The 241,266-nt window shown below is 40.6% G+C and overlaps 1 protein-coding gene across 5 annotated transcripts; it reads left to right on the top strand.

Annotated features, from left to right (window-relative positions):
• Nucleotides 1-98,111: 98,111 nt before the first annotated feature.
• ZEB1 (zinc finger E-box binding homeobox 1) lies at nucleotides 98,112-218,337 on the top strand. 5 transcript variants are annotated; one of them, XR_009420169.1, is made up of 9 exons: nucleotides 98,112-98,195; nucleotides 194,092-194,292; nucleotides 199,469-199,531; nucleotides 201,148-201,309; nucleotides 204,152-204,354; nucleotides 209,452-209,557; nucleotides 210,349-212,188; nucleotides 213,585-213,765; nucleotides 215,855-216,091. XR_009420169.1 is itself a non-coding variant. In XM_059490510.1 (9 exons), exons 1-9 carry the CDS (start codon nucleotides 98,138-98,140, stop codon nucleotides 216,406-216,408), a joined length of 3,339 nt encoding a protein of 1,112 aa, XP_059346493.1. In that variant the 5' UTR covers nucleotides 98,112-98,137; the 3' UTR covers nucleotides 216,409-218,337. The 5 variants fall into 5 exon arrangements, 4 of the variants coding, with proteins under 4 accessions (XP_059346493.1, XP_059346499.1, XP_059346504.1 ...); XM_059490510.1 differs by having other exon boundaries at nucleotides 210,349-212,159; nucleotides 215,855-218,337; XM_059490521.1 differs by lacking the exon at nucleotides 98,112-98,195 and adding an exon at nucleotides 98,908-99,072 and having other exon boundaries at nucleotides 210,349-212,159; nucleotides 215,855-218,337.
• Nucleotides 218,338-241,266: the final 22,929 nt, after the last annotated feature.

The following is a 241,266-nucleotide window of genomic DNA, read 5'->3' as shown; positions in this document are numbered from 1 at the left end:
AAGTCTGATGAGGAGCAGCTAAAGGGAGCTGGGGGTGTTTAGTCTGGAGAAAAGGAGGAATAGGGAGGACCTTATTGCTCTTCAGAGCTACCTAAAAGGAGGTTGGAGTGAGGTAGGTTCCAGTCTCACAAAGTAACAAGTGATGGGACAAAAGGAAGTGGCCTCAAAGTTGTGACAGGGAAGGTTTAGTTCGGATATGAAGCATATTATGTTGAGGATCCTCTCAGCCTCATACAGCATGTACATGTAATCAGGCCTAGCTAGCATGGGTTTATTAAAGGCAGGTCCTGACTGACTGACCTGTTCCTCTGTGACAGGGTGATCCACTTAGTGGATGAGGGAAAGGCTGTGGATGTGTCTACACATCCTCTACTGGACATCAGTAAAGCCTTTGACACTATTTCTCACAATGTTCTGGAGAAACTACTGCTCATGGCTTGGACAGGTGTGTCCTTCATTGTGTAAAAAACGTGTTGAGGTGGCCAGGCCTAGAGAGAGTTGGTGAAAGGAGCTCCATCCAGCTGGTCAATGGTGGTGTTCCTCAGGGCTCAGTGTTGGGGTCAGGCACATTTAATACTTTTATTCATGATCTGACTGAGGAGACCAAGAACACCCTCAGTCTGCGTACACAGTTTGAGTAGAAGTGTTGATCTACTGGAAAGTCAAAGGTTCTGCAGAGGGATCTGGACTGGATCCATGGGGTGAGGCCAGTGGTACAAGGTTAAAGAAAGCCAAATGACCTCTACTCGGGTCACAGTAACCCCTGCAGTGCTACAGGCTGGGGGGAGAGCATCTGGAAAAATGCCTGGTGGAAAAGGAACTGGGGGTATTGGTGGACAGCAGCTGAACCTGAGCCAGTGAGTGCCCAGGTGGGCATCAATCTCTTCTGCCAAGTAACAAGAACTAGAATGAGGCCCCAAATTGCACCAGGGGACGGTTAGATGGGATATTGGTAAGAATTTCTTCTGCAGAAGGGTTGTTAAACACTGGGACAGGCTGCCAAGGGGCAGTGATGGAGTCACCATTCCTGAAGGTATTTAAAAGATATTTAAAAAGGTGTTTAAAAACATTGGGCCTAGGGACATGGTATAGTGGTGGACTTCATAGTGCTCCGTTAACAGTTGGACTCGATGATCTCAAGTCTTTTCCAGTCTAAATGGTTCTATAATTCTGTGGTTCTCTGAAAGGAAAAATGAAAGTGTGACAGAAATAGGATAATATGGGATTTAAGAGAAAGCTGAAAGGAGAAGTTATTTGGGCAGAAGAGAAGTGGGAAGGCACAGAAGAAATAAGCAAAGTGTATAATGTGTAGATGCGGAAAAAAAAAAAAGAGAAGCAACATTCAGAATTAAAAAAAAAAAAAAAAAAACAAAAAACACACTCTTTTCTTGACCTTCCTACCATCTCTTCTACATGTTTCTTGTGGGGAAGAAAAGGACTTCTGTCTGTACCACTTCAAAGTTTATTGGACGTTGAGGCCACATCCTTTTCCAGCCTCATCCTGTGATGCAGGACCGTCTCCATCTTCATGAGCTCCTCTTGCATGTGCTCTGCCAAGACACCCCCATCTCCGTGAGCCTGCACTCAGCACAGCTTTCTGCCATAGCCCTTTGCTGGAAGAATGGGTGACAGGGATCCTCTAGCCACAGCTGGAACAAAGAATTTGTGGAAAAGCATTGACACAGCTTCTGGAATGTGGGAGTAAGGGAAAGGAGGAAGTGGTGTTAAGCTGAGAATTTAATTCTGATGGTTTTTGCTGTCATGTACTTAGCATCATGATGCTGCTGTGATAGTAAGTCCAAAAGCACCAAAAGTGGAAAAAGAAATCGGTGTGGCAGAAGGTAGGAGAAATATGGAATGTCTTCCAAATAGTCACATTTCTTTCCATGTACCTAAGGCTGAAATTTGAACTCAGTAGCTATAGGGAGCATGCTAACAATTAAAAATAGATTTAAAATGCTTGTGCAGTTTTCTGAAAACCGGTTTCTGCAGCTCGCTGCAAAGTGGCAGCTAAGGCAGCAGATATCCTGAGTACCTGACAATTTTTTCTAGTGTAGCCAAACAATAAAAAAGAAGTTCAAAGATTAGGCTCCTTTTGAACTCAGATTTCCTGAAATTAAATGTGAATCAGAATTAGTGATTCTGAACATAAGCACAGTTTTGTGAATACAGTAACTGCATCTTGGCAAGTGAATTTGTGGTGATAAAACAGGCAGACTGGCTCAAAGTCATTTCAGAGCATTTATGGTATGGTACTTTCCTTCAGTCATGTGTTCCACTTGGAAGTTCTGTATCTGAAATAATTGTTCTGGTGCTTCAGAATACTTCCTTTAGAAGTCATTGACAATTTCAACAGGAACTGAAGTTTAAAAATAAACATACTTATTCTTCACCTTTATGTACCAGTAAAGCTGAAGTGGTTTGTAGTTACAGAGCTTATCAAATACATTGAATTTGAAGGTGAATCTTCCAAATGTTGTTAAATAATTGTATTTCCTTTTGGATTTATACAAGTACTAGCTGTTGCTTACGCAGAAGTGTTACTATATCCATTGTATGTACTGCCTGTCTGAACCACAGATGTGGCATAATGAGCATACAATAATGGTTCTTGCCACTTGGAGAAACACAAAATATACTTTCCAATGTGCACATGTGTTTGTACCTTTACCAACTATTAGTTTTCATCTAAAAATAAAATGAAATGCAACAGTGGATTTATCTGTTGCTGGTGAAAAAGAAAAGAGATCTGATGACAGTATAAACTTAATGTACAGACTATTTTCAGTATTCACAGAAAATATCAGTCATTTCTATTACAGAGTGCAATAATTTTCCTTAAGCATTACTTCATTATATACTGTAGAAAATTAGTAGCAGTGATAATTAATGTCGATCTGGAATATCATGTTTTAAAACAACACTGGGAAAAATATTTCATTGTGACTAGTTGAAGAAAATTTTTTTTGTGGTTTAGTGCCTCAACATCTGAGCTTATAATATTCAGTAGTACTGTTTCCTGAACACTTTTCAAAAAAGTGTATCAGTGATTTCAATCTTATTTTACAGGCTTTTGAGAAGGAGTTTTTCTTAAAAGCTAAGTAATAGAGTGAGTTCCTGCTTAGAATTGAAAGTAAGCAGACCTTAGTCACCAGTAAACAATACCATAAGAAAAAATGAAAGCTGTGATATCTGATGAAGATAATACTTTCTCTTTTTACCACCTACAGTGGACAAAGAGCTACTGTTTTAAAGATTACATTGGTAATGATTTAGAAGAGTGGTAGTGTATTATCAGATAGTGTGAACTGAAGAGTATACCTACATGATGAAGAGTTTTATGATGTACAGTCTTAATGTGCACTACTTAGAATTCAGGGTAATAAAAAATCCATAGTTGCAATGCTCACATTAATTTTTTTTTTGTATTTAGAAGTGTGTGTTATTTTTTCAGAATTAAATCAATACAGGTGTTTGCACAGCAGTGCTTTTGCCATGTATCAGTGCAAGTGGAAATACCAAAACATGGTCATAAAGAGGGCAACCACTGTCTTCTGTGGTACTGTGGACTGGAGGCTTTATGGGGACAGCAGCAGCAACAAACAACTGTAGTATTTCCTACCCTCCCATAATCTGTGAACTTTTAGAACATTGTTACCTTACTGTTCTCTCTTGCACTTCAGTCTGCATGGAGGAATTTTACATCACCTGTAAAGACAATCCTCCCACATGCAATACGGTATTACTGCATTGTACTAGTTTGCTTTAGACCAGGCAGAGAATCATTGAGGTTGATGTTGGTTTAGGTAGTTAAGTTTGTAGTACTTCAGAACACTGTTATTGAAAGATGATGAAGGTATTTAAATCCACTGCACTAGAGTACAGACTCAAAGAAGTTGGGAAACTTGGACAATACCAAACACAAGCTTTGAAAAACCTCTTAGTACCAGACTTCTCCTGCTTCCTACAGATTAGGCCTCCTGCTGACTATTTGTACTTCTTAAATGTATAAAAGATTTAAGCTTTAATGTCTGCACCTCAGTTCACCTACCTTTGAAACAGCAGTGGTAATTCTGACTTAAATATTGTGATGATACATTAATAAATATGAGCAAAAGTCTTTGAAGTTGAAAAATATAATGAGATTTAAGTACATTCCTTTTTGTCATGATTAACCTGTCAGACATTTAAGTGCTGAAACACTGCTTTTGGAATAAAAAAAAGGAGAAATGCCAACTAAGATAATAAAGATCCAGATCAAATAGGCAGAACAAGCAACTAAAATAAATACAGGGGGAAAATCCAAGGGACAGAGCAGATCAAAATTTACAGCTCAGAAAAATGAGAAGAAAAAAATCTGAAACAAATGCTGTTGGAATTGGAAGGGTGGTTAATATGCTACTAAGAAGCACCTTTGCATAAGATTGAAAGTGAATGCGTATTAAGACAATGTGTCAGAGAAGTCTGGGCAGCAATTTAACTCCCAGTCTCAAACAGATCAGTGGTGCCATGTAAGTTCTTGTTTCCTCACCTCTAAGAGAAGCCTATGGCACCACCTCAGAGATATGAGCTCAAGTACCTCTGATGTTAGGGGATGGCCAAGTGGAGATGTTCAGGTCATGGTTTTGATCTTATCTTGAAACAGACTGTACAAGAAGACTGAGATTAGACAGAGTCCTGTAAGTGAAGGAAAAAGTCTTCAGTTTGCTGAAGTGGGACAAGATAGACTTGCAGGAGTAGGTAGAAGGAGAAAGGAAAAATTCATAGTCAGCAAGCAGAATAATCTTGCACACATGAACATGCCCTATTCCAAATCATAGAATGGATTAGAGATGCTTAATTTTAATGTTTCCCCTTACAATAATATGTATCTGCAGATTAAAGGCCAAAAGCATATATATTCATTTGCACAGAGGATGGGAATCCATCACTGCTGGTGGTCAGCCCAGTAGTCAAAACAACAGCACTCTGTATGGTTAATCACCCACCTGGCCTGAAGGAGGAAGTAAATACACTGTAATCACTCATTTAGTCCAACTCTTGTTCTGTTTTCTAAAAAAAAGTTGGACACACATAAGTAAGAGCTGTATCATCATCAAGAGTATGAAAGCCAGAATCAGGATGTGATTTCTCAACCTCCTAAAGTTCTTTCAATGTAGCTTTTGTGTTGTGAAGGCCAGGATTTATGTCCTTTATTATTGCTTTATGGAAGAGAGTAGGAACAAATTTTAAGTATTTATTATCCTTTTTTTGAGGTGACACTTTCAAAAGCTTCTAAGAAATTGTTAAGTAAGAAAAATCTCACTTTGAACTGATTTTGTAGCAGCTTAGGTTGACTGATTTTTCAGAGACAGCAATAGATTTCAGCAACATGAAAGGCTTGACTGGTGATGCCAAATAAAAATTATTTTTAAAAACCCTCAAGCTGCTTGTTCTAAAGTTTTCATTTTGTGCCCAACAAGTTGATCTCTGTCCTTCAAGGTAGTAAAATACTGTGACAAGCCAAGAACACATAGTTCTTGTCTCTTTTTTTGTTTTTCTTAATGAGAAGCCAAGGAAACACACATGACTGAGAGGAAACCTGCAGGCTTGCAAGCAGGAAGAAGCAAACTCCCTTCTTTCAGTATCACGAAATGTTTTTTTACTACTACTGTGGATTAAAAAGCCTCTACAAAGCCTCTACAAAGAACTATACCTTTGTGAAGGATTTTTTAAAAATGCAGAACTTTTGAAAATGAAAAAAAAAAAAAGAAGAGAATTATATACAAAAAAAATTTTTAAAGGATGATAGAAAAAAATGAAATTATACTTGAAAATGAGCTTTTGCAAATAGAATAAAGAAGGTGAATGGAAACTGAAAATAAGCACTAGATTAAATGAGCATGACAGAAATTAGTGATTCAGAAGTAGTGAAGATACCGTTTCATATTCATTTAGAAAGGAATTTCCATGAAGGTTGGACAACTTCGAAGTAACAAAAGGTTTATAGAAGTAACTGTTCCTAAAAAGCAGTCAAGGAAACATTTGAAAAATGTGCAGAGTTGTAAGTCCGTCAGCCAGCCCAGCTGCTATGCATCCTAGGGGATAAAAGGTATTTGCTGTGAAACTTCCTGTAGTGCTGTCAATGAAGCTTGAAAAGAGGGAGAAATACTGGAAGACTGAAAAAAAAAATCAAATATGACCTATTTTTCTTCAATGAAAGCATAGAATGCCCTTCATAACTGCCATCCATACTTGACCACTATGTATCTTATTCTAGCAATGTTGTACAGCAAGAGTATGCTGTGTTCCAGAGACAAGGATTAAATTGCTTTTGCTTAGAATTTTGAGTTAGTTCATGAAGGTACTATTCTGACAATGAAGAGACGCTTTGTAAAAATAAACTTTTGAATGGACTCAGCTCACAGAGAGACCATTCAAGGCAGTGAGTAAAGCAGGAACTCTGCACAGACAGCAATGATTTTAACAACTGATGCTCTGTGGCACAGATACACTGTTGGCTTTCTAGATGGTTTGTCATGTGTTCTCATAAAAATCTTTATTTGTGTGTGTGTTTTGCAATATGTCTCTTATGTAATACAAGGAAGTGCCCCTCTGTTTCAGTTTCATAATGCAGAAGACTTGCACATTGGGACTTTGCTTCTTGCCGATGATTGTGCCAGGGTACAGTTTGCACAGGACCTTCTGGGAGTGGCACACATGCAGCTGTGTTTAGCAGAGCTGCAGCATTGAGGGTGAAAGCAAATTGCTCTTGAATCAGAGGATAGACCATTGATTTTATTGAAAATTGCAATCTGGGTTTGTTTTAAACCATCCTATAGGTATCTGCAGAGTGTATGGGATTGGGGTGTGTGGGAGATTTGACTACAAAGTATTTTTGTCATTTTAATCTTAAGAAATTTAAAATAGTCTCTTAGTACCTTTGAGGCAGTTCTTGCTATTTTCTTTATTTCATTTCAAAGAATTAATTTGAATACTTTATCTGTATGCCACTCAGTGAGCAAGAAAACTGTATTCTCCTTTTCCATTTAGGCACTGAGGCAAGGAAGCCTTAATGTTTTTTGCAGAGTTTCTCAGAGAATCCCAGCCAGTCTGTTCTGCCCAGACTGACAATTAAGACGGAGGCTTCTGTTAAAAGCAAACCATATAGGAAAAGGATCCTGGTGTGAAAGAGCTGAGTGTCACTGAGCTACTTGCAGTCTTCTATGGAAAGTTTCTTTTTCCTTGTCTGCTTTTTATAATATATGTTTAAAATTGTGTTTGTTGTTGTTTTCTTATACCATTACTGGCAGTCTGTAATTTCTACATCCCTTGTCTCCAGTGTACTTCACTACACAAGAGAGTTATAAATACATCTAAATTTATTTGGTTGACTTCTGTGTTTATACAATTCCCACTGAAATGAGGTCACTGAACTAGAGAACTGACTCTCCAACTGGTTCTCAAACCCGTGTAGCATCTCACTGTCATTCTTGGCACGTGAAGCATGACCTCTTGTCCCACAGTGGCCAGGCATATTACCAAGAGGTTTTATCATAGTCACTTAATCCACATTTAATTAGTAATATTTTTTTTCACAGCAGTGCATCTACATGGCAGTTTTATTTTTCATTTCCGTTAATAACTCTGTGGTGTACAGATAAATGTGAGAAATCAAAGGTCCCTGTAAATTCTTACGTTTCTGGAAAACTACAACATGGGGGGAAAAAAATTCTGAAAACTATAGTCAGATTTTATGTACACCTATTCCCCAGCTGAATTAAAAATCATGGAAACCAGCCTCAGTCACTATGAAGTATCATGTGCTGAAACCTCATCACATCGACACATCACCAGCTAAGTATAGAGTAAACTTCTGGATGCAATCAAGTGACCCATGGCCTTGGCAAAGATCTAACTTGAAGTCTCATGGGGAAATAATTTCTGGCTCTTAATTTAAGACAAAGCCAAAGGAATTGAGCCCTTCAAGTGCTACAGTTAAAACCCAGAAATCCCACTTTAATTTGAATAGTGCGCTTCTCAGTTGCTAGCAGGTATGTGTGTAAGAGTTAGTGAGGCACAGATTTCCTGCTATTTTGCCCTTAATGTGGAAAAATCAATCACCCTCTTTAAACGGCAGACTTCAGATAAAACATGCAGTGCTCAGCCCTTATGAAAAGGCTCTCTTTTTCCAAGACTTTGATAAGAAGAGGAAGTTAAACAGAATTTTAACCTTTTTTGTGAGTACTTTTGAAGTGACTGAGGACCTGATTTTCATTTGCATCAAGGCTTCTGCATTAAGCTTAAAGAGCCTTAAATGGGCATAAGCTGTAATTAGGACCAAGTCCCCTGTCTCTCCTAGCTTAAGGTATGTAACGACTCTGAATCTTTAATGTCTATAGATGCAGCTCCAGGGGAGTACCTCTGATGTCCAGAGATTCAGCTCTAGGGAATAGTGACAGCCTGGCAACAGCCCAGAAATATGATTAAACAAAAGTCTGTCCTCTGAAACCCCTAGAAAATCAGTGTTTAAAAGCATTAAAAATTTATTATTATTCTTTATTCAGGATCCATATCACACATAAATATGAAACCAACTGTTATGGTTTACAGTCAGTGGCAAAGAAGCCTAATAATTTTTATAGTTTCTTATCAGAGTATTTTACACAGATTATACATTTACTATTATTTTATTTTGCATATGTATTATTTGGACATAGGTATATTAAAAATGTGTCAGTGAATAAGGTCCACAAAGAGAAGCTATAGCTGCTTTAAATTAGAGAATCCAGTCTGCATGTTTTCTTTGTGATTACTGTGAGTGCATAATTTCAGAAGGTGTGTGGGGGAAAATGATCTAATGCTCATACAGTGCCTTGTGTTCCTCAAACAGAAAAATTATACAAGGGCAAAACCTGACTTTAGCTTTAAAACCATAAATAGTGTGTTCTTAAAAGGGTAGCATAAGGCAAGAAAATAAGTTGTTCCTGTAGTCTTTAAATTCCTGCACCTTGATTCCCTATACATTTGTCTGCCTCCATCTCATTCAGGACCATCCTGATGTTCCCAGTCTTGCAAGGGACATGTGTATTTTGGCTAACAGTGCTTGGAGCTTGCTGGGTCATCAGCCAGCTGCTGCCACCCAAAATATGGCACAATTTATGTCAGCTAATCCACCCAAATGGCACAATTTTATCTTGCTATTCTCCCCTACCTGTTTATTGCTGCAAAACCAGTAAGAATGTCATTTTCTTTGAAACTCCTCTTTCAGATGCTAACAAGATTCCTCTGTGGATTTCTCGGTTACTACCAGGGCACTGGCAGGCAGGAAAAAAAAACCAAAACAAACCACGCCATCAGACGAAAAGCAGTGTTGCAAATACCTCATTTCCTTGGGCAGCCAGGTTAAGAAAAGAAGCTTATAAAGCCTGTGACCATCCGGCTCTTGGCCATGAGCAGCCCAGCAGTGAGAGGAAGGAAAAGACCAATAATACTGAGCTGTGATTCTTCAGTGCAAATCCTGTGCCAAGACATCTGTGTCCTGGACAGAAAGAAATGGAACCATTTTGGTAATTTGTCTCCTGGGTTTAGGGTAAAATATGTCACAAGGATACAGGATATCCTAGGGAGTTCTTACCAATTATAGTACACACAGTAATGGCAGCACAAATGAAGGTAGATTTGGTGTACTCATTGAATCACTTAGCAGATGAAGGAGAGAAGAAAGCAGGTGTCTGATGTCAGGAACCTCGTGGTGTCTGGTACAGAGGACAGCAAAGGAGTCTCCCACAGCTTCTTCCCCCTAGGCTGGTTCCAGAGCAGCAAGACACGTCTGTATAAAAAGTGAGGAGGGCACTTTTGTTTGGCACAAGAAATCTAGCTAGAATTTTCCAGCTTGTGAAATAAAACTAAAGAAAAGTATTAATCTAATAATGTCAAATATAAAACATAAAAAATAGTATCTATATTATTATATTTAATTTAAAAGTCATCTTGATATATGAAATAAAGTTTTTAATAAAAACACCAGGTATTCCTAGGGCCACAGATTGTGGAAGGTGGGAGAGTATTCCACAGAAGTACTGAAATATGCTTTTCTTCTAGTACTGTTCTCTGCATATTTGTAGGAGGTAGGGTATTGGAATAGGTGAATCTTTGGTCAGGAAAGCCTTTTATCAGTCTGTTTGTTCATAATTCAGTTACTGACATTTAAAGTTGGATATTTCATACCATAGTCAAAGGAATTATTCAGTAAAGTTCCCTCTGATGGCAATGGTAACATATATCCTGCTGTTTATTTTCTTCACAAAAAGCAACAATTATATTTTAGTTCATGACCATGTATTTTACATAATTTAAGTTACATGAAATGGAGAGTTAGAGCACTGTATCTAGAGATGAACTATAATGGGTTTATAGTTGCATATCTGAATTACAGGCTGAGTGTGAAGGAGTCATAGTTGGATTTACTCTTGGAAGGAAAAAGTATATGTTTTTCTATCACCAGGTTTTTCCCAAATGTCACATAAAATAGTTTTTTAAAGCATCATTAATTAATTGATATTGAGACTCAGTACCTAATCCTTTTAGACAAAATTGCAGTCCTGTACAGGTGAAATTGATGGATCTGAGAAGAAACCAAAGGTTCTGATGTATATGTATGTCTGTTTAATATTTTTATGATTTATATCCTTTACCTTGAAAACATAGTCAGATTTATGTTGAAATTAAAAAAAAAAAAAAAAAAGCCAAAAACAAACCTGGAAACAGAAGGCAAAAGCTGAACTTTAGTAACTGTCACTGATAATTCCAGATTGGATGCTCTCATGCGTAGCCTACTAAGCCAAATGAAGGTGCATAATAAAAAATGTCACTGAATTGAGAACGTTAATTTTTCAGGAGATGTTGAGTTGGTAGTTGTCTTTTTTTATATATTTATCTAGGAACACATACCAAAGCATGTTCTAAGTGATGTATAAATAACTACACCTTTCCCCCATGCAGAGACAGCATGTCTCACAATTTGTGCTGGTAAAATTTAGGATGACAGAATATATACAGTAAAATAGCAGAATATGGAAGAAGGATTGTTGTGATTTTAACATAAAAACTTCTGTCTACAGAAGAGAGAAAGAAACAAAGCTTTTTAGGGGCATTCCTAATTGAAGCAGGCCAAATAATAAAGTGTACAGAATTAGAAGGCCTGTTTACAAAGCAATAGACAGAAAAGATTCAAAAATAATTCAAAAAGTATCTGGGAGTACTTTTGGGATTGGATACTTTGAATGTCCTTTGGGGACATCAGTGGGAAATTCCTGGGTATATCTACTTGGGGTTATTCCATTGCATTAGTTCAGTCATTCACTGAAGTTACAGTAATTAAAGAAATTAAACAGAAGTGCATACATTAAACAGAAGTGCACATTCCCCAGTCTAGGTGCTGTTCTTATTAATCATACAGTCCCCATATCTATATAGCTCTATGTCTATACATTAATAAATCCTCCAATATTCCATGAGGCTATTCCATAGCTGTTTTTCTAACGGTGAATCCCAGGATACCAGAAACTACAGAAATTTGGAAACTGGACTAAAAAGTAACAAATCCTGTGATTCCTGTGCTGGCATCTGCTGATTTTGCCAGCATCACCTGTGACCTGCTGACAGGCAGAGCAGGGGATGCTGCCCAGAGTGTCCATCAGAGGCTGCGCACATGGGCAGGAGGACAGCAGACTGGTTTGGCAGTGTCATTTCATCAGGTTTCTGACAACATGGGAATATTGTTAACAGAGAAGAAGAAAGACAAGGACTGAAGAGCAGTTTTTCTGGTGCTTGTAGACTGAGCCAGCTAGCAGATCTCCTGGGATAGGTGGTGAAGCAAAAGTCAGATATCTGAGCTTCCTAGCAGATTATCAGAAAGGTAAAGGAAGCTCCTGAGAAATCTGTGTCCTAGAAGTCACCTAAGTGTTGCAGCACCAGAGCAGCAGCATGAAAGTTGTCCCCAGAGGAGAAGAAATAGGGTGCCCCTGCTCTTTGGGGTGCTGGCTGCCCCCACTTGCTGCCTGTTAGTAGTTAACCAGGTTGGGGCTGGCAGATCAGCTTCTGGGCTTGCTGCCATGGAAGATTGAGATGTTTCTTTGAGCAGTGCTGCTCCACCAGGTGTATACACAGGAGGAACTGGCATCTCTTCAGAAAGCAGAGGAGAGAGATTTGTGTCCACTGATTCTTGGGAGCAACTTTTCTGCTTCATTTGCTCTGACAGTGCCTTCTCAATGTTTGGGTTAGTGACTCCTAGATGGAACTAAATGTAGCACCTGGGAAGGGCAGGTCTGACCCCTGCAGTAGTCCATGCACATGCATGGCAGGCCATTAATGATTACTGTGTAGCATCTATGCCTAGATTTACATCAGACAACAGTAGAGTTTGAAAAGAAAGAATTGCCATGTAGCTGGCACAGACACTATTTAAAAATATAAAATGCTGCCACCCATTTCAAGGGCTAAAAAGGGAGTAGAAAATTTGCTTGCTGATATTGTCAGTGAGAAAAGTAACATACAAAAAAGGCAGTAACATACAAAAAAGTCTTGGTGAGACTTTTGGAAATAAAGCCTTAGGATGGCATGTAGCTACACAGGCTGGTAGAGACAGTGGCAACAGAAGCTGCTTCTTAGTAGGCTGGACACTTCAGAGAAGTTCACTGTAATCTTCCTTTCTCCCTACATCTACTCTTGTTTTAAAATACCAATTAAGTTATAAAAACCTTTAGTTCTGCTTCCTCCACTTAAATGAATGAAAAAGGCTCTTTATACAAATTCTGATCCCAATCCCACATGTGTAAAACAAGATTAATGGCATCAGTTGGGGCATACTTTACTGAAACCCATCAACAATTAGATCGCTTGGCTTAAGTCAAGTGCATAAATAACAAAGGCATTTCTGGTGCTTTCTCTGCAACCTGGTTTCATTTGGCTATTCCTGGAGTTAATCTCAGCCCTGAGTTCAAAAAGACCTGGATTTCACCCAGAGGTGTTCCATCAACATAAATCTGGCCTAAATGATACCAGAATAAGCTCTACCAGCTGAGTGAACCATGCAAGCATCTTTCAGCTGCAAGTTTGGGGCTTTCAGTGCACCTGTCTGTACTCTACTGCGGCTGAAAGGGAGCACATCTCACCAGTGATGGGAAAACAAGAGAAGAGAAACATACTTGCAATTCCAAAGTAACTACATGGAAAAGCATTGCTTAGAAATAACTCACACACATCCTTGCATAAGTATTCTTTGTCTGTGAGCAGGCCTAACTTGTAGTGAACTCCTTGATGTGGGATTTTATTTTCAGACCACTGCAGACAGATTTTTGTTCAAAGCAACAACTGTACTCTTTACTGCATGCCACAGCTGTTTTTAGAAAGAATTGCCACAAAACATAATTTAAAAAGAACTTTCATGTCAGACCCACAAACTTCTAAGTATCCTTACCAAATAGCACATATTTCTATCAAAAAGCTCTATTCCATTTTTCTTAAATAACAGTGTTATTATACAATTCTTTATTTCAGTAGACATCAATGTTGTGTTCTTTTCCTGTATGTTAATGGGAAGGGAACAAGAGGTTGCTTTGATTCTAGACTATGTTGTCTTTATCTGTTATACTTATCATGCAAAATAGATGCAGGCTACTGTGGGGTACTTGAGCAGCTTTCTGTGCACATTTTGAAACTGGTTTGCCCAGACAGCTGCAGACGGAGCAATGTGTGGGGAAATCAAGGCCCAGATCTCAACTGAAGACGTACCTGGACAGAGGGCCCTACCACCTTTATGACATAAAGCAACATCATTCTGTTTTAATGGAGCCTGTTTTCTGGAGATAAGGGTGTGGCCACAGGGCTCCTCAAACTCCTATTGCTGAGAAATTTCATATGGAAACTAGAATGAGAAAAATAGTCTGATATCCAACTTCTTCGATTGTACTGAATATTAGTATCGTCATGAAATGTGAATCTAAAAGGTGAAAACCAGCTGATTAAAAAAAATGCTATGTCCTTTGTTTCCTACTCACAAGCATCTCTGTCCTGAATCCTGGGCTAGAAATCTCTTTCCATAGGAAATTTTGCATAAGGCATGCTTACCCAGTCTGGTAGCAAATCTGCCTTGGTCTCTGCACATGAACATAATACACTTTTCTTAGTCTTCATTATGACCATAAAGAAAAAAAGAAATTATGCATTTAGGCACTCAACATCCATTTTAATCCTCATCGAACTGATATCCCTGATTATTCAATACCCTCAGATGTGTGCATGCAGCTTCCAGTGGGTGGATTTATGCCAGTGCCATATTGAGCAGTGCTGCATTTCCCTGCTGAACAGCTATGCCAGTTTTCAGCTGTGGAAAGGACACAAATTGAGGTTGAGCATTCTCACTGTCTGTCCATCTGGGGTGCCCAGAACTACTGCTTTTTTGTGTGCTTTTCATGATGAAGTATGGACAGGCCACTGACTGCAAGAAAGTCCTCTAATTTTGTTCTTTAACACTGTTGTGTCCAAAAAAGTGACAAAACACAGAGGACTGAAACCAAATCAGATAGCTCTGCCTTTAGTTAATCAAAGCTGTAGTGCAGATAGGTCTTGAAAAGATTGGAGTGAACTCCAGCATCTTGTCTTCATTTCATTTTTTGCAGATGTGGGGCCAGTTTTTTTTTCTTTTGAGGTAAATGCAAGCAAGTACACGTGCATATTATCTACAATGTTATTTTATATAACTAAGTATTTACCTGTTGTTTATATACTATATATAAGCACACAGAGAATTTTCTAGCAGAAAATTTAAGATGACAACTGAAAAGCTATTTCTAGGATAAACAGATATTTTCAAAGATGTGAAAGCACTATGTTAGGGAGCAAAGCTCTAAGCAATGTAAATCATTTTCTCACAGACCCCTTTCCTTTTGTACTCCCTCCTTCGCCTTTATTGATGTTACTTCACCATAAAAAACAGTGCTCTAGGGTAGACCTCAGAGCCCCAGTTCCTACCAACCTCTTCCTTCCTTATTCTCAGTAGCAGAAGCTACTGCAAGGTTACTTTGTGATCAAGAAAAGAAGTTTATACAATGCCCCAACTCTGCAGCTTTCAACTGTTCCTCATTTTTCCAGATTAGTGCCTTAATTAAGTCCAAATGTTTTTCATTTTCTCCCTTATGGTCCCTTCTGTGAAACCTGATGCTGGCCATGGACACTGTCCTCTTGTGACCTTTTCTCTTCCTGTTCCTGCTGCTGCCTGGCTTTTAAATTGTGAGCAATTGTAGGAGGGTGATGGTTGCGCACTTTTTTGTCTCTTCACACACACAGGGGGCTGTTCACTCTTTGCTAAAGTCATAACCAGTCAGGACTCCAACTTCCTTTTCCTCTTCTCTATGAGGCAGAAGAGAGTGAGAAGAAAACAGATTTTTAGCTGCTGGATGAAGCAGTTCATACCATTCACTTGAGTCACTCAGTATAAACTTTTAATACAGTGCAACAGTAATTTATCACATTGCATAAAATGTATAAATGAGGTTTCTCAAGTCCAGCCATTGATTTCAAGATGATTATTTTTAGGCAGCTATCTTGCAAGTCCAGCCTGGAATTTCACATGCATTATTTCAGCAAATCTCACGGGTGCCTGTGAGGGCAGGAAGAGAGTTCCAAATGTTCAACACAGAGGAAAGAGTTCAGCAGAATGGAAACACAGAAATTTTAACTGACTCATTTAGAAATTTACCTGTAACAATGAAGTACAAATTTTGCCAATACAGTATGTCAACAGAGCTGAACTGAAGATAACAGAGGAAAATGAAATTAGCTAAGAATCTGGCCCAAATGATTGAGGAAAGAGAAACTAAAGAAAACAAAAAAGGGCTTCATCTTTTTCTTGTGGCGTGAGTAGCTCCAGTTACTGGAACTACACTGATACAAAATTGGTTTATGCAGCAGAAAAATCAAATAATATGTCAATTGGAATTGCATGACTGATGGTAAACATAAAAATTAAGCATGAAAACCATGGTTAGAGACAAAACCATTGCAATGGGAAAAAGATGGCAGTAGCATCCTCAACAGTATTTATCTGCAGGAAATAAAAGTGAGAATTTCTAACATTTATATTTTATCTTAATACAAAGCAACAGCATATCTTGCTTCTCAAATAAAACTTTGTATCACTAACCTCATTTCTCTATGTAAAGTGTAATAGGATTTGTAGAAATCATGCAGATGTGTCCACAAAAACTGCAAGTACCAGCAGATAAATGATGTACAGAAACAGTGTTTATTTTTTCCATGCAAGGTTTGTTCATTGTTCCCCTCAGGGAGACAGATGTGCAGATTGTTTGTGCTGAGTGAAATGAGTACTCCTTCCTTTTTGACACCTTTAAAATTATTAGAATTAAATCTATACTTTGCTAAGTGAAATGTTTCAATTTAATCAAACTGTGCTGTCATGACCATACTTACATTAAGAGTTTAAGAGCCCTGCTTTGCCCTCAGCTAATCCCTCACATATGAGGTTTTCATGGTTAAATTGTCTCCTGTGTAAGTAATCAAGTACATATGAACTTTGCTGCTAGGGAAATTGAGCACAAGTCAAAATCTCAAAGAATGAATTGCTAAGAACAGCAGAGTTAGGGGAAGGAGGGGAGCTGGCCTCAGTCATCAGGTCCTCCTGATTCTCTCATCTTGCAACCTAGTCCAGTGCAAATCTTAAAGATGAACAATATCTGCTTCTGTAACAAGAAAACGCATTCAATCTGTGTGCTCCTGCTGCCACTCTTTCATTCTTCTAATCATTCTCAATATTGTGCCTTAAAAGTGAACACCCATCATCTTGTGTTAATGCTGGTCCATGGAATAAGATGCAAGACCTAAAGGACACCATCACTGTATAAGTTTCCAAGTGTCTGGAAAGTATGCCCAGCAGGAACAAAAAGGGCAATAAAGGATCTTCCTGTTAAGAAGATTTTTTGTAGGATCACTGGAAAATGTTACAGTCAAAAATCAGGGAAAGTGAAATAATTCTAATTTTTAGGAGGTTAGAGGTATACTAGCCAAAGCAGGACCACTATGAATTTTAACGCTAAAAAATTCACAGAAAGAAGGTGAGTTTAGGCCTTTATATGATGAACACACACATAAAGGGAGCATGTGAATAAATTCAATGTTGATTAATAAATGAAGCACAGTTCAATAAAAATTGAATAAATGCCTGGAGAGATAGTCAAGAGGTCATGTATCCCACTGATTTACCCACTAATAGGAACTATTTCTAGATGACTTCTGACAATTTCCTCTCTTTCCTAAAAGCCTCCATTGATGTAAAATCTGTGATGACCCTACTCACAAACAATATATAATAGCTTTCTACTACTTTACCGCTGAAAGTATTACTTAGTATTGAAATTAAATGTTTTGGTATAATCTAATTTTATGGTTTAAAACCCACCAAACCTCTCAATTTTATGTGACTTTTTATCTATTTGAGAATAATTTTCATTTTCCATCACAGCTCCTTTCCCCTCTGTTTTCTGTGTTATTTATGCTGTGCATGTGTTTCATTTTAATTCCTTTGGCCATATTTTGCAAATAGCTTAACCAGTTTGTTCTCATTTTACAGTGTCTATAGTTTCTCTCACGTGGAATAATACATACTTAGCAACATTTTTGAGGAATTTACAGCTGTCATTGATGCCTGTGCTCACTTAGCTGCCTGCTATCTATTACTTTATTGAAGCCTCCTCACTTCTAGTCCATCATCTTCTTTTGCTCTTCTTCCCTGCCTTTCCAAGAATCGTATACCCTGTGACTCCAAGGTTACTCTTACATATAAAATCTTTCACCTTCACATTCTCACATCATTCTTTGCTGCTTAGCTTCAAATCTGGAAAATCCTACACTTTTTTGAACAAGAATTGCCAGTAATTCCAGGAACTCACTGGACATTTGCGTTCTGTTACATTCTTTCACTAAGGAATACCTGGATTGTTAAAATCTCTCATTAATATTATATCCTGTCCTTTGGCTGATTCTGCTTTTTGGACACAAAAAGCCTCAAATCTTCCTTGTTTAATATTTTGCAATCCTTGGAATCAAAGCCTTCATATTCTTTTCCCCTTTTACACCCCCTCCCCAGAGATAGTAAATTCCTCCATATTCTGGATCTCCCAGCACACCTGTGTACCCTTGAATGCAGGGCACTTTATCTAAACTCTCCTCTCCTTCCAAGCAAGCTAATACTTCCTTTATTAATATTCCAGTCATGCCACCACCTCAGCACAATTCATGAGTATATTGGTAAAGGCAGAACCCATTAATAAGATAAAAATGTCTTGGTGCCTTTAAGAAGATGCATTTGTTGGAAACCCCAAGGACTTAAAAAACTGAAAAAGAATTAGGGGAAGTCTTCTTAGGAAAAAAGAAACTCTCAGAAGAACAGGACAGAGCATGGAGAGTGCAGCATAATAACAGTTCACATCACTCACCTTGAGGCAGGAGCTAAAATGAGACTGGATAAGTGCTCTGAGAAACCACGAGTGGCTGTGCTTGTTGGACACCACAACAGGGAACAACAGAAACATTCACTTATATAGAGAGAACCCAAAGAAAACAAAGTAAGTATGTTAAGAAAGGAATATTTTCCACTACCTACAAGGACAGAAATCTTTGGACACATGACTTGTGCCAAATACTTTCCTATGCTTGGTGCATCAGCAGGACTCTGGCAGGTGTCCTTAGGAAAACAGAGCACATGTTTGTGCACATTCTGCACCTCCTCTGGGAGACCCTGTTTCTGCAGATGGCTGTTTGGGTTGTGTTTGGCTGCCACAGTATTTTACAGGACAACACAGGAAAAGAGAATGGTGGTTTTAAAGGGTATTAAAGTATTAGGTGATATTCTTACCTGGGGAAGACATTAGAAAAGCATGACCAGAAATTCTGAGTAACCAGAGGTTTACCAAAATACCAACAGTAAATACTGTTAAGCAGAAATAACAGATCTGGGGAAAAAATTAGGATGTGAGTAGGCCACTATAAAGCCATTTCTGACACATTTGTTTGAAGAGGCAAGAATGCTGAAAACTGCATTCCCCAGCCGTCCCTGCCAGGCTGGGAAGTGCTGACTGCTCCAGTTGTCCATCTCCAGAGCAGCAGCCTGCTCCTATGGACAGAGGTGTCCCGTGGCTGTCCCACAGTGCCTGGTGGCAGGCAGCCCAGGGTGGCTCTCCAGGACCTGGGACAGCTTGGCTGGCACATGGATGGCTTTAGGCAGTGCTTTGGCTGGAGCACAGCTGTGCTCTGGCATGTGTAAAGCCAGCAACCATAACTTAGGTGCAATGGGTGCAAACAGAAATGGTGCCACTGCAGTCATGTACAGAACGAGGTTTCAGCCTGAAATCAGGAGTGAAAAGTAACCATGGTCTGGAAAAAGCAGAGGCTGTTGGGCTGACCATAAACCATTGTCCCTAAGGACCTATTAAACTTCCTATAAGGATTTGAAACTCATTTTTGCAGCTCTATTTTTACCTTTGATTTAAAATCAAATGCAAATCTGAGAAAGATTTACAGCTGCAAATATATTTTCTATACCACAAATAGTCACAGTGCAAAAACTGGAATTAAATTTCCCCTAGGTCAGTCTGATGAAACAAAACAGTGCAGCCTTGGACAAAATGATTGTCAGGAGCTCCAGTGCATGTTAGGCAAAGCATCACTATGCATTTTTGTACACTCTTCTCTAAATAATCACAACTGGTCTTTGTTGGTGACAAGGTACCTGGTTAGGAAGACCCCTGGTCTGGCAGTTATTTGTTCCTCTGAACTACTGGTGAGAACAGAAAGTGGTGAAATCCATGAGCAGTGGCCCTTGTACAGCTTATTTTCTCACCCTGCTGAGATGGAGTTCTTGTTGTTTGGAAGTATTTTGTTTAAAGGCACTGAGCAGCGATTCTAAAGGCACCATAAAAAATGTGCTTAAAAGGATACGTGAAAGTCAACCAAGGGACTGAAAAATCTAAGAGAAGGGCCAGGGATGTTTTATATTGGCCTTAAATAAACAGTGCCATTGTGGGAAGTTAAATATGGTAGCATCTGCCAAAAATACTACTCAAGGAATAGAGCCTATGTTGGTAGCAAAAAAAATATCACCCCCTCTCTCCTCTCCTGGCATGAAGCAGGCGTGGGTTTGTTTATGTTGGCTATATAAACTTCATTGCTCCAAGAGAATTATTCTCCATTCCTGAAATGGACTCATTTGAAGATATTAGAATTAAAAAAGGACAATCTCATGTAGTAACTCTGTTGCACTGTAGCTGAGTTTTGTCTCTTATCAGACATTGTGCTGGAGCTGACACAGAGACTTGAAGGGGTGAGCAATGCAGAACTAGAACCCAACCAAGTCATATTTTTCAAGAGAGCCTCATACAGGCACAGACCCCAGGAGGGTATGCCATTTGAGTCTCAGAACATAGTACTAGCAAAACAAAAAGGTTTACAACCAACCTGAGAATATGAGACCTGGGGAGCACAATTTGTCCCCTAACTGAGTAAACACAGTAGCTGCATTTTACAGCTCCAGATTCAAGAGGTCATTCCTGCCTGAAAAATACCAGTGTGTGCTTAATATCCACTGAATACCTCTGTAATCTGAGCCTCAGCTGGTCCAACAGGCAGGTCACAGAGGAAAAATATCTTCAAAACACAGAGATTTGCATGCAGAAGGATGACACTCACGTGGCTAGAGAACCACAAAGGGCAGAAGAGGTACAAAGACTTTGCCTAGTGCAACTGCAGCTGAACAATGGCTGGGAATCTGCTTCTTACATAAAGCAAAATTGCACAAACCACAATTTCTCCTCCCTGGGAGCGCAGAGAGCAGTGGAGCTCACCTCCTGCCTGCAGCCCAGTTAGCCATTTGCTTCAAGGAGAACATTACATTTAATCCAGCAGGGAGGTCCCCACTCAGGTCTCTTCGAAATGCTGCCTTTCAGCTTAATATTTAATCATTCAAGCTGCCCTCATGCCTTTATGAATACAATATGAAAGGGCTGGAAAAAGAACTGTTTGTCTCTAAGATTCATTGCCATCAGATAAAACTGTGATATTTATGTGGTGTATTACACTAAAGAAAATTACTCTATTGGGCATAGCTCAGTGCTGGCAGAAACTGTGAAAGAGATGTTAAATTTCTGTAACTGCTGTGAAAGACTGAAGAAATTTGTTATTTCAGTATCATGATAAGCAATATGTGCATTGAAATTCTATTCCATAAAATAATATATACTAACATTCAATCAATAAGACCTTTTGTTTTGTGGGGTTTTTTTTCCCACAGGGATTTTATTCAGGTCATACCTCAGAAATGAGCAACGAGCATGTAAAATTTAAACTTTTACATTAAGTTGCTCAAGAACTGAGAAGACTGAGTGCATGTGAAGAAAAATGAAAAGGATCTTCTATTCTCCACTTAATCATGCTGGTTACATTTGTCTATAGCTCTGACTTAGAGATACACAAAAAGCAAACAATATTTATAGCATAAAAAAATCAGTTGCCATCCTTTATGCTTTGAAATATAAGATGGGAAAATGCCACAGGCTGAGATTTTTATTCATGTAAACATGTATTTTTATGTTTCAAGTGTTTGTCAAGCCAGAAGAGTGTAAAAAATTGATTTTGACAGTTAATTTCTAATCACCTCCTTTATCATCCATTGCAGTGCAGTAATAAATCCTACTTCACCTCTCCCTTGGACTCTTTATTCTGATCACTGTGTTTCCATGGCTGTTGTTTTCATACCTCAACCTCCTTTTCCAGGCTCTATCATGTGATTCAGGATCCATCCTCAGAGTTCCACTGTCTTGCAGAGCCCACAAACACCTAACATTTAGAAATATTACATTAACAAAGGGACAGGAGTCTGTAATTGGATTTTTCTCAACGTATTTAGTGTATTTAGTGATGTATATCCTTTTACCATGTCATCTTCTCTCTTGATTCATACAAGAAAATGGTTAGCAACTAATAAATAAGTTAATGAAACCTTTACAGGATCACTGTGTCCAGCAACAGCCCCCTGGGTCAAAAATGGCTTGGGAACAAGGGCAGCAAAGTTGTAATGAGAGGGAGTAGAAATTCTACTTTGCATAGGGAGGCCAGGAGAACTTGACATATGTAGTGTAGCAAAACAAAAGCTGATACAGAATGTCATTGCTTTCTATAAATACACCAGGAGGTTAAACATCAAGGAAGGAAAAGATCTTTTGAAGATAAAGTACAATGTTGGCACAGGAACAAATGGGCATAAACTGCCCGTGAATGTATTTGAACTGGAAGCTGAAAGACATTATGTAGCCAGTTGAGCAATCAGTGCTGGGGAGAGCAAATTTGGGGGCATGAGAGGGTTTGTGAGATGGAGTGAGAACAGCTGAGGAAAGGCATTGTGTGATGTGGCCTGGGGCTGGCAGGGGACTGGGCTCCAACACGCAGGGGGTCCCTTCCAGCCCTCTGTTCCTTTGTTTTAATTTTTCTCAAAGGTATTTGGAGATTCTGCATGGTGATGTCTCACAGCTGGTAAAGGATATGGCTCGGAGAAGAAAAAGAAATAAGCAACATGTTTTAGCTCTCCAGATGTATGTTATTACTTTATTCCCAATTCACAGGAAATGAACAATCACTTAGTACTGACAGGTACATACTGGAACTTACTATCTCTCTTTTAAAACTTAAAATAATGTACTACAGAAGTTTAGCATTAACCTTAAAGCAGATTTCACATTTTTGCCAAGGTTACTGTGATATCTTGTGAAACCTATGGGGGAAAACAGAAGAAGAAGAAGGAGGCAGCAGGCAGAAATGATATAAATTGCTGCCAGAATGGCTGAAATGTTAGCAAGGTTAAAAAAAACCCCTATCATCCAAAGCTCTTCTGCTCACAGAGAAACCTCTGTGAAAGGTCTCTTGGGAACTGCAGAAGGTTAGGTAGGTCTGATTTTCATTGGGGTGTAACCCAAATTACTTTCTTAATAGACAATTAGACAAGACAAAAGTAATGGTAAAAGCAGCAAGTGTCTCACTGAATCAAAGGACTACACTTTGTTAACTGCATTAAGTGGAATGGGTTACAGCTATATAAGGGTAGGTCCTTTCAGGTCTAAGACAAGGTCAGTGTTGTTTACCAGGATGATTCGGTTTGGCTTTTTACATAACTTCTTAGTGTTTGCCTCTGAAGAGGTGAAGGTTAGGTATGATAGCAACTAAAGAAAAACTCAGGCCAATACTTTCTAATGTTGCTAGAGAGTTCAGCATGCCTTTCCTTAAAAACAGATAAAGCTGGGCACTCAAAGGCAGGCAAGTGTCCAGCTTTATCAGCAGCCAGTTTGTCCAAAGGAGAAACCTGAATGGCACTGGGAGCCGGCAGGCTGCTGCTCAGAGTGTCACCATGCCCACTTTCTGCTTTTCCACTGAGCAAGTCAATGCCAGAAGTGACATTGGAAAGTCTTGATTTTCCCAGACACCCCTTGAACTGGCAAGTCAGGGTGGTTTGTAAAAGCGAATGGAAACAGAGCCATTCAGGTTAAAAGGGTCTTCTGGATATCACCTTGCCCATCCTGCTCTTCAAAGCTTGATTAACCTGCCCAGCAGAGGTTTGGGTATCTCTAAGAACAGCTATCACAATCTCTCTGGGCAACCTGGCCATTGTTCAACTATTCTTGCTGGGACTTTTTTCTCATATGTCCAACTGGAATTTCTTGTTCTTACATTTGTCTTACCTGTTATCTTCCTGCAGTTTCAGGAAGAGTCAGTCCCATCCTTCTCTACAACCATTCCCCAGGTAACTGAAAACAACAGCAAGGTTTCTCCTGACGCTTTTCATCCCCCAGGCCCAGCAAAGCCAGTTCTTCCAACTTCATTGCCTCTTGCTTCAGCCCCTTGAGCATCTTGCTGGCCTTCTTCTGGACTCCAGCATGGATCAGTGTTTCCCTTGTAACAGGATTCCCAAACTGGACACATTATTTCATACAAGGTCCCATGATTGTCAAGGGGAGGAGAAGAGTCCCTTCTTTTGATCCCTTGGTTTTGCCCTTCCTGTTACAGCCCAGTGTGCAGAGGAACCTTTGTTCCCAGAGGGCACACTACTGACATGTTTAACCTGGTGTTCACCAGGACTGCCAGCTCCTTTCCTGGCAAGCCAGCACAGGTCTGGCTGTTCTGTGCTGGGTTAACTCAGCCCAGGTGCAGATTTTGTGCTTTACTTTGTAGAACTGTGAGAGTTTTGTCATGGCCCATTTCTCCAGCCTGTTAATGTCCCGCTGAATGGCAGCTCTGCCCTCCAGAATACTGACCCCTCTCCCCAGTTTGATATTATCTGCAAATCTGCTGAGAGTGCATTGTAGCTTATTGCCCAAGACACTAAGGAGTACATTAAACAGCATCGGCCCCACTGTATGTCCAGTAAACCATTCAGCTGGTTATCAGTGAGACTGAACCATTGGTTAATTTTCTTTGAGCCTGAAGATTCAGTCAGTTTATCACAGATCTTCAACTCTTGCCGTCTAGTCCATATCTGCCCACTTTGGCTACAAGGATGCTACAGGAAATAATCTCTGAAGTATTGCTTAAATCAAGAATGCCATCCATTTTATTCCCATCATGTACAGAACTAGACATCTTATCTCAGGAGGCAACCAGGCTAGCACAATTTGCCCTTAAACAGTATCATTTGGTTTTTATTTTGAATTTCATATTTAAGTTCTGAAATCGACGCCTTTCCCAACATCCTCCCTCCAAAATTATATCTCACATCCAGAATATCACTATTATGATTGAGTTTTATTCTTGAGGCAGGATCAGCAACCCAACGCTTTCAAATCTCTGTCACCAAGACTCAGAAGCTGTCCTGAAAATCATGCAGATCTATGCTCATTAATCTTTTCCAACATTTTTACAAATAAGGCTAAGCAGAGGCCCCTGCCCTTCCTTTATTAATTCATTTTAGGTGAGCCAAAATTAAAAGATACAGATAGGAAAGCTAACTTCATTTTCACTTTCCATCTCTATATTTTTCCCCTGTGTGTACTCACATTTGTTTCACTAGAAACTATAAAGTCTATTTTCCTCTTTTTATGTTGTGTTAGGAAGGATATAAATGGACTAGCACCCTTTTTTTTTTGAGCTTATGCACATTCTCATTTTCTTTTCACTTTTTTTTTTTTTTTTTTTTTTTGGGATGGATATTCACGTGACTGGCTAAACTGAAGCCTTGCAAATAATTGTAAGGCTGAACTATCTGCAGGTAATTTTTAGTGCCCTCAGAGGAATGCAGTTAACTTCAACTCATCTCCAGTCTGAGTTGGTGCTTTTTGAAGTAGGTCTTCGTGTGGTGAACAGGAAGACTATGAGGGTTTTATTATAGTTGGCTTCCTTTGCTGCATTAGCGTTTATATTTTCCCAGTAGAAATCCCCAAATTGAAAATATAGAGGTGTCAGCTAGCACCACTTTATTTAAGGTTGTGTCAACATTTCCTATAAACGTTGTTTTTCTAGGGTTTATAACTAGACCATAAAAATGTGCTCAATGCAGAAACTTGGCATAGGGGAGTTCAGCCTGGGAGAGAATTTTCACAATTAAAAATTGAGAAGTCCACTCAGCTGGTTTTAACTAATATCCGTGTAATTAAATGGAAATTAGTTGATTTAAAGATGCATTTTTACAGCATTATTCAAAGCAAGCTTTTATTTAAAAGAATAAATTCACCAAGGGATTATTTCATTAACATTATCTTATTGCACTCAGTAATATTGAAAAAGTCAAAATTACTAAGGTATTGCACACTAGGAAACAGTGACTACATCTGCAAGTGCTGGTTTGTATAAGCCTCTTTGCTACACATAAGGAAATATTTTTAATAGGTGGGGCTAATAGTGCATAATATGATGTTTGCACAATATTTATTATTATTAAATCACATTTTGACACATTGTCAAGTTTTAACCATTTGGGATGATATTTTATATTCCAGGTGTATGCCTAAGGCAGAATTTTTTGAAAAAGAAATTGTCAAAACAGTTTAGCAGATTCTGGGAACAAGAATTAAGAAAATATTTTGCTTTGCTCATATTACAAAAAAAATGATAACAAACTTTTTTTTCAAAAAGGCCCAGTTTCTCAGGAGTTTGTAGCAGTGACTCAAAAGGCAGGAGTGGAGCAAAGTGGCCTTTTCTGTTGGGAAATGCCTGTTGCTGTTTTTATAGAAGCCTCTCATTTAGGTCCAGTTAGAAACTTTTGGAATAAAACCTACTTTGCCCATGCTAAGTAGAGACATTTTAATTTAGGAATTAATATCTCCATACCTCCCATTTTTAGGGCACACATGCAGGTTTCTCAGGGCTGCTAGAGTGGATGAAAGAAGATGCTGTTTGTCCATGGAGAGTGACTGCACATGTTCTGTCCCCTCACAGCTCCTGCCTGGCACAAAGCTGGTGTGTGCATCATCTTCACCCTGGGCTGAGTGCACTCCATCCAAAGTCAAAGAAAGTGGATTTCTCTAATTTTGCTTGCTCAAAGTAAAACTCAGGGATGGGATGAAAAATCCCTGCCAGCACTGAGGCAGCATAAACAAGGAATTCTTTGGAGCAGCTGGAAAGAAGGCAAAACCTTGACTAAAGGAAAACAACAAACAGATGGTGGAACCAAGAAGCAGCAACTGGTCAGGAGTGGGAATTCACTGACCAAAGAGGGAGGGGTGTGACACTGGTGGGGGTCTGGACTCCTCAGGTAAGAAGCCTGAGGCTGTGAGCCAGGATCTGGGACTGTGGCAGATGTTGAGAAAGAAATGGGCAAGAAAAAAAATATTCTTCCTCAAAAATATATGAGCTTGTATGTCCTGTGGTTAGGCTAGGCCAAAGTTTAAGACACACATCTGAATTTCAGAGGATGAGTTGTGAACTTTGAGTATGGAGCCAAGCACTGATCCAGACAGTAGCAAGTCCTGAATGGTGACTGGTAAATCCAAGAATTCATCTGGATGTTTTTCTCTTTTTCTAATACTTTAAAGACACTAGAACTACATTATGATATACTGTCAGTGTCATTTTTTTACATATGGAGTTGATGTGGCTGAAGTAAATGTGTTCAGTGATCCCTGGGGAGGAGCTGCTCCCCACAGCTGGGGAGAGGACAGCCCGGGCTTCTGAGTGGGGACAGCAGAGGAGAGCTCACAGGGCAGCCTCCTGTAAAGTTCAAGGCAATGCCGTGAATAGTCCTTGGGTTCTTGTTCCAGATGTAACCCAAATCTTGGTCTCCTAAATGTCTTTCTTCTGAGCAAATAGCAGAACAATGGCAGAGTGAAAGATCTGAGAGAAACCTTCGCTGGAGCTGGGCTCCCCGAGCTGGAAATACTATATACACCAATTAAACACAGGCTGGCTGTTTGAACTGCTGTGTTTTAGTAAGCAAGCAGTATATCACAGCAACACCTGAGGGTGCTGCTTTGATCACAGCCTGTCAGCATTTCCGCTGTGAACTTTGTTTATTAGAGGTAGGCTGCAAAAGATCTGTCTCCGCTGAAATTTCAGTGCAGAGCCTGTCCCAGCCATCAGTTAGGAGAGTCAGGAGGATAGAAGCTCATGTAATAATGTCATACTCCTAGGTGGGATTTTCTTTTTAAATCTGAGGCTTTTCTCCTTTTCTGGAAACTAAGTTTCTATGCCATCTTCAAAGTGCATTAATCCTCACTGCATACTGAAGAAGAAAATCAAACATCTGAATTATTAAGAGAGGTGCTTGAACGGCTGAAAAACTTCTCATCAAATTTTTATCCATTCATTTTGTACAGTTTTCAGGACACAAATGAAGCATTCCTCATTCCTGGCTGGACTCTGAGGTGGTTAAACCACATCTAACTGAAATAAAAGACAGGGTGGGGGAGAGAAGAGAAGAGAAAGGAAGTGTCACATCCTCCGCTGTGAATAGCTAACACGCTCACAGCTATGCTGAGCCGAATGCTCAAATGTGCCTGCTTTGGAGCCGGCGCCTGGGATCGGGTGTCGGTGCTGCTCTGATCAGCGGCTCCCAGTGCCGGCTCTCTCCCAGGCTCCCCCGCTGAAGCCGCTCTGCTTTGTGTGAGCTGATTAAATATTCAGAGGATGGGAATGAAAAGGGCTCTGCGGCTTGGGGTGGGGGTGCTCATCCAGGAGGCCGGCTCCCAGTCCCCGTGCCAATGAATATTTAATCGCTTTGTACAAAGTAGAAGAGTTTCAAAAGGAATCCCTGAAAATCTGTAGCTTGGCAGCTCGGGTATTTAACCGAGAGGAGTCTTGGGTCAGAGCCCCTTTTCAGTATTGTGCGGGAGAAGGGATTTAGAAGTAAAACCCTGAGAAATGCTTTGGCCGCTGCAGCCTTCAGGACACAGCTTCGGGGTCGTTGTGCGAGAGCTGGCTCCGGCAGCCGGCTCAGAGCAGGGAGCGCTGTCCTTCCCACCCCGACTGCTGATTGTGTGCCCTGTGGGCTCCGGACGCTGCCATCCCACCCCAATTGTGTGCCCTGTGGGCTCCGGGCGCTGCCATCCCACCCCAATTGTGTGTCCTGTGGGCTCCGGGCGCTGCCATCCCACCCCAGTTGTGTTCCCTGTGGGCTCCAAGCGCTGCCATCCCACCCCAATTGTGTGCCCTGTGGGCTCCGGGCGCTGCCATCCCACCCCAATTGTGTGCCCTGTGGGCTCTGGGCGCTGCCATCCCATCCCGATTGCTGATTGTGTGCCCTGTGGGCTCCCAGCGCTGCCATCCCACCCCAGTTGTGTTCCCTGTGGGCTCCGGGCGCTGCCATCCCACCCCAGTTGTGTTCCCTGTGGGCTCCGGGCGCTGCCATCCCACCACAATTGTGTGTCCTGTGGGCTCCGAGCGCTGCCATCCCACCCCAATTGTGTGCCCTGTGGGCTCCGGGCGCTGCCATCCCACCACAATTGTGTGTCCTGTGGGCTCCCAGCGCTGCCATCCCATCCCGATTGCTGATTGTGTGCCCTGTGGGCTCCCAGCGCTGCCATCCCACCCCAGTTGTGTTCCCTGTGGGCTCCGGGCGCTGCCATCCCACCACAATTGTGTGTCCTGTGGGCTCCGAGCGCTGCCATCCCACCCCAGTTGTGTGCCCTGTGGGCTCCGGGCGCTGCCATCCCCCCGGGCAGGCAGGGATGCGGGGATGCGGGGAGCGCACGGCGCCCGCACGGCCCGCGCTGTGCCGGGGCTGAACCCCGCCATGGTCGTACCCTACCCCTGAGCCCCTCGGTGACTCTTGCGCTGGGGCTGTCGCTCGGCAGTGTCGTGTTCCATCTTCCTGAGCACATTCAGCGATTTCCTTGGACGGCGGCGAGTTGTGTGCTTGTTGCAGGTGAGGCTCAGCTGACAGGACAGGCTCTGAGCAGGTCCTGCCTGATGGGGTTGGAGTTGTACTGTAGGACAGCTTCTGCTGCGATGTTCTTGGTCTGTGGCTGCCCTTGGGAAAAGAAGAGGGTTTAGAGAGCCCAGCATCTTTTACTGCTACAATATTCACGAGGAAAGAAAGGAAAAGGTAGTCTGTTTTGTGATCGCAGCAACCTTCACTACATATTTTTATAACTGCATAGGAACAAGTAACTGTGTTATTATAAACTGGAGTCAATTTGTATCTACACCCGTTTGTAACTATAGGTACATGTATACATCAAGTAACATATACATACCAGCGCATACGTGCATCTCTGACGATAAAATTCAGCTTTTGCACAGTCTGGAAGTGATCATGCCTGGCTATCAACAAAGCTGCTCTCCCCAGCGCCCTGCCAAACCTTGCCATGGCTTATTGTATCACTCCAGCAATCAAACTACAAGTTCATTGTGGGTGAAACCCCAGCCTGGATTCAGAGAAATATTTACAGATGTGCTTAACTTTCCATGAGTGAAATTCCACCCCCATTTAGTAACACACTTGATTTCAGCAAGACCCAGCTGCTGCTCCAGGGCTAACATCCCTGGCTGTGTGCTGGCCCTACACTGAAGCAGCCTGGGCACATCAGTATTACCTGCAGGTCATTGGGTTTTTATAGGAACTTGATGAAAAGAGGGCTAGTTGTTTATCGGTTTTTGTGCTGTGGGAGAGAGAAGCAGCAAGGCCTGAATGAAGGACACCAGAGGGGCTCCCTCCATGCTGCTGGAGCCCGCATTGCCCTGCCCTTCCTGCAGCACTAACCCCTCGGGCTGAAGGGGGAAACTGAGGCCGGCCTGCCCAGAGCCGCGGGTGGGCTCCTGGGCTCCTTCCCAGGCTACACAGGCTGAAGGGCCCGGCTCTGTGTCCTGCTGCAGGGCTGCTGCTCCCCCCAAACGTGACCTGAGGAGCAGCATCCTCCTGTGCCTTCATCCCTCCTGTGCGGGTCACGCTCCCGGGCTGTGCAGTGAAACCGGAGCCCGGTGAAGGTGAGCAGATGTCGCGGTTCCAGCGGCAGCAGCGGCCCCGGGGGGAGCAGCCCGGTCACCGAAAGGCCCCGCTGGGCTCTGCCGGCCCCCGGCGCAGATGGCCAACCTGGGAATCCCACCCGGCGCTGCCGCCCGGGCGATGCCGATCGGCCAAATCTGCTGCTGTCAGCACAAGACAAAACCTCTCCCGAGCCGTGCGGCTGGCGATAAAAGGGAGCGGGCGCAGGAGCAGCCCCGCCGAGGCCCCTCGGGAACAATGGCAAACCTCTTCGGGAGCCGGCGAGGCAAAGCTGGACAAAGCTGCCCCCAAACTCCAGCTGCCGCCTCCACACAAAACAGGGCGCTGCAAATTTGGGTTCTTTCATGGAAATCCTCTTAGGCGGTGCGAACGCGGAGGGCAGGCGAACACCCTCGCGTGTCACGCTCCCTCCCTCCGCCGCCAGTGCCGGCCAAAATTTATTGTGGGTTTATTTGACTTAGTAGGAACGGGGCGCTTTCCGTGATGGGAGAGAGCAGGGAAACAGGCAGCGAGAGGCATGGAGAGTATTGACCAGAGAATGACCAGAGAATTTGTGCCTCCCCTGCGCTGTTTTGCCTGGAAAAGGCTGAACTTTTCATGTTCTGAAAAGCCAGATGAACAGCACAAGTCATTAGTCACCCAGGTATTTACAGTGTTTTTCCTATTTCCTTTCTCCCATGGCCTCTGTGGTCAGCAGTATAAAATTCCTAGGCACTCCCACCTAAACACAAGTTTCCTGTTTATGCTCTCAGTGGCTTTTATGTTTAGCTGTTAAAACCCGTTGTCTAAAGTACCATAAAACAATATGAACAGAGACTGCAGGTGAGCGAGCAGGGGGAGAAAAGCGAAGCCACGGTCAGGCAGTGCGGAGGCTGCTGTGGCCAGGGGAGCGGGGCTGGGAACAAAGGAACAAAGCCCCGCGGAGGCTCCGCTGCTTTTGCTGCTGCTGCCGCGGCCACCTCTGCCCGAGAGCTGCGCTTCCTCACCTCAGAGCAGCTCAAAACACCTGACATTAAACCTAGGTGGGTCCATCGGTAGTAAAAGTCATTCAAGGTCTGCGTTATTGAATAACATAGAGATGTTCGATTCGAGTGATGACACTTCTTTTGAGTATTTTCATTACAGCAGCATTGCGCTAGCGCTGCTCCTGTTTGGTCTGGCAGCTTTTACTTCATGTAAGTTCCTCCTTTAATGTAAGTATCGTCTGCTTCGTCCTGAAACCTGGGAGAAAAGCTGTCAGCAAGAGCAACGCTGAGATTCTCTGGAGCTGCAGGGAGGGAGAAGCTCCAGCTGACCATCAAACCTGCCCCTGGAGCCACTGTGAATTCCTGCCCTGCCACAAGCTTTCCTGCACCTCGGTCAGGCTGCACAAACGTTTCAGTTATGCTCACATCAAGAACATCCAATTTAAGAGACTTTGTTGTGACCACATGAGGTCATAATGTCTGAAGACACAAAATATGGTAGCAGTCACACCATAGGTTTAGGTAGCTCTTCCCAGAGCCTTTATTAACTATATCCATAGTATCACAAGGTAATATTATACATTGATCAACTCATTTTTATCACCCTCTCAAATATGCCAACTGTTCAAAATAACATTATCATTGGCTTTTATTACCATTGAAATTAAAATGAATAATTATAAAAATACAAAATAGACCGTAACCTACCACAAAATTTGTTGTTAAAACTAAGATGATTCCTGTGAAAAACTTTTATACCCAACAGTGTGATTTAAGGGCCTTTGTCAATATTGTCTTTGAAATTTTTTTGGTTGATTTGGTTTACTCAGACACTTACAGCTATTTAAACATAGTTTTGTGTATTTAATTATGTCATACATTATGTCATTTTTTACTACAGACACCCTTGACATTTAATGTATTTCATCCAGTAATTAATAAAGAATAATTAAGCTTTTACTACTATTACTGTTTTTCATGATCCTAGGTCTTCTAGAGCAAGATAAAGCAGGAGTAGCAAAGTTTATGTTTCAGATTCTAAGATTTATTTGCTTTCAGATCATACAACAGTAATTTTATGGGTTTTGTATATAAAGCAAGGACTGGGATAAAACAACATGTTACAGAATCTATGTGTTCCCTTACAGAGATTAGCATGAGTCAATAATAGATCCACTGTTTTCAAAATCACAACATACACAGGGAGATGATTTTATATGCATATATAATACATATAAATATTTGTGATCTATATATTGCATAGGGTTTTGGGTTTTGGCTTAGTGAGACTAAAAAGGGTCTAACGTCTACAAAGGTTTCACATGCAGTATTTGTAGCATTATTTCAGCAGCTCTGTTTGTACTGACAACTCTCTCACTTCACAAGCTTTTTTAAACACTCTTTTTTGAATACAGATGGTCTTATTTCCAAATATCATTACATTTTCTCTGTATGGTGCACAGTGGGGCAGGGGCCACTGTTCCTTTTTCTATGTTGAAGGTTTGATTTTTTTATTACTTTTAGCCTAACTTTCAGGCCCTTCAGCAGCCACACCATGGGAACAGTGTGCTACCTGGAGCATGGCACAGACTGAGCACGTGTTTGTCCACAGTGGGCTTCCAGTTTTAAGTGTGTGTTTTACCTGAAAGACATTGGGTTCCTCTCTTCCAGATCCACTCCACAAAGGAAAAGAAAGCACAGGAAGTAGGGACTGCAGGGAGATTGGCTTTGTAAGTTGGCTCCTGGCACAAACTAAGACACTGGTGTAAATGCACCAGTGTTCAGGTTTGGATCTTGCTGTCATGGTTCCTTCAGATCTTCCATTTCAGTATGCAGACTTCAGAGCAGTGTGTTCCCAAATCCCATCTTCTGACAACCCCTTTTCAGCCCTGTTCAAATGAAGCCCTTCCCTGCCTTCTCTGAAGAAGTTTACACACCCTTCTCCTGGTTCCCAGCTGACGCGACTCTCTGCCACTACAGAGAGGGGGGGAAATTTACATATTTAAAATATTTGAAAGCCCCTCCCTGGCTGGCTGTCGATGGAAAATTAACTTAGTTGCAAACCAAGCTAATTTGTAGATATGACGAAGCATTACAATAGGAGACAAAAAACCAAAAAGAGATGGGAAATCTTTGAAGAAGTCAACACAAAGGAAGTACTTTCATGTAGTCTTGATTCTGCAAATCACTTTGGTTTCATGCTCAACATCCCAGAGAGGCATCAGCACCTGGAGTGTGTGTAGGCAGAAGGCAGACAGGGAGATGACTCACTGGTGCAGGAACACAAGAGGGGAAGCCAGAGCATCGTCTGTGGGAACCTCTGAAGGGAAAAGAAAGTGTCTCTGCTGACAGAAGTTTACAAATCTCCATGCTTGCTGCAATGTGTGCATCCGACCCACAGCATCATTCTAAGAGCAGCCAAGGAAGCATCAAGAGAAAAAGCTGCTTTAAGAAAAGCAATCTGAAACCTGTATTTAATTATACAAGCAATAAAGCTTTTACCAGTGCTGAGGCAAAACCAGAGCTGGCAGAATGTGATCTTTGCCTTGCTGCTAGTTCTCAGGTGAAAGCAAGCAGAAGTTTCCAGCAGAGTACATTTTGTTTGCACTACAGGTTACGAGGCCTCTATGCAGCAGGTGAGGACCTTCTTGTGGCCCTTTTCCACGTACCAGTGACGATGTGCAAGTGTGTAATTCACTCCTCAGTCTCTTGGGAACTATGGCATTCCCTTTATCCTGTCACAGAAGTTCTAGTGCCAGTAAAAATACAAAATAGGCATAACAAATCTGTTGTTCCTTTGTCAGGTCACTTACAGCTGTGTTCCTGGAAGCCAGAGAGCTTTCAGCAGCCCTGAGGGAGCCTCCAAGCTGGGAGTGCAGGGGGTGGGGTTGGGGCAGAGGAGGAAGGAATGAGTGGGTTTCCTTCCCGAGTGCTTGGTGCAGGTGGGACCCTGTTCCTCATGGTGGTGCAGCTGCCTGGGGTGGCTCTGGCAGGCAGGGCTGTGTCTGCCAAGCTGCAGCTTCAGAGCTGTCCCAGGGAACTTGAGGCTGCCCTGCCAGTGTCCCACCTGGGTGAGGGTGTCCCTGCTGTGGCCGTGCTCCCCTCCTGTGCCACCTGCATTTCTAGAAGCATCTCCTACCATCACTGCGCTGCGAGGAGAGGGACAGCAGCATCTTCTCTCTGGCCCAAATTCCCTGCCAGGATAGAGGTCACCCCAAGAGAGGTTTCTGTGAGAGGAAGGAAAGAGGTGAGGGGCAACTCTTAAGGCAACTCTCAAGGAAGAGCCCAGCTCATGCTGCAGCCAAGACAGCCCTTGCAGCCATGGAGGGAAAGCCATTGCCCCCCTGCCCAGGCACCTTTATAAAAAGAGCATTTCCCCACTTCTTCCTGGTGCTGCATGAAATCCACAGAAATTCAAAAAGTTTCTTCTCTCTTCTCTGGCTCATCACAGAGCTGGTCCTCACAGCACCACAGCTGGAAATTCAACTTTAAAAGACGAGTGTTTTCTGTACCACTGACACTCAAAAATGGAATACCAATATGGGTCTGGACACAAATCTGATCTTCCCTGGAAATACTTGGGCTGGGCCCATTTTAAACTGCAAAAAGTAAAATTGCTAAATACATGCCTCAAGTAGACATGCTCCTCCTTCCTCCCTGAATTTCACACATCTCTGATTAAAGAGGAAATCAGAAGTTCGACTCTTTGCTGTGATTATGGCTACTATATTTGCATTTTGACCCAAGTGATATTATGGTGGTCCAGCTCATACTCAAAGCTTGACTTGTTGTACCCTTGAGTTACAGCTGGGTGGATCTTCTGCAATGAGACTTGAAGCCAGGTGGACACAGATAGAGATCACAGGCCAAGCTGGATTCAAATTTGCAGAGTCACAAGGCTTTCAGCAGACATGGACCAACTTCTGCTTCCAGGTGGGAGCCAGACTAAACTCTGGCTTCATCTATTTTTTTGGAAATCCCAAAACAAAGCACAGCTTAGCAGTTTGAGAGAGGTTTGGCTTCGTTCTTACAAATTAAATAGCGAAAAAATCCATGCAAATGAAAACTGCACAAAATAGCTTCAAGAACCCCTGAAGCTAGGAGTGTTGAGATTAATTTACTGTCCCAGATTACTTCCCTGGTATAAGTACACAGTGATTTCTGCCAGTCGGCTCCCTTGAAGTCAGTAGGAGTTTTGTAACACGTTCCATTGCTGCAGTCACTTTCCATTATCCATGGGTGGCTTCTCTGTTGGCAGATAAGCTGCATCCTGGGCCTGAGCCAGCTGAGCCAGCTCCGTGCAGCTCAGCTGAGATGGAGCTCTGATCTCAGCCCTGGCCCTGCACACCTCTGGGTGACCATGGAGCAGATACTGGAGCTGGTTTGATCTGCTGTGAAGGCAGGGAAACTTCCAAAGGATTGGGAAAGGGGAAGGATGGTGACAGAAAGCAGTAACAGGCTTCAAACAAATAGCTAAAGTCCTTTAAAAAACACCTAATGTGGAATGGACCTGTTTAGAATTCACTCTTCACTATTGACTGAGTTTTTCTAAGCAGAAGGAAAAGATCTCTCAGTGCTTCTAAACCCCAAGGAATGGGGAAGGTATTGCAGAGTTGTACCTCCCTGTGGGCACCAGCCAGCCTCACCCTGCCCATGGGGGAGAATGCTGCCTGCTCTCATGGCCACAGGCAGGCACTGCCCCCTCCTCCCCCATGGCTGGGCGCTGCCAGGCCACACTCTGCTCTGGCATGCTTGCCTGATTTACCCAAATGTACCCACCTCAGCTCTGAGCTTTCACTTGCAGTTCAGGCAGAACCCCCAGAGTAAGGAATTGATCCAACAAGGATGAACCTTGCTCAAAGGAGCAGTTTTTACTTAGTCTCTCTCTGATGGAGAGAGGATAGAGAAGATGAAGTGCAAACTCCATCTATTTCTTTATTGATTCTGAACTGCTCTAATATGTACAGTTCTGCCTTTATACATATACACATACACTATATATGCACATTTATTTACACACAGCCACAGGTTGCATGGCAAGTTGTCTGTGGAATGGTGTCTTGGAGCTCTACCAAGCTGAGGAGGAATGCAGCTACACAGATTGAGGGGAGTTCAGAGAAGATGTTTTGTTAGCTCATCCAAACAAAAGAGTGTTAACATGTACTTGGGATGCTGTGAGCAGCGAAGGCTAAAAACCAGTAAGCACAGAAAGAGAGGCATTCAGCCCATGGAAAACATAGTAAATAGTCCATTTAATCATCACTCTTTACTTTCAAGCAACAAAACTAGTTTTTGTGGAGGTCTCCACTCCTAGCCTCAAGTCCCCTTGTTTTCAGAGATTTTGTGTTGCAAGGGAGGCATGTGTAGCAGCACAGCATGGACATATCTTTCATGACTGGCACAAAGAGCCTTACCCAACAATAACTGTCCCCCAACAATAGCAGGGTAATATCTTCTCCCCTATGGGACTTTGTATCACACAATATTTCCCAAAGGTGGATAACTGCTGTGAAAGATATCAACCCCTTTTAGCCAGTTTGGAAATGATGTGAATGCACAAAGTTCTTTGTGCTAGGACAACTTCTCTCATGCTGTATCCACTGAGAATGCAGAAGCTCTCAATTGTTCCCCACTGAATTCAGAGCTGGAATGCCAGATCTGCACAGAGGTCCATTTTAGGGCCTGTTCTGGCTGTTTCTGTCTCTCAGTGATGGACAGCTGCTGACACTGGCTTCTCCTCAAACACAACAGTGTGGTAAGAGAGGAAGTCCATTCCTGCTAGTTCAAAACAGGAGAAAGGGGGCCCTAGCAGTGATCTGGAGTTGTCTTTGGGTCCTCCAGGTGCCACGAAAGGAGCTCTGTCCCAGCACTATGCAGTACCTCAGAGCTGTCACCCTAGAGCTGTGTGGGGCCATAGGGAAGGTTGGGACGTGCCCAGCACTCAGCACACAGGTAGGCCTGAGCCTTGTGGGGCTGTCTTTGGTCAGGACTCCAGGTTTCATTCCACAAGGGTACAAGAAACTCCAGCAGAAATTCTGAAATTACCTGTGAGGAGCTCATTGCTGCCCAAAAATACCCAAGAGAAAACAGGGAAAGTGGCTTGGGGCCCTGTGGTGTTTTCACCAGCAGGGCCTGGTAAAAAGCACTGGTGAGCTTCTACTGCTTTCTGTGCAGGGATGCAGGGACACCAAATTCCAAGAAAAAGGGTGAGACAGAAGTGTCCCCAAATCACAACAGCAAGCATCATCCTCACAACTGTTCTCCAAATTCAGTGGTCACACAACAGAATGCAATAAATCCTGAGTAACCTCACTTGGCTGAGAGTGCATGGCTGATGTCAGATTTTTGGAATGGAAAGACTTAAATCACCTCAAGATGAAAACTGCATTAAGGATCAGACAACAGACAGAATCCCTGTCCTCTCCTCCTGAGCAGATTTCCCCTTGATATATGGCTCCCCAAGTATAAAGAACGAGAAGTTGTCCAAGTAAAAATCAGCTCAAGGTGTGTGGGATGAGAGGTAAAAGAGTCTCAGGCACAGATACTGCTGGAGATTTGGCAAGGTCTCCTATCAAGCAGAGTGAAAATTTCAGACATCAGCAGTTTGGTCTAAACCCACTGTTTTGCATGTGGGTTTTACAAACCCAAGCTTGTACAACAGATGTCACAGAATGTCCCCAGACGTATCCAAGAGACAATTCACAGGCAGCTCCCGCCTTCCTAAACGTTTTAGGGATTTAATCCATAATCCGAGAGTTTGATCTCAGGCATGTAAATGTTTGAATTAAATGCTTGAGTTGGACCTGGCTCCTCATCCTGTCTTATTTCTGCTTGGGTTTGTTGGGAATACAAACCTTCAGAGTGTGGATGTGTCATCTATTTTGTTTCTGCTGACTTTGGCATGTGAACATATCCTGCTCATAAAGACGATGGGGCTGATCCCTGCTGTGGCCAGCTGGATGCATCTCATAAGGGACTACCTCCTGTTGAAGTAAATTGTTTTTATTCCTCAAACAGAAGCCAGGAGATTTCTACAATTAATGGCCCACAATATTGGAATGCCTGAAATCTCAAAGAAAACAGGTGGACAGGGCACTACACAGGGTCTGGGGAGTGGTGGCCTGCTGAATTAACCTTCTCTAGTTATGCAGGACCCAGAAATTTGTACTGCAGGTAGGTTCACGCTGACAGTGACAAAATCTGCCAGAAGCCACAAAAGGAAAATAAAATAAAATAAAATAAAATAAAATAAAATAAAATAAAATAAAATAAAATAAAATAAAATAAAATAAAATAAAATAAAATAAAATAAATCAAAACAAAATGAAGGATCTGCTATTTTGTATGCATGGACCTGCTGCAAAGTGCTGGATCTGCATAGATGGCTCACAGAATTATGTGCACACTGGTAACTGGAGAATTGTTCTTTCGGGTATGTAAATGACAGCTATATCCAAGCAGTCCTGCACAAACCCTGTGTACCCAGAAATAGAAAATGCCATACTGAATACATTTCTTAGTTTTATTTCTGCCTGTACTGTTACTGTTTTATCCCAACCATGTAGTTATTTCACATGCTAACAGGGATCTGGCCACTTCAACCAAGATATGTGGAGAAGTGGGAAAAGACTGAAGCTCCAGCCTGGTTAGGTACTGCTGATTGTCAAAATACTCATATTCACAGAGAGAACCTGCATGATCATCTCAGGGGGTGCCCATGTGCTGTAACCCAGCTGTTGAATACTCCCCAAAACCCATGGAGGTGTGTGGAGCAGGAGCAGCTGCACATAAAACCTACACAAGAAAGGCACTGAAAGTGGAGAAAACTGTTCTGCTGTACTGTGACTTTGGGGAGTCTGAAAGGGAGCTAGTGTAGCTACTGTAGCACAGACATACACCACAGCTTACTGTGCATTAAAAGCAAAATAACCACCCATCAAATCCACAGATCAGTCAATGTATTCACATGTTCTCCTCTTTGAACTTTTTTTGCTGGATACAAAATATACTTGGCTCCCAAGGGTAATGGCTTGGGGAAGAGGCAGAGGCTTAAGCCCATGTACACGTAAACCTGCTCATCACTCTGCTGTGTGGTGGCCTCATTACCCATTAAAGGGGTTCAAAGAAAGTCTGAATGAGTACAAAGGATCCAGATGAAATTTTACTTACCACATATTTAAATAATTATTTCTATAGCCACATGATTCACTTTTCATTCTTTGTAAAATCCCCCATGATGTACTCCTATCCACTATCTGTTCCAAAAGCCATTGCATCCTCTTTTTAATGAGTATCAGATGCACCCTTGTAATTTGGACCAGCTTATCAAATTCAGGCTTCTGCAACCCAACTCTTAGAAATATGTCCTACATTCATATGGAAATTACACTGAAATCAACACCACCAAAGGAAGTGGGCCCACTGGTCCAGTGCTATGTTTGGAGCATGTGCTATTCAACCAAAAGCAGCCAAAAAGAACCATAATGGGTTTGTTTGATGTTTAGTGGGAAGGTGTCTGCCAGACTCACCTGTTTCAATGTGTGCCCATACATTAAATGGCCCCATCATTTCCTAATCTGCCAGATCCCACCTCCTCTTTGTCCTCTTTGATTTCTTTGGAGGGAGGGCATCAGTCCTATGTACTGGGGTCCTGGAAGCACACAAGCATCTGAAAACAACTAAGCCTTTCCCATCTGCCATTTTGCATCTAAATTCCCTCTCTGCATTGAAGACCCACTGTGAATACAGACATATGTTTTTAAAGAGACACAGTTTTGTCTTGCTGATCACAATGTAATTAGAAAGCTATTTGGCACGTACAGGAACTTCTGTACTAATTTGGCACTACCCCATCCTCCTACTGGCAGCATTGGTTTTGCTCCCTGCTGGTGCCTCTCCTGGATGTCTTACAGCTCCTGGAAACATCAGCCATGCCTGTTCAGGGAATGAGCTGGCAGGATGCTGACACCTTGTGCAGTACATCCAGCAGCAGTGTGGCTGTGTGATGTTGGCTCATTATCAGGCCCCACCACTGGATCTTCTGAAGGGGTATGGCATTGCAGAGGCAGGTGCATGGTTTGTATTATGAAAGCCAGCATGACATTTCCCATTAACTCAGCTTCAATTACAAGGTTTTATTTGAGTTTTGCTTCAAAGTGGGGTCCTATGTCAATTCCTCATTAGTATTTTTTTCCTGAAGAACATAAAGGAGAAAGCAAGTGTTGATCTCACTTGCTTTGGTCTCACTGGCTTTAATAGGAAAGGACACATCCATCTGCTGAGTTATGATGCTTCAGGTTTCAGAGGTTTCAGATATCCTTATTGATGATCCATGGGAATATGGGTCTCCCTAATCTCATGCACTGTCTCCACCATTCTCGTCACTTCCATCAGTAATGAGAAAAAACATACTGCCACATTCCTGTGTGGCAATTCTGGAAAAGCTCATAACCTTAACAAAATAACTTTTTTATCATGATTACTTGGCCAATGACTACTTTCTTCTTGCTGTTTGGATATTTTAGCTGTCCCACTAAATCAGGACTCCATGCCCTCCAAGCAAACACACAGGCAAAACAGGAAATAATCCAGTGTGGTGAAGCCTTTGCCTTATCTACTACGGGACTGAGCCGTCCTCCTTGGTGCCACTGATCTTCATTCTCAGCAGTCCTTTGAAATCCAGCCTCCCTCGTGGTTTCTGGGGTTATTTGAGCTTCTTTCAGAGGCTTTTCCCTGCTTTTTTCAGAATACCTTAGAAGAGGGAAATGTAAAGCTGCTTTCTCTTTCCTAGCCCTTCCCTGTTTCCTCAGTCTTTCCTTGGTGTCAGTGGCCACTCGTGCCTCCTCGTGCCCATTGGAACACTCCTTGCAGGTCTCATCAGCTCCAGGAGCCATTCTCAGTATTGCTGACACCAGCCACTCACATATCATGACCAACCAAAAAAAGTGCAAATTTTGTTGGGTTTTTTTTGTTGTTGTTGTTTTTTTTTGCTTTTTTGCTTTTTGAAACTTTGGGAGTCAGAGTTTAATTTTGTTTATACAGTATGAAAAAAATTCACTTCCTTCTTTCAATGAAAACTTTGATTTTCACACAGTATTACTTCCAATGAGAAAGGACACAGCAAACAACTCTGGGATGAGGTTCATGATAAATGAGGGGGGTCATAGAGCACAGAATACCTGCTACTGCCCCTCTGGCTTCAATCCACTATGCCAGGCCAGGAGAATATTTTGGCTTTTAACATCATTTGCAGTCACTGTAACTAGTGCAGTGCAAACATTGCTTTTATAAAAGGCTGGTGCTTTTCTAATCCTGCAGAATACATTCAAAACTTTCTTCAGTGAATTCTACAGGTTTACTTCACACTACTTATTCATGGTTCTCTTTGTCAGCTTTTCAAAGTGTCATCTTGTAAATGCAAGCTTCCCCTTTTCCTTGTTTTCGGGGACAGGCAGAACAAGAGCATCTGACTGGCAAAGACGTAGATCCCCTATGCTCATAAAAATGTGGGAGGAATTAGGTCCTTCCTGCAGATTTGACTGCATTCTCCAGAAACTAAGCTTTCATTTAAAAACCTAATGAAGTGTTTAGCCCTTCTGGTAGCAAAGATAACCATGCTTCAGTTTGCATTTTGCAGGGGTTATCTTGTGTCAAAGCCAGAGAAACTGCAACTGAACCAGAGTTGGGAGCTTCCTCTCTTTATCCTAAATGGGAACTAGGTGTAAAGCAATGTGTCAGGGATGTTGGTGTGCCACAGATCTGGAGACAGAGAAATACTTTGCTGAAGAGAGATTGGCTGAGGGATTGATCCAGTCTGGATGGGGGATCCCATGGGATTCTGCCTTCTCCTGCCTCCTCTCCACTCCTTCTTGCTCACTGTCACTGCTCTCCTGCAGATTCTTCCCCCAGCCCTTCCTTTCATGATTCCTTCATGAGTCCTGACTAGCACTGTTTCAGTTTTCCATGAGAGTTTATGCACCCACAAGTATGACAATAATTAACAATATGAGAGGCAAGATGGGCCATGAACCTTGTTGGAAAATGACACAGGGGCAAATTTTGGCAGAAGTACTTGGAAATATCCTGAAAAGGAGCAGCAGGGCCAATGCTGATGAGGAGTCTGTGTGCTCAGACACCCCTTGTGTCAACCCAAACCTTCCCATTCTCCCAGCCTTTGGCACACTGCCAGAAGGACTGGCTGGCTCTTGACACAAGTGACCAACTTCCTTATTCTCAGCCCTTCTTCTCACTTGGGAACCATGAATTATTCACAGGCTCTTTTAGCAGGTTCAGATTGCACATGTGGCATCTGAAGTTGCACACAGTAATGAGGCTGATGAGCCACCCCTGTGAGTGCACAAGCGGCTACACCTGCAGCCATGTCTGCACACCAGGGTGGGTACACTCTCATTCTCTCCTTAATGCATCCCCTCCCTGCTGCATCTCAGGCACTTTTCTCTTTTTTTGCTTCTGCTGCTTAGTATCTTCACTGAGCTGTTCACAATAATGCTCAGGTCTTCTCTCCAGAGATTACAGTTAATTCAGAAGCCATCAGTGTGTCACAGTAGTTTAAATTATTTCTTTCAAATGCATTACCTTTTAGTTCAAGTTCATCTGTCATCATGTTAGGACAACCACTGGTGGTATTAGAGTTGTCTGGTGTTTCAAACAATCCTTTGCAGCTTTTCCTTTCTGATCAAGCTTTTATCAGCTGCATATTTTGACATTTCATTGTTCATCAAATTCTTAGTGCTATTGGGAAATGCAGTACTTAGCAAATCCACTGAAACTATGATCATAGCCTTAAGATATCTGTCTTAAGACATAAAAAATCCATAAAAAACTAATGGGTGCATTCCTTATCTCAAAGTCCATATTTGTCTGCTGTCTGTTGTAAACAGATCCTCATAGAGGTGAAGGAAATCAGTGTCATGTATGTACAATGCAGTCACCTGCACATGGACAGATAAAAAATAGTCCTTATAGACATCCTTAGGGCGCTTCACTATGAATATTTTCAGCCCCAGGCTTCAGACACTTATTTCCACTGCCAGCTTGTCTCTTCAGCAGTTGTTAATCCAGGACAAGATTTTGCCTCACCTTCTTGTTACCAGACTTCTTTCATATTCTCACAGGCAGAATCGAAAGCTTTTCAACACTCTAAATAAATTATATCCATCATCTTGCTTTAATGTACTATTTTTTTTTTTAACTTAGAGAATTCTATGAGTTTAGGAGAAACATAATTTACTTCTATGTATGTCATGCTAGTATGTTCTTACCAAATTATAAGCATTCTTGTGCTTTATTAGTCTAAGTATTTTCCTAATTTTCTACACACTGAAGTATTTGATTCAAAAATGATTCTTAGCTTCATTTTTAAATGTGGGCTCCATATTGAGCACTTCTTCCTGTGTTGGTGCCTCAGTTTCTGCTTTATGTGAGGGAAAATTGTCTAAGCTTTTAATCACAAACTACTTTCAGATATCACAGTAGCCTCAGTTGGTTGCTCTTGGAATTGACTGCAGCAGAGAAAGCAGCATACCTTGAAATGAGAACTTTCAACTTTTGTTTTAAAGATTGTTTTCAGATAACTATCTTACTACAAATCTCCTCCAGCATTTTAACAAATCTTGTTATAATAATTCACTGGGTGTTATGCATAAGCTGCTCTGACACAGTCATTTCCATGAATTACTTTATTGGGAATATTACTGCAAACTGAGGAAAACAAAAGCTCTGTGGGAACTTAAACTCTACCAGCTAGACTACTGTACTTAGCTATGAGGACTATTATTAACCCAGTTACAGAAACATTTACTTGAATAATGAATGAGCTATTACTGAATGCTGTAGGCTGTGAAATTTAAAAAGAAAAGCTGAAAGTGTTCACACAGAACAGTGGAAGACAAACAAGGAAAAAGGAAGAATTTTGTCAAATATTTAATTTTTCTTTTAGATTAGTTTTGCAAAGGTATTGATTGACATCTGTCTGAGGATAGTGATCTTCTTCCCAAAGACTAAAATGAAAATGAGTCCATATGTGAAACTGTACCTTTGAGAGGGTGGAAGGTAAATTAGCCCTCAGACACAAAACTCCTTATTTTTCCTTCCCTGCAGAATGAGACCCTCTTCCCCCTCCCTCACTTAATCCCACACAGCTCAAGGCAATTTTTTATCAAGCTGCCAGGACCAGTACAGCTGGGCAGTGCCAAGGTACTTGCTGGGCTGTCCTGACCCCCACCAGCCTTGAGCTCCTAAAAAGGTGCCCAGCAGCACCAGAGCATCCCAGCTGGCTCCAGAGAATGGCACAGGGGACACAGAGCCCTTACAGAGCCAGGGAGGAGGCACCACTGTCCCTGTGGTCACACACCTCTCTGGGGCTCAGCCTGTTGGTGCTGATGATGCTAGTCAGGACTGATGAAGGCATCAAGCTGATTCCCTGGGTGCTTTATGGGCACCTCTCCAGACATTTCTGCAGGGTCTGGTCCTTTCAGATGGGAAAAGGACTCAGAGCTGGCTCTTCCATGGCCCACACAAAGAACAAGGGGAGTAGAAGATGAAGGAGGATGAAATGACACCTCCCCTCCTGGCTCCTTCCTTGCTTCCTTCTCCCTGCCTTCTTGCCAAAAAAAAAAAAAAAAAGAAAAAAAAGAAAAATAAATGAAGTGAAACTATTTGAGTGCCTTGAGCTGAACTCAGAAATAGTTTCAGGACTTTCAAAACCACATTTCCGTGTAAATTTACTCTTCCTCCAAGAATTTCACCAGCTTCTCCCTTACTCCTGGTTTTATTTTCTGACTGGTTATGGTGTGTTGAGAGGCCAGCAATAAGTCCATTGTTAACACTGCTCAGCCTTCTGTTTACTGGAAATGACTTTCTTCCTTTGTAGGGCTGCCCATGAACTGGCTTAAGAGGTTTCATGCTACTTGCAATCCCGTTTGCACCCTGCCTGCCTTTACTTTTTTGACATATCTCCAACCATGTTATTAATACACTTTTTAATTACCTCTTTTTCTGTAATAGTATTTTGTTTTAATACAACTGTTAAAATTCTTCCAGGTGAAAATTAACCATTTAGTGTCATTTGTTGTTTTTTACTAGGCTGAATTCACACACGCTGGTTTTGTGCTGATCAGTTAGAAAAAACTTTTCCAAACTTTAGGGGCATATGTAACTTATCCTTTCCCTGTCCACATGGCAATAAAAATCCTGTGTATTTCCTCATAAATTCACTCAATCCCTTGAAGGCAGACTGCTGTCAAAACACTGGGAAAAAAATTTTTCTTTTTTTCAATTTTTAAAAATTATTATTATTTCTACAGCTACTTTTGCTGCAAACATTTCATATTTACAATCATTTCATATTTCTTGTATTTTTTTAATATGAGGCTGTTTATATTTCTTTTTGTGGATGCATGGAGGAGGGATTTTAATTTTCTGGAAGATACCTGATGGCTGCAAGCACCTGTTCAGTCTTTCTGCTTGGCCATGTGGCAGAGGGAGCTGCAGGGACCCAGCCCCTGGCAAAGAGGGTGCCTGCTCTGGCCACAGTGGGAACCACCCTGCCCTGTCCCAGGGCCAGCTTCTGCTCCGTATTGACACCCTCAGAGCTCACTCCTGGGAGGAAGCTGAGGTGGGGATTCACCAACATGAGATCAGATGAGATGTGCACGGAGAGCTGCCCTCCACATCACTGGGAACCACCTCATCACTTTGAAACCTCTGGCTTTAATTGTCATTTTTATTGGCTTTGCCTCCCAAGGTTTTTTTTCCTCCTGTCTCTATTCATCTTGCCACCCATGAAAGAGTCCAGGATTTGTACAGAGACACAAAAGTCATTTGAGTAGGACTAGATTAATTTCTACATTGCAGTCATTCCAAGAAGCAACACAGCTAATACTGTGTATGAGAGCAAAGCATATTTGGACTGGTTTCATACTTTAATGAAAAATATATTCCACTGATTATCAACACCAAACAACATTACCCAGAGATATGTTAATAATAGTTTTGTCACTTACTGGAAGATTAAGATTTCACAATTCTCACAGAAGCACAGCACTCTATGTAAATTCCTCTTAAACCTCAACAGCAGTACTACAGAACTGATAATTTATTTATTTAAAAAATGTCAGCAGGGTATGACCACTGAGATGAAACATCTCATTTTCAAGAACATCTTCGGGGATGATGGCAAATTACAGGCACTCACAGCGACGCACGCGGCACTAAACAATACAGGCTGTGATCAAATATGACAAGTAGAGAACTGTTGGGTTTTTTTATAAGCAGAACAATAAATTTACCTAAAAGATAGATAAATTGTGATAGAATGTAATATTCTGTACTAAAGTGTTCTAGTTCAATGGCTTTGAATAACTGAATAACTGAATAAGGAATTTTGTTTAATTTTTATTTCAGAAATTTAAACCCTCTCATCCTCACAGCTCTCAGTCTGTGTTAGTTATCAAACACAGTCTTGTATTGCTCTAGACAGAGAAATAATAACCTAATAAACAGCAAAACAGTTTTATACAACTAGATTTTTTCATTTCTCCCTCCCTCCCTCCCAGGAAAACTATCATGGAATTTCTTACTGCTGTTTTATATAAGATACTGCTGTGGGGTTTTACATTATCTTTCTTATGTAAAGTTCTTTTTTTTTTTTTTTTTAAGAATTTTATCATCCGTTCATCTTTGTAATGTTTTTTTTTTAAGTCTCAGACTTTCCACTGTGTCACAAAAATTATCTGGTGATCAAAACACCAATGATACACATGAAGTTTCATTTTCTGAAATAAAACCACAGATAGCTTTATAAAAAAAAATCCACTTTCCATCAGAACAGCAGTGGTTTGGAAATTGCCCTATAAGTAAATATGCATCCAAAGATGACAGAAGATACAGAAATATTTTATGGGCTTAGTGTAAGACTTTCCTGGTTAAGTATATCATAATGTACTTTTTAATTCCTTTTTGCAACACTGTTTCTGTCAAAAGATGCCTTAAAAAAATCATAAGAAAGAAATTCTCAGTGCTGCACAACTCCCAGACAGACACCATCACATGTTTCAAAGGCTTTAGGGTCAGACACTCACCTGGTTTAGGTCAGGATGGCCCTGCTGACCACAGTGACAGCTCATATCAGGTGGGGATTCAGCTTTTCATGATTTCAATGAAGTCTCTGTAGCGTACAGTGGGTTACAGATTTAAATGTTTGTAGTTTTGTTGATTACATAAATGTTTCCAAAGAACCTGATGTTGAAACCAAGTGTGTTTCTCTACAGAGCAGATGTTTCTCTGTGTTTAGATGCCGCAGTAACCACTGCATGGGGAAAAACCTTTATCTTTCCAAAGTCTCACTTGCCTGAGAGTCTCTAAGCCTCATGCCCGGGGCCTGGGCATAGTGTGCCCTGCTTCCAGCACCTGCATTTTCCCTGGGCTCACACAGGGAGCCCTTCTGTGGGTGTGCAGCACCAGGGCACACCAGCTGGGACCAGCAGCACAGGACCGGGGCTCACGGGTCAGCCCTCCCTGCACAGCACAGCCCCTGAGAACACACACAGAACTGTGCTTGCACCCTCTGACACAGCCAGCCATTCAGTGGGAAACAGTTTTTGTTTCTGAGGTGGCCAGGGCTGCCCTGGGGGATGGCAGGTGCAGAGTGCCCGGTGCCAGCGGGCACCAGCCCTGTCCCACTGCAGCAGCTCTGCCTCCTCTGCTTGCCACCCAGGCAACCAAAACTCCTGAGCTGTGGTCATCCCAGCACTCAGCTGTGGCATAAATGACTCAAATGCTGGAACAGAAACCCAGGAAAGGATAGGATTCACCACTCTACTGGGATACTTCATGCTGTTTTGCTGGGGGAAATGTTTCTTCCATGTTCCCCAGGACTCCCTTCAGTAGGGGAGTTATTTAGTACTAAAAACTGCTTCTTTACCACCTCCACTCCCTATCCCAAAACAGGAGCAATGATTACTTGAGAATGTATTTATAATCCCTCCAGTGTTCTGCCCCTATCACAGGCCTTGGGACATTCTGGATAGCAGTAAAAAAATCTCAGATTTTTTTTACATCATTATGAATGGAGCCAGTCCATTATTTTCCTCTTCACCCTGTGCTATGTGGGTTGCACCTTGGCCACTTATGAGCTTTAGCCTCCAGCCTCTGGAGTGCTGGTTCAGCATGAACTCCTGCTGTTTTCCCTGTTGGGAAGCTTGAGGTGATCATCTGCAATAGTCCTCACAGACAGTGCAGGTTAAAAACCTGTGTCATGAGTATTTTGTGTCTCATGCCCATCCCATAGCAAGGTGAACCTTGTTCCCAGTTCTCCTTTCTGTCATGTGTAAACACAGAGATGGCTGAGAAAGCCTTTGGCTAGAACCTTAATTTCAAAGCAGAGGACTGGGATAGTGTGTGTGCACCTGGGAACACGACAGGATCACAATATGGGCTGTTTCCTCCAGCAGCCACCTGCAGCAATTGCCTCCTACTCCAGTCATAGCCCACAGTCCTCCATCTGCAGCTTGAAAGCTCAGCAGAGAAATTTGGGTACTCAGCAGAGCTGAAACACATACCACAGTCTGCTACATCTGCATCCCATGTCCTCCAGAAATCCAGTGAGTCGAGGCTTAAGGCTGAGTCCTGAATGTGTGGGTGAAGAAAATACATTCAGGACAAACTTGTCAAAAGTTGAACCAGTAATCTATATCCCAAACAGGATAAAATGCAAGAAGACAGATTTGTACTCCAGACTAGGCTAGACAGAGAGACGTAAGAAAGAGAATAAATCTGTACAAAAATTGGAAAGAGGACCAATATGAAAAAAAGAGAGGAGCAGAGGTATTCTTAGTACTGCCAAAGGAAAACAGAAAATGATCTTGCAAAGCTTGAGGAAAAAGAGCAAGAGCTCTTCAGCAGTGTAAAACATAAGGAAATAGAAGTGAGGCACTATGGATCCAGGCTTTGCCTCAGTTTCCCACAGGGGTGACGAGTTTAATCATGAGAGGAAAAGACAGACGATGGTAAAAAGAGCTGGAAATCACAGTGGAAACAAAGCTCAAGGAGTTGAATGCACTTGGTTCAGAGAAAGGGTATGATCTCATCCCTGAGTTCTGAAAAATACTGGCACAAAAAATGGCAAGACGGTGCTTCAGAAGGAAAACAAAGTACTCAGATTAATTCTAGACTCATTAGTCTGTCTCAGCAGTGTTCATGGTTTAAAACAGTTTCTGAAGAAAATTGTAATTAAAGAAAAGTGATAAAACGCAACAGGAGTGATTTTAAGGTAGCTTCTGCCAGACTGTCTTAGATAAAACATTAAATTTATCTAATAAAGAAAATATTCCATACAAAGTGTCTGGGCTTTGGTAGGATATTTTACTATAGGTCACATGAAAATCCTTTCTTTAAACTGGAAAAGCTGGGGTCAGTTGGGAAAGTGAAAGGTGAGTAAGGAGCTGGCTTAGAGATAGGAGTGTGGAGGAAAAGGAGACAATGAGTAATCCTGCAAGAAATATGGGGCTGGAGGGAGGTTACCAGGAGAGACTCCAAAGTCTTAATATTTGGATAATGACCTTGTCAAAGCCATTAGAACTGTGCAGATGAATTAGCTGGTGACCTAATGTTAAGGAACATCATGAATACAGAGGAATAGCAGAATACCATACAAAAGAAGAATTATATGGCCCTTGAGGCTAGTGTAAGGGGAAGGGATGAAATCCTACAGTACCAAAAATGAGGTCATGCTCTTAGGAACAAAAGGTCTTCATTCAGAACCAGTCCTAGCTCCCAACTATGGAATTTGCTCAGTCATGCCAGCATAACAAAAGTGCTATCTCTCCTTGATTGGAATGATAAGGAGTCTCCAAAACATCTTTAAGTTATGGAACAATATTGTATGGGCAAAGCAAGAGAGGGTGACATTTTACACTCTGCTCCAGGGCGGATGGGTGCCCCATCAGCATCATCTTCACCAAACCCTCCTGTGACTGGCAGCCTCACACACAGGTGTGTGTGGGACAGCCCCTGGAGCTCCCTGTGCTGGCTGCTGACCCTGAGGCAGGGCAGGCTGTCACATTCTCTGGCTGGGCACCAGGCAGCCCCGGGCACAGGGGATTCCAGCGTGTCCAGGCTGCAAGGTGTCTCTTAGCATGAGTTTCTCGACAGCCCTGATCAGGAACAGGGGGTTTGGAGCACGTTCAGAAACAACAGATGGTCAACCTCAAGGGACTGGTTTTGGAGGAGAACACTCCCAAATCTCTCAGTAAGAAATAGCAGGAGCTATTTTTTCCCCTAATGTGGACATGGCAACCTCCATTGCTTGGCAACTTTTTTTGGTCAGTTTTCATATTCCATGGAGGGCATGGGCACAGGTGACTTTTGCAGAGCAGCTCCCCTTGAGGCTCTGTGAAGCCTCAAGGAGAAACACTAGCCAAAGAAATAAAGCAGAAGTCAACTCTAAATTTGTTCCCTTGCCATATTTCTCTGCCACCACAGACGTAAGTGCTTGAATTCAGACCTAAGCATACATGCTTGCAAATTCACAAATGCATTTCCCTGAGCTAGAGGTACTTTGCATAAACTGAATGAAGGCAGCTTGGATTAACTTGGCTATAGATCCAGCACACACACAGAATTTGGGTGTTCTCACACAGTGGAGGAAAAGGAGCCTTCTTTTAGCTTGCTGAATAACTACTGAATAGTATTTTCAATAATCTTTACAGAGTGTCTGTAATTACTAAATCTGACTCTATAAGCAGTGGATAAAGATCTCTGAAGGTTTTAAATGGTAAATATTCTAAATATCAAGTTCTAGCAAGGTGTCTAGATGGCCAGTTCTGCATGTGAATAAGCTATTAAGGTATTTATAAAAAGCCAGAAAATAACCTACCCAAAAATCTCTCAGATCAAAGAAACGAATTTAGTGGCTATTTTTCAGCTTTGAAGGAAAGGCTGTCACAGGTCTATCCAATTTCCACATGTTAAGACCTCAAAATTACAGTCAAATATGACTTTGGAGTCAATACTGCTGCAATATAAGGACTTTTCTATAAAAAATGCACAGAAAGAGTTTGTCTGAAAAACAGGAATTCTGATGACATGGTATCAGCAAGGAGCTTGGTAAAGATCCCAAACACATCTATAATACATGGGCTGAAATCATGGTTTAAATTTATTGTTCAATTACAGCTTCAGGCTCTTGGAGTTCACTGCTGCCAAGAAATATATATGACATTAAATTATGGAATATTTTCTTAAATATTTTAATACATTTGAGTACTTGTAACATTTTATTTAAGCATATTATTCAGAGAACAGAAAACATTGCTCTTTCCTAATTAAAGGTGTGAGTCAGCAAGACCAGTAAAATGCTTACTCCAGTTGGAGAAAACTCTGAAGAGGGAGAAAAATTCTATTAAAAAGTCCCCTATTATCCTGGCAGTGCCTGCCTGAGTGACATTTCAATGTATTTTTGCTGAGTTAAGCCTTACAAGACCCATCCACTTATGGCACAAGATTTCATTTCACCATTAATTTATTTGATTTGTCAAGAGATTAATGGGCATGTGAGATGTTAGTTAAAATTTCAGAGCACCTTGTGAGGCTCTATCAGATAGAGGAAGGCTGTTATTAGCAGGAGTGGGGATGCTGTCTGAAGGGTGGAGGGTCACACAATGTGAGGTGGGACCTGAGGTGGGAAGGGCAGTGCCTTCCCACTGCTCTGCCCAATGATCCCAACAGCAAAGTATCAAAAAGGAGCCAGATAAGAGATGGTATCCTAACTTCCAAAGAGGGTCCTGTCAGCGTTTGAAGTGTTTTACTTCTTGTGACACCTGCAAGACACACTCAGCCTTGTAGCTCTGTACAAGTACAAGGGTTGGCAGACTGAAGGTTTGGTCTCTCACTTCTGGGGCTGGACCCACACTTGGCCAGCTACCTCTGGACAAGGCAGGTCTGCTCCTTGGTGCACTCATGATCTGACATCCAGAGCTCTGGGATCCAGTTTTCTTTCACCTTTTCTGTTCTCTGAAAACCACAGCAGACAGAGAATGCACCCAGGGCTCACCCCTGCACGCTTTCCACAGGCTCTGTAGCCAAATGTGAGAGGCAGGAAGAGCCCTTGGCCCTGTAACTCAGATGCTCTGTGGAGCAGCAAAGGCAGTGCAGAGGATTACAAACAGATTTTCACCTTTACTCTAGCTCTTCTAATTCCTGAATAGATCAATCATTAAAGAAGCTTTCATGGCTTTTCAAATGGTTTCAAGTGATTTGTGAGTATCCAACTTCGTCCACTGCATTCAAGAACCATTAAAGAAGCTGTCTCTGATCTGAGATTTGTTAAGTAGGAATGCAGTATTTAAACTGGGATTACCCTCTCAGCTGCAAATTTTTAATAAAATTTCTAAATGACAACATTACTGTCATCAGTAATGAAGTAGATACAATTATTGCTAAGTGAACATTCGATACATATTAATCACATCTCATTCAAACATGCAAGAAAATTGCATTAGTTCCAGAATGTATCCTGCAGGGAACAATCTCTCACTGCCATGAGGCCAGATTCCCGTGTTGTTCAAACTCATACAGTTAAAAGAGTAATTCTGATAACTTCTGATAGGTCTGAGAGAAAAATATTTTCAACAGCCTTGCACAAATCAAGGGTCTGATCTCTTGTGAGTGAGGGGTAATTCCACAAAGGAGTTTGGCCACTGTTAGGCTCTTCTACTCCACAGCCTCCCTGATGCTCCCTGTCTCACTAAGTTTGTGAACTGGGAATGCTTCAAAACAGGAGATGAGGGTCAGAACCCCTTCAGGCAATGACAGCATCTGAAATCAGATTTCTTGTTCCTGGAAGGTCCTCCCACCACTAAAAATCTGGTAAAATGAGGTGTCTAGGGTAACATGGCCACCTGGCTCTCAAGCACTGCACAGGTGGGTGCTGAGGCTTTGGAGGAGGCTCCCACCTCTGGCCATGCCTGGGCAGAGACTGGTGGCATGGAGCTCTGAGCCAGCTCTAATGGCACCTCTGCTCTTTCCTTTTGCCTTGGTTTAGGTACCTCCCTCAGAAGCCAAGAATTAACCCTTACATGCTCTCTCTAGGCTGCAAGCAGGCTGGATTTAACTCCTGCAACCTGTTCCTAGTCCCAGTCATCTTATTTTAAATCATTGCCTAATTTGAATCAAATAAAATGGCTTTTTTTGGATGGCATCATAGTGCATCACTGAACCCCATAGCCTTTCACATCCACCAGTGTCTTGTCTTGTCTGTGTTGTAAGAACTGAACTCAGCTCCTCTACCTACTTTCACAGATTATTTAAACCAGAGCTGTGCTCCTTAGTTGCAGTTACCTGTCCCTGTTAGTGCAGTAAGTGCCTGGTTGGTGTTTGAGATCATCAGCCCCTGTGCACAAGCATGCATCTCCTCTTGGCTTCAGGTAATAGACACTGTGAGAGACACAAACAGAGATGGTGATGCTCTTCTCCCCTGCCATCCTTCCAGGAGACTTTCTGAAGTGAAGCCTTGCTACTGTGCACATCTCTTGGAACCAGCTGTCTGCTGAAGTTTGCTGTGTCTTCAAATATTTAATGAAATCCTTATAGAAGCTGGGGCTGAAATTAAAGCTGAGAGAAGAGTCTGGTAGGATTTGAAAAGCCCAATTCAGTGAGAGCCATGAGAGACTCTTGAAGCAAAGCTCTCTGAAGTGGTACAGTCATTGCTCTGGATGAACATATGTTTGCCTTGTCCCTGTAGGAGTGGAGCACATTCCCCACCAACACACAGTCTCGTTGTTCTAAAGAGGGATTTTCTGAACATCAGCAGCTTGTCCAAATGCTAATCCTGAAACTATTGAAGCAATTCTCTAAAGACTATTATTTTTCCAATACATATTAGAGTGTTATTCTGAACACTGTTTTTCTTTTCATCTATCCACAAAACCTGCAAGAGATTTTCCTATTTAGGGCGTGTGTCTGCACCTTTGAATTTAGCAGGAATGTTAGTATTGCAATAATATAAATCCATATTTTTTTTAACATGGTACATAAAATAGGACTGTTCCAACAGCCAGAACTTATAAGCATCAAGTATTTTCCCCTTTTTAAGGGGACTGGTATAACAGTGTTGCCAGAAAATAAATATTCCCTGTTCTCTTTCCATTTCTCTCTTGTACGCACATATTTATAGTGAATGTCAAGAAAATTACAGCATAAATTACCATAACTGAGAGTTTAGAAATTGCCCAGAACTATAAAAATGTTGGACTGAAAACAGTCAGAAAGAGTTTCTGACTAGCTGAGTACTGACCATAAGCGCTACAGTGGAAGAAGACAGACATGGAGCTTGCAGTAAGAGACTGGCAGTCTCCCTAGGGAACTCTCACTCTGTGACTGAAAACATCCCAGATAAAACATATCCCCAAAGCCATTTGGACTGAAACATGGATCTCCTCCTCCTAGATTTGTGCATTTCTGCACATTGAGAGCAGCAGTGTTAGTGCTACCAGCCATCACACTTAGCCCTTCCTCTTCTAGACCAATTATAGCAATTCCAATGGTATAATGCTATATTTTCTATCTGAAGACCAGTTTTACCTCACAGTTAAAACCTCCAATGTAATGTTTGAAGAGGTGCGACAATCCAGGATTTACCTGGAATGTGTGACTGCAGGCAGAAGAGTGGATGGTAAATGCTATGGGTAAGCAGGAAGATCCAGACATGAAGGCCCTGACTGTGAGCATGAGAGCATTGCAGCCTTTATGCACTGCTTCTCACCACATCCTGTGTCTCCTCTTTGCTCTATGTCTTGCTTCCATTACATCTCTGTTTCCATCTTCAAACATCAACATGGCATGGGCGTGGTGTGGTTTTAAACTGCCCTTGTATGCCCTTCATTTCATGCAGGGAATACCAACACATTTCTCCATAATGTATTTTCTCAAAAGTTTTATCTAAGACCAGCATATTTGTGTTGCAGATAACAGATCTGAATTTTTCAGAACCAGCATCAGCAGATGTGTCAGAATAAGGCAGTGAATACCTTGGCATACCTTTCCCCATACCTGCAGGAAAGGAGTGGATTCAAGACACTGTGGGTCTAATGTACAAGAGGCTTTCAGAGCTTCAGTTTCACATGTAAAGCGATCACTCCCTTAATCCTGAATATTTTCCTGTGGTCTTAAAAATGCTGATAATTATTTGGAAATTAGAGCAGCAGCATCAATTTTTTATGGGAAAATTTTGTTCAGCATTTACTTACTTCTAGAGGAGTACATGTGTTAATGTGGTTGCTTTTCCAAAGAACTCACAAGGTGGATGCTGCTTAACACCTCAAATGTTAAAAAACTAATAGTCGGTTCTAGAAGTGAATCTGCAGAGAGTAAAGTGACCCACGATGATTCATAATTTTCTGGGAATAAGCAACCCAAGACTGTGTCATCAGAATGGGAAAATACCATAAGCACAGCAGTTTTGCTAGCAGCCACCTGAGGTTAAGTAACTTGCTTGAACATCATCCAGACATCCTGTCATGGATGTGAGGTCACCATGGCAAACGATAGATGATAATGTGTGAGTTCAAGGACATAGCTGAGTTTTATACGCTTTGTTCCTGGGTCAAAAATATTTCTGTCCTTTATTGATCTTGCTATTACCCCAACACACAAGAGGGAAATAGCCAATACAATGTATTTCCCAGAAGAAATGAGAAAAAAGTGAAGAGCTTTCATGCTCTTTCTTAACTGAGTGGTTCAAGCACCTCTGCAGATTTTCCTTTGAATTTACTGATTTTTTCCTCTGAACTTTTTGCAGGTGGAAATTTTCCTGGGAAAAAAACAGGCTCCTAAAGAGAAGCAACCGCATTGTTGCAACAGCTGAAACCTTGGAGCCCTCTACAAACATTTTCACAAGCTGAAGGAGCAGCCAGGCAATAGACATTTTCAAATTGTTGCTATCTACCTTAAATCATCCAGAACAGCCCTGTGCATTCCCAGTTCTTGGCCCGAGGTGTAGGTTTCTTGGGCCTCCTGGAGGAGCTCCAAATCCCGACCGGGATGACAGTGCCAAGGCCTTAAGTGCTGCAGCCCTGCTTCTATCACTGTGCAGAGACAGAGAAGAAAAGCCATCTGGGTCCTGCCAAGCAGACCACAAACGACTGGCTGAGCCCATTGTTGCTTTGTTTCCCCTAAAATCGGGGTTCTCTTCTTGTCCTGGCCATGTTTTTCACTGCTACGTGATGCTGACTTGTTCCCGAATGCAAAAGGAGCCCTGGATGGGCTGGGAAACTGCGGGGACCAGAGGCTTGTCTGGTGAAAGGCAAATCTCATGCTTCCTTTCCAGCCCTGATGTAGCTGGTGGCCATCTCCAGTAGCAGGTAGATCACCATCCTCCTGGGGGCACACCCCACAGTGTCCCAGGTTAGGCCAGTCCCAGAATTCCAGCAGCAGACAAGGCTCCCTTGGGATGTACATCCCTCTTGACTCATGCCTCATCCTGCTTTGCACCACTCCTTGGAGTGCAGCAATAGCTCTGCTGGGCTGGAGGCAGCCAAAGAGAAGGAAAGCATCAGGAGCAGTAAATCAGTGCATGTTAAAAGTTAATGCCATCAGTCAAAAGCCTCAGAGATGGAACATTATCAATCTTTGAAAGTTATTATGTAGAAGCAAGCTGCTGAGTGCATAAATATTTTATAGATCTTAAACTATTGAACAGTTATTGGAGCTGGGATTTAATCTCTTTCAGCCTGACTTGACAAAATTACAAAAAAGGGGGTCATAGTCAGAAAACAGGCATGAACAGGTGTGATGAAACCTTGGAGTCTATCCAGAGAGTCCATTCTTCTCCCATATTGGCAATTGTTGTAATTCACTGACTTCAATGAAGTTACTTTTCACTCTTACCCAAAATAAGCTGGAAAAAATATAGTGCAAAGCTCTTGATTAATCTTTGGAAGGTTTGCAGCATTTGAACCTCATCATCTGTGTTGCAGGACCATCTTCTGTGTGGTAAATATTCCTAGTGCCCTTCAACTGCAGATGTAGACTTTATTTTGTCATAAAACCAAAGGAACAGACTTGAGGGCCTTCAGATTTGCCCTAAGTTCTTTCCACAAATACATAGGAAAATTTCCTAAGTTTTCCTGAAGGAGTGCTTTATACTTGACTATGACCCTTTGCATCTCCATAATTGTTTTATTTGCTGTGTAAATTTTGAGAATCATTGGGAAATGCCCCAATGTGGCTTTCCAAGTGGTAAGACAGAGCTTGTCCCAGCTGCACATAAAGCCTCATGCATTTTCTCACCTGCACAAACAAGGATGAATCCACTAAACTGCAAACTGGACTTTCCAGACCCTTTTCTTTTGTCTGCTTCCTGCATAGCATGGAAAGGACTTTGCTGATGAACTCTGGACAATTCAAATTTGCTGCCTGCCTCAGGAGCAGCTGCTGCAGCACTTCCACCTCCCACGGGTGCCCACAGCAGCTGTCTGAGGAGGATTCCTGCCCAAGGACTCGTCACCCAAGGATGGGATCAGGGCCCTGGCACTCTCAGGGTACGTGGCAGGTGCAAAGCGGAGCCGCCTCCAATGGAAACGCAGCACCCACTGCTTTCCATCAAGTGGGCACAGTTTGCCCTCCCTGGAAAAGTCTCTCCTCCTTTCTGGGAAGGGAAGGACAAACCCTGCTAGGCCCTGCCATCAGGACCTCTGACTCTTCTCTACCATGGCTGAACCCTCCATGTGCTCACAGCACAGAAAATTGCCTGCCCTGAAGCACAGCCTGACAAAAGTCTTCTCTTTCTCATTTTTGGGGGTTTTTTATTTGATTTGGTCTGGTTTTTTCCCCCAAATCTTTGTGTGAAACACAAAGATCTGCTTTCACTTTATAAATTAGTTGACCTGCTTTGACCCTGGAGTAGAAGGCAAACTTCTCTATTAATCTATTATAAAGGAATCTCATTCAGGTTACAGGGAGGCTGGTTTCTAGCTCCTCTTTCTACTGAATATTGCCACAGCTTTTCTAATGCAAAACACTGTAATAGATTTTTGAGGTAAAGGTTTAAAATATATATTTTTAGGAAAGGTGTCCCTTTCTGTTACTTTTAAGGCTTATCAGCCTTGGTCATACTGATGAGAGGTGCCCATGGAGCACTTGTACCAGCACTGACTGGAGAAACATTGGGCATGATTAGACTGTGTCTGTATGATAGCAGTGTCGCTTAGACCCCATTAAATTAAATTAGACTTCCCATTAAATTAAATTAGTCTTCTCTTTACTTCTTGGGCTCTCCTGACACAAAGAAAATGAATTGCTGTAATTTACATGCTTCTTTGGCTTGTGCCATCTTTCAGCCACTCGACTCGTAAGATGCAAACATTTAAATCCATGTAAAATGAAGTAAATTAAGGTGGATTGAAGGAAACACAGAAGTATGCAAGATTTGGTGACTTATGTGGGAATTTGTCCCACCAGTCTCAGTCTTGGCAAGAAGGGAAGCCTTAGAGGCTACAGCAGGATTCTCCATCCCTGCTCTCCACTGCAGAGCTAATCCCATTGCCACTTTGGGGTTTCTTTGGTTTCTCCCAGGGATGTGGAATGTTTTTAATGGATTCTACCTCCCTTCATCATCCTCCCTTACTCCTACCCCAAGGCCAGCATGGAACAGCGCTCCTTTTATTACCTCCAAAGAAAACCTTGTAACATTTCAATCACTCATTAGCAATTTTTGGTGCTTGCTTCCCTCCTGTGTATCAGTGAAGCTGGTTTAAAAAAGAGACCACTTCTTTTTGACTTTCTGCCTGCTCAATATAACTCTCCTTTTATGCAACAGCACAGCATATTATTAAGAAATTGTTGCATTTAAGCAACAGTTTCCAAGAGCCGCTGATATAGAAACATTCTGTTAAACTTTAGGCTGTGTTTTATTTTTAAAGTTACTTCTTCACAACATAAATTCTGACTCTGGAAACTTCCTTCCAATGTTTAATCAGCCCTTGGGAAGCGCACTTGCAGCAGCTGCTCTTTTGAAGCTGGCACACCAGACCAAGCTCTGTGTTAGATAAAGAGTGTTTCTCATATCTCCATTCAGAACAGTCAACATTTAAAAGCTCAGCTAGATATCTTCCAGCTTCAGCAGTGCTGGTGAGAGTACAGTCAGCCTGTGCCTTCAGCTTGTGTACTTTCAGACTTTACAGAGCTTTAGGGGTTCAGTATTCTATCATACACCATTTGTGAATTTGCCCTTACCCAGGCAAGATAATTGCCTGGATTTTGCATTTTCTTGGGTTTTTCCTCACATCCTTTCTTTCTTCACTTTATTCTTTGCTCACAGACACATGCTTGCTAATGTCTACATATTAGAGAGGAGCATCTTATTTCCTCCATTCCACCTTGAATGTATTCTGTTCTACATGATGCTGAAATTCTCAAAAGCCTCAGACTTGGGCTACAAGAAAAACTACATTGCTGAAATTTACCCGTATCTGAGAATCCTGCTGAATAAAGCTGAATTAAGCTCCGTATCAATGGTGTTGGAGGGAGCTCAGTGTTCTTCAGAACAAGTCCCTGATTGTGTAGGGCACTCCTGGAAAGTGCTACAGTTCTGCCCCAGGGAGCTGAAGGTACTGGTTACATCACAGGATCCTTTCTATTATAAATCCTCTAAATCACTGATTTTCCATAAGAAAATATTAATAAGATAAAAAAGACATATCAATATGCTAGCACAAACTAGAAGTACTTTGCTTCCTTGTATTGTGCTACACTCTTTCATTGTAAAAAGAATAGTTTGATTTTATCCAACACAAGGTTGATTTACCTTTTCTGCACATAATGCAGAATTTTTTTTCACATAAAGGTGGCATTCAGTAATATTGATTTCTTACTGTTAAATATACTGTCATGTCAGTGTGTCATTATCAGCTCAGTGTGTCTTTATCAGTATGGGCCAACATTGTTGGTCCTAAATGCAGCAATATGGGTAAAAACAGCTTTTGTGTTTTAGACGTGCAGAGTGTAAAATGCCTCTTCTGGTACTCAGCTGGAGTGGAGATGTCCACAGAACAAGAACTCAGGAAGTTTTAAGACTCTCCAGACTCCCAGCTGAGGGAGTTCCAGGACAGGTGGATGTAACAGATTACAGATGCCATGAGATGTTAACTGCTGTCTTGGGCTGCGTGCCTGGGGAGCTGCAGGGTCTGCACTGCCTTGCTCATGCATGGTCCTGCAGATAACCAACAGCCCTGCATGCACAGAGCAGAACCAGAGCCCTCTGTGCCTCCTCTACAGAGGGAGATAACAGCCATGGCTGGTGAAGGATGTCAGAGGCAGCAGAGGATGCCACAGGGATGATAAAAGGGGGGGTCATGACAGGCAGGCACCAAAGCCTTGGAGTGCTGGCAGGAGCTGTGAGGACACTCCTGGCTGTCCTGTGTGGTGGGGTGTGATCCCCAGCCCTGGACTCAGCCCAGCAGCAGGTATGCCATATAACGTCTGCTCTTGTTGTGACATCGAAGAGAAAGTGAAAAAAGTAAAATAGGTATGCAGCCCTAATATAATATATTATAGCCAGGTTAAAGTGGCCAGTGAAAGGTTTTGTGTTTGACCACACATGTTTGTAGAAATTTTAGTAACAATGTGCCAGGCTCAGGCCAAGAGGTTGATAGGAGGGGAGAGGATTGCAGAGCATGAAATGAGCAATCATGCACAGGTGGACAATGCAAAGGATAAGATCTCAGAGACTGCAAATAATTGGAGAAAAATAGGTGGCCTCAGAATTAAGTCATGAATTGAAGCACTGACATCTGGGAAATAAAGATCCACATAAATATGAGGTGGCAAATATAGAACAGTTTGCCCCATATCTTAAGAAACAATTTACAAGCCTGATGAGTGGAGTCCTTTTGTGTACTGCTGCACATACTTGGGGCTCAGCAACTTAGAAAGTACCTAAGTCTTCCCTCAGATTTTTTTTCCGTAACAAGACTTCAGAATATAGTCCAGTATATTTTTCACTCAGAGCTTTGGTATCATGATGTCATACACAGTTTAAGGAACTGGACCAAACAAAGAAAGAAATTTAGCAATACATACTAATCCTGTTCTGTTTAGGACCTTGGCAAAAATACCATGGAATACGTGCTTTTCAAGGCTCCTGGCTTGGGCAAAGGAGCCCATGTATGTAGTTCATGAAAGCTCTCTAAAAAAGCTTCACTGTCGCTGCAGCATGTGTTTTAAATGGTCTCTAGTCCCAGTAATCTATTTTCTGGTTTCCTTCCAGGCCTCTTCACTGCTATCTCCACTTGCTGCAGAAATCGAGCACTTGTGTACGTGGGAGGTGTGGTGTAGCACGGATTTATCACACCAAACAGAGCACTCCTCATTGGAGGCACACTGCTAATACCTCTGAAAGGCTACAGGGCCTGTTGGAAGGCACTTAAATCATCTGCTGGTATTTATTTCAGCTCAAAGTTATGCATGCAAAATAGTCATAAAAAAGGTGGCTTGATGAATCTTTCCTGCCCTGAACTTGCACTGCACCTTCCAGCTGACCTGCTCTGGCACTGAGCTCTCCCTTCCCTGTCCTCCTCCTTCCTCCTCTTCTCAGGGGGGAAAGAACAACAACAGGAGGCTCTCAGCTGCAAGCCTGCTGTCAGTGTCCTTTGAGAGGTGCAATCCACTGCAAACCAGCAGTGCCTGGCTGGTCCCTGCCCTCTCCCTGGCTCAGACTCCCTGTGCAGGGACACCCACCCCAGGGCTGGGATCCCCCTGGCAGCCCCAGCCAGGGCCCTGAGCAGCAGCATTGCTCTGCCTTGGGATCCTCAGCTGAGCTTCAGGGCTTGCTGTTCTCACCTCACACCACTGCCCAAAGCAGTTGTTACATCTCAGCCCAGATGCTTCGTTTCAGAGGCAAATGCTGTGATTCTTGTATACATTTGCTTTCTCAGCTTGTCAAGCACTTAAGTGCCTTTCATCTTGAAGTATCCTAAATGATAATATGCACTTATATAGCTTAAGCTCCTCTAATGAATGGGGTTCTTCATAAACACTTGGTAATTAGGTCTCACAACAGCCCCATGAGCTGGGAGCAGCTCTTGATGGTGGTGCAGGGGGATGAGCTGAGGCTGTGAGGAGTCAGGCAGGGTTCAGGCTGTCAGCTCAGCTCAGAGCTCAGGGACCATCAGGTGCTAGGAGCTGTGCCTGCACTGAGAACAGTTGCCCCTATGTCCACGAGGAAAGAGCACAGAAACCAGACTTTTCCCCAGAAATTACTTTCCATGTGAATGAGAATAATGAAAACTGAATGGTTTCTGTTTCCTCAGTGCCTGCCCACTGCCTTTGTCCAGAGCTTGTGGTGACCCAGCCCAGCCCCTTGCCCTGTGTTGATGCTGTTGGTGGTGGGACAGGGACCCCAGGCACCACTGCCAGGTCCTGTGGGGCAAAGACACTGGACTTGGGCATCCCAGACCCCTGGGAAATTCCTGCCCATTCTGGCTAGGGAGTGACAAGAGGCAATCAATTGGCTTCAGACATGTTCTTGAAGGAAAAAACAGAGAGAAATATTCATATAGTCAAATGAGCATTTCCCATCAGAAAACATTTCAGCCAAAGGGAAAAAGAAAAGTGCTGAACAGGTCTGCCCACAGACTTCTCTTGCTCTGGCTCTTTTTTTTTTTTACCTTTATCAATACTGCTGTTATCTGTCACTGGCAGCTCTGCTGTGGGAATTTCCTTTCTCTCTGGCCATTTTGTAGAACTTTCAGCACAGAGACCATCAGGAATTGTACATATCACAATTCTAGCTTTCAGCTAAAGGAAAGCACCTCTTCTGCAAGGTCTTTCATTGTGTCCTTCACAGTGGCTCTTCCAAAGATGCAAGGAAATCTGCTTGCTTGAGCCAAAGAAATTGGCACTGCTCAGACACAGCTACTACTTTTCCTGTAGTGGGTTCTTCCACAACTTCCAGATGCTGAGCTGCCCTTTGTGTGTGTGATCTTCCTACCTCTGCTGCTGCCACTTGTTTTTAACTAATCCATAGGATTCAGGTATCCTGCTGAAGTATCATACAGTAATGTTTTTGGCCTCCTTCTGTTAAGCCCATGAAGACACAAACCCACCCATTTCCCACTTTTCTGAGCCCTGAAGTTACCCACTCCAGCAGTGCAGCATTGTGTGTTTTGCCTTGTCAATGCAGTAAAACCAAGACAGCAATGAAGCATTATCAGAAAAAAATCTGTCCCTGCCCTTTTTCCAGATCTGTTGTGGGTTTGCTGGTGCTGCCAAGGTGTGTTTTTGGTGACCTGTCCTGCCTGCTCTCCTGCCCTGTGGGGTGGTCTCCCCTCGTTATTTGATTGTTCCTTGCTGCATCTTTCAATTCAGTTTGTGATTTTTTTCTCATGCCAGCTCCCTCCTCCGTGTGCTTCCCTCTGTGCTGAGGGTTCTCCTGCCCTCTCAGCCCTGCTCCCCCTTTCTGTTCAGCTCAGCAAGCCCTGGCCTGTCTCAGTGCCCAGCAGGAAGGGACACCAGCCCTGTCCCCTTGGCACACACTCAACAGCAAAGCTGCACTAATGTTTCCTTTGCCTCCTTCCTCTCCCCTCCCTCTCTCCTGGGGCAAGATCTGTCTTTCCTTACACCAGAGAGTGTGAGCAGAGAGAAACCAGACTCAAGGCCAAATTGCCATTAACTTCAGTGGGGGCAGGATTTCACCTCAAGTGTTTCATGTTCTGGGCACTGGACAGCAACATGAAAGGACTCCACACTTGTAAAACCTGAGACGCCGCAGCCATTCCGGCCAAGCAAACGCAGATGCAGCTCCTGCTGCCCCCTCCAAGCCCCTCTCCACGGCCACACTTGCTCCTCCAGGACCTCTGAAGCTCGTTAATCTCTCCTCTTAGCTGTTTATTGTTGCCATGTTGGCAGCTATTACTGAGTGAGGAGTTTCCCTGCTCAGCCTGGGCTGGGCTCTGAGTGGTGCTGCTGCTGTCCAGCAGTACCTAGAGCCTTGCTGTCTTTCAAGTGTGCCCCCCTTCAGCCCAGCCTTCCCCATCCTGTTTGTGTTATTGCTACTGATGGGGCTTTTCAAGCTTCTTTGGCTGCTTCAGTCATGCAGGCTCCTCTGGCTTCCTGGGACATCATTTCCCCATTTCCCCAGCAGTCCTGTGTCAAACCAGCAAATTCCTGAAATTTTGCTATGTCTGCCTTGCTCTCCACTTGCCTTCTGGTGATCTGCCTTCAGTTTTATCTCCACTGCTGCCCTGAGAACCAGCTGAGCCCCTGTGTGTCTCAGCAGATTGCCTTGTGCCTCGTGGCTGCTGTGCCACTGCCCACTGCCAGCACTGTCAGCCTGTCTGCCAGCTCACCCTGGGGTCTGGATTCTGCTACTCATTGGTCTCTGGCTGAGCTGGTGCTCTGTCCCTGGGAGGATTGCTGCAGGAGCATGGTATTTCCAAGCAGACATCTCTTCTTGTCTGTGCAGGTTTTGCTCCTGGCTCTTTGCTGTCATTCCTGCCTTTCACTTGTTTTGTGGGTACCCAGGGGAAGAGGTCTTGTGCTCAGATTCCCATGGTACTGAATTATTTGAATTTTGCTGCAGTGCATTACAACCTACTGTCTGAGAAATGTACCTTGCATTTCATGATTTCTGTTCTTGCTTGAATGCCTTCCATACAGCCCATTCTTTAAAAAAAAAGAAAAGTAACAATTTAACATGGCCATGTAGCTATTGCCTTTAAAATTGAACAAATCAGTTCTGACTCTGTTTTGGGCCTGGTATTTTCCTGACCTGATCACTCAATGGTCACACTGAGTGTACAATACATCAGCTGAGCATCCTGTCCTGGCTGCCAGAGATGCTCACAGGCTTGCCTGAGTGTCCATCTCCTGGTGCCAGCCTGCTGGGGCTGCTGCTCTGCCATGGCCACAGATGGTCTCTTACCAAGCAGCAACAGGGAGTTTCCTTGGCACTATTTCTTCTGCAAGTGACCATGAGCTGCTCTACTCTCTACAGCACCTGGAGAGCTCTCCAGTACTTTTTTAGATGCCTGGTCATGGTTTCATCATGTGTTAAATACTATTTATTTTACTCAAAGAAATGTAGCTTGGGAGTTGTTTTAAGGACAGTACCTTATTTTCCACTGTAGTACTACAGAAAAACAAAACAAAACAAAGTCATGGAGTTGCTTAGTGTAATTACATATGTCAGCAGGCCCTCTCTGGGATACCAGCACTGATCAAAACCTCTAAGTTGAATTAATGAACCTAAAAAATATAGAGGAGAGAAACTCTTCTCTTGGTCTTGCTCTACCCAGCAGCATGCTGGGACTCTGTCACCAAGTGCCCAGGGCTGCAGAAATTTGCTCTGCTTTGTTGACAGTCGTCCTTCTGTGGCAGCAAGCTGGAGTTCTGGTTGTCCCACAGAGACTGAGGCCCCCAAGGCCTCCCCATTCCTGTCTCTGGGCTTTCCAGAGGGAAGATAGCTGCCTGTCTGTCCAAATGGTCAGATTTCTTCTTTTGTTTGGGGCTTGTTGATCAGTGTCCTTCAGAAACCAGCAGGCATCAGATGCAGAGGACTAGCATGGGGTTAATTTTGCCCTAAGGTTCCCTCCTGACCATTGTGCTGAGGTTGCAGAATGCAGACACACATTCCTACAGCCTTCCTCTGTCACACAGCTCTGTCTGCAATACCCCCAAGATGCTGGTGCTGCAGCACCTCTCTGGCTGGCCACATGCCCAGGGGCATTTCTCCCAAGCTTTGCTTGCCAGGAGCTGTGTGGGCACTGACAGGCAGCTGGGTGGCTCATCCATCTCAGTGAGCCCATTGCTGCACCACAGGAGGGGCATCTGCTCTTACAGTATAGCTAGAATCATATTATTATCATATATCATATTTAGCCATCCTGTTCAATATCCAGTTCACCTGCCTTCAGTGGCAGATGCTGTGGTTACCTGGAGTTTTGTCCCTGCCACAGGCAGCCCCAGGCTCTGTGCTGGCACTGGAGGATGAACAGTGCCTGTTTCTGCCTGTCCTTTATCACTGTCCTGCAGAAACAGATGATCTGCAGCCTGGCACTCGTGGGTGCACTCTGTGGAGCAGCATCTCCAGCTTCAGGCACACCTTGGGCTCTCAGAGCTGTGACTCCAGGGGGATTGTTTAGATACTGCCCAGAGTTGCACCCATCCTCCCTTCTCCAGCAGAAGCTGTGGTTGATCCTGGTGACAGCAGCTCTGTCTTCAGCTGTCCCAACAGCCACCTTGATCACCTCACTGCTCACAGAATGGGTTTGTGACCCAGCTCTTGGTGGCTTTTCTCCACCTGATGCAGCTGCTCTGCAGTGCTCCCTTCACCTGGTTGCACCCACAACCAGAATAGGATTTTTCCAGGCAGTTCAGAAGAGAACTTTTTCTAGTGTCTCATATATGTTCTGCCCTTGTGGCCATTTTTACCCTGGGATAGTTTTGTGGCCCTTGCTGTTTTTTAAGGACTTAACTATGGTTTAGAACGGTTTCTTTCATTGATCATTCCAGCCAGCTGGAAGCATATATCTCAAAAATGACCCTGTCATTAACCAGGGAATATTTAGTTGCCAAATTCATAGGTGATGCCAGATTTCTCATCTGCGTAGTATAAATCTCAATTTTCCTCTTGGACAGACTCATCTGCCTGGAACAGGCCATTTGTCTGACATTGTTATCCACTTGTTCTGTAGTTTGGATATTTTTCCTTGCTGAACTCTCATTTGGTCCTTGTTATTTCCTGTGTCTGTTGAGAACAAGAGAAAGAAAGTAAATAAAAAAGCTTTACCTCAATTTTTGTCTTTTCATGGCAATGGCCATGGCTCTGTACAAGCATTCAGGTTTGCCCCCACTTTCCCTCTACTGAGAATATCTCTCCTGACTCCCTACCTTCTTTATCTACTCTTGGAGTCTATTTGTTAATGCTACAACCTACTAAGAGCACGTCTCAAGTGCTGGGGCCAACGCTGGGAAAATAAAGGCAGTGATATATACAGTTGCTGCACCTGTGGCAAACACTGAGCCATGTGCACAGAGATTGACCTTTTGCTGCCTTCTCCAAAATATTCTGCCTTGCAGGCTGTTTTCCTCCCCCAGCTTCCAAGCAGGTTCATATATCCAATGTCTGGCTCAAGACCTCCTACCAGCATGACCTCCTACCTTGAAATCACTCATTTTATTAAAACATTCCTCCAAGGTAGTCTGGGTCTGTTTCACATACAGGGAACCACAAACTCCAGAATTTCAACTCTTTACTTGGGGGGGAAAATAAAAAAATAAAAACTAATTTTAAAAAATCTTTATTTGGATGAAAGTAAGTGATAAGAAGGAAGGGAAGAATTTTTTATTCCTATGTGATAGAAGAAGAGAAGGCTTTGGATGTTCAGACAAAACAGCAGATTCAAAAGTCAGACATTTCTGATTTCTAAGATAGAACAAAGCTAACAACATTTCCTTGGGAAGACAGTGGGGAATGTTAAAGAATGGAAGGAATGGTAGGAAGGGAATGCTGGGACATCAAGAAATTTGGATTTTGTAAATATTTCATAGAGTAAAAGCTACTTCCATTAGTTTCTTCTGTTTACTTCATCTAGGCAACACAGGTGCTTGCAGATCCCACTCCAGATGTGATGCATGTCTTGTATTAGGGCAGAATCTGGCTGTTATTTTGAACTAAAAGAGTTCTATCTGTATTCTGTAATGAGGAGAAACCACAACTTCTTAGAAGCATATTTTGGAGAAGTAAATAAACAAGGCAGAAAGAAATTGTGACCTCTAAGGGAGTTCAGTTTTCTACCATGTAGCTCTTCTCTGCTGTGCAGTTCCTCATGGCTTCACAGGGACTCCTCCTGGGCTCTCGACCCAACCCCTTTGTATCCCAGTTATCTTTGCAAGCCACAGCTGCTGCCCAACTAAGGACTTCACAGCTGTGGCTCATTTGGAGCAACTAGGACCCACTTATCCAATACATAGGACTCACTACAACAAACTACAGCCTTTGGTAGCTTGGGGCTGTGAGGAAGGAGTGCAGATGAAGTTGTCACCAGCAGAGCTGATTCCTGGGGACTGGGACAGCATCTTTCATGGGGGTTTGCATTCAAACTCAGCTTAATTCACTAGTCTGAAGATGAAGGAACAGCGATGATGGTATCCTTTTGGGAGATACTTATGACCTTCACCTAGCTGAAGACACAAACTTTTTCAAAGACCATGCCAATGATTTGCATGAATCACAGCACAAAATGTTTAGGTTTGCTCCACCAAAAATTCCTACAAGGCAGTATTGATCTGAGATTGCCCTTAAAATAAAAACCTGACCACTTAGATTTAAAAGGTCTTTGTCAACCTTGGGAATAATAATTAGAAGCTCTTTTCCCTTCTCTGACTCGTGTTTGTTTAGTTGCATAAAATAACTTTGAAACAGTGCTGTCTTTCTTTCAGGTTGGACCACAGCTCAGATGGCAGCACTTCTGTGATAAACAAACCTCTCAGGAATCATGTACCAGAAAGCAAATGAGAGATCATAAACAGGCAATGGATGAAAGTGTTACCAAATTGTAACTTTCAGTCCTGGTAGTGGCACCCAATGGACAGCCAATATGATTTCATGCTAGTCTAGGCCTGCAGATTTTACAGAGAAGGCCAATCTCTGCAAGGTAAATTAATCTAATTTACATACACCACTGCTAACTAGGGCCAAACACAAAGCAGAAGAATGGAATGACTTAGAGAACTTTTGAGTAAGAAGAAAACCTTCCCTATGTTGAGGACTAGTAGCAATCAAAATCTGTTCTTAGCTAATGGCTGTGCTAATTTCATGTTATAGACAAATTGGACCAGAATAGCTCAGATGGCTTTGCTGTGGGTGTCTGGACAAAACAAGGATTTATGATGTCAGAAAAGCCACAAGGCTTTATCCTGATTACACTAGCTCTTTGGGCCAGGGCTGGTGTCCTGACTGTGGGCAGGGGGAAAAGCTGGAGCCCTGCTGCAGTTCCTTGGTGGATGGGCAGAAAAATCTACCCTTGAGTATGCTCATTTCAGCTCAGTTGTACGTGGCCCCTAGGTCCAGCAGGGGAAAACCCTTGGGCAGAAAAATAAACACTGTGCAGTTCATTTTCTTCAAAATGTCAATCTGCTTTGTGATTTCATACATTCATAGAAAAATTCCTGCAGGTTTTTTCATACAATTTGTCACTTGAGACCTATATTTTCATTCTTGAATCCCCCCAGTTATTTCAAGAGTTTCAACACTGAGAAAAACATCTTATCTCCATAACATCACAACAAAGGAGTTACCTCTTCCAATTTCAGACTCAGCCTAAAAATTTATCAGAGCAAATCTTTCATAAGATTTCCAAATGATTTATTTTTCCTGTCATGAAAATATTTTCTTATTTACAGGTTCAACATTTCTGCTAATTTTGCATTTCAGGCAGTATCTGCATGGTGGATGCTTCCACTACCTTTTTCCTTCATGCATGGAATTAGTGACAACAGGAACTTTAGCTGTTTGTGCTTTTTCAAAAAAGGTACTTGTACAGAAAAAAAAAAAAAAACTGTTTTTCCAGTGTAACCATGAGCATAATTGCTTAATATGTGTTTCTACTGTGCTCATAAAATGTATATGCCTTCCCTAGCCAGAAAAAGCCCTGATGGAAGGAACTCTTCAGAGGGAAGAGGTATATTACTGTAACTCTGTTGAGTTCTGTAAATGTGCAATGTACAATTTTGGCTCAATTTTAAAAATTTGAATCATATTTTAATTTTGCCTATTTTCCTCCCATAATCCTTGTTATGACAGCTTGCATATTTGAATATTAAGATTTATTTCATTCCCATTTCTTAATATTCTCTGGAGGCAACAAAACAGCTTGACTACCATTAAACATGCATTTTACATTGGAGCCCAAATATTTGATTGGATTGGTTGTTTCAGTGACTTAATCACCTAATTGCTGAGGTTTTATTTCTGTGATAGAAATTGTCAGTGAGTTTGGAAGACCAGTTTCATTGCTGGAGACTGGAAATAATCTCCTTCCAAATGACATAAATAGTTGAACAATTCAGGCAAAATATGCCCTGAATGTACATCCAATGCAAACTTTGGCTTGAGCAAGTAGGAACATCATGTCTGTTTTTCTTTAAATTCATTTTTACAGAATACTAGTTGTCTACTTGAGTTATATTTTAAGATTATGACATTATTAAAATTACACTTTTTTGTGTGCATGCTCAAAGCCACATTTATGATTTTTTTCCCCCAAGCATAGTCTTATATTGCTTAAAGATAATGTTGCAAACTGCTCATTTTTAAACAGATGAAATCAATATCACAATCTTCCAACATCTGCAGTGCAGAAACAGAGAGAACCTGGAGGGTTGAGGCTTTCCAAAAGGAAATATCATGAGATGAAAGTGAATTAATATTTGGAAACTACATCTCATATATTTGTCTTAAAGATGGATTCTAGATAAAATCTCATCAGCCTTTCTATTTCTATTTAAATAAAGCATGTTCTTTAATGGTTAATAACAGCATCACTCCAAATCTATGTATTAGTATATGCTGTATGTTTCAAATTGTTTTTATAATTGCTGGTTGGTGAGCATATATCAAACCTGGCAAACTAGACTAGTGCTCACTCGGCTCCTTGGTTTGGATGGAAAGGGAGCCAAAACACGTTCTTGAAACTGAAGGAGAAAGCCTGAGGTGTGGCACAGAGCAAGAGCAGAGAGTAGATGTGCTCCATAAAGAGATCCTTTGCCTGCTTTTACACTAGTATTCACTTTTCAATGTACTAATGACTTTGGAAGTGGTAATTTCATGGCAAATCCAAGGATGTAAACACCCAAGTTATGTTCCAGCACGAACAGCAGAAAAAAGCCTTGCCATAGTGCCAGGAATTCTCTTAGAAACTTTGGGTGAGGACTTTGGGGAGGTAACTGCTGAGGAGGAGGAGTAGGAGGAGGAGGAGGTTTGTGGCTGTGTGGTGCGGGTGCTGCTTCCGCACTGCCCACCAAGCTGGCCCTGGGGGCTGTAACTCAGACATTCCCAGCAAAGCCACAGGGAGGGCATGGCAAACTCAGCATCTGAACATGAGATCCTGACTTCAGCAGCTCCACTGCTTCTGGGCTGCTCCCTGTGTGACTTCTGGGAGATCAGAGGCTGGCCCAGTGTTGTTATTATATTTCTAGAGTCCCATACCTTCTGGGTGGTTTTCTCACAAGCAGCTCTTCCCAGCAATGATGTTCCTGCTTCTTCATCAGGGCTCCTCCTGACCAGCCAGCCCACCCCCCTTTTATCCCAGTTATCTTCATTAGCTACAGCTGCTGCCCAATTAAGGACATCACAGCTGCAGCCCATTTAAAACAGCTAGGACTGGGGCAAGACCACTTATACAATACATATATTTACTAGGACTCCTACTATAGTCTGGGGGAAGGCAGCCTGGCTCCCTGCCCTGCTGAGGGTGTGTGGGGTGTGAGGGGCTCCTGCCCTGGGCAAGAGTGAAGGGAGAGAAGAGTCAGGTCCTGAGGATGAAGGCACATGTGGAAATGGAACAGACGTTGCTGCTCAGCATCGCAGCGGGTCTGGGGCTTGGCTGTGGACCATGAAGAGCTGTCTGGGAGCTCAGCTGAGCTCTGCTGGCAGTGGGGGCAGTGGCAGTGCTACCTAGAGAAGTGCAGTGCACAGCACTTCTGAGACTCCACCTTTGGAATGAAACTCACTGCAGCATTAACATTTCACAAAGCATTTCAGGCTTTGACAAAGTTTGACACAGGATTTTAGGATGACCTCAAAAGGGTGAGGCTGGAGTGATGTGCCAGGCAGGTGGAAACCTCTCAAGATCTGCTGTGCAGCCCACTCTGTTGCTAAAAATCTAAACAATTGTAACTTAGATACAGCCAAACAGATATTGGATTGTTCTCACTTTTTGTAAAATAAATTCACCGCCAGACTGAGACACTGTATGCCAAGTTTCAGACTGGAGTACATTTTATGGCTGAGTTATAAACCCCTGGAAGAAGGTTCGCAACGTAAATGCTGACACAGCCAGAGCTGTAACAGAGTGAACAGTATTGCAATGATATCTCATTTACCTCTAGCAAGGAGCACATAAGAAAAACTAAATAATGTATTCCTGCTGCTACAGATCATTTAATCAGTAAAACTTTTCTCTGATTTTATTTGGAAGGTTAAAACTGCAAAGGTTGTGCATCATTTAAGCAAGAGTAACAATAGTCTGTATATTCCTTTGCACCACAAGATTTACATATGTTCATGTGATAAAACACATATTTATTTTGAATTTGTTAAAAATTAATTTACATAAAAGGAAAATCTAGAAAGAACAAAAAAGTAAGCAAAACTGCAGCAACTTATTGCAAATGACTGCAGCCACAAAAGGCACATACAGGTGACTGCTGCACGTGATTGAGATACCCAAATAGTACCTGGTGCTGCCTTTTTTCCAGATATGAATAATTTACAGCAGAAACCCCAGAAATGCTCTGCTGTAGCACAACATCTGCTTAACTGAGCAGGAAAGACTTGCATTGAGCTAACAAGTTAAAAATGGGAGGACAGTCATTCTTGGGTTATCTGACAAGAGCAGTCTGGAAATTTTGGCCACTGGCTGCCAGTCCCTGCCATGATCCACAAATGCAGCACATCTCTTGGGGTTGTACATGGTGCAGAATTTGCTTGACCAAGTTGCCTCTAGGTTGGTCCTGTGCAAGAACCAGTGCCTGTGCCTTGGCATTCTGTACTGTGACCTCTCTGATGTGCATTGCTGGGTGGGGTTTGGCAAGCTGCTCTGCAGAATAAACCTTCTAATTCTGAGAAGTGGTTTTCCAGGCACCTCTGTCATTTCTGGATGAGATACATTCAGCCTTCTGAGCAGACAAGACTAACTATGCAATGTACAATGTTTTCTCCTGTATTTTGTAAAACTGAAATGACTGAAATAATATTTCAGGAGATTTTGCTCTCCTTGCTCCAGTGTGCTTTGGCAGTCCCCACGCAGTGAATAGTTTCTCCAGCTTCAGAGGAATACCTCTTGGATGAAGATAGGGCTCACAGTGAATTTAGCTGGCCTGCTGCTGCTGCAGGAATTCAGGAACATGCTCTTACACATTATACAGGAAAAAATTACACAAATACCCAACAACAAGTATATATTGTTGACGTTGAAAAACTATTGTATACAAGAAAGAATGTGTCTGTTTGGCACTAGCTGAAATAAGAACAGTCAAGAATTTGTAGTCTGGGCTCTTTTTAAGTCTTTTCATGATGAGACTGAGCACCAGTTTCTGAGCATTTTGCAACATTTCCCTGTATTTGTCCTCTTCCCTGTCCCCTGGCCAGCAGCTCTGCACAGTTTGCTGAGAGTCCCCTTAAGCTCTGAGATTAGTGATACATCCTACATTTTTCTGCTTAGGCACAGGGATCAAATTGAAAAACTCAGACTGATTTTCTTTTCTGTAATTTGTTTATTTCTCCACCTACAAAGCAAAGGCAGTCTTTGCTCTGTAATTTAATGTCCACCTCTTTTTCCACCAGGTTGGTTTGGTATTTCCTTTGCAAACCTCAATTGTTGGCATTAAAAACTTGGCCATTTCAACTCTACTGAACTAAAACTTGGCAAGCAGATTGTCAGCTAACATTTAATTTATTCTTCTAAAATATCTTGCTTTTTATGAGTAATCTATGACCAGTCTTCATCCGTGCAATCTTCGCAGCATTTCTAGGTCTCCTGAATAACTGAAAGCAATTGGCTTAAAAATGCTGCTATCTCCCTCACAAACACATAAACCAGAAACTGCAGAGCCCAAATTCTGTACCGAAGCTGAGTTATCATTCTGTCTGTCTGTCTTTCTGCCTGCTGGCAGCCTTTCTTTATGCTTCTCCAGATCAGGCCAAAGTCTCTCAGCAGGAAAGGTGGTCAGTCCTTACTAAAGTCAGAAGGGCAGAGAAGCAAGAAGGCTAAAATCTCAGAGTAAATTAACAGAGTAAAAACCAGAGAAAATCTCTCCTGGTGCAAGATCTGGGCTGTGTCACCTCAGTACTCTGGCAAGGTGTTTCCTGTTAGAAAAGGAGCCACAGCATAAAGGAGTTTCTACTTCCAGTGATACCCAGGAGGTTGTACCAACTAATTATGTTTAAAAATGGTAGGGTCAGGGGGTAGAGAGGCCCAGATGATGCACAACAGAAGCAAAGCTCAGCCTAACCCAGAGCAGTAGCTTGCAGCCAGAGGAAGGAATAAGGCAGAGTACATGTTGTAGGGCCAGGTGAGTTAGGCACTGGGAAAAGCCCTTTTACCAGCAGCTGTAAAGGTAAAAGTGTAAAGGGTACCCAAGTGCACTTCCGTGCTGATAGTCAGGACTGAAGAAAGGTAGCTCTGAAAGCAACCTGTGAGCACAGGGAGGAGCAGGTTTCACAGAATCACTGAATATTCTGAGTTGGAATGCACCACAAAGATCATTAATTCCAACTCCTACATGAATGGCCTGTTCAGGGATCAAACTCATGACCTTGGCATTATCAGCACCCTGCTCTTACCAATTGAGGTAATCTTAGTGATGAGAGGCAGTTCTGACCTTTCCTGAGCAGCAGCTGACATCCCTCAGTGTGTGGTGTCTCCAAGTGTGGGGTGACAGTCACTCAGCCCTCTTCCTGAATGGGTAAATCCCAGAGGTTCCCAGCAGCATGGGGAACTCAGTTTGTGGGGGCAAATCCTCTTATAGCCAGCCCTGCTGCCATGGTCAAGTGCAGCACATTTGTTCAGATCCAGCTGGTAATTAAAACATGACCCCAGGGGCAACTATGTATATATATAAAGCCAGGAAAAATAAAAAAGTGCGTATTTGTCAAAAAATCATGGGTAGAATAAGGTGGAGCTGCTCAAAGGGGTATAGCTTAGCATGATAATATTGAGATTTCTTCCTCAGAAAGCCATGGAAAGGCAAGTGCAGGTCCCATGTGCCCCATCTCTGACCCCATCACCTCACCAAGGCTATGGAGTCAGTGGGAGCTGGATTCACTTTGGAAGAGCAGGAGAACAGGGGAAAGGCTTCCTGACCATGAGCTTGACACAAGATTCCTGGGAAATGTAGCAGACACTACCTGATTCCTGGCAAATCACACAAGCAGGTAATTGCAGTTTTTAAAGGAAGGCCTCTCCTATAATTGTCCCTTTTGAAGGGGAAGGAGGCAGTCAGAGCCCTGTGGTTTAACTGCTGGGTAGCAGCTGCATTTTTGGTCTGCTAGCAATGAAGGTTGAGCACTCCCTGATTGACATGGGAAAAGCTATTCAAAGCCTAGAATGCCAGGATGGAGGGCATTAGTTTTCTGAACTCTGTTGCAGGGTATTCTCTTGGGATAGGTGGCATACCATCTGACTCATCTGCTAGTAGGGTGTGCTGCTAAGTGACCACAAGTTAAATAAACTTGAATTCCTCAGTCATGACTGAGGGATAATGAGGAAAGTTCCCTTCAGCTCTGCAAGTATCTTCTGCAGGTGTTGGACATCTGGAACTCCCTCGGCTCCCAAAATCTATTAACCATGGAGAAGAGAACAGACTGAGTAGATTATTGTGGGTTTGGATGAAACAAGAAATTAGAAACATTTCTGATGAACAAACACTGCTTGTAAGTGCTTGCTACAATCTCTTTTCCCATGCTAAATGGCTTCTCTCTAGAAGTTACCACAAAATCTTTGAATTTCTGCTTATATGAAACTTTGAACTTCTGATTATATGAAAATCATATAAGCAGAACAAGTTACCTGGTCAGGATAGTCCATATAAAACACTCAAATAAATTCTCAGGTATGTGAGATATTTCTTTCTTCATAGGACATGAAAACGGAATGCATGTATAAAGCCACATAATTCTGTAAAGATAACTTGTGCTGAAATTCAACAAAGCATGTTATTTTTAGTAGTTGCGGATCTTAAGTGGACATTTTACAGAGAAACCTACAAAAGCTAGTTGTGCTTTCTGGTAGTAATTACCTCCCACAAATATGACTCACTTCTGCAGTTTAAATGCAATGGCTTAGTGTCCCAAAATCAACAGTTTTATAAATAAATCTCTGAATCACAGACTGAATGCCTGAAGTGTTTAAATATTTCTTACTGGCCTGGGAAGTAGTTTGCATTTAAGGTTTTTCTTCATAACAAATTCCCAGTGAGAAGGACTGACACTGAAGGGGACTGAATACAAAGTAGAGAGGCTGCAGTGGTATAGGCTGCTCCAGAGGCCTGGAGCAGGATACCATAAACTAGGTTTTCTCTGTCTTTAGTATTTCTGCTAACAAGAAGTGTGATTACCAAGGTAGATGTGAATAGGAACCAGGATGGAACCAAATTTTCCTGTTTCATTGCATCCTCTTCTATGGAAAGTGTACCAGGAGCTGGGGTCACCTTGCTCTGTGCAGAACTGGGGGGACTGTTTCAGGTCTCCTTGGGGTGCAGATCACCTCCATAAGAAATGAGGAAGGACCATAAAGAAGAGGCCTCTCCTCAAAAAGCCCCTTTCCATATAATTGGATTTAATGTTGTGAAACCTACAGTTAATATAATAGTTAATAACTCTAGTTAACTTGCAGTTAGTTTTTTTGAAATGACAGGACGTTTTTCGGTTGAAGGCACCCAGGTTTGCCTCCTGCCCGGCGTTTAGCACAGAAATGCTCCTGCGGGAGCGCGATCGCTGCCGCTGCGGCGCATCCACGGTCCCAGCGGGAATGCGCTGCACGGTCCAGGGAGCAGAGCTGCATCAGGCATCCTCCGTCCCGCCTGCTGCTGCTGCTGCTGCTCAGCATCAGCTTTCAGCTCTTTCTGCGTTCGCTTCCTGCTCTGGCCGCCCGGAACTGGCAGGACACGGGGAAACACATCGGCTGCGCTGCAGCCAAGGGCGGCCGCTGCCAGGGCCGCTCCCCCGGGCCGGCTCCCCTCGCTCCTGCCCCGCCAAGGAGCGGCGGGCCCCGGCGGGGAAAGAGCGGGGAGGGAGCGGGCAAGGAGCGGGGAAGGAGAGGGGAAAGAGCGGGGAAGGAGAGGGGAAGGAGAGGGGAAGGAGAGGGGAAAGAGAGAGGAAAGAGAGGGGAAGGAGAGGAGAAGGAGAGGGGAAGGAGAGAGGAAGGAGAGGGGAAGGAGAGAGGAAGGAGAGGGGAAAGAGAGAGGAAAGAGAGGGGAAGGAGAGAGGAAGGAGAGAGGAAGGAGAGGGGAAGGAGAGAGGAAGAAGAGAGGAAGGAGAGGGGAAGGAGCGGGGAATGGAGCGGGGCAGGAGAGAGGAAAGAGAGAGGAAGGAGAGAGGAAGGAGAGGGGAAGGAGAGAGGAAGAAGAGAGGAAGGAGAGGGGAAGGAGCGGGGAATGGAGCGGGGCAGGAGAGAGGAAAGAGAGAGGAAGGAGAGGGGAAGGAGAGGGGAAGGAGCGGGGCAGGAGCGGTGAAAGGAGCGGGGCAGGAGCGGGGAATGGAGCGGGGCAGGAGCGGGGAATGGAGCGGGGAATGGAGCGGGGCAGGAGCGGGGCAGGAGCGGGGAATGGAGCGGGGAATGGAGCGGGGCAGGAGCGGGGAATGGAGCGGGGCAGGAGCGGGGCAGGAGCGGGGAATGGAGCGGGGCAGGAGCGGGGAATGGAGCGGGGAATGGAGCGGGGCAGGAGCGGGGCAGGAGCGGGGAATGGAGCGGGGCAGGAGCGGGGAATGGAGCGGGGCAGGAGCGGGGCAGGAGCGGGGCAGGAGCGGGGAATGGAGCGGGGCCGGAGCGGGGAATGGAGCGGGGCAGGAGCGGGGAATGGAGCGGGGCAGGAGCGGGGAATGGAGCGGGGAATGGAGCGGGGCAGGAGCGGGGCAGGAGCGGGGAATGGAGCGGGGAATGGAGCGGGGCAGGAGCGGGGAATGGAGCGGGGCAGGAGCGGGGCAGGAGCGGGGAATGGAGCGGGGCAGGAGCGGGGAATGGAGCGGGGAATGGAGCGGGGCAGGAGCGGGGCAGGAGCGGGGAATGGAGCGGGGCAGGAGCGGGGAATGGAGCGGGGCCGGAGCCGCCGCTCGGGGCTGGGGCCGCGCTGGCAGCGCCTCCGCCGGGAGCAGCGCACGGAGAGCTGGAAAAGGGCGGAAAAAGGGAGAAAAAGACCAGTCTCACCTGTGGAGCTTTACCCAAAGGAAACTGAGCTCTCAAAATAAAAAATTAATATTGGGGGGCGGGGGGGGGGGGGGATGGAAGCATGATTTTTTGTTGTATCTTTTCGAGGATTCTTCTGGTTTCACTGCACATTAAACTCAGATTTTCCCCAGTTCGACAAGGAAGAAGAACCAACCAACCAGCCAACCAAAAAAACCTCAAACCCATCCCTTCCCTAGTTGACACTGCCATGCCAGCATGGCTTGCTTGACTGGAGGTGACCTAAATAATACTAATCTGATCAGATAGAAAAGCAGAAATATTTATACATGTGCACGTGTTGAAAAGCCAGCTAACTTGGAAAACAAAACCACACAGAAGAAAAGAAATGCAGATCCACAGTTGAAACCTATAAATCTTCTATCTTTATTTAATTGCAATCTGTCAGCTAAAATCACTACTGAATGTGGGATTTCTACTGGGAAGTAATGTATCATAAGTGACAGCACAGAACATGCAGTCCTTTTTATTTATATTTAATTAGATAAAAAAAAATTACAGAGAAAAAGGAAAATGCAAGAGAACAGACGGCTAAAGAAATAGGAGCTAAATAAAAGAAAGAGAGAAAGAAACGGGAACATTTTAGATGGATCATCCACTAGCAATTAATCAAAGATTTCTAAAAAGTTCAAGCCCAGAGTCTGCAGCCTTATCTTGGCTAAGGAGTCTCAATGTGATCTACAAAACAGCCCACTTATGAGTAAATGCATTCACCTCTTGGCTGACTCATCCTCAGACATTTGCCTTTCTCCTTTATTTATATTTCAGCTGCTATAAAATCTCGAATGCTTCTTCAAACCCACCTTTGTGGAACACACTGATCACTGCTGTTTCTACTGCATGGCCACTCAGAGATCTGCTGTACCAGCCCCAAAAAGCAACAAATTCTCCACCTGTGAGATTTATTTTGTTTTTTTGGTAATAGGATAGGGAATTTATTTTCTCTCTCATTTTACCTCCAGCAACTGGAGAGTGATAACTTTGTCAGGCTCAGTTATGTCCATTTACATTTATTTTATCTAGAAGTTGATGTTCCTCTGATATTATGCAAGCAAAGATCAGAACAAAGCACATCATTACAATCATTGTGAGGATCTATTTTTGATGACTGTGCACAATATAATCTAATCAATATCATAATCTCCCTACAGTGATTGCCCGTGAGCTCCAGACTCTGTGTGTGTTGCCAGCCACTACAGCCCTTGCTTTCCACAAGCTGCCTGCCCTGCCTGCCCACACTGCCCAACACTTTCTGCATTGATGCAGCTTTTTAAAGTGCAAGGACTCCTGATTCTTCTGCTCAGAGTTTTACATTATTATTTTGCATAAAATAAAAGTGCCCTGAAGAAAAGCAATAGATAAGGTAGAACCATTAACAGCGCTTTTTTTTTTTTCCTTTTTTTTTTTTTCCCAGAAATGTCAGGAAAGGGGACTGAGGTACTAGACATGAGCAGACACTTGAAAGTAGAAAGTGTGGGATCAGGAATTTCAACTAAGAAGAAAAAAATGGAAAAAACAGAGGAGCAAGATAAGCATGAACTTGCTGGCTGGTCACAGGATTAGTGCAGCTGAGACAGGATTGTTCTGATAAATTACAAACATGATTATAGGATGCAAATCATGATCATAAAATACAGAAAAGTATTGGCAGCATAAAGGAAGAATTCAGGCCCTTGTCCAAGGCATTGGACACCTCTGCAGACATCTTCTGAATAACTGGGATGCTCACACAGAAAAGTGAAAATCAAACTGCAGAGTGAGGCTATGAGGTTAAACGGGGTTTTTTTTATGAGTAAACCACCTTATGAGACTTATCTTTAAATCTCTCTTATTCATGTTATTGATGCTAAGCAAAAAGAAAATAAAAAAACCCCACAAAAAAATAAAAACAGGCACAGATCTAGAAACACCACAGCAATGAAACACATGTGAAGAACTAAATAAGTTTGAAAACCCACACTTACTTTTCTGAACAACACTCAGAGCTATGTAGGCACACCAGCCTTCCCAAGGCCGAGCCAGAGATCTGACTGGCCCAGTTAGCAGAGATGGAGAGTAAGTAAGAAGAGCTGGCAGATTGCTGGTGTCTGCTGTGCTCAATCTACCCACCTATCCCTCCCTATTCCTACCCCTGGTCAGCTTTGCAAGGAGTCTGAAGCCATGGGGACACTTGAACAGCCTGGAAATTCTGCCCATTTCCTGCTGAGTCCCTGTCCCAGAGGGAAGCAGGTTTCTCTTCAATAGCTTGGGAAAAGACTCTTTATCCTTTCTTTCATCCGGAGTCTACAAAGTGGAGGTAAATGTGGCCTAAAATACAACCACCCCAAGGCTTATCCCCTGAGGGCACAGGGCTCTCACACAGCCTCCCCTGCTGCTGCTGCCGAGGATAGCTGCTCTGTCATCCCCTGAGAACAGAGGTCACATTTCCCCTGAGGGACAGCGAGTTCTGCGCAGGTTGTGCCCCAGGCATGGCCAGGCACAGCCCCCTGTCCTCGGCCGCTCTCTCCTCCCTGCTGAGAGGCCAGGCCTAATTGGGTTCCTATTTTTGCCCTTGTTACAGAATGCCTGAAAAGGAAGAAAATTTTCTTCACAGTGAAAAGATGTTTCAAAGAGAAGAAGTGCTGCCTGAGCTACCTGAGCTCAGCCGCTCTCGTGGTGTGCTCTCTAACGTGTTCAGACTCTTGCTGCAGATGCTCCAAGGCTTTCCCCTGGTGTATTTTCCTCTCAAATGCTCTGTTCAGTCACTCCTCCTGTGCCTGAGATCACAGCTGTGAAATGCTCCAAGAGGAGAGTGTGCTGTCCCATCACTGGCTGCAATGGCACAGGGGACAGCTACGTCAGCCATGGAGGCAGGGCCCTGGCACTCCATCCTGAGAATGCAGTTTGAAGCAGTGAAGAAAATGGAATCTGATTAATGAATCTGCTGTGCAAAAAATGGACAGTGATTGTCCTGGGTTTCTCTGTTTCTGACTTTGCAATGTGGATTGATCACAGTGCTCTGAACACAGCAGACTTTTTCCCTGCAAGCAGTGGGAAACATTGATGCTTTATTTACAAAAAATTGCTGGAAAGCATGTTGCACACATGTATCAACAACTACTTGCTTGGATGGTTTTGATTTAATAAGGTTTTGAGAAACATATGGAGAAAATTCCTGTTGTAGTGGGTTTGCCTTAGCAGTGAGCCAGGCTGGAGTGAGTTCTGAGGGGTTACCATGTGCCCAGGTGAAGTGGCTGCAGGGATGTGTGTTTGTGTCTTTTTGCAAGCTCTGGGCCCTTTGGCTGGATTGTGTCTTGCTGAAGAATTCAGCCTGAATGTAGACAAGAGTAGAACTTACATTTGCTAAAATGTTTTGCTCAAGGCCTTGAGTTTTATAACATTTTTTATGATGTTTACTCTTTGGAGCAATACCTACAATGTGTTCATTTTCCTTTCACTCCAAGCTCCAGCAATCACCCTAAAATGGTGAAAATGGCATTACGTAACATAGCACATCTGGCCTGGAAAAGGGCAGTTCAAATATTCTATATTTGGGTTGTGATCATTATTTTAATGTAGGTCTAGTGAGGGGATTTGAAGACAGATAATGTCTCTAAAATCTGAAAAATTTTACCTTGTCCTTTTATGGTATTTGTTTTAACTGACCTTTCTTTATTTCCAGACCATGGGAAAAGCCCTTCAGACTTGACACACAGGAGAAATATGGAATCCAAGCAAGGTGTGTCTAGAGTCTGCAGGGACCCAGTATGCCCTGCACAAACTGTTAAACAACTGGGAATTAACATCTCTTGAACATCACAGCATTTTGGCTACATTTGAATTTCTGATTTTTCACTCCCTTACAAATAGTTTCTAATTTTATGGTGTGCAGTAGCAAGCCTGAACACACAAAAATCAGGTCACTGTTATTCAGACATGCTTTATTTCAAAATCACCTAGTATCTAATGCAATTCACTTCAAATACTACATCCTCAAATCATTGTTTTAGAAGCTTCCTTAAAATTTGTTAAGGGGCTTTTCTGCTTCCCTATTGAAATTTACAGTGGTCTGTTCAGCAAGGAAGAAACTTATCATGGTCCCAAATCTAAAAAATCTCTACACACACAGTCAAAATAAAGTAATATATACCTGTCAAGTCTTTGCAGGAGCTGGATTCAGATAACCATAAAAGAGAAATTATAAAATCTGACTGTGTCATTCAAAGCACAGAGCAAACAGAAAAAAGTCAGACCATTTAGTAACTTATCTCAATTCAATCAAGTTACAAGCACATGAAGTATTCATTTCTCAGCTAGCACTGTGATTTTCAGATGGGAGGCAAACCTTCAGGATTATTCCAAACAATTCTCACAAGTTATTTAAACATACATATTAATTATTTATAGCTAAAGTATTTCTCTTGTTTCACTTACAATGAAACTCACATCTGAACTCTTTATTGGCTTAAAAAGCATTATTCAACCTGGTTAAAGACCTCACTTTCACAATGCAGACTGAAAAATACGGCACAGTCATGACAGAGCAGGTAAATATGAAGGACAAATGCACAGATGCTAATGTGAAAGGCAACAGATCTCACTCACACTGGGAAACAAGGAGGAACTGAAAGAGAAAAGACTGGGAAGTAAGCAGAAGAGGAAAGGAGAAAAGAATAAGCGCTAACAACCTGAGTCAACATTAACAAGAAAAGACTCCCTGGAGGGAAGAGGTCCCTTTCTCATGACTTTTCTGTTTATTGATTCAAGTGGAAGTAGATAGATACCACACTGTGGACCTATTTTCTAATTAGCAAACAAACCGAAAGCTATAATTAAAACATCTGATTTAAAGAATGCATGAAGAGCAACCTTACTGTTTTGACTATGGCCTATTTAGTCTGCTTTGAGCTTTTTAGGAGTTCGGTATCAGAGTGGAACATATGGAAAAAAGTAACACTAGCACAGTTTTTTCCCATAAGCTAAATAATAGGGCATGGAGTAGGTAGATATCACATAAGTGGTAGACAAAACCTTGATTTAGATTCTAGAACTTGTAAACACCCTACACATTGCAGTTTTTAGTTACTGAAAATCTGTATTTGATCTTTAGTCTGAAAAAAAACCAAACCCAAACAAAAAACTTCCCAGATAATTCTAGGGTGCAGCAATGTGTCAAATTTACTCATCAAAACAGTCACAGTTAACATTGCTGTTTCTTCCATCTCTTATATAGGAAAGATGCTTTCAGCATACTGTGAATCAGTTGCATATCCAATGTCATTAACCTTAACACAGTCTTCCCAAGGTTTTGAAGCTCTGCAGTGTCCCTGGTCACGCTCACAGCTTGCAGCAATCACGACTAGGTTGCAGACATACTCCCACCAGATTTTCTGGATCCAATGAAGCCACAAGAACATATGTGTTTGCACTGATCCCACGCTTAAGCTCGCCACAGGAAAAGCTGCTCAGACTTGCTCTAAGCCTGCAGTTAAAAGGAAAAGACAGACAACTTCTAGGGCCTGACCCAATGTCCACCAGTTTCTCCTGGAGACTTGGCAAAAGACTGTGTCAGCCTGTTTGTCAGGCCCCTTGGACTCTGGTGTGCAGCACACCCAGCTCTAGGAGCTGTTTCCAAACCAGGAAAAATGTGTCCTATTTAAACCTGCTGGTTTGTGAACTTATCTCCAAATACTCCCATGGGAAAACAGTGAAGTATCAAAACTCAATAGCTAAAATTATTGATATACTGAGTAACCTGTAAAGGAAAACAAGCACATTTCTCTAATCACAGAAACAAATGATTGGTATTGCATTTGTGAACATTAATAAGGCTATTTATTTACCAGTAGTAATGCAAGTTTGGCAACTTTTTATTTCTTAGGTCTTATTGGTGACAGCAAAAAAATGGTAGGAGGAGGATACAAGGACAATGGAGAAGAGATTTTCACTTTGATGGAACACTGAGGAAGTACCAGAGGCTCTGTGTATGTTACATCAATAATACCCCGGTTGTTAGCAGTGAGCTGGATACTAAAAAGAGACTTAACAGAGAATGGAGCTAAGACACAGTGCTGTATGTCCAATAATCTTCACTGACCAAGATCCCAAAACTATGTCATCTTTACACATCTTCAACGTTTTTATTATTTTGGTTAAAAATGTCAGTATCCAAAGAGTATCTGATAATGCCTTCCAGAGTAACTCCTCGGAAATTGCTCTGGAAATTACTCTCCTTGGAAGAAGTCAATGAGTCAGGTGGTAATTTTTTTGGTTTTACAGAGATGCTAAAAAAATTCATTTATAAAAGGGAGAATAAAATCTACACTCTGAAGTTTTATAAATATCAGGGAATTTTACTGGTAAAACAGGGAAGGAAAATAACTATACATTTCACCAGCTAAGCCCTACAAAAGTTAAAATTGCTAGGAGGTTACATGTGTACATATTTCAGCTGCCTTTCAGCATTTTTACTGGTGGATCAATCAAGTGTTTCTCAGTGATCTAATTCTGTCTCTGCTTTGGAGCACGCTTGGGTAGATGGATTTCTTTTTCTTTTTTTGGACATCCATGTACTAAATTGGTACAAATAGCTAGAAGTTCTGAAACTCTGCACAGAAAGCAGAAAAGACATCCCAACAAGATGGTGAGTACTTTACCAAATTTTAAACAAGCTTAAAATACAGAGCTTCTCTATATGGTCAGAATAATATATTTTTTGCTTAATTGCTTGATAGATACTGATGAAAAATTTTGCTGAACTTGTTCCTTGAAAAAGTCAGGCTGCAGGATTTAGCCAGCAAAGGAAGCTCTTGTCTAATCAGGTAAAGTTTCAACCAACCAACAGCTGAAATTATAGCCAACTAGAACCTGCCTCTTATAATGGAAATCCCAGGCATCAGTAATTGCAGGTCACCTGCAATTGTAGACCAGTTCTGTCTACAAGTAATTTTATTTTTATCCATAGAAATGAATGGAGTTTAGGAGGAAAAAGCTTTTACTTATTAAATTCAAAATACAGGTTTCAATATTGGCCTGGTTTGGTCCAGCCAAGCAGGAACAAAATTCCCACCCCACTTGTTTGCTGTGGTTACACAGCCCTGTGTTATTTCCACTATCTCACACACAGAGCCAGAAGTACTTGGAAGATGAAAATACTTTTGCTTTCAAATATTTTCCTTTTAAAAGCAGAAAGCTAAGTGTAATTCTATGAATGCATTATTATTTTGGAAGCACTGCTGAAGTCAGGAAATTCCAAGGCAATGTTATATTATATTCATTGTGCAGATGTACCAATTTCTGTTCCTCTTTTCCTTGTTAAATATAACCTGTTGTGGCGTATTTTTTATTACGGAATGTGCAGCGGGGCAGTTCTGCAGTAATGTTGGAATCTCCACCCAGAGGAGATTAGTTACATCTGAAAGTGGATGGGCAAAAATGAAGAGTAAAAAATGGCTGAAAGGAAGCCACTGTGTGCCAGAAAATGGATTTCATAATCCATAGGACTTCACTTTGAGAGATTCAAGACACTGCTCATTTTCAGGTAATTATCTGGGGTTCTCCCTGATGTCCCACTAACCAGTCACTTTGTTATTTTTTTGTAATACACCGTATCAAAAATTTGTTCTCAAAATTCTGGGAATGATTACTAATTCAAATATTTGGAAATTCTCCTGTTTTTTATGCTTCAATATTTTGGAGCAGTTTGTTCTAATCCATTTAGGAATAGAAAGTAATAGATTCAATTATATATATATATATGTGTGTGTGTGTGTGTGTATGTATATATATGTATATGTATGTATATGTATATATATATAAAATTAAAATGAGAAAATGAACAAAAGGCCACAAAAAAAATATCCTGACTAACCCCAAGAGTTCTCAAGCGACTTACACTGATTTACAGCCTCACCTTTCTTCCCAGACATAGGTTATCCTCTTGCCTCAAGGCCCTGCCTAATTGAGGATCCTTAGTTACCAGCCCATCCTCCATCCCGGTCCGGCTGCCTGGCTCTGCTAACGGGGTGCCAATGGTGCTTTCCCCGGGGGATGCACAGCGGGGTCCCGGGGCAGCAGCACCAGGCAGGGGCACCCACCCGGCTGCCCGAGCCCTCCCGAGGCTGCCCATGGCAGTCACTGGCTGCCAAGGGCACACCAGGAGAGTTTCCAGAAAGCTCTGCCTTGTGGCTCTGCCAGCCAGGCAGGAATGAAATACTAGAGAAGGCGCTTGTGTTGCTTGCCATTTCACGCCTTGCTTTAAGCAGCACTTGGACAACAAAGATCTTTTGCAGGACTTCCTCCCCAAAGCAGGGTTTTACTTCTCCTCCTGTCACTTCTCTCAGCTTTTCCAGGTATGTGCCAGTGACACCCACTTCCAGCCATCCCTCTGCACAGCTGCCTCATGACAAATTTGCCTACCATTCATTTTTGGGCAATGGATTTATGTCAGCTGTGCCACTCCAAAGAAGGACAACTACTTTTTCATTTTTACTTCCTTGAAGGGCAGCTACAGGATAATTACCCTCAACTTGACTCAGCAGAATGGGGTGAAGCATCATCTCAAACCTCCCTTTGTTCATCTCAAAGAGCCCTGATTTCCAGGGAAGAGCTTCCCCAGTCTCTCTAAGTGCCTTCTGTAGATTCCCACTCCAGGAGCAGTTGGATGAGCAGTGCTGTCAGGTGAGGAGGGAGCACACTCCCAGTGATGGATGCATTGCCAGCAAGCAGAGCACTCAGCACTGGTCAGATGGACTCTGTTTAGAAAGCACGTGGTCAGAGCCTGACAGAGCAGCACTGAAAAATTCATAATGGAAAATGAAAACAAGGTGATTACCTTTGGCCTTGTGGAATGTGATCTAATTCCTAATGGGAGAGGCAAAGAGAAAAACCTGACACTCTGCTTAATGCATATCTTAACCCCTAAAATGTCCTAACATATAGTCAACATATATTAATCTTTGTGTTTTATTATTATATTTAACTGCAACATTATTAAATCACTACTCCTTCTTATTTTCTACATAACCCAAAGCCAGTAATTTCTTAAACTCTTTGACTCTCTTTAGACAGGAAGGTTATACTCACTTAGCATCTAACAGAGGAATTTAGCTTTTATCTGATACTGCTTTGCATCTTGCTTCAATATGTTTTGATTAAATATGGCAAGCTAAAATATTCTTTCTAATACTGGAATGATGTTTTTCTTTTAAAAGGATCCCAGATGGTCAGATAACAGAAGACAGGTCTGTTCACTGAAATTAATAGTAACTTAAAAATTGGAGATTACCAGTCCCTAATATCAAATGGCATCTTCTAAAGGGAAAAATAGAAAAATTACTGCTACATACTTATCCTTAAACTTGGTAATTCTTTTTCTTGTTAAATATAACCTGCTGGGGCATATTTTTTATTACGGAATGTACAGTGGGAATATGCATTCTCAAGCTAGGGATCAATGTCCTGATATTAATTGATGCCTTTATTTCCTTTTTGAGATCATATCTTTAACCAGAATGTAGAAGGGCTCTACAAAGTCTGCAGATGGATTGTGGTCCAGGGAGCAAGAGTGTTCCCATGCCTTCAGGAGGTGAGGGATCTCTGTAATGAAACAGCACGCTCACCTTCCATACACGATCTAGGAGAATACAGGGAGAGCCATATGGCACAGCCTAAAATTAGATATAACTTAACATAGTACCTAATTTCAAGGCCACAGAGCCTACATCTGTTGGAACTGGGTGTAGCATGAAATGTCAAATGCAGATTTAGATCCAAGTAGGACTGCAAAAGGGAAGTGTTTTCAACATTCTTTTAATTGATGAAGAAAAGAGCTTTCTGATGAATTTGTTAAGATTCTGAGGGGGAAGAGCAAAAGGTTTGGAGAAACCTGTATTTTTTCTCATCAGGAAAGTGGAATAAAAAGTATCTGGAACTTTTCTGGTACCTACTCCTCCACACTACTCCCCAAAAGAGATATATCCCCTTAGCTGGTAGTTAAAAGTATGGTAGAAGTTGTTGGAACAAGAAAAGACCAAATGAATCGTCAAACACTTTCCTTGTTTAAGGAATTTTCCATTTTAGCTAGTTTCTAAAAGTATTTGGGAAGACTACTCTGACAAATGAAATGCGTCTGATATGATGAATGACCTTCCATATATTGTATAAATCAAAATCACACATAAGCATCTGCCCAGGACTGCCTTCCATGGAAATTCCAAAATCATCTTCAGAGTGGGGCTTGCATAACCTGGATCATTAGGATTTGGAAACTATTCTGAACATGGATGGAAGATACATTAACTCATTGCCAAGCGACACACCTTCTCAAGCTGCAGGAAGAGAAGGGGTAATGTAGCTAACATATTATGGGATAAAATTAAAACTCTGTGCCTGAAAAGAGAAGAATTAATATTTCCATTCTGTAATGTTGCCATCCATGCTGGATATAGCTGGAGCAGCTGAAAAGAACATTGATCCTACAACTGGAAACAGTAGCCTCTTCAGCCACTTCAAATAAATGGGAGAAAGGCTGCGTCTGCAGCTGCTGGTCCAGTGGAGCATTTTTAATTTGGACTACTGCTGTTTTCAGTTTGCTAATACATGGGGATTTGAACAGCAGCCTTGGCTGCAGTGGGAGTAATCTCCTGGGAAGGATGGGGCAGCCAGATGCGGGTATAACCAAGGGATCATGAATCTAGGCCAAGCCCATGCCTTTGTGACCTTCCTAATCTTTAAAAATAGCTTTATGCATGGGTGTATATATACAAACAGATCAATTGTAGTAACAGATATTCATCATAAATGTTACTAAAATTGTTTTGCATATTTTTTTACATTCTGAAAGGTAAGAAAAGCTAATGAAGAAAGGCACCCTGAGCTCTGGTGTAGTAAGAAGTGACAGACAACACTGTGTAGCAAGCAAGTAAAAGAACATTAAATATTTCCATTTAATTTTAGCCATGGGCTTTGCTCTGGTACATTTGGTGATTCCTGCCTGGCTGGGTACTGTGTCTATATTTTCTTTTATGTATGAAGAACAGCCTGTTTGCTAAGTTTGGCATTTCAGACTAGGTAGTCGCAGCAATGGACAGGTCTGTCTGTTTGCTTTTTTTTTCTCTGATCTTGCCCAAGTCAACAGAAAGGGTTATCCATCACTATGCCAGAGGAAAAACAGGCTGGGAAAAAGGCACCAAAACAGTTTGCTTAGGATTCATACCAGCATGCATCAGTTTAAGGAGAATGGACACCCAAGCAATGCATATGTCCTTAAAATGCAGTTACAGAGTCTGTAAAACAAATGTAGTGCATTACTGTTCAACAGAAAATGTGACTGTGATTTTACTCAGATTAAGACTAGGCTGTCGTTAGAACACCTTGAAAGAGAGTCTGAAAAATAGTTGCTCATAAGCAAACTGGCAAAGGGGAAATTAACTGGAGTTGCAAATATAATTTTTCAGACCTTCAGGAATAAACATTTAAGCAAGAAACAATGTCAACATTACAGAACATATAAACACCATTTAGGAGCAGAGCACTATTTAGGAAGCAGTCAGCAACTAAAGACAAAGCAGTCTATGGTGAAGAATCCAAGGTAGATACAGTCCTGATTCATGGTGAAGAACACTATTGAGGGAAGAGTTTATCCATTTTGCAAATTAATGTAACACCAAAATTAGCAATGAATCCCAGGAAGTTTTTGACATTATTTAGAATAAATGGCATGGCACCAAAGTACTGTTATTAATACAATTAAGCAAATTTCTTCTGTCCTTCTCTGAAAGATGCTGCAATGATGAATCCAAATACCTCTGGCTGCAGGACCAAACTTTGAACTTTAGAATTGTACATCTCTGCAGAATAAGGCCTCCACAGTTATCCTCTCTATGTTAAGACTGCACAGATGTTTAATAAACATTTGTGTGGATTTCAAATATTTATGGGGGGAAAAAAAGCATTTTTTTCATGCCATAACAAGTACTTTTGTTTCTTTTGGTGTTACATTATATGAAAATCCACAGAGGATGGCCTTGTCATGAAACAGTATCTAAATGTATTTGTCAAAATAGACATCTGTTGCAGGTGAGACAACAAATTCTAGGATTTCTCACCCCAAAAAAATGAGTGAAAATTAGAACAGAGGAATGAAGTAATTTCCAAAACCCCAAATACCTCATGACAGGAAAATATATCTCATTGATTGGACTGATGTCAGGACTAAGAGATGGGCTGGAATTCATCTCACTTATGTGCCTGTGAGATGTGCCAGGCTCTACTGACTAGATCTAACTACAAAGCAGTTGGAAGGAATAGCCCACAAGTAAAACTATGGGAGGCAGCTGAGTCCCACACATGGTCCCCTACCATGGTCACTAAACAGGAACTAGTCATCACCTGCAAGAACTCAACTGCTCAACTGAAGGCCTACCAACAGCTACTGAAACAGGTAATGAATCTTTGAAATAAAACAAAATTACCTAAAACAAATCAAATTTTAATTTTCCTGCAGCAGATATTGATGCCTTGTCAGGGATGACCTAGAACAGAGGCTAGACAGAGCTAAAGAATAAAGTAGGTATTTATTAGAAGGCCTCAATGGATACACCTTGGGCAGTACAAGAGCCCAGCCAGGGCTACACCCAAGATGAACCTAAAATGGTCACAAAAAGTGAAGGACTGGCCATGAAGTGTCTCATTTTTATAAGTTCTGGTCCATTAGCATATTGGAGTTAATTGTCCAATTATAGCTTTAGCTTATGAAGTCCTATCTTTCTTGTTCTCTCTCTTCATTCCGTCATTGTTTATGGTCTTGGGCCTGAGATTTGGATCAGTTATCCTTGGTCCCCAGCTAGAGAAGGAATTGTTTTGTCTACCTACTCTGTGAAGGTAGCCATCCCTTAATATGAAGCTCAGAACTACACACTAAAGCAGCACAGAATCTGAAAAATATAAAAGCTAAAATCTGAGGCATCAGTAGCTTTTTTGTATTTGCAAAACCATGGCCAGTCATGGTCAGACACGTACAAAGCTCTGAATTACTATTTTCAGCTTCTACATAATTCTAGGTAGAACTCTATTCTTACTCAGGATTTTTCAGGTAAATTCTCTGGGCATGTGGAGATCTACTTCTGGTATTCCCTAATCTGCCTAATTCTTCACTCTACCTAACCACCTGCAGATCTTTAAACTTGGTTTTTCTCTACCTAACTGCTCTTCAGCAACCAATTTGGGCTTTTCAGAACAAGCCCAGCGTGCATGAAGCATTGGGTATGATCAATCTTTAATATGAAATCCTAGTAGTCACTGAGTTCCTGCAGGATATTAAAAACCAAGGTTCAATTATATTCTCTTCTAATAAAAATCTGAACCATTGTCATTCAGTAATGATGGAAATTCACCTTCCTAAAGAAAATTCAGATGGTCTTCACGTGTACTGATGGATGTTTTTGGTTTAAAAGACTTAAAATAATAATGGAACTAGAGAAACATTATAATCTAATGGCCATAGCATTTATCTAAATGGTGTGGAGAGTGTTTTAAAGTTCTTCTCTTAAGATGACACAGGAGCTCTTGTCGTTTTACAGTACCTAGTCATCAATAAGAGAAAATGAAAGATCTTCATAATATCAAAAGCCCAGGGATTTAAGATACTGCCCACCATAGACATCTCTGTTCAAATCTCCCCAGGAACAACAGGGAACCTAATAAAGTGAATTTTCAAATAATTTTGTTCGTAGAAACCTGTGGACCACCTGCTCTCCCTTAATAATTACTCTAATGCAGGCTTTTAATACTTGGGTGAAAAAAGACATTTCCTAGATGATATCACATAAAATCTTTTTAGAATTTTTTTCCACAACGGAAAACAGAAAACTGTATTATTTGGATGGATCCATACTAAGCTTTTCTTTTTGATAGTGCAACCCAAAATTCTTGATATGCATAGCCTTATGTGAGAATCACAATCCCTTTCCAATTCTGTATCAACACATGATTATTCTTGCACTGAACTGCTGTTCCCTGCTCCAATTAACTCAACTCAGATATAATCACACCTGAATTTTACATAGCTCTGTAGTTCCAATAAGTTTGGTCTATGCATATGAGTTTCAAACATATTGCATTTTTTTAACACCATATGTTTGTAACTATCAGACAGACCTTGCCAACCCTGAGAATCAGACAAACTATGCTGAGTGCACCAAAGCTTCACTTCACATTCCAGAAATTAACCATTGCAATATCTGTTTTTCCTTATGGTGTTGGCTGATCATTTGTTGAGGTCTCTTAAGCAAAATGAGACTTTCAACTGTATTTATTTGTTTGTTTTGTTAGACTCTCATACTTTTTTTTTTCTGTTTTTCTTTATGTTAATTCTGTGTATTCAGAAGACACACTGCGAGCTCCAGAAAAACAGCTTTCCTTTTGTGTATTAACAAACATTCCCTGGAGAAACATTATGCACTTAAAGTGAGGAAAAACAAGAAATGAGCGATAACAAATGACTAATGCCTAACATCAGAATGTGTTTCAACTACTAAAACCGCCAGATATAAATGAGAAGATTATGCAATGAAATAATTAAGAAATCAGTTTTAAGTTGGGATTTAAAGAGCTGTACAGACATCATAACAAAGGGAATAACCCCAAATGAGAGCCAAATGAGCAACTGCACAAAACTGTGAGACAGCAAACAGCAAAGAGGGCTGGGGAGCAGAACTAAATCAGAAATAGAGGGGAAGTTACAGAAGCAAACAAACATGATCCATATCTGAAAATATTCACAACACATTAGTGTTTATTTAGCATAAAGGATAAGAACCCTTAGCAGAGTCATCACAAACAAAGATGAATGGAAAACGTGCTGCTATTAAAAGCGGGCAATCTAACTTAATTTCAAGTGTAAGTTGATCAGTCACAAGTTCAGAAGTAATTTTTTAAAATAGCATTTTAAAGCAGCACTTTGCTACTGCATCTAGTGGTAGAAAATAAAGTGTTGAAGCAGACATTCTCATCTGAAGTTCCACGTATTTTGAAAACAAAAAAAAACCCCCACAACTGTTCACTATCCACCACTCATATCCAAATTTTCATTCTAATTCCATTTTGAATACATGAGATTTTCTTTGCCTTTTGGATGAAGAATGTGGAATGACCTTTTCAATTTTTTTCTCAAATCATTTTTTGCTCTGTGAAGGTTCTGAAACAGAGATCACAATGAAAGTTAAAATTAGTATAAGAATGGAAGAGTAGGTCCTTGTTGTATTCTAGTACATTCATTTTTACAGCAGACTAACCTGACATAGGTATCAGCATAGGTTAATTGCTTTCAAGAGAAAAACAATATGCAACAAGAAGGGCAAAGGACAGCAAGAGAAACAAAATGGGTTTGAAAGCCTTTGTGACCTTCACAAACACTTTTTCTTAATAAAGAAGATGTTAGAAAAGTCAGTTGCATATATGCAAGTCATTATAGCTATCTATGCTATGTACTTTTTGATGATTTATGGCAGAGTTACACCCTCACACTGACATCTTTCAAGCAGGTCCAATCTCCTCAAGTTGTGCAAAGACATGACAATTTATTAGACCTCATAAACTTTGAGCTTTAAATGTACAAGTAAATTCATGGTAAAGTATAAAAACAGAAAACAAAATTATGAGATGAGGAAAGTGGAAAAAAGGTAATTTCCCATGATAAATACTTACAGTCTGCTCTAAATGAATGGGAAAATTTCAAGCCATTTTTTGAGACTGTACAGCATCCCAGGGTATACCTTCAAAACTTGTTAGATTCATTTGGAAGCATAAATAGAAATTGGAAGGTCATCTGAAAGGCACTACACTTCTATGTTGCTACCTCAACAATTAACATTTTATTCAAGATTAGTTCCTCAGCTCCAGAAAACTGTGTATTTCTGTTTCACTGTTCTCCTAATAAATCTTTCAACTACAATTCCTGCAGAGGAGAAAAAGTGCATTTAACAAAAATCAAAAAGAAAAAATCACTAACTGAAAAATAAATTTTAGGAACTGAGATTCCAAGAAATATGTGGAATTGGAAACAAAATTTCGCTAATGGAAATCAGAAAAAAAAATAAGAATCTCCACAAATCAGAAATAAAACAAGAAACAATACACAAGAAACAACACTGAGTTGTTTTCCATTGTAATTCTCAATTCATTAAACTAAATGAGCATCCTTAAATCTAGAATAATCAAGATACAATGTGAAACTTCACTTCATAAGCATCAATAAGGAGTAGGAATACAAACAAAGAACTGATTGCTTTTATTTAATGATACATACTTAAGAGATCATAAATCAAAACACAACACACAACATACAGGAACATTTTTTAAATGGAAAAAATCTGTTTGTAAGAATCATTACCTGGTTTTTGCACATCCATACAACATCATCATAGTATGACTATGGAAGTATTTTAATTCTTGTCTTCAGACAATGGAAATAAATTAAAAAAAAGTTGAAGTACTGCAGCTGTGCAATCTCATGTTTTAGCTACCATATGCCTGTTTAGGTTGCCTAAACTCCTATACGATTATGTTACTAGAAACTCTTATGGATGACCACTGTCTCAGAATTCCTCCTTTAAAGAGATATCTTCTCAAGACTGCCACATTTAGGAGGATGCAGAAATATACCTCTTCACTAAGATTTTGCAAATTAACACATTAATTAATTCCTGCATCCTTGACTGACAAGTCAGACTGAAAGCTGTGCACCATAATGGAAAACCAGATTCTCCATTCTTGAAGCACAAACCAGTTTAAATTACATATACAACATGCTCATGTCCTGCAGAACATGACAAAGGTAACAGGAATTTTAACTAGTTGCTTTGCATCCAGGATTAGAAGGATGTATTAGGTAAAAATTCTTTTACAGTGGCTGCACCCTTAATTTAGCACAGTAAATAATGGGAACTTTGTATACAAATGTGTGAAGTGCCCAGTTGCTTGGATTAAATACAGCAAAGTTTAAAAATCAAACCCCCAAAACCCAGCCTGTCTAAATATCTATTTACAAGTTGTCAATGAGACACTTTTCACAATGAATAGTGATTGGAGTCATCAATAACTTGATGCAAAACATTAATCTCTGGGTTTTTTTTTATTTTCTAGACCTGCTTGGTCTCAAAGATAACATATACCAAGGTTGCTTTGTTTTTCTCTTCTCATTTACCCAAACTATAGCAGTGTACAGCTCCCAATGTTCCTGCCAGTTTCAGTTCTGCTCTTCAGGAACTAATGGGCAGCACGAGTTGTCATCAGTTTCTCCCAGCTGCTTGGAAACCTCAGGAGATTCAAGTTCAACCAGACACTATGGCTCTTGGAAAATGAGCACAACAAACACCAGGAGACTGTTTCTCTTCTCATTCTGTTAGGAAACATAAATTGCTCAAAAGGAAGAGACAAGAATTCTTATCCAGAGGTGAAAAGTGACAAGACTCAATGAAAATAAGCTCTTCAAAGTTGCTTAAAGAGGGCTTGGAACTTTGTGTGAATATGCAGGAGAATATTCTTACAAATCCGCAAATATGTTTACAGATATTATTTATTATTTGCAACTACCTTCTAAGAACATGACTAAATTTAAGGAAGTAAAAACTTTGCATGAAAAATTGTACATCATATTTTGGTTCATCCTCAAATTCATCCACAGAATGATAAAAAGCATCTAACAATTCCAAAACACCTTAAGCACTCATTTGCAAACAGTTTCACAGCCACGGGTTATGTTCTGGACAGAAACTTTACAAGCAAGGATGTTGAACTAAAAACAAAACTCTGCCTTAAAATTTGTAATTCGCTCACTTGAAATTTGAGCTGACAAGTTTCACTTTTATCTTATAGTTAGTTTCATGTTGCAGTTCTTAGCCATCCTCATGTTTGGGGTTCAGTACTCCCAGATGATGCCAAATCTAATGCTTTTGAACAACTCCTGTTAGTGCATCAAGCACTTGGTACTGTTTGATTTGCTTCTTTCATCACACATTAGAGCCTTATTAAAATGCTGAGGTCAGCAGCCAACCACCACTGAGTAAAGACACAAATGTAAAAACAATCCACCTAAACTTAAGGATTTTTTGAGAACTGCCAAATGACTGGCACCTGCAGCCACTGCTTTCATGCAAGTATCCAAAGCCAAGGCTTGGGGATTTTTGAGGGTACAAGTGATTAGGAAAATACCGCTTTGGATCTTTACCTAAATCTGCACCCATTTTAGCCTAATACTTCTTTTCTGAGCACTTCTGATTGTCCAGACTTTTGTGGGAGCTTCAAATGCAAGGTATGTCCATAAACTGGCAGTTCAATAGTTCATTTCCTATAGACGTGTTATGCTGCTTCCATGAAATGAGGTGACCTGCTAGAGAATGTGAAATAGAGCATGTGGAATAGGACAGTGGAGAACAGCTGAAGGCCTCAAGTTCTGTAGCATATCAATTTCTTATTGAAAGTATCCCATTAAGAGAAATGCTTTCACTGAAACTTAATTTAATTACATTTAATTTCTTTAGATAAAAGAGTTCCCCAGAAGCACAGAACTATAAATTCTACAGAATCATGCCAAGATAAAGAAAAAAAAAAAGGGAAATAAGGAAGCCTAGAAGCAAACTTACTAAATTATTTTATTGCCTGAAAAGCAAGAGTAAATAAATAGCACAAGTGTTTGATGGTTTTAATTTTTATATACATTAAATAACTTTATTAAGCACAACAGAGCTTGCTTATTAATTATCCGTGAAAATTTGCTCTCTTCTTTTTATTCGTTAAGGCGCAGAGTTTCATACCTCTCCTCCTCTCTGTAAAACCGGGAAGTACGAGGAAGGAAAGCCCGAGCGCGGCAGACTCGGCGCACGGTGGGAACGGCGTCCCTGCGCTGCAGCTGTCGGTTCCCGCTCAGCCCCGCCAGAGCCGCCGCCGGTGCCGGTGAGCCCGGGCGCGCCCGCAGCGCTGCGCGCCCCGCCAGGTGCGAGCCGAGCCCCGCGGGCCGGGAGCGCAGCCCCGCGGGCCGGGGGAGCCGGGCCGGGAGTGCGGCCCCGCCGTACCTGGGGGCGGCTGCCGGGGCCGCACCTGGAGCGGAGCGGGGCGGGCGCGGGTCCGGGCCCTCAGCGCGGCGCTGCGGGGCTGCCCCGCGGGGATCCTCCTGCGCCGCCCGGGGGCCGGCGACCACCGACACCCCAGCCCGGCTCCGCCCCGCCCCGCCCCGCGGGGGTCCCCCTGCGCTGCCGCCGGCGCGGGGGTCGTGGGGCCCGAGCCCCCCCGGGCGGCGCGGCCGCTCCCGGTACCTGCGGGCGCAACTTTTCCCTCGCCGCCGTTCAAACGCGCTGCCGTAAAGCGCCCGTCTCCCGTGGCAACAAGGTTCCGGGCGAGCACTAGGTGTAGGAAGGTGATGTAAAAGTAAAACCACCCAGTGTCGTAAACCAGGTCCGGGGGGGAGGGGAGGGAGTGAGGGGGGCGGGCGGGGGAGGAGGTGACTGGAGCATTTAGACACCAGCGAGCGGATCATGGCGGATGGCCCCAGGTGTAAGCGCAGGAAGCAGCCGAACCCGCGCCGCAACAACGGTCAGTCACCCGCGGGGCAGCGCCGCGGCCGCGCTGGGGCGGCGGCGGGGCCGGGGCGGGGGCCGGGCACAGCCGTCCCGAGCGCGCCGGGGGGAGGTCGGGCGGGCGCCAAAGTAATTCCCCCGCCGCGGCTCGCCGGGAGCGCGGCTCCCTCCGCACCGTTATATCCGCTACCTGCAGCCTTCCTCGCCGCCGCCTCCCTCCTCCGCCTAGCGGTGCCTCCGCACTCCGCCGCTGTCCGGGACCGTTACACGCTGCTTCCCCCTCAAGCCCCGCGACCGCCCCGCCGCCGGCAGCGGGCTCGGGGGCCCCCGGCCGCGCCGCCGCCCTCCGGCCCGGGCGGGGACGCGGAGCCCCGCGGGGAGCGGCGGGGGAGCGGCCGCCGCCCGCCCGGCCGCGGCAGCCCCAACTCCGAAACTTGTTACCTGCGCGCTACCCCGGGCGGAGCGGGGCCTCCCCCCGGCCCCGCGGGCGGGATCGCCCCGCCGCCCGCCCGGGAGCGCCTCTGCCGCCCGCCGGAGTTTCCTCCCCGCTCGCCCGGCAGCGGGCCGGCTCCTCGCCCCCGGCCGGCGCTCGCCTTTCTCGGGGGGGCGGCGGTGGGGGACGCCGGCCGGCCCCGAGGGGACACACCCGGGAGCACACGCGGGGGAGGCACGGCCGCCGCAGCGGGCGGCGATTCGCGCGGGGGCAGCGCGGCCGCCCCGGGCCGGCGCCCCCGCTCCGCGCCCGCCCGCCCGCTCCGCGCCTCCCCGCCCCGCCGAGAGTTGGTGCCCGGCGGCGCCCCGCGGCAGCCCCGCCGGGCCGGTGGGAAGGGAGGGCTGCGCCCGGGCGGCGGGGGCGGGCGGCGAAGTTTCTTCCCTTCCCTCTGGCTTCGGAGGTACCTGTTTGTATAATAATGGGTGGTAACGGTTTGGCCGGGGGCCCCCGCTCCGCTCTCCGTGCGTGTGTGACCAGCTGCTGCAGTCTATATAAGGAATTACATTTACATTTCAGGCTTAAGGGCTGCTGTGGGGTGGTGTTTTTTTCCCCTTTGGTACGTGTGTTACTTTAAGATGCAATGGGAAGGTACACGGCGGGGGGAAATAAAGGCTCGTAACACCCACTCTCTACTTATTTTCTGGAAAATGGAGAAGTAGTTCTGTCCTCGTAGCACGACTCTTCGGAATAGGATGTAGAGCAGGCGATTTTGTAACCCTCCTTGGCAATTTTAGGTTTTATGTGGCATTTCCTGTGCAGGGTCACAGATAGGAAGGCTTTGCCTGCGATCGGAGATGTTTTCATATGCAGTGAACGGTCTCTGAAATAGATCGGAGTCACGATCGGTGCTTCACCTCTCTAATCCTCCCTGTTGGGGCATAACGTGGTGATAAATGACGGCCTTTCCAGGGGCTAACGGGTTGGTTTGATTGTGTTGAACTTAAAAGGGTTTCTTATTTTTGCTGTGTGCGTTTTCTAGCAAGTATTCTTGTTTGCACGCTCATGTTGTTAATTCCTTGTCCTAGTGTAAATATTTATATTTAGCTCATGATTTGGCTGTGTTAAAGGTAAGTTTGGAAAGTGCTTTTCTCTTTGCCTTATTAAAAATGTGGATGATCAGAGAAAGGGGCTTTTCTTGTTGCTGACGACAACATGTGTGACATGTGAGTCTGAACCACCCAGCGTCTGTGCAGGAGCTGTAAACATGTTTACCTGAACAGGAAAGAAAATGGATTTTTCTCTTAAAGATCCAGTGATATGAATGCCATACTCTTAAAGCATATCAACAGATGACTTGAGAGAGAAATTTTCTGAAAACCTGGCTTCTGAAATCGACGGGGAAAAAAGATCCTTGATTGCTGCAGCAAATGGCAACTTGTGCAGGTAGAAAAAAAAGATGGTGTTTAGTTTTCTCCTGCATGCATGTCAGCCCCCTCCTGTCTGCTGCTTTCATTCTCAAGGGAGGGATTTATTTACCACGCTTGCTGTCAGTGTTTTTCCTTTGTGCTTAATATTAGAAAACCAGATTTGAGGCTGTTTAGCACAAACCGTTTTGTCTGCAGCGTGTATCACTTGCAGAAAACAAAAGGTGTATAAGATCTGGTATCATTCCAGGTATCTTTCATCTTTATCACTTTTGGATCTCATTCCTGCACCTACTTTATTATGTAAACCTCCGAGTCTTTATCAACTAGTTCTGTAATGTAAAATGTAGTGTGTCTTGGTTAGGCTGGTTTTGGTTCCTTTTATTGAGGAATTAAAACCAACTTAAGTCATTGTGCATTGGACCATCAGGATCGGTTAGATAATAGAATCTGGATAATAGAGATTTCTCAGCAGTGGGTTTATGTTTGACTTGCAAATATTTACTGAAGAAAATGCATAGGAAAAAAATGTTAACCATTTAACCTTTAAAATAAATAAGTATGAGGCTTTTGTTTTCCCCAAAGTCGCAGAATGAACTTGGTACTTACAGGTATCTTCTGTTAATGAAGAATGGGCATAGGGGAGATGCATAAGCAACTGGCTTGTTTGTAGTATAAAAAATAAAAGCATTTTTATGTTGTTTCATATCCACGTTCCCACAGAATATGAAATTATTACAGAGAGATTGCACTAGACATCCAGTATGCCAGTTAATGATACTGAGCTATGGCATTGAGTATTGTAAACTTTTCTTCTTTTTATCTCTTGTTAAACTTAATACAGCTAATCTTACACTGTAAACTTTTGTTTTTTCTTTCTTTCCCCTGCTTTCTCTCTGTGTTTGGGAGCCATCCTGGTGCATTAACTCTAGCTGGAAAGACAGTCTTATCATCTTAACTCTGGATGGTTCCTTTTCTGCCTTGTTTATTGGTCCCTCCAGGAGGTCAGCCAAGAGCCGATTGGTGCTGCCATTGAGGCCTCCACTTACAAGGAAATCTGGCACTTCCTACCTGAGGAAAACTACCCTGTGTCATTGTCCTTAGTTCTGGCCAATACACAAACAACTTCTGCTACAGCAGAAGAGTTAACAAAGTGTTGAGATAATGTGATAACAGCAGAAACACAGCGCTGGTTGGGAGTCTCTGATCCTATCTACTTCTTTCCCTTCTCCCTCTTTTTTGGTAGAAAAATGAAGAGGAGGAAAGAGAGACATGGTTTGGGTATTTTTTGCCAGTCATCTGCATAGCCACGCTCTTGTGAGACTCCTGAGCAGACTTCAAATAGATTCAATATCAGCAAAAGTTTTCTTGTTCTGAGTTGGTTTGCAGGCTGATTAGTTGCTTTCTTAGCTTCTGTCATGTATGTTATGGGACTGTCTTAGTTTTTATTGAACAGCAAAACTAAAAGTGACATATCTTGCTCTTCAGCAATGCTGTGAGATAAATAAAACAAACTTATATTTAAAACTTTCCTTCCTAGAGTGAGAAAAGATATCAACGTAAAGTATAGATGTCCTGAAAAAAATGCAAGTATGCCTTCAGTTTTTCAGATGCATATTTGATGGTGAAAAGAGGAATGTATGAATTTGGGTAAATTCTGTGCGCTGTCAGGTGCATGTGAGGAGAAGATAGAAGCCAGCCTTGGTCACAGTGAGTTCATTACTAAAAGGTTATGTCGATTGACTTGTTAGAGTGCAATTTCAGTTGCTTTGCAGTTGGTTCTTCTCTCTTTTTTATTTCTATTAGGTAACACGCTCATATAAAGTTTTGCTACCAGGCTAAGAACTGTAAGAAGACTGTAAGTCTCTTTGAATAAGGCAAAAGCGTATTTCTTCTAGCTCCAAGGTGTTACCTACTGGCAGGACGTCAGGTGTTAGTGACACTTGGGATACAACCATTCCTGCTTGTGCCTGTCTTCTCTTGCCCCCTTGCCTTTATTTTTTGCTAGGTATCATGTTTTCACTCTAATGTTAATTTAAAGTTGCAATTTGGGATTTGTGGAATGTAACCTGAGTTAAAATTCCAGGCACAGTGAACAGGTCTACATGGACAGCTGAATTAACTGTTTGAGACCAAGGAAACCTTCTCTCTTATAAACAAGTAGTATTTCTGTTTTAGTGTTAGCTACTGAAATATAGTGTGAGTTCTCTTAAAAAGGTCACTATTTCTTCATTTTTCTCTCAGCAGTCAGTGCTTGTTATTTTAACAGTTGTGAAGCAGGTTGTCTTATGGTAATTAATTACCTGAGGCAGTTGGATGTTTTAAAGGTAATTTGTTTCCTGAAACAGTTTGCCTTGCTTGTAGGGCTCTGTACATGTGCTGCTGAAAGGGTTAATAAAAAAGTAGCAAGAAGATGAAACTTTCCTTCTGACATGGGCTTCCCTCTCATAGAAATCACTCAATGTTTTTATTTAGAAGTTTGAGGCTTTGATTTCTTTGAATTCAGTCCATATTTTCTGCTGAATATTTTTAATTACATCACGTAGACTCTATGGGGAGGGGTTTCTGAGGACTTTGGGCTTTATGACCGGTCCTATTAATTGGTGTTACTGACTTTGGCTGGGCTCTTGCTCTCTGTAAGCAGCTCCTCTGTGGACAGAGCAGGAGGAAGGGGTTCTACAGCTGTTCCCTCTTTCCTTCCCCACCAAGACTCCGGTTGTGGCATTAGCCTGTAATTTTTTCTTATAGAGGTTTTCCAGTGCTGGGGGAGAGGCTGAAGTACTCTGAAGTCAAAATATCACTGTAATGCCTTTTCTCATGTGGAAACATCTGTTTTAATAGAGTTTAAAATGCCAGTGAGGGATGGCAGACACTATTAACATGTGTGGGACTCTGTATTACTATGGTAAAGAAATAAAATTAACTTTTGTGAAACTTGGATTGTAGGTTTTTAACTCGGGGTTTTTGAACTGATTTTTGATCAACTGCTCTCTGTTGCAGAGAAACTGCTGAAACTACATTATCTGGCCAAATGCCTCTTAAGCATCCCTGCTTCTAAATTCAGTCATTATTATTTACCAAAAATATAAGCTTATTGCTGAAGTCATTAGCTGTTTGTAGTCACTTCAAAAACATTTAGCTAATTGATATTGCAAGCTGAATGGAGTAGGTGTGCTTTATCAACTGTAAACAGTACATTCTGAGTCTCTGGAAATCATAAGGGTTCTACTCATGATAGGTTTCAAAAAGCCAAAACTAGAGGTTGAAACCCAAAAATTACTTTGTTTTTAAGTAGGCTTTCCTACTGTATTGCAAAGTACAGTTCCAGATTAACTTTCAGCTGATTAACATCAATATTCCTGAGTTTTTGGTGGTTGTTACCTACATTTTTCAAGAGGACTCACACCTAGGATCTTTTCTGTTTTGGGCAAGTAAGCAGAACCCTGTCTTTCATTTGTGGTCTCAGAAACATTGGTGCTTAATTCTGGCAGCTATAATAGGCCTGTTATTTTTGAGAACTAAATTCTCAAGTGACTTACCCAAGGTCACACAGGAAGTCCATAGCAAGACTGAGTCCCAATCCATTTTTAATCCTCAGGACTACTCTTGCATTTGGCTTGATCTAGTGCCTTAAAGGGAAAGAATAGCTTTGTCATTTGGTAGTTACTATTCCTTTCAGCTTGATTGTTGAAGTTCGTTCATATTTATAGGAATATTTTGCTTCCACCAAACAAGTGGCAAGACGCAAAATTCAGTTTTTTCTTTTGCCATTTTCAGATGGTATTAAGATAGGATTTTCACTGGTGATGTTTCCTGTCTTCATAGTCTATGTAGTGATGTGCCAGAAAAGTAGAATGTTGTCTTCTGGTGTGTTTTGTACTTCCAAATCTTATGTTCAGTGATGCAAGGGTAGACAAAAATCACGTCAGGAAGGAATTAGTTAAAGACTACACTGTTAACATCAACACCCCTGCTGGGATGGGGAGGGTTTTCAGGGGACTGTGTTGGAGTTGAACATCTGGGCATAAATTATTTCATCAGATGTTGGTTTGGTTGTGACAGTAATGACTAGAGAAGAGTCTCAGTGTATTACCAGCATTTCTAATACTTGAAAATGGTAAGTAAATAAAAAAGCATAAGTCCTCCTCAAAACAAAACTTTCCCAGGAATGTCTTAATAAGTGCCAGGCCTGATAAGTTGACTAGACTGGGCCAAACAGGACAAACACATGCAAGTCTAGGTTTTGCCACCACAGCTGCTTGTCACAGGTGGAGCTGTGTGGGAAGCAGCTGTGGGTGCAGGTGGGTGCTGCTCCTGCCTGGGCAGCACGAGGCAAAGGTGGGTATGCAGAGTGTTCTCATATCTTCATTTGTGAAGATGTGTGGTTAGCTCCACTCATGAGACACTGCAATACATCGGTTAGGATAGGGATTCTTTTCTGCTGAGGGAAATGCTGTTGGAAGTTTTTAGTAATTAAAAAAAACTATATAGGCAAACCCTCAAGCAAAGGCTGGAGAGTAGAGGGTTGTGTGCATGTGTGCTGCATGGGTGAGGCACAGCGTGTATGAGGGAGGAAGAGTGGAGTAGGCAGGGGTGTAGTCTGCTTCTCACTGAAGGTCTGATACCTCATTTCTGATGCACCTTGCTGGCCTTCCAGGGAGGAATGTATTTGGCTGCTGCATGAGAAGATCACAGTGGTAAATAGCTTTGACCTTAGTTGGCTGGGTGATGCCTTGAAATACTGAAATTGTTGTTGTGTAGGGGGTTTTAGGAGTGTATTGTTTTGTACTACTTTCTATTTCCATGTTATGTTGGCAAGTTTTTCAACCTTTTATAAGCCATTGCCTCTAATACTCTGTTGATTTTTTAGCTAATTATTATGTGCTCATGTGTTTCTCAGTCTTGGTTTGCTTTTCTGGTTCTCCAGTTCTTTGCATCTTATTTTATTATTGTTGGAAAGAGTAACAAAAGTTTGATATTTTAAAAAAACTGTTCACAGTTGCAACTTTCTAATCTTTGTGACCATTCCTTTGATTTTTCCTATTGAGCTACAGTTTGTTTATTTAATAATCTATTTATCTCTTTTTTGCATAGATAAGTAGTACTCCTGAGTGACAGTCAAGAAGAATGGGAATCTCAGTCAAGAGCAGTGAGACTTGATGGATAAAATACTGACTCCAGTTAAATGCAGTGTAGCTTTATAAATCTATTTCAGTACTCCTGAGAAAGAATACTGCTTCCATCACACAGAATGTAAGCACCTTTCAGCAGTAAGAATGTATGTACTGAGTCTTCCTGCATCTTGGCCTATACATCCAATTCCTTGTGTGAGTACCTGGCAGCTTACATTCATGTGTTAGCAGGATAGGTGATGGTAGAGTAGAAAGAAGAAACTTGTTAAATTGTTATCTAGATGTGGACCAGTGAGGCAAGATTCAGATGTTTCAGTTGGGTAGTGCTGAACATATTAACCATGTTTCTTTAGACTTGTACATTTGTCCCCAGAAAGGAGCCTTTTTTACTTTGCCTCACTCTGATTGTCTCAGATGCCATTAGTGTAATGTAATATATTTTATTTTAACATGCCTTTTCAGAGCAGCAGAAGTTAACTAAAAATATGCTTTCTCATTTTTGAAAGTCAGTACTGTTTGAAAGCAGCCTGTTTCAGTTCTCTCCTTTTCAGCTGTCATTCCCAGCTGTCACAACCTCCGTGATGTGAGGACTTTACCCCTGTTGTTTCAAAGCAGTTTGGTTAACAGCTGCTGTCACCCAAAGGTTAAAACCTGAAAATGGGCATCCTTTATTGGTTTCCTTACAAATATTTGCTTTCTGTTTGGTAGCATCTTTCTTGTTGCTCTCCCTTCAATGTGTTCCATTGATCCTATTTTTGGAGAGCTGTGTAAAGCAAGTGAGCATGTCTAATGATGAACGTATTCTTAATTATAACTGAAAAAGAGAGCAAAGAAAATTTGTTTGCTGTGCTGTGATGACATTGCATCCTGTTCAGTTAGGATTTGTGAATATGAGTAGCAGTTGTTGTTCAGTGAAAGGACATGTAAAATTAGTTCTTTAAAACACCAAAAACGCTCTATGATATGGGAGTGTATTGGAAGGAAGAGAAACAACTGTTCCTTAACTAACTGCATAGTAATCTGTACTTCTGATGCAGACATCCTCTCTTTCTGCAACTCCTCTGTTTTTTAGCTTCTCACAGGTCAAGTGATAGATTGGGAGCACTGGAGGAACTGGCAAGATCATTGGAGATAAATGAGTTATAAGCCTTGCTCAGAACTATGGTTCTGAGAGTGATTTTTATGGACAGCACTAGAAGGGGTTAAGAGTCTGATGTGGTAGAGAGTATTTTTACCTATGAACTACTGTGCCTATCCTTGTTAGGATCAAATGCTAGTTGAGCCAGTGATGCTAGAGAACACCTTCAGTTATTGTGATATAAAATGTTTTCATTATTTCAGCAAATATCCTTTTCCCAATTCTCTTTGATAGGCAGCTGACAGACAGTGAGGGCAATTTTCTTTCTATTTTGTAGGCATCCATCCACAGATGTGTATATGGAAGAAAGCAAAATGATATAACAAAACATCACAAATGTGGCATGATTTGAAAAAAGCCTGGGGAAATATATTCCATCTGAAAAAGGACAAACTAAAGAACAGAAAAATCAGGCCTTAACTACAAGACTTAAGTTGATTTTTGTTGGACTGGTAGGTCTCTAAAGCAGCAGGTTGGGCTTTTTATTTGTTTGTTTTCCTAACACCTTCCTCCTCATGTAAGCTAACATAATTTTTATTAATGCCTAGAAGCATCAGGGAGATGAGTTGTCCCCTTTTCTAAGATGCACTTGACTTTAAACAGTTTTTCTTGAGGTATTTTTGCCTTGTGTGCTTCCAGATATGTATCCGATTTTCCTTCTTGTCCCTTCTAGTCCATTTTGTCATTTCTCTTAAGTTCCTGTAAGCTATCCACTATAAGTCATGTTAAGTCTTAGACTGGAAAAGGAGATACTGTTCAGAATCTGTAACCTGTTAAATCTTCCATCCTGTTTTGTTTATGTCTTTCCAAAGCCTTTCCTTTTCTTCATGGTATTCCTGGCACAGCTATTTGGTTAAGCCAAGCAAAACAGAACCAGTCACACACTACTGGATTCATTCTTATGCTATTGTTCACAGGAAGGACCTAGGTACAGTTTGCCTGGTAAAGAGCATGAGGTGGTGAATAAGAGCTTTGAAGCAGATTTGGAGCTGTAATGACTGGCTTCCTTCCCTGCTGCTGTCCCTTCCCCTTCCTTGCTAAGCATTTTCATTTGAAATACTAAGGTGTGGTCATGGGCATATCTGTTCTCAACTTCCAGTAATTTTTTGCTCACTGCTGAGCTGCACCATAATTACATATGCAAATGTAGTATTTTTTCCCCCTTCTTACCTTGCACATGTGGGAGAGGAAGATAAAGTTGCAGAATACTGTTGGGGATGTGCTGCTGTTGAGGAGATGCTGCAGATGGCTGCAGAAGCAGACAAGTACTCGATCTGCAGGACGAGGCTCAGCAGGGGATTTCAGAACTTCTGAGTCTGAAGGGCAACAAGAAAACAGTATTCTTGCCAACTTTAAACTTTAGATAGGAGCAGATTGTAGGATGGCTTGTTATAACAACCTATTTTGATACATTCTAGCTACTGGGTGCTGAAAGTCAATTTGCGTTTGCAGTACAGATTTGTTTTGTAGACATATATATATATATATATATCTGCATCTATCTATATCTATATATCTGTAGTTATATCCAATAATTTAATTTATTAGACTGGTCTGAATGCTCCCAGTATTAACACAAGGTAGATTTCTGTTCATAAGTGTTGTAATGATAGTGAAACCACAGAGACTTATTCTATGAAATAAGCTATTCTAACTTCTGCCCTTCATGGTAAGGCTTACCTTGTACATTTTCCAGATTTGGAATTGACAGATGTACTGTATTCCTGGAACACTGAATATGATTTTGAGCAAATATTGGAAGACAGAATTGGTTCTATAGTGCAATCAAAATGCTGGGAGACTTTCTGCACAATAGTGAAATAGTACCTTAGAAATGAGAAGCAGAATTTAATTGGTAGCTGTGGCCTAGGAAAGGGGAAATAGTTCCAGTGACACATCACACAGTATAACGTGCCATGGTTCTCTGTTTCACCACGTGATTAATCACGCCTGCATAGTTCATGTGCTGGTTACATGATGATGAGCCTGGCTTAAAAAGATGGGCCTGGCTTTTACCTCAGCATATGAGTGAATAAAACTAGTGGCAGACTTTCTGTTTCTGTGAACTAAGCCAGTTCACACAAGGAGAATTTTAGCTTTTCAACTGTAAAGGATACAAATAGACTTAGTTGAATAAAAATTATGACATACAGCAGTGGTTTATGATCCTGACAGAAGTTCTTACAAGATGTTTGATGCAAGCTGTTGTCTGTGGATCTGATGCTTCAAAAAATGTTTTTGGCAGTACTGCTTGTAATGGTACCAAGATGCTTTCCTTCAGAAGTGAAATAAAATAAGGTGGTTAAGAACTCCAGCAAATATAGGCATTTTCTTTGTTTTAGTATGAAGTTGCAAGCCTTCTCCATTTATGTCACGTGCCTGGAAAAAAGTAATTAAAAAGCTCCTTGTTATGCACTACTGTATGCAAATAATTTCATTGCATTTGCTTTTTCATATGTATGGTGTCGCAATAATTTGGCATATAACTCTTTGGAAAAGAGTGAGTTCTTTTCTGAGCCAGAAAGAAAACAGAAATGCTGAGATCTAGAGCTTGTCAAATGTCTTGTTCTAATAGTTTACAGTTGCCTATATTTAACTCTCTTCCTGACTTTTGACATTATTTTGAAGCATTTTGAAGGTCTCGTATAGCAAATTATCAGAATAAAAATGTTTGACTTTTGAAAGGTTCCAAGGTGCTCACTTACTGAGTAAAGTCTTCCGGGTTTGTGCCTTAAAGTATCTTAATAGGCATCCTAATGAAGCTTTTTATTCCTTAAATATTTCCCCAACCTGTCTACCTTTAAAGAATTTGTGTGTCTTCAACTATAGTTTTAAGTAGGACTGTCAATCCAATGTGTGTCTTGTTCATTCTTGGGTCTACTGTTGGAACACTTTGTAGCTGGAGTGTGTGTGCGCATGTGCAGCTGCATGAGCTGTTTTCCTGCCTTTTCCTTTTGTCTGTCAAGCTTCTGGCTGATAGCAGATTAGCCATCTGAATGTGGGCAGCAAAGAGTAATGGGCTGTACAGAATGCCTGGGGCTTCTTGCATACAATAAAATGACTCCATTATAAAGCAAAAAAATGACAAGCCTGCCATGGAGGATGTCTGTACTGGAGATGGAGAGAGCAGCCTTTGGTTTATGATCATGTTATTGGGTATAAAATAAACTTAATTTTTTTTCAACTGTCAAAAGTATTCCTAGGTGCTTTACAGAGCAGTGCTGACAGTTCTTCTGGCAGGAAAATACTTATGAACTAAATTGGTGATGTACTACTTGCTATTCCTGATTGCTGTGTATGTGTGGGGGAAGGAAGGGAGTAACAGCATGATGGCTCAGTTTCATTTTCATCATGCAGGTGTGTGTGGTTTTTTCCTTTCTTTTCTTTTTTTTATCTCTAATGTTTTGCTTAGTTACAGGATTACATAATCTGCCCTGCAGAAGTGTGTTAGGTTTATTAAGTCTTTTGGAAGATGTGCTAATACAGATTTGAAGGAAATTGGGCCAGGAGCATGGCTAAGACACAGGGAGTCCAGATGCTGGGGAAGGACATGGAATAGAAGGCTGTAGAGAGCTGGCTCAAGTAGACAAATGAGGCTGTGTGCAGAAGCATAGTAGCAGGAAAACTAATGAGGAATATTATCAAGTTTTTTTTTCACAGCTATACTTACCCATTGTAAGAATCCAGTGTTTTAAAAGCCCTTTCAATTGTCTATAGTTTACTGTGTCAGTAAGCAGTAGTGGCTGCTTGTGCACTTGTAACTTCCAGTTGCGGCTTTCAAGAAGATTTTTTTTGTTTGTTTTTATGGCATTCAAGTTCTAAAAGGTGCTGTCCCCCATTAAAAAAAACAGAACAGGTGCAGTACATAAATTTATGCTAAATGGAAGATCTTCTTGGTTTGCATCTGCTCAGGATATTAAGACAGCTTCTGATATACATGAGCTTCCAAACTAACCGGCAAGTCAGGATAAAAACAATTTGGTATATAGAATACAGATGTATTGTCAAAACATGGAGAACTTGTATTGAAATACTTAATTAAACAAACCTCTTAACTCACATTTGGTGTAGTCTTGCTTGTTGTGGTCTGTTCAATATGTTGCTGTGGTTACAACTGAAATGGACTCTGAAAATCTATGCTTTAGCAGAAAAATGTATGAATTGCAACTTTTAATAAATAAAATGGGAATACTGTTTGAACAAGCTTTATTTTTCTCATTCTCTTAGCTGCTGCCAGGTCTCCTTGTGACTGTTCTGGATGTGGATACTGTTTGTTGTAAGGATTGTGTCCTTCAAAGATCTCCAAAGCTACATGTTATACACCAACTTTCCCCAGTCCTTTGGATTGATTTGCCTTAAGCAAAAACCCTTCCTCAAAAGTTCTGCTCCCTTCCTCTCCTCCAATAAACTCTGCTGCCCATCACCTCCTCCCCCCTCTCCCAAGGAAAAAGGAAATAACAAAACTGATAATACCATAGAGCTCCACAAATGCTGCTCCCTTGACAGCAGTATTAATTCTCTTTACATGCATTTTTATTTTGCATTCAGAATTGTTTCTGTAATAATATGACCTTTTTATGGCTGTAGCTACTTAGCAAGGAAGCTGGTGATAAAACTAAAGCTTAGTTAGCTATCTCTGACGGTGGGTAGTCTGTATGTGGTGACAAATAAAATACATTCCAGACTAGTTTAAGAGAGATCTGTGGGGTTTTTCTCATCTCCTCTCTCTTTGCCCCATGTGATTGCTGTGGTTTACAGTAGGAAGCCACTAGTTTCTGCAGTCACAGATGGAAAGAAAGGTATATTCACTGGTAGGTGATGTAAAGACATCTGAGTAAGAATAAGAAAGTAAACTCTCTTGGGGGGAAGGAGTTAACTACATATTTTACAAATCTTTCAACATCTGTGACTTAATTGGCACTCCTGAAAGCAGTATGTTGCACATTATTGTAGCTTAGGAAAGTTACATTTATGCATATGAATAAAAAGATCTAGACCTGTTCTTGTCCTTTATAGTGTTTTTATAGTTACATATTGGATTGAGAAGGGTATTGCCTTTGACTGGATCTGGCTGGCATGGCTACAGTGTTGTGCTGTGGCTGGTTTTCAGGACAAATATGGGAAATTGCAGAAGAGCAGAGTGGCAGAACAGTTGAAAGATCATCTTCACTTAGCCAGAAGAAAATGTGGAAAATGGGGGTTTCATTATCTTCAAAGTATTCAGGTACAGAAAAAGTATTCTGTTGATGGACAGTTTAATTGTGGTTTTCTGTGTTGTTTAAGGTGTAATGGTGACACAGCTGACTCAAACACCATATTATGAGGAAAGTTTGCAGATGTGAAAGGATCTGTGCTAATAGATTCCAAATATCCATAAAAGAAGTCTTGTGATGGGGTACTCCTCCTATACCATTGAGGAGTGGGGTGTGTGGAACCCAGTGTCCTTGCTTCCTAGAGTTGAATGATTCCTCATAATGGCAAGTGATGTAGTATGTCAGTCTGTCTGACCAAGCAGTACACTGTTTTTAAACGTCCCTTTCAGACAAATTCACTAAAACCAGGAATTTTTGAGAATTTTGAGTCCTGCTAGTTAGTACCTGTTAGTTTGGAAGTCAGCATTTGGTTAACTAGTATGTTTGAAGTCTCTATTTAAAAATACACTAGTGAAATATAGTCCTAGTACTAATAAACAGGATTAGCCCTCAGTTATAACAGCCTTTGGGTTGATGCTTAAGATCTCTTGGTAATTTTTTGTTGGCAAATACTAGTACAGGAGGATTGGGATCCCGAGTTTAGGATGTGATAATTAACAGCACCCTCTGCAGAGCTATGAAATGGCATAGGGCAGAAACTTGTAAATCCATGTTTTTCAGGTTTAAAAGGTAACCAGTTCAGAATATTTATTGCTAGATTTAACTCAAATGACAACATATTTTGAAACTATGCAAGCAGGTTGTCTTTTGCTGTTGGAGTGAGGAGGATGTGGAAAGAGCTTAGTGTCTCCTCTCTAAAGAATCTAGTGAACAAACCATGAATCTACAGAAGATTGTAGATTCAAGAAGGTCTTGTGCACAAGAAGGCCTTGTGCAAACAGAAGTGCAATGCCTGTCACAAAATGAGATGCTTAGAAAATGCAGGCCTGGAAGGTGCCTTCTTTATCCTTCACCTTGTGTCCTCTCCCCAGTTTTCCTGTTGTGGGTCCTAGTGGCCACCCCTTGCCTTAAGCTTGACAAACACAGTGCTGTGAAGATGTGGAAGCTCACAGGTTCACACTGATTTGCTCCCTACTTCAGCCCAGAACCATGCTGTTTACCTTTTGTCTGTTTTTCTCAGGTAGAACAGATTTGTTCTGCAGTAGACAAGCTAGGGTATGTGAAATATTGTTTGTTGCCATCTTTTCTGTGTGTTGTAGGCCCTGTGTGAATCCTGATGACTCCAGCAAATATGAAGAGTCTTTTAGATGTACTGTATAGACAGATGTTATAAAGCCTCATGTTTTTCTCCTTGTTCTGGAATTGAGTAGTTCTTAAAAGAAGTTAAATGAGTCAGTGCAATGTTCTCACTCCTGGGCGAAGTAGTGAATCCTGTCATGCTTATCTAGCTGTCCAAAAGCTTCAAGATTTTAAGATGTGCAGAGCTACAGTGTATTTTCACCTCCATTCTTCCCCCTCTTCCAAGCAAGACTCTTTTAGAGATGGGAAAAAATGCTTCCAAAAAAAGCCAAATCTATGTTTTTCAGCTTAAATAAGGCATGTGATTATCTCTGCTGTAATAATAGGTGGTTTACGTTTCTTGGAGCAAATAATGCAGTTCTGTAAAACCTATGTGATTATTACAGAGTACTTCAGTGGACAGTCTCTGATACAGTTGGGAACTCTTTAATTTGGGTGACTTGCAGAGACTGAAATGCAATCCTCAGCTGACCAGCCTGTAGCATATGAGAAGAAGGAGTGTCAAGTTCTGTTTTGGAGGAAACGAGTATTCAAAATCATTCAGGTTCATTCACATGTGCTTGCCCTTAGATTTCCCTTTGATGTTGACTCACAATGGAGTTCTGGAAAACCATGCAGCCAAAAAAAAATGTTCATATTACTACCTTGGGTGTTATTGATGAGACTAAGCAATACCTCTGATTCTCATTCTTTTTGTTTTGTTAGCTGAATATTATTTCTCTGTACCTCTCAGATTCCCAAAGTATCTGGTAGCCATCACAGCCATCTACAAAACTCAGAATATTCTGAAACTAGTAAGCAACTGCATCAACACGACAAATCTGTTTGCTTACACAGCATGATAGAATAGGAGGGATTTCTGTACCATCTTGAACACAACCTGCCAGGCATTAGGAAAGTAATGTGCTTTGTTCACAGCAGGGGACAGAAGGGATTTGGAGAGAAGCGAGGCCTGCATTTCCTTGTGATGCTTGTGTTGTCATCCTCACGTGAGAAAGAGTAAGGGTTCTTTAGTCATCTCTCCTGTCTCGAACCCTCTACAAGTGTTATTTTGGTTGTTTTTCTCCATTTCTACAAGCAGGACACTCATGGAAAAGCCTACATGTAGGTTTCCATTTAGGCTTGGGGGCTCTGGAACAAAATATTCAGTCTTTGAGATCATGTCAATCTTCTGCTTTTAATGGAATCTTAGTTATTCATGTGGGAAAGATGCAGATGAAGAAGTCATACTGAGCATCTGCAGGATTTGGGGGGCCTATTTCCTAGCCAAAAAGAACAAGCATATTTTGTGCTTCCTTGAGAGGTATTTTTTTTTCCCATTTGTCAAAAGAATAAAGACTGTCTCCTGCCTAAAGGTTATTTAAATTGATGCCCTAGTGTTTGAGATGAGAACATGTAATGCAACCAATCCCTGTCAGTTAATGGTGTGTGTCCCACTAAACACAGCCCTCTTGCTGCTGCCTTGGGAAGCAGTCAGTGGGGCAGTCCTGAGCCTGCTGTTACCTGGTTTTGTGCCTTTGGTGGAAATTGAGAAATAGAAGCTGCTTTTTGGCAGATGCACTGGCAGTGCTCTGGCATAGGAGCTAGAGGTGGTAGCAATAGGAGATGTTTGTGCCTTACTCTTCAGCTTGCTGACAAAGTGACAAACATGTCTGATTGCCAGCTATGGTGAGCCAGCATCCTTATGGAAAACCACCTCCTGTAATAAAGAGAGGTTTGAGATTCTCTCCAGTTAAGATGTCTACTGATGTCTACTGGTGACAAAATGCTGTATTATTTGTAAGACATAAAGAAATAGAGTTGTTTCTAGGAAAGCACTGCCTCAGAAATGCTGCTTTTTAGAGTGTAGACCTCTTCTTCTGCAGTGAAAACAAATAACAACTTGCTTGCTGAACTGTGACCTGTTTTGGAGTGACAGTCTTGCAGCTTGCTGAATCGACAGCTGGGCTTGCCACTGTGCTGCCCGGAGCTGCGAGCGAGCTTCACAAAGGCTTTGGAAGAATACATTTGTTTTCCTTCCCTGTTGTTATTTCTCAGCAGGTTTTCGAGTTACAGGCTCCCCCACTTTTAGTAGCCCTGAAGCTTCCCAGCCCACTACTATTTCAAGTTAGTTTCTTGTGTGCTTTCTTTAAATATCCTGAACGGCAGCTGGAAGACTCAAATAATATTTGAGAAACTAAGAAAATCAATGATAAGTTATTTGATAAACCTTTTTGAGCTCTCTGGGGTAGCTAAGTGATTTAAATGTGATTTTTTTTTTCTGGTTTGAATCAACTAATTAACTTCTAGTTAGGTAGAAAAAACTGTGGGTTTGGTTTTTTTATGTAAAGAGAGAAGGATATAAATGGTTTGGTCAGACCTTCTTTCTAATAATAATTCAATATTCTGCAGATGAATTATGTGAGTTGACATGAATCTGGCTAAAAAGGAAAATGATCCATTTTTCCAGATGAGGTAGTGCCAATTGTGAGAATTAAATGTTCATGCAAAAATTATATTATCTCTGAGTTAAATGTTGCTAAACATGCTATGACATATTTGGCTGGCATAAACTGTATATCAGTGTTTGTGGTGATGGGGGTTTAAACTAGTTCATTTCAAACCCTAGCAAGCAGCAGCTGAAACACTGCTGAATGACCTTTGACATAGGGACCCATGAATGCCCCAAGTATGATTTCACTTTCACCATGTTCTTTGTGAATCTGAATGCTTGTCAAATCAGATGTGTGTTTAGACCTTTTCACTGAATATGCTTGGAGGGAAAGAACAAAGCCTGGGGTCAACTTGGCATAATCCCTGCGTTTATCTTTATTCTATTATAGCGGCTTGTGGGGGATGGAGTTACTATTTTCTGTGAGGTGAAAGTGCAAGTAGAGTGTAGGTAGGCTATCTGTCTTTTCTTCCAGACTTTCCCAGCAGCCTGACTGGTCTCCCTTGATTTACTTGTGTTAATGTATGGCTGACTAGGCAGATTGCTGGTTGAGCCATGTGCTTTGCTAGTTTTTTCTACCCATCCCTATTCTGTAGCTGCTGTGCCTGCCCGCTGGTGTAAACAAGCACCTCTGGCTTGTCCTGGGTAGCACATGCAGGAATGGCTCTGTGCTACAAAGTGCTTTGTTCTCTCCACTGGACATGGGGGAGGAAGCAACATGGGTTTTCACATTAGGACTGCTTTTGCTTCAGTATAATTTATTTTTTTAAATTTTATTTTAAGAGATAAACAGCTTCATATGGTATGTATGTATTTTTTGCTTTTGCAGGCTATTAGTCACTCTCAAGTAAGGAGTGACTAAGTCTGTTATTAGCCATTCAAATTGGGAAAGCCTTTGTCTCTAAGGGAAGAACCGGAGAGTTCCACGAAATGATTGCTATAGACTTTTTGCAGTATTTTTAGATTTTACTCCTCTGGTAGATTCACTTCACAATACAGGATTGTTTCTGTGTGGAGCTGGAGTGGTCTGAATCTGTAAACGAGCTATTGTGCGGTAAAGTACAAGTGGGTGGAGGAACTACATGACAAAAGGCCTAGTTACCTTTACAGTTTGTTCCCTGTACCTCATGCACTTTGTTTCAGAAGAAAAGCACTATTCAGCGACTGCAGGATAAGGAGGCAGCCTTTCACACGAGGCTTATGGGAAATTTCCCTCTGATTTGGGGGTTTTCAGCTTCTGTACCCTGCACCTTCTGAGGCTTTTCCTGAAACAACTTAATGTGTTTCTGAGCCCTGTGCACCTCATGGGGTGAGCGCTTCCAAGGCTGGTGCTATGGCCAGTGTTTTCCACCTCAACACATGCACTTGTTTGGGTTTTTTTCTGTTAGATTTTTAATTAAATTTTGAAACTTTTATTTTTAAGGAAAGAGTGTGTTCCCTTGGTTTTTTTAAAGGCTTCCAAACTAGGAAATAACTCACTCTCATTAACTTCAGAGATTTAAAGCACATTAAACATCAAGGAGATCTGTCTTTTTATATATATATATAACTAAACCTGTTAAGAGTAATTGAGAAATCCTGAGTGTACTTCTTTAGTTTTTAAGGTAAACTTGGAAGCTTGATGTCCTCAGCAGTTCCCTTCTGTGTTTTTTCATAGTTTACTTTCTCTTTTCATAGCTTAGAGGATAAGTAATTAAAAACCTGTTCATTCTGCTTGAAAACAAATATGCTTCGCTCAGCACCCAATTTTCAGATTTAAAGCACTTTTGCACAAAGAATTGCTCTTGAGCTGGATGTTTTGGGGGTTGGAATTTTTTTGAAAGGAGAACTGTGTTGCTTCAGTCCATCTTTGAAGAGGAGATGCTCTGGGGAGAGCAGGACACTGCAAGCAGGGGATGGCTGGAGACAAGCAGCTGCCTCACGCTCTCTCTGGAAATGAACACCCAGAGCTGGCTCTGCTTTCCTCCCAGAAGCACTGGAAGGTGTACTCAGCCCCACAGGTCACAGCCCTGCACATGAGTTGGAACTAAAAGACTTCAGCCCAGTAAAATAATTTTAAAAATTAGTTGAGGCCTGGACCTATACCTGTGTTAGCTATGTGGGTTATGGAGGCAGCAGCCACTGGCTGAAAGGCAGAAGAGATATTTAATCATCTCTTGCTGCTTTAAGGAATATGTTTGGTGCCTTTGTTTGACACTACTGGCATAATTTTGCTCTGAATCTCAGGCTGAGCAGCATGGTGTGCTTTTTTGCTTGGATCCTGACCTGTGTACCCTCTCCCTATCACAACCTGCCTTGGTTTGGATGTTGCACTTACATACCTGAGTGTCACTAGCCTGCATTTAGCCTGTAGTGTTCTTTGTGGCATGCTTAGTTCAATTGTGTAATATTAATGCCAGCAAGAACTTGCATTTTAAAACCCCTTACTGTTGCAGGCTGTAAACTAGTAAGTTACAAAATATGCCACAATGCTTACTGGTTCTCAGTATAAGAAAACTCTGAACAGTTCCACCATAGTTGAGTGAAACTGATATGTGATTTTCAGCGCTGTTATGAGCTCTCATCTACTAGTCTTGGGTACTTGTAAATAATACCAGAAAATCTGTTGCTTGTATTAATCAGAATGAAAAGGCAGGAGTCAAATGTTCACTTTTGCAGTTTCAAGTGTTTTAATTGGTAAATCAAACCTTCAGATCTTAAAATGCTACTTATATGTTATGTACTAACAGCTTTTCTTTTATTTCTGCCTCTCTCCTATTCTCTCAGACTATGAAACTACATGCTGTGTAAGAGTTGCTATTTTCTTTATGTTCTGTGTTTCCAGGCTGCTTTAAACTTGAAATGTTAAGGGAGGTTTTCTAGTAACTAATGCTCCCACAGCTTCTCCATTGGTTTCCAAGCCTGGTATGTTCTCTTGGGGCTCTTTTGGGTCTAGTGGTGTGAGGGTGGGATTTGGAGAAGCATCTCTACCAGCTGTGAAGTGAAAAGGCTGAACTGGAGAAGCAGTGCTGGAGGAAACAAACCCACTGTTTTGTACCTAGTTGGGAAGCTGATCTGATTTCACAATTGATCCCAAATGCAGTCTGGTTCAAGGAGACAGCTATAGACTTCACTAATACCCACAGCTGACAATTCAGGAATGTAAACTTGTTGGATTTTAGTTTCTCTTACTGTCCCAAGTGCAAGTGCCTGGGGGAAAAAATGAACTCTAATGTGCCTTAAAGGCTAGTTTGAATAGTTGAGACCACAAAGGCACAAACAGATGTGCATTCAAAGCCACAGTTCCTGGCAGAATCGCTGACCAGAAGCCTGCCATGTGAGGGTCCTTCATCTCATCTGCCCCTGCAGCTTGTTGTGCTGCTGCAGAGTCTTTGTGCTAATTTGGGAAGTCTTCCTTCTGAGGCCTGGAGCCCATTGGCATAAAGCATTCCTTCCAACTGGACTGAAATTTATGTTATACCTTCCTGCTCTAGTCTTGAGCTCTTAATATAATGTGATGTGTTGAACATGTGAATGGCCTTACCTCAAAACAGAAACTGGTGGGTTTGTCCCCAGGTTTCTGTCTGTCTGGGAACAGTTGGGTTGAGTCCTCTTGAAGGTCTGGCTACTGACAGCCCCAAGGCTTTTGTTTTTGTGTTGGGCTTTAGCTAACTACTATCACTTGGTTATGTTTTGGAATGTTTCATTCCAAAAGGAAAATTAAAAGTTTCTTCACCTTTTCATTTAAAAATGGCTCTGGTCCTATTTAAGTAGCAACTACTGAAGACTGAAACAAACCAACAGCTCCACACTGCTAGTACTGTGGAATTGTTTTCCAGAATTTTTATTTGTTGGTTGGTATGATTTATTTCTTGAAGTCCTGTCCTAGTAGCTAAGAGGATGCAGGACAATCAAAATAGTTACCAATTTAGGTCCTTGGGCAAAATAACAGAGAGACTGCTACTTGGGATTACTTGACAAAGTATTAGATGGAGGAAATAATATCCTGTCAAGTAAAGGTTTAGGGGAAATCTGGTGGTCATGTTGAAAAAGTAAAAGTGAGGAAAGAACAGCTTTTGTCAGACTTCGAGACAGCAGAAGAATGTAGAATCACTGTCATGTTATTTACAGCAATATTTTGCTCCAGTCTTCCTGTGACTGCTGCTTCAATCTGTGCTTCAATATCTTGATTTCTTGACTGAAAATCATTCCTGGTCAAAGTGGCAGGCAAGCCCAAAGGAGAAAAAGAATTAATGAGTTGTAGATAGAGTTTTCACTCACACTCTACCCTGGAGAATCCTGTTTGCCAGGAAAGCCAAGTGTACAGGAACTCCTCAGTAGGCCAACTGTTGGCATCTCAAGGGTTAAGCTGCTTTAGCTGCTTTCACTCTTCTGTCCTTTCCTCTGACTGTGATACTGAGGAACTGAGAGGGAGAGGGATGTTAGCCTGCATAATTGTCAAACAAGTGGTCCCAGTGTTATTCTATGGGCAACCAATTGATGCAATCTGTGGCTCTGTCAACAAGTGGATCTGTTATCTCACAATTGGGAGAGATTAAGAACAAGTGGTCAATTTAGGGCAATTCAGGGAAGTGGTGCTTTGTTGTCTTATTGCAGTGTCTGAGCATGCCCTAACTCAAAATCTGGCTTCTGTGTTGTAGGATTTTTCTGCTGTGGGATTTTTTTTGGGGGGGGTTTGTTTCATTTAGAATACATTATTTTCTTTCACTCCATCTTTATTTATTTAATTTTCTAGTTTGTACGTCCAGTGCTATGTACATACATGTGGCAACTGGGAAAAATGTGACGCAATTCTAAAATAAAGATACATCCATGTCAGCCCTTCCCTACTCACACAGTTCATGAATGGTTTCCCTCAGCAGTTCTGTGCTGGAAGTCATTCAGATGTGTTGCTGTTTTTAAAGACAGCTTTTGCAGGGCAGAATCTCTGCCTCCTTATGTATATCTAGAAACTATTTTCTTTTCATGCAGACTGAAACTTGTATGGAATGTAGTCAGACTTCAGCTCATTCTGTTAGCAGCTTTCTGATTGACTTCTCTTTACCCCTACATCCTTCTTCAGAAAAGGGTTTTTTAAAGGACTGTTGTCCCAGAGGTTTTTTACAACATGTGTATGTTTGGCTGATCAGCATGCCTATGTACTTTGGCTGTATAAATTGTAGGGTTGGCTCACAGTCTTGGGCACCTAAATTTAGATGCCAGGGTGTGAGCTCATTGCCTGTGTTCCCGTTAGAGTCTGCAGAGACCTAGCCAGTGGGCCTGAGGAACTATTCAGCTGATTGAACACAGGTATCTGCCTTAGGATGAACAGAATATACCATTGATTTTAGTGGGAGCATAAGCAACTAGTTGATGCAAAAATGCCTGAATCTGGGTTTTACTATCTGTGAGTTGTCTCACCTTAGTGTTCTTTTTACCTCTATCAGTCAAAAAACTGTTTTATTCTCTTTCACTGTTAAAACTCCCTTAGTGAGTTCTCGCCTTTATTACTTTCTTTTGAAAATAATAATAGTGGTTGAAATTTCTGAGCACTAAAAGCTACATTGTGAAGATGTTAGCTGTCTAGAGCTTTCTCTAACAATCTAGTCTTCAGTTCTGTGGCACTCATAGACTGGTGTGTTAGTTCAGCTGGGAAGCAGGCTACCTGCCCTGCCCCATGTATTTTCCTTCAGAACACCTTGGTATCAACCCATCTCACTCAAGTCAGGTTTCTTGTGTCTCCTGCTGGGAAAGGAATGAGGAATGAGCTTCTTGCAATCTCTATGCTATCTCAGAGTGTTGTGAGGCTCTGCTGTTTTCTCTTGTTCAGTTACATGTGCTGTCATAGATGGTCACAACTAGATTTTAACTTAAAATGTTAATTTCTGTTGATTGCTTAAGCAGTGCTTTTGTACTGAAATGGTGATCATAAATGAGACTGAGGCATTGGAGTCAGTAGGTTTAATAATGGGAAAAGCTGCTTTGAAGCTTTGAATTGAGATGTATCTGTGAAGGACTATTTTATTTTTTTTTAATAGCAGTGAAGTTTTCAGGGTTGAGTTCAATGTGATTAGAGTAATTGCTAGTTGTTTCAGATCAAGGAAGAATCTATTATGTAGCTGAGCAACTTAGACACAAAAATATCTTTTCTTACTCCCTTCTTCCTGTATAGTAGTAGTTGCCTTCTTGGAGGTTTCTCCATAGCCAGAGTGCACATCTTGGATTTTTCTATGTCCTCAATATTCAGAGTGCTCACTAACCACAGGATGCATTCACTACTCAAAGAGTGAAGTGGCTGGAGGGGGGCAGCACAGGCAAGAACTGAAGAATGGTGCTCAAACAAATAGATACTTTTAGTTAAATCTCCCATACTGTACAAAGTTATAGCTGAAATTGTTCCATCTTTTAGTGTTCATGCTGTGCAGTGTTGTTTTAAAGTCCTTTTGACTTCATTTATAGAAATGAATAGATTTATGTTAGAAAAGTAGTGGGTTTGCACTGTTGCAATAAACTGGGGGACTGGTGGAAAGCAGAGTAGGCATCCTGTAGGAATTCAGCCTGACTTTTAAAATCTCAGATTCTGAGGTGAAGTGATAGGGTAATTTAACCATCCCTACTGGTGTAGATTTCTTAAGAGGAGATCAAGAGGGTTGATATCTCAAACTTCATGCTGATTTTTTTTCTTCAGCGTCTTGTTTTGCAAATAGAAATAGAGGCAACTTGACAAGTATCTTTTCTTCCTTTTCTTCTCTCCCATAACTGTATCAATGTAGTATCCATCTGCTTTGAAACATAACTTTGTATCTGGGCTTTTTTTTTTTGTGTCATAGCTTTTACTTGAGAGTTAAAAATTCTTATTAAAAATTACAGAGGAGGTAAGTCTATATGCATATCTGTATTAAAAGTTTTGCATTAATTTTTCCAAATTTCCATTGAAAAGAAATAATTTAATTTAATGGACTGAGTAATATATTAATCTATTTCTGTAGAAATCAAAATCTCTTGAAGTTGTACAAGAAGCCCTATGGAAAGTCACCACATTCCTTCAATGATCTGGAAATGTGATATTTGGGTGAAAATAATCTATGTAGTGTTTTCTTCTGATCCTTTCATGTTAATGTGAATTTTTAAAAGTCTTTAGGAAATACTTTAAAAAAATGCAAAACTGTATTAAAGCAACATATTTTTAGCTGTTCCAAATACCCTTCTGAAGAATTCAAATCCATGTGTTTGATAGTTAAACTTATGAAAAGTAATATGAAAGAAACTGATGATCTGAAAATAATTTGTCCTATATGTAGCAGTAAGTGAGATTATCTACTCAGAAGGAATGTTCACATTCTAACTTTTCATATTGACCTTTTGGGGATTTCAATCTTGAATAGCTTCAGGTAGAATGTAATTACAGCAAACACTAGAAAGTCTTTCAGGCTGTAGTTGCTCACTGCTGCTAATGTGTGCATTCCTTTGAAAGGATGGTCCTGGAAGACACTGAAGTTCGTGGTTGCCAGCTGATTGTGAGTTTCCAGGACTCTGAAATGTCTCCCTGTTGACAGGAAAATGCTGAGGAGGTGGTGTTGCAATTGTATATGTCACTAGAGAAGACCAAAGCTAGAGTATCATGCCTGCTTCTTGTACCAGCTCTTCAGAACTGTTGCCAGCATGATATACAGGAAATATTGTGTCTGTGTTCATATTAAAAAACAAACCAATGTCAAACAAAGATAAAAAACCCAACCAAAACTACCACCACCACAAACAAAAAACAACCCCCAAAAAAACAGAATGCCAAACTTACATTAAAATTCTGGCAAAACAGTTAGTGCTGAGAATAAAGAAGCCTACTTTGAGTTTATCTGGAAGAAGAGTAGGAAATGTTGTGATAAGTCACAAAGGAAGGACGCTCAGAGGAAGCTGTGAAAGCTGAAGTTGGGCAGTTCTAGCAGGTAAAGGTAGATGCCTGTTGTTTCTCAGCAGTTACTTCTAACATAGGCTTCTTCTATGTGTCAGGTCTTAAAGACAGTTAAATTTGGGGATTTTACCAAACATTAGTTTGTGATAATCATAAATGAATTTTTAAAATGGGCCTCATAAGCCTTTTTAAGTAGCAGTTTCTGGGTTAACCAGGAATCATGGGCTTCTTGAGCTGGTGGCTGAAATTGTGTTCTGTGCTGCTCAAGGTGGCAGACTAGGCCATCGTGCTCTATCTGTTTTTAACCCAGGGACAGCGGAGCACACACACAATTCTTTGCACATTTGGAAATTGATTACAGGCTAGATATAAAATTTCTGTGTGTTTTATACCTAGCCCAAAATTTTTGTGCTCTGAGAAATGTTCTCAAATACTGATTGCTTAAGAGAAGTTGGGAAGAACTTCCTCAGATGCAGTTTGGTTAAGATTACATGCATGCAACACACCTCTAAGTTTGGAGAATATATGCAGCCTTTTTCAGAAATACTCTTTTATGTGATAATTTGACTGTATGTCTTCTACGCTTGGTTTAAAATGAATATGCCTGCATCCCTCTCTCCTGGCACAAGTACATTGCAATGAAAGGGCTGGTGGGCAGCATTGGTGTCTGTGAGAGCTTTCTGCAGATAGTGCTCTTCTGGATTATTTGCCCCAAGAAGTAAAGTCAATTAATAGCTAATTCCTACACCACCTCCACTATTGAATTTTTTTGTGTAGTCCAAACAGTTGAAGAAGGATGTTCTTGAGGTTATAACACAAGAACAGCAGGTAAAACTCACTTTCAGGTTGAACTGTAGGTTATTTGCACTACTTATATTTTCAAATATCAGACTTCTGAGCTCTCGAATGATGCACATGGCCATACTTTTGGGGCTGGGTGATGCTAGGTTCTCTTTATTGGTCACATGTGCAGCAGCTGCTCACAATGAGCTGAAGATGCTCTTGGCCTACACCTGATATCCCAGATTTCTTTCAACTAGATTGTTGTATTGGGAAGAGACATAGTTACACTCTACAATGTATTGGCTGCTGTTGGCTTCTAAAAGCTCAGCAAGAAGTGAGTGTGCTGTTAACATCCTTCTGTTACAAGATGTATTTTATTGTTTACCCCTCAAGATGTTTGAGCGTTTTTTAAAGTCAGCTTTAAACATGGGATGCTGTGGACTGGAGTGGAAGAGGAAAACGTGCATTGCTAAAACTGTCAATGATCATTTCTGCTGATTATTGAATGGAATAACTGACAAAAGTGACTGTTTTGATTCTTGCTCTTGTGCTGATGCACCTTAAATCTCTGATATTACCATTGGAAAGGCTTTGATTGCATTTTTTATAGCACTGTGTATATGCAGTAATTTTGATTTATCTTCCAGAAGGGGAGAAAAGTAGTTGTGGTGTTTCAAGTGGATCAGTAAGGGGACAGGAACTCTGCTGGTCAGCATAACTCCAACTCTAATTGCCAGCTCTCTTGCAGAGCAATGATGATATGAAATACTTATCTTTTTCCCATTCTTCTCTTGGATGCACTCTTCTGTAGGCTCTTGCTAGTGCATTGTAAGCCAGTAAATAATGGCTGCAGTTCCAAAGTTTGCTTTTTCTCTGATGTGGTTTGCTGCTGAATGTGTGTGCTCTTTGATTATCTACCCTGTGCTGATTATCTACCCTGTACCTTCATTATCTAGGGTGCTTGGCCTCCTGGAAGCACCGCCCAACATGAGCCTTAATTGCAGAGCTGGCAAAGGGCACTGGTGCTGGCCAGGATCAGTTTTGAAATGCTGGCAGCCCCAGGAGCCTGTCTGCTTTCTGTGTTGTGCAGGAGCTGTCTGGAGGACTCTGCTTGGTGAACTCCAGGAGTTTGCACCCCGTGGGCCAACCAGCTTTATTGGATAGGAGCAAGAAATGTTTGAGAATTTCACTTAATAGCATCCTCCTGTAAATTAAACAACAAGGGGATTTGGGGGGGAAGAATTACCCGGGGAGGAGTATCCATATGCAGTGCAATTCTGTTCAATGTTGAATGTAGCTCTTTGCAGAAATCAGTGAAAAGTTACAATGTCAATCAACCTCTACAAATTACTTTGCTGCCAGCAACATCGTAACTATGGTTCAGAAAATCTGGTTCTTTCCTAAACTAAGAATGGAGCAGATTTTCTTAGTCTAGTCTAGCACAAGCAACATGGATCGTAGACTTTCCACAACTGCATCTTGCTCAAGTTGGAATCTCTACAGGAACTGTATGCTACTTTAATGTTTTAATATTTTTATTTTGGGGAAAAGTGGTGTTCTCAGCTAAAAAATTATTCTTTTAACAGTATAAACAAAAAATATTTTCAGATGCTGGGTATTGTAGGATTTTAATGTATTTGTTCTGTTCCAAATGTAAGGACATATGTGTGTATCCCCCTACAATATGTGGAATGAAATAGTTTTGGGTTCTGTAATTTGGTTAGTGTTATTTCTTCTTTTGAAGAATGGGATAGTTCTGGTGTATTCTAAGTGCAGTAGCATGTATAGTCAAACTGAAGCAAGGCCAACAGTCTCTGCTGGTATAATTACAGCACTGAGATGTTGGTCATGTACAGGGGCAAAAATCCATGATCTAGAAAAACTCGATTTGAGTTTAGAACAGGCTGCATCTGTTTCATCCCAAACATTCTTCTAAGTCAACTTACTAGTTTTTTGTGTCTTTGTCTTTCTTTTCTTCTAGTTTTTGCATTCCTGCTCTGCTTTTTCACAGTTTTTTATTTATATTACAAAGATAATAAAAGATGGATGCTTTTTGGGTTTGGGGTCCACCCTTTCTGCTTGTGGACCGGTGTGAGGTTTTTCCCATTTTTTTCCCTTCTCCCTGCCCACTTAAACTTACTCCCCTTTGCTCTAGTCCCCAACCTAACTGGGGTGTTTATCTCTAGCAGTGCTCTGAACCCAGTTTCTGCTGAAATAGGAACAAAGCTTCTTCTAACCATGCAAGCATAGAAGATCTGTGTAAATTGCTACATGTGATAGACATAACAATTACACAAACATGAAATTCAGCCTTGGTTTTCTTTTGGGATGGTGCTCTGAAGTTAAACTTATGTTTTTGGTAAGGTCAGTAATGACCCAAAACAGTCCTGTAATGATCATGTAGAGCTGTGTAGTATTTGTGTGTGAAGGACTAGGGACAAGGACATTTGTATTAAGTAATTGTTGTGTTTTGTTTTTTTTTTTTTTTTTGTAATGAGTATTTCTTTCAACGAATTGAGTACCATCTCATTAGTTTTAACAGTTCATAAAAATGTTTCTTTTAATGTAAGAAGCAAATCTGTTGCTTACAACTTCAACATTTCAGTAGGGTTTTTTTTTGTTACCAAGTAACAGCAGCAAGTTCCTCTTGCTGGGCCATCAAGATAAAAGTTTAAATAGAAGTCTTGGTAACTGAAAATCGTCTCTTGTCCTGTGACTGAATTAACTGCTAACAACGTTATCATACCTGCCAGTGATTTCCTTTGAGATATATCAACCAACTTTTGGTAAAGAAAGAGTCCTGCTATGATGTCTGCTGCAATCTGGACAGCTGATCACCATTTTCCACTGGTTGTTTTGAACCACCAAAGCAGCACTTACATGATAATGGACCATTTCAAACCTGTATGGTTTGCACTTACTTTAGTAGAACTGTTAAGTCAAGTGAAGCAGCTGTAAATAAGCCCAGCAGTTTTTTAGGTAGGTTCGAAGGGTTCCCTAAGGTTTAACTTCTGAAAGTGACCCATAAGGAATTCCTTTTAAATGCTTAGCAATGTTTTTGATACCATGAACTGTAACAGACTTTCAGTGTGGAAAGCAGGCAGCTGTCAGGCATGGTTTGGAAAGTTACAGTTTGTTAAGAGAAAAGAAAAAAAAGAGACAGAAGTTTTATTTGCATGAGACTTTTACTTTCCTAAAGCAGTTAGCACTACCATAGATCCAGCCCTCTGTGTCACCAGCATGAGAAGCATGGAAGAAATGCAGTTTTTGTCCCCATATATAGGAGTTTGGGAAAAGTCCCAAGAAGAGTCTTTCTATTTGGAGCTTTGAGCCCCTAAACCAAACAAAACCCAATCCCCTCCTCCATCCCCCCCAATTTTAAATGTGGTTAGAATAGATGAAACCAACCACAAAGCAAACTCATGCAAAGATGTCTGACAGTCTGTTTTGCAACTTATTTCAAAGCAAGATGTGTGGCATTTAGCTGGTTGTAAGAAGCTGTTCTGAGTCCACTGTTTTGAGGCTTCAGAATCTAGGTATTCAAGTTTAGAAATAAATTTCACTGGTATTAGTTTCACTGTTTCTGATTCCAGGTCCCACATACTGTTGTTACATTAATAAATAGCACAACCAATAAAATGTATTAGGTATGGCTAGAGGCATAGGTAGCAGCTTAGCTTCCACTGTTCCCATGGAGGTGAGATGAGAATGAAGAGCTCAACTTGTGTTTTGAAGATGAGAACTTTGCTGCTGTACTTTTACCTATCCAAATCTGAAAGTGGTTACATTGTTGAGTTAGTACCTGTTTGGGGATCATCAAGCAGCCTGCTGTTAAATTCTGTTTAAAAGGACCAGACTTCTTGAAATGTTGCAGTAAGAACTGCATAAACATGTTGTGCTGCCTTCATCCCTTCCTTCCAGCCTAACCTTGGAGTGAGACAGTCAATATCAGTAATTGTCTTCTATGATGCTGTGTCACAAAAAACCTCAGTAGAGAGGTCCACCAGAGTTCCAGCTGCAATCCTGACAAACTGATCTGGTTGTGTTTTGGCACTTCTGTGATTTTTGTATAGATGCTTGTTCAGCATCGCAAGGAGCACCAAAGGACTGTTTTTCAGACCATAAAAACGTGGACATGGGTGGCCTCCTTGATGTTTTCAGCTCATCCTCCAACTTGCTCCACTTTATTGAATGCTAGGGGGACAGAGAGAGAGCATACTGCAGGTGAGTGAAGGTTGTGTGCTTCAGCTGGTGAACTCCTGACTTTTTGAGCTGTAAGAATGATACTTAGGCTTATCTTGAGTGGGCATTCCTGTGGTTGATTTTCAATTGTAAGTGGGCATTCCTGTGGTTGGTTCTTCTATTGTGCTCTAAATGCTTTTAGTGGTACACTTAACAATTCAGACAACCTTTCTGCCCAGAAGTGTCTTCAGAAGCCAAATTTTGTAATTTACTACTATTACTGAAGCTCTTAGCTTTCCATTAGAAAAAGGATATGCAATTCCAAGCATAGCATATCCCAAGGCAAGAGTATTTTCCACAGATAACTGCTTGGTCTTGTGTCAGGAACATCTCTTTTGGAGCATCTCAGAACTAAGTTGCAGCAAGGTCAGGAAGGCACTGTGGTTTATTGGTGTTACCCAAGTGGTGCTATGTCATCACTTGGGATCAGGATGGAGCTGGTAGAGTAAGTTGAACATCCTGAATCTATTGCACACTGATACATCTCATTGTAGTGCAGTTCTGTTTCCTTATGCCCTGTGCCTCAAATAAGGGTGTTCTGAAGGTTTACAAAACAGAAGGGTTTATGCTGCTTCTTGAGCATTAGGGTGCCATTGTATTTGGACAAAAACCTTTGAAATGCAGCCACCTGTTCAAAGTTGCTTTGTGAAACCAGTTATTTCATATTTCCTCAAGTAGATATTGAAGCAGATACTATAGCATATTCTTGTGCTATGAACTACATATTGTTATGACTTTAGTCACTGTTTCTGTAAGTCATCTATGAATGAGGAAATCCACCTTGCTTAATGCCTCTAAATTTGATCATTCTCATAGTGTGCAATTCCTGTGCATTTCAAGTTCTGAAACTTAACAGCCTGTTCTCTGGTATGAAAGCATCCACTTTTTTTTGACTTTTCTCAACCATCATTAAATGTACTGAGAAGTAATTTATTATTTTTCTTCAAAGGTGTCTGGCCAAGATGTGGGTAAAGTTCTTATCCTGATATTGAAACATGTCTTGTAAATTACCTGTTCATTGACCTGTGTGAAACAAGATGATTCCCATGGAAAAGCTTTTAGCACGATCTCTTGTGATTGTCATACCTGCTCTGTTAATATAAATCTTTAATTTTCTTTGTTTGGAATAAGAAAATAGATGTCTGCTGCTCTATGCAATTGACTCACTTTAAAGGCACTATTTAGAAGGGAAAGAGTTTGGCTCAGTAATAAGATTTAATTGTGAAGTACAGAAAAGTTGTCTGTAAAGCTGTGGATGAGAGAAATGAAGTTGATGTTCTAACCATCCATCAATACCTCGTCCCAAAGCACAACTGCACTTCAGAGGAAGTAGGAACCAAAGGTGAGACAGTAGTGTATTGGAAACTCATCCTGACTGCATTGGTTTCAGAGGTGTTGGCAAGAGGCATAGCCAGGTGCCTTGACTGATATAGCTATGCCAGTAGAACTTCCCTGGGTCACTTAGGAGTTTATATTGACAAACTCCAATTTTCCTGTAAACACTTGGAGATGTTTAGATAAGCCAGTAAATGTTGTTACATCTGTCCTTTTCCTAGGCAGACAGTGCAGATCATCACTTGACTGATTGTATGGAACTGGCAAAGCCCTTCAATTACAGATCTCATGCTGCAGAGTGGAATGGGATTCTTGAGGCCCATGGAATGTTGGCTTCCTCACCAATGAATCTGAAGGGTGGTGTAGCATGACCTCACTTCTGCGCTGGTGCATGGTGGCTCCTGTGGTTGTCTAAAACAACAACTGAAGGCTTAGCCTCTTGTGTTTTTGAAGAACCAGGCTTTTTCTCCTCAAGCCTGATGAACTGTTAATTCCTTATCAATTTAACTTGTGCTGTGTCATGCCCTTTATTTTAACAGCCGTGACTCACTGGATGGGCACCAGTGTGTAATGCTGAGTTGGAGTCAAAGCCTTCCCTCGGTCATAGCCGTGCTCCGGCGTTGGGTTACTCACGAGAGGAAGGGTGTGGAGGAAATGTGATACAGCTTGACAAATGGCCTGTAACCCTTTTAGCCTGAACCTGCCACAACATACACCCATAGTCAAGGCCATATGCTGCCTAAAGATTATTTTATATATGAAAAGGGAAGAGCAGCTGGCAGACATGGCTAATACAGGGGAGTTCATGGAGTTGAGATGCCCCAAGCCTGAAGCTTCAGGCCTCTGAGAACCAGCCTAATTGCAGGAGAGATGACATGTCTTAAGGCTGTGCGTTAATTCAGGGGGAAAAATCAGTTCTAAATTTTGGGGTTTTTTTAAAGGAGCATAAGACAAACAGGAAAAAGGTAGCAGAAATTGTACTTCAAGCACAGGTGGTTTTGATGCAGTGTTTTTTTTGTGGAAATAGTACAAAAGCAGAATGAAAAGACACTTATACAAATGTAGAGACCCATAACATTTTTGAAGATACAATATAAAGGCTCAGTGTGAAAGAGCAACCCTGAGCAAGAATTAAAAGCTTTGGGATAAGATATTTTCTACTTCTTGGCTCACCTTGGCTTTGTATTTTTCTCTTGTAAGCCTCACAGTTTAGTATTTTAGTACTGTCATTTGTTTGCAGCTAATAGTAAACCAGTCTCAAGACAAGCAGATCCATGTTCTTAAGTCTCTTGTAAGCACCTCCCATCTCTGTGATGCACTGAAGAAATAATACTAAGCATTATGACTACATCAAAACTCAAAAGTAAGGTGTTCATATAACTGTCAGTGAATACTGTCTTGATAGGCTGTGGGCTTATTTGAAGTCTGTTCCTATGACAGCCTCATTTGCCATCATTCTAGTCAAAGAGCAGCAAAGGAGGTGATGTTATTAGGGGGTGACCAGAAAAGCAATGGAAGAAGGAGCCACATTCTCAAAAATATTTACTGTGTTCATTTTGCAACCATTTTCCCTGCTCTTACATGAGCTGAAGATATTTCTGTGTAACAACTGGTTTTTTTGTAAGTTCATCTCTTGCTGTTCCCACTGGGCCTTCTCCTCAACTGCTTATTTGCTTCTGTCTCATATTGTGAATGAAGAAAAAAAGAAGATAAAAAGTCCAGTGTTTGGACTAGAGTCAGCCAGGAATGGCCTTGGGTTGTCTTCCAGAGCAGGGAGATGTGCTGCAGTGAAAGGAGTGCACAGGGAAAGAGGCATGAAAGGAGCTATGGCAGACTCTGTCCTGTGGCATAAGGGATGAGGTACACTAGTTTCATTTTAATTTAATGTGAAATGTGGGGGAAGGCTGAGGATGGGGATTGTGAGCTCTGTATTACATAAAGGTATAAGATTCTGGAACTTAGCTTTGCATGAAGGAAGCATTATGTAACAAAATAAAATATTAATATGAGATTTTTAGCAAGGAGATGAATTTAAGATTTAACAGTTGTCATAGTCAGCTATATTAAAGCCACTGGATTTGTATGATTCAGAAATCTAAGAACTGTCAGTTATGTTCAAGGGAGTCTCTCACTGTGTGCCTTCTGTACTCCCATCTTCCATTTATTTGATTTCCCTCTATTGGGGGAGAGAAATGTTAGATTACTTTTATGGATTTGAGACTGGCTTAATGCACACAACTTGGCAGTAACTTTCTGTAATTGTTAACTGTTGATGATGGCTTTCTCCTCCTACTGAAAATGCATTTTATGGTTGGGCAAGTTGTGGAAAAATTCACTTAAGTTTTCTAACAGTGATTTTTAATGCTCCATTTGCTGGGGGGGCAGCCAAAGGGGGTAAATCAGTTTGGCTGTGAATTCCATGTTGGATGTGTTTTGCTAACAAAGGTCAATGCTTACATTTTCACTTCAGAAGTGCTTGGAACTTGTCTTTGCTGGACCTCTGGAAGAAGCAGTTTGTTAGGCTTCATTGCCTATTGAATAGGAGTTTAGTGAATGGTTAAATTACTTTGCATGTGAACTATGACTCTTTTATGACCTGTTTAAAACTAATTAACACACCATGCTTACTTGAAGCAACTTGTGAGTTTTGACTTTGAACAACAAAAAACCAAGCTTGAGCAACTGCTAAACTCCTTCAGTTAGACTTCAGTCCATTTGAAAAAATTTCCCCTGAATCGGAAGTATAAAACACACTTTAATTTTCTCTTATCCTATGCATGCTTTTTCTTTCAGCTACAACCAGTTGCAGTAAAATACTTCATTATATTTTACTATGGGAGGGATGGCAATAGCAGCACATGTGAAGTTTGACCTTTAAAGGTCCCTTCCAACCCAAACTGTTCCATGATTCTGAGTTTCAGGTTAGAAGCATATAAAATGCCTGACACACCATCTCTGCCAAAAAAAGTCCCAAACCAAATAACATGCACCAAGAGCACACACCAAAAGAAAACCAAACCCAAACCAACCCTGTCATTAAACAGAACTTAGAGCAAGAGGAGAGGTATAAAGTATTTTCAATAATGCTGCTGGTTGAGGTAGGCAGTTCTAAATCTGAGAGATTTTCATCACATATGGTTGTATAGAGAAATGTACTTTATAGCAAGAAGTAAACAAATTATTACTGCCATACTTGAAATCAGAGTTGGAAGCATTTAGTTTTGTTTACTTTGGGTTTTTTTGTTTAGATTTTTTTAACTTGTATGTGTTTTTTTTGTTTCTTATACTGATCAGTTTTACAAGTCATGCATAACATTTCAGGAGCAGTATCAAATATGTACCTTCAGTTTCTTTACCTAAAAATGTTGTTCTTTTCTTTTAGGCAATCCTTTGCCTAAAGAATACCTGTAAATAACTATCAATGGCAGGGATATCTTGTATCTTCTTTCCCCTGTCTTGGTGGCTGTTTAGAACATATACTTTAAACTAGATCTGCTTCTGAGGCTTTCCCAAGCTAGCTGTGCATATTAAACACTGGAGAGGCAGTTCTAATCACTGGCAGTGTGCAAGCCTGAGCTGCCCTGTGTTAGAACATGCAGTTGTGGCACACGCTGCCAAGAAGAAATCCCATTTCCAGTAGCTGGGTGGCAAAGAGTCTGAAGCCACTACAGCTAAAAAATAAGGAACTGGAGAAAACACTGGGTTTTGTCTTGGTGTTCGTTTTTAAGCACTCTTCTGACAAGAGGTGTAAGTTTGGAAAAAATTGATAGTGGTTTTTTTTTCCCTCCCAAGTCTTGAGATGTAATTCTAGCTTCATTAACATTAGGCACCTGGGATCACTCTTCTATTGCTTTAGTACAAAAAAGCTCCACCTATCATTATACCGTTATACAACTATGAGAAATTTTGTGGGGATTACAGGATTTAAAAGTAAAGTGTGAATGCAGGTTCGAGATCAAAGTGTAATTGTACTGTTAAGTAAATGGTGAAGGATCACACTTTGTGCTTCATAGTCCTGAAAAGGTAAGTAAAAACTTCTTGGAGTAGGGCACCAATATGTACATCTTCAGATTTAAGAGCCCTCCAGTGGCTAAGTATATCTTTCATTTATGCAGGTGAAAACAGTGAAGACTAATATTGTTTTATAGATGTGGTACTAAATACATTTGTATGATCTCTTTTACATTAATGTCTGTTTAGGCTTTCTCCTATTTAATGCACTGTTGTATTGCAAAAGAGAAAGGTGGCAGTAGAGTTTTTGTTGTGGGCATCTCCCTCCTCCCCAAACCCTTTGTTTTTGTTTGGTTTAGGGTTTGCTGATAAAGAGGCAACACTTACCAAAAGCCCATTAGATAATTGCTTCTTAAAACAGTGATTTGCATGTATTGTTTTCTTAATGTTGTGACAGTCGTGCTGAATGTTCACTGTAAGAGTATTGCCCCTGCTAGCCAAACACTGAGCTACTGCTGGGTTGGCTACTTGCTTCCCTCTCACCCTCCCTAAGCAAAAAACAGAAAAAAAAAAGCTTGGAATTTCTTGCAATGTTCTGTTGATTCCTCTGTCTTCCAGTCTATTCTGGAAAATGGCTTTATATTTTCTTTGCTGTGGTTTTGCTTGTGGATGTGGGTTTGGGGACTTCTTTTGGGAACTTCTGTGTATTGGAGATCAACAGCAGAGACAGCTGGCTGATTGCTCCTATGGTTATTAGCAGGCAGATGGAGCAAAAAGCATGTCAGTCTTTTTGGCACTATTTCAGCTACACTTGCCCTCTGCACAAAGGACTTTTGTATTTTCTATTACACTGAGGATCCTTGTATAGCAAAATAAATCATGATGGGAAAATTAAGTATATGGGATATTTGTACCCCTTGTGACTCTTCACTGTTGTAATCCTCCTGTGTTCAGCTTGTGATAAACTTCATGTTGAAGCCTTTGTTTTGTCCTAGGAAATAGTGCAAGGCCTCAGCTTGTCTAAGAGTAAACTACACAGGATCTAGAATCCTGGAAATCCAGACTGTGGCTTCTTCATGTGTCCTTTTTATATCACAAACTGCAAGGGGTGCTGGAGGAAACTGTGAGACTGTTTTAATATCATTAGAGAGAGGTAATTTCTGCTAATTAGCCAGGTATTTTGCTTGCCCCAAAATAATAGAAGGAAACTTAAAAAGTGTAGGGTTTTTTCCCTTGCCTTCAGTGTGTTTGAAACTCTGAAGACTGATATCCTCATGTTAAAAAGGGAAAATTAAGATCGCATCATATCTTAAGGAGCGCCTCCCCTCAAATATAGAGCCCTACCCCTCACTGCATGGAGCCCGATCCCTAACTCATGGAGCCCCGCCCATGACTTCTTAGAGTCCTTTTTCCTTTAATTAATGGTCTTTAGCATATGTTTTTATCACTTAAGACCTAAAAACTGACACAGATTTACAAGACTTAGAGAGTGTTTTCTGACTGTAATAAAGAAAAAATCCCAGAGTATTTCTAACTTTATATAAAAATGAGATTTGTGAGGGTCTTTGGTACACTTTTTTGGCTGCCACTGTTCTCTCCATTTTCTGTTAAAAACTTTTATTGGGATCAATGACTACTCACTCCTTGCTGAAAGCTTTTTTACTTGAGAATAGTGATGCCCCTGAAGGGCATGGAATATGCTCAGAACCACTTTCACATATGTTGGCTTGTTAAACAATTTTTTTAAGAAATGTCCTTCTTTAAAGTTTCACAGCTGGGCATGGATAGGCAATCTGGAAACGATTAACCTTCTGCTTTTTTCATGCTAGCTGCATCTTCATCTCATTGAATATATCTAAAATCTCATTGAAGCTTGGGAACTTTTGTCTGGTGGACAGAGAACAGCATATTTGGACAATTGAAGGGTTTTGGTGGTTTTTAGTTGTTTTGTTTTGTTGTTTTGGGTTTTTTTTGCTGTTGGTTGAGGTTTTGTTTGTATCTACTTTTCTGTTTCTCTTCAGAATTTAATCTGATACAAATTTTTGTTCTTTACCTATATATTGCATTTGGGATTCTGGATCTGTACTTTCTAGGACAAGTTAGAAAAGTAGAACAGAGGTTTTTCTTACTCCTGTTTTCTGCACAGTGTGAGGTAGCATGTGCATGTATGTTGAGCAGATACATTAATGTGTATTAAGGATGGGAATTGTGTGTATGTGTTGAGTGGGTTTTGATGGGCAATTAAAGGTATGCAGGTGCATTGCTTCTGTCAGAACTTCTGCATGGCTGTGGAAGCTGTAAAACATTTTAAGTGGTTAGGAGGCAAGCTGCTCATGCAATATGGTTTAACTGAGTCTTTGGATTAAAGATGTTTTCAATAAATAATTGTAATACATTTTCTATTTATGGCTTTCATTGCATGTAGAGTGATTCAATACTTGTAAAGCACCTTTGAGCCTTTCTAGATTTGGTTCCAGATGTATTAAAGAGCTTCTTCTTCTATGGCAGTATAAAATGAGAATTTCTATTTTTTTGCCAGGGTTCTTGGTGGTGATCCTCACATGCTACTGTGTCCATCAGGTGCTTCAGGGACTGAGTAATTGTAGGCTGAGGGGGTTTTATGTTGTGTGGATATATGAAAGTAGTCACTATGTGTCAGGAAATCCTTAATTAAGTTACATTGTTATTACACTGAATGAAGTAGAAGTTGTAGAAGTTATGTTTTTGGTGTTGAAAAATGTTAATTCATGGTGTATCTAATATTGAACATCAAAACTGATATGCTGAAGAATGAAATGTATCAGTTTCATGAAAGCATGGTCAAAGCATGAGGAGGATTGGGGGGTTCTTTTCTTGTATAATCCTCTCTCAGAGTACAGAAGGAGATGTGGTATTGAAAAATAAGCATTTTTTAAAGTGAACATAATCAACCTATCTTTACTTACCTGGATGTGGTTGAAGAAATGAATGCCTGTCTCGTATTGCACTCCTCTTCAAGAAGCTTCACTTGGTGCAGAAGTTGAGCTCAGCAAAGCTAGTTGTGAGAAAACCTGGCTTTTTCTACCTAACCACCAGTATTTCTACACTGAATCTCACTACTGTTTTGTTAGTCATTTTTCTACCTTTCTTTTTCTTTCTGCACTAATGTGCAAATGTGAGTAAGGAACTTGCTGATAAAGTGAAACAGGTGACTGCTTTTAACCTTGCTGGAACTGTCTTCTTTGAAGGATTTGGAGGTTTGGCATGTGTCCTTGTAATGAACAATGGTTGTTTTCCCACAAATTACATGCTTGCTATTCCTTGCTACCATGAAAAATTAGTAATGGAAAAGAATACATCCACCTTATGGAGAAAGAGTAGATCTCATCTTCATTTTTTTCCTACTGTCTTTGACTTCTGTGCTGTAATCAGCTTCAAATGGAGTAGTTATGTTCAGTTCTTGGTGCTGTCTAGCTCTGGTAATCAGTCTCATTCTTCTGAATCAATAACAGGCACTGGCTTTAAGGTTGCTTGATGGTGAATGAAGGGCATGTGTGGTTTTGGTTTGTTTGCTTTGTTTGGGGTTTCATTTTTGTGGGTGTTTGTTTGTGTTTTTTTTTTTTTTTTAATTTCACTAATGCTTTATGCAGAGCATCTCCCACTTGCTGTGCCTTTGAATATAACTCTCACTTAGAGCCAGTTTAGGTCATTTGAAGCCCCTAAATAATGTCAGCAACATGCAACCCCTTACAGCATGGCTGTTAGGCATTAGGTTACTATGGCAAATTCTGTACAATAAGGATAAGCTGCTTTCTGCATTTATCAAGAACATACCCATCTGATGTTTAGGGTATTACCTGCTGCTTTTCATGCTTTTTTTGCCATTTTTATATAGTCTTTTAAAGAACTTTGTAGGTTAATATGGAATCACTTGTTTGTTTTGTTAGTAATCAAGGGCAGTCACCAGCTTCTTGCTGTGGGTTACATGATTGAGGAAGTTCCATGTTTCTGTTTTAGACCAACTTTTAAGACTTTCTCTAGAATTAGATGGAGAGGTCTTCAAAGGCTTGATCTTAAGGAGTTTATCTGTTTTTAGAATCTCTTAACATTGAAGTTAATATATAACTCACTATTTTGGATATACTGCTTGTTCCATGGGTTAGTGAAAGTTAATATGGACTTTTTAAGTAGTATGGACCAAATGATGTTATTTCAAGAGTCTTTGAAACTTCTTAGCAGAATTTAGCACCTGATATCTCTTTAAATTTCCGACTTCAGGTTCCCTTTAGGCAATAACACGACCAGAAATTAGAACTTGGGTTTGGTGAACTGTGTTTTGTAGGTGACCCTGATTGCTTCTCAGTGTATGGATATCATTGAAAGTTTAGAGAAAAGCTGTAGGACATGTAAGAACTTCAATCTACTTGAGGAAACATATGCAAAAGGTGTTCCCAGACAGTAGAGAAAATGCTAACTCCATACTGTAATTGTACTGTTAAGTTCAACTCAACATGCTATAAAGTGTTGGGGAAATTAAACTTTTTTTTTGTTTTTTAAGGGTTATGATGGACTGGAGCTGTTGAGAACAATCCCTCAAGCATAGCTGCTGTGAAAATTGATTGTCATTATTTTAGGCTTTTGCCAAGGCTATTCTTTGTTTGTCTACTTAAAAGCCCTCTAAAGTACTTGAACCAGGTTATTTACCAAATTAAACAATTAGAATTTGAATGATACTTTTACTAGTACTAAATCCAACTGTGATACTAGAGATGCCTGATATAACAAGAGCACAAATTACCAGAATATATTGGCTAGCTCCATGAGAGCAGTTTCAGAAGAGAAGTCAAAACAACTCATCATTTGAGTAAATCCTGAGTTGGAGTGAGTTCCTCTGGGTTTTACAGATGCTTTGTGGTGTACTGTATAACTCACAGTAATGCTCTTCATGGTGAGCAACTGTAGACTGGGGACACAACCAGAAGTAATGTTTTTAATAACTGAGGATGCTTCTAAATTAATCCACATTAGGAAAATAATAATTTACAAAGGTACACATTACAATATTTCCTGAACAAAGTAAATTTGAAAGGCAGCTTTTGTCAGTATAATTAAGGCTTTTGTGGCATTAATATGTATAATTCATACCTGTCAAGACTTTAAAACTAGACCTTCTTAGTGAGACCTCATTCAGAAATGCTCTGGCTATAGTACCATGAAAATAGCACATGCAGAAATGTGTGAACCTCTTTCTCTGTCTGTGTTAATAACTTCTCACACTGTTCAGGATGACAAATAGTGACAGCATACCGAAACAGACAAATTATTGGAATAATAATGATGAATAACCTTAGATACTTGCTCTGTGAAATCTGTTAGCTATTAAGCTTTTAGTATGTGTAAAGGTCATGGAAAGTTAGGCAGTGAAGTTGTTCAGAAACTCAAAAGAAATACTCAGATTATCCAAGTTCTTCAAGCTGTAATAGTTTGTGTTTGTCAAGCTTTCAAGTACCATCGTAAAGTACTTCAGAACATGGAAGAAAAATGTTTCTGCAGGAGACTGTGTAGTCTCACAGCAGAACTGTGTCCCCTTGATGTACTGCTACCACCCATGTTTCTGCTTCTCCTTAAGGCTTCAGCTCATGAATGAAGTTAATGCTAACTGTTCTCAAGGATGGTTTGAAACTGTAATTCATGTTTTTTTCCTACCAGCCCGTCTTCTGTTCACTGAACTCACAGTTGTGCTTGGGAATTTGCTTTTGCACTCTGGCATGTAAAGCAGCCAAAGCAGTAGTTTCTACAATATAAGGGATTGTCTTATTGACTCAAGAAGCAGAAAGAGTAAGTGATTATCCACCTAGGATGGGAGTGGGACTGGGAAACAGGACAAATTTTACATGTTCCCTATTCTGAGAGGGTAAGGAGATTGCTGAACTAACTACACTTGTCTGTTAATTACATTAGTCCATGTCCTAATGCTTTAGAGGATCTGTGTGTTCTGGGAAGATAGGTTTCCTACTGAAGTTAAAATAATTTCCCTTATGGTGGGTCTGCTGTGGGGTCTCAGGTCCTGCCAGCAAACCTGCTCTGGCATGGGCTCCTCTCTCCACAGGTCCTGCCAGGAGTCTGCTCCAGCACGGGCTTCTCACTGGGTCTGTGTTCCTTGGGCCTCCACCTGCTCTGGTGCAGGGTCTTCCATGGGCTGCAGATGGATATTTGCTCCACTGTGGACCTGCAAGGGCACAGCCACCTCACCGTGGTCTTCACCATGGGCTCGGGGGAACCTCAGCGCTGGCACATGGAGCTTCCTCCTCCCCCTCCTTCTCCACTGATCCTGGTGTCTGCAGAGTTGTTTCTCTCACATATTCACTCTTCTCTCCACTGTTATGATTCCAAGCAGTTTCCCCCTTCTGAAATGTTTTATTCCAGAGGTGCTGCTGCAAGGGCTCATCTTGGAGCTGGTTGGCATTGGCTCTGTTGGACGCAGGGGAAGCTTCTGGCGTCTTTTTCTAGAAGCCACCCCTGTAGCCCCTCACTGCCAATACCTTGCAATGCAAACCTGATACAGACCTGTGTCTTGTGACATTCCTTAAAGAAAGTTTGCAGAGATGACGAACCTGACTTTAAGCAATATTGACAAGACTATAATTCTGTTGAGGAAAAAGCTTTCCAGCAAAACTAATGCTGCCTCCACTTAGTTTGGCTTGTCCTTCCAGTAGCCCAAGAGCATTAATTTGCTGAAAATGTTTTGTTTATATAGTGACCCTACAAGCTTGTTGGCAAGTGGTGTGTGTTTACACCACATTGAAAGTGAGAGAAGTTTCAAATGTGAGGTGTGGTGGTGTAGTGGTGTTGGGACACTGTTAGAGTGGCGTGGAGACAGCCTTGATCTGTTAACTGTGTTGTCCTGGGCTCTCAGCTGAGGGGTGTGGTAGCAAATATGATTGTGTGTAAATGCCAGCAAGGGTCCTCACAGAGTTTAATTAGCACAGAAGAGCATGTGTTTTGCAAGATGAAGTAATTAACTGGTTTTGGACTGGATAGCTCCATTTTAAATAGTGATGATTGGTGACTCCTAATTTAGATGAGATGCAGGAATGAGAGGGCAGGATGAAGGTTAGCGCTTAAATTTAGATACTGAAATTTAGACTGATATTTGGCCTTTCTATTTTCCCCCCCTTTTTAAACTGCAGCATTCTATTTGTCTCTCTTCAAAGGTGAAATATATTTATCTCAATTTTTATGTTAGTTTTGTGATGATATTTCAGTGGTTTTGGAGATTGGAATAGGAGAGCATTTCTGTAAAAATATTTTCCTATCAGTTAATATTTGTCAAATGCCATTTGTGAAACTTCTGTTAGTATGCACTGGCATTAGTGATTAATCTGCTGTGCCCACCTTTGTATTTAACTGGCTTGCATTGTTCATGGGGAAGTTGGAGATTAACAGAACAAAATGTGATTATTGCAATATCTAATCAATTCAGGATGTGATTTTGATCTTCAAGTGATGGTATTTATTGGCAGTTGGTGACTAAACTTCTGAATTTGTTGAACTTTTAAATATGCATTTTATAGGTGTTGGTTTCAGTGATATTTGTAAGTCCCTTTCAATGTGGGATGCTCCATAATTATTTGGAAAGCTGTTCATGTTTGGGAGGCAGGGAGGTGTATTTTAGTACAGGCTTATATATGTATTGCTTGTTGTCTTTCATCACCTACCTGGGCATCTTCTTGGTTTAGGTAACCTACACTTGTATCTCTAATTATTTGGGTCTTTCCATTTAGCCTCCTGAAGAGTTCTTGCAGTCATTTAAAGTTAAGAGCATCATGATGAGAACAGTATCTCCTGTAGCCTGCTGTATGAACTTTATCTCTTTAAAAGGCAGTTGTGCATGCAGAGAGAAGTGTAGAAGCATATATTAATTTCATAACAGTTGCAAACAGTTCCTGAGAAAGTATCATGAGCTACAGCTTAACTGTTTATGTTTCAAGGAAAAACTTAAAAAGAAATGCAGAACTGGTATTTCAGTATCCTTCCTGAACACTTGTACTTATTGCACACAAGTAAGTGCTGCTGCACTTCTCTTACTTGACTGGACAGCAGGTTGAAATTATTCAAAACTATTTGTAAAAAAGCATGACTAACTCCCACTGTAATAGGAGAACATAAACAGTTGCAGTTTGACCAAGCCTTAAATTCTACATGTTTTGTTTTCAATGGAGAAGATGGGTGGGTGATAAAACACAGAATGGAGTAGATACTCAAACTTTGCAAATATTCCATATTAGTATGATAGTTTGCAATCCCTTACCTTGTGAAGGTACTCCTGTGGTAAGATTGGAGAGTGTTGGTTTTGGTGGGAGTTTTTGTTCTTACAAATTTTTAAGTATTTTCCCTCTTTTCTCTTCAGCTGTCTCTGTAGTAATTACCCACCCATACGTTTGTGCTTCTTTCAACTGAATTATTGCTCACTTGCAATGTTTCCAGATACTGTCTACTTACAACTTAGCAGCTGTACAAAACAAAACAGATTTAGAAGAACATGTAAAAGGTTACATTTAAAGAAGAAAAAGGTGCTTGCAATTAAAAAGTTTTAAAGAAGTTGAGAGAAAGCTAGAGAAAGCTAGTTTTCCTTGCAGGTAACCTCCCATGCTTCATTTTAAGGGTGCAAGCAGATAATACATTGTACTAGTCCAATGTAGATTTAAGTGTTGAATGTTTTTCTCTTCAGTTTACTGCTAGTACCCATAGTGTGTAAAATGTAAAGCTATCTGGGCCAGATAAAAGCATTGTATTCTGACTTGCATAAACATCTCCCTCCTTATGAAACACAGTTGAAAACTATGGCTGAATAGTGCTCTGGATTACTGATGTAAGTCTGCACTATGTCATTGTCAGTTTGGTACTGTGAGGGTTTGTAAAACATCCTTTCAGTATGCATTGCATTTCTCAGTGTAAACTACCATCCCTTGTACTAGCTCCCTGTTTTTTTGCTTTCATCTTCCTTGACAGTGTGTAGAACAGCAGCAGGAAGAAGGAATGGAAGCTGGACAAATTTCAATTGCTGAAGAAGTTCTAGAATGTCCTTGCAAGCTATTGAGAGGAGCCCTGCTCTTGCAAGATGTGTGCAAGTGTTGGTGCTCATGGAAATTGCTGCATCCATTCCTGCCCTGCACAACCTGGCACAGCAGCTCATGGGTTTTGCTTTGTAATCTGCCTGTTGCTGTGGGACTTCTGCAGGAGAAGGTTGATGCATTTCTGCTTGTGGAATGTTGTTTATAATTGGTTGTCACTGGTTAGGGATGGATTGAATGTACAGGTTGAACACCTGCTGCTCTAGATGATCTCAGACTGCCACCAACACGGTGGGTTTTTACACATTTCCAGTTGAGCTTGTGAACATTTGTAGCAAACCCCTCACTCTTCTACGGAACAGGCTTGGATGCAGTTGTATTCATGTTTGGTATGTGGAAATATTTCACGTGTGTAATCTGCTGGAAAGTTAAGTGTATTCTACATTAATTATTAGGAGAGAGGCAAAAGTTTACATTGTGTATCTGTGGCTTTAATGGTTCTTAGTTGAAAATAAATAGTAATAAATGAGAATATTTGACTTAAGTTTTGTGTGCTAATGAAAGAGACTGCAGTGCTGGTGTTACACTGATGTTAAAAAGTGTGAAAATAAAGTTGTTCCATGTCCAGCACGATGATGGCATTAATTCCTACTACTCTACTGTGCAGAGCAACAATAACCCCTGCCAATCTCCTCTGTATGGGAGGGACAAAAGGGTGGGGAAGAATGTCAGACTGTTAGTATAGTTTTCTATTCTCATTTCAAATATTTATTGAGCCTGTTAACAAATACAAAATGAGCCAGAGTCCTTGTCAAAGAGAGGGCTTGACTCCTTTTGTTGCCCTTGTGCTGTTATGTAATGCAAAGTTACACAGGAGTGGGTCAGAAAGATAACTTCATGTTCTGTGGTCCTAATGGCTGTTCATACTACATATTAAACACTTGAAACCAAAAGGTAAACTGAACAGGCTATATTTAAAACCATAATTCCACAAGGTTTTTTCATGTTCACATTGCTGTTGAGGACTTTCCCTTCTTCCTACCTCTGACATAATAAATTAATAATTTTTTATGTTTTTAAAAGGCTTGGAACCAAAGTAATTTCAGATGACAATTTGGAATGGTTAGCTAGGGAAAATAATCCAAAAGAAGACAACGATTTTTGTTAGATGAAACAAGTTCTGAACTTTCTTCCTCCTCTTTCCTTTTATTTGTGGTTTTCATACTACATCTTCCCACTCCAAATCAATGTTTCTGTTCTAGGGACAGTGGCTGCAGTGCCCTAGTCCATGAGCTCCATGGAACTTCTCCTATGTTACATTAAACCATGAAGCTTTCTTTAAAAGCATTTAACATTCAGTGGGCTCTGCCTGCATAGACAGAAACAGTTATTTCATAAATCACTCCTGAGGAGGAGTGATAGAGCTGTTTTAGCACAAGTTCTGTTTTGGAGAATGTGTGTAACTTCTAAATGATGGGTTCACACTTTGTCTTTTGTCCCCTAGTTTCCTAATGCTACACTGAAGAGGTAAAAAAGCCCAGATAAGCATTCAGTTTTGGTGCATGGATAGAGTGATATTACTGAACGCAAGAAGCTTTTAAATTTATGAAGCTTATGTTCAAATGTAATAAACAGAATTGCCAGAAGGCTGTATGTGTCAATTAGCTAGAACATGTGGGGGAACAGCATGGGACAGGACTGTGAGCAAGCAGTGTAAATACCTTTCTTCCCTCTTTTCTGATTGAGAGTGCTCTGGTTTTGCTTGGATTGGCTTCTCAGAGATCATAAACTTGTCAGAGTCAGAAGAGATCTTCTTGCTCCCAACTGTCAATGAATTTTTTTTAAAATTACGTCTTGTTTCTTTCTTTTGGTCCCTTCATCTGTAATGTCTCATGAGGGAGTACCAGTTTTCACTAGACACTACTTCATAATGCACAGGCTGAAAAGGAGCAGTACAGTATTCTTTTTCTGCCCCGTCTTTCAGGACACAACTTCCTTGTGAGGAAGTTTATGTATACTGTGTGGCGTTTTAATATATGAGTTACCAGATCTCTGAGTCTACTGAGCATCTTGTTTGCATAAGTTGAAAACAAGATATTTGTAGTGTTTCCCTACAGCTGTCCTCTGTCTGTGCCTGTAAGAAGCAAAATAAACTGAAAAATCTATATTTAAAACCAACAACTGAACTGATGCATGCAGAATTCATTCTCCCTGCCATTAGCCTTTGAGGCAGACTGCTGTAAAATCATGCTTCTTGTGAGGTGTGTTAGGAAATACAGAACTTGTGAATTGCTGTTTGTACTGATGCAGGCTGCACTATGTAGGTTTTGTTATGTAATTAGTTGGTCACACACATTTAACCATAAACATCAGTGTGTTCTGTGACCTACATACTTCCCCAACGTGGACGCTTGTGCAGGGGCCATAGAAAGTTAAATAAGGCATTTCAATAGATATTAGAAAGGTCAAGTAGAAGAAGGGACTTAACATACTTTGTAGGTAAAGAATGCTAGCTTTTCCAAAGTCCTGTTATGCACTTAAGAAGATGCAGGTATAATTTCCTATTCTTTCCCCTCCCTCCTGTGCCCTTTCTGAAAGCATTCCTGACCTCTGGTTGCAAAATGCAGTTCTACTATTAACTTGTTTTTAAATCTTTATAAAATTATTTTATAAAATGTCCAGTTACTGGTTTTGATACGCTGAGGTATCTGTATTCCTCCTATGCAAGTTGAAAGGGAAAGCCCCCAGCCCCGGAAAAAGGATCATGCTTTCTCTTCCTCTTCCTCTTTTGAATTAATTTAGAGGAAACCCTGGGAACTAAAACCTTAGATTCTAACCCCATTGTTTTTTTTTCTTTCATGCTTTAATATTAGAGATGGAAAGTAGTTTTGCAAACCTATGTCCAATTGAAGACTTCCAGCTTTTTAGATAGGAACCAACATCACTCAAGAAACCACTATCAAATATAATAGGTGTCCATGGCAGTAGGTAAAATTACTAAATATTTGTCCGTATTTAAATAGTTAAATGGAGGTATCAAAACATGCACTATAATGAATACTAAAGAGCAGTACAATACAGCTGAGGCATACCCTGCATTAATTTTCTGATTACATGAATGTATGCAGTTATTATTACTAGTAAATGAAAGTGAAATGTAAATGGGGAGGAAGAATAGATAGTAAAGTCATATTTAAATTTTAAAAAAGTTAAATTTTAAACAACTGGCTTGTTACTCTGAACTTGGAGACAAAAACTTCATGGAGATGTTTAAAACATCTTTGAGTAAGAACCTCTGCATGAGCAAAGGTTTAGTGCCAAACTAGTTAGGATATTTTATATTAAAAAAAGAAAGGTACTAGAGGATGACCATGCTATCTTACTCAGAAGGAATTATTCACAATTCCTATTTATTGCCTATCTGTGAATAAGAGGAGTTCTTCTGGCTTGTTGTCAATAGAAAAATTTTAACTTTTGTCTTACAACTCCATTGTGTCCTGGTTACTTGGCCCCTGAAAGAGAGTGAAGTTGTCATAAGCTGCCTGTAGTGTTTACTCCTGTCTGTGAAAATTAATTTTGTATTCCTGTCAATTTTATAATCGTGCTAAATTCTAGACTTGAGACCATTGTAAATTAACAACATACTTTCAGTCTTCTGTCCTGACCTACAGGCTCTAATAACCCTCTTGTGTTCATGAATAGGTACAATCTTGTATTTTTTTGGGTCTGGATTTTTTGTGGTTTGGTTTTAGAGGGTGTGTGTAATAAATAGTTTCACCTATTCTTAGTTCCATATCAAATGTCCCATGGCCTCCCTTCAAAACCTCAGAGCTGGGATCTTGCTCTTACTTGTGCAGGAAGACCACAGGATGATTTTGTGTGGGACTTGTGTCAAGACCTTGGATGTGGCCAAAGGTTTTCTGCTGTGTTCTTGGTGTGGTACTGAACACTTTGGTGTGTCAGAATGGGGCACCCACTGCTCTGTGCTCTGCAACTGCTTTATCCCTGCTAATGCCTGGTAATTTCTACTGAACCGGCTTGGGCCGCTTCTGTTTCTTGCAGTAGCTGATGAACCCTTGCCTGTTGTGTTTGAAAAAGACATGCTAAACTTAGGTTAAAGTATTTGTCAAAAATGAAAAAAAAAATAAAAATCTGTATCCTGGTAGGAAAAGAAAAAGATCCATTAGTGGTGAGTTTCTTCTACAGCAATGTAATTAAAGACATGCAACAGAATAGGTGTACTTTGGTCCACTTTCAAACATCTTTTTTTAGCACTGTTTTTTGTCTCTACTCTCTAATTTTCTTGACTGGAGACCATCTGTAATTTCTATTGAAACTGATATGTTGATATAATTACTAGTGTTTATCATTGAGTGAATTGGCTTGCTTATTCAGTGACCTAGCTTTAGATCTAATGGAATTTTCTTTTAATAAGTAAGAAATGTAGAAATACTCCAAGTTAAAATACGCATTTCAGAAGTGGGAGGGAAAATAGCAATGCGCCTTGGTGCTACCAAGGCAGCTTGGAAAAATTCATAGAATAATGTTTTCCTAACTTGTTTACCAGGCAATTGAGAGAGTATTTCTCCTTAATCTGGAAATTATATTGGACTTTTCTGCATGATAAACATTTCTTGCTGCTAAAATGAATTGATGAATAGCAGTTCTGATATGGATTATGGGGTTTAATGAATACATTATAGTTCTTCATATTTCTACATTCAAACAGCTACTGAAAATCTTTACCTGAGATTTCAGTATTCAAGCCTTGATTCAGAATGTTTGAAAATGTAAAATTCAGAGTTTCTTCAGCTTCAAGATATCCTGTCAAAATATTTATATATTTATTACCTTTAATGTATAATGAATGTCAAGACTTGGCTGTGAATGTCTTTAATTTTATTGTCAATTTTACTTAAGATTGCTTTGATTTGAGTAGGGTTGTTTTGATTTCACTTTTAGGATGCGAGCAATCCTTTCATGTTTTGCCTCATGGCATGAGGAAACCAAAGGAAATTATTAAATGTTTGTGAATAAGAAAGACTGAAAACAGAATTCTGTAAAAATTACAGTAGATAATAAATGTTTTAAATTACTCTTTAAACTTCTTTGTAAGAAGGGCTGGGGTGCTATTTAGTTACAGTTTAATCTCAATGAGCGCTACTGAGATGCATAAAAGTGATTCTTGTTTTATAGCTTATGGCTCTTGCTAAGATTTTTTGTTCTATAAAGCTGTTTGTAGAGAACTTCATGTATACATAGAGAATTGTGTATCATCTCTGTTAGGTGACATGACCTTATACTCTTTTGACAGTACAGTCTGACACTTGCAGGATTCAGGTTAAACATGTTTGCAATGTATTGATCTTGAAATCTCTTAGTTATGTATCTGATGATACAAGCTGATATAAGGAACCAAAAATTCAGTTTCAGTCATTGTTGTTTCCCATCAGTCAATACTGACCTGGACAGCATTGAATGGAGATGGACATTTCCATAGATATTTCTAATATGAAATTCTGGTTGCATATGTCAGTAGGAGATATGATTTTAAAATAAAATGAAGAAAATGCATCATTAATACATCTGACTCATATTCTTACATCTTCTGTGCTTTTATTAAAGAACAAGCATATCTTAATTGTCTATTAAATGCCCAAACTTAACCCAAATGAATTTGTTTTCAGAAGGAGTGTTTCATTTGGTTGTAAACATTGTTGAGTTCTCACAAACCAAAGTATCTTACAGCACAGTATGCAATGGGGAAAAATTATAGTGTATTTAATTAGGTACTTATAGTGGAGAATGCAGCACATAAGTGAGCTGCAGAACTGCAAAAATAAAAACTGTGATTGCTGAAGGGGGGTGATAGAGCTTTCATTTCAGGCTGCTGTTGTGCTGTGGCATTAATATGCAAATAAATGCACATATACACAATCACATCATCCCCAGCTGAACTTTGTTGTCCCCTCAAGGTCACAATAAAATAATTGCCCACAGTGATTGTATTCACAGATAATATGATGTGAAGGATCTGGAGGTGCCTTTTAAATTACATTGCAAGACTGGCAGATTCCAGAAAGACCAAAGAAATGCTTGATCCTCTTTTTAGAGAAGGTGATAAATTTGTGCAAGAAGTTGCCAGAATCCCAATACACAGTATGACACTTTTATTAGACAGCAGAAAAATCACAGACAGAATGTTGGAGGGCTTGCAAGGCAAAGTGGTTTTGACTTGTCCTAAGTGGTGGACTGAACCCAAATGAAGAGACTGGAATTAGTGTTGTTGAGGAATTACTCTAACAGCAATCAGGCTATACTTCATTCCTCCAGGAATGTTTCAGCTGTCTAAAACAAGTCCTTTGTAGTTGTGTTGAAGGCCCCTCCTCACCCCCAACTTGGATGTCAGCAAGAATGTTCCTTAAACTAAAAAGAAATGGAAAGGGGCAGCCCAGAGTGGTGTGATTTTTCTTGGAGCCTTGAAATCACCACAGAACCTGCAGGTAGTTGACTTGTGTGAAAGATGAAGAGAGTTTGTGTGATTAGATGGTGCAGTAAATGGAAGTACAGAAAGAGGAAGATAACCTTTGCTCATAAAGTTCAAATGGTGCCCAGCATTGAGAATAGGAAGTGCATTAGGTTCTAGTAGGCTTACTCCAGAAACACTGGAGAGGGCCAAATCAAGAGTCTGGGGAACAATTTACAAGGTGCCTGAAAACTATTAAAGCCTGTTTTTTCAAGCATCTGAAACCAGAAGCTTTCTCTAATACTAGAAACTGATTAATGTATGGAAGTGGCACTTGAAAAAAATAAGGTCATGGAACAAAAAAGCGATGCCTTTAGGTAAGTGTGTTCACAGCACAGGAGTGGGACAAGTTCACTTCAGTCCAGCTCTGCTCTCTTGCAAAAGGAAACTGCCTTGAAACTGGAGGTTAAGAGTTTGGAGGTGGGGGGAGTGAGCAGCCCCCTAGGTAACATGGAATCTTCCTTATGGATGGCATGAGAATGGAATCACAGAGCAATCTGTGGCATTCAGTACATTGATTACTGAGGACTGCGTCAGTGTCAGGGCATTGGGAAGGAGGGTACAGCTCAGGGATGAGTCCAGAGTTCCAGACTTCGAGATTTCACACTTCTGATTTCTCTAAAAGAGTCACAGGACAGGTGGACAAGAAGGATATGCAATTGACATGCATTAGCCAAGACCCTTGTGAAAGGTTCTTAAATCCTTTAGGCAGAGAAATTAATTTAAAATTGAGGGTACCAGAAGAAGGGAGTAGTGATAAAATACGATACTCACACAAATGCAGAAAACTTTTGCTGTTCCGTAAATGATCTGAAAAAGGGCGTGGAGAGCAAAAAAAGTAACTTTGCAAATGATGTGAAGTTTTTCAGGGTCATGGAAATGAGAGTGACATGGAATTGCAGAGAGATTTTGTGCTAGAATAGTAAAGGGAGAAATGAAATTCAGTGTTTTTAAAACTCTTAATATTGAAGCAGAGTACTTGTCCTATGATAAAGGATGAGTTGCTGGTCTGTCATTCCTAATACATGCATCAAAAGAACAGATGATTGTCTCTTCTTTCAGAGGGACTGAAATCTTAACATGATACATAAAATTTTTCAACAGAAATTAATGCAGTAAAAGGAATTGTGCTGTAGCAGCTAGAACAAGAAAATAGATATTAGACATAGAAATTTATATTAAAATAGATATTAAACTTAGTATTTAAACTGTGGGGATTTTTGTTCTTATGAATTAGGCTGTGTTTTAAGCAAGAAGTTTATGAGAAATATAGTCACTGTTCAAAAGAGGTGGAATGACAACGTGAACTTTGGAAATTACTAATAGAGTATAGATACAGGTAAAGTAGAAAGCAGAATTGGAAAACAGTTGAACTTAGACAAAATTGCCGTTTCAGTTAAGCTGGTTTTTACTCCATATTTTGGAACCAAATATTAATGTGTTTTAACAACTGATTGTGAGATCAAGTATGTAAAATCCATTTTTTAAAAGTACAAAATCAACTGATGTAAATTGTGTAGCTGTTCCCCATGTTAAGGAAAGCTTCATAAGCATAGAAAGAATTGGAGAGAGGAAACTGGAGTGAAACATGGCAGATATTCTGGCAGCAATGTTCCTGACTTCTCTTAGAGTTTTGATTTTTAATTAAAGCATTTATTTGAGGCAAATGGTCCTGGATACTGCAGTTGTGATTAGTTTCTATCTCCAAGGAAATCAATACCACAACACATCATTAAACTAAACCAAAACTGCAATACAGGCACACTGAAAAGGTTTTTACAGTTCATTATAGATCAGATTATCATATTTACCAATTTACGTAAAGAGAAAATATCAACAACATTTCATCTAGTCTGTTGCCAGCATAATCTAATTTAAAATGAATATGATACAAAAACCAGTGCAGAACAGGAAAGAACAATGAAAGGAGAAATTACAATGTAAGGGGCAAGTGTAATGCAAGGAGGAAGAAAAATCCTGCAATATAGTAGCTTTACATGGTTGCTGCTACCACAGAATTACTTCTCTTGTAAGAAGAACCAAAAGAGCAGATTAATTCACTGTCAAGTCAAATTTTCCCCCTGAGACTACATATAACATTAAAAATGGGAACAGTGGATTTTTAGCAACTCTCTATCTGAACCAGAGTGCAGCAGACTCCAGTGAGCCCATCTAGTTGCTGTAAATTTTTTCTTTTACAAGACAAGTCATACATTCAACATTCCCTCTTCATGAGAAGACTTCTTTTAAATTATATTCTCTGTTCAGTCTTCAACTGCAGGAATGGAATTTTTTTCTTTCAAATGAAACACACCCACTCTAAATACGCAATATGTGTTGGATTCCAGTCTTCTGTGGGTTTCTTTTTTTATCTTAGTTCAAAACTTTAAGACTGAGCTTTTCCATTGAGCTCAAGAGGATGCGTGTGCATGTAAAAAGGAGAAAATATGTCAGCAATTCTGTTAATTTATATTTATTCTCTAGAAGTGATGGACAGGTTTTGGAGCTTATTTTGGACAAAGGGCTACTATGTTTTGCAGAGCAATTCATCCTTAGTCATGCCATTGATATGCATATAAAGTGAGTCACCATCACCTGTTCTTTATTCCCAGTGTAGAAGAGTTCCCCATGTAACATTCATTTCTTCTTGGCTTTTGGCAGATCTCTGGATATTCTGACTGAGAAACAAATGCTTATATCTGACCAGAAATGGATTGTTTTTAAAAACTGCTGGTTTTTTCCTGGTAATTTTACCTGTTAAACTTTATCAGCAAAAGAAGTTTTTAATGCTTTAAGTGGGCTGTGAACATAATTTACCACTTTGAGTTTAATTAATTGTTGATATCTGAATCTTGTCAAATGTAATTTGCTTTGAAAGAAGCATGACAGCAAATGGAGTACCTGGAGACTCTAGTCTAGGATTTGGAGGCCTTGTTCTATTAAAAAAAAAATAATAAAGAACTCTTGAAGCAAGACCCTTTAAATTCCTATCCTTCTTGATTTATGTACTCTTATGCCTTAAACAGTTTTAACTTTTATTGCTTTAAGTGAACACTCAGAGGTTAAAAAATAGCAAGCTCTATAGTTAATTTGGATCTCACTGCTTTTCCACTCTGCTCTGTCTTTTCTCTCCAAATGCAGATTCTTCACTGAATGTGTGTGCATGTATGTATATGGGTAATTGCTTTTAGGTTCCTGATAGCTTGCATTTTTTCCATGTAACTCAGATTTCAGTGCAGATGTGTGATATATATTTAATGGAAAATTAGTCACAGTAGTTTTCCACCTTATTGTTCTATGTATTGTTTTGAATCTTGCGGTTCAACACTATTCAGAAATAAAAATTATTTCTAAATAGGTATTTGTAATACTTCACAACTGTCTCTTTTCACAGTGCTGCTTTGAGGTGCAATTGCAAAGGGAAGGTTTTCCATCAGTTTTGGGTGACTTTTTTTATATTCTCAAAGATTTCAATGCTTAAACCTGCTTAACTTGTGCAATACCAAGAATAGCTCCTGCTGGCATAGCTGCAGCTGATTATTTAGTAGCTGCTTGCTTTAGAAGAAAATTCCAGTGGATATCTGAAAAAAAAAATGGAGAAAGTAGCATAATTAATGAGGTTTAAATAAACTTGTAAACTTGGTCTGAATTACCTGCTTGGTGACAATAGAGAATCTGTAGCAAAGACAGGAATAGCACATGGTTTTATCAGCAAGAGACTGTCTTGCTGCAGTTCTGGTATCATTCGCAACTTTGCAAGTTTTGCAGTAAATGAACCAAAGATGCAGCAGTCACTGACAGTTCCTCATTCTTTCCCAGTGGAGATGCATCCTCTACACTGAAGGGTAATACAGTTTTGTTGGGAGGGGCCACATAAATAATGGTTTCATATGACTTTATTTGCATGTGAGGTGGGAAAAGTGGAGTTTAACAGCCTGAGCTGATACCTTTGCACTTTCATTCTGTTAGCTTGTATGCAGTTGATCAGCAAGTTGTGAACTCTTGAATTCCTCATGAAGTCATGTGGCCTAAGCTGTTGCTGCTGGTTCCACTGACTACTGTAGAATAGGAGGAAGCATGTTGTGCTAGCAAGCTGAATAACCTTTGCTAAGGGAGAATACAGATAACAGTTAGGAATTAGGCATTCCACTTGAAAAAGTTCTGAAAACCATAGAAGATTCTCCTTTTTTCTGCAGCTCTGATTGTGAATTTTTTTTTCCCCAACTTGCTTTCATACCCCATACCCTTCCCTGCTCCATCTTTGGATGTTTGTCTCAGTCTTGTTCATGCTACCCAACTGCATCATCCAGAGTTCCTGTGTCAGTCACTCCTTGTTCAGTCTGTACCTGTATATTCATGGAAGCTTACCTGGTTCCCTTCTCCTTTTTTTCTGACTACCATTCTTTATTTCCTTCCTTGGACCTCTTTCTAATTTTTCTTTTTTGTTCTGTTCCATCTTCTTGTGCCTCCATCTCACCAGTGTCTATCAGAAGAAATGGAAAAGAGCTACACTAATGTGTCTTCTTCCCACTGCCCTTCAGCACCTGTGATGCTGTCTCTGTGTCCCCTCCCCTTGCATTCCCAGTTTCAGAGCTCTGTGATAGTCCCTGCTTGTGCCTTTCTCTCTGTTCCCAGTTTTCTCACTTTCTCAGCATCCTCATTCTCCCTCTTCACCCAACTGCTTGTTAGTCCTTCGCCTGCCATTTTTCTTACTGTCTCTTGTCAATTGTGTTTCATGACTGGTTTTCCATTGACCCTCCCTCCAGTTCCCACTGTTCTTGCCAAGAAGGCTCAAATCCTCCCTTGCCAGTTTCCTGCAGCTTCCCACTCACCGCATCTGCTACAATCTCCTTTTTTCCTTTTCCTCACTTCATTCATGCCCTTTGCATTCTAATCACATTTTCCTTTCTATGTTGCCTAGGTGTCAGCACAGAGTAGTTGAAAGCTTAGGAGAAACTTTCTGGCTTCTGGATTGTATTTTCAGTGCTTACCTAATCAAAGAGCTAAAACTGTGGGGAAAATTCATTTTTGAAAAGACCAACTTTATCCTTGAAGTCATGGTTGTCAAAGAAAGACTGTAAAACTTTCTTGGTGAAATTCCTAAACTTTTTCCAGTGCTGCTGTGGCAGTATTCTTCCAGATAATGTCAGTGCACAAAAAATACTCAGTTCTTGGGGCTATGTCTATATACTGCATAAAAGTTTGGGTGCTGCAACTTGGAAACTTTTACTCTGAGGAAAATGGAGCAATACTGAGGGTGTCCACAGTTTTTAGACAGTTTAGCTGATAAAGTTGAAAATACCTATTGAGGCTTGCTATGTGGTGTTGTGGATCTCAACTTTTTTTATTGTCATTAGTATGTACAAATTTCTTATTCCCACAGTACCTTGACGATGTATTTCAGGCCAGTTCTAGGGGAGGAAAACAGTGAAGTGCAAATTCCTATCCTGTAAATTGTACATTGTTAAACACATCAGGCTCCTTCTACTAAATATACAGGTGCCACCATGCTCAAATATGAGGCTTGAGTGTGTGTGCACATGTATTTTCCTCAGGTTTTAAAATATTTTCTGTATCCAGGTTTCTTGAAAGGATTTTAGCTATTTTATGACAGATGAGCTCCATGTGGAGTATTTGCCTCAATTTAGACAATATGTCAAAACTCTAACAAAATTGGCTGATGTTACTTTTTATAAGAAAGTGAAAACAAAGTGTTCTAATAGCAACTTGAATGTTGAGTAATCTTTAAATTTTATTCTAGCCTGCATAATTTTAAACAGCTCTTGTGGTATAACAATAAATGTCTTGGTTTCTCACTGCTCTGTTAGAAGAAGGAGCCTTAACCATGATGACAAGGTAATTAAAGCCTCTCTTCTGCCTCTTGATCACAGCTGTCCCTTTGCCCTCCCACCCTTACCAGTGTGCAGTTCCTCCAGAGCCAAATTAGTAAAGTCTGGTCAAGAATGCAGATTTTTTTATTGTCTTTTAAGATAGAAATTATGCATCAAAACTGTTGCCTTGTTTTCTGCAACTTGGTCATCAAATCTGATGATAAGGACTGTATGTCCTGAATCAGACTAAGGATCTGGCTGTGGAGTGTCCTTCACTGGTTCTCTGTATAGTTTTGAGGTCCCTCTGGGAGGGAGGGTGTGTTCATACCTTCTACTTCCAGAAGGCTCCGCAGAGATTCCCACGTGATGGAGGCTTCTCTGCATGAAGCATTCTGGTGTGGGCTTTCCTTTTTTGTGTTTGAGGGCTCCAAGGTGACCAATAGCTCTTTACCTCCATATCAAAACGTCTTTTCCAAAACTATTCTGAACTGCCAGTCTTCACCAAAACCACCACAAAACCTAAAAGCTTCTCAACACAATTGGATCCCACTTGGCCATTCAGAAAGTGAGGAGAAGCCTTGCTGAGGAGCTGCAGCACAGTCCCCATCCTGCACCCAGGCCTGAAGACTCCTTACCATGGCATGTGCTAGAGAGCCCCTGAAATGGATTTAAGTAGCCTTGGTGGATCTCGTGCTCCTTGTCTGTCCCACCTGCTGCAGAAGTTGAGTGCTGCAATTTTCCACCTTACACAAGTCTTCCTAGACTCACATTTCTGGGCAGAGCACCACTGGGTATTATCCACCATCTCCTTGGACAGCTTCAGGGATCAGTGGGTGTTGGCAGTGCTGCTCTGCTTGGCATCTGCTCATAATTCATCTTCCAGCCTCCAAACTCTGACTATTCTTTGATTTGCTGTTCATCTGTGACAGATGAGCTCTTTGGTTTTGCAGCATAAATGGAGAAAAATGTAAAAGATACTAACTGCAGATGCTAAGGGAGCATTGTGAAAAAAGGAGAACAGCAAACTGTCTGCATTGAGCAGCGTGGCTCAGTGGCCAGTAACTTCTCAAATCAAAATGTCTACGTACAATAAAAGTCAAACAAGATTTTATATATATGCTCTATGGAATGTCTTCTATATGATCTAGTATGCCCCATTTTGTTACTCTACCAAGTTTTCTCATAATCTCTCTATAATCTTTCCTTTTTATTTCACTCTGCTTTTTTCAAAATTGTTGGGTTTTGCTTACAGGGAGAAATTTTGCAGTGACAAACCAATAGTAATAACATCTATTTTGTACAGTAGTAAATTATCTGAAATGCTGCTTACTTTGTTTTTAATAGCTAACAACTGATATTTCTACCTGAACTGTCACACACTTCGTAATTGTTTTTAGTGTGTTAAAATAGGCAGTGATTTTTATATGCTTGGAGTTTAGACTATGCCAACATGAAACACCTGTTTATGAAGTGCACTGAAAACATTCTCAATGACTCAAGCACTGAATATGTGGATGATTGCAAAGATTTTCATTTTCTGTATTAATGCTACTGTATGAAAGTTGATTTCCGTGTTTAATTTTTTATTTTAGAAACTTCATTAGCATAGTTTTGGGTTTTACCAAGAGCACATAGCAGTAGTCGAAAGGCATTTGATGTGGTTGTTTCTATATGCCTTTATTGGAATTACACTTGCTTTTACCCAAGTTTCACTATGTGTAAAACTAGTTTAGCATTTCACTGGGCTGATTTTTAGGTTCATCCCCTTAAATTCAGTGTGTTTATATGTATATATGTATTTTTAATGATTAAGTCTTTTTAAATAATCTGATTTCTGAAAGTAAAACTGTCGTCCTGTGACACATAGGGGAAAACCCCCAACCCATTAAAGTGCCATTACATAAAAAATACTTTGTAACTTCTGCCTTTGATGTGTTACAATTGTTCCTTTTCTGAGTTTCTCTGCCTCTTTATTAAAGCCATACAACATAATTAATATATGTATTTTTTTTTCTTCTCTGTCTTTTTGGTTTCAATTCCAATGAATGTGGGTGAAAAAACCCAACTTTTCCTGATGGTAGTAAGAGGATTTTTGGCATGGTATATGAGCTGGAATTGGATGTTACAAGTGGAGCAGCAAACAATCTTGAGGAAGTAGATTATTTGATTTTTCCTATTTATAAGTTTCATGCTGTTTTAAATTAGGTACACCTGTAAAACGGAAAAGGAATGTATTTTAGTGCACTTCCTAGAGAAAATACAGAGCATTTTTAATTAGTGTGATGACTAGTCAACTGAATTTTTTCTGTTCTGCTTGGAAATTTTGCTAATTTTTGTTTTTCTTGACACCACTTATTTCTTCCTTTCTGTTTGTGCCTCTCTGACCTGTAAGAATCAATATTCTCTTTCCCCAGTCTTTCAGTGTTTACTTTTACATTATGGCACTGAAAACATGACCCCTTGAGACCCTTCCTGCCTAGCATAAGCTAATATGGCACAGATTGCTTAGGGAAGAAGAGTTAAAAGGATCCTGTTTGGGTTTGTGTTTTCTTGGATTTTTTTTTTTCCTTGGAACAGCTTCAGCTTGTGAAAGTTGTCAGAGTTGCAGTTTTACTTTGCCAAGTGGCACTTTGATTTAAATGTAAGTCTGGAAAACAGCAGGAAGCTGTGGTTAAAAATAGCTGTAAGTATTTCCTTATCCTCTAAAGTATTAATTGACAAAAATCTATACTGCCCTCAACTGTTCTTTTCCTTTCAATTCTTGAACATCTGCTTTACCAGATTTTCCTTATAGCAGCAATTCCAGGCTCTCAGATTTAATCTTAGAACTGATATCTGACTAATTATTTAAAATATGTATTAAATGTATGCTGCATCTGGGTAACATGTTATCTTGTAAAAGCAAGAATTTGTTTCCTTGTTTTGTTTTGTTTTTGGTCGTTGCTTATTGCTTTGTGAAAACTTAAGTCTTCATTCTGGAGTTTGTGTTGTTTCTTCCTTAGGATTCGTGTCTCTTATGAAAAATTCCTTTTTGATGTGGAGTAACTTTGCAAAGTTTATGAAGTGAAATTTGAGCAAATGATTTGTCTTAAGTTCTGAACACAGTGTTCTGTAAGGTTTCATTAAGACTTCTTATTTGCTATTTAACTGAGAAAAGATATCTATGTGTTGCAAAAGGATGTGAATTTAGGGTCAGGAAAGAAGGTTTTGATATGGCTAGTGATGTACCCTTAAGAATACTCTGCTTGGGATTCAGGGTTCTCAAGTGCAAGTTATAAATGTGTACTCTTGTTAAGATTTAGCTCTCATCAGAGATCTAGTAAGTAAGGTGTGTTCTATCTTAAATATTTAAATTATACAATTTTCTTTATTACTAATCATAATAGCTCTTAGAATTTCAGGAGTCCTCAAAATGATCATATTTAGGTATCTTTAGTATCTCTCAAACTGAATCCATAGCTGAAAAACCACTCTGTTCAACAGGATTTTGCTACTGAACCCCAGACATGAGTGTGGGTCTCTTTAGCATGATTTCATTAATCGCTTATAATCTTGGAATATTGTCTAAAAAGAAAAATAATAAAACAACAAAGGTTTTAAAAACTGTGGAGAAACTGCCTGCAAAACCTGAATTAGCCCAGTCATGCATGCACTTGAGAAAAGGCTTGGTGTAGTATTTTTGAGTTGAATATTAAACTCTGTGTGCCTGTCATGTTACTTTGATATTTTTTAAACCTCTTTGAATTCTGTGGGTCAAAGTAAAGGAGCTATAAAGATATGACCTGGAAGCTAGCTGATGGGGAAGAGAAGGCTCTGAGGAAAGCATCAAGGAGCAGGTTGTAGCTCCATGCCAGGGCTGATATCGACTGAGGTTATTGGGAAAAGAGGAGTGTTAGTGTTTGCACAGGCTTTTAAGGTACCAGAGGCTACTGTTCAGGTAAAGCTTTGTCTTCAAGCTTTTGCTTTCATTCTCATCTGTCTCCAGGACTTAATGAATAGTATCTTTCAAAGGTATTGATGCAAGGTTATTTCAGGTCTCTGACTGGAAACACTTGAGAGACAAAATGAATTTGCCAACATTACTTGCAGTATTGAGAAGGAGAGGTACAAGTCAGAGATCCTGTTTTAATGCTGAGTTATTGCAGTTGTTATGTAGATGAGCCAGGTCACCAGCTGCAGGAAAGAGTATATGTGAAATGTGAAGCATGGCCCCTGCATACCTGGAACAGTGGTGGTTACAATGGTCTGTAATGTACAGCTTTCTGTCACATCTGTTTCTCATTCAGTGGTCAATGAACAGAGCTTGCTCTGGCTGTGTAGCTGCCACTGAGGTCACTTTTGTAGAACACTTGGTGTTCACAGGGGCAGCTGCACTCTGTTAAAATTCTCACCTGCACATGTATGTGGTTGTCAAAATGATAAATACTTTTAAAAACTTGAGCTGCCAAATTATGGAACACAAATTATTGGTTTATGTTGGTGGCTTTTTTTATTTAATTTTTAAATCTGGTCTTACTTTATCAAGTGAAACCTTCCTATTGTCAGAGTGATGTTTTGAAGATGTTTGAGTACATTGATACAAAGAATCATAGGATCATGAAATGTGTTGATCTGGAAGGGACCTATCAGGATCATTGAGTCCAGCTCCCAGCCCTACATGAGACACCCCAGGAATCTCACTGTGTCCCTGAGAGCATTAACCAAACTCTTCTGGAGTTCTGTCAGGCTGATGCCGTGACCACTTCCCTGGGGAGCCTGTTCCAGGTCCCAGCCACCTTCTGGGTGAAGAACCTTTTTTCCTGATATCCAGCCTGAATGTCTCCCACCACAGCTTCCTGCTGTTCCCTCAAGTCCTGTCACTGGTCACAAGAGGGAAGAGATTGGTGCTGGCCCCTCCATTTCCCCTCATGAAGATGTTGAAGATCAAGTGAAATGTCCCCTCAGTGTCCTCTTCTCCAGGCTTAACAAACTGAGTGACCTCATCCGCTCCTCTGGCTTCCCCTCCAGACCCTTTGCCATCCTCAGGGCCCTTCTTTGAACACTCTCTAACAGCTCAGTGTCTTTTTTATATTGTGGCATCCAGAGCTGCACGGGATATCCAAGGTGATGCTGTCCCAGGGCAGAGCAGAGCAGGACAATCCCTCCCTTGCCCTGCTGGCCATGCTGTGCCTGATGCCCCCCAGGACAGGGTTGGCCCTCCTGGCCCCAGGGCACTGCTGGCTCAGGTTCAGCTTGCCATGGACCAGGCCCCCAGGTTCCTTTCCATGGCGCAGCTCTCCAGCCTCTCATTGCCCAGTCCATACATCCAGGTTTGCTCCATCCCAGGTGCAGGATGCAGCACTTCCCCTTGCTGAACTTCAACAAGGGAAAGTTGAAGTTGGTGATTGCCCAGACCTCTAATTTGCCATGGTTTCTCTGCAAGGCCTCTCTGCCCTTGGAGGTGACATCTCCTCCCAGTTTAGTGTCATTGGCAAATTTAGTATTCCTTTGAGTCATTAATGAAGCTGTTGGAGGGAATTGGTCTGAGGGTGGCTCCCTGTGGAACCCCACTAATGACACCAGCCTGGTGTCACCTCATTCACTGTAACTCTTCATGCTTGACCCACAATCCCCTTGCTCACCCATCATGTAACAGGGCTGTCCTGCTCTCAGCTGGATGCTTTGTCCATAAGGATATTGTGAGTACCAAAAGCCTTGCTGAAGTCCAAAAAGGTTACATCTGCTGGCTTTCCTGATCAGCTCAGTGGGTTACCCTGTTGTGGAAGGAAATCAGGTTCAACAAGCAGAGCTTTCCCCTCATGAGGCCATGCTGGCTGTGGCCAGTGACTGTATTGTCCTTCAGGTCCTTTCCATGATTTTACCAGGCACTGAAGTGATACTAACAGATCAGTAGTTTCTGGGGTCCTCCTTCTTGCCCTTCATCAAAACTGGGACAATATTGCACCAGCTTCCATCCAGCTGGGACCTCTCTGGATTCTTGAGACTGCTTGGAAATCATCCAGAGAGGTTTTACAAACATCAGCCAGCTCTTTGAGGATTCTCAGATGAATCCCGTCAGGCCCCCTGGATTTGTAGTGGTCCAGCTGGAGCAGAAGATCCCACACAATTTCAGGGTCAGCTGGGAGTTTAACATTCTCACAGTGATGCCTTTGCAAATGAAGTCGGCCTACCTGCTAAGTGAAAGAGCATTGCCTATCTTGTATGTGGAATGAGACAAAAGTCCCATGGAAAAAAACAGCAAGTGGTTATGTGAGTGAAAAATGTAGCGTAGAGTCATAGGGCCTCAACTTGAATTTGCAGGAGCCTTTATTTTCTCCTCAGCTGTGCAGTCATCTTCCTTGCTGAACTTCTGATTATGTCTTTCATGTGATCTGTGCTGAGTGATTTTGATGTGCTGAGTCTGCTCTTATCTCTTCTACAGTGTTCAATGCTTTTCAGATTAATTTCCCCAGCTGGGTATTAGTCCAAATGTTGATGTATCACATGCCATGCAGAGGGTATCTGCCACTGGCATTCAGCATTCAATTTGTAGATCCTAAACATTTCTTGAGGATGATACAGATGACTGTATTATGAATTCAAGTTTTTTAATACTTTTTTTTAGATACTGTTTTCAGAATTCTTAAAAAATACTTAGTGATCTGTAAAATAAAAACTAATGGTTTTACTCCTTCAAATTGTCCTGTTTCTGTCCTACATACCCCAGAAATTGTACACTTGTAGCAATACAGTTTTATTGGAAATAGTATTTTAGTTTGTCCTGCAGAAAAATTTTAAAAATCAACTTCTAAAGATGACAACTAAGGCAGGGAAATGAAGCACTGACCTAAAGAAAAGTTATTCAAGGTAGATTCAGTCTTAAAAAGACCAAACCCAACCCTTAGACCTGCTTTAGCTTTTTTTCCTTTCATGTGCATTATTTTCTATTTTACATCTCAAAGCTAGCAGTTATGCCTGGTCACGTGTCCTTTAAAATTGGGGAATTTAACACAGTATCAGAATTTGAATACATGTTTCTAGATTTGACAGTCTTTTCTTCACACAGTAAAAACTCTTTAATACAAATAATTTTGGGTTTTTCTTTAAGCTGCCAACTATTTTTAGCTTCTAAAATTTCAGACCTCTTTATATGCTTCCTGGGGTACAGCTTGCTCAGCTAATAGCTACAGCATAGCAACTGGCTACAGGAATTTGCTCTTACTAAGTATCTAGGATGTTTGACATTGTTATAATAAATCAGAAAATGTTCAAGTAGCTTTCTACATGAGAAAGAAAACAGAAAAATTATGTTTTGCCATTTTGAAAACAGAATATTAATAATGTTGAGAATTCAGGAGCACTTCTGTCCAGACCCATTGGAGCTGGCATGCAGTTTCTTCTTTTTGCTTATGTGGAGCTCTCTCTTCATTCCAAAAACAAGGACCAATGTATTTATAGCAGTTCTGTTGACTGTGCTAAAGGCTGCTAAACATTTTTAAAAAAATTTTTTATATTCTGAAGGTAATTTTTATTGTAATTAAAAGCTTAAAAATTGGACAGAATACCAGTGAGCAAGACAGCATGGATTTTGTTGGATGAATAGTGGAGCACTTGAAAAGCTGCTTGCAAGTTAATACCCATCTTGCTGCCATTTTATGTCTTGGAGAAAATATTCAGTTAGCCAGAGGCCTGGAAGAAGCAGAAGTAAAGAACATTTTACTTTCCTCATCCTAACATACTGCCTGGTATCAGGGGAGTTTTTCCAGCTACTTGTTCACCCAGAGATTTTATTTTCTACTGCTTTGAAGGAGAGTTGCATGCCTCAGGCTTTAAGGATTTTTTTATTCTCATAGCAAAATCTAGGAACAAATAACTGTAAGGGTTTGAGGGGAAAAGTTCTTTGCTGTCATAGGTGGGATGCTGACACCTATGGAAGAGGGCAAGGGAACTGGCAAAGTGATGGACAGCAAACCCCTTCTGTTCCTGCCCTGCAGTGAATATCCTCCTTTCACTGCAACAACCCCCAAAATTTGGTGCTTTGCAGTGTGATCAGTTGGACAATCAAACACTTTTCCTCTTAATTATCTAATGCAACATTGTTTTTCAAGTATGTTTTGTGATGCTTTATAGTTTAGCTCTAAGACACTAAATATGAGGAGTAGCACAAACTCTTGCTTTTATTCCTGCATCTTTTAGGGTTTGCTGCCATAGTCATGGTGTGCTGAGAGAGGGTAGGACCACTTTTTTTTTTTTCACCCCCTTACTGTTTACTCATTAGGTCTAATTTAATTCTCTTATCAGTGAAATCCTCAATTGGCAACAATTCTAGATATTAGGTCTGGCACTTGGATATTTTTTGTTGGAATCTAATAATATAGTCAAAACATTATTTTTTCCCAAAAATGCTAATGTGAGATGCTGTCACATCAAGAGCCACAGACTCTTTCAGTCTGCTCTTAAAGAATATTTCAGAGGAAGGCAGTCAATGAGCTAAGTATTACGGTTTCAATATTGAAATGTATTTTTTATATCCTCCCCCCACTTGATTTCAGATTATTGTTTTAAGGATGTTACATTCAGATGTGGTGGTGATGCCTTAGAGAACCTAGAAATGAAACAACACACTTTCTAGATAATATTAGTGTGGGAAATAATGTGAAGTCTGGTCTTTATTTATGGTCTCCAGGGGCAGATATGGAAAATGTCCACAAAACACCACCCCCCTCCACCACAGGGTGAATACAGTTTTATAAGTTTAGCAAATTAGCATAATTGACAAAAATCACCAATTAGAGACATTAGTGGTGAGGTAATTCCCCCTGGTTCAACCCTCTCAGCATCTTTCCCCCTCAGATAGGAAGAAAACTTTGTTTATAAAAATGTGTCTTGAAGAGCTGGTTTCAGCCCTGGTTGCCAGGGTGAACCAAGATGGGATAAGGGCCTTTAACCCCCCAGGGCGTGGAGCTCTGGGATAGATTTTGCCTTTCTGCCTATGGAAAATGTAGAGAAAAGTACTGGGATGACAAATGCAATAATAGGCTACAGATACATGTGGAAAGAATACAGAGAATATATAAAAGAAAAAAGGCAAAAATCAATTTGGCATCAGTGGGACAAGTGCTATTAGTATATGCAACAACAAAATGCCTCTCACAACATTGGAACAGAAGGTGTAAGTTTCTGTAAAAGTAGGAAAAATTTCTTCACAGAAGGGGGATTAGACATTGCAACAGGCTGCCCAGGGAGGTGGTGGAGTCCCTGTCCCTGGAGGTGCATAACAAAAGACTGGACATGGCACTTGACATGGTGGTGTCCAGTCAATGCTTGGAGTCCATGACCCCAGAGGGTTTTTCCAACCCTTACTCTGTGATTCTCTAATTAATACATTTAAAGCTCATGAATGTATTTTCTGTTGTAGCTACAAATGGTGAAAATCAGAAGACATATATGCTGGATTTTTGAAGTTATGCACAGCTCAAAATACCTAGTCATTCTTCTGTTCTACTTAAAGCATAAAGATGCTTCTGACAAAATGTTGAATTTTCCTATTTTAGTCATGCATATGCTAATATTTACTCCTTCTATTTCTACTTTGCTCATTGCAGAAAATTTTGTCAGTGTTGAAATGAATTCTCTGTTGGTGAATGCACAGCTGCTCCTAAAAAGTGCTATAAAAACTGTATTTTTATCTGCTTAAGTGACAGACACAATTTACTTTTGGGTTTGAAATTGCCATCACACCTAAAAAAGTGTTGTGGAGAGATTTGTTTTCCTAACTACTGAAAATTAAAATATTTCTTCTGGTCTCTTACCTGTGACTCCAAAATTGTAATCATCACGTGCTATCATAATTCGTTGTCTAAATTTATGGACATATGCATGCACATGTGTTGTGTGCTCAGTAGGTGGGTACACAGCAAGAAGAGGGTGTGCAGGGCACAACATTCAGCCACTCCTGCAGAGATGCTCTGAATCATGGAGGTGGTGCTGGTTTGTGATGATAATGCTATTGACATACTCTCCAAAGTTAGATTAAACCAGAAAGATCTCATGAGGTTGAGGAGGGTGATTCTGCCCTTTGGCTTTGTTCTGGTGAGACCTCACCTGCAGTGCTGTGTCCAGCTCTGGGGTTCCCAGCACAGGGAGAAAACTGACTTGGAGTGAGTCCAGAGGAGGCCACAAGATGATGAGGGATGGAGCAGGTCTCCTACAAGAAGAGGCTGGGAGAATTGGGATTTTTCAGCCTGGAAAAGAGAAGGCTTTGGACTGACCTAAATAGTGGCTGACCCTAATAGTGGCTTTCCAGTACCTGAAGGGAGCCTTTGAGAAAATTGGAGACTTTTTACAAGGATGTGTAAGGACAGGACAGGGGGAATGGCTTCAAACAGAGAGTAGGTTTACATTAGGTATTGGGAAGGAATTCCTCACTGGTGAGGCACTGAGCAGGTTGCCCAGAGAAGCTGTGGATGCCTCATCCCTGTAAGTGTTCAAGGCCAGGTTGGATGAGGCTTTGAGGAACCTGGTCTAGTATAAGATGTCCCTGCCCAAGGCAAGGGGTTGGAACTGCATGATCTGTGGTTTGGGTATACAGGATATTACATCACTGGAAATAATCTAATTGGCACAGCATGAAGAGGCCTATTGATCTGTTAACTGCTCCAGTCACTGATTCTGGAGGAAGAATTTATTTTGTGGTGTTTCTTTTCAGTCTATTGTTAGAATCTTTCTGAAGTTAAGTTAGAAAATAATTGTTTTAGGAGCTGAAGTTAATATGTAAGCATTTTTTTAAAATAAAAATTTTAATTTCAGATGGAACCATGAAAAAGTAACTTTTCACTTCTTCTTTTTTGATCTCTAAGATCAATTCATAGTTTCAAGTTTAAAGTTGACTTTGTGTTATGAAAATTTTTTTCTCACCTTCCAACCTGTCTCTTTGTCATTTGTTTAAATATGACTATTTCAACTTGCCTTTAGAGAACAATTTGAATAAGGTTTCACTGTACACAGATTTTAGTTAACTAATGTAGGGGAGGAGGACTTGCCATTTAAGTACTTCCTGAAAAAAAATCCTGCACAGGAAGTGAAAGGATATTCTTCAGAACAACTTTTAGTCTAAGTAGACAAGGCTACCATATGTGTACAGAGCAACCTCTAGGCTGCTAATTAATAAAGTGAACATAAACACACACTTGCAGATGTGGATTCCAGACTTTTTTCATCTAAGGCTGCCTTGACACTGCCATCTCCACCTGTCCTGGGATTTCTTGAGCCATTCACTTAAGGGGGAGAATTCCTTCCTTCCCACTCTCTCTTCTCATGTGTCAGCAGAAGCCCAGGAGCTCCGGGAAGCTGGAGCCCCAGGCTCTGACCTTTGATAAAGCTGGCAGAGATCTGGGGAACTTTGTGTTCTGTCTCAGCACCCCTCACTTCCCTTGTGGTGTGTGAGAGTCTCTTTTACCAGTTGGGAAGAGGAATTTGAGACTCATTACCGTTTACCTTTTAAATGTATGCTTTTTTTTGTCTTTGGTCAAATATGAGCACCTTTATGTTTCAGAATACTTATTAAAAAGCAAAGATGAAAAAATTGTCTTTCTCTGAAGCATACTTTTCTAAGTTCTGAAAATAAAAGCAGTTTATCATTATGCCTTGCAACCCTATCATGGAGGGAACCTGTGAAATTCTATTCAGATGAAGTAACTTCAAATTTAAGTGCTATTTAAAAGTTGTAATCATGTTTACTGTCTGAAAATTTTACTAGGTTTAATGAACAGGCATTTTTTTTGATAGGTTAGTTGAAGCTCTGGCAGAGGTGCAAAGGTGAGACTTCATCTAATGAACTACTTCTAATACTGTAGTGCTTTTTTCTTCATACAATAAAATGTCTTATATTCCTCATGAAATCAGATTATATGAATCCTAAAATACTTGACAACATTCAGTTTTTCTCCAGGAAGCAGTTCATTAAATTCAAGAGTACCATATTAATTGAATGACAGTTCCTACAAATAATAAGATTTTTGTAGTCTGTCTTCAGTGTGTGAGGTTAATAATGATTTTTTAAAAATTGAAATAGGTATAGAAATCATCCTTTGATGTATTTTCATCTTAGGCTAATTTCTTCTTGATGATGATTGAAATACGGACCTGGAAAAGGGAAAACATAACCTGATTTTTAAAAATGGAAAAAAGAAAGACCTCAGTGCCCAGCAAGTCCATGGAGGAGATCCTCCTGGAGGATGGAAAATAAGGAAATGATTAGTGACAGCCAGCATGGCTTCACTAAGGGCAAGCCATGTCTGACAAATTTGGTGGGCTTGCATGACAGGGTTATGGCAGTGGTGGATTAAGGAAGAGCAGCTCTGTCATCTACCTAGGCTTGTGGGAAGAATTTAACACTCAAAACTGGAGACAAGCTGGATCTGATGGGTGCAACAGTCAGTGGATAAGAAATTGGCTGATTAGTCCCACTCAAAGAGCTGTGGCCAAGGGCTCAATGTCCAAACAGAGAGCAGTGGCGAGTGACATTCCAGGGGTCACCAGTGGGACTGGCCCTGTGTGACATCTTTGTCAGCAGCGTGACAAAGGACAGTGAGAGGAGCTGCACCCTCAGCAGGACACTGAGCTCTGTGCTGTGGAGTTCCTCCCACTGCAGGGAAGGGAGACCACCCAGGGGGACCTTGACAGGCCTGAGAGCTGGGCCCAGGAAAACCTCACAAAGTTCAACAAGGCCAAGTGCAAGGTCCAGCACCTGGGTTGGAACTGAATGATCTGTAAGGCCCTTCCAATCCAAACCACTCTGTTTTTAGGATTCTCTATACAAAACTTCTAAGATATAGAGTAGGAAAAAACTGCCCTGTCAAATTCCTTCTCAGCAGACCTACCACCTGCACCAGTGTGTGGCTAATTCAGGATGACTTCAGAAAGCAAAATGAACCTTTCCCATGGATATTTTCTGACAACTGGCTCATCTTTTCATATTATTGGCAAGAACCACGTTAAGACATTCTGTCACTGATCCTTTTTTCATTGTTCTAATTCCTTTGCTCAGCAGGGTAAAGTACACATTGTCTTGGAAATTCCCTGCTGGTAAGCTGAGAGAAGAGGTACTCCCTGTGCAGGACAGCTGAACGTGGGCTGCCAGTTGTGTAGGATGGCTTCAGAGGTGCCCAGGTTAGCCTGGGGATTGGAGAGCAGAATTCAGAACGGAAGATTAGGTACCCCTTTTCATTTTGTTGTACCTAGTGGCAAGTTAAATAAATAGATAATTTAGTCACCCTGATCCATTTCTCTAGGGATTTGGTAAAATGGTCATTGTACCTGGTACATCATCTGACAGAAGCAGTGCAGACACACAAAAAAACAAAGGAAGCAACGTATTCTAAATCCAAAAGGAATTTGAGCGCTTAGTTACATGCAGAGTAGGGAACACTGGAAGCAAGCAAAGTAAACTTTAGGAAACAAAATTTGTGATCAAGGTAGTGTTTTGAGCTTGAGAAGGATCCCTTTCCTGTGCAGTATGTATTTCTCTTAGAGCTCATTGGCAGCTTTTGCTGTGTGCAGGTGTTCTGCAATCACTGGTGCAAAATGCAGTGAGAAAACACCAGGGGCTTCCTGAAGAGAAGCTTTGCACAGCAGTGGCCAGTGATCAAGAAAACACTTTACATGAGTGGGAAGAACTAAACTGTGATCATGGGTCCATGCAAGTCTGAGATCTTGCAGATCTTACCTGGACCAAAGACTTTCCTACATTAAAATTTCCAGACATCTGTCTTCTGCTCTTACTGTAGCCTGTGTTTTAGAAAGAAGTTCTGCAGTTTGATAGGTGTAATAAGGTTCTAAAACTCATATTTGCATGACCTTCTCAAATTGAGGAAAATGGCTTTATAAACTGGTATTTCTGATCAATGTCATAATTTCTAAATAAAAATTTTCTTTTAAAATTGTTTTTCTATGTTACAGCAGTAGCAAAGAAGCATAAGAAAAGTGATGTCCTGTATTACATTCATGTTAGGATCCTCAAATCTTCTTTAATTTTTCAACATGTTTTAGACCTTTTGCTTCTCCCACTGTTACTTTATAGCAGTTCTTGACTGGATTAGGAAACCAAGCACTAAAATGTAGGGGTAGAAATGCAGGACAAAATTAAGCTCCCTACAATGACAATCTTTTTGAAAGAAATAGGACTGAACACTCCATTTACACGGGTTTAATCTCTTTTAGGCTGTGAATTGGTCTGAAGAGGGTTTGGAGTGGCAGAGCTTGACTTACAAGGGAGTTCTCTGCCAAGTATTGTGCCCATAGCAGAAGGCTGATGCTATTTGGAAGCTTTAGGAGCTCCTAGCTGAAATTTCTGCCATTTTTCTTTTTATTCCTTAAGCTTACTTTTAGTTATATATTCTTTTTTTATTCCAATTTGCTTGCACTGCTGCTCTGGATGAGTTAGAAACAGGTGATCTGTATGTCTAGAGCAGCATGCCTGCACTGGTGAGCCAGCCTCAGTAGCAGGATTGGTTTGCTTGGGCCTGGCACAAGCTGGGACACCAGGGAGGGTTTTGGTTTGTTGTTGCCTTCTGCCAAGTCCAGTTGGAACCTGATGGAGCTCACTTCTACTTGGAGAAGAGCCTGTATACAAATGTGGGCTCTTCTCTGCAGTGTGCAGCAGGCCTGAGTTCTGTGCAGGGCTGGTTCGGTGAGGGTGATACTGTCAGCCTTGTGGGGTAGCTCCCAGTGTGTTAAACCTGGCCATGTTTGCTGTCCTCTCTCTTACTTTCTGCATGCGTCACTTATTTCTGCACATTTAAGGAAGTTCAGGCATCTCTTCCCAAGTATATAAATTAGAGTGTTGGAGGAGATCCAGGGTAAAACTGAAAGCCAAATGGATTTTGTAAAAGGGAAGTTTTCTCAGCTTTCTCATACACATTGTCTTCTACTACCCCCCCGGAGAAGGTTCAAGTACACTTTACCCCTGGAAGTGTCCGTTTTCTTTCAGGTTATGGCCAGGTATCTTCTCCCAGGTATTTTCTTCCTTAGATACCTTGTCACAGTCACCTGTGCTTATGAGTTGTCAGCATTTTAGATGCTGAGATCAGGGCTAGTCCTGCCACTTTCATTCCACTTAATGTTGGAGAGAAGTAGGCACTCCTACAGGGCAGCCCTTCTCCCCTGAAGCAGGTGCCTGTCAGGGGACTCTAAGCATCCATTGGAAGTACTAAATATACTCTATTTTAAAAAAAAAAGTGTGAAATTCTTCATTTGTGTAGTCACCAAAGAAGAAAATAAAACAACAAAATATAATTTCAGATGTTGTTTACTACTCTTCCTCTGATGCCATATCCAGTGGAGCATGAGTATTATTAAGGTGTAATTGATAACATACTGTATCTCAATCCAGATATTGCAGCATGACTGGGATGCATATACCTTTCCTTAAACGATTTAATTCAATGTAATTTGAATTATCTATTAATCAGTGTAACAAATGAGTAAGCAAGTAGGGTCAGACATGAGAAATTAAGCAGGGCTATTCACAGGCAGGTCAGAAGACAAGACTGTGTTTTTTAAGTTTTGAATTCCTTAGGGTAACTCAGTATAAATTAATTCAGTGTATAAATTAATTCATAAAATTAAAAATAATTTTGCTGTAGTGTGATGAAAGTAGGGCTGTGCTTTTGGTCATGTTCCTAATGAAGTGAACTTACGCTCATGTGCAGATTCTTGTTTGTGTGTGCCCCAAGACCTTCTTTGGAATGTTATCTTTAAACTTGAATTTCGTTAGCTGATATTTCATCCCATGTGGGCTGCCCACCTGCTAGTTTTTAAAGTTTTTATTGTGTAGGTGTTGGTTTTCATTCTCATTTACAGCTCATATAAGTGTAGCTGTCGTGCTGCCTTCATCTGTGCATGTATGTTATATTCTTTATTTACTGTGTCCTGGTCCTAACATACTGAGTAATATTGTGCTATCATGTGAGAGTTGAGTTTATTTTTAACTCATTTCCTTCATAGTTGAGTTGTATTTTTTTCTGTTATGTTCCCTTTTCCATTCCTGCTTCTGTTCTCAGCCCAGAGTACAAACAGAGCAAGGACTGGGGTTCTCCTCACTGAATTACAATAAAATTGTTTTTCCTGTAGTTGTTGACTGTCAATTAGGTGATTTTTAAGTGATGTTAGGCACTTCATAAATAATTGTAGTTATTTATGTGTGTGTAAACACATCTGTGTATCTCTACTCTTAATATAGACATATTTTATAAAATTCAAATTGTGTTTTTTCTATTTTACTCTTTATAGAGGTCACATCTGATAGTAATGAATACAAATTACAGTTAAAATTTTTTACTGCTTTTCATTGGTTTTGGGGCTCAGCTTGGTCCAGACCCTTTTGTACTTAATGGTGGCCTTGGTTTTTTTGATGTTGAGAATATGTAGCATCATAATTGGTACCCAAAAGTCATGGGATATTTCCAGTTTCAATTCCATGATCCTTTCCTACTTGCTTGTGGAATGCCACTGTGGGATTGCAACTTTCTTGATCTCTGATGATAGTGCTAAATATCTTGTCCTAAAACATCTTAAGGGTTCAGACCTGTCACCTCTCCAGTTCATTGTGCTTTGTGAATCCAAACTCTGCCCTTCTCACTGTGGTGGGAAAAGTATCACAATTCTTTCTTTTGTTTATCAAAGCTCAGTATTTTTCCATGGCTTCTGCAAGGTTGTGAGGCAGCTGAAAGCAAATTATCATCAAGCTCACAGCGATCACTGAAACTACTCTTAACACGAGACTTCTCCCAGTTACCAGATTATAAGCTTAGTTGCCTATTGGATGAGAAAAAAGGTTTCTGTTTTATTGACAGTTGTCCAGTGAAGGTATGCTCTCTAATATTAGGAAATGCTTGAAATCCTCCCTCCCAAAATGCTCATACAGGTAAGAAATCATGTATGGTTGACTCTTTGTTTCTTCCAGAAAATTCTGCTTGTGAACCTACTGTAAACAGCAAGTAAGAGGCTTTGTTATTACCAAAAGTTGTTAGCATGAAAGTATAGATGGACTGTCTTATACAGAACAAATGGAAAAATCAGGGATGGGTTATCAAGATATGTATAGTACATATATTTTACTATATATACACTATAGTGCATCTTTTTGGAGGAAAAAAATTCGTTTCTATTCAGGCATAGCTCCATTTCCTTGACACAGATTAAAAAAACCTTACAGCTGTCTGGAACACTGGCCTGGTATATATGTAATTTCTTATAAACAAATTATGGAACCTTAAGGTAGATGGAGGATGTACACCCAAGAAAGCAGAAGTTTGCAAGCTTTGGGGAATGAACCAAACTTTGGTGACATTAAGGCTGAGAGGGTGTATTTCTTAGTGTAAGCTATTTCCTTTTCCAAGTATTCATTAAGGGCTGTTGTGAGGGAGATGACAGTGAACCAGATGAAAAAGCAACATACCTAGTGTGGAAATGAACATATTCTAAGATGCCTGTTGACATCAGAACCTTTTCTACTTCTTTATTGTCTGAGAACTGAAATAGCACAGCTTGCTCCTTGCTTTCATGTAGATTTTGCTGTAGTCAGCTGCAATTTTATCACTTCACTGTGTAAGCTACTATAATATGCTTTATTTAAAACAGTTAGAAGGTGTAGCTGTGTAGAATACCAGTAGTGTCTGACTGAGAAGAGTGGATCCTTTACACTGTTTTCTAGAGTGTTTGTGGGTATAGGTAAATGTTTTGATAGCTGTGAAGTTCTTAATTGAATCCTGAAGTTAATTCAGTTCTTAATGGAATTGAACTTCTGGATATCCTTTATGCAGGAGGTCACTCTTGCTTTTTGGTGAGACCATGAAACACCAGGAAGATGCAGCAGGGTGGCAAGTTAGGTGTGATGCTGTGGGGATACAGCTGCTGGGCATGGCCAGCTCCAAGTGCAGGTACAATGCCTCCTGTGTCTGTCCAGGTGCATGAATACTTAAATATGACATTTTAATATTAAGGTATGCTTCTAGGTTGGAGAAAGATTTGGTATTTTTGGTGCTCATGGAAAATATTAGTCTTTTTAGAATCAGGTACAAAGCAGCCTGTGAACTATAGAAAACACCTTTGAGCTAAATCTGATAAATAAGTGGGGCTGAAATTGTAACTGGGTTAAATATCTCAGAAAGGTGTGGGCAGTGGGCAGTATTGGGGTTCCTACTCATGGAGCTAATTTTCCACAATGGAGCAGGTAAGGACTGTGGCTCTATGGGTGGGTATGGCACAGTGTATCAGCAGGCCTTGAAAATCACAGGCAAGTCTCTGTGTGTGAAGAGGGCAGCAAAAATGGAGCGGGGCCTGAGGGGAAGCTGTGTGAGGAGCAGCTGAGGTCACTTGGGCTGTTCAGCCTGGGGAAGAGTGAGAGGCCACCTCACTTCAGTCTGCAGCTTCTTCATAGGGGAAGAAGAGGGGCAGACACTGATCTTATCTCTGGTCACCAGTGGCAGGACCTGGGGGGATGGCCTGAAGCTGTGTCAAGTGAGAATGTTCAGTTTTGATATTAGGAAAAGATTCTTAACCCAGAGGGTGGTTGGGCACTGGAGCAGGCTCCCCACACCTGGTGCTGTGACCGCTGCCTGCCAGAGTTCCTGAAGTGTTTGCACAACACTCTTGGTCTCGTGGTGGCATTCCTGGGGCTGTCCTGTGCAGGGTCAGGAGCTGGACTTTCGAGGTCCTTTTGGGTGTCTTCCAACTCAGGATATTCTATGATTCTGTGAGTATCAAGTTAGAAAAACAAAGCATGTAATAGGAAGAAGTGCTCCAACACTTCTCACAGTAACAACAAAGTGTGGGGTCAGTAAAATGAGAACTATTGGGGGTATTTTTTCCTACTAATTTTTCTTTTTCTGGTAGTGCTAAATTAGCATCTTTAAATTGTGGTCCACTTAACTATTATGGTGCTTCTGAGAAAAAAAAACAACATAATTTTTATCATTTTTTGTCTGAGCTAATTGATAAAGAATTTATTTTAGTGTTGTCATAATTATCAAGTTATCTTGAATCTCAGAAAATATGGGGAACAGAGGGGAAAATTAGAACTTCTACTTGTGCAGATCTTTTCTTGCTTTTCTTTGTGCATTAATTTCTAATTATTTAAAATCTCAGGAAAAACAGAACAGTCTCATATGATCAGGGTTCTGCATAAGTTGTTTCTTTGTGGTGTTCCTCTGGGAAAACAGAGAGAAGCTGTTTCATATTTGTAAGAAATGTTTACATAATACACTTACCCATGCAGCTCTGTGTATTGTATTAACTTAATTTGTATTACTTTATATTTGTAAATAATGCTGTTGAAGCTGGATTTTGTGAGCAAGTCTTAATAGTTTCATTTCTTTCAGATCTGTTTGCAAACTACCACATAATTGGCCTGGTTTATTGATCTCACAGAGATTACGTGTCTGACACTGCACCAGTTAATAAAAGGTTTTGTTGGCTTTCTTTAAACTGAGCATTTGAGAACACACAGCCCTGTTATGCTGTAGAATTTAAATTGCTTATGTACTGGAATATTTACTACCCTCTTTGTTGTTTCATTTCAGAATGACCTTATTTAAAAATGTATGAGGCTATTTATAATCGACTCTGTGGCAGTGATTAAAGAGGTGTGAATAATAGCTTATTGGAAGTTGACAGCTCCTTGTTTGCTAAACTGCTGTTGGAACGTTTATGCTGCTCAGTTGTACCTCATTTTTCTGAGGGGAAGCTGCATTTTGACAAGTGCATAGAACAGGTATATGTGGCTGACATTTTTATTATTTAAAGAAGACATTTTGGGTTTATTTCTTTAACTGCATGAAGTTAATTAATTGCCTTCTCTGTGCCTAATGATCTGTCTATACTGTGTTTGTAAAATAAGAGTGAACAAATGCATTTTTACTTGCAAAAATCAGATGTTGTTCTCTCTGAATAGAAAGTGTAGCTCCAAATGTGTTTGATCAGGCAGCCAGGCATCTGTCTTTCTGATGAGGGTAAGACAGGTCTCTGATGTTTTTGATTTCTGATTAGGATTCTAAATATCTCTAAATTCAGGAAGGCAACCAGGTAATTTTTTTCATTGGTATTCAAAAATAAGAACAAAGGGAAAAAGGACCATGACTTATTTATTTGCTAGTCACGTTGAAGTAATTCAGTTTTTTGTAACAGCATACATAGATACCAATGAGCTTGTAGATCAGACTGATAATCAGATAATACTGAGTGTTTATCCATACAACTGATAACACAAATAACTTTTTTGCTCTGCCTCATTTGACCTAGTGGACTAATTTTAAAGATGAACAATAATTGCAGTCCCTCTTCACTTTTGTGTCTTGTATTATGGGAATGAGTAGTTTCTTGTAGTTCTGCACAGCCCATGGTGAAAAGTATAAAATATAAAACTTTTTAGCTTATTTCAGAGAGGGTATGTCAGAATACTGCCGGGACTTCCATGTGCATCTTGAGTTTCTTGCAACCAAAAATTGGTAATAAATTTTCTCCTTTACAGTGCTACTGTTTTAACAGTAACATCAGAATTGTTTATTCAAAGTGTTTAATAAATGGTGAAGAAATTAATCCTTTCATATTGGGTTGTTGCTAAAAACATGTTAATGATCCTACTGCACTATCATGTCTAATGGTACAAGTCACAGTAGAATTACAGAAAGAATGCATACTTTTGTAGATCCTTTAAGAATTCTTAATAGAATAATTGATACTAGCAAAATGCTGCCATACAGGTTATCTCTCCATAAGCATTGGTTCATAATTGCACAGGTTTTACTCCATAAGGCACTAAAATGAGATAGTGCATAATTAGTATTCAGAGTGCACTGAGCTAATGGACTATTATGAGATCTAGATATATTATTTAATGAAATATATTGTGAAATTAATCTTCATTGCTTCTGTTCTTAAGAACTAGATTAGGTGTTTTACAGAGAAGGGAGGTTGTTTCTTAGGTGTGTTCAGATTATGACAATATATTGTTTTCAGCTCTTCTGGTTCACTCAGCTTCCTCTGACTCAGGTGGCCAAAAATTAATGTGAAGTTCCACTTAGGAGTTAGTTTGTAGTGTTGAGTGTTTCCATTGTGGGTATTCAGTCAAAATGCTTGAGAATTCTCCTGGAGAAAGGAATTTGAATGTCATATGGCTTGAGTTTTCCTCAAGTATCTTGATAGAGTATGTGTCAAGAATATGTAGCTTTGCAAATCAAGCAGAACTTCATACAAAAAAATTATTTGGGAAATCAAAGTTCTAGAACTCTGTATGGTTTTCTAAGTGCCTGAAATACTTGTCTTGTGATTATGTTGTTTGTGTATGCCTTTTTCTCAGAGCAATGGCCCTAAGATTGTACTTTTTAATCTAAAAGCGTATTAGCTGAATTTGCTGTTGAGCTAAGCATCATAGGATTGGCTTTATACTTTAATATATACTATAAGTAGTGTCTTATTTTTTTATTTCCTTAGTATTCCTAACTTTTCTGATCTCCTCTTGTATGTTTAACATCACTTTTGGGTTACTTAAAAAATGCAGTGCTGCTGTCCTCTCATTATAGTGGGCATATTACAATTTGACTATTTATCTGAAATTCTTAAATTTATCTGAAATTTTTGTTTTAAATTCTACATCATCCTGGACTCTCTGATAGTCTTGTGTCTCAGAAGTTGCTGTCATTGTTCAAAATTTCTAGTCACAAGGAGTTTAAATCATTTTTTGTTTTAAGAAGTTTTGTTCCTTTTGTGGTTTTTAATGTCTTTTAGTAGATATGAGTGGTATTACAACATTGTAATGTTGGAGAAGGAACCTGGAATGAAGCCAGTGTGGGGAATGTTCACATGTGTTTCTGTGCACTGTGTAGTGAACGAAGAGTTTAATTACCCATTCTACTCCCTTGGTTTTTTCTCTTTCCTTGTGTGGCCTTGAGTTTGTTAATCAACAGACCTCATAAGTGAGCTGGATGATGGATTGTTCCAGCACCTCTGCAGCTGCTGCTTTCCAGGGCACGGCCATTACCTGCACTGGCCAAGCCTGTGGCTTCCTATTAGACTGCAGTGTTTACTAATTGATCTAAATTTAGCTGGTAAAACAAAGCTGATTTTCACTCTTACCCTAAAGGGTTTTTAAAGTCATGTTGTATTTAAATTGTAATGTGAAGCCTTGAGAGTCTGTTGTAAATTCTCTGTTCTTTATCTCTCTTTGGTTTCCTTATCCTTCAGAAAGAACCAATATGTCATTTATGTCAGCTGGCAAAAAGATGGGTGTTCTGAAGGCAAGGGTAAACTTACTGACTCGTATTTTCAAAGAGAAATATTTATTTCACCTCATGTCTCATGTTTGGCTTAAAAAAAAAAATTGTAGGATGAGATTTCATAGGTGCCTCTCAGCTTTTACCAGTCCACAAAGATCTCTCAAGTTTCTACTCAGTGTCTTTAACCACAAAGGTTCGTCCTAATAATTCTCTTTCTTAACATTCATGGAGTTCAGAAAAGTTGTAGATTTAACTTGGGATCCCTAGAGCAGTATGGATGCATTTGGCTGGTATATACAGTATTATTTTCAGCTATTTCATTAAACTTTTTACCAGGCAGTTCTTCATAGTGGCCAAAACACCTCTGAGTATTTTACTTTCTGTGGTAAAGGAAAGTTGGGGCATGGAGTCTTTCCATATAATCCTCAACACAGTGGAAATGTGCCTTTCCCAGAAGTGCTGTTTCTGTCAGGCATCCTTGCAGAGTTGTGGGTTTTTATCTTTTTAAACATGTCATCTCATCTTACCACCTTCATTTGGCCATTTGTTTTTTTTCATGAGTAAATCGATTTCTTATTCAGTGATGGCTTCTCGGTAGCCTTCTGCTCACTGAGTGTGCTTGTGTTCTAGTCCTCAGTCCATTTCTCTGCACTCTCCATTCTCTGATGGCATCACAGCTTCAGAAAAACTGAATTTCCCTGAAAATCTAGTCAGGTATTGATGTAGCCCCTTCTGCAATTCCAATTCCTCTAGGAGATCCCCTTTATTTTAGTTACAATTGTAGCCATAAAGATGTCTCAACTGCTTCTAGGAGGAACAGAAGATTAGATAGATCTTCTCAAAGGGTATGAGTATGTTCTTGGAAAAATCATCAGAGCTTGGAAAATATATTTTCTTTTTAGAAGATCCAAAAGTCAGGTCTGATCACGTTTGAATTCTTCAAATTCTATGTTTTCTTGTTCTATATCCCTTAGGAAATAAGAGGTTGTAAGACTAGAGATGTTTAATGTCTGAGCTATTAATGCCAACTGTTCATTATTAGGATTCCCAAATGGAGTAACTAGGTTAAAATATTTTAATTTTTTTAGCATTATTTTTATTGCGGCTATTCCTTTTCATAGCCTATCAGTGAATTGCACTTGCACTGTTCTGATAGAGCAAATAAGATTCTTAAAAACTAAAATCTGCTCTAGAAATACTGTCTATAAAATTAAACTATTACATACACTAAAGTAGCTACAGATAACACGATGCTTTTGCTTTCTTCAGTAGCTCTCTGGCTTGTAATTTTAACCACATAGTTCTTAATTTCTCAGAAGCTGTCTGTGATGCAATAAAAAAAAATTCTCAAGGTATTTGGAAATTTTCTCCCTTTTTAGAATTTCTTTCTCTTCATAGGAGACCTGATACAGTAAGCTTGAAAATAATTTTCCTTTTAAACAAAGGAGTTTTGTACCAAACCATGCATTGAGGTTTGTTAGGCTTCAGCTGTTTCTGTAGTGGCCTTTACAAAAAAAAGTCTGACTTGCAGTGAGTGCCAGATGTTTCTTGCTGTCTTCCTCAGTACTCATCTGAAATCAGACATGTCTAAGTTGCTTTCCAATTGTCTTTTCAATTTGTTTACAAGAAGTTGGCAAAATTAAATTTAAGAATGCCACTAATGCATGTCAAGTCATTTACATGAACAAATATGGGGGTGAATAGGGTCTTTTTTTTGGAAATTAGTCTTCCTGCTTAAGCTACCCAGTAACTGATCCTTTGTTGGATTGTTCTTTATTGCTTTTTGTTTACCTTATATATGAATTTCAATGTTGCATGAAACAGATAAGCTCTTTTAAATTAAAGTCTCAAAATGTTTGACTTCATCCTTGTGTAGACAGTGGGAATTTGGAGGTGTTGGACTAAATTGAGTACAGTTATTCATCACCATTTATAAGGAACACACCTGCTGTACAGTAAATTCCAATATCATATATAAAATCTTAGTTTTCTTTTATATATATATATATATATATTTCTAATCCTCTTTATTTGCTTTATTTTTAAAGTATGTTTTGGTTAGGAACCTTTTACCAGCTTTACTGTGCCATGTGTTGATCCTGTGCAAACATGCGTGCATGCTTTCATAGTAATTCAGTGTATCATGTAGTTGCATACTGTAAAAAAGTTGCATGCTGTAGTTGCATACTGTAATTATGAATGGTTAAGAAAGATTTTAGCATTAGTTTATTAGCTACTGTTCATTCAGCTCACTTTACATTTGTGTTAATACTAACTGAAAAATGTCAAAAAATATTGTCTTTTCTCCATTCCACGGTTTTGGGCCAAACACTTAATTTGCCCCTCCAAATAATAATTACAGATATTATTATATAAATATTAATTATCTGCAGTCTCTCTTTTATTTTTTTTTAAAGATCGCAACAAATTAGTAGAAGATTAGATATATTTTTGCCTGTGGGTTTTGGGGGGTTTTTTGGTGACTGGAAAATGCAAAATAGTGTAAGGAATAATTTGCTTTGGAGTTTATGAAGAAACAAATGTGAGGCTGAATGAAGCAAAGCAGCTGAAGGAGTTTCTCCAGAGGTGCAGCAGAGGACAACACAATAACTTTTTCTGGATCTCAGTCACCTTGCAGACCCAATTACTTCAGTTCTGTTCAGTAAGAAAGCTATTTCTTTCCTGATTCTAAAAATGCTTTCTTGACCATTGCTTCTTTAAAGTAGAGAAATACTTTAAATTACATGAAAAATAAATAAGAATGTTAGAAATCCTGGCACTTGTGTCAATTACAGCCATTTCTCCCTGTACTGGGTTTGCTTGTGAATTTGACATTTCTCTTGAGAGAGGCAGGTTATTTTCTGAAATCATTGAGCAATTTACAAATTTTCAGCAGTTGATAGGAATTTCTATTGCTGGTAGGATTCATAAATGCAGGAATGAACTATAATCAGAGGAATATAAGGCTTAAAGGCAAGGGTAGCATCAGCAAAAAACCCTGATGCTCAGGAAGGGAAGAGTAGGAGTCCTCCCTGGGGGTGCCAGCAGCCTCCAGGATTGCAGGAAGGGCAGACAGTGGCCTTCATCCCCTGCTCCACTGCTCTGCCAGTCAGAGAGAGTGTTCTAGTGCTCAGCCACCCTCTGGTGAAAAACCTTTTCCTGGTATCCAGGCCGGACCTTCCCCAACACAGCGCCATGCTGTTTCATTGTGTTCTGTCACTGGTCACAAGAGTGAATAGATCAGTGCCTGCCCCTTGGCTTCCCCTTGGGAGGATGTTAAAAACCACACTGAGGTCTTCTCTCAGTCTCTCCTCCAGGCTGAACACACCCAAGTGACCTCAGCCACTCCTCCTAAAGCTTCCCCTCCAAACCCTTTGCCATCCTTGGAGGCTCTCCTTGGACACCCTCTAGCAGCTTAATGTCTTTTTTATACTGTGGCACCCAGAACTGCACGTGACATCCAAGGTGAGGCTGTCCCAGCGCAGAGCAGAGCAGGACAATCCCTCCCTTGCCCTGCTGGCCATGCTGTGCCTGATGCCCCCCAGGACAGGGTTGGCCCTCCTGGCCCCAGGGCACTGCTGGCTCAGGTTCAGCTTGCCATGGACCAGGCCCCCAGGTCCCTTTCCATGGCTCAGCTCTCCAGCTTTCATTGCCCAGCTTACTCTGCCACGTAAGTTCAGACAGAGATAATATCATGTCATCATGTTATGTCTGCTCTGAAGTTCCTGGCTTTGCAGGGTATTTTCTTATTCCTTAAGACTGTTTTGATAGATAGAGTATCATTCTTCAAGGCTAGCAGTGCTGTTTTCTCAGGATGTTATTTCACATTTTAAGGGAAACAGTCTGAAACAGTTTGCTAGAACATTTAATAATTTGCTAGTTCATCTGAGTAACTTATACTGAGAACTGAATGAGAATTTTATTTTAAATTTAGGCTGGTGCCCAATTTACTATTTCTTTGTGTTAGAGTGCATGTATTACTGTATTTCAGAAAGAGGCTCTTGCATGTGTTTCTCTTCATTCTTGCAGCACTTTCTCGATGCTGATTTGAATCTTCATATCTGTGATGGGGAGCAGATGTAGTGTCAGTATCAGCATGGCTGTGTAAATCCTGAAAGTTTAATGTGTTCTCATACCTTCTTTGGGAACCAGACTCCTCTTGAAGCATGAGCTCACAGTGACTGTGAACTATTGCAATAGATAGATTGTGGTTATTCTTCAACATGGGAGCCAAAGAACTGGTTTGTCCAGTTTTTGGTATAAACATCTGGGTTTAAGTGCCTTTGCAGGGAGATTCAGTAGCTATATGTGAATAATTTGTGTACAGGAATGGAACAGTGTAAATCCAGATTACAGTTTTAAAGAAATTAACCCCAGCTTTGGAAGCATCTATCATAAATTACTTGAGCTTCAGAAAAAAATAGCATCTTTCTGTGGAATAAATTCATAGTCTTTTGGAGTATTTTCAAGAGGTTAGTATGGCAAAATATGTTTATTTCCTTAATATAGTATTAGAAATACCAATTAAGATTCATTCTGATTTGTATAAATATAAAAATTTGTTATTTAAATGTATAAAATCCACTGACATAAAACTTCCCATTACTATTTTAACAATCTATATAGCCCTCATGGAATGCATCTTTTGAAAATTAAATTATTCCTTAAGCTTTAGACTTCCATTTAAACAGGATAAATGAGGCCTTTCATAATCTCATGTAGCCACCTGTTTCAAGAGAACACCAGGGATTGTCTGTCCTTGAAATCCAGTAAAATGCTGTAAATCCATTGTGTATTTTTTGACCATCTCTTTTTTCATGCTCCTACATTGCAGTAGATTCCTGAGAATGATAGCTGTTCATTATCTTGCCAAGGGAACAAGCCACACTTAGAATTTAGATGGTTCTTTATTTCCCACTTCACACAAATAAATTATATAAATGGTCAGTGATTTCATATTTTTAAAAATTTGAATATCAGTAATGTGAAAAATCTGTGTTGTAAAGTGAGTATTACAGAAATACAGTAGACAATTAAAAATTGGAGGGACTTGGAACTTGTCATACCACTCCCAGACAGCAATTTTCTGCTGCCAATGTTTTGGTTGATTAGCTGTGAATATAAATGCAAAATTATGTACAAATCATGTATGAATATGCATAATAAACTCATGTTAGTCAAGTACAAAGGTATGTGTAGCAAACCAGATAATCCAAATTACATGCTAAGACTATATTCATCTACATTTTGATATTCTAGCATCTCTTTGTAATCTTTATTTTCAAAAAAAAAGGGAATTAGGAATGTTTGCTCTAACAATCTGTCATGATAATAACATATAATCACTACAAATTAGTTACCCTGAATCCAAAAGTCATATTTTGAAAACTGAAACATAGAACACCATTAAAAGTGCTATATGTGGAATAGGAGTGAAGCCAAAATATAACTTGTCAACTTAATAGACAAATAGAAAAAAGTCCCTTCACTGTGTCACAAGTAGGGAGCAGCCAGGAGAGCTACTCAAATACTGGAGTGTTTGAACTTACAGTCAGAACAAATAGATGGCCATTGTGCATTTGACAAACTGCCTCTCCCTCAAGAGGTATATTTAAGGAATTTAATGGAGATTAAGTTTCCTTGGAGATTAGGAAAAAATGTTGTGAAATATGAAATGAAAATAAATTTGTACTCTAAATAAATGTATTCTGTTAGTTTATTAATTTAGGATATATTTATGCAACATGTCTTCAAAATTGCATCATTTATTACTCTATTAATTTAGGAATGAATAAAGAATTATGTCAGAGCTTCACAAGGCATGTGATTAATTTCAGTGGTATGTGTGCCAAATATAAAATTTTCATATTGTTGAAGACTTTTAGTGGCATCTTGTGATAGTCATAAAATTTTTGGTACAAGAAAAAATTTCTGTCATATGCTATTCTTGGGTATAAAATGTGCCACTGGAGTATCATCCTTCTGCTTGTATTTAGAGGATCTCAATACTTTAAAGCCAAACTGGTATTCCTGTATTGTAGTGTTTTTATTATCCCTGAAATAAATATTTACTGTCTATAAACCTAGGTAATGATGTTATATAAAATAGCCAGTATTATGAAATATATACATTTATATAAACATGTCAGCGGTGTATTCCTGAGGGATTAACCTGGCCTAATGCTATCTGAGTTATGAGGGATGGAGTAGCATCGTGGAGTGGGTTTGGTTATAGTGGTATCTTGTACTAACACAACATTTTATGTAGAATGCTGTGGCTGTAGAAAACGTGGCTCCCCAGTTTTTCAGCATGGATTAAGGTAATTATCAAACTGTAATTCAGATTAAGTCTTTAATGAGGATAAATCTAAAGCAACTGTGTTAGAGTTGTGTTCAGTTTATGCTGCAGTTATGACCAGAAAAAGGATATGACACTTGTTCAGCAAGTTGGTCAGTATGAGGGAACTTTTATGTAATTTTAGTGTGTGTGTTTTATGCCTGTATGTATCTTACATTTAGTGTTTCCATCTTGCTGCAATCAAGTAAGCTTCTTTCACCACATTTTCCCAAATGATTGGAACCCATTCTTTGGAACTGGTTGGAACTGATACCTAGTGCCAGTTAATGATGAGACAATTTTCTGTGGCTCATCTTTGGTTGGTGGCGTTTTTCTGTGTGCAAGGGTTAATTTCTACTGTAATAATAAATCATCTTTTTAAAACCTGACTCTGAGAAAGCAATTAGTTGTCTTATCTCCTGAATGCATCTCTAAGCTAGGTTTTTTTTCAATATCTGAGAAGTTTTATAAAGAAAAAAATGTCAACTGTTTGGAGTTAAGAGTATTTTGAACATAGAGCAGAGTGGTACAGTCACCAGTGGAAAGGTAATTTTTGAAGAGTTAAACAGGCTATGTAATACATGGACATACTTCTTGCTCTCAGCCTTTCATCAGTTTAATTCACTGTTTCCATTTGTTCAGTAAGTGGAGGTACTGAAAGATGAAGGTTTCTCACATATTTATACATCTTACACTTGATTTTTATGATCATGGTGCTCAGTTGTCTTGGAGGCAGTAAACCCCTGCAGCCTTCAGAATGTGAGGGGCAGGTTTGGGTGTGCAGATTAATTTTTCCAGTCTTCTGAGGAAAATGACAAACTGTGCAACTAATACTGGTGGCAGAAATCCAAACTTACCAGCAGTCACATAGGAGATGAGGGAAAGGTTTCTATTTTTTTGTCTTTGATTTAATCAGACTGTGACTAAAACATTGCCACCTACACAGAATTAGGCTCTGCAGTGTATTTTTGAAAATTCAGATCTTTTTTTTTATCATTAATATCAAGATTTTCTATTTAGCCTGTGCAACTTTATGGAAAAACTATGTGTTCTTTAGAAAGTGAAAAATGGGCAGAGTGCAGATTTATCAGAAGTTCATGCCTATGTATTACATAGCTCCTCCCACTTTCTGCTTGATATTTATTTTGTCCAAATGCAGTCACAAATATAAATAGTTGTAAAAACTTCAGTGTTGCACAGGAGGAGTTTTGTCACCTGTACTGAGTGAACACTACTGTGCGTTTTCTGTGGCTCCCTAAGGGACAGCATGTGAAATGAGTGAGCCCTGAGAAAGAAAAGTTACAATGGTACCCAACTTCTTCCCTTCTGAGTCTTCAAAGCTGCAGTGAAATTAAAGAAATTTTAAAAAAAATGCATGAAGGGGATATTGTTCTTTTTTTACTGCTTCATAAATACTTCACTGTTTTATAGATACTTCCTTAAAGTATTACATTTCCTGTAAGTTTTTGTAAAGCTTCCTGACAGCAGCAGGTGACATGGAATTACACAGAGTTAAGTTCTCATTTGTGGAAACCTTGGCTTGTACTGTGGTGATAACAGGCAAAGGGTACAGTTAATTTTCTCATACACCTTTGGCTGTCTTGTTTTTGAAGGTTAATTTCTTTCTTATGGGACCATTTATAGTATTTTCAAACCTGTCAGCGCCTTGTAGTAAATACAATTTTTCAAATTATGCTGCCACTAAGAATTTTTGTATTTGCACATAGCATTTACATCAATCCAAAGACTATAAAGGGAGAAAATTTGGGCAATAGTTAGCTTTTTCATTAGAAAAATGACCATCATTTGCAAATCCAATAGAGTTCCTTTGCAAGTCCCTTTGTGCCACTGAAAGACTAAAAGACTTCATTTTGCAAAGCTATAAAGCTTGCATTTTTAACACAGAAAAGCTGCAGAGTAATGAAGAGTCTGAAAGCAACATGGTGAAAATTATATTTAAGTTACTTCAATGTAGAGGCCCAAATAAGGGAAATATTTTTAAAGCATATTATTTTTGTGTTATGATATAGGTATTCATTTCCAAATCTAACTTCGTGCTGTCAAACCTGAAAATATGTATGTGAGTATGTATCTGTATATGAACATATGTAAACAAATGTTTCTTGTATTATGGATTATTTTTGCACCAAGGCTAAACACCTGCAATGCTTGCCTTGCTTGCCTGTGTGTATCCTTTGCTTCTCATCTCTGCTCTTGTGTCAGTTCTACATACAGCTGAGTTCTCATTTGAGCACTGGAATTGATTCCTGCCCTTGGAAGATCCATACATTTGTAACAAGTAGCACTCAGACATCAGTGGTGGCAGAACTTCCTCTGTGTCTGCCCCACGGGGAAGCCTTGAGCTCCTCCTGCATGTGCATGACCAAACTGTTCCAATGGCATTGTGCAGGTAGGACTCAGTTACCTGAAAGGGACATGATGATAAGAACAAAGACAATCAGCAGAAAGTTTTCTCACTGAGACTGGAATATTTGCCACATTTGCTCCAAGTATCACTTATGTCATCTTGGGGTGTAGTGCCAGAGCTGTAGCCATTACCCTTGTGCTTGGGAATTGGTCCTGATTTAGATCATCAGAATTTACTCCAGACTTTGCCATAACATTGAGAGTCAGGGGTTTTTTTTTAGTGTCAAATGCTAATGGATTTTCAAATCATAATTTAAAATTGACAAGCAGAAAAATTCTGTTTACATTGTTGACTTTAATGTGTTGGATAAGCCAAGCCAAACATCCAGTGTCCCTCTTGGTAAAGTATTTAGAGCACATTTTTTCTGCAGTCTGCTTGCAAAGCATTTATTTTAAACTCAAAGTTTCTTTGACTTGTTCTGAAGAGCAAATAATCCAGTGCATGTGTATTGAGGTGATTTATATACCTTAGTGCTTATTAAGATTCTTGAATTTTGTGGGTTTTAATGTGTTGGAATATTCAGTCAAAGTGTGTCAAGCTGAATTTAACTAGAATTCAGTTAAGAGGTGTAGAGCTATTTTGAAAGAGGTTTTTATTAGTTAAACAAAATTATCAGAAATGTGCTTGGTACATATAAATATTTAGACTTCTATTTTTCCAACTATTCATATATTTATATAAACATGTGTAGGAGATGTAAGTCTGATCCCTTCAGGCAGAGAAAGGACAGAATCCATTTCCCCATTCTTGTGTGAGCACACTCACGTGTGTGTATATCTACACAAATACAAATCAACACAAGTCAAACTCTTATATATAAAAGCTAGTTCTGCTCTCCACAGTCATAGCACATATACCGTTCTTAAAAGCAGAATGACTTTTCTGAAAATTGCAAGTATGTTCTTAAATTAAATTTTAAATGGATTGTTTCAGAAACTAATCTCTGGCATGGCTTTTGTTCCTGAACAATTTAATTGAAAGTATAATACAGTTTCTTCATTCTTTGCACGTAATGAGATCTCATTGTGTATTTTTACTGAATTCAACAGGCTACCTAATGGAATGTTTTTTGCTGCCTCCACTCTCCTCCGTAAATGCTGCTGGCCATCCCAGTGCTGCAGGAAATCACCCTGCTGCCTGATGGAGGCAGTGACATGAGTGTGAAGCAGCAAATATTTTCACTAAGAATTGCTTGTACTTGTTTGAGAAATAATGACAGTGTTTCCACTTAGTCAAGCCAGTAATATGGCAGGTAAAATTCTAGATGGATAAAAGTGAAGCCATGAATGTTGAGGAAAGGTCCTGTGATGGGTTCTGACCTGATTGTTACCATTCAGGAATAGCACTTCTGGGTTCAGAGGTAACAAAGCTTTGGTAATGCCAGCTTAATTACTTGTGGAAGTCAAGAAAAGTCTAGAAATATGGTTGTGTTCTTAGGGATAGAAGGGATAAAGAAAACAGTGTGTTGTAGTGCTGCCATTCTAATCCAAGATGAATGCTGAGTGCAGTTCTAGATTGTCACCTTTCCCCCTGCTAACACAGGGATGCAGCAGAACAGGAGGTCCAGAGAGGTGCAGCAAAAATGATCAGTGCAAAAACTTTTGTATGGGTAACAAGTGAGCAAAGACTCTTCCTGTTGTAGGGGAGGGCAGTGCTGTGATGTGAATAAAATCATGGACAGCACAGAGCACACAGTGGACACCCACTGCATGTAGTGCAGAGCAGGTTCAAAATTAACAGAAAGAACTTATTCTGCCCACAATACAGAGTTGTGAAACTGCTTGCCTCAGACTAATGTGAATGACAACATTTTCATGAATTCAAGAAGTAAGCAGACAAATTCACAGAAAATTAAGCTCTTAGGTATAAAGACAGCACAAGTCATTTAGGAATTCCAGAAGCCAGAAAACTCCAAGCAGAGAATTTTAGTAGAAGCATGAGCATATGCTTTCTTTTTTCTTAAGCTCTTTCTCATGTTTCTGCTTCAGGTGGTAGCATGGTTCTGTATATATTATTGCATGCAAGTATTAAACTGAGAGGAAAAATATGAAAATAACATAGAGGTCTATGCAGCTTATCAGTGGAGAGTTGAAAGTATGGCATTTCATTCAGGAGTAGTAACAAAATTAATAGTACACCCTAAAATCTAAGTATAAAGTGCTGAATGCTAAATGACTAGGTTTCAGACTTCACAATATATTTTGCTTAAATATTGCACTAGATCTAAATAATATATAGGAGCAGATTTTCAGGTGGGCTGACAAAGAGTAAGTGGTTTCCAAGAGATGATTGTAGGCTGTCAGAGCAGAAATCCATGAACTGGGGATGAACTTCAGAGAGCACAGGAGTTGTTCCAGTCTGTAGAATCAAACCTTTCTTTCTAGCAGAATTCATGCATGAGCATTCACAGCTTTTTTTTGGAGTAGCTTTTAGAAGTAGGATTTCTAAAAGATCAGAATCTCTCACACCTGTTCTACATCCCCTGCCAGTTCAGTGTTGAGATGCTGAGCTCACACAACTCAGATGTGTTGGTTACGTGTTCAACATCTTAAAAAATTCAACAGTGTTTGTGTTAACTCACAAATTCCCAAAAGTTGTGTGTGGGGGGTTTGTTCAGTGGAAGTAGGTGGGATTTTTGGGATAAGTATGGAGAGGTGTACAGAAGACAGCTAGTAAGAATGCTGGACCAGATCCTACATAAAAGACAATGGTCAAGTATTGAGCAAAAGGTTTTAGCAGGTTCAAAGCAGCCTTCTAGATCCTGGTATTACATGATAGGTATTTTGCCTTAGTTCTGTGGAATTCTGTCCTCTTTTAAGTGCAGTTCTGTCCTCTTGCCAGATCTCAAATAATTCTGATGCATATTCCACCATGTATGTTTTTATCTTGTTGAGTGACATCAACTTGATTGTGTCATTCCTTGTGTTGGGAATGTCATCTTTCATGTCACCTAATGATTCTGAGGGCAGGTTTGAATGGGGAGTGGTGAGCAGGTAACTGGTGACAGCTTTTTAAGGAGCTTTTCTTCTATTGACACCCAGATGGCAATAATAATAATTGTATTTTTGGGGACTCACCCATTATGTCATGGAAACAATGAATCCTAGAGTCTTTCATCACCACAATGTTGGTGTTCACCTTGAATTTCCTGGTTTTACTGATTTTAAACCAGCAACTAGCAATTTTTTCCTTTCAAATATCGTATTTGATTTGATTAGACTTATGTATCATGTTTGATTTGATTAGACATATGTATCATAGTTGCCCACCTGTATTCAACCAGCAAAATAATATATATCTCTGTTTTAGCTCTTTAATCACTACTTCCATCTGAGCACATTTGTTTTTTAATTAGAATTGTGCAACGTCATACATCTGCTTTGCATTTAGGACTGTAAAAATCCAGAAAGTGAAGCTCATTTGCTGCAGTTCATTTTGCAGTCATTTGTTGTTAGAGGAAGGAAAATTTCGACTCCAGCTAGTGATCTGTTCTTTAAGAACCAGGATACTGTATCACGAAAGGGATCAAGAGGAAAAAAAGTAATTATGGTTCATAAAATGTATTTTTAATTACTGTTTCATAATTATATGAGATCTTATATAGTCATGATATAAAAATCAATTTTCTTGAATAAATATTTAGTCTTCAGTGTAATTTATAACATGTTTTTGAGGCTTTCTATTAACCTATGAAAGTAAAGCTGAAATTAATAAACTTTAATAATGTAAAATTTTGCTAAGGTGCCATACTGTACATTGAACAGAGTAGACCCATGTGTGTGTCATACATCATACCTGCTTGTCTGTGACCTGTCTTCAGCTGATTGCAGCCATGGCTCATGATCTGTGGCTTTTACAGTTATCTTGATAAGACACCCCTCAGTGGTCTGCAGCTTGTCCCCTGTGGCTGATGGCTGTCCCTGGAGCTGTGGTGGCCGAGGGTGACGTAACCTCTCTAATTGTGCTTGCTTTTCACAGAGCAATGTCTCATCCTGGAGACACTGGCTGCTCTTGGTGCCAGATTTCTGTGATCCAGGCTGAATTATTTTATTTAGCCAGTCACTACTTTTAAATTACATTAGCTAAAAGTAAATAGTACTGAAGTCTGAAATACTTCTAGCTCCTTCACTGGGAAGCCGTAACTGTTCCAGGCAAGGTTTTATGTGTGTTTTATTTTCTGCATGGAGTATTTTGCCAAATTAGAAGCCCCTTGAAGTCATCATTTATGTATAGTCAATTTAATTTCTTTCAGAGATTGTAAGCAGTTGTCTCTATGTATTGCTTTTGCATTGAATATACTTCAATCTTTATCCAAAAAGGTTTTATGAAATTTATTCCTCCCAACTTCAGCAGCTCCTGTGGCGCCAGGCATTGAACAAGGCTTGTGAGCTTGTTGTCCTCTTCTTTCAGTGGTCACTATTCTGAGAAAACATCAAGGATGGGAGGAGAAAACACACAAAATTATGTACAGATAGGGAAGGTTTGAATTTGGCTGTACACTGAACTGAAGAAAGGAGAGGGGGAGGATGATTACCCCTGGAATTGAATGCCAGATGCCATAGTTCCTGTGAAACATGGAGCCAAAATCTGTCTGAGCAAATGGAGGCTGCAGCTTCCTACTGCCACTTGTTCATCTTGTAGGGTGCCAGGAGCAAATCTGCATTGCTAAAGCTAAGATTTGCAGCCATGAAGGTATCAGTATGGTATCATGTAATGGGATTTTGATTTTAATTTTAATTAGCTAAAAATACAGTAAATTACAGGGTTTTATTGTTTTTTAACCATAGTTTCCGTTAAAGAGTGTTAACACATTCTTTGAAATCAAACACTTGACTTTGAAAGCTGAGCATTCAAAAAAAGTTGGAAAATGTTGAAATGAAGATTGTTCAAACTGTTTTAATTTGTCTCTTGCATGTATGCATAACGATAAGATCTTTAATTATGTGATCACATAATTTTTTCACAGGAGGAATGCTGCCCAGAGAATAAATCAGGGGTGTTTATTAAAGGAAGCTGTTGCCTCCAGAACCCTTGCCTTAATTGCTGGAAAGCAGAGTAATTTAAGTAGAGGGCTGCAGGAATCAAAAGCATTCTCTCCAGGGCGTTTGAAAGCTCCACAGAAAGACTAGATTTTACTTTCTCATTTTGAAAGAGGTTTTATGTGGTTCTGGAAGATCACTTATTTGGAATTGGTCTCTATGTTTCTGGTTGCTGTGGCACATGGGCCAAGGTACCTGGGCTCTGGGCACAGCTGCATTTGGAATGAACACAAGTGTGCTTTGAATGTGTAAAACATTGGATGAATGCAAAGTCCTCTGAAAAGTACAGCCTGAAGTGCCCTGCACTGACGTGGCAATGCCAGGATTGCCAGAAAGCAGCCAGGTTCTAATTTGCAAAATGGAGATAGCATCACCCTACTACAGTTCAGTTAATTATATGTTTTGAAGCCTTCCTTCTGAATACCATCTAAGGGAATTATATAGAATATAAAATATATAATCATGTAACTGTACAATAAATTGTTACAATACATTGCATATAAGCGTATGCCATACAACACCATACATTATAATATATGATATGGAATCCCATTCTGGCTAACATCCTATAAGGGAAACTTTGGGTGCACTGCTGGCTGAAGGGAGTAAGAAGTTTGAGCAATCACTTTGCAATCTAAACAAATGAGGCAGAAGGCTACAAATACTCAGTTCACTCCATAAAACTGAGCATTCCATTTGTATTTGCTATCACTGCACTAGATGAGGCAAGGACCTTGCAGAAGGAAAGCAGCATGTAATCATTTAGTTAAAATCATGTGTAGATATATGAGTGCTCCTGTCATTTTAAGTGCTTGACTTTCTGCTGTGTTTGGTGATGGGTTGCCTGGCCACCCCAAATGTGCTGAGACCTTTTAGTTGCAGCTTTGGCAGTTTTATTTTCCCTAAAGCATTTTGGGGAGAGGAAAGAAAAAATGTTAGAACCAGATTTCTTTGCTTTATTGTCTCGCCTGTTTAACGAAAGAAACTGAAATCCCAAAGATCAGCTCCTTGCTTTTTATAAGGAAGGAAGAGTTTTTAACTTCTGCAGAGTTGGCATTTTAGTATAGTGAGGATGTATGGAAATGTTTCATGGTGAAGAGAGCCCTAATGAATATATCATATCTGTAATGTATTTAATGAGGAAAGAGGAAACATTTTTTCTCCGTAAGTCTAATTCTTGAAGACGAACTGTTTGATTATGGTTTTGTTTTCCATAAAATCACTCTAATATAAGGAATACCACCTAATTCCCCAACTAACAGGAAATTTATTTTTAAAAGATAAAGTATTCATTGTCTACATCTGAACTTATCCCTATAAATTTTGATCCCCCCTCTAATTTTCTCTTTTATGTGTGGCAAATGTAAATGCGTTGCTATTTTATATTAATAATACTCTGCATCTAAGCCTCAGAGTAAAACCCAATCAAGAGAAAAGGCTAAAATTATTATCTACTTCCTCTTGTTTTATGTCTGTTCTCACACTTTTTTGAAGTTGCATTTACCATTATTCAGGAGAATAAATTCATAAATCTCATCTGCTTTGGTGAGGGAATTTGTCTCCTGTATTTGTATGTCTCATGTATCACACAGTATTATAGCATCACTTACAGTAGCTATTTTACTTTGCAAAATCAGTTAGAGGATATTAAGTGAATATGAATTTATCAATTGAAATGGACCAGATACTAGTTTTTAGGCAATTTGCCTGAATTTGCTGTTTTAGAAGATGTCAATACCATGAGTAGTGGGGAGTTAATACATTTTTCAAATAGCACTGTGTAAAATATGGAAACATTGAATGATTGTTTTAAATTGAAAAGGCTCTTTTGTCATTCTCATGCATGTTTTAGATGAGACATTTTTCTCCTGAATTGGAAGGAAATGAGATGGTAGCCTATCTGTTCATAATGTTACTCACTTTTCCTGGTTACATGCATTTTTAAATTACTAAAATCTCTACTTTAAAAAAAAAAAAAAAAGAAGAAGAGCTAACTTCAGAAGAGCCAGAGTCTGGTTTGCTATTTATCTACTTTAATAGGCAGTATTTCACATGAACGAATCAGTCTGGCTTCTTGTGAACTAACAGTGACAGGATGCAGGTATCATAAAGTACCATGATTATGTGCCTCCCAGGTATAATTCTGATAGCCATTGAAGGAGTGCTGCAGCCAAGTCTTGTTGGTTTATCCATCTATAAATTTATTCTCATTCTTAGACTGTACTTTGAAGCATTTTAGTAAGAAGTTCAAACTTGGCAGTGGAGAAATAATACCAACATAGATCTGTTTCATAGTTCCACTTCAGTGTGAGTAACATGACATTTAAACAAATGTCTTGTTTAGACATTTAGACACAAGATTGTGGAAGTAATTTTTTCTTGATACAGTTTACTTACAGTTTCCTTACATTTTAAGCTGAAATGACCATAACTGATCTTTTGTGCCTAAAAATGAAGACTGTTATAATAATAATCTGCTCACATATGACAGAAACATATATATTGTCATGTAATCCTTTGTCCAAAGACTTGCAATGTGTTCTCCAGGCTAAGAAAGTAGAGTTCTTACCTTTTCATTGTAACTGGGCAAATATTACATGAGATTCCCTATCTAAGTGATCTCTGTGATTTTTCCTTTCACATTCATCCTGCTGAGTCTTTAATGGGTGTAACTACAAGAGCTTTTAGCTTGGATCAGGAGCACTTAAGCCATTCTGAATTCAATCTCATTATTGTTCCCACTTGTTTCCCTGTGATCCCACAGCTGCAGCGTGGGGTGCGTTGGTTCCAGGAGGAGGCAGGGGGAAGCTGGGCTGGGGGAGCACACAGGGTGTGCCTGCAGGGAAGGGCTGGATCATGGGACCCCGAGAGCAGCTGGGCTGCCTTCTCTGAAGGGTGCTCAGCCTGGGCCCACGGGGTCTTCAGTGCCATAATAATCATAAAAGAGACTTTTGGCAATGCTGGCATCCACATTGGAGTGATCCAGCTGGAATTCTGTTGCTCCACTGTGGCTCCAACTCTGGAGCTGGCCACTGCCTCCTCTTGTGCAGCCTGAGACTGGGTGTGCACAGTGAGAGGTGGTGGGAGCCCAGGAGCTCTCAGGTGCTCCTTGTGTGCCAGCATTACAGCCAAGCTGCTCACAAGGCATCCCCATGGGGCAAGAAGCAATAATTATGTGACCCCATGCTGTCAGTTAAGAGTACGTTGATCAGTATTTTGTTTTTGTCTCTCCACAGTAACCAATTATAACAATGTGGTAGAAGCAAACTCAGACTCAGATGATGAAGATAAATTGCATATAGTGGAAGAGGAAAGTGTAACAGATGCAGCAGACTGTGATGCTAGTGTGCCAGAAGATGACTTGCCAACGGACCATATAGTGTTACCAGAAAACAGTGAAAGAGAAGCAAGTACAAACACTTGTTGGGAAGATGAAGGTATGTTCATTTCTACTGATGGTGCTATGGAAAGAAAGTTTTCTAAAATGCAGATTCAATAGAACTTTTTTTAGTTCCTTTTTTTATACTGAAATAACATGTAAGATTCACAATCAAAAAAGAGGTTTTATAACATATTTGTTTAACATACTTTATGTTCTTAATTTATTATTTGAAGCAGATTCAGAGGTGCATTAATTCTGTTGACATTGTTTAGTAGGAGCTTCCAGACTCTAGATGCAGCATTCCAAAGGCTGATTAAAGACTAGTTACTTGATCTTGGTTTTTTCAAGTCTTTGCCTGGCAGGTCTCTACCAGAGCTCCCTGTAAGGTTCAGGATTGGCTCAGCTTGGGGAGTAAGCAGTACACAAAAAACATGAAAAAAACCCCAATCAGATATTAATTTCTCTCGTTTTCCTTGTAAAATACAGGCAGAAAATTAATGTTTAGATTATTAGTTTTAGAATTGGCTATGTAAATCATAATGAATCATTACTTTGAAAATACTGGAAGGAGGTAAGTGGTGCACATATTAGGCAGCAGGTTTAGAAGCTGAAAATTTTAAACAGACAGGAAATGGGCCTTTTTTTTTACTGTGGAACCAGTACGTTCCACAGTAAAAAGATATTATGAGTTTCATAATATCACACAGCATGCTTACTTTTGAGCCAAATTGGGATAAATGCATAAATTAGTGGAATTTACTGTGGAATTTGGCCTTAATGCCCTGAAAGATACAGAATGTTTTTCAGCATATATGAACTCCAGCCACAATTCCTAGCATCCACCTTTGAACAGTGGTGGTTTAACACACGGTGCATGACCTCGCATCTAAATAAACTGAAAGCACTCATATGGCCCCTAACTGCAGTCCAGCTGAGAGAGAGCAGCTGAGAGGTCAGAGAATAGCATCAGCTCAGCCTGTTTTTACATAGCTGCCACTGCCAAGGTATGCTGTGCTAGGAAATGAGTGTTTTGGAGCTGAATTATTAGGTAGGTAATTTTCTTAGTTCCCCTGTAATATCTTTGCTCTCCTGCAGGATTCAGAAATTGTGGTTACATTAAAGTGGGCTCTGTGTAGGCTTGAACCCTTCAAGCACAGGTGTAGGAAATCTAAAAATGGGAAGGAAGAAGAGCACTAGCTCCCAGACATTTGGGATCAAGACCTCTTGGACTGGATGTTTTCTGGAGATGTACTCATCACACAGCATCTGGGCAGCATTCTGGGGGTTTTCAGCACTCTAGACATGTGATGCCATCTTTTTTAACTCCTTAAGTGAAATATACCATTTTTAACCTTTAAAAATTTGTTTGCTAAAATTCTAACTTCTCTTTAATTTTAAATTCTTCTGTGGTTGAAGATTTGCAATATAAGCAATGTTTCTCTGCTTTGGAGTTTGCTAATGAAGACAGAATTTCATTGGTAGCCAGACAAAAGATAAATCAATTGCCATACAAGCTTGCTCAACAACCACAGATTTGCTCTGTAAAAAGTATGTATTCTGAAGCCTCTTTTGTAGCAGTCTGGAAGGGTTTTTTATTTTGATAATAGGGTTTTTTTTAAAATAAGTAGTTGAAATTTCTGGCAATGGCTATATGAGAAAAGTAAGGCTACATTAGGTTTTATAGAACTTTGATTTGCTAGGGTAGAATACTGTTTACTCTTTTGATAGCTTTCCTAGAAGGGAAAGTATGAGCTGAAAATCACATCATCAGTCTTGGCTGCATGTTAGAAATATGAAGAGAGAGGTACTGAATACATGATCTCTCACATACAGGGAAATGTGCTGGGGTAGATGGTGTGCAAGTATCTTCAAGACTGGTGATTACCTTCAGAAAAATATACTTTGCAGCAGTTTTAGTAAGTTGTGTTTCACCAGTAAAGTAGTACTCAGTGGTTCTGGGTTTAGCTGAACTTGACAGAATGAGTTTTTTGCGTATTTATTCTGTTCACGAATTGCCCAGAATAGAAACAACACACATAACATTTCTGTATCAGATTAGTTTCCTTCCGTTTCCAGTCATTCTAACTGAATTTCTAAAAGACCCTAGGAACAGGTGTTTTAAATATAAGGTGTGTTTCTCAAGAGGTTTAACTGAAACAGTCCTAGGGGTTTAAAAAAGTGAACCACGTGTATCCTGTACATGTTGTTGACAGTGTGCCAGCATTCATGTGTGCAATGATTCTCTCATATGATTTTCCTTTGCTTTAGTTAGAAGTAAAAACTATGCTACAATTAAAAGAAAAAAAAAAAAAAGGCGGGAGTTAAACTTATTGTATTAATGCTCTTAAAAGAGCATTATTATGTACTATAAGTATTTAGCAAATCTGGAGGTCTCAGGACTGGAACTAAGATACCTTTGAAAAAAAATATAAATGTGTTTTATGTTTATGGACTTTCTGGAATTCAAAATTTCTTAAAGTCATCAAATTTTAGGTTGAGCCTATATGCTCAAAAGTGTGTGCTGGCATTTGATGGGTTGTGTGTGGCATGTTTTTGATCAAAAAGCAAGCAACCAGTCAATACTGCAAGCTGTAAATAGTGCTTGCTACATGAATATCAGAAAATTAGCTCTGAAGAATTTAAATTAGAAACTCTCTTGATGGGCTTTGGAATTCCTTTCCTTCTGTGCAGATCAAGACTGCAGTGGAAATTTCAGTGAAGTTTGTCTTTCTGTCTACAGCCAAAATTTCCACTTTGCTAGTGGTTTCAATTTGATCAGTTATCTTAGCCATGCAGAGATCCTTACTGTCAGCCAATGTCAGTAGTTGTCAGGCATGTTTGCTGCTAGTTAACACTGTCCCCTGACATCTGAAAATCGTCAGCATTTAACCCTGGGAAGCCCCAGTGTGTCTCTGAGCAGTAGCTCATAAGCAGTGATGAGATGCAGAGCCCAAGAACTTGTCTTACACTATCTGGTATGTCCAGCTGCAATACCAGGATGGATATTTATGACCTAGATGCTATTTGTGGAGACCTCTATTTAAGCTGTCATTTAGCAGGTAGCTTGAATTTCCTCTGGAACTCAGAACTGTGACTTCTGCTTGGTGGAACGGTGTCTTAAGGGTCTGTTCCCCCATCATCACATCCCACATCACATCCCGTTCTGTTGTGTCCCAGCTGTGTGATAACTGGGCTTCTGAGGGCACAGTTGCAACATTGCCTTTATTTGTGGACCATTCATAGCTATAAAGATGTATATCTACTTAATATTTTTCAAATTATTAATTATTCCTTCAGCATTTCCCTGTGGAAAAGGGTTTCTCCCTGTCTTGTAGCTATTGGGAAGAGACAGTACCCTACTTGTAGCTATTGGGAAGAGACAGTACCAAACAGAGGTTAGGATTATTAGAATTGAGAGGGAGTTTAACTTCACTAGATTAATCTATAATTCCATAAATTCCTTGACATTCTCTTGGGAAGCAAAGCTTTTATTTGTACTGAAGCCAGTGGAATTTACTGGAGACCCTGTAATTTAAATTTCCAGAGTAATAACTTACTGATTGATATTTCCCCCTTCATGTAGATCCTATTTTATAATGGAGAAAAATCACAACCATCAAAAACCCTCCTTAAAGGAAAATTTGTATTGTGTTTGATTTTACGAAATTAAATTTTGGGTTTAAATTTGCTTTGCATCCAGTCATCCATCTTACAAACTCTGAACCAAGTCTGGTATCATGACCCAAAACTTGAGGGGTTTTTAAGATGTCAGTTGAAATTAAGGTAAGATTTAAGAGTTGCAGTTTCCTTTTAAACACATTTCTTGTTTAAAGTAAGAAATGTGTTTGAATGGCCACTATTTGCAGATACCTTGGGTCTGTGGGCTTTGGTCAAAGTAGGCACAATTAAAAAGTTTTTCCTTTGAGGAAGCTGAGGTATTATTTGAGAACTTAAAAGTTCTGCTAGGATTTGTCATCTTCCTTCCATAAAGGAGAAATTGGCTTCTTCTGTAATTAAAAAGCTGGAATGTTCTGGGCTTTTGACTTACCAACCTAAAGGATTTTTCCTGCACTGAAGTAAAGTGAAGGAAGGTAAATAGAAGTAGGAAGGTAAATAGAAGTATAAGTAATAGAAGTGTTACAGGTGCCATTTCAGGTCAGAGCAGCTGTGCTCTAACCTTCTGCATCACCTAGGAGGTGTTTTCTGGAGTGTAGGTCTGAAGCATCCAAGGTTTCCATAATGAAACTATGAAATAACACTTTAGTTTCACATCTGTTGGCATAGCATAGATGGAGCATATAGGAGTGACAGAGAGCAAACCAAGCAATGTAGCTCAGCTGTGTACTCCTGCCCTGAGCCAGGTACCCACAGAAATGTCAGCAGTGGCTTTTCCTGTGGGAGCTTCCCAGTCCAGTGCCAATCAATGAAGCAAAATGAAGAATAACTTGGCTGTTTATTGATTTGCACCAGCAAACCTGTTGGTGTAAATTAGAGTTAAAACTTCCATGCTGCATCCTTGAGGGCTGCAGCTCAGCAGAGCTGGCAGAGCTGGGGCAGCAGGTTGGCTCTGCAGTGCTGGTTCTGCAGACTTATACCGAGTATTGGAATTGATACGTGAAGCAGATCTGCAGTGCACAGTTGTTCTGAAGGGGAAGCATGTGTTTAAAATCCTATTTTTGTTTAATTTTTTAAGGCAATCACAGCCTTAAGTGGTTTCCAGATAATTTGCAAGAAAGAGAACACATTAGGTTGCTGTTTGCAGGCATTACCAGCAAATTATCAATCATTTCTGAAAACCGCTAATTTATAACTGCATTTGTTTTATAATGCTCTGATTTCTGGAAATAATATTCCAATGTATCAGATGGCTGCATTTGTAGATGGGGTCACTTAAGTAGGTGACTCTCTGTTTGCTGGTGAAACACTGTCCATGGCTTTACCTCTCTTCACATAATGGTCAGTGTTTAGTATTGCTTCCTTTTTAGGTTTGGTTTTCTTAAGTATGAAATATCTTTGTGGTTCAACTGATCACACACGGCTGAAATAACGTGCCATCCATATTTTTGAAAGAACATTGTGTTTAAATGCACTTCTGAACAATACAGAAATGGAAAGCACTGATGAAGAAATAACTCAAGTATATTAAGTTGTTGGAGTGCATGTGCCTTTTGTTGTTGTTTTGTGGGGTTTTCTTTAAATATTCATTCTTTTTGTGAAATGTGCTATTTCAGCTGGAAAAGAAAGAAAGGAAATCCTGGGGCCTGAAGCTCAGACAGATGAAATTGGATGTACAGGTATTTCTTTGTTAATCTGAGTCCCTTATTCATAAAGTGCTATTGAATTTTAGTTAGGTATCATTCCAAAAGCTTTGGAATTCTCCCACCTCTGTTTATAAAAGTGCTTTGCTTTTCCATGCTAGAGGTCTTAAACTGTAAAAGCTGTTCTAGCTGAGGAAAAAAGTCTGGGCATCTTTTGGTGTGCAGGGTCCAGAGGTGCAGGTGACCAGGGACACAGAGCAGCCCTCCCTCCCTCCCAGGGACTGACCATCCAGCAGCACTGCATCTCCAAAGGGCAGAGCAAGGAACAGCAATGAGCTTGCATGTAGGGTCAACAGGTAGTGTTTGAAACTATGAAGAAATATACAAAAATAGACTTAAGCTAATACTGTATTTTATTATCCACTCCTCTGCTTGGACTGATTACATAGAAAGCAAAATAAAATGTGTACTTCAGTTTCAGACTCAAACAAAAGCAAATGGTTTGTTATTTTTTCCATTTCTCTGTACGACAGAAGATTAATATACATCCCATCCAACTTCTGAAAGGTTTTTGGGGGGTTTATTTAATGACCTTACTAGATAGGTAGATAATATCAGAGTAAGTCTTATTTAAAAGCAAACCCACATCTAAACACATTGATATGTTTTAAACTCTAGTTTCACCCATTCTTTTCAGTTCCTATAAAGTCAGTTCTTGCAGCTATGGAGAGCTGCATTATTCATTACATTACAGTCTACATGTGAGAGACTGCCTCATGTCATAAAAAGATTGTGTCAAATTGTAAATTGAGTATGTGACTTCACACTGAGAGATGAATCATAAAACTTCTCTTTCCTATTAAAAATATACCTCACATTAATAGTGGAGAACCTCTGTAATGATTTAGGGTGGTGCAGACAGAGCTTTCACAGAACGTTCCACCATGGTAAAAATAAACTCTATGAACAATGTATTTAGGCTAATACTTGGGATCAAATATTTATCATACAAGCATTAGGTAAAAAAATTTAATTTATTATTTGCTAATTTTGCAATACAGTTGTTCATTGGGCTTTTCTCTTAAGTTTTTAAGTGGGAAGTGTTAAAAGTTGGTAACTAGATCTGAAGCCTTTTTGGTAGCCATTTCCAGCACCATAGAACAAGCCAGTCATAGTTCAAGTTTGCTGCATTTATCTGCCCAGGTTTTTACTGAGTTCAAATATCTTCTGAGTTTGTGCTGATGAACAGCTATAAATAACATTAAAAATTGTGTCTTGAAGGCAACAAATGTACTTTTGCAAACACAGGAGCCAAGATGGTAACCAGGCCTTCCAGCTACAAGGCCTAAATCATTATTAATGTTGCATTTAAGATTTTTTGGGAAATTGAGAAGAACAGCTAAATCTGAAATGACAAAAATGCACTGAGTTAGGCAAACTGTGTTTAGTAAAGTTTTTAAATACCATTATGCTACCAGTTCTTCCAAAACATGGCATAATCTGGCATCTTAAAGGACTTAACCTATGCTAATATCTGTAAAGAGTTTTTAACTACTTGGCTAGAGGGAGATTTGACAATGTGAATTACTGAATCTCATTTATGTTCTTTCTGAACTTAATTTTGTATCTTGTGTCTTGTTTTTCACACTTAGTAAAAGAAGATGAATGTGATTCTGATGCAGAGAATGAGCAAAACCATGACCCTAATGTTGAAGAATTCCTTAAACAAGAAGATACAGCTGTTATCTACCCTGAAGCACCTGAGGAGGACCAGAGACAAGGCACGCCAGAAGCCAGTGGTCAGGATGAAAATGGTAAATATGTCATCAGCTCAGTTCTTACGAAATCAGTTGTACTCACTCCTTGACCCAAAACTGCTGGGCTTAAGAAGACACCCGTGCATATACATGCAACTATAGAGGAAAAAAATCTTAGTTAAATAATTATAAGAGGATAGGATCATCATGCAAAAAACATTGCCACTTGATTTTGCAAACAAGACATGCACTGGGATTCACTTGTATGAGTACCTAAATGATAACCTAGTCATTGAAGAGAAAAGTTCATGCTTTCATAGATCCATTCAACAGAACAGAGTAAACATTTATTAAACAAAATAGAAGTAAAGCAAAATAGTACAATTTTGTATAAGAATAACTCAAGGAGAGTTATAACATATTTCTTTCCTTTTTTATATTTCTAAACAAAGCTCCCAATAGGATCTATTAGATAGAATTTCTTTTATTGGGTAGCCAGTCTACAACAGGTTTTTGAGGTTTTTTGCCTGAAGGGACAGCAGCAAAGAAAAAAGAAGCTTTGTTCATTTAAAAATGTTTATGTGGTAAAAATAATGACCTGTTGTTATTTTTACATAGATATAGTTTTTTTTCCTCTGAAGAAGTTTCATGCTTAAGGTGTTCTGTGTGAGATGAGAGGTTACACTTTGTTCATTTCTTCATCATGAAGTATTTGAAGATGAATGCTATTGAGATTGGTTTGGCATTCTGTGTTTTCTCAAGTGTTAGCTTAGATAGCTTGTGTCAATTGGAATACTTATGATTTTTCAAGAAAAGGTAACAGCCTACATAAATGGTTAGGATTTGTGTTCTAATTGTTTTAAGAAAGGAGTATAACTGAGCAGATAGATGTAAAGATCGCCTTTTTGTTCTGCTCCTCCAGAGATTTTATGCTATTACAGATTTTACTTTAAAAAGTGCATTCATTAATTTAAGATTTTAATATGTGGTTGCAGTGGCACATATTGTCAAGTTAGTTTTACAGACTTGTCATATGATTTCCATGTAATCATTAAAAATATATCTTTGTATTAATCATTTAAATTGGACCTATCCCAGTAACTTCACTGAGAAGTATTGTGAAGATCACAAGGCTGAATGATAGTATTTAGTGTTTTAATCATTTTGGAACAGAAAATGCCAAAAATGTAGTGACATTTGGTGAAGATGCATGCTTCCAAACTGGGAAAGTAGACAAGAGAAGTGACAGAATCAGAGTTTTTTGTGATTTTGGGATAGTTTCATTTCATTTCTCCATTTCCTCCAACGAAAATAAAATTTAAGCTAACGTGCTTCTGACATTTCCACTGAGTTGTATTTGTGCTGAAATGGAGTATTCTTTATGTCAGATGAGTTGAATTGTAGATGCTAAAAAGAGAATTGAGAGGAAGTATATTTGGTCTACACATGTGGGAATGGCTTTCTTTTTGGACAACTCAGCTAAACCAGGAAAAGCAGAAATGGATAGAACAACAAAAAAAACCCCAGTGGGTAGAGGTTATTTTGATTGTCACTATAACAAGTATAAAAGAACCTATATGACAGAAAAAGGGATTTTTAGTCATAAGGAAAAGTGATCTGATTGCTTTTCACTGTTGCAAGGTCAGTGGCACATTTAGTGAAAATTAAGTTGGTAAATTCCACACAAACAGAATGAATTGCTACTTCATAGAACATATTACCAATCTGTGGTGATAACTGCTGGAAGAGGTCATGAAGGTAAATAATTCAGAAGTACTTTCTAAAGTACTGGTTCATTTAATGAGCATTAATAATTCTTACAGTTCTGAAACCTAAAATGACAGCGTGTACAAATGTGCCCCTTGTGCGTCAGAGCATAAAATGTTAATCAGAAAAGACCTTCCACCTTTCTCAGGCTCAGCACAGTGCATAGGTGCATCCTTGCAAAATTTCCTTCCTATTTGACTTGAAGCAAGGAAGAGTAGCATGCTCATTGGAGGATATCACACCTATAAATTGGTGTTTTGATCAAATGCAGCAAACCCTACATTTATTTGATCATACCTTTAGTGATAAATTTATAAAGAAGTATTTTATTCAGTCCTTTAAAAATAAATTTTTCAAGGATAGAATGAGTTGCTATGTGGAGGGCTAAACTGGTAAGAAGGGATGGAGCTAAAAGCTAAAGCTTCATAAATGGTATCTTCTTGAAATAGACATGTGAAATTAATTTTTACCTTCAGTCTGGTTTCACTTTACCCTGTGTTAATACAGAAGTACTTTATGAAAGCCAGCAAAATAGATTCCATAGACCACTTTAGACTCATATATATGGCCACACATTTGATCTCCCTACTTTCTGTCCTGCAGACAGTATATCCTACTAACACATATGTATCTGTAAATCATAGAATAGTTTGGATTGGACAGGACTTTTAAAGGTCATCTAGGTCCTACCCCCCTGAAATGAGCTGGGACATCATCAGCTTTATCATGTTGCTCAGAACCCTCTCCAAGATGGTCTTAAATATTTCCAGGAATGGGACATTTGCCACCCCTCTAGCCAACCTGTTGAAGTATTTTACCACCCTTATCATGAAAAATTTCTTCTTTATACCTAGTCTCCATCTACTCTATTTTGGTTTAAAACCATTTCTCCTTGTCCTGTCAGCATATTGTGCTGACTCTCTCCAAGGTACATTGGGGCAATAGTGTGGGAGGTTGCATAATACCTGTGGAAAAAATTTAAATTGTCACGTGTCTTTTTCTAAAACAAATGGAGCTTCCAGCAGCTGCATGTTCTCTTACAGTAATAGGTGCAAATGTAAAGCCTGTTTGTTGCAGGTAGTAAGTTTGGAACTCGTTTATTTAAGCGTGGTGCATTGTGTGCCCTGTGCAGGAACTCCTGACGCGTTTTCCCAGCTGCTCACGTGCCCGTACTGCGACCGGGGGTACAAACGCTTCACCTCTCTGAAGGAACACATCAAATACCGCCATGAAAAGAACGAGGATAACTTCAGCTGCTCCTTGTGCAGCTACACCTTTGCGTACAGAACGCAGCTCGACCGCCACATGACATCACACAAATCAGGAAGAGACCCAGTAAGTGGCATTTGGAGCATGGTTATTGTCCTCTGCAGCAACGCTGTGGTTTGTTATGTGGGCAGAAAGGTGCAGAGTGGGTAAACTGTTCACAGCAGATCATCTGTGTGCTCATGGTCCAGGCCCAGAGAACGCACTCAAGCTTACTGCTCAAGTCAGGCTTTTTCTGTAGTTGTCAAAGGTTGAGATCTCAATTTCTGTTTTCATTCATCCAGGCACTAGAGTTGTTTTCAGAAGTGCCTTATTACATTTATAGGTAATTTGTTGGTTTTTTCTGTTCATTGGCTACCATTGCATAAAAATTATGACTTAAATCTAATTTCAAGCCTTTAATGAAACATTTCCTTTTTTTTTTCATAAGTCCTGTTTGAATAATTCATTATTTACTGTAGCATTTTGCCCTTAAAAAACAAACCATTGTGTTGCTTGAACTGTGAGGTACAGTTTTTAAATGCAATTCATGCTGTAAGACAATATCCAAATAATTAGTGTTTAAATTATGGTGTTAAATGTGTGAAATATGATGTTAAGCACTAAATGAAGCAACAGAAAAGGCTAAAGATGTTATGAGCTTGTTTTCTCTGGTTGATGGGCTGACCTGAGGGCATGGGTCCCTGGAATGTCTTCCATGAGTTAACCATCTGATCATAACCATCAGAAGATCCTGAGTCTCTGTTCTCCCATCCCTCTTTTTCTTTTCTTTCTTTATCCCCACAATGTCCCATCATCCATTCCCAGCACATCCTTATCAGAGGCACTCTGAGGCTCAGGAACCAGCTGAAACAGTCAGGAATTTTCCAGAGGAAAAAACAAACATTTTCCACCACCAAGTTGAAGAGGCTAGGAGATGTTTCCTTCAGAGGACAGACTGGAAAGATTCATACCCTCCAGAAATGAAATAGGAGACAAATATAACAGAAAAATTAAAAACTGAATGTAAAAGTAAAAGTACTTCCAACTTTTCTGGTAGCACCAAACCACAGGCTGTAGCCCAGAGTAAAGGAGGATGCTTTGCTCAAGGAAACCAGAGTAAAGGAGATGCTTTTTTACACATTGGCTGTTAACCTCCATTCTACAAAGTATCACCAAGTCCAACAATTTAACAGGGTTAAAAATTTATGATACATTTTTGTACACAAGTGTTCACATTCACAGGTCAATTAAATTGGTACAAAAAGTATCAACCGTCCTGCTGCAAGGATTTTATTGTCTCACAAGCTTTGGAATAACCTCACCAGCATATTCTGGTTTGGCAGTTCTTTTTTACTCAAATGTGCTTCCCATGAGCAATTAATTTCTGTTTCGCTTCCTTTTTGGCTTGGCTTGCACTTTAAAAGTTACTTTCATCTTACATACATCTTATATTTCTAGCTATAAAATCTATGAATGCTATTTATATAATGCTTTTCTTGTGGGCTACCACATTTGTTTTCAGTCTTTTCAGTTACAAGCCTAAAACCATAAGAATAAAGTAGTTGGGGGAGATAGAAGCCATACTTGCATGCAGTTTGAATGAAAAAATAAAAAATACCAAGTGAGTAAATACTCAGAAAAATTGCTAAAAAGGGGAGCTTAAACTGTATTCCCACAAAAATATTTTAATGGATTTATACTTTTGAAGGCACAATTGTATTTGGTTAATGTTGTTTCTATGGAGTATCTGGAACTCAGTATTACACCCATGAAAGTGTGTTCTGTTCTCTCAAGCCATAGCCAGAATTAAAACTACAATGGTTTAGATACTTGGTAAATGTGACATACTTGTTTGTTTATGTTATTATTGCAGAGTTGTCATGTCTTCAAAATTGGCTGCATATATGTGATTACATCATTTGAGTAATGGAAAATTTTGTCATTAGTGAAGTATAGACCTCCTGGCTGTGGATCTTAAACAGCTGCATGTTTAAAGCTTGATGTCTTACTGTTAAAGAGCTTCACCTGACCATAGATTATTTGGATAACTTTGTTAGCTGGAAACGTCCATCATGTGACAATCTTGAAATTGTTCTTTGCAAAGAAGCAATGAGCAAAGATAAAATCTATCTTAGTGAAGGCAGTGGAAGGGGTACCTGCACACTGGGCCTCCTTCTGAGCCAGGGGAAGGTATGCAAAACTTTACTCCTGCTCCAGCAGAGAGCTGAGAGCCATCCTGCACCATCTTCTTCTTCCCTCCCTCCCTCCTCCCTCTGCTCCTCACGGCACCCTTGGCTGCTTCCACAGGGAAAAACTAACAGTTGGTAGGAGGGGATGCTGTGTGTGTCATCTGCCTTCACATGTGAAGCGTCAAAAGGGATGTTGAAGTGTGAAAAAGTACTTCTTATATTTGTTTTCATTTTTTTTCTCATCAATTTATGAAGCACCTGTAGGTAGATTTTCAGAATTTCACAGTGTTGTGCACACTGCTGAGAAATGGCAGTTCTTGGAAACATTATTTGTGAAAAAACCCGTGATATACCTGTAATTTCTGTCTGCCAAATAACTTTGGAGGATTCTCATTAATTATTTTTGTTCTCTGGTGTGAGAAGGGTGGGTTTCTGTCCTAAGCACCATAAACATTTGGTGCAGGGATGTATTAGTTAGGGATGTTATTAGGCTAGTTACAGACCTTAATGCTGGCGTTTCTTCTTTCAGTTCTTCAAGGAGTGCAGAAGAATATTCTTTGAATGTTGCAGTTAATTCTTTAATGATCAGATATTTCTTTAATGAGCAATTATGTACTGTGTATTAGAAATATATCACATATCTCAGGCACAAGCTAACAATGCTGAGATGGGGAAAACCACTTGAATCTGAGAAAAGAAGGTGAAAGTATTACAGGTGGTACTTTGGAGAAGTGTTGTGATTTCTCAGTTACATTTAAACAAGCTCCTTCAAAGTAATTCTAAACAGTATTACGAGAGACAGCAAGAAAACTGAACAGAGAGTTACAAATATAAGAAGCTAAGGCAAAATTTCCAAATTAAGATTTGGAAACACTACCTAGCAGAAAGCTTAAAGCACCTCACAGCTATGACTGGGAAAACAGGAAAACTCATTAACATTTTGATAAGTGGACTATGGACTTCCATGCCTTAGAAATAAAACATTTGATTTTAAAGACTGGAGGAGAAACATTTCTGACAGATTGAATACATGCCCTGATACTTCGTATGAATATTTATGTAGTCCAGGACCTGCAGTAACTGTGTATATCCTGAGTTCTGTTAGCTTGTATAATTCAAGACAAACAGTGGTAACTGATTCTCAGCAGGCTTAAGTAAATCCTGACACGGTCTTCTAGACTCATTGCAGTTGGATCATTTGAAGTGAAATGCAGTGAGTCAGCCACAGTCTTCTAGAACATCATCTTCAAGGGACTTAGTTAAACAGAGCTGAAAAGCCATGTGAACTAGCAAAAGACAGCTGACAAACCTGCTGGATTTGTCCAAACCTGGGAATGAGGGTCTGGTGCTAATTGGGATAAACTCACTGGAGACCTCACTGCAGAGCCCAGGAGGTGAGAAAGCAGCTCATCCTGAGCAGGGTGGGAGCAGGATCTGCTGAGAGGCAAAATCTGCAGCTTAACCAACTGCTTCTCCCAGGGGAGCTGTTGGATTAGAGTATGTGGAAGTAATTTAGATGATCTTATTTCAATTTGTCTTCTCTTAAAGGGGGACAGGGAGTAGAACGGGAAGGGTTGATAATTTGGACAGCATATGTCATAGCAGAGAGTTCAGACTTTCATCCAGCAATCTGCACAGCCACAGGTTCTTCAGATCTGCAGGCATGTCTCACAGCAGGGTCACCATCCTGTGTTTTATCTATCCCTGCTTCTCCAGCACAGTTCTCAGCCCCAGTTGTCATGTCTGTGCTCAGGAAGAGCCCTAGCACCCGGTGAGCATCTGCTCCCAGTGCTGCCAAGCACAGCAGGCCAGGCCAGGGGTTCCCCCCATGCTTTCACACCAGAGGCAGCTGATCCACACCTGCTGTTGGTGCTGGGCAGCCTGTTTGTCCCAGGAGTCCATGAACAGCTCTGTTCACAAATTTATGAAAATCCTTGTCCCAGTTACTAAAAATCCGCAGTGCATTCCAATAATGGTAGAGTATCTTTTTGCCTAATGAGCTCTATTTAAAAAGGAGCTCCTGGGCTTTTCTAATATACAAGTTGTTTGAACAGAAAAATTCCTAGTTCCTCTGTTTTATGTTGGTAATTAGGCTGTTTCAACTTTAAAAGTGCATGTAACTTTTGTCCTTAAAAATACACATTCATAGATTTATACAGTTTGTGGTAAAATTACAAATCTTGAATGTATGTGTCATGTATATATTACAGATATTTACATGTCTGTCTTAGCTTTTGCTTCTTTTTAAACTGGTATAGCAATAAAGACAAAAACAATTTAGAATTTAACAATAATTGCTCTCACAAGGCAAAATCTAACAAAAATAATCACAAAGCTTCAGTGCAAATGGTGAAGAGGTTTGGTGTTTTGTACTTAGGAAACCCTTCCATATTTTTATTTGTTTTGGTTTAGTTTCTCACATTTATTTTGCAAATTAATTGTGACCAAGAATACCTTTATTGTCACTAAGCTACCTTCTCTTGAGCAGTCCTGTGGCATCATTATATAGAGGGATCCAAGGCCAACAGTAAGCCCTGGAAGCATGTAAATGGAAAAATCAAGTCAACCGATTAAAGTTTAAACAGGTTTCTATAGACTTTAATGTTTTTCTATCCTGCATGAAATATTCTGTGGGTAGTGGGCTTGGGGTTTTTCCGTGATGGTTTTGCTTTCACAAGTAGAACTAGCATTCATCCTGGAACTTCCTACTAACATGTCAGTGTAAACTTCACCTGAATTTAGGAGAAGGGGCAACTATATTTTGCATTTGTTTTGTTTCTTTCTCTTTACTGTATCAGATTTATTCAGAAGAAATGTGTGCCTCCATTTGTACCTGATTTCTAATTTGTTTCCTTTTTCCATACCACCTTCAGTCTCTTACAATTATGGTTGATTCTTTTGGGTTTGTATGGCTTTTTCTATGATGCAATGTGAAAATAGAAGGTGTTTCTGCAAGCTGCTCTCCTGTACAATAATTAAGACTTCTTTCTTACAGAGACATGTGACGCAGTCCAGCGGTAATCGAAAATTCAAGTGCACTGAATGTGGAAAAGCTTTTAAATATAAACATCACCTAAAGGAGCACCTACGAATCCACAGTGGTAAATAAATCAAGCTTTGAATTGAGTACTAATGTTGCCATTTCTGCTCTTTATAACTTTGTTGTAATAGCAAAGTTATAAAGTTTAAAATACTATTGTTTTCCTTATATTTTCCCTCTGGAAGACCGCAAGCACTGACTGCAGCCTTCAGGTCTCTGCGGGGAATATGTAGAAAAAGTCAAGAGGATTTACTGTTGCAACTTAATCTCTTACAATTAAGGAAAATTTGACTTGTCACTGAAGAAATGGGGACATCTTTCTTGTCCTTTGCACTTGTCTGTTTTTCTTCAATGTTTGCAGATCATTCAGCGTGTTACAAGCCTTGCTAGAGAATTTTAATTGATAATAATCAGGACATAAGAACTGAGTGTTCCTCCTGTGGCTGTAATTGACATCATTCCAGATTAGTCATACCAAAGTAGACTCAGGACACAATTTATTGGATAAGTTATAAGAAATCTTATATAAGAAGTTAGAAGTTAGTGGTGGTACTACTTTAATGAAGTTCAATGAAATCTGTAATTGTCAAATAGAGAAATACTGGAACACATGATTATGTGGGCTCCATTCTGTATCTAGTGGATCACAAACGTATTAAAGGAGCCTTGGCTCAGAGCTATACTCTTACTGTTCAATTCACTAGATAAGACTTTTTTTTTCCCCTAGGACTCTTTGAGAGGTCATTATGATGTATTTGTTCTGGTAATTATTGTTTAATGAAGTTGCACTATAACCTGGTTAACTGTTGCATATGCCTTTTCTCTTTTCTTTTTTATTTTTCTTCTGTTTAGGAGAGAAGCCATATGAGTGCCCAAACTGCAAGAAACGTTTTTCCCATTCTGGTTCATACAGTTCACACATAAGCAGTAAGAAGTGTATTGGTTTGATGCCCGTGAATGGTCGAGCCCGGTCAGGGCTCAAGATGTCTCAGTGCTCCTCCCCTTCCCTTTCTGCATCACCAGGTAGCCCAGCAAGACCACAGATACGACAAAAGATAGAAAATAAACCCTTGCAAGAGCAGCTCCCTCTTAACCAAATTAAAACTGAACCTGTGGATTATGAATTCAAGCCCATAGTGGTTGCTTCAGGAATTAATTGTTCAAACCCTTTGCAAAATGGGGTTTTTAGTGGTGGTAGCCCATTGCAGGCAACCAGTTCTCCTCAGGGTGTGGTGCAAGCTGTTGTTCTACCAACAGTAGGTCTGGTGTCTCCCATAAGCATCAATTTAAGTGACATTCAAAATGTACTAAAAGTGGCAGTGGATGGTAATGTAATAAGGCAAGTACTGGAAAACAATCATGCTAATCTTGCATCCAAAGAACAAGAAACAATCAACAATGCATCTATACAACAAGCTGGCCATTCCCTCATTTCAGCTATCAGTCTTCCTTTGGTTGACCAAGATGGGACAACCAAAATTATCATCAACTACAGCTTGGAGCAGCCAAGTCAACTTCAGGTTGTTCCACAAAATCTAAAAAAAGAAAACTCTGTTCCTACAAATAGTTGCAAAAATGAAAAATTACCACAAGATCTCACAGTGAAGTCTGAGAAAGATAAGAACTTTGAAGGAGAGACCAACGATAGCACTTGTCTTCTTTGTGATGACTGTCCAGGAGATCTTAATGCACTTCAAGAATTAAAGCACTATGAAACAAAAAGCCCTCCACAGCTTCCCCAGCCCAGTGGAGCAGAAGCTGAGAAACCCGAGTCCCCTGTCCCATCAGAAACCGGGGAGAACAACTTGTCTCCTGGTCAGCCACCTTTAAAGAACCTTCTGTCGCTCCTAAAAGCCTATTATGCATTAAATGCACAACCAAGTGCAGAAGAGCTTTCAAAAATAGCAGATTCTGTAAACCTACCACTGGATGTGGTAAAAAAGTGGTTTGAAAAAATGCAAGCTGGACAGATTTCTGTGCAGTCTTCTGGACCATCTTCTCCTGAACAAGTTAAATTAAGCAGCCCCACAGACAACGATGATCAAGCAGCAACTTCAAATGTGAGCGAACCCCAGAACGGCACAAGTAACTCACAAAATCCTGGCAGTACAACGAAATCTCAGACTTTACCAGGGGCTTCAACTCTGAATGGTTCACACAGTAGCACGCCATCTGCATCACCACTAAACCTTTCTTCATCAAGAAATTCACAGGGTTACACGTACACGGCAGAGGGTGTACAAGAAGAGCCACAAATAGAACCTCTTGACCTTTCGCTACCAAAGCAACATGGAGAACTGTTGGAAAGATCTACCATAACTAGTGTTTACCAGAACAGTGTTTATTCTGTCCAAGAAGAACCTTTGAACTTAACTTGTGCAAAAAAAGAACCACAAAAGGACAACAGTGTTACAGACTCTGATCCTATTGTAAATGTAATCCCACCAAGTGCCAATCCCATAAATATTGCTATACCTACAGTCACTGCCCAGTTACCTACAATTGTTGCCATTGCTGACCAGAACAGTGTTCCCTGCTTGAGAGCTCTCGCTGCCAATAAGCAAACCATTTTGATTCCACAGGTGGCTTACACATACTCTACTACAGTTAGTCCTGCAGTTCATGAGACACCACCAAAACAGATCCAAGCCAATGGAAATCAGGTACTTCGGTCCCCATATTCCTACATGATGTACGTATGATGTATTCAATCTGTACCTCTGCTGAACTAACAGAAAGCTATCAAGGTGAACTAAATAAAAATATAAATACAAGCTATCAGGCTTATTTGACTTGATTGTAAATAGGTAATAGATATTACTGTTGTGCCCTCTGCAAAGCTAGTTAGCTCAGGCAGCTTGAGTCCAGACTAATGGAAACTGTTGTGCATGAACAGCTCAGTTATTCCCCATATTTAATCTTCTAGGACATTAGTGCTCACTATTCTAAAGACCATCTAATGCTCCTGATCAAAAAGCAAAATAAAGACATGGCTTTTGTCTTTTGCTGGCTCTGCATCTCCTCTTTCCCCATATTCAGAAAATAAACTCCTTGGAACTTTTGGTTACTCCTTTTGTGCTGCTCTGCTTCCTTGGTTTGCAGAGTAGCTGAATTCATCCGACACTGTAATGTCACTTTAAACAAAATGCAGATATAGTCTCAACTGAAAGTCAGGGAGATATTTATCTTCATCTGCCATTCCTGTATCCTGGCTTGTTCCTCCCTGGGTACGTCCAGATGGAATCTAATTGGGGTCAGTCCTCCTGACAATCACCTGTGAACATTAAGGTAGGGACAGGGCAGAACAGGCAAGTGGCTGAGTGTTTCTACTTAAATCTTGGAAATTGGTGGTCTAGCATTTTATTCAGGCTTCTGTATTGCCAGAGACTGAGGAGCCTTGAAGAGTTACAAGGCTGCTTGTATTAAAAGTTTGAGGGTAACATGTACATGTTGCTGATGTCAGCAGAAAATACTGTGCTTTTACAGGGAAGCTTTAGCACTTAAACTGCTTAGAAATACACAGCAGTTATATTTTTGAAAATATTTACTAATGAAAGTCCTTGAACGCCCCTAAATTTTGGGTTAAATAGTATTTGTGGTAGTTTCATGAGGAAGATGGTAGTGAAATATGCAAATGTGAATGGTAATTTAAATAGCTTTTCTGTGAAAACTTCAGCAAAAACAGTCTTTTAACTTCATAAAATCTCAGAGGCAAAAGGTAGGTGACCAGCATTAGCTGAAAAATGCAGTTGGGTGACAAATTTGCTCTTCCCACTTACTGAAGTGCTTTACAGGTCTGTAATATTGCATTTATTTTATGGGCCCTAAAGTACAGAGTGCCAACATAGCTTAGACCTGGCCAACAGTCATATTTGGATGTGATTAAAACCAGTCCCAGTGAGGAAATCTGCATCTGGATGGTGGCAGGGACTGCAAAGCAGAACAACGCAGTAAAGGAGTTTTCTTTGACTGTGGAAGTCTAAACAATTTTGTTTGGCTATTTATGGAATTGATTGGGAATAGAAGCTTCAGTTCATGTGAGTGACTTCTTTTATTGGAGTTAACCTATTTTTGTAATTTTTCTGAAGGATGAAAGGCAAGACACTAGCTCAGAAGGAATATCCAATTTAGAAGATCAAAATGATTCTGATTCAACACCCCCAAAGAAAAAAATGAGAAAGACAGAAAATGGGATGTATGCATGTGATTTATGTGACAAAATATTCCAGAAGAGCAGCTCGTTATTGAGACATAAGTATGAACACACAGGTATGTACCAGGAAAGACTTTTCTGATCCTTATTTCTTTGGTAACAGGTAACTGATAATCTCAACTGGAACCCAGTTCTCAGGCGGTGTAGGGAAGTGTAGCAGTCCTTACTGCCTGTGCTAAGCTTTCTTTAGAAACACCTGGTTTTGTATATTTGTTTGACAGAACAGCAATTCTGTCTTTCTTTAAATTTGTTAGACCTAAACCCTAAATAGAAAAAGGGGAGTTCTTGCATCTGGCTTGTGGATAATCATCTGTGAGCTACAGCCTATAAATGAGGATATATTACCTCTAATTTACCTTGCCTGGTTATAAATTTTGAAAAAATTAAAAATAAAAGCTGAGGGAAAAAGGATCGTGTGTGTATTTGATACTGTGCATGAAAAACAGTGTGCATATCTGGCATGAAGGATTTTCCAACTGGGCTACATTTATAATGCCCTGAAGTTAACAGCTTCAGCTATTCATTAGACATAGAATCTAACTGCTAATGAACACCCTTTTGGCTTTGATTTTTATTTTTAATTCTCAGAGTTGTTCCTTTTGGCTCAGGTTCTGGTATCTTTAGGATATTTTTAATACCTCTTTCTCTCTTATTTCTTCTGTGATGTCTTAAAGTAAGAATTGGGGTTTTTTTTACTGATTATGTGCCAAATATATATTGGGTTTTGTATTATATATTGCCAAACATGTATTGGGTTTTGTATTATTGCTGGCTCTGTTATCTTCTCTTTCCCCATATCCATAAAATAAACTCTTTAGAACTTCTGTCTGCTCCCTTCATGCTGCTCTACTTTCTTGCTTGACAGAGTAGCTGGATTATTATATTAATTATATTTCTGCATGTTAACCTTTTAGTTTTATATCACATATAAAATTAAAAACATTACAAATTCTTTTGTCTTGATCAATTTTCTCAAGTTGTATTCATTAAGGGTATCTTATTTCATACCTATCCTGTCCTGAGACTCTCTTAACTCTTCCTTTTCCTAGCAGAATTGTCCTTCCTCTACCAGTTTTAACTTCAATGTAACATTCAAAATCATAGAATCATTTAGATTGGAAAAGGCCTTTAAGATCATTGACTCCAGCCATTAACCCAGCACTGCCAAGTCCACTGGTAAACCCTGTCCCAGATGTGCCACATCTGCTTGTCTTTTAAGTACCTCCAGGGATGGTGACTCAGCCACTTCCCTGGGCAGCCAGTGCTTCACAACCCTTTTGGTGAAGAAACTTTTCCTAATTTCCAATCTAAACTTCCCCTGGCACAACTTGAGGCCATTTCCTCTTGTCCTATCACTTCTTTCTTGGGAAGAGAGACCAATATCTGCCTTGTTGCTTGTTTGGCATGAGATGACATGGATGTGCTGGTCACAGGTGTAGTGTGACCAGAAACCTGATGTCTTACTATCTTTGTCTTTTATGTCTGAGCTAAGACTGCAAAGTCATTTTGTGTAACAATTTTAAATGTCAAAATCAAAATAACACTGCTAGGCTCCTGATACATTTATAAGAAACTCTAAAAACAAGACAGTAGCTGGAAAACAGCAGAAACACACTGAGTGAAACAGATTTTTTTTCATGTCAATGCATGCGTAGTCAGCAAGTTTTGTACATAAAGCATTCAGCCTAGACTTTAGAATGATTTTCCTTTTACTTGTATCATGGAAGGACTTCATACACCAAAACTAATGTAAAAGCTTAGGTAATTTTGAATTGCCATCAATATAGAAAAGTTTAAATGGTTTCAATTGAAAATAATTTATGCAAGAAAAATGTCTCATTTTCTAATTTATATTTGCACTTTTTGGTGCTAAAAGTCATATATGAGAATCTCTTTATGAGATTATGGGTTTTCCTAAAAAACTTAGAAATTACTGTAGCGATTGTGACAATGTACCCTTGCACCTTCAGCCTTTGGGCTCAGGAAAGAGACTCAGGCTGATAATGCATGGAGTAGAACATCTTGTTATATAAAATTTAATCAATGCTAATAAGTTCACCAACAGCATTTTACAGTGAAAACAGCAGTGTACAATTTTAACACTTCTGCTACAAGATGCCCAACTGCTTGTGCTTTATTTTACAGGTAAAAGACCTCACGAGTGTGGAATCTGTACGAAAGCATTTAAACACAAACACCATTTGATCGAACACATGCGACTGCATTCTGGGGAAAAGCCCTACCAATGTGACAAGTGTGGAAAGAGGTTTTCCCACTCGGGCTCTTACTCTCAGCACATGAACCATCGCTATTCCTACTGCAAAAGGGAGCCCGAGGAGCGCGACAGCGCCGAGCCCGAGGAGCTGGGCCCCGAGGCGCTGAGCAGCGAGCACGCCCTGCCCAGGGCGTCCCCCTCGCAGATCGACTCCGATGAGAGGGAGAGCCTGACCAGGGAGGAGGAGGAATTCAGTGAAAAAGAGGAAGAGGAAGAGGAAGAAAAAGACATAGAGGGACTTCAGGAAGAAAAAGAATGTAGGGAACTACAAGAAGTAGGGGATGCAGAAGAAGTAGCAGCAGTAGAAGAGGAAGAAGGGAAAACTGAAGGTGACAAGAATGATGAAGTTGTAAATCAAGCAAGCAATGCAGAACCAGAAGTTATACAAAATAATGGGCAGGTGTCAGAAGAAAATAATGAATAAAGCTTACATGTTAGGTTTTTTCTATAAGGAAAAAAAATTGGTAATGAAGTTCCTTCTATATTATACATGCTTTTCATGGAAACGCAGTAGCCTGCATACTGTGATTTCTGTTCACTACTGTGTAAAAAAATATATATATAAAAAAATGAAAAGAAAAAAAAAAGAAATCCAGGTGTGCCTGAACCTCAAACTTAGTAATTTTTCACACAGTTTTCAAAGTTAGGAACAAGTTTATAACATGAAGCAGATTAGAAAAATACAGTGACTCTGGAAGCAAAGATTTACCAGGTTGTAGGAAACCTGATTATTAGACAAGCATCTGGCATTGTTTGTTTTATCAGTATTAATTTTCATTCTTAAGTTGATTAATTTTTAAACTGTACAATTGGGAGAGATTTATATGAATTTTTTTTTTTACGGTAAAACATTTCCTAAATCCGCTTCAGTATTTTCTTATGTTTTACAATGTGAGAACTTCTGCACTACAAAATTCCCTTTTGCAGAGACGTGTAATGCAGTTGCAAACAGTGCTTGGCTACCTTTGTAAATTCAACCTAGAAGGTAGCAGTTTATGACATTAGATGTTGTAGTAGAGCATATTATCATTTAAAGTGTATTGTTAGCCTTAAGGAAGAAGATGATAGAAGAAATGAAGTTTCTTACTCATGTGGTTAAAAATGTAGTTGAGAAGATTGTCGTTGAGTTCTGATTGCAGGGACTAACAGTGTTAATACTGGTAAGGACAGGAAAGTTGTCAAAAACAGTGTTTGTAATTGTGTTTTGAGTATGTAGTAATGATATGAAGGATTTGATATGAAGCTTTGTATCTCCTTTGGCCTTATGCAAGACCTATGTGCTGTAAGTGCCATTTATCAGTATTACAAAGGCTCTAAGCAGCCTTTATCCAATGTGTGGCCTACAATAACTAGCATTTGTTGATTTGTATCAAACTTCTAAACTATTCATGGGGAAAAAACACTCAGCCATCAGAGAAGTAAGAACACTGGTATATTTCATTATTTAATTATTTGGTGGTATTTTGGGTTAATACCTGACTTGCAGAATTTCTCTACAATAATTACAAGGGAAATTTTCTAATCTGCTTTATTGCTTTATTGGTTTACTTTAATTTCAGACACATACATGACATGTTATCTGGCTCATAAGTATTTTCAAATGTTAGTTATTATGGACCCCATTTATTAACAATGTTAGCTGATTTTTACCTATCAGTATTATTTTATTTCTTTTAGTTTATAGATCTGTGCAACATTTTGTACTGTATGTCTTCAAACCTGGCAGTATTAATACCCTTCTTACTGACATATGTACCTTTTTAGTTTTAGAAAACTTTTATATTTATGTGTCTTATTTTTATATTTCTTTATTTATTACACAGTGTAGTGTATAATACTGTAGTTTGTATTAATACAATAATATATTTTAGTATGAAAATTTGGAAAGTTGATAAGATTTAAAGTAGAGATGCAATCGGTTCTCTTGCATTGAGATTTGATTTAACAGTGTTATGTTAACATTTATACTTGCCTTGGACTGTAGAACAGAAGAATTAAAATGGGAATGTATTAATTTTACAATTGCAATCAATTCATTTTACCTTTACCCAGTTTTTAATATAAAGCTCTTAAATTTTGAAATTCACTGTGTGACTAATAGCATGATGCTCTGCAGTTTTATTAAGAGATTAGTCTAACCATAAAACTCTCATTTCCTTAGTAAGCCAAATTAGAATAATCTTATAAAACAGTGTTGGGAACAATGTTTAACATTTTTGTGCCAATTTGTTCCTGTATTCATGTATGTATGTTACAAATCTGAAACTTCATTTTTAAGTTCCTTGTTACATCATGGTCATTTTCTAGTTTTTTACCAGACTCCCCATCTCACAATAAAATGCGTCAACAAGTCTGACTTACTGTCATTATTCTGGTAATGTAGAAAGTGCATTTAGATTATTTCTGTGAGAAGTTACTGAGACACAGCCCCTGCTTCAGTGGCAGTCCTGGGTTTCAGTGGTACATAAGGAGCATGGAAGTGAAAGAGGGGTTTGAACTGTGTGCAGGCACAGGGATTGCTACATTAGTGCATTGATTTACCAGTGTCAGGAAAACAACTGAGTTTTCCAAATGAACCATGTGCATTGTTCTTTTGGGTCTTTTTATTTTGCTGTACCTATCTAATGTACTGTTCAATGCTATTTTTCAATAAGACTACTTTTAAATGAAATAAGTCTACAACTGTTTTCTTGACTTAGCAATAAGTTGTCCATGGAAAGGCTGATGTATCTTTTGCTGTTGAACTTCACAAAGATACAATGCCAACATTGCAGATATATCATTTCAGTAATGTAAGTATAAAGGCTTGAAAATTTTAATATATATGCATGATTACAATGTTTTGCCGTTCAAGCAAAGTTTACAGACTGTTCTTTAAGCAAAGTTCTCTTCTTTAATGATACCTAAAATGGAATTTCTGTTATTAATATGGGGGCAGGGAGTTCATGAACATCATGTAAGATACTTTATATTCACATACCTAAGTTTTGAGTATTTCTCAATCTTATTATCTCAGTATTAATGCATACAGAGGATTTCTCCCATATAGTAATAATTTTACTTCCTGTGCATCTTGCTGTACAGTGTATTAATACTGCACTTTTAGTAAACGTCTACCTTCATAGCATCATTGAGCTAAATATGTGAAAGCTGTTTTGAAGAAATTAACCATTTATGCTGCATTAATTATATTGTCTCGTAATTATTATCATAACAGAGTTAATCAGGTGGTTCAGAATTTCTCCCAGGTAGAACTATCTCTACTCTCTTTTAGGTAATGAAACTCACTTTCTTGAAACTATTTTAAGATTTTCATATTTTTCATATTCTGAGATGTTTGTGGTAATAAACCCAGTGAGACATTTGCTGAAATGGGAAAATTTTATTGTCTTTAGTAGCAGAACAGAGAATTTTGGTAAACCTAAGGTTTCTCATGTAAGTGACAGCTGAATATAGAAGGCCAGTAATTTGGATAGAAAGTAAAGTCCAAGCAACTTTTACTCAGGATATGTCATTGTTTTAGGGGAGAGAATTTATATTCATTACTTACACTATGTTATTAACATTTTTATCTTCAAAATAGATTGGTGCACTGAGTTTTGCATCTGTCAAGCTCAGCAATGTCTTTGGTGTTTGTGACTTTGTAATATCATCTGTTACATGTTTGAAAAACACAGAAATTGTGGTGTGTCTTCATTTAGTTGAGCAAGCTCATGTGGAAGCCAGAGGTGCTTAGAGGATGTAGGCACCATTCCCAGCGCCAGCAGTGAGATTCCAGCAGTGAGGAAGCTCTGTGTGTGTGGAGGTGCCTGGGCAGCTGTGACCGAGTCCAGGCCCCAGGGGAGCAGCAGCAGCCCAGCTGAGGCCATGTGGGTTTTGTGATTTTATGACCTCTCTCTAAATTAATGGCAAAGCAGTTTCAAGGACAGTAAGTTTCTCACATAAAAAAAAAAGCCTTTGGTTCTGTCCCTTAGAGATAAATGAAAGTTGGGAAAGAGCAGTGAACATGAGCTGTGTAGTTTTAATGAAACTCCACTGTGCTGTGACCTGTTCTTGAGTCACAAGATGAAAAGTCCATCATCTGCCCTGTGTGCCCAAGCTGATGTCTGTGCTTGCTTCTTCCTCAGGCACCATGCATCCCTCATCCTGGCACAGCACTCAGGGAGCAGGCTGGGAGAAAGAAAAGTGTCCTTGGAATTCAGCATGGGACAACCCTGCTGTGCCTGGGGCACTGGTTTTATTTCTGCTACTGACCAGTCTCCAGAATATAATGAACCACCACCTCAAAATCAGTTGTAGCAGCAAAATTGTGACAGTTGTATGTCCTCTTTAATCAAATTGTATGAGAATGGGGAAAATGTTACAGAATAACTATAGGAACATTGTTACAGAAGTAAATACTAAGTTTTGGCCCTGGGATGGGAAATACCCTTAGGAGGTCCTGATCTAATAGGAAATGAAAGAGGGACTTAAAGCTACAGAGAAAACTTCAGGGAGGCAAAACAGAATTCATTGAAGAGACATTGAGGAAGAGAACCTGTTCCTTCTCTTTCAGTAATACTCATATGGCATCCTAGTGGTGATTTTGGTGGCATTCCCAAATTCTCCATAGCCACATTGCTGTCTAGTTGCTGTTTTTCTGGAGCAGCCAATTCATGTGTGTAATCAATAGCACGGCAATAGTCAGCAAAGTTGTATGGTGAGCTTGAAAGTTTTTTTTACAAATTGTATTGAATTCCATATAGATTAATGGATGCTAGAAAAATAAATGAAAAAGTTTTGTTACTTTGCCTAATCTTGGAATTGCAATGTGCTTCAGTAAATACCTTAAATTTTAGTAGAATAATGCACTATGGCATATCAACCCAGAACATAACATATTTACCCTAAAAGGCAGTGTTGTTCAGACTCAGTAAAAATTGCTTCAACTGCCAGCAAGTGTTGTACTCACACTCTTGAGGGAAATTATTCTAATGCAATTATTGCTGGTAAACCCAAAGTCTGTACAAGCAGCACTTTGCCCATGTTTGTGCTGGCAAAGTGTGCCTGGGATGGCGGTGGCCACCAGACTGAGTGGCAATTTGAAAGCAAAGCTATTTCCAAGATAAAAAATATGACTCTACTAAAAGCTCAGTTTTTGCCACAGCAAAATGCTACTCTGGGGCTTTTATCATCAAAGCAATGAAAGATCGGGACATGACACTCCAAACCAACATAGAAGTCTATAAGGGAGAAATGAAAATACTTCTTAGGGTGCAGAAGACCATTAGAGATGAAGGTAATGGTGTGAGGATGAGAAAAGTCCATTTTGGTCCTGGAGGCTGTAGTGAAGAAAGGTGATGGAAGAGGAGAGAGAAAAGAGCTTAATCTGCACTGTGCTGGGCACTTCTTCAAAGTGGATTCTTTCTAATTTATTTATTACCAAGATGTGAGTCTGCACACAATTCTCTGCTTAGATAGAGGTTTTGATGTGTGTTTTGCAGTTCACAATCTGGTGCTTTAAAAAGTACCTTTTTTATCTTTCCCTGGCAGAATAGCTTGTTTAATTGTTTCTACAATAATCTCTAAATTTCATCTGGGAAATTCAATATTAGAGTATCTTTCAAGTCTATGCTTTGTCATTTATTGTTCATATTTTTCTTGAACAGTTGTTATAATGATATTTGCACAATCTGATTATCACTAAAAAAAAAAACCACACAAAAGAATGTGATGAACCAAATTAACGCTCAAAAGTGATCAAAAATTTACTACTTTTGTTTTATCCCTCTGCTCTTTCATGGCCTCTGGTTGCTAATCTGTCACACAGTCCTCTTATTTGTGTGTATCATGCCTATCATACACATTGTATCTATGTTGTCTCTAGGGAGAACAATATATTGTTATATATTCACTGCTTCACAAAAAGTAATCTGCTTTTTAAAAACTGATTAAAAATAAACCTGTTGTTTGGACTAAACATGAAATGTGCTGATGAAAGGAGCACTTTTCTGGCAGTTTGTCCTAGTAGCTTGCCAAATATGAAAGTCTTGTAGTATTAACCTAAAATGAGGTAAAGTTCTCTCAGGCCTTACCTCTACACTGACAGACTCCCCAAAGGATCTTTAAAAATTATGAGAACAGTGGCAAGTAATCTTTAGAATACATATTTGAGAATGCCATTATGGTCTTTCCTTTTGTTTTCTAGTGAGCCTCAAGTCCTCTGATTCTGCCTTTAGATTTTGACATTTCTGTATTGGGGTCTGCCCTTGGGTTTTGCTTCTCATTGTGTAAACTAGGCTTTGTGTAATGATCACAAGATTTACATTCTGTGTTAATTCAGGAATAAAGGGGATAAATTATTAAATGCAAAAAAAACCTGAAGCATGCCTACACTAACTTTGTGTCATTCCTGCTGAGCTTCTGTTCTTCTACCTGGAAATCCTGCTCACTTGTAGCTTTGGGCCCAAAGAAAGAGCAGCCTTACAGCACGTAAGATGGCTGGGTCCTATTCCCATCTCTTGCCCTTTAACAGCTCTCTCTTTAGCCAAATTCTGCATGGATGTCATCAGATCTCTTGAATTCTGTGAAACTTTCTACATTTTTTATGACAGGTAAGGTATTGCAAAGATATAGAGAGAGCATTTTGCTCTTTTAGTGTGCAAAAATAAAATCTGCTCAACCAAATTGTTCAAGAGATAAGTTAATTGGAAAATAATGTGAAATCCTGAAAAAAAACACGGGTTCCCAACAGGTTTGCAAGTTTCTATACTCAAAAAGGGTACTTGGAATCCTGCTCCCTTCTCAAACCAAGTGAATCCAATAATGGGACAACATTCCTGTGGAGAAATGGGACATTTCTCAACTTCTTTTGCCCTGGCTGAGCATAATGCTCTCACTGGTCCTCTCCAAGCCAGGAGCTGAGCTGAGACTTGCACAGACTCTGAGTCCTTGTGATCAGAAAAGGCACAACTCCTCTGTTGGAGTGAGGGGGAGGGAGGTTTGGCCCTTCTGGGAGCTGGAGTGGGTTGTCCTGCCAGCTGTGCTTTGTTGTGAGCTGCTGCCCTGCTGGCCAGGCAGTGTTTGCAGTGGCCACAGTTAAAGGGTGACCTGGGCAAATGATCTCAGCTCTGGTTGCAGAGATAGGAGGGGCTTCCATCAAGGCAAACTGGCTAAGCTGACCTCAAGTCAGCTTTTCTTCCCCAGTTTAGACAGCTCCAAGGAAAGCCTCAAGCACAAGCCAGCAGTAATGGAGGAGCTGCTGGCTTACATTGCTCAAGCCCAGAGAAAAGCTGCCCCTCAGCCTGTAAATTACAAATTCTTGAGTAGTGACTTGTGTTCCCCAAAACATGGTATTGTCTTTAAAATCCTTCTTTTATCTTTTAAATCTGGCTTCTTACTGACATTTTAGTCTCTCAGACAATCTGTTGTGTCGTGAAGCTTAGGGAGAGGCACTCTATAAACCAAGAAACAAGGAATTCTACCATTTACATTTGTGATGAGTGTTATCACCATTTCTGTATCTTTTCCAATTGTGATTATAAGGTGAGTTTTCCGGTGTTAGGAGGAAAAAAAAATATTATAAAAAATAATTGATGAATGGTAATGTAACTTGAACAGGATTATTCAGACAAAGCTGGGAACAGAACTGAGGACTCTAACATGGGAAAGCCTTCTGTCTCACTTTGGCATGCAGTTTGTTCTGAAGGACATTGGCAAACGGAATGTTTCTGTGATTTTCAGCAGCCCAGGGGAGCTCAGCCATTAGCAGCTACACCACTTGACAAATTTACCCTCTCACTCTGTGGTCAGAGGGCAATTCTTCAGCCCAACCAACAGTCTCAGATTTTGTACACAGTTAAAATGTCATATGTGGGGTCAACAGATGCCAAAAATAAAAGGGTTGGTGGGACTTTTGGCTGGTTGGTTGGTTGGTTGCCACCAGCAATTTACTTCCAGAAATGTTCCCAGAAACCAGAGGTGTTTGGGCCTTGTTGCTCCCTGCTGCTGGGATTGCCGCTGTACATGGAGTGTGAGGATCTGTTAGTCTGGAAGGAGCTCAGGTTCTGCCAGTGGCTCTCAGAGAGGGGAAAGAATAAAAGCTTTGCTGATTCTCTGTAACTCCTGCTGGTCCAATACATCATCTAGTTCCTGGTAGGTTTTGAGTGAAGGTCACCTGTTAGGGACATGTGTTTTGGCTCCCCAGCAGAGGCTCCGCCTGCAATCCTCAGGGGAGAGGAGTGGAGAGGAAAAAACACCTCAGTGCAGCAAATTGCATGTATGTTTAAAAATACAAATTGTTCCATCCTTCTTTACAGAAATTGCTCATCTCATGATTACTTAGGTCAGTAAAACCATTGTAGGATCTGCTTTTTCACCCTTGCTATGAAAGTGTTCTGATTTTTCAACATTAAGGAGAAACTTAATTTCTACTTTACAGTAGCTTCTAATTTAGTCTAGTTTGCTTCACCATTTACATTACTGCATTGCTTACTCTCTAAGAGTGGAAATACATTTAATTCACTGAAATCTGAATCTGTTCAGCTCACTGCATATAAAACTAATTGAAAATAGCTGGAAAATTTGATGTAAAAAATGATGCACATATTTTGTCACAAGAACCATCTATGGGTCAAAGACTATTTATGTTCCTTGTTTTAAAACTGTATTTCAAAGCTGCTCTTCAGGTCCATCTTCTGCTCCTCTGCTACCCAGTTCTGTCAGCTTTGCCCCACAGACCAAATCCACCCAAACTCTTGTGCATCCCTTGTTGCTGCTGTGGGTAAATGAGGTTCTCGTGCTGTGGCCGTGTTCCAGTGACTCTGCTGCTGGAAGAGCCAGCATTTGAAACACTGGGACAGGAGGCAGCCTGGTTCATTGTTGTAGTAGATCTGCCTCAAACAGACCATTGCACCATGGTCCAGTCATGGACTTCCCTCTAAGCACAAATTTCAAATTCCTCTGGGATGTCTCATGGTTAATACCCTTGTATTTCACAAATTAGCCTTTCCTGTAATCCACTACCTGAGCTCTCTCCTGTAGTTTCTGAAATGCATTATGGCATCTTTCTGCTCAGATTTGTAGACACATTGTTTCCTGACATGGAGTTTTCTGAGTGCATGTTGATATCCAATTCTCCTTGTGGAAAGCAGTCTTTGCTCCCCCAAAAGATGCATCAGTGTCATGCAGCTCATGGAGATGCTCTCCTGAATGACCAGCAGTGACAAGGAGTGGAAGAATGCTGCTGTATAATCTCTGAGGTGCTCTAAATTTAGGATAATTGTATATTTCTCAGCCAAAAAAAAAGAGGCAGAAATAAATTAAATAACCTTGTGAAAGACCATTCCCTTTCTATAAATATCTTGTAACCACCTACCCTGGTTTTTGGCCTTGATCTCCTAAGCAGTGGTATTTGTGAGCTTGTGCTGCTTGTCCCCTTCTCTCACTTTACATTTTGACCTGATGATTATGCCTGGCCAATTTTGGCAGGGAAGGTGATGTGTCAAAGATGTGAAATCTTTGCTTGACTTCTGGAACTTGGCTTCCTAGGGCAGAGGACCAAAGAAATGTCCTTGCTAGGCAAAGACAGCTATTACTGCATCCCTTACAGTGCAGTTCTGAACTGCACCCAGCATGTGCCAATGCTTGTCCAGCCAAGAGAGATAGAAAAGGTGAGAGTGGGTTTCATTCATTCAGTCACCCTCTTGTTTATGCTGTTATTTGAAAGGACAAAAGATAAAATAAAAGAAACAAACACAAAAGTGCAAGTATGAATGTCTAATCAGTGATTTACAATTGCACTGCCTTGAAACAGGAGAACTTGAATTATGGTGCTAACTGCAGTGTCTGGCCATTATCCATATAGGACACTGCCAACAGGATTGATACCTCCATCTCCATCACAGGCTAAGAATCATGTTTATTTGCTCATTCTCCAGCCAAACAAATACAGGATTCTGTCATGCAAAGTGGAACTAACCCAACAATGGAGTCTTTGTCTTCCAGGAGGGCCAGAATGGAGTGTGCTGCCTTGAAACCTCTTCATTTCAATGGAAAAAGCGAGTGCAAGTTTCATATGTCCTTCATGAGTGCTGTAACGTGGACATAATCATGAATTATCTTATTCCCACACCAGTGTGCAGTTCAGTCCAAATGTTTTAGGGGGGTTTAAGCCTTTCTTGCCATTCTCCCCAAGCAAGACAAGTGAAGGAAGAGATGGTCTGTGGGCTCTAATGGATTAATCAGCATGCTGATGCTGGTGCACTTCTGGGAATGCCAGAAGCAGATGTTTAAACTTCCTGAGAACTGTATTTCCAAACTTCAAGTCTGCAATTCAGCAGCCATTGCAGTCAGTATTAGTACATGTTGCTGCTGCTGCTGGAAGAGAGAATCCAGCACCCTCCCATCCTCTGCCCTTTCCCAGTGCAGCCCCATCAGGACTGATCCTTAACAAGCTGACAAGTAACCAGACATTTTTCCTGGACTATTTTTCAGCTGCATCAGTCCCCCAAGTAACACCAAAGCAAGAGAAAGGGATTTTGGGAGGTGGATTTTCTCCTTCTAGACTGGTGCAATGCAGGCATTGAACTTGTTTTAAGCTGATTTCCCAAAAAGAAACAACCTGTACAACTTATTAGTCCAAGACACATATCCCAGTATCAGTGTTGAGAAATAATTCAGGAAATGCCCTCTCATTATAGTCAGCAGCAGTAACAGCTCATAGCTAAACCCGGACTACTGGGTTTGCTCTGCTCTTAGTCCTGCATTGACATTGGTTACTCTGAAATGTAAGTAATCCGTGTTGTGCAAATAAACTCTTTTGTTCCCTGCATGTGTGACTTCCAGCTACTGCTAAAAGCTTAATTTATTTTGTGGTGCAAGCAGATTATTTTTGTTTTGAGCTAAGAACCTCTTCCTGTGCTGTTTGACTTAAAATAATTCTCCCACTGCTATGTCTGTGCTGTGCCTGCTGCTGCTTTTGCTAAAACTACAAAGTAGGCCCTGGATTACAGGTATTCTACTTTTCTGGGTTTGCTTTATTCATCACAGGGTTTCTGTATGCTCTGATAGGTGCCAGAGTGAAGCCAAGAACAGTGTTGCTTAAGACTGGACTGAAGGCCAAAATCTGAAGTAAATTACAAAGGTGAGTAGGAGCCCAGTAAGAGTGGGCTGCTGGCAGCACGTCTCTGCAATGTAAAAGTGGCTGCTGAGTTATTGTCAGAGCTAGAAAATGTCCTTTGCCCTATTGTGTCAACCCCTCTTTTTTGCTTTCAAGCTGCTACAAGAGCAGAGGGCACAATTAGCTCCATTAGTCATTTAGCAGATTCAAAATCTGAATGGGTTGGATTTTTCCTTGCTTATAAATGAGGCACTGGCAGCAGGATGTCATCACACTGGGACTGGGAGCTAGACACAAGAAAAGACTTGGGGGTCTGACCCTGGAATAAAGTCCAAGCATCTCTGTTGGGAAGCTACAGAGTGCAAAGGGAAAATTCAGTGCCTGGCATTGCCCTGGCTCAGGGATGTACCCAGGTCCTTCTGTCCATGCATGCTCCAAAACATGGATTTCTCCCTGAGAATCTGTTTTTCCATTTTTGTGCTGGGCAGCTGGACAGAGCTCACTGCACTCCTTCAAGCCCCTCTCCTGCCCATGCGCAAAAAGTAAAATTTTTCACGTGAGGAGAAGGAACCCAACATCCTATTTAATCCCCCAATTGTCACCTCAGTAGTTGATCACCATAACCTAGCAGACACAAAGAATTTCAGAGCAGCACTGGTGCACACCCTTTCCTTTTGTTGAGGATGTTTTCCTCTTTAGACAGTGTCTCAGGACCTGTGAAAAAGGAGAAGGTGGAGTGAGGGCATGAGTGATACAAGCAAGCATGGGCACCAGAAGGAACCTGTCTCTGATCCTGCGGGAAGAGCAGTTCCTTGACAGAGGAGATGCTCCTGTGCTGTTGCTGTGTCCCAAGGACCAGTCCATGGTGGCACCTTGGTGGTGTAGGAGATGAGGAGCACCAGCCCGAGCACAGCACCACGTCCTTGCCGAGTGCTCTCACTCCAAGGTGCTGCACAAGGAACAGGGGAGGGGCCTCTGACACCCAAACTTGGGAAGAATACACTGAGATGACCTCAGGCCTGCAGATCAGGCTCCTTGGGAGGTTTTGGGATCTCTCTCAAACAAGATGCCCCTCACCTGGGCAGGAAGGGCATGCTGACCCACTGGCACTGAGGTGGCCCTGATCACCTGGGCACAGGGACCTCTGGCTGCCTGCTGGAGGGGCTGAGGCATCTCATTAGATCTGGCTTCTGCTGCCTACATCATGTCTGGAAACATCCAGCATAGACTGGATGTTTCCATCAGCTGTGACAACAGAAAAGAAATGCATCCTTGTACATTGTCTTGCTGGTTTTCATCCAGTATCTGTATGAAATCTTTCCAGTTAAGAGTATGGCTCTGCAGTGTTTTCAGACCTGACCCCACAAAAGCTTTTTTATAGCTATCCAGCAGAAGGTCAGCAAAGCTTCCAAAAATAACCTTGTTTCCCCTCCCCCTGGGTGAGCAGTGCTGCCCTACTGAAGAAAAACCAACAATTTTTGTGGGCATCTGAGTGGGTCTTGGTCCCCTTCTGTCAAAGCCAACAGGCAGAGCTGCCAGGGGAAACAGCAGGTGCTGCTTTTTCCCATGTGCAGGAGCAAATGAGGTGGAAGGCAAAAGTCCTGGATCACAAACATCACATTCAGGATGGAAACAATTGAACCATTTCTACAGAAGGAAAAAAAAAAATCTTTGTACTTGGTCCTGTTTCCCCATCTTTAGAGGAAAGGTAAGTCTAAGTCATTACCCACAGGCAAGCTGGGGGATCCAGTTTCAGTAATGCTTAGCTGGTGAAGTGTGGGGGCTCTAGGAGAGCAAAGCTGCTGCCCTGTGGATGGGCCTGGAATGTTGCCCATGATATGGAGGTTGCCTGGTGCTCAGTTCCAGATACCCCATGCAATAGGGGCTGTCCTGGACTTACTGCTCAGATCCCAAGCCTTGCCTGAAGGGAACACAGACCATGGCTTTCCTACACATTTGCTTTCCTAAATCCTGCCTGTGTGATGGGGCTCTCCCATGGCTGTAGCCCCCCCAGGGCATTGGGCTTGGAGGCACTGCACAAAAGGCAGAAGGACATCCCTGGGCCTGCTTGGGGTCTGCCCCAGTAAGGTCTGCTTCAAGCTGCTTATCATTTTTTGCAAAAGTTCTATTTCTCATGTGGAAATTTGCATCTCACATTTGTTAACTGTTCATCAACAGTTTGTCAACTGTTTTTTATTTGTTTGGTTTTTAAAGAAAAAAGTATACAGGAGAGAGGATAAGCATCTTGTCCTGTGAGAAGATGGGTGATGAAAGTGTTGGTGGAGCACTCTCATTATTATGTGTATTGTGTGAGAAGAGGTAAATAATGCTTTTCTTTCGAAGGTGGGGTTGTCATGGTGCTTTTTTCCACTGGATTAGGCAGGCAGCAGGTGTGTGGAGGTCAAGTCTCTCCTGTCTCTTGGGATGGTACTAAGGCAGAGACCACCTGGACAGAAAGGGAGCATGGCAACCCCTGCTAAAAATGTGGAAGTAGGGGCAGGCCAAGCAGGCAGAGAGATGGGAGACAGGGCCCTCTGCAGCCCAGGCTGGGGCTCCTGGGGCCTGGTGTCCAGGGTGTCCAGGGTGTCCAGGGTGGACAGGGTGGACAGGGTGGACAGGGTGTCCAGCTGCTCTGATTAACCCCGTGGTCCCTGCCCATGGTCATCCTCTAGCTCATGCTGGAAACTGAGGCTGCCCACATGCAGGATAGGAAGGGTATTTTCTGCCTTTTGCTTTGTGATTATTAATGCAATTAGCTCAATATTTATTTATTAAGATACAAAGCTTACTTGAATTCCAAATGTTATGAGAAAAAACACTATGAAGAATGAGTTCAATATGTATTCCACATGCTTGTTACCACACTCAGGTGAGAGGGGTTCATGTGCATGTAATCTGCAGACCTAAAAGGCTTTTGTTCTTCATAGCTAACCTTGTCTGAGACACAATGAGCTAAGGAAAACATTACAGCCAGATAGAAGTGGATGCAGTCATACTTGAACATTGTTTAATCCTGTTGTGCAATACCTCACAGTAAAACCACCAGTTATAAAGCAGCAGAATTATTTATCTTCATTTCAAGGAAGAAATTTTTCCTTGGAATCAATTTGGTGTTTCCCTTTTTTTTTTCCTACATGTTTCCCAGTGAACTAGTGCTGAACAACTTGTTCTTGAGACAGGGAATTCTGTCTGGACATGATGGAGGATGCTTACAACTGTCCCAGCAAAGAGCTGTCAGGCTTGGTATGGTTGTTTCCTCAGCTCAGGAAGAATTATTCTCACTCCTTTTAGTCTCACAGCCTTTTACTTTTTGGTGGTGGTACTCATGATTCCAAGCTGTGAAAACCTTTCCCATGGGTAGAAGCATGCTCTCTGGAAGAGCTGCCACTAAAACCTCTGTGTGTTGGGCAGGCAGGTCACAGGATTTTCTTGCTGACCTGTGGCAACAATGCCACCACTCCTCACCTTCAGTGCTGGCTGTTGTTCCATTCATCAAAGCAGTGTTTCCCCCACTCTGTTTCCAAGAGGAAGCAAAAATGCAGCAACAATAAGGATATTTTAGCCTTATAACTACAAAGACACAAATGAGAATAAACTGTCCAGAATCTTGCACAAGAAATGGAGACAAAGGGTACCTGAAAATCTGGAAGTTGCCCACATTGCTTTAGAGATCACTGCCAGCAGCCTACATCTGTGCACCATATGAGCAAGTGAGAAAGTGTCTTTGAGAAGGGTGTAATGTTGGTCCTGTGTCAATAATGGATCTAGTCCAAGGTACTGAAGCATCTGCTCTATATTTTGGTATTTTTTTTCTTACACTTGTAAGGATATTTGAGAAGGTGAGTAGCCACACCAAAAGACTGCATTTGAAAGAAAAGCTAAGACGTGGTCACCACCAGCCAAAATGCTCACTGTTTTAGGAGGTACCTTGGACTCTCCTTAAGGCTACATGTCAGCATTGGAATCACCAAAATGATCACCATATGTGGGTCTGTAAAGCTCCAAAATCAGCTGTGTGGAGAGCAGCTCTGGGGTGGTTACTGCTGGGTGGTTAACTGCCAGTGCAGGAGAATTAAATTATTATTGGCTCTCAGTGTGACTCCTATATGCTGTTAATTCATTACCTGCAGCTTAATTGTCAGCAGAGTGGAGCAAGTCTCTTCCTTGTCTCAGGGAGTGTTTGTCAGTGGAGCCCAGTCAGAGAGGCCCATAGGCCTTTCTAGATGTGAGATAAGTGCACGTGGGAAGTGGGGTTTGGAAAGCAACAATTTAATCCATATCCTGTACACTCATTCCCAGAAAATATGGACTTTATGTGACATGGAAGGGAATGAATCACAACCACAGTTCATCCTTTTCTCTTCTGCACCTTCTCACTGACCCAACGAGGGGAATTTTCTTTTTCTACATTTACAACTACATATACATCTACATATAATTTTCTGTGCCTTGGGAGGGGTGAGATGCCCTTTTGTGTTGGGATGTTCTCCCCAGCAGCACCAGCGGAAGGCAATTACGATGCTGGTGCTGTGCTCTCCTTCCCTGAAGAGTTAATGAATTCCATCCTCCTATTGTTGCAGAGTTTCCCCGGGACCTGCAGCCGGGCAGGATCCTCCACGCTCTGCAAAGGGTTTGCTTCCTGGTAACAGAGCAATCCATTAGCTCTTGTAGCTGTTGTTCTTGAACTGAAAGCTCTGTGCTCTAAAGCCCAGCAGGAAGAGATAATTAGCACTAAATTGTGTATTCTGGGCAAAATCCATCCACTTCTGCCAAGATTTCACAAGGCCTCAAATACAGTGGAAATACGTGTGGGGTGGATGCTTTTTGCATAAATGTGGAAGGAAGTGTGCATGATTGCCCTCTTGGTCAGTGCAGCCCAGAAACAGGATCTGGGGTCGATGGGGTCCGTGCCAGCTCCACACCCTAGGTGAGCTGCGGGTTTGGTGATGACAGCTCCAGCAGGGGACGGGGGCAGTACCTGCAGGGACAAGTGGCTGCAGTAACATGCAGGGAAATAGCCCCTATCCCAGCCATTCCCCTTGCTCTGCTGCCTTCCTTGGCCTTCTTTTGTGCATTCTGCTGCCAGCCCTGCTGGGCACTACCTTGCCCTTGGTTCATCAACAGGGTGGGCTTGTGGATGTCCCAGGCTTCAGTCTGGGACTCTCTGTTGTAGGACAGACAGAAAGCCCAGACCCTGCCCAGCACTGTCACTGCAGCATGATGTCATTCTTTATCCATGCACTGGGTGCCCCTGTTATATGTGCTTTAATAAACACTCCACTGCCACAATTCTTCTTCCTCTGCTCACAGCATGCACAGCTCAGGGGCTTGGCCACAGGCTTTTGGCCATTTTCCCCTAGGAAGTGCCACCTGAGTCCAGCTGCTGGTCCAGGAAGATGCAGGTTTTCTGTAGGTCTGGCAGCCCTGGCAGGTGCACACTGAACATGCTCATGTTGGAAATGCCTCCAGCACTGTGTCCAGGTGTGTCACCAAGGACCAGCAGTCACTCCTCACACTGGTGCTGTGACCAAGAACCACCGTGTCCCAGAGCTCATCTCAGCTTCATTGCAGCACTTCAGGGCTAAGCCATGCACGATCCCAGACAACTGGGTATGTCCAAAAGGAGTTGTTGTGATGAATGCTGGCCCAACAACTGGATCCTGAGGGGAGCCTTGCAGGACTTTGATGTGAGGAAGCTCTGGCTCAGATAGAGAAAAGATCTGAAAATTCCCTAACACATGGCCCAAATTTGCACAGTCCTACTGTACCAAACCTTACCAAACAAAAGCAGAGAGTGGAAGACATAATATTTCACATCACCAGTTCATAATGGGAGGAAAGAAGTCAGGTTTCTGGTAGACAGCTAAGTTTCAAGTTTTCCTCAACTTTCCATTTCCACACAGAAAATGCCCAATTCATCAGCCTTTTGTCTTGGATTGCATCTTCTAAACTTTTGGGATTTCATATGAGACTCTTTGGCCCTTGACCATCCCTTTTCCTTAACACATGATGCTGTGAACTGGACACCAAACTACACAGAGAATGCACTGGTGCCAATTAGAGCACAATAATTTCTTCCATGTTTTACATGAAACACACTCACAGGTGTGTGTGTCCCCGGATGGCATTTGCCTTCTCTTTTGTTGTGGGCAGACAACACCAAACATTCAAACAGTTGCTGGATCTCTGAAAACTGTGTGTCCCTTTCTGCAGCCTGCACTGCCTGGCAGGTCACTCTTCATGAGGGCACAGGCTGGGCTTGTTTGTTGGTAGCTTTTGCATTTGACATTTCCCTCTTAAGTGCTTTTTACTGACATCTATTTGATTTCTGACCATAGCTCAGGGGTTTTTAGAATCAATTTGGATTCAAACCTTGTCTTCCTGTGGGAAATGGTATAAAGATGACTTGTGGACAAGATGATCATTTATCTTAGTTTGGGTACCAAAGAGAAGTGAATCTTGGCTACATGGACTTATGCTTGACAGGCTGGAGAATTAGTTTACTCAAAAGGCTTTAACACTTCAGATAAATTACTATTGGTTTCCTTTCTTTATTAGATGTCATAATGATATGGATATTTAGATAAAAAAATCTAGAGATTGTTCACTGCATTGTGAGCAGCTCTCCTGTCCCTGGCTACAACCAGTTACTCTAGAACTGCTTTTATTCTGCCCCTGCTAAGGACTGCCTGTGATGTGGTCTGGCAGCTCAGTTCTGTGCTAGGTTCTCCATTCTGGGGCAGCATGGGAGGGGTGAGCACTGCCAAGGCACAGTGGGATCTGTAAGAGCACCCAGCACTGAGCAGTTCAATTCTCATTGTGCCCCAAATGCTCGAAACAACAAAGGGTAAGTTTGGCCTGGTGTGCAGTCTCACACAGCTTAGCAGATCCTGCACAGCCAGGTGAGCACAGCCTGGTTCACCCCACAGCCTCAAAGATGAGCCCCCAGGCCAGGCCTGGGCAGGGGTCACTCTACCATTTGGATATTCCATAGTGCATTAAGCAACAGCAGAGAACTTTCTGGCATTCAGCTGTCAAATGTATCATTATTAGATCAGAGTGTGCTGTGGGGTTTCTTGTTTTCATAGGTGATGCATGATGTTAAATGCCAGCTATGGCTTTCATAATAGCTTTGGAGCACTGCCTTTGCCTAGTCTGTGCCAGATTTGTGACAAACCTTGTTTGAACATTATTTAATCCTCCCAATATGACAATGAAATATTGACTTTAAAAAAAATAAAACAGCCCATAGTCCATTTCCTAACTAGTTTTGCATCTTTCTTGATATTAAATCTAGACTTTTTCTCACTAGTTTTCATGCAAGTATGTTTTCAGGAAGTGTGGCTTCACTCTCATTGAGGAAAATGAATTAAACCAAGAGGATGTACAAACACAAGTATCCAGCAAAAGGTTACTGCTTCAATCCCAGCAGGGCTATTTGTGTAAAATTCCTGCAAAGTTAAACATTAAGTTTAATGTGGAACCAGGATTTTTGGGTTTCTTTTCTATTGAAAGCAATAAAAAAAATGAAGTTATGGGAGACTTTGCTTTGGAGAAGCAGTAAGAAAGAAGCAAAGAAGCTTGGCAGCAGACGTGTCAGGTGCTGTAAGCCCAGGGAGTGCTGTTAGTTCAAAGAACCTGAGTGTTACAAAATAGATGGTAACACTCCTCCAGCGAGATTAGAGCCAGCACAGATCTTCAGAGCTATTACTGTGGCAGCATTGACTTCAAAGGTGCTGACTGGCCTTGCAAAGGGTTATCAAGGCTCTCTGTGGAGCATCAGATATGGGACTACTGTTGAAATTGTAAGGACTAGAAACCTCACAAGCCTTTGAACATAAGATGCCAAGTGCATCTCTCATTATTACTAAATAGATCTCTTTCCAGTTACTGATTGCTTATGGTGCTGGGTGGCTCTGGATGCCTCAGAAATGTGCTAAATTTTTATGAGGATTTTTTGTTATTTCCTATACCTATATGCAACTTCCCTTCCCCCTCCATTCCCTAAAATAATTCCTGTGGGATTAACAGCACCCACGTGTTGGCTTTGCAGCACCTGCTCTCAAATGGACTGTGAGTGTGTTCTACAAGGTAAGCAATTCTGCTGCAGAAAAAAAGATAAGAAAAGAGGCTTAACTGGGTCCTTCATGGCTTCTAGAAACACCTCAGTCTTGGGACAATAATCCACAAATGAAGAAAGTGCTATTGGTGTGACAAGACCTTCTGCTGGTGACAAGATTTGTCGTCATTCATATGACAAATCCTCATGAATGAATGTATGAACAAGGAGGATGGCAGGTCACTTTAACAGCCCATCTGTGTCCTGGTTTTGTGAGAAAAAGGTGCTGCTCTTTGCCTGGATCCCTGGGACATGCTGCTGGATAGGCTGAGCTGTCCCCATGGGGGAGCCTGCCTGGGAGCAGCAGGTGATGGTGTAGCTGTGGGCAGCAGGAGCTTCAGCATGTCAACAAATCTTCCCTCAAAGCTCAGAGTGATCAGCAGAGATCCGCCCTCACATACACCACTGGTTATTTGTGCAGCAGAGGTGTCTACCTGAGCTCCCAGGAACAGCTCTGGCTCCTGAGTTCTGGCTGAGAAAGCCCCACCTCTGTCCCTTCTATCCTCCTCCCTCCATCAGCTTCCTCCAGCCATGCTGGCATTTGGAGCTCTTGGAAGGAGCAGTGCTTTATTTAATTCTCATAACCTTTTCTGCCTGAAAATTAAAAAAGAAGGGAAAAATTAATGTTTTGAGTAAACACATGAAACTGTTTTGAACCCCAGAGCTAAGCTGTGTCTCAAAATTAATTATATTTCTCTATAAAGAAATGCAGTAGGTCAAAGGACATGGTGAAGTAATACATTATGGGGAAGCTGACAGGAGAACAGTAAGTTTGGGCTTAAGTGAAAAATTTTTTGCTTTGCTGGCTCTTGGTATGAAGCCAATAACAACAGAGCAAGAGCTGTCTTGAAATGACCATGGAGAGCAGGTGTCCTGCAGACAGAGCTGGACCTACTGAAAATAGTACTCTGAGTTACAGCACTTCTGTTCAATGTCTAATAATAATAACAGTAATAATAATGATAATAACAATACTACTTGCCCTTTGTGGGATGCATGAGCACTGAAATACTGTTTTATTAGCAATCACTTTGCCTCCCTGGAAAGAGTCATGGGACCCCCTGCACTCCACATGGAAACAAGGAAGTGTCTTTTGTTTCAATGCAAGTTTCGGGGTTTACAGTATGCAGTCTGTTGAAGAGTCAGGAGCTCAAAGCCATCAGAATTAAGAGATTTTCCTCTCTCCAGAGATCCACACAGGCATCTGCTACCTACCAGCCCTTCTGTCAGCAGCTCTTTTTGTTCCCCATTTTACAGGCTGTTTCACTGCAGCAAGCTGAGAAGCAGCACCACATTCCCAGAATCACGAGTTGTGTCCCCAATTTCCAGGTGAGCAGGGACTGCTGTTATGACCCCAGTCTGTGCTGCCTGCTCCATAAATCCAGGGAAAATGTTTTATTGTGCTCAAAACCCTTTCATTCTCCTACCAGTCAGTGAAGATCTTTTCATTAAGTAAAAGCCCTGTGTACAGATCCTGACGGGAGATGAGCACCTGGAGGCCTCTTGAAGCCAACAGGAGTTGCTTTAGGAGGGCTAAAGACCTCTCAGGATTTGACTGTGAGGGTTTAACAATCCACACTCTGACGTGCTTTTTATTTCCCCCCAGTGTCTGTTATTTTAGACCTGTACTTACTGCAGCATGTGTTTCTCCTCCAGAGTCATGGCATACAGAACTGCTTTGATTCCTGATACAAGTTCAGTTGGCTGCTCACACCATGCTGCTAAAGATGAATTAGAAATGGTTTCTCCATGCTGCAGGCAATGCTGAGCACACCCAGCCCACTCTGGGCAGGCAAAAGGAGGGAGATGAAAGACAGACAGCACCAGAAACTGCAGGGGCAAAGGAAAGCTTTCCACTCAGATTAGGCTTTGGTGGCTTTTTGCAGCAGTCAAACCAAAAATATTAAGTCCTTGTACTGGTGACAGTGAGATTTGTACCTGTATTTATGCCAGGGACTGTAACACTACACGAGAGGCAAGCTTTCTCCCTAAGTACATAACCTCATTGCTGGGTAGAAGCAGGAAAAAAAATTGCCTTATTTCATGAAAGTGAAGCTTAGACATTCCTCTGAAACATTGAACACCAAATGTTGCTAGGGTAGAGCCCCTGGGCTGGGTTGTTTTTCTTGAGTGGTGTGGCTAACCATTATTTCTGAAGAAGAAAAGGACTCACATAAGCAGGTGTGCTGCGTTTAACAGAGGTTATACAGTATCAAGTGACTGAAGGGAAAAGATGGATTGGTACCTTGGTGGTTTCTGTTATGGGGGAGTTGATAAATGTTGTTGATATGGCAATTTTTCTCTGAAGACTAGATTATTAAATAAGTCTGGTGCTAATTGCATGACAGAATTGTATTAGTCATAACAAGATCCTCTGCAACATTTTTTAAGTGCTCTTCCAGATGAGATTACAAATATGCAGAGGAAAACACAAAAACTCATTCAATTTCAAGTCACCTCTGTTTTTTTCACTGGAGAAAGAAGCACTATAATAGAAACTTATGAAGACACATAAGTTTTTGCTTTCAGTTCATTAAGAACTAATGTGCTAATGTGGGGGTAAGGGGGATAGCATGGCAGGAGAGATGTGGCCAGTGTCAGAAATAAAAAGGTAAGAGGGAATGGTACATAGGATAAATAATAAGCCCAGAGACATATTGGAGGAATGATTACATCAAAGGCAGCCGAGTCCAAGTGTGTGTCACTGCTGAGGGCAGGGCAGGACGCAGGTGGGGTGCTCCAGTTTCCCAGGCAATAGATTCATCTGTGACAACATCACTGGAATCTGCCAAGACCAGAGCATTGTTGGAACTTAAAAGTCACAAGCTTCTCCAATTCTTCTAATCTAATATGCCTTTGAGCATAAGATGCAAGAGGGAGGGGGAAAATGGGAGGAGTCCTTAGAGTGGCAGGTGCACAGGCAGACAGAAAAGCCCAAGCTGGAGGGAGCAGGAAAGGTTTCTAAAAAGGTGACAAGAAATCCTGAGAAAATAAAATCGGTTAGGATCAAGAAGGGAGATGAACTACTGCCTCTCAGGGTGAATTGAAAAATCAAATCAGGGCATGTTAACTTACAAAATCTGTGATGGAGTGAGGGATAGCGTGGAGAAAGGAAAAGAAAACTTGGCACGAGGAAGACCAGGTGGGGATTGAGGATAATCTCCTTTCCCTTTCCACATCGTGCCACCTTGGTGGGTGTCTGGTCTGAGTCAAAGAGCAAGAGCAGGATTCAAAGTGTGTGTGTCAGGTATGGGGTGATGCTGGGCAGGTGCAGAGGGAAGCCAGAGCACAGCATCACCAAGAGGTGACAGTGTAGGTGACGCTGCCACTGCCAAACCACACACAGCCCATGGAGGATGGCAGAGGCGATGGTTGGTGGCTGGTGAGGAATATGAGAAGCCAGAGGCAAAGAGGAAGCTGGAGAGAGGAGGAGAGAGGCTCTCAGGAGGGAAAGCCTTCTCTGCTAGGCCAAGTGCCCATAGGGAGGGCAATGGAGGGGTTCTTCACAGGGCAGGCTAAGCAGTTTCTTTCTATCTGCTCAGAGAGGAGGAATATCCAAACCTCCACTTTGCTTTGGGTCCTCTTCAGTCTAATGCTGCTTCCAGGCAGCAGAGGTTTCTCTGAAGCAGATCCAAATACAGGGAGCCAGTGGTGGAACTGGACTCAGTTGTGGGAGGTGATCAGGAGACACAAGAGGGAGGACCCAGCAGAAGCTGGGCAGAGATAATGGGCAGGGGGAAAGCAGCTCAGATGCAGAAAGTGCCATTTCCCTGGGGGTACAAAAATTTGGGTAGGAGATGAGGAAAAGGGGAGAGACTGTGGGAGAGACACCTCTTTCTCTGTGGTAGGTCACAGACAGCAAGAGAGATTTATAGGGGAAAGAAAAGAATATACAGACCATGAAGGAAAACTGGGGGAAAAAAAGGGAACCAGGCTGGTGCCAGGAGCAGACTGAGGCCAGCAGGGAGAGGGACTGGGAAGAGGGACAGGGCTGGGGAGGCCTTTGATCAAGAGCTTCAGGCTGAAGGTTTGGGCTGAAGGAGCTGTGAAATCCAGGCAGATGTTGTGCCCTGATGTTCTGCCTGCTCTAATGGGTTCACTGGCTGGGCAGGAGAAGGCTGCCTGCAGCCAGTATTGTGGCACAGGCTCTCACTCTTTGGTCTCCTATTAAAGCTTTTACAAGTTACCTGTAGGCAGGGAGCAGTACCTGCTTCTTCTGGATTCACTTACTGAGCACCAAAGGAGAGGAGCTTTTATTCCACCCTTTTTTGTCATCAGCCATAATAGCTGCAATATCAGAACAGCCTTAAATAGGTGTTTTGGTAATATTTGAAATGGCAGATGACACCTAAATAGGTGTTTTGTATAGAACAATCTGTTTTTTTAGCAGTTTGTGCAGTGGGGATTGGTGAACAAGCTTCATTTCTGCTTTCTACCTCTTGTAAATTTGTGCATTTTAGACTCAGGCCTCTGGCAGGTTTTGTAGGAGGAGCACTGCTCTCAGATGTCTGTAGGTAGCTTTTAGGAGAATGAAATTTTGCCCCTTTTGTGTGACAACTGCCCTGTAATTTAAAAGTAAAATTCCATGTAACACGTTTTAACTCATCATAGGTAAAAACCCAACAGGAGACATAGTCCTGAATTTTCAGTTAAATCTCTTTTCCAATAAAAAATAACCTGCAACTTTCAGGGGCAGATTAAACTTTGCTGAATTTGTACACTTTGCACAGTTCGAAGGTGGCTGGATAAATTCCCCAGGAGTGTCCCTCCACCTTCCATCCGTCTCAGTCACTTGATGAGCAGTGGGAGGAAGAGCTGGGGGTGGCAGGCTGTGGGGAGAGCTGCTGAGAAACTCACAGCAAAACCAAAAGCAATGGCAGAGGAGCCAGAGGGGACAGAGCAGCTCCCTGCAGGGCTGAGTGTTTCTTTTTGCTGGAGAAGCAGGAAATGCCTCAGCTTCTGCAGTGGGACTGGGTTCCCTGGAGTGTTTCCAGCCCTGTCCCCTCCCGGTTCCCCTTTCATGGTCGATGCTGTTCCTCACAGACCTGCCTCTCCTGCCCAGCCCGGGGCCTGGCTGCTGGCCCTGGCTGCTGTGCTGGCCCTGCAAGAGAGGGAGTGGCAGAACCTGGGCCTGGGGCAGAGCCAGAAATAGGGAAGGCGGTATGTGAGTGCCGTGTCCCAGTTTAGCCTGCCCTGGTCACATGCCGTCTGCTCCCCGACAGCCCCGCGCTAATGTTACACCACACATCAGCACAGCCTGCTCCAGCTCTGCCTTCCAGCCACACGTGGAGTCATGAGCTGGAAAAAAAGCAAATACAAGCTAAAACTGCAACATCTTGAGGCAAAGATGAAGAAAAAGGGAAAAAAAATGCTAACACCTGATGGGGATGGCTGTAATGCTCTGCATCATCTTACATAAAAGCTCTTTTTCAGCTGTCCCAGTTTGAAAGTGTGGGTGAGGGTTTAGTCATGTTAAAACTGGCATCTCTGAGACTGCTCTTGTTTGTCACATTGCTAAAATGAGGTTCAGTAATAATGGAAGGGTGCTGGTAATGATTGGGGTCCAGATAATCAGAGAAGAAAAGAGCAAATATTGTCAGAAACAGCAGAGGGACAGGCAATAACTATAATGAATGTATCAAACTGGATGTTTGTATTACAGTACATTTTATTGATGCAAATATGTTCTGCAGCACCATTTCTTGCTTCTTCCCTTCTAGGGTGGCTGCATTTTGGTCAGCATGCTCTAATCCCAGGGCTGGTGCCAGACACCTCAGGGCACTGACTCTATTCCAACAGGGAAGATGAGGCAGGACACCAGGGATCTGCTGCCTTCCAGTTCTCAGGCTGGGTCTTACACAGCACCACGGCAGGCTGACCCCTCCAGGCTTCCCAGCATCCCAGTCCTTTGGGACTCACCCTGCACGTGCCCTGGCCATGGGCCGTGCCTGCAGGATTCCCAGAGGGAAGCTCTGGTGCACAGCCAGGAGCAGCCATCTCATGCTTGTGGGACCATGGGTGACCAGGATGAGACAGAGAAGCCGGTTCACAGTGACTCTTGCCAG

Source organism: Ammospiza nelsoni, chromosome 1, assembly GCF_027579445.1.
Source record: "Ammospiza nelsoni isolate bAmmNel1 chromosome 1, bAmmNel1.pri, whole genome shotgun sequence".
NCBI classification, from domain to species: Eukaryota; Metazoa; Chordata; class Aves; order Passeriformes; family Passerellidae; genus Ammospiza; species Ammospiza nelsoni.
Note: the sequence above shows the minus strand (reverse complement) of the source record. Positions and strands in the feature narration are given on the sequence as shown.

Bases quoted from the DNA above. Each gene is read 5' to 3' on its own strand.
- ZEB1 (XM_059490510.1), top strand. From the start codon at position 98,138: ATGGCGGATGGCCCCAGGTGTAAGCGCAGGAAGCAGCCGAACCCGCGC. The intron at 98,196-194,091 runs GTCAGTCACCCG...GTCTCTCCACAG, and splicing joins GAACCCGCGCCGCAACAACG to TAACCAATTATAACAATGTG. The intron at 209,558-210,348 runs GTAAATAAATCA...TCTTCTGTTTAG, and splicing joins GCACCTACGAATCCACAGTG to GAGAGAAGCCATATGAGTGC.